Source organism: Uloborus diversus, chromosome 2, assembly GCF_026930045.1.
Source record: "Uloborus diversus isolate 005 chromosome 2, Udiv.v.3.1, whole genome shotgun sequence".
NCBI lineage: Eukaryota > Metazoa > Arthropoda > Arachnida > Araneae > Uloboridae > Uloborus > Uloborus diversus.
The window spans coordinates 57,639,472-57,891,415 of record NC_072732.1 but is presented as its reverse complement, the minus strand read 5'-3'; the positions used below and the strand labels follow the sequence as shown (position 1 = coordinate 57,891,415).

At 33.2% G+C, this 251,944-nt stretch overlaps 4 protein-coding genes across 4 annotated transcripts; 2 read left to right on the top strand and 2 right to left on the bottom strand.

The window, feature by feature from the left end:
- Nucleotides 1–103,952: 103,952 nt before the first annotated feature.
- On the top strand, nucleotides 103,953–117,552 carry LOC129217064 (ubiquitin-conjugating enzyme E2 S-like). Its single transcript, XM_054851308.1, is given in 7 exon segments — nucleotides 103,953–104,038; nucleotides 104,137–104,176; nucleotides 105,075–105,222; nucleotides 112,874–112,899; nucleotides 112,901–112,948; nucleotides 112,950–113,066; nucleotides 117,059–117,552. Coding segments are annotated over 6 exon segments (654 nt in total). The 5' UTR covers nucleotides 103,953–104,038; nucleotides 104,137–104,167; the 3' UTR covers nucleotides 117,365–117,552.
- Nucleotides 117,553–129,138: 11,586 nt separating this feature from the next.
- On the bottom strand, nucleotides 129,139–183,237 carry LOC129217062 (THO complex subunit 4-like). The gene is made up of 6 exons (XM_054851307.1): nucleotides 183,040–183,237; nucleotides 172,985–173,125; nucleotides 172,637–172,784; nucleotides 165,935–166,025; nucleotides 135,047–135,133; nucleotides 129,139–129,374 (listed from the first exon to the last, which is right to left on the bottom strand). The coding sequence occupies exons 1-5, from the start codon at nucleotides 183,235–183,237 to the stop codon at nucleotides 135,076–135,078; spliced, it is 636 nt and encodes a 211-aa protein (XP_054707282.1). The 3' UTR covers nucleotides 129,139–129,374; nucleotides 135,047–135,075.
- Nucleotides 183,238–183,535: 298 nt separating this feature from the next.
- LOC129217061 (SUMO-conjugating enzyme UBC9-B) lies at nucleotides 183,536–232,241 on the top strand. Its single transcript, XM_054851306.1, has 7 exons — nucleotides 183,536–183,649; nucleotides 186,086–186,161; nucleotides 201,919–202,002; nucleotides 213,778–213,850; nucleotides 214,042–214,151; nucleotides 223,700–223,779; nucleotides 231,618–232,241. The coding sequence occupies exons 2-7, from the start codon at nucleotides 186,096–186,098 to the stop codon at nucleotides 231,682–231,684; spliced, it is 480 nt and encodes a 159-aa protein (XP_054707281.1). The 5' UTR covers nucleotides 183,536–183,649; nucleotides 186,086–186,095; the 3' UTR covers nucleotides 231,685–232,241.
- Nucleotides 232,242–245,510: 13,269 nt separating this feature from the next.
- LOC129216330 (uncharacterized) lies at nucleotides 245,511–246,245 on the bottom strand. Its single transcript, XM_054850540.1, has one exon. The coding sequence runs from the start codon at nucleotides 246,243–246,245 to the stop codon at nucleotides 245,511–245,513; it is 735 nt and encodes a 244-aa protein (XP_054706515.1).
- Between the last annotated feature and the right edge of the window lie 5,699 nt (nucleotides 246,246–251,944).

Here is a 251,944-nt window from a genome sequence, read left to right as displayed (position 1 = left end):
TCAAGGAAAAAAATACGGATAGTAAATGTAAAACTATTTTTAAAAAAATAACTCAACGTGAATCTCATATTCACAATAAGCAAATCCTTACATTTTCTCTCTATTAGTGGCGTGTTAAACTGAGCGATTTTTCTTTTCCATGTAAAAATGCTTCTTCTTTCTAACAGTTCACACAAGGAGCTATCATTATCAGGAGCGAAAATTGCTTTATTATTGATGATCACGTTGCTTTAAATTCCGGAGAAAAGAAAATTTTTAAATTATCGCCATTTATCGCACGTGCACTCAGGGTCCGTGACCTGGGCATGAAATTTCTAAGGGACAAGAAAAATTTCCATAAAGCACCTACATTGCTTTGTTAAATTTGTCCCAGTTCTTGCAGCGCAAACAATGTGTGTGCACATCAACACATATGTGTATGTGATGTGTGCACACATATATGCATCAGCTTTAATGAATCCTCACATGGGTGAATTTAAATTTTCTATGTATATGCGTGTGTAGGTGTGTATGTGTGTATATAAGTGAGAAACAGAAGGCGGGGGAAACTTATTATTTCTCATTGGCATTTGGTTATCGAACACTTACAAATTCACCTTTGATGCATGCATAACATACATTTATGTTTTCACAGACACACATGTGTGTGTGCACATATGTATATTACGTCTGTGTGCACACATATATGTATGCATACATCAGGGGTGAATTTAAACTTTCGACAGAAACATATTATGTGTACGTATGCGAGAAATTGAAAAGGGGGAATCCTAACCAAATAAATCAGACTCTCTGCAATTGGAAATGATTTACAAAACCGAGGTATGCGTTCGGCCCAAATGCAACAAGAACCAATTTAGATTTATCTGATTTATGCCAAGTTAGCGAGAAAAAACGAAAAAAATCGACGTCATGTGGGCCTTCATCTGTCACTCACGCTGCTTACGTCTACAGCGCCTTACGTCTTCATAACCCTTCAAACAGACGGCCACCACTTACCACTGCATCAGAGATGTGAATTCAAAACAAGGCCATTCACAAAGTGGAACTTCTGAAGGATCACTTACGAAAAACGGAGATGGAAAATATGCGTTTTAGCCCTGAAGGCAGTTGCAAAGCGTGCTACAGCCAAGTGAAAACATATTGACCGTGGGAAGTGTTCCTTGGTTTGCGCAAAGTATCTAAGGGTTGGTACTGACACTCCTTCCATCTTGCTCGCTCGATTGTTGAAGACACTCCTTGTGCAACGGCACCCAAGTGGTGGAGAGTTGCAATAGGAAGTGAGGTGAAAAGGTGTCGAGGTCTTAGATTTTTGTTGTCGATAAAAATAGCTTGTGACTTTGGATCGCTCAGACTTTAATAAATGTCCGTTTATACGAGTGTAATTATATTTCTTTGCGAGGGTGATTTCAGGAGAGTAATATATATGAGGGTCAAAGTCTGGGTAATATTTGTGGCAGGTCAGCGATTCCACTTGTAAATATTGTTGGGTAAATTGCGAAGCAGGTTTAAAATTGTGCCTTTTAAAAGAGTATTTCTCTTGGACTAGTGCGAATTTGGTCGTGGGTTCTGAACTCACTGACCAAGTGGTCAGCCGGTGGATTTCTGAAGTGCAGATAATCGTCAGTGCTCATAGTAGCATAATTATGCACAGAGACGGACAAAAATTGTGAAATTTTAGGAGATAGGAAAAGTTTTTAGACGCGAAACAAATTATTATAGACTTCATAGAAAAATTCAGTTAAGCATGGCTTGTGAAAGTTTCTTGTTATGAAATAAGTAGTTGTTAAGTTTGCTTTTTTCAGTCGCCCGGATGACTTAGTACCTGTGATTAGACGGGGCGTCAAAATTCTCTGTCATGAAAAACTTATGCAATTTTGGGGGATCCCATTAGATCTGCAAAAACCTCTTCTACAGCCCCATATGAAAGAGAAAATATGCGTAACCTCAACCGCGATGTATTACACGATAACTCGGAGATAAAGCCATATTTAGTCAAATCAGCGCTGTTATATCGTAATATAGATGAATAAGGCAACAGGGGAGGGTCACAGTGTGGTACACACTCCAATGACAAACCATGAACTTTTTTTTATGGACAAGATGGTGGCGCTGTCAGAGTTCAATACAACAACAGTATGAACACAAGGCTGTAAATACTTTTTCTTTGTCGTTTATTTATTATAAAATTTATTCAGAAATGCAAACCTATTATATATTATACCACGTAGTCTGACAAAATTTTGGTATACATTCATTTACATTACAAATATTAAGCGATCAGGAAAATCAAATTAAAAAAAAATGTGTTAACTTCAATTAATTAAAAAATTACTTCTAGTAAATTTATCAAATTCAATTTAAAAAAAAATAGGGGAAAAACTCTAGTTCATTGAGAACTGAAACAATGTCCAAAAATTATACACTTTCTTAAGGTTGTTAAAAAGAGTACATGCCTTCAACTTAGGTTCACCCAGGGTTCCTTGAATTTTGTCAGGGGTTCCTTAAGTGTTAAACACTATTTTTTAAACAAAAAAACTATTTACATAAACAAAGGGCCCAAAATTTCAGTAAATTTTTAATTTTTATAAAATATTGAACTCCCTTAAAGGCGGTTTGCTTGTAAAAATACGCTTAATAAATGTTTTATTAATAAAATAAAATATTAACTTTCATAAGAATAACCTGAAATTGCCAAAAGAGTTATCAAATGTCATCTGTTTTAACCTATGTCGGAGAAAAAAAAAATCTTTCTCCGTGTATTACGACAAAAGCAAAAAACAAAAAGAATGGATGATGAAGATGGCATTATTTGCAGATTTTAAAAATTACTCCAACAAGACAATACAGTCACAGCGATGTCACTAAACATTTTTCAAAAAATCTTTTTTTTAAATTAATCTTTACTAATAATAAAGCTGAAAGTCTGTCTGGATCTCAGTCTGTCTGTCTGTCTAGATGTCTGTGACGCGCATAGCGCCTAGACCGTTCGGCCGATTTTTATGAAATTTGACATAAAGTTAGTTTGTAGCATGGGGGGTGCACCTCGAAGCGATTTTTCGAAAATTCGATTTGCTCCTTTTCTATTCCAATTTTAAGAACATTTTCCGGAGCAGAATTATCATAAGATGGACTAGTAAATTAGCAAGTTATCATAACGTGGAGCCGTAACATGGGCAAGACAATTGGTGAGAAATTCACCATACATTATTTGTAAATATACAGGCGAACCAAAAGGCCTTTTAATTTTCTACTACCCGCAAAGCCGTGCGGGTACCACTAGTGTATTGTAATTTAAAAATATTTTTGCTTTTGCTTGTTATTATTATTCATAAAATATATTTCAAAAAACCATTTTCTTTTAAAGAAAAGGGGAAAAAACATATTGACTGCCTTGTTGTTCTATATATTATGAAAATACTTATATTGTGGTAAAATCCAAATGCGCTAAATTTGAGTCAGATAAAGCTTTAATACCCTTTTTCCTGCTTCTTGATCACAAGGTTACATAAAAAAAAACGGTAGCTCAAAGGGATCCCTAAAAGCAGGCTCGTCATTTTGAACTTTTCCGGGGGGGGGGGGCATACTCAATATAAATTTTCCCTGAAAACAACAAAATTCACATCTACTTATATGTAAAAACATTGATTTTTAATATTCAGGGTGTGAGGGCAATTTACCCCTCTAAATAACGGATCCGTGTTTGAAATAGAGGACCGTTTATAGAATTCGTCGTGTATTTTGCGATGCATACTTTTTTTACTTTTGTATTTTGCACAAAATATCAATACTTTGATTGACCAGAAATAGATAAATTTATAACTGAACTAAAGCTTTAACTAATTGTGAAATAGGTACCTTTTTTCTGCCATCGACGATGTAACTATTATTCCAACAAACCAATCAACCGCGCTTATTTACGTGGTACGCATCCAGTCAACCGAGAGCCCATAATCAATGAGCATTTCCGGGCTGTGATATTGAAATTATGTAAACACCTGCGGCGGCAAAAAGTGATTCATCCTTCTCATCGGTGGAAGCCCTTTCTCACTCCCACCTGTTGAAGACGATACAGGGCTACGGATACAGACGAGTGGGATGGATGGATTCGATGACTCAGGAGAAGAGGATCAGCAACCGTTGAATCGGTTGGCGCAATCACCTGCTTTTCCATGATTCCGAGTTAAACATTGGTTTTCCAAAGAACTTCCTGATTACGCAGTTTGTTTAGAAACAACGGCGTAATTTTAATCCGTTGTTTATCTTGGATATACATGCATTGCAGTGCGTCTGGAAATGGATTCAGTGATTTCGTCGCTCTGGTGTAGTGGAGTAAATGACCTTTTATCAGCGGCACCCCGAGTTTAAATTTTGGGGAGAGCGCAAATTCTCAATTGGCCGAATGGAGCTTCCAATTTCGTAAAATGAGCAGGGGCGGACTGGCCCGCCGGCCCCGCCCGTGCGCCCTTACGCTTGAACACCCTTTTTTTGGTACAACTTCCTTATTTATTATTAGTAGTATTAGTATTAGTTTTTTTTTTTTTTTTTTCGCTAACAAACCTGTGAGACTTCACTTCTTTTTTGTTTTTTCTTTTCTTTAAACTTGTAAAGCTGTGTAACATCCTTTTTTTTTTTTTTGGAGGGGTGAGGGGGAGGGAGGTTTTTTTTTTTTTTTGCACCTCTTTTTTGCGCTCTTTGGAGGCCAATGGCGCCCTCTTACAGGATCCAGTTCGCCTCTTAGAATAAGGACAATTATTTCGAATGGTACTCCAATTTTGCTGAATCATGAGACAAAATTTTCTGAACAAGGAAATTTTTGGTGACCTCTCGTAACCTTTTATATTAAAAACGATCAAAAATTCTTCGTGCTAAAGCAATGGTTCCCAATTTTTTGTATTGGTCGTGACCTACCCTTAAAATACGGATACCCTTTAAAGGTGATGTAGAAGCGTTTGGAACATACATTTTTGGGAGGGGGAAAGTCTCAACTTACCGAAGGAAAATCAAAAATTTGCCACTTTTTTAACCTCTGATGGTTTATAATTCGTATTAGGAGCTGCTTATAAATAATGTCGCACTTTTTAAAAACATTTTTCATACCTTATTATACGATGCGTGTATTGATTATATATATAAAGAGAGAGAGAGAGCAGAGAGGAACTAAATGTAAGATTATATCTATTTGGTCTGTGACTATCTCATATGACATCATTCATCGGTGAAGCAATGACCAATGCCAAGTTTCTCCCGCGCAAAGTAAAAGGGTTATTGTAGGTTTTATAAAAAAATATCTGAACAGACCCCAATATAAAATTATTTTTCTGTGCTAGTGTTACAGTTAATCAAAAAACAAAAGCTACTTGGATAAATAAGACAGTGAGCAGTTATTTATTTTTTATTCCGCCCCACCCCCCTTCAGAAAAAAAAAAGAAAAAAACTGAAGTAAGAATGTAATTTGGATCAAAGGTCTCGAAAATTTTGGCCACAGGGCTATTTCTAAAAAAATCTCGAGATTTCGCCTACCCCAGATAGAGGTTACTCATCGTACAAACTGCAGTTCAAACTCGCAGGCAAATCATTGTATTAGAATTAGAACTAATTGACCTAGTTACACTTTTATCAAGCGTTGTTATGGCATTCCTAGAATTTAAAAATAAGGTTCTTATTTTACATCAAATCTTCAGTTTCTATCCGTCAGATGCCTAATTAATCAACAAGGAAATTAAAGTAATTTCTTTTCTTAACATCATACCTGACATTCGTTAATCACTGGGTTAAAATATTAAATGCTCAAAATTACTTAAAAATTGATTTCAAATTGGTTCATTTCAGTAGCAAACTCCATGCTATTGGAATTTACTCCATTAATCAGTTTTAGTAATAATTCGTTAAAAAAATCCGATCGTTACCTGCTAGACACATTATACATAAACTTATTGAACCCCTTATTGAAAAATATAGTCGAATATGTTTTTCCAGTACATATCTAATAAATGTCTTACTATCCTTAATTTCTACTGAAACCTAAGCAATAATAATAATAATAATAATAATAATAATAATAATAATGAAATGTTTTAATGTTAAATTAAGTCAGAATTCAGGGGCTTAATTATAAGACGGTATTGAATAGATAACGATTGATATTGAATTTATCCCAATGGTGCGAAATTAGAAACTCACAATAAATTTCACAGTGGAACAAAACATACCAAGTAATTTCGCGGGTCAGATTTTTGATGCTCAAGAGTCACTTTGGGCAGCGGGCCAGAGTTTTGAAACTCCCGATTCAGAATATAAAAAAGAATGGAACCAAGGAATAGAGTATTGAAAAGAAATGTTACTAATACTGAAAATTGAAACTTCAATTCCGTACCATAGTGGTTTTGAGCGAACCATGTATCCCACACCCAAAGAATCATAGTAGTACTATGAATAAAACGTTGTCTTCACGGAATATTAAAATGGTGATTTTTGGCCTTTTAAGACTTTATGCAAAAGAGCCACCCACACTCCGCAGTTGCATTATGCGCATTCAATGGTATGTCAAGTAAGTTAATGGGGAGGTAGAAACGCCCCAAATACTATCACGATATCAGCCTACGTATCAAGAATATATAAATATATTAAATTCCGAATAAGAATGATCTTAATTTGAAAATAAATTGAATGAATAAGAGTTGCTTATATGTCTATTGATTGTAACTGTAGTCTGGAACGTTTCAAAATTTTCTATTACGTCCACATAACTCTTTCAACCGCGCAACTCTTTAAATTTGTGTAAATAAATTGTTCAAATTCTTGAAAGGCGAAAAGCACGAAACTATTCCAAATTCCATTTCCGTTCCCTTTTCAAAATCATTTTATTTGGCATAGTCTGACAACGACGTATAACTGATACTTCGCGACGTATAAAAGATACATTTTTGGTTTAAAATGAACAGGAATGAATCGAGACTTCATGATGAAAACGACGCATAAATGTAAAAGACGTATAATTGAGAGACGTGTGAACGATGTTTTACTGTATTGGAGAAAAAATCAGTTAAAAGTATGAAAACGTAAAACTTTGGTTCTCTTGAATATTACATATTCTTTAAACAAATTCGAAAGTAAATGAAGCGAAAATTAATATAAATACGAGTTGTTTTGAAAAACCGGATGTTATTTTGGAAAAACGTTCTACAGTCGAACTCACTTATAACAAACTCAAGGGGACCGCGATATTTGTTCGTTATAACCGAGTGCTCGCAAAAAACGGATTCGTGCAAAAAATCATAAAAATTTGTACATGTTTGCATTGTGATTTTCATATTTCCGTACAGTGCCAAAGAAATCCGGAAAACATCGTTATTTGCATCAGTGACTTCAAAATAGTTTGAAGTTTTTCTGCACTTTAGGGGGCCAAGTATGTCAAGAGTTATTTAACTTCAAATTCTTCACATTTGTCGCTATTATGGTCGCTGCCATCCCCCCCCCCTCTCTTTTGACTTTCAGCTACACCATCTTCGGAAGTATAGCTCGGGAATGATAACATTCTCTTTAACAAATATATACTTTTTAAATGCTACTCTACTCTACGAATTAAAAAAAAAGGGCCGTGTCATCACTTGTTCTCATGATTTATGTCTTTTCTCTAACTTTCAGTCGAATTTAAAATGTTAATGCCTGAGGAGGAATCCAACAGACGTTTTATGAATTACAAAAATATTGCTCGCTTTAAGCAGGGTTTGTTCGTTAAAAGCGAGTTTGTTCCCATAGACTTAACATTGTAACAACCAAATCTCTTTAGTTTCCTCGCTAAATCCAAGCTCTCGCTAAGACAGGACTCGTTCGTTATAAGCGAGTTCGACTGTAATATTCTTTTTGTAGCTCTTAACAGACTGTACTTCTATTTCAAACAGGCATTTTTTGTACTCTCCTGTTAATCACCCCTCCCCCCTGAAAAAACCTTACCCCTCCCCCCTCGAAAAAAGTTTTTAGTAGATAGAAGTTATCAATTCTCTGACTGCAAAAAGAAACCTCCCCCTTCTAAGTAAATAACGACACACCACACTGATAGAAGGAAGAAGCTAATTCGTGTTCTTTCAGCGTATCTTGCCTCAAAAAAGAAAAAAACAAAAACAACTGAACGCTTCGGAGGACCTGTCCAGACTCTCAATGAGGAGATTCGAACGCCCGAAGTAAATTTTAGCTCTCACGCAATCTAAGAAAAGTCTCTATCACGGGTCACGAAGACCCTACATAAAACCTTATAAATGTATCAATGTAAAAGTTAGGGGCTAAGTGGGGGAATGCTCAGCAAGTATGTTAATTCCATGTGTGCGGCGAGACCATTTTTAATTCGAGCTTGGGGGTAATTACTAGCCCAATTCGGGGGAACGAATGGATAAGAGCAATGGCGATAACGAAGATGGAATTTGCATGCTCGCTTCGGTAGTGGCGGGTGCCCCGGGCGAATAAGAGATAAAGGTGGAATTTGTGTATAGATTGTTTGATTGGTATCCTCGTTTATTTTAATATTGCCGAAGAATGCCTGAGCCCTCTGAACGAGTAAAAGTGTCCTTCGGAGGGTAATTATTTGTGCATTTACTTTCGAAGTAGAAGTTTTATCCTTTTATTAACAGATTGGCCTTGAATGACGCTTTGTACCAAATTTGGGGTGTCGTTCACTGAAGTAATTTTGATTCTTGAGGAGGAAAATGCAAAATTAAGATTTGGAGGAAAAAACTCATGCAATGACGTTTTGTTAAAGGTGATGCTGATGTAGACAATAGAAAATTATCTCGTGTCTACTTCTGCTTATAAATAATCAGCATAATGTCATTGTTGCACTTTGACAATTAGCAGTAGTGTACAGCGAACAAGATACATGGCTGCAGTCAAAGCCAGATTACTGAATTTACCAATTAGACCGTGCCTCCACTTTTTAGGCGCCCCCAAATTGATAAAATTGTCTTAGACAATGACTAAAACTGTAAGTTTTGACCACAGGTGGGGGTGGGGGGAGGCACACGAAAAAGCGCTTGGCCTTTGATCAAGAACGGATTTCAAAAGCATTTAACACCTCCTAGTCGTGCAGTCGTGTAGGATCGTCATCCTTGTTCTGACAAAAATTCGGAATGTTTGTTGAAGCATATATTTCATGGAGATAAGAATTTGCAGCTTTGCCAATCACCAATGTATTTCTGCTATCTGCTTTTCTGGTTTTCGCTAAAAACTACATGATGCGGCAAATAACTATGACACAACTATGACACAACTACTGTATAACTATATAACCATACAGATTTATTAATTTCGTTTTCTCGCCATGGCTTTCTGAAATAAAATTGGTTCCTCCCGAAATAAACGAGAATACTTCAATTACTGTGAATATATTTCTTAGTCTGCTTCGGCTTAAAATCCAAATTATTTTAACTATACCTTTTAATGATTAACATAACTATATTGAAACGAAATACATTTGTTTGATGTAAAAACATAACTTTTTTATGTCTGTAATATACCTACGTGTTTATTATGCACACAATTTCATTCTCTCAAGCTGTTAGGCGCTATATTTCAATTTTAACCGGTAATAATTATTTAATAGGAAATTTTTAAAATCAAGTACTTATATTGTTATTACTATGTCAGTGTACAAACGTAGAAAAAAGCAAACATAGATCTGAATTTCTGTGAAACTTCCTCCAATATAAATTTTCATAAACCAAAAAGTAAAAATGCATCTAAAGGGAGAAACATTTTTGCGAAATTCTTTACAAAAGCACTTTAGCAGAATAGGATAGGATAGTCTAGGCTAAACAGAAATTATGGATCTCCCATCAAAAGTTGGTTATACCTTCAAATCGATCTTATTAGTATTCTTTAACACGAAGAACATGCAAAACTTAAAGTTAATTTAAGCGAAATCGAGTAAATAACTTTGAACAGGCTTGTCATTTAATGCAGTGGTTCTAAACCTTTTCACTACTTAGGACCACTTGGTAGCTTTATGAATCCTAAGCAGACCGCATACAATAGAAATAATATTTTTATAAGGTGAAAAAAGATGAATCAAAAGTTTTCTGTAATAAATTAATTGCAACTGTTGTAGATTAATTTTCACCAGCTGTTTGCGGACCATAGGATGAGAATCTCTGATAAAATGCATCGAGATTCTGTTTGTACTTAATAATAGACTTTACAGATTCATTAGTAATTTATTTAAGTAAGATGATCTTTAGTAAAAAGCATAACGCAAAATCTACCAGAATCTGAAGTCATCTTGACAAAAATTTTAAAAGATAAAAGTCAAATTCATATTTACAATTGCGTAAAAATAATACTTAGGAATATAATTAAAAACTTAAAGCTGAACTCTATTTAAGGAGGCAACTTCGATTAAAATGAAGGGAAGAGAGGAGAAAATATTGCTAAACACAAATCCGAAGTATGCCAAGCACAAGGTGCATGTACGAAACGAGTTCGTAACAAAAAGGAAAAAAATACATGACGAACGGAATGATCTAAGCAGATTACTAAGTAATAACTATAAGCAAATGAAAATAGAAATTCGCAAAGATGAAATCAAGATTCCCAGCCACCATCAGTACTCAATCTCCCAATAATGACCCAGTCCAGAAAAAAGCAAAAGCAAGATCATGCGACTGATTCCGTCGAAACAAATCAGATGTTATCTGAGACTTTATCTGAGATCATAGACGTAGCCACAAAAACTCACAACTGAATTAACTTTTACCTATTTCGTTAGCACATCTGAAGTATACTCGTATGATTTTTTCACTACAATTCTGCTGGCATTTAAGTACAGTTGAACCCGTTTACAACGAGCACGAAGGTACCATGATTTCTGCTCGTTATAACCAAATGCTCGTAAAGAACGGGCTTTCTAAAATATCAGAAACTTTCTTACATATTCTTTTTTTTTCTTTCAAATTGTATGCATACCTAAAAAAGTTTTGCTGACTAGAACTGTAACTCACACCTTTCACTATTTTATTTAGCTGTTTCAGCTTGAATTTCATCAGCTGCAATATGCTGCAGATGAGCTCTGGAGTAGTATACTCCATAAAGTGCAAAAAAAGAAGAAAAAAAAAGTCAATCACTTTTTCACAGGATTTGTGATTTATCACTAACTTTTGGTTGACTTTGGAATGTTAAAAATATTTTTGTAAAAAAGGATCAGCTGGAAATCTGTAAAATCACAAAAATATTTCTCGCTATAACCGAAGTTTGCTCGTTAAAAACGAGCTACGGCCCCATAGACTTAACATTTTACCAACCAAGTACATGTCTAGTTTTCTCACCAACTACGGGTTCTCCTTAAATTAAGGCTCGTTGTAAACGAGTTCTGCTGTAATTTCTATTACAAAAGCATTTTCACACAATCGAATTTACGAGGGCAAGTCAAAAAGGCTTTGCCTATTTTTTATTTGCCAAAAACAGTTACATACAGGTATTTACAAATTTACGTAGCGTACTAAGTACTTTTCATTATTTATCCACATAGTCACTACACTGGTTCAAACTTTGGTCCTTTCGCAATACTAAATTAGAAATCCCAATGTCGTAGGCTTCCGGCTGCCTGTGGAATCACCGCCGGACCGCGTTCTTCGCTTCTGTCCTGCCAAAAACTTCTTCAGTGGACCGAAATCGTAAAAATCATCAGGGAAAAGGTCTGGACTGTAGGTGCATTTCCCTGTGAATTGATATGAGCTTTTGTCCCTTGCTTCATACGAAACGAATAACACTTCGCTGCTCATAAGCTGTAGACGTCTAAAGAACAACAGTTATCTTAAATGACTGATAGCAGCTCCGCTCATTGGAGCAAAAGGCATATACTGCTGGTACGGTTCAAGGTATGGTCACTCCTGGAAATATATATGTTCGCTTTGTATTCAAAGCCATATTTTGGCTACAAAAAAAAAAAAAAAAAGGCTCAAAGACTTTTTGATTCGCCATCGTACATAATTTTCATTTGTCCTACAACCCTATGTTTTTTCCTATTTCATTTTAATAGCACATGAAACATGAAAAATCCATAAAGTAGTAGAAAGAATTATCTTTTACTGAACCTACTTTTTCTTTTTTTTAAAAAAGAAACTATTTTGCGTCATTATTAGCTTATTTCAAGTCAATATCTTCAAATTACATTTAAAATAAGGAGTAAAGTTGAAATCTTGTTTTGGCTCATTGAGGGAAGAAAAAAGAGAGGAAGAAAGGAAAAGTAAGAGAGAGAAAAAAGAGCGTATTAGTCTCCCGCCTATTTGTTGCTTTCTCCTGTTAATGCGTTCTAGTACAGCAAAACCTAATCTACAAGCGCGACCTGTAAGCTGTGCAGCGAAGCTGCTGCTACTGGAAACTTCTCTGCCAAGTACATGCAGCTGTTGCAGCTTGTCCTAATAAATTTTCGCAGCGAAGGCGATTTTTCAGAAATTATCGAGATTTTATAAAAGCATGGTTCGGTTAGCAATATTTCTCTCGTGAGGGTCAAATCAATGAATACTCATATCTGTCTCTCAGACCACATTCTAATGAAAACGTATTGATGGCCGAATCGTTATTAATAGGTCATTACAGAATTTACTGATGTTGAGTTTTCATTTGAAACGTATAATTTAACTTAACAAAAATGTTTTTTTCCAAGGTTGTGGAGTGACTCGGAGGGAAAATATCCGACTCCGACTCCCTTACTCAAACATCAGTCTGATTTCGTCACTACAACCCTAGTTTTTAAAATATTACTAACCAATCACGGAAACTCTACCCATTAACCATTTTGATAATTGCTATCGATGATAGTTTTCTACTTAAATTTAACAATGGTTTGACTTTCAGAATGCTGTGATTTTCCAATTTTCCTTGTCGTTTACAATTATTCTAATTAACTTTATTTATGCTATTGATGAGAAGCAAAAAATTTTTAAATGCCTTATAATATTTACACATTTGCTTAAAATTGGCTACGCCACTGAAAATAATGAGCGAAAACGCCACGCTTCTGTGAACATCTTGCTACCGTTGTGTTTTTAATGAAGAATCTTGCCTGCGGAGATGCTGATCAAGCATGTAATAACAAATAAAGAACGAAATGGAAATATTGGTGAATTAGATCAAGATTTTCATGCATCATTTAATATCTATTAATTGCTTATAGCTATTCGAGATATTATTATATGAAACATGAGATATTATTACAATGAACTTTTTTTTTTCCCTTTTTAAGGATGATGAATTTAGTAGTACGTTAAAGACGATATTTGGTGTGTTTCGATCATAAAGGGCAGCGAATTAGGGCATAAGATAATTATTTATAAATGTAGCTAAATCTTCTTTTTATGATTTAAGTTACCAAATCAATTACTCTTTCTGAAGGAAAAAAAAAAAGGTGTGATACGATTTGAAATAAACGCAGAAATATTTTTGCATGTAGCATATTATTATGCTCCTAATTATAACGCAAAGTAATCAATATTTATTCAACCAGAATTTCTAACCAATCTTATTAAATTGGAGAAGATTAATTAGAGTTTGAAAAGTAGGACACGAATATAACATCAAATGTTTAGTGAAAATCGAATGCGAAAAAGTAAGCTTTTTTAAAAACATGAGTAATTGATTTTCCGATCCCACAATGTAAGATAGATACAAGGAATTTTTTTGCAAAGACTACATAAGAGAGTCTAAATGGCTTAAAAGCGAAAATAAAGAAATGTTTTGTGATACTTCTTGTAAACCAAAACACGAAAAGTATTTTATATCAGGATCTATAACACCAAATCCGCTATAATTAAAGACCAACTCACACCTAACACAACTGCTGTAAAAATCCTAATAAATTGGTAAAGCTCTGGTTATTTATTGTGACGTCATTTCAGTTTTTATTGCTATACACTGGTCTGGTCATTTTTCAATTTCTTTGTAAAATTCTACATGTCTACGATTTTTAAGCTTCACAATATGTTTATAGGTTTAATAGTTTTGATCGGCTATTTTTATAGTAAAAAGCTAAGTGACTTTTATAATAAAAGCTAAGTGAGTAATGACATTTAAACACTAAATAATGAGCCTAAGAAAGTAGATTTTAAAAGATTAAGGAAGTGCAGATGTAGCTGATGTTCTTTTAAGCAAATCAAGATTCAAACAGAAGCTAAGTTTTGCCTAATTTGGGTCTTGATGAAACTGTTGGAATGGATGGAATTCATGTTTGTTGCAATGTTTATCTTTTTTTTCGAGGGAAAATTTCAATCAAGTGTGTATTATAAATAACTATGTACAAATAATATCAACTTTGGCTATCATATTGTAGTCAATGATCGAGTAACGCTCCTGACGTCATCAACAATAAAACTCGCGCCACGGCATGATAATTTGATAATATTTTATGGCAATGTTTGACATGCAAGGAAAGGCTTTATTTTGACGAAAATGGAGGCAGAACTGGATTCGGCTTAACTGGTAAGACTCATTTTAGGCGAATGAAGAAACGAAAAAGGGGTCAACAATGAACGCTAGCTACTGGAGTTTAGGGCTCATCCACTGGAGTTAGGGTTAAAATTTCAACTATCAAAATATCACCAAGCAGGCAATTGCTTCGTTCAAATGTAGAAACAATTTTCACCCGTTATACCTTGACGGACGATCTTCTAGTTAGAAATAACTATATGAATAAATAATATCAACTTTGGCTATCATATTGCTAAACACACAACTTTCATAACTTGGAATAAAGCTCAAAGCTAAAATGGGTGCAACGTTTATAGTGCTTGTTTCTTGGAAAACGAGTGATCCTAAACATCCATCAGCACAAAAAAAAAAAAAAAAAGAAATATTTCCTGAAAATATTCTAGATTAGCTTCATAATTCCTATTAAAAGTGAAATTAGCTTTCAGTGAGTACGATGGTATACTATTTCGCGCCAAAGCGACATTTACTGAGAATATGAGATGACGTCACTTTTAGTAAGCACGCACTGCGTGACAGAGAATTGATTGCTTTTTATTTCTGCGTGTGTTTTTAGCCGTGATCTAGAAATTATCGCGTGTAGACAGATAAAATTAACAAGTAAGCGTTTCTTGCATCCAGTATCCATTTGACTTCTCTCTCTCTCTCTCTCTGTGAAAGAAAAAGAAAAAAAAAACCTCATTATTTTCTTTCCCACGTACGCGATCGTGCAAAATTATACAAGACTAAGAGATTTATATATATTCTACACACTACTAGAAGTAATGGTCTGAACATCACATTGTATCATATTATATTTTTAGACCTGTTGTTATATCTTCGATGAATTCTCAAAAATAGATTTCTCTTGATTTACATTAATATTTTTAGACAGATACTACTATTCACCGTAACGTAAAATTTGTATATCTATTAATTTCCAGGAAACATTCTTGGATTGTTTTATAAATTGTTCATATTCATTTGTACCAGTTATAAACTCTCTTAAGTGATGCTTACTTATTTATTTCCTATTAAACTGAGCACACGGGCTGTAATAATTTGTTACGCTACGGGGAAACTTAATTTAATATGTATGAAAAAATTGACGAAATACTATTTTGAACCTTTCTGGTAAAAAAATAACTCTAATTTAATTGAGTTAGTAAGCTCAATTACTTCACCTTAATCGGAAAATACTTTATCAGATAACAAGATATGGCTAGTAGACTCAAGTTCAGGAAAGAACACAATTTTGTAAAATTAAATAGCACTTTCAACTTTCATATTATCCCCTGTTGAAGTAGGTTTTTTTTCCTCGTTCTTTTCTTGAATCTTTCGATAAGCTTCAAAAAGTGAAATTGAAACTCTTTTGAGCTTACAATGCCGATTACATCTTTTACTAAGAAAAAAGGGCCACCAAGAGTCAAAGCAGGCCCCCTTGTCTGTCTGGTCCCCGAGCCCCCCCACCCAAGAAGAAAAATTGTAAAATTTATACCACTCCGATCCTGAACCAGACTACTAGTTTCCGCCTAGGCTTACAGACTGACATGGCCTCTTGTCAGTCCTGGGGCTTCTGCAAAAGTTCTACCCGCGTTTTCTTTTTTCTATTTTTCTTTCTTTTTTTTTGAATTTTTTCCTTTTTTTATCTACTGAAATTTTTTTAATTGGATTGATGTAACACGCGATGTTGAGATGTCTGGAATTGAGACTGATGTGATATGGCAAAACTAGGGTAGTGGCTTGAACTGGCCTGGTAGAGAAATTTTCAATCCATAAGCGCAAAGAAACATTTGAGTGATGTTTTTAGGTGTAAAAAAAGTGTTTATAGATGTTTCCCTCCTGACAAAGTAAAGAGGAAAAAACACGTTGCTTTAAATTCGAGACCACTTAAGCAAAATAATTGTATTTCTCAGGAAAAGCTCTGTTATTTTTTAATCAAAGTAGGGGAGGGGGGGGAGACACGTCTACCATTCATCTGAATTTGCTGCAGTTTAAACTGCAACTTATGATTCTTAATTTATCAAAAGTAGAAGGATATAGATTAAACTAATTTTGTATCCGAAAAAAGCATACCAGAGCCTGGAAGCAAAGGCTTTCAAAGTTAAAAGTTTAGAAATAGCTGCTTAACTTACACTAGTACAAAAGGTAGAAGAAACTCTCACCTATTTTGGGACAGCGATGGATTTTCCAATGAAAGTCTACCTATGGTTTGAATTTTTCATGTGTTTTTCTCAAAACTTAAAGATGCCCAATTACATCCTGTTATCTCGATTTATAGGTTAATTTGTCTAAGATAAATTGTTTAATTGTAATAAAAAGTCGTCCTATTATGATAATAATATAAATTTTTCGCAGGTGGCTTGATCGGTAAGACGTCGAACTCATAGCCGAAGGGCAGGGGCGTGCACAGGGCCGCCTGTAGGCCCGGGCCCGAGCCTGAAACGGGCCCAATATTCTTAAAGCTAGGCGTGAAACATTGGAGTAAACATTATGAAGGGGGACCCGGAAAAGTCATTTGTGACGGGACCCAAAATTTCTGTGCACGTTATTGCCGAAGGGTCCCAGGCCCAGGTTCGATGCCAGCCGGTCGAAGAGCCTACGTGTTCATTAATGGTGATTGGGGCACGTTAAAGATGACAAGGTCACAAAGTTCTCTGAGTGAAGCAATGCCTCTGGAGGTGCTGGGACAGGGATTGCCAGGTTTCTGGTGAGATTTAAAAAAAAAAAAAAAACAGAGCTGTCTTTAGATCCCTTTCCAACCGGTTAAACCAAATAGTGGTAGGTACGATGGACTATAAAGTTTGATATGATGTAAAATATATCATTTATTTGTACGTCAAATAAATCGTTATTCCTTATGACGTCGATTTTTTTTCACGTTTTTTTTTTTTTTTAAATTGTTTCCGACAATCGCGATATAACAAAAGGTTACTCTGATAAACACATGCTGCTCCGGCATCCACCAGGCTGTTTTATCAAAATTAGATAATGCACCAGGCTCCATCACGTTGCTAAAAATAAATGCTTTCCTTGACCAAGTTAATTGTTCCATTGGACAAGCTCAAGGACCTTTGCGGCAACGCCTATCAGCAGTGCCACTTCCCGGCAAATGAAGATGTCCCTCTCTGGACCGAGGGGCAAAACGGATAATTACACATTAAACGAAATTCCCGGCATCTTGATCATCTGCAAACGAGGCTTGCTGATCCCGAGCTGCGTAAGGAAGGATGCAAAAGCAAAAAAACTGGGTTTGCCTGAAGATGAGCAACTAAGGAGAGGAAGAATGCGATAACCTCTAGCGAGTACAACTCTTCCCGTCGTAAAAAAAAAAAAAAAAAAAAAAAAAAAAGAAAAAAGAAATAAAGGTACCGGTGTCGAGTATGTTGTCTCGGCTACTTGTCTAGTCGACTTTATTAAAACAGTGTTGCCACAGGAGCAACAGAAATAGCTGGATTTTCAGCGGGATATTGATCGCGACCGCAGTCGGATGTCATTTTTTTCCTCTCGTACACAACTATTTGTTTCATAATTTTCCCAAGTTTCACCATTCTCTTCTTCTTGAAAATATCAAGGTCTTTAAAAATACATCTATAGCCAAATATCTGCTTTAAATTAAAAGTAATTTAGAAATTTCGGTGCGAAAAGAGAGAGAGAAAGAAAGAGAAGTTACAGTATACTCCCGATTATCCGAGTCAACCACTCGGAAGTTAAATGAATTAAATGAATGAGTTATCCAACGTTTTGATGCACAAAAATTGCAAATTATTGCAGACACGTGTTTTGGTGTTACAAGGAACACCTTTTTCAATGCAAAGAAGTGTGAGCTTCTGGAGGAAAAGTCAGCCGAAGGAAGCAACACGGTGGAACAGGAGACAGTATAAATACCAAAAAATGGAAATTAACAAAACAAATAAGACGAAATGACACCTGGAGCCGAAATGTATTGCATAATTCCATCAGGAAGAATCCGTTAAGTAATAAATTTCGAAGAAATCCCATAAACAATGCAAATTGTCCAAAAATGAAACCACTTCGACAAAATTAGCAATAAATTTACCGACCGAAAAATTTATATACGAAGCAATGTAATAGACAGAGAAATGCAGAAAATAACCGAGTGAAGGATAAACAAATTGGAATTGAAACTTGGAAAATGGGGTCGTTTCCAAAATTTTAAAAATATATTTTTCTGAAAGAGCATGCTTAAAAACATAGGATCTGACCATTTTTTAAATAATTTAAGTTTAATATTTTTTAAAAATTACTTAAATCGGCGCGCTTTCATTGTTTACACTTCTGTCGTGTGACATCACAAATGATGGAATGCCATTCAGCGTTGTCATTCACAGAAAAAAATATTTGATTTGCATCTTTACTCACGTGTATTGGCAACGATATGGTTGGTAGCAAGCGTAGAGCGCAATTTTATTTCGCTGCTTGATTATCATAACGTGGAAACGTAGTAGAAGATGCGGCAAAGTGCATCATTTGTGACGTCATAAAGACCACGCCTTGTTTGAAAAATCGGATATTTAAAAAAATTAATTAAAAAAAAACTGTTGGGAAAATGAAAGTATTTTCTGGGTCCATGTTATTTTTTTTGCTCATTCTATCCATTTCAATGACTAAAAGTGGTACTTTTGACTGAAGGAAACCACCCCATTAGAAACCGCTTATTTTACAATAGAATAAGACACATGAATGAAATTATTTTCTTGTAATAATATGAAACGTATTTAAACATGATAAGTGATCGTAGTTGTAGCAAAACAAAACATATTTATTGATCTATCTTTGCATTGCAATTGCTGAGCGTACTCTTTTTGTTCTATTTTTTTTTCTCAAATCCAATAAATATTTTCTGTCGTTGTAATTGTTCATATTTTTCATGAAACAATCTTTTACTAAAAAAATTTTGTTTACACAAACCAAAGGAACGTACGAATAACTCGCATACCAAATGATCCGTGTACCGTATCCATCCGAAGGATACTGCTAAAACATAAATGAAAGCTTCGTGTTCAATTTTGGGGATGCTTGAAGCCCTAAAACTCCCCTTTATTTACGACCTTGATATTGATTACAATATAACCTTCTCGAATTAAGCATAACCAGGGTAATTTTTCATGTTCAAACTAAATGGCTATCACTTTTTGGAATATAGTACAAGACTTTTCGGATGATAGGAAAAGTACAGGGTTAGCGTAAAAGAATATCCATTTAGAATAAAAATTTAGAAAAAACACACCCCAGAGGTTTGGTTTGTTTCCAATCCTAATACAGGAGTTAATACACGTGTAAGGACTGTTATGACCAGAAAAACCCCTTCTGGCAGGAATTTCTGGCTGTGCTAGTGCGGAACGTGCACGTTTAAGTAGTTACTTACGTTTAAAAAAGCTTGGACAGTATCTTTATTTTTTATGCATCATTTGCAGTGGTATAAGTGTAATAGTTTATAACATACATTTTTTTAAAATCGGGATATTCTCTAATGCTAACCCTGTATAATGAAAATTTGCTTTTCTTTAAAAACTTTATAAGAGAAGATAACAATAACACATCTCATATGTGAGCAAAAAGGGTGGTAAGAATGGGTAGATAAATGTAATAATTATTCTTGAATAAATTAGCTGAAAAATAATTTTAGTGTATATAATAAGCGCCATCCAATAAACATGAAAATAAAATTTTTGTGGTTTGCTAATTTAATTTAATTTCTAACCGATGAAGGTGTTTGATGTACCGTCTGCCCCTAAAAAATGAATTGTATTTTTTAGAAGCACTGCTTTAAAAATTGGAGTGAAAATGGAGTTGTTTCCTTCAGTCAAAAGTAGTACTTTTAGTCACTGAAATTGATACAGTAAGCAAAAAAAAAAAAAAAAAAAACCATGGATCCAGAAAATTCTTTCATTTTTCCAAAAGTTATATTTTAATTAATTTTTTTAAATGTCCGATTTTTCAAACAAGGCGTAGTCTAGATGACGTCACAAATGATGCTTTTTGGCGCATCTTTGTACCGCGTTTCTACGTTATGATAATCAAGAAGAAAAATTAAAATTGAGCTCTACGCTTGCTATCAACCATATCGTTGCCAATACACGTGAGTAAAGAGTAAAGATGCGAATTAAATATTTTGCTCTGTGAATGGCAGCACAGAATGGCATTTCATAATTTGTAATGTCATCGACCAGAAATGTAAACAATGAAAGATCACCGATTTAAGTAATTTTTTAAGAATATTAAACTTAAACAAATTACTTAAAAAATGGTTAGCTCTTATGTTTTTAAGCATGTTCGTTCAGAAAAAATACTTTTAAAATATTGGAAACGACCCCATTGGTTGTGTACAACGCCAATTTTAATTCTATTTTCTTCTATTTTTAATAATTTACGGTATTTGAGTTTTTTTTTTTCTTTTTTTTAAAACTGATTATTAGGATATTTGAGTGCGTTCTAGGAATATAATGACAGTTTTTGTCTTTGACCTCACAATGCTTGAAGGTTTGAAAAAACGAGCTAGTTTTAATGTGTGGTAAGGTACCTGGAGAGTTTTTATCCTTTTCCTTTTTTTTTTTTTTTTTTGATCAAATTAATACAAATGCAGGGAAGTTGAAGTCGTGGAATGTCAATTTTTGAATATCACCTTTTCCATTTGTGTTATTGATAAAATTCAGCTCCATTAACTAAATTAAACTTCTTGAAAAAATTAATTTCAATATTCGAAAATATGACCTGATTTTAGTAAGTATAAGAATATACGAAGTAGAAAAAATCGTGAAAAATAAATGCACAACTCTTCGGTTGACAGAGAAAAAAATGTCACACTGAAATCGAGCTAACATCAGCCAGATTTTTGTAATTTCAGTTCATATAAACACGCTCTAATTCTGAAGAAAATTTACCAGGATTGAAATTTAATCCCTTCTGTTTTCTTTGTTTTTTCACCAAAGATGAAGGGACAAAAATCCCATTGAAAAGTTCCAGGAAGTCCACACACTCACTGATGTATCAGTTGCAGTTGCAGTCAAGATTAAAATCTACGTTGTGACAGCTACATATCTGACATCCAAATTGCTTCTCTAGTAACTGGCATGTTACGTAGTGCATGAAATTGAAAGCAATGAAAAAGAAAAACGAAAAAAAAAAAAGCCAACATTGAAATTATTATCTAATGTTTTGTAAGTTTTCACAAAAAAAATACTTTAAATTGCCGTTCGGAAGCTATAAAAAAAACCATGCGTCCCCGGTTTCTCTAAATTGGAGACGGATGCATTAACGGAAGAAAAAAATAAATAAAACTGGCAGGAAGAAAATAACCTTATCTTTTTCTTTTAGAATGTTACTGGAAAAGAAAAGGAAGGGAGATGAACTGAAACGTGAAATGATTCCACCGCGGTAGGTTTTACCTGCCTAATGGATTTCACAAATTATGTCAAACAAATGATTATTCCTTTAGCTGAATCATTGCATAATTTGTGGAGGCGTTGACGGTAAATTGTTTTGTGTATTCAAATTAATTTCCGCATTTCAGTCACTAGTTCCTTTGTTTTTGTTTTTTCTTCTTTCAAATATTTTTTCTTCTTCCATATTGCTATTCGCTGTGAGAGTTTTGTTTCTGTTGAACTTTAACTGATATATCGCATCTCCAGTGCTATAACTCAAAATAAATAAATAAATAAATAAAAATAAATAAATAAATGAGAGTAAATTCATAATTATGTGCGTCGACTGAGTTTTTCTTGTGCTAGAGTCATGCCTTTAATTGCATTAAGTTATAAATTATTCTAGATCAGCGGTTCCCAACCAAATTCCCAACTCCAGCGCTCGAATACGCTACCTAGCGGTGATTTACAAAAGTAAAGAAAAAGGTAAAACAATGCATTCCACGTGTGTCTTGGTAAACATAGGCAGTTTGTTATGAGTATTTATTAACGCATTCGATGTGTCTTAGATTGCTTTCAGCTACAGAAATTGTTTCGCCCCTTAATATTATTCTCGAGCTTCTCAAAATAATGTTTGTTTTCCTTATTTCCTTATAAACAGTGAGTTAGTTAAATGGTGAAAGCGTAAACACAAGAAAACTCTGGATTAACAAATTTGGATAACGTTATACCATATTTTACAGCAGCATTTAGTTGGAATGGACAATATGAAAAATATTTTCTTGAACATATTATCGTAGAACGAAATGAAAAATGTTTAACCGAGAAAGAATTTACTTTATTTTGCTTACATTCTCAGCTGAAAGGTATCGCCAAATTTGTTTAGGGTTATAGTTTTAGTATTGTGCGAGCAAAGAACCCATGGCGAGATTTCGCATGTCAGTTAAACACTTTTTATTTTTTATCATGAGAGGAATAAAATGGTAGAAAGATTACAGAATTCGACAAGTAAAAAGAAATAATGTAGATCCATTGAAAAGAAATCTACCACCATATATCCGTGAGAATTTTGTTGATGATTTGCATATCATGACATAATTAAATCATAACTCAGAAATTAGAAACATGAGAAATAGAAAATTTTTTAACTAACCGATTCGGCAATTTGAGGAAAATAACTCAGCTACAAATGCAAAACAATTAGCGCTAGCCTTGCAAGGCAAAGAAATACCATCTTCTTTTGATAATAATTCTTAATGTCATATAATTAAATTATCTGGCCTTAATTGTTATTCTTGTCAGGCCACAATTATTATTTAGTTTTATCAAGAATTGATAAATATCGAATTCAACATAGTGGAAAATATCTGCTTAGAACTACGAACTACGTAATTTGCATTAATTTTTGACGTATAGTAATGCTTCTTGAACTCTCATTTATTTCTACGTGAGCCAGAATATCCACAAGACTTTGAAAATTAATTTAAAAAGAATAAAGCGAAAAAATCATGCATACGAACAAAATTTACTAGGCTTATGAGCATTTTCTACGGTACGGCATGCGTTTGTTTTACCTTTTTCATCCGCCATTAGACAGTGGCTGCAGTGCCCCCTATAGTTTGTTGGAGTTGCGAATTTGTTTTGCATTGATTTTTTAGCAATCATTTTAGTTCGTAGCAATATTTGCAATTCTATATTTTGCAATTATGTTTTCGTTTTTGATATAAAGTATGCAGCAGCATCAAACTAAAAAAAATCTCAAATTTTTATTGTCTATGTGTAGTTGTGTGCGCGCGAGTTTTTTTTTTTTTTTGCTTGTTACTTAGTGCTTAATACCCAGAAAGTACGCCAACTTCTTTCAGAGTTTGGAAGGGGTTCGCAAGGGGGAAAAGGTTGGGATCATATGCACTCTCAGAACTGCACTGCTCACTTTCGAATATTCATCAATTGCTGGACACGTCAGTTACGACCATTCCTTTTTCGTTGGGTCAGAACCTCTTGCTCAAATCTCTCGAAAATTTCGTGAATCCGACGAAAGATTTAATCAATTCGACGAAACGTTAAGTTATCAATTATGTAGGCTCTACTATATATTTGCAGCCTACAATTTTTTATTATTAAGACCTGAACACTTTCAAACCTGTCTGGGAAAAAAATTCTAATTTAGATATAATGCAATCATAGTAAGATCAGTTCTATAGTCTTAATGTGACACTAATAGAACATGTCGCGCACACATGTGAGAACCTTGATTGACATACTTTAATTTGCATTTATTTTTCAGAAGAATCTTGTATATCACTTTCCATTTTCCAGTTGCTATTTCTTGTAGAATTCTAAACAATGTTTCATGAAATCCTTCGTAAAAAATATCTCCAACTGTGAAACGAAACCAAACTTTTTATAAAAGATTAATCTTGTAAACTTTTATTTTTTGATAGCTGAGCAAATAAAACCAAATGCGAAAAAAGTATACTCATCAGTTGTAATTATTTTCTCACAAGAAAGAGATAACCGGATGCAGTGACATTACACATTTTAATTACCTACTCATTGTAACTAACTTCTTAAAAAAAGCAGACCCTATTTTGCAAAACATACATGCTGTCACGAATGTCGATGATACGTTGAGAACGAAGGTAAATGAAAAAAGAACCAATCGAAGCATGGCTGGAAACAATGACCAGGAAGCGAAAAAGACGGCCGCGATACGTTAGCACGCAAGCCCTTTTGACGCCGAACCATTGGCTGAATAAACGAACGATTTTGAAGGCAGTGACAGTTGTGTGTGTGATTATAGCGACATTAGGTGTGGCTTTGAAAATAAAAGAAAGAAGAGAAATAAAAAAGAAGTTTATGAATTTATTGCCCGGGGAAAATTACCTATTGTTTAAAATAAATGCTTAAATTTAACTTTGAATATATTAGCTAAATTTTTCTCAAATGCTAAAAGAGTCGAATTAAAATGAATTTCTAAAAAAAAAAAAAAAAAAACATGTATTCATAGACTGTTTGTTGATATATTTTTTTTAAGCTGAAAAAAATATCAAAACCATTTCGCATTAACCCTCATAGAACTACATTGTTATTATATTAGTTAAGTATTTTTTTGGTGTCACATCTTAAAATTTCAAAATTAAAACTTCATAATATCTAAAAAATAATGTTGAATTTCATGAATCTCTCCTGATATTTGGAAGCAATTTTTAAAAATGCTTTTTCGGGTTGTTCGTTTTCTCCCACTATTTCTTTGTTTCCTGTGTTCTAATTGGTTGTCTTGCTGCGTGCCCCGGGGTTACCATATAGTTTGCTGATTTGCTCCCACTCTTTTTTGTTTCCTGACTTCTGATTGGTTGTCTCCCCCTTTGCTGCGCGCCCTATGGTTAACTAGTAGTTTGATGATTTGCTCCCACTCTTTTTATGTTTCGTGGCTTCTGATTGGTTCTCTCCTCCCCCCTTGCTGCGCGCCCCGGGGCTAACATGTAGTTTGCTGATTGGTTGGTTGTCTTTTCGTGTCGCGAATTCCTATTGGTTTACCCATTTGGTATGAATACCGATGTCCACGTGGTTCACGTTCAATTCTTTCACGACTTTTCGTTTTTGTGGTGAGTTTTTTGCTCTGATGAAGAGGCTCCATTGTAGCCTTGAAATAGCTATATGTGGTGTTTTCTTTAGAATTTGTGCTTTATTTACTTTGGTTCTTCATTTTAATCATTCTTTCCAATAACTTCTAACGAGATGCTATAACTTTTAGCGAAATAATTTACCATCTTCTAAAAATATTCTTTTTAATCAAATTAACTAATTAATTATGAAGGTTAGTGTTTATAACTTCAAAATAAAAACAGTTGGATATGCATATAGCTCATGTGTACGCATATCTATCGAATTTCCCCGCATCAAATTTTTGAAACTTCCAAAAAGTCCGAATAGTTTTCGTTTTCTCGTGGATTGAGGTTCCGTATATTGAATTTGACTTTTCACCGTCGAGGTTTGAACTTTCTTAATGGACTAACAATACTCTAGTCGATCGTTGTTGAAATGCACATAAAAGCAAATGATTGCAATTTCTTTGCCATAACTTTTAAAGGGATATTCTTGACGTGAGAAAAAAAATTACGTTTCCCTCTAGATCTGCCTCAAAAGCGAATTTCAAGTTCAGCAATATCCACAAGAAACGTGTTCCTAAGAAAGAGACTGAAGAACTTTCACACCCGTAAGCACTCCATCGTATTGTTTTATCACCAAATTGCAATTTTTCAATCCGTTATTAAAAGTTACTTTTATTCAAAGGACTGATTTTCATAGCGCACCATGTCGCCATTTGGAACAGATTAATTACTTGTTTTCCGTTTGAAATTCAACAGCAATTGTTTGTCGACAACATATTTGCATTTATATTTTGTTCCTGTTCTAATAGGTGTAAAATCACCATTTTTCTTTTTCACTGAAGATGCACGCAATTAGGAAACATTTGTAAAAATATGTGCCTAATTATGTTTATTTCAAGTTGAAACACTTTTATTTATTGTCCAAGTATTACATTTTGGTACTCTAGACCGCTAAAATAGTATATGAATGCTTTATAGGGCTAATTAAGCAGTATTTTAAGTCAAAATTATAGTAGATAATACCATTTTTTCTCAAATAGTCACCGAGAATATAGCTCGAACAATGCAACGTTTTGAAAGCTCTCTTGGGCTATTTATCAACATATTTAACACTATCTTTATCTTAAAATAACTTTTCAACCTGGACAATTTTAAAAAAGAAATGAAAGAAAACTCGTTTGATATTACACGTCATGTATTTGATATCGTAACGTATTTTCCTGAGTTTTAAAAGATACGATCATTATTTGAAGATTGTTTAATTAATTGACATTATTTTATAAATATTCTATCCAATAAAACATTAGAAAAAATTAAGATCAAAATTTTATTAAACAAAAATTATTTTGCTTTCAAAGTGTGTCTAATATTGATTAAAATTTCATTTTTCTGCTCTTACGAGTAATCCCTATCAAATGAATTGAATTCAGGAGATTTAAGAGTTGTATACATGGTGCGATCCAAAAGCAATGAGCTTTCGTTTAAAAAGACAGATTTATTGAACTGATCGGTACAACTGCCTAATAGTTTTAAAAAATAGGCACCTTCTCCAACAATGTACTTCTGTAGGCGGCTTTTCCAGGACTCAAAGGAATCCCTTAAGTCCTGTTTCGAGGTATTTGCAAGGGCTGCCTTGATATGTGCTTGGATGTCCTCGATGGAGTCGAAACGCTTCCTTTTCAGCGCTGATTTTAGGAGTGGAAACAAGAAGAAGTCAGGAGGCCACAAGCCCGGACTGTAGGAAGGCTAGGGCAACACGGGAGCGTTGACTCGGACCTTCTTCAGTCAGAACTCTCGGCACAAGTTTCGCACAGACTTTCCGCATGTGCAACTTCTCCGTAGCACTGCGTTGCACCGTTCTTTCCTATAAGCCCAGGGGTTTCGCTACTTGGTAGAGACTCAAACACCAGTCCGTGTTCAAAAATTCACACACTCGTTGCAAATGTATTCAGTACGGACATCCAGACTGAGGTTCGTCAGTCACCACTTCCTGGCCTTACGAAAGGTCCTGCGCGATTTTTCTACTTGCGAATAGGACAGACACTCAGTCGCAAGCGCCTGTTGAAGCATTGCGAACGTTTGGGAAGGAAACCGAAAGCATGATTTAATCTCTTTGCGTTGCTCTGACGAATTTTTCATATCGCCGTGTCACGAAGAACGAGCTGTAGGGTGTGCATGAGTCAGTATAAAGTGAGGCTCATTACTTTTGGATCATACCATTTTTGCACATTTTTTTTACCAATAATCATTTTAAAGTGAAATTTCCACTATTTAATCATAAATTTGAAATTGTGGCGGGCATTTAAATTTTGAAATAGATGCTTAAGCTTCAAAGTTGAAAAGTTAAATTACACTAGATAACAAAAATCAAATCAATATCTATTGATATGTGAGCAGATATATAAACGTCCTAAATAGCCACATCAATTATGTCAGAAAAATGTAAGAATTACGAAGAAAAAATTTTAAGTGAAAATTATAAGCTTGCATTTCGTTTTATTTGTGATTAGCTTATTTAGAACTGAGTTTTAATACTTTTAATGCATTGAATTAATTGAAAGAATGGACTACAAAATTATCTATATCTAAGAGAAATTTATTGAAGAAAACCTAAACGTTTAGAGTGATTTGAAGAGAAGTACTCCAAAAAATGTTAAATTACAGATAAATTAACGATAACAAAACTTAGGTAACAAGATATTTTTAAAAATTAATAAATAGAAGATAAAAATAACATTTTAAAGTGACGTTTAAGTGAACTACCTGCATCCTAATAAATTTACCTTACTGGTCGTCATGATTTTAATTTCAATTTTACAGTTTCTCTTTTAAATACTTTTATTGGATAATGTATTTGCGTCTGGACGTTTGAAAAGTTTTTTTCCTGTAAGAACTGACAGTTTCTAGATGAACAGAGGCCTTTCTTTTCAAAAATTCAATTTATTGAATAGTTGAGAGTGAAGCAATATATTGTGCAACGGTCTAATTATAGGCTTAGTAGTTGAACAATTTCGAAATTCGAAACCTTTAAAAATTGGTATACAAAGTGCACAACAGCTTTACTGTTGCGCAACAAGGGTGGAGGGAAAACGCCATTTAAGACAATCACTCGTCTCTTGGAATCAATTCATTGATTTTCTAAAAACTTCGAACCCATAACTACTGCAGTGGAAATAACATTCACAGCAAAACTGAATCGAACATATGCTAAATGGTAGAAAATTAATGTGTGTAAGAAAATTAAAGTTTGTTTCATTCTGAACTTTGCTTGGGGGGAAAATATGACTTTATAAATATTATTATATGTCCACAGCCCAGGCCCACAGCTATTATGAAGTGAGTACGTACATTTTGTGCAGACTATGTGTAGAATAACACGCATTTTCACTTTACAATGGCTTAAAAACTGTCTTAAATTTTCTGTAAACGCTGCCAGAACTATTGCTACATTAAATAAAAAATCAAAATTTTTTTGAGTTAAAATATGAGCAAAATAAACAAATATATGGTGAGAAATCAAAATACGCTTTTAAATTGATGCCTTAATCAAGGAAAGCCTCAAAAACTTGTATGAGACAATTTCACAATTCTATGCTTGATTAAATTCAGCTTTGAAATTAATTTTTTTAGACTATTAGCAATTAACTATAATTGGTTATTCATTTTTGTTTTTGGCACCGATCAAAAACTATGTCTCAACAACTAACTACCAACCCACTCAAGATAGAGTAAATATACAATGAAAGCATGATAAAAATAAATAAATAAAGTGAATCTTAAATAAAGCATAATTTGTCAAAAAATTACTGCAAATAACTAATTGTAGGATACAGGAATCTCCTACACAGTGCAAAAAAAATTTTTACTTGACGTTTTCGTTGAACATTTTTTGCATCAATTAATCATTGCACCTTGTATCCGTGGAATAGGAATTTGCAGCATTTATTTATTTATTTTCTATATATTTTTTGGCAATTTATGCTATATGTACTGTATTCTTTTACTTTCATTCTACCCAATCGCTATATGGTTGACTTTCAGGGTTGATATTAATGTTCACAATATTTTCCGCAAATAAAAATTTGACCGTCATTCTAACTTCTAGCTAATAGTATACGAAATGAGCAAATAGTAGTAATAATAATAATAACAATAAAAAATACATAGAGAATAAATGTACAGATTAATTTAATAATGAAAAATTACATATAATGAACATTTTAACTTCTTATTTAACTGTAGTTGTTTCTATTGTGTTCCTCTATTCCTGTAGAAATGATGATGATTGAAATTTTCTATATAATTAAAGTTCAATTATATCTAACACACTAACAGTAGCGTCAACAAAGGGCCAATGGGTAAGACCTCCCTGCTAACATCCAAAATGGTCTTAAGAGTTTATAAAAAATATAAGTTCTTAAAATTTGAAAATGTTTCACAAATATATGTTACATTTATATTACATTGAAGCAGTGGTTGGAAAAACTACATTTTTTTTGTAGCGAACTACAACTACAACTACTTTATGAAAAATGTAGTTAACTACAACTACAACTACTTTTTTCAAAATGTAGCAACTACAAACTACTTTTGAAATGTAGTCGCTACTTCGCTACTTTTTAAAAAATAAATAAATAAAAACATACACATACACACCGTTTGAGGATTGAACGAAAAGAATTCAAAACGTGGTTTAGACTAATAAATTGGCTTATTTGAACATGGAATTTTACTAAGAATTATTTATTCTTTCCTTCCTTCAATTAGCCAATTTGTCATTCGAAGCATTTTTACGATTTTTACGAATACAGTGAACCCTGTGTAAGTTGGCCACTCGCGGTGCACCAATTTAGTGGTCAACTTAAACAGGTGGCCAACTTACAAAGGTGGTCAACTTCAGGTTTTACTGTATTCGCTTCAGGAAAGGATTAAAAGTTGAAAGAATTCAACCTTCAAATTTTTAATCCATTCCTAACAGTGAATATGTAATTCAAGAAGTGCAACTTGGCTACTTGAAAATGTAAATAGATGCAGTCATAATTTAATTTAAATTTTACTCATACATACACATTCATAAAATTGATTTTAGACGATGAAAAACATTTTTTAAACAAAATTTAACTATTATTACAGGAGTTAATCTTATAGAGAACTTATATTTTTTGAACTAATTAATTGGTATTGATCATCAAGTTAGTGGTCCGGACCTGGACTCTATCTCCCACCTTATGCCACTGATAAAATGAAATAAAAGCATTTTTCAATTTTACCGAAAGTCTCAAAAACTAAAATTTTTAATAATTGACTTTTATTAGGTTAATGTATCAACACACTCAATCAGTTTAAAAAAAAGAAAAGAAAAAAAAAGAAATAGAAAAATATGAAAAACGGTTCTAGTATTTATAATCGAACATTAATAAATATCCGAAATATGAAATAAAAGCTTACTTCTCTTCAATGTACAATTTTAAACTACAGTGAACTCGCGCGGCAACGCGATTCGGTTTATGCGGAGTTTTCCTCGAGTAACGAATTTCGGAACTAACGCGAATTCCTCACCCGCAACACACTTAATATTAGTTTCGTGAATAAACTTTCCCTTTAGCAATCACTGAAAGCGGAAGTTCCCCACACCGTACTAGTCGAAACATCGCTTTGTCAGTGTACAAGTCGCTCCGCTTCTTTTTCATTCTAAATATGAAGTTGATGATACATCACTTCCCATAAGTTTATCTGAAGTTCAAAAATTGAGGGAAAAATAGAAAGTTTCTGGCAACTAAACAAATGTAAAGATTTTCGATATGCTAGAACAACTAAAGAGTGTGTAGAATATAATTACTGTATCCACTGTACAGTACTATTGTAATGTTGCATTTTATTATAGCTACATACTATATGTACCATACTGTTTCATGTTTCAATTTATGTCATTCTCCTCCATTGAGTTTGTGCACCCTAATAGTGCTTTTATTCAATAACACAGCTTATTATTATTATTTATTTATTTTTAATACAGTAAGATTTCAGTTCTCTATATTTAAATTCGGTAATATGAAGTTAAGAAATGGGTTGAAACAGTTTGAGGGATGTTTTTAAATGTCAAAAATTACAGGTATGTTCATGGAAAATCGTATAGACACTTTTTTGAGCCCCCTCCCCCACCCCTCTCTCAGAAAACGCAAACGCGGTACTAAATTGGCAGTTATCGCTTTTTCTTTTCTTTCTCATGCTCTATTCAAGGCGAATATTTGGGAAATGTGAAAATTTCGATGCCAAACAAACTAACGGCGTCATAGATGGAACGAATGGCACGAAAATAATATGTCTGAGGTCAGCTCAAATTTTTCAGAGTCTTACAAATTTGATTGGTGCAAGTTACACTTGCGTAAAACTTGCACCCGTCAGATTCGCTTGAAACCTCTTTTTTTTTTTTTTTTTTTTCTTTTCTTTCTTTTTTTTTTTTTTGAAAATTTATTTAAAAGTAGTTTCCAGAAATCGCTACAAACTACTTTTTTTTTGTATCGAACTACTCGCTACTCTACTTTTTTAAGAAAGTAGTGCGCTACGCTACAAACTACTAAAAAATGTAGCTACTACAGTAGCGTCGCTACTTGTAGCGCGCTACTTCCAACCACTGCATTGAAGTCATCAAATTTCAACAAAAATGGAGCACAATACTTCGAGGAGAAGGTGGTTACGTATGCGCCAAAAGCAATTTTTAGACAAAATGCATGCATATTTTTATACTGGCGTTTGAATGTAAACTTTTGTTGCACCACATAAATAAAATTTGTTCCTGAAAATTGTATGATCTTCTTCTTTACATAAAGCAATAAAACATTTTTTCGGCGTGGCGGGCGGGGGGACACCAAAAGTCACCCCCCCCCCGCTCCGCCTGGGTGACGAAATGCTTAGTGTAGAGTTGGAATGGGACAGCTATATTTATACCGAATTAAAACGTGAAAAAAAAAATTTACAGCTTGCCCAATAGATGTTGCAACTTCAGACTCATGCTTGATTCCAATCTGCTACATTTATGGATAAGACAAATAATTTTTCACATTTTATTTTGACATACATGCAGCTGTCCCATTCGTCCCAACTCTCCGCCAGTAGCAGAAACAGCGCGACGGTGCGACACACGTCGCAAACTCTTGATAAAGTCTACATACTATTTCATAGTTGGAGAACAAAAATCTAAAATTTCTAAAGAAAAAAAAAGTCTTTCATATCTGCTAATGAACACTTGAATCGTATTTTCTGGGATGTAATACACAAGTAGCATGCACTATTGTTAGCATCTTTTTATTTAGCACTTCTCAGAGCGGTTCCGATTTTATATTTAATCTAATGTCGATTTTGTTTCAAGGTTCAACATTAAAACTCCCAGTAACGGAAACAATAATGATAACACTTAAAACAAAATTAAAAATTAAGAGTTAAGTATGAAAAGTGGTTTCCTATTGCGATGGATTCCTTAAAATACAAGTTCCATCTTGGTAATTGCAGGGTAGCGAAAGAATTGAAAAAAAGAAAAAAAAAAAGAACATTTGTATTATTATTTTTTCTCTCTTATTTTAATTAACTAGCATTGTATAAAATAAGTTATCTTACCTTTGATCATACCAGGTGTTTGCTGAGGAAACTCATTCTGCAGATGTAGGTGTTCCACAACAAGGTTTATTTTGAGAGTAATCCAAGTAATGATATCAAAGACGAAATAATCCAAAATGTTCTTTTCCCCCCTTTTCAGTTCTCACAGATTACTATAAAAAGCGCTAAGGAACATTCGAAAAGCACACATAACCATGCGGATGGAGTTTTCGTGAGATTCTCTGTTTGCTCTACCTTTGGCAGGGGGTTGCCATAATTTCAAACAAATGTCAACGCCAAATGCGAAAACTCATAATCAGAATTCGAATTAATCTTAATCAAAAATGATGAAAAAATATATATATAATATGCGCTTGTGGAATTTATTGAGGCGGCAATTTAATTCAAATTGAGCTGTCAGAAATCATTTTAGCGTTTTTACTCAAGAAATTTGACTTCAGAAAACCGGGCGAGATGTTTTTCGGTTGCCAAAAGTGAGGATAACAAAGCGAAACTTGCAACCTGTTGGCAACAACTTCGACGTGTCACTGCACTCGAATAGATCAACTCACCTGGGCGCATGTGCAGTGCAAAGAGCGGGTCAATCGACTTGATTTTTTTACGAGCCTTAATAGATATTTAACGATGGAAAAATTCGCTTTTTTATCACATTTCCATCAGCGGATCTCGTAAAATTTTTTCAATTGTGTGGGTGTCCGTGATCGTCCGCTGCGATTCCAAGTACAAAATAAGATTGAAAATATTCGGCTAGAAATTAAAGGACCTACTTTTTCATATACCAACATCTTATTTCTAGCATCTGGTCAATATTCTCTTAATTAGCTAAAACTTCAAATTATGTCTATCATACCTTTTTAACATTGTAAGCTGATTTTTAAAAAAATGCCTCCCCCGATTTGATGAAATAGATACAAAAATAAATGAATAAATAAATAAATAAAATAAAATAAAAAATAAATAAATAAATAAATAAATAAAATAAATAAATAAATAAGCGAGCAAATAAAGTAGTAGCACCTCTTAAACAATACCCTACTTATTTTTAATAAAAAAATCTTTTATCGCTTTCAAAAATAAAAAAAAAGATTTAGCGATAAAAAGGTAATAATAAAAAAAAAGAATTTATATTTGAAAAATAAAAATGTTTGGCTCTTTCTTCTGGTTTAAAATAAAGCACCTCGGATTTTTATTTTTTACCTCGTAGCCAAAAATTAAATGGAAACTGATAAATAAATACGCTTCAAAAAATAAATTCACAATAAAAAGATTTCTCTTAGAAATATAATTTTCATCCCAAAAAAATAGAAAAAATAAATCTTTATGTTAAAAAATAAGGCGCTTCAAATTTCCTTTTATGTCCCGTTGCAAAAAATAAAACAAATAAATTAAGACCATAAAATGAGAATAGAAACAACTTACCTCAACAATAACTATGTCACAGTAAAAAGCAGGGCTGGCTGGGAAGTCGGAGTCATGTATTCGGAGTTGAACTGATTTTGGGGTAAAGGAGCCGGAGTCGGGAATGGAAGGCTTTAAAATTCCGTCGTTTAAAAAAAGAGTCGGAGTCGGCAATTTTCCCTCCGAGTCTGCATTTCTGCCATGGTTACGGAGTCAGCGTCGGAGTCGGACTGGTTTCCGGAAACAGTAGTCGGAGTCGAAGATCGTCAAATTCGGGGGGGGGGGAGGCGGAGTCAGGAACGGGAGTTGATCGTTTCTTCTCCGACTCCGCAGAAGGCATGTGTGTTGGCATGTGTGTTTGTGTCTGTGTGCTGGCATAAGTGTGTGGGTAGTTGTGTATATGAATGTGTGTGGGGGGGGGGTATATGTGTATGTGTGTGTAGGCATATGTGTTTGTGTCTGTGTACAGGCATGAATGTGTGGGCAGTTGTGTGTATGTGTTTGTGTATGTGTCTGTATGTGTTTGTGTGTGTGTGTGTGTGTGTGTGTGTGTGTGTGTGTGTGTGTGTGTGTGCGTGCGTGTGTGTGTAGTTGTGTATGTATGCGCGCGTGTGTAGGACATGGATGCAACCTAGAGACGGCTTTCGCTATAGGAGCAGCATCGTGAGGACTCGATTGACGGTGATGGTGCGGAGGGTGGCGGTGGGAAAATAAAATGATATGACATCAAAACAGTCAAGTGAGAACAATAAGCAATCGTGATTGCTAAAAAAAAAAAAAAAAAAACTTTCTTGTGCATTCTTTTCGTCAATTGCTTTTTCCAACGAAGTTGGTTTGAAGTAAATTCGTCTTTAAGTTGGGGATCTATATTTACCTTAAATTTCCCCGTAGATACTTCGTTTATTTACTTATTTTTTTAACTGTTCAAAATTTATTGAAAAATTGTTCTAATTAAAAAGTGAGAAATGAGAATGAGGTATCCTTGCTGAGATCTTTCGAACAGAAAAAGAAAAAAACAACTTTGTTCGAATCGGACTGTTCGTTCAAAATGTATTAGGGGAGGATGGACAGATGACAGATATATACCGACAGACACTGTTTTTCCCTTTCGCAAAGCCTTATTCTCCAATTTTTAATTTTTCAATATTTGGTTTAATATTTAGTTAATTATTTTATTCATTTTTGTTTTTTATTTCTGTTTTTAGCGATATTTTTAAGATGCATTAAATCTTCTTTCCTGCTTTTCCCTTCTTTATTATATTTTCCCGGGAAAGTAGGTTAAAAATAGGAAAAAATAGAATAGAATCACTATGAGCATGATTCGAAATAAACGCCATTTCTTTTTTCCTTTTTTTAAAATTGCATGCAAGAACTAATGTTGAAACTAAATATTTGAAACAATCGAATGCAATTTGAATTTTTAGAAAAAAAATCAAAATTATGTCTTTATGTCGGCTTTAATGTACATTTCGGAGGGTCAAAATCGCTCGACCTATTTTCTTCAAAAACATTTCGAAACATCGCGCTGTGCACCTATCACTAAAATTGTATCTCTTCCATTTTCCCGTCACTTTAAAGATTAAAAAGCCAAACAAAGTGTAATTTATACGAAATTTCAAAACGTCAATCCGAACGCGAGTACTGAATAGATATTTAACTATTCTAAAAAGCAAGACACACACAAACCTTCCGCTTTGATTATTTTACATCATTTGTTTTTGTGTAATTGATAAAAATTTTATAATGAATTAAAACTGTTGAGAATCCGATATTGTTCCTCCACGAACCTTCAACATATCTTCGGATTTTTATGTGGATTAAAAACGATTCGTCAGGCTTATAATATTCCATTTCAGAAGTTAGCGTTTCGATTTATTCATGTATCTATTGATACACGAGTGTAAATGGCATTCGAAATAAAATTACTATGTAAAAAGTAAAATGGTGTAGAGCATCCCTCAGAACACGCTTCTGTTATAAAAATGATAAAAATTTTCAATTTAAATCGATGGAAAAAAGTTTTAGAAAAAAGAATAAATTAAATATAATTATTTCACACTTAGATTTAAAAATATGTGTGTACAAAGTAAAAACAAAAAACTGATATTCAAAGCATAAAATGCTGAATGTTTTCGCTATGACTCAACTTGCTGTTGCTTAAAAACCAAGCTTAATGTTGTTTTGTTTAAAAACCAAGGTTACGAAAAACAATAATTTGAAAGAAAAGAGAAAAGTAAAAAACTCTCATTAAGCGTAAAAATATTTCTTGTTATAACAAATTTTTTTTCCAGTCGTTAATTGGGTTTGATAATAAAAACTCAATTTCTCTTGTATTATCAAACCGTTAAAAAGAGAAGTTCTCTGATCTTTAAAAAAAACTTTATGCACTAATATTTAAGCAATGGTTGCTTTGTTATGAAATAACAATTTATTTATTTTCAACACTAATAATAAAAAGTGTTTTTAACTGAAAGACGAAAAAAAAATTTGAATTTTGACATCTTGAATTCAAATTATGTTTTTCGCAATCACGAGTGTGTGTACGTAGGCGTGTGTGTTTCTGTGTGGGGGGGGGATATGTGTGTTTGTGTGTAGGGGTAATGTGTGTGTAGGAATTTGTGTTTGTGTGTGGGGGAATCAGGGTTTCCGCTACGGTCGCATTTTCCGCATAATGCGAAAACACTATCTGAATTGCAAAAATAAAGCAATGCATTTTCGCTTTTTTGCTCAAATAAAAAAATAAATTCGTTTTTTAAATAAAGAAGAAATCTATGATCCTAGAGAGGAAGCATGTATGGCGATAATCAACTTAATCTTTTTTTAAATCATAGTTAAGATGTTTAAACTACAATTAAGTTCAATAACTATTAGTCTTATCTAGCATTATGTCCCCCCCCAAAACTCCTTTATTAGGAGGATGGGACTGCAACATTCTAAACACCAATCGTGTTTTCTTTTTTTTTATTTTATGTTTAAAAAAAATAGCTGTTGTACTTATTTCTTCAAAGATGTCACAGATGAAATATGAATTTTATTTTGAACTGGAGATGAAACACACTGAGGCATATATAAATATATGAGAATTGTAACATTTTAGCATTTTACTAACATTTTCCCCTCAATTTTAGCTTTTATGCTAAAGAACTTTTGAACCCAGCTTAAACACTGGGGGGAATGTGTGTGTTTGTGTGTAGGGTGTATGTGTATGTGTGTGTGAGGGGTATGTGTATGTGTGTGTAGGGATATGTGTTTGTGTCTGTGTGCAGGCATGAATGTGCGGGTGGTTGTGTGTATGTGTGTATGTTTTTGTGTGTGTATATGTGTAGGTGTCTGTATGTATGCGTGTGTATAGGTGTATGTGTGTGTAGTTGTGTGTGTATGTGTGCGTGTGTGTGTAGTTGTGTGTGTATGTGTGCGTGTGTGTGTAGTTGTGTGTGCGTGTGTGTGTGTAGTTGTGTATGTATGCGCGTGCATGAAGAACATGGATGCAACCTGGAGACGGCTTTCGCTATGGGAGCAGCATCGTGAGGAGCCGGACGACGGTGAGTGCGGAGGGTGCTGGTGGGAAAATAAAATCATAGGACGCCAAAACAGTCAAATGAAAGCAATAAGCAATCGTGATTGCTCAAAAACACTATCTTAAAAACTTGTTTACAAGTACTGTTTCCTCCACACATACACGACTTTAATTTTCAGTTAGTGTCTATTAATTTGTGAAACCTGAAAACTTTTCCCTCTGTAGGGGAGGGTGGGGCCAGTGACACGCGGGATACAGTGAAACAAAGCTATTTTTTTTTTTATGTTTTTAAATTATAATCGGGAAATGATGCTAGGTACCTTGAATCGGCAGCAATTGGCCAATTACATTCTGGGATATGAAATTAATGTTTGTGTTCGCAATCAAATGATCGTTATTTTTCTGATTTCAGACAAGCAAAGTTTTTTTTTTATTTGACTCTCATATGCATCAATTTATAACATTTTCTTTTATGAATAAAAATTAGCCATTTGACCACAATCATTGTTCTACCTATGAAGCGAATTATCATTAAAGAAGCAAAAGACGGACTGGGATACAGTGAGACATCATAGTTGGGGAGCGTGAGACTGTCCCACTGTGATCCCATCCTAGATTCTGATTCAAAAAAGATGTTTTTTTTAAAGAAATTACTTTATGATCTAAGAGTTTTCAACTTGCTGTTTATTTACTGTACAGGTATTTTTACCTCAATAAAAGTGCGAATTAAGCCACGTCAGGCGAAAATAGGGACATTTTCTGACGATTTCTTGAAAAATTCATTTGTAACTAACCTTTTGATTCCAAGTGACATTTCAGATAAAGAAGATCATAATAATCTGTAAATTATAGATAAAACTGATACAAAAGAGTCCTTTCACTCTAGTGTAGCAATGAGTGTTTTCTTAAGTTCTTAGAGTTTCAGAGGATATCCAAAAATCGAAAAGGAAATAGGTTGAGTCATAAAGAAATAGCATAAAAAGAGTAAAAGTATCATTGCAAGTGATACTTCTCGAAATTAAGTTTTGGAAGAAAAAAATACAAAACCTAGAGAAATGAGAAAAAAAAAGTCACAAATATTGAATATTACGTTTTAGAACTCCGAAAAGAAGTGCATCCTGAAGACTTCGCAATGCACCATTTTGCAATGCGGGGTATCGGAAATGCTTTCCTAAAGTGGTGACGTACAGAGAAGCACCACAAAGAAAAGAGACCGTAAGGGAAAAATCTTTTCAATAATTCATGTAAAAAAACGAGCTGATGACATCACATGACTTCTTTTTACTCCAATTTAATGACATTTCCCTATTATTGGCAATTATTCAATAGTGTACTTCCTAAATATCACCAACAGTGGCCAAATTGAAACCAAATTAAAAAAAAAAATCGCCAAGTTGGCGACAAAACTTGGCGACCAAAAGACTGGCGATACATCGCCAAGTGTCCGACAAATTATAACACCACTTGAGTTTACATCGATATTAACACTGATTTCCCCCCAAAAAGGGACAAAAGACCCCTTTAGAAACACCCGAATGCAACCAAAAGGGGAGGTGCACAACTAGACCCCACTAGGAGTCGTACGACCCCACGTACCAAATTTCAACTTTCTAGGACATACCGCTCTTGATTTATGCGACATACATACGCACATATGCACGCACGCACATACTCACATACATACATACGTACATACAGACGTCACGAGAAAACTCGTAGATAATAAAGTTGAAAGTCTCTTTGTCTGTCTGGATGTGTGTGACGGGCATAGCACCTGGACCGTTCGGCCGATTTTCGTGAAATTTGGCACAAAGTTAGTTTGTAGCATGGAGGGTGTGCACCTCGAAGCGATTTTTCGAAAATTCGATTTTGTTCTTTTTATATTCCAATTTTAAGAAAATTTTACCGAGCAAATTATCACAACGTAGACGAATAAATTACGGAATTATCATAACGTGGAACCGCAACATGGCAAGCAAATGAATATAGCCAATTGGCGAGATATTCATCATCCATTATTTGTAAATATACAAGCGAACCAAACGACCTTTTAATTTTCTACTACAGGATCAGCCGTGCGGATACCATTAGTACATAATAAATGCATTTCCTCAATTTTTGTACAAAGATTGTTCTATAATATTCATTCGCATTAGTTTTTACATTTTTTACGAATGAATGTTCAGTGAGACGGGATGAACAAATTGTGAAGAACATCCAATATCTTCACTAAAGTGCTCACTAAAGTGCCCCTACAGTGCCGGTAAAAAAAAAGAAAATCTTTACATTTGGTTGGCAATTAAAAACTTCACTTGCAAACTTCTTTTCATGATTTTACTTGGCATGCTCCCGGCTTGGCCGAATACCAAATGTTCGGCCACTACTTGGTATAAATTCTAATATTCGGTATTCGGTCAAATCATTAGGGAGTATGCCAAGCAAAATCATAACAAGAAGTTTGCATGCAAAGTTTTTAATTGCCAACCAAATGTAAAGATTTCTTTTTCCCCGGCACTGTACAGCTTGTTTCATGATGTTTTTATTCTGCAAAAGATTTTTAAAATCAGATGCAAAATAATCCTCTAACTATAAAACTAAATATTTTATCAGAGTGTGCTGATCCACCAAAAATAGGCTCGTGATTCGCCACTAGATAGCGATATAGACATAGAGCAAAGAGTTTGGGAAATGCTGTGTTCTACTTTTAGTAAAAATAAAGAAAGAGAGATTTCATACGGAATAAATATAAAACGAATTAATCGTTTTCTTAAGACTCTGAAAACATTTTAACTTCAAAACTGCCCTATATTTCCTATATTCCCTTCACAGAATCGGATGCCAAAACGTTCATAAAAATTGCATTCCATGTAAAAGCATTGCTACCCTACATTTTCTCCCCCCCCCCCCTGCATCCTCAAAAAAAAAAAAACTATTTCGAGATCCTCTTGTTTCAGACACTTTCTGAAAATAAATTCGACATGAAATAAAAAAAGGCCGAGGGGCCCCAGCATTCGATGTGGGCCGACGTGTACCCTCAGGTGGCCCAGCTGAACGTGCGGTCAACATTCCATCCTCACCTGGATCCATTCTAACGCGTCTGACCCGTATCTCGGTGGAAGAACTGAGTGTGAAAACTCCTGTTGACTCTTATTAAAAGCAGAAAGGAAAACATTATAATGTGAGTACACAACCAGCACTCTTTTGTGGAGATCACGTAAATATATAGATACATAAAAAAAAAAAAGCTGCAATGGTTCCGTTTGGATTCCGAGAAATATGCAGGCACATTTTTCATTCGAAATAGACTTACTCATTCCCGTAGTGAATTTTTATTCGATTTTCTGAATAAAAATTCTTGAACCACGTCAGGTTCAAGAAAGATTAGGAAATTGGATCATGTATGGACTTTGATACTGTGTCTTTTTGCACAGATGTGATTTCATTAAAAAATATTGCTTTTTAAAGAATGTCAGCAATGGAGATTAATTTGTTCACATTCCTAGGAAGGAGTATATAAAACGGTGGGAAGGTGTGATGGAGCTTGCAAATTATCTACTCTACATACCTTTTAAAATGTGTTTTTAATGAAAGAATAAGTAGGAAATTTTACGATGTTGTAATTTTTTTTTTTTTTTTTTTTTGCAGTTTAGTGACTTTTTTTTAATATAGAGTTTTATTTTAAGAAAAAGAAAGAAAGAAAGCAACAAGAAATTTTAAAGACATTTTAAAAAGATTATATTTTCTGATTACTTATTATACTGACTTTTCAAAAAATGCTATATTTTGATATAAGAAAAAAGAAAAAAGGGAAACATCAAGGCCAGTTTAAATGGTTGTCTTGATTACTTAATGTACTGATTTCTCAAAAAACTCAGGATTAATTTTAAAAAAACTAGGAAATTTCAAACTCATTTTAAATGTTTATCTCTGCTGACAACTAACTATATTAACTTTTCAAAGAATGAAGAATTTTGGTTTACGAAAAAAAGAACATTATTCCAAGTTTCAAGCATATTTGGAGACAACTTTCATTCTATTTCCCAATTTTATTTCCAGGGGAAAAGAAATTTGTTATTTCAAATATGTTACAATAACAAATGTTGATGTTGAATGGAGTTTTTCAATGCTAAAGAAATTGATTTTGGAGAATAGGTTTTCCTTCCATTTTAAACTAGTATGTTGTGGCCATCACGAAACTTTCTTCTATATATATTTTTTTTTCTGATCCCTCCCCATGCTTGACGAGGAAGCAATATTCCCAACAAAAACAAAATGACACATGCAAAAACTTGACGACTATCCCAATGTCTGAATTATTGCAAAAGCAAAGCAAAGAGCGAAAATTGAAAGTTATTTTAAAAGCCTTGCTTGAATGAATTACAAATATTTTATTTGTTAACAAACTTAAGATGGCAACAGTTCAAAATTTTAAATCATTGAGATAATATTTCCTATCATTTCCATACAATTAAAATCACGAGAAATACGCAGACGACAATCTATTACGATTTATCTTTCTTATTGTTGCATTAATAAAAATATTTTTATTCGCAAAAAAAAAAAAAAAATCAACACCTCTTGGAGCGATCGGCGTCAAAATAGAACCAAAGCCTGTTTACATATGGATTCACATTTATTCCAAATTTCAACCAGAACGTAGCATTACTTCTTGAGATAGGGCACTCAAAATGGAAAAAAAGAACGGGTGATTGCGCTACCCCCCTTTTAGCTGTTGACACAAAAATAAAATCAGTTCTTATACCCACTAAGGGCTACTTGCCGATAAATTTTTCTTTCATTCCGTTCATTATTTCTTGAGATACAGCAGTCACAATTGACGACAAAAAACGTTCTACAGCTCAACCCCCGTTTGAGTTATTGACACCAAAATTGAATCAGCACCTGTTCCTGTTAATACCAACATATGGACCAAATTTTGTTTGATTCCGCCAGTAACTTCCTGAGGAATAGCAAGCACGCGTAACTCGAAAAACGTCCCATTGCTCCACCCCCCTTGGAGGAATTCGCGCCAAAAACTAATGGGCACAAGTTCACATAGGGGCACATATGTGTACTAAATTTCGTTCGATTTCATGCGGTAGTTTTTGTTGTAGAGCGGCCACAAAAAACTGGTCACGCACAGACGTGACACACATACATACACACACACATACATACATACACACACACATACATACATACACACACACACACAGACAGACAGACATTTTCCAAAAATGTTCGAAATGGACTCAGCACACCTCAAAACGTTCGAATCCGTCAAAATTCGAAATTCGAAAATTTGCACGAATCCAATACTTTCTTCTATATATTAGATATAGAAGAAAGTAAAAATGTCAAAAAATCATAATAAATTCTAATTTACTTTAGCAGGTCTTTATTTACATTTCTTTTATTTATAAATTAGCGGTACCCACATGGCTTTGCTCGTAGTAGAAAATTAAAAGGTAATTTGCATATTTACAAAAAATGGATGATGAATTTCTCGTCAATATGCTATGTTAATTTGCTCGTCCATGTTATGGTAATTTACTCGTTCATGTTCTGGTCGCTCGGTAAAATAGGCTTGAATATGGAATAGAAAAAGAACAAAATTGAATTTTCAAAAAATCGCTTCGAGGTGCTCACCCCTATGCTATGAACTAATTCATGAAAATCGCTAAATTTCATGAAAATCGTCAGAACGGTCTAGGTGAAATGCGCGAAACAGAAATCCAGACATCCAGAGACAGACTTTCAGCTTACTGTCTTAATTATTACGTTTTGAATTAAAATTATAATACTTGGGGACATACTTTTACATTATGTTTATAAATAGGAATTACGCGGTTCGTAATAAAAATAATAATAAACTATTGAAAAAAGCTATGTAAAACATTTTTTACCCAAATTTATGGGGCATTGCTTATTATTTTGAGGTCATTTCTGCTGATTTTTATAGATTTTTTTTTTTTTTTTTTGCATTTTAAAAGAATTTTTAGGATATTGACATCCTAGTCCTGATAATAATAACAATTATTATTATTATTATTATTATTATTATTATTATTATTATTATTATTATTATTATTACTATAAAATTTAAAATAGAATAGTAACAAAAATTACAAGAAAAAAATAAATAAATGAAAATAAATACATACTGTGTTATAAATTCAATTTAATTTTGTCTCTTTCTTGAATTTCATTTTGTGCTATAAGTTTGAGAGCTAAGCGAATAAAATGGCATGGCGGGAGAAGAATGGGGAGGGGGAGCGCTGGAAGAGCAATGAAGAATGCAAGCTTGGAAGTAAATCGGTTGTTGTCCAAGGAAATTCCTATTATTGAACGAAATATCTTATGATTCAGTGCTTCGTCCAGTCGGCGAGTTCTTACGGCACTTAAAAGGTTATTTGCTTAACTTCCAAGTTGCAATCATGTTGTTCCCTGTTAGTTTCTCATGTTCTTTTTCTCAAATAGTGAAAGCTTCAACTTTCGAGCATAAGACGCTTATAAGAGCAACTACGATTTTATGTAATTTTATTTAACAGCCTTTAAATTGTTCGAGTGTTATTTGATTTAAATTTCAATCGCTTGCTAAGAAATTAGTCAAAAAAAAGCTAGGTGTAATTTCTATAAATAATAATTGCTTTATTTCATTGATGATGTTTAAATACATTCAGCATGAATTTTCGCAATCGATTGGGAAGTTTTGCACTGTGAAAATGCATCAAAACTTTTATTTTTCAATTACATACTATTATCTGCTGTTTCAGTTTGCGATACATTTTACAGCATAACACGATGAAATAATCAAACATCGTAAAGCTTTCGGTTCAAATGCAATTCTTCCAACATCTAGTTCGCCGGTATACATGATCTAAAAAAATATTTCTTTACTCATTTTAAACTGATTAAAATTGAACGAAAAATTGCACCAATCAAAATGTGAAATATAGGAATGAGGTGTATTCTCCGAGATCTTTCGAACTAAAAAAAAATGTTTGTTCAAATCGGACTGTTCATTCAAAAGGTGTTAAGGGAGGAGGGACAGATAGACATCAGATAGAGCGACGGACACATATTTTCCCCAGCTCGAAATTATACGTTCCAATTTTTTAATTTTTCAGTACATAGTTTATTATTTTATTTATTTTTGACTTTTTCTAGCAATGTTTTAAAGATGCATCAAGCATTCTTTCCTGCTTTTTTCTTTTCTCTTTTATTTTTTCGGTTAAGTAAGCTAAAAATGAAAATAAAAAAAAGAAAAGAGAAGAGAAGTGCTGTGAGCACATGATTTAAAAAACACCCCCGCCCTTGAAGAATTAGATAATACTACGCCTATTTATTATACAATTTATTTGTGGAAGTTTGTAATGTGTTTGCGAATGATGCTTTATCGTGAGTTTTATGCGCTCTGCGCGATTCTGTGAAAAAGAAAAATTTCGTTTCGTCTCAAATTATTAATATAGGGGTCACTCGGTAAAACAGTTTCAGTATGAAGCGAAATTCACCTTTAAGATTATCTCACATTTTATTTTCGAATTGTAACTCAGTTTCTAAAAAAATGGCAGTGACAAATTTTAGAAAAAAGCGCTAGAACAGAAGTATTAAGTAACAACCAAGAATGAACAAAACAGAAATGCATAAATTGGGAGGAGAAAAAAGTTAGGATAAATAAATAAATTAAAACAAACAACACTTAGTACATGTTATTTGCTAACTGCGTTTTAAAATGTTTGAATCTTAGTTGGATTAAAATTTGTACATTGCGGGGATAGCAATATTTTATTCTATTTAACATCTTAGTTTAAATCATATTTAATCTTGCATACATAACTGCAGGAGAAACAAAAAGAAAAAACATCCGCTTCACTTGCAAAAGGGCTGGGTTCCGGAAGCGTGGTCGCTTGACGCGTTAGGCGCAGAGCAGTTCAGTCTAGGATTATTGCTTTAAAGCAACCGTAAATGTAATTCATTGTTTTGGAAGAAAAGAACATTTTGATTTGTTTTTATCCTAGTGAAATGTACGACATTTTCTTCTTTTTTTCTGACGATGATTTTTATGTTCCACTGGATGTTTTTTTTTTCGTTAGACGGATGGATTATGAGAGCGTGGTTGCTGGGCGAGTTTGGCGATATAAACAATATAGTTGCGGAACTATTTTTACATTTGAAAGATATTATATGATGCCTTTTTTTATTTATTTGACGAAATATTTTAAATTACAGTAAAAACCGCTTCACTCGCTAAATAGCGTTTAAAAAAACTGTAAATCTAATTTAATGATTTGACGAAAAGTTTTAAATTCCAAAGAAACTTTAATAGGTTTTTTTTTCTTTGAAAAGGTGTGTACGCATTTTATACAAAGAAAAAATGATCATTTTACATCAGAGGGGGAGGGGGCGTCATTTTTTTTTTTAATTCAACGGACTTCTATTAAATTGTTAGCACGGGCATCGCTGTGCGGGTACTGCTAGCTGTATCATAAATGTAGCAATGCATATGTAATGATAATTATGTGGTTGAAGTTGAATTGTAAAATATTTAAAAGTTGGGAACAATAGCAAATTGACGGAAGATATATCGAACCGAAATAAAGTTTTTTTTTTCCGTTCAGTTCAGTTCTGGTTTTTGTTCCGACAAAAATAACGGTTTTTTTTCTTCCGGTTTTCGAATCAGTTTCGGTTGAAGCTCTGAAAAAACACTCTTGCAATATCGCTGATAACTGCCATATTTTGTATTTAGAATTTCATCTCCGAATAAAAATATTCATGACATGAGAGCGAGAGCTTGAAGAATCGAACAACAAACAGCCATATTTTCCGCAATTGTCAATCACAACCGAAACATTAGTAGGTCAAAGGTTGCTTTCACACCTGCATCACATACGCAAAAAGATTTTTCATGACTTTTCAAAATGCTTGTATCTGTAAAGGTCCATTGTTCTCCAAATTATTCAAATCATAACTCTTCAAAGGTCAAAGGTGATTTATGCACAGAATTAACGTCAAGATCAAATCAAAACAATTGTTTTGAATCTATATTTAAAAGAACTTCGCTATTTATCGAATTCACACGAGTTTCGTCAACATCATACCATAACAATATAGTTATAAAAGGATGCTTGAATGAAATTTATTACCTTATGTTTTTATCAGTTTATATTATAAAGTCAAACAACACCGAAAGAATTAAATTAAAGTAAAATTTAGTAACTCAAATATGGATTTTCTACATCTTTATAAATCACACAATGATGATCTTCGTGCCCGAACACAACTTCCAGGAAGAATAGTTATTTGAGACCGAAATGTACGGAAGAATTAATGAATAAATGCAGATGAAATTTGTGATTACTGGAATTCAAGGTTCACGTTTTGTCGAAAAAATAATTGGTAAAAGTTGATCGTCACATTAACAAGCAAAGTACATATGTATACTCGAAAACTCATGCTGAGACTTACTACATTCAAGCATTTCCCTCTAAGGAGCAATTTATTCAAATGTGTTCAGCGCCGCCCATGACAAATTTTGAATAGTAAATGTGAACACACCGTAATTTACATGTTATATTTCATTATTACATGACATCAAACAAACCCTTTTAACAAGTTATATTTCAAAATAATGTCTAAGTTATTACGAAACTTTGATTATACTAAATTTTTCCTTAATTTTAATATCTAAAGCAAATTTTTCAATTTGAATAATGTGAACTTTATGTAGAACTAGCTGCATTGTCCGTCTTCGCTCGGTCTACCTCGAAAATAAAAATTGTGTCAAGTGACGTATATTCAGCAATCAGGCTAAACTAAAAAAAAAAAAAGCATTATGCAAAACTTCCCTTAAAAGCAATGACGACAGATATTAAAATACTTTTAAGAAATTCAATCGAGAAAGATGGATTCAAAAAGCGTAACCATGGTAACCATGGAAACACAAAATAAAATAAGTTTAAGGAATTAAAATGCGAAAGAAAATGGTTAACAATTTGAACGGATATGAGATTTTTTGAACTTGATTTAAAAAGGCTTGTATCTTTTTTCCCTTTGGAGATAGAAGCTCAGTTTTTCGACCAAAGGTCAAGATAGATCTGGAGTAAAAAATGTCGCTTTTTCCAATGGTGTCAAAATGAAATCTAAGGGACAATCCCTTCACTTTTTATTGATAGATTTGATGAAGAAAGTAGTGCCTAAATTTCAGCTAAGTCTAAAATAATTTGAAGTAAAAGCGCTAATAACTCCCGCCGTAATTAAGTTAGAGCGTTGAAACAAATTGCGTAGAACGTAGAAAATTCTACCGTTTCCAACGATATGTAATGTTACTATGTGCAAGTAATTTTTCATCCCCATGTTCGAGAATTTATATGAAAATTGGGCCTAAATTGGAATTAAAAAAGAACTACTCGTCGAATTTTTTTCGAACAGGTCTGCAAACCTTCTCAGGACGTAAAGGAACAAACTGAAAATTTCAGCGAAATCGGCCGGGTAGTTCTAGAGTTTTGCGAGTTCAAATACACAGACGCTTTTTGGAGACTTCATTTTATACTATGTAGAGATACTAGAAAATAGCCCGTCAAGGTATGACGGGTGAAAATGCCTCTACAGTTCAACGAAGTAATTATCATAACGTAGATCGTAAAATATGCAGAATTGGCGAAAACATTTCCTTATGGCTTATTATTCCATAACTATAACAGGAAAATTTATGAACTTAGGACTATTGGTCTTCTAGGTAGCGCTATATGCAAAATTTCAAGCATGTGGATCTAATAATTTTTGAGAAAGAGCTAATAGTTTTTGAGAATTAAGGGGTCGAAAGCAGCTTCAAATGGTTCGTGTACACGCTGCTGACAGATGCGACGCCAAATTTGTGGACCTTTAGAAAATGAAAATGAGAAAGAAAAAGGTTAAAAGACGTATAACCATGGCAATGCGAAACAAAACATCAATAATGAGGTCGTTTCCAAAATTTTAAAAGTTTTTTTTTTCTGAAAGAGCATGTTTAAAAACATAGGACATGACTATTTTTTGATAAATTTATTTACGTTTAATATTTAAAAAAAAATTTAAATCGGAGCGCTTTTATTGTTTACGGCTCCTGCCGATGACATCACAAATGATGAAATGCCATTCCGTGTTGCCATTCACAGTGCAAAATATTTAATTCACATCTTTACTAACGTGTATTGGCAACGATATGGTTGATAGCAAGCGTAGAGTACAATTTTAATTCGCTGCTTGATTATCATAATGTGGAAATGTAGTAGAAAGATGAGGCAAAGTGCATCATTTGTGACGTCGTCAAGACCATGCCTTGTTTGAAAAATCGGACATTTAAAAAAATTAATTAAAAAAAAAAACTGCTGGGAAAATGAAAGTATTTTCTGGGTCCATGTTATTATTATTATTTTTTTTTTTTGCTCATTCTATCCATTTCAATGACTAAAGTAGTACCTTTGACTGAAGGAAACCACCCCATTTGAATGCAGAACATATTTTTGAGCTTCAATTAAAACGATCTGTAACTTTTTAGAGCATTGAAATTAATTGCGTAGAGCGCGGGTAATTCTACTCTTTCCAACGATCTGTAATATTAATATATGCAATTAATTTTTTACCCCCATATTCGGGAATTTACGTGAAAATTGGACCTAAATTGGAATAAAAAGAACTATTCATCGATTTTTTTTTTTTTTTCGAACCGGTCTTCAAACCTTTTCAGGACTTAAAGGAACAAAATGTGAAAATTTCAGCGAAATCGGCCGGGTATTTCTCGAGTTTTGCGAGTTCAAACACACAGACGCTTTTTGGAGCGTCTGTGTGTTTGAACTCGCAAAATTTACACTTCACTTTATACTATGTGGAGATAAAGTCGTCTTGTGCTGTTACATTTACAAGCAAGTATTTTTTTTTATTTCCTTAGAAACTAAAGTTCCTCCTTGCATTGCAGCTAAAGACGCGACACATCTTAGGATACTGGGGATGGTGTCCTTTCGAAACTGCACTGCTCCTTGGATGAGAAAGATCAAGTTCCAAAGTAATAAGCGAGACGGCCGACTGGCGACACGCCGGAAGACCGATATCCCTCCCCCCGGATATCGGAAGCTTTTAGGTCCTCTCGGCTATATCACGTTTCCAGGATTCACTAACAAGGATATTTTTGACAGGAACCATAGCTCCCACCATCTGTTTGTCGGTCCATTAACGCTGGAAAGGAACTTGCAATAACTAATTGCAGAAGTTGTTTGTTGAAACTTACATCTCAATGAATACTTTCAAGAATAATAATTATTATCTTTCACTGAAGCTTATCTTGAAATTTCACCAACATTTCGTCACATCTTTTACACGGGCGCCCCCCCCCCCCTAAGGCCAAGGGCGTGCCCCCTCAAAATCGTGGAGACTCCCCCCAATAATGAGAAAAATACTCCTCAACCCCCCCCCCCCCTAAAAATTTCAATGGCGCAGTCTGCGTCACGACTCCTCCTAGATGGGCACCCCTGTCTTTTATATTTTAATCAAGCAGTGATAAGCACATTTTTTAAATTTTTACATTTGATACAAAGACAGTCCTGACACAGTTATATTTTTATTAAATAATTTTGATTTTTCAAATTTCATTTATTTGCATGCGTCACGTGCGGAACATCCAAAGTCAACCTCTTGTAACTTGCTGTATGAGTTAGTTAATACTTTTTCTCTGTTAATATAGCAATGACAAAATAAATTGTAGATTTTGGAAGCAAAGGTTCCAATGTAATTCGAACATATCTCACTTGTTGAGAAACAAGTTTAAACCGTTGAAAAAAAAAAAAATGTGGTGAATTTCAGGAAAAAGAGGAAATGACGCTTGAATTTTAAAAATTAAAATTCTGTCACTTACCATAAACCATTCTCTTCAAAAATAAATGATTTTTTTAAAATCTTTATTTGTTTTTCCCAAATAGTTTGATGACTTTCAGAAAATCAAGTGAAAAATCAGGTTTTCTCTTGTTTTTTTTTTTTTTATTTTTTTTTTTTTATAGAGCAAAAAATCTCTCTTTTTTGTTATATACTGTAATTTCAATAAACTTGCTATCAGCATATAATATTTAGGTTAACATTTATCTTTTGAATTTCTAGTTAAACTTTTTGGTAAGTAATTTAAAATGTCTTTCTTTTAACCATGAAATAGGTCCCTTACTAAGGTGACAATTTGATGTCCTTCCGTTACCAGAATACTGCATCTCAGTTAGTTCACCGAGAACATATTGGGTATAGAAACTAATGTTGTTCATGCAAAGCAGAATTATGTTCCTTGTCAAGGAGGCATAGTTACAATTTTAATATGTATTTAATTTATATGGTTTTTAATATTAATGGTAACGGAAGGGCAAAAAAATACGGTAACAAAAGGACATTTAAATATAAGCTGGTACCAGATAAAATTTTAGAATGCTAGTATAAAACAAACTATTTTTGAAGTTAGTAGTCACATTTAAAACATATGTAAGTAATATTTGTATAAAAATTATGTGTTTTATTAAAAAAAAAAACTCAAATTAATTTTTTCAAAATGTTTCATGATTTTATTTCTTCTATTGTATACGATGAAAATCTCATGAAAACTACACTTAAAAACTCCTAATTATGTGAAAATCGTTTTGGTATAGCATGTTTGTAATATGACAAGTCAATTCAAGCAGAAACATTTGCCTAAAATCTTGAAATTTGTATTGGAACAATACAATATTGAAACTGCTTTCAGATTTGTTGCCACAAGTCACAGGAAAGGATTGTAAAGAGCATTGGATTAACCGGTAAACGTACTACGAAGAAATCAATAAATTCAAAGATCAACTTTCAAAAAGATGGAGTAATATACACTCTCATTCTGACACACAAAATATGCACTATTTGAACCCTGTAACAAGTTATATTATTGAATATAGTAAGTACTTCAACAAATCGAAGAAGATTTCTTTTGAAAGTCAACAGACTGAGGACAGTTATAAATAATGTTAAAAATAAAGATACATTTGAATCAAAAACACACCAAATCACAAGAATATGCCAAAGGATTCATTAACGTTTTGACAAGTTTTGTTAATTGGATAGAAAAGAAAGAAATTAATAAAGAGCAATGTTGGACAGTTACTACTTATAAAAGTTGAAGGAATAGAAACAGCTTGCTTATATCATTGTTTCAGATTGCTGTATTAGCTGAATAAATGTTTCTAAGTTGAAATTAAAAAATTTAATTGTTTTGGACTTCTTGTCCTTCCGTTACACTTAACAAATACATAATTGAAATGCTTAAAATAATTATTTTTTAAAACTACGTGTAAAATTGTAATGACTGAACACTCCCGTATGTGCTCTAATTTTTATAGAATTTTCCATTTTATAGTTTAGCTGAGCTTTTGGGGAGAACATAATAGCTTGAAAATCATGTTGCAAAAATGTCCTTCCGTTACAGTTTTTTAAATTTGATTAAAAAAAAGTTATTAACGAAAAGTTCTCGGCTTTGGCGTTTTTATCAACTTACTATGATGTGCATAAAAGTCTATATATCAGTTTTTGAAAAATACGCATTTTGATATGCTTACAGGCAGAAATGCATCGATTTTTTTTTTGTGAAACTGGTCCTTTTGTTACCGCTTCCATTAGTGATCTTTAATTTATATTAAATTTTGGATTTTTCCTTAGCAGAACTGCGACATCAAAGTCATCAAAACGCAGGAAAGAATTTTTAAAGATACTAATAACGACAATGGCCAAATTGCTTCTTTATTAGCAATGGATTCATTATTAATAAATGCAGTCCTGAACATTATGAGTAAATTACTTTTCAAAGTACTTAACACAAAAGAAAGACATGTTATCAGTTATCACACAGTTCCTGTCGTGATTCTTATCATGCCTAATTTTGTAAAATGCGTACCGCGAAAAAGAAAATCACTTCCACAACTTTTTTGTATAATTGACAAGTCAATTTAAAAAGAGAAGTTGTTGTAATAAAGTAGTATATTTTTTTCCAGCATGCTGCTATAGTTCACCGCTACTCTCCAAATCTAAATCTGTGTTCAATTAGCTTTTGTTGAGGCTTCGTTAACCAACCACCAAGGATATTCAGACATGTGGTAGCTGCCGCACTGCCGCGTATTTTTTCCCTTTGTGCTCAAAAAAGTGCTACTTCCTTCACAATGTGCTTTATCTCTTCTTCCTGTTTCCCACGTCCATTCTGCGCACTCTTCGGAATAATTTAAAGTCCTAATGATGGGATGAACATTCGCCGAAGCCAGATGTACTATTGCCACAGTTTCAATTTATTTTGATGACACTATTGAGAGTTTCAGAAACCACTTAATTGTTTACAGTTGGGCCTGTTGGGCCATCCGCAAGAAAGATAAGGACATAAGCTTCACCTTTTCAAAAAAGGGAGTACAAAGGCGTCATTAACCCTTATCGTTTTTAATTCCTTAGGACAAATATTGTTTCCTCCGATTTTCTTAATGCTTTTAAAATTTTTCATGCAAACAAATAGCTCAAAGCTACGTTTAATACCAAAATATTATGTGCCCACGGCGATGCCGAACCTCTACAATGCCCTCAGATCGAGACCTCCCGAAAATTAGATCTAACCCTCGCCCTCAAATTCCCCCTAAAATTTTCAATTTTACAGTCTGCGCCATGAGGGGACCAGATTAAAACATGGGCATAAGAGGCACGTGACTAGGGCACCAACATTTGGGGAAGCACCAAATCTGTGGGTAAAGTTTTTATTGGACTCATTTCACATCGTTCTATAACAAGACGTAAATATTAACTCCAGAAAAAAACCCCCAAAACTACTCCAAGTTTAGGTTGCGCCTTCCTTCAAGGAGGCAAAGTTGGACGACATCTTATGTTGTAATCTTTAATTATCGAATACTATAACACTTCTTTTTCATGGGAAATTCCACGGGTAACTGATTGACATTCACAGAGCAAAACAATAAATATTTTGAAACATAAACCACAAAATATTAACTTTTAAAATGATATTTTCTCCTCGCTTACTGTACTTTTTAAACTGAATTTTGTGGTACAATAGAATTTCCAAAATACATATTGAGTGATTGTAGAAAAATTGTTAGAAGCTTGGTAACTGACTGACATGAATGCAACTTGTGTGAAAAATATAATGCTGATTCAACAAGAGATTTTTCTGAAAGCAAAAGGAATTTTTATTAAATTCAAATCAGGATCAAAGAACAATGTAATTAGAATTAGTAATTAGAACTGCTTGATAACTGACTGACATTTCGGTAACTGACTGACATTTCTGAAGTTTTCTATGTATGCTAATGCGAATGTTTAAAACTAAGTCGTAAAACAAATAAATAAGTTTACATAAAAGTCAAGCAGTAATAATACATTTGTCAGATTTGATACAATGGACTCCGGTTAATTGAATCAGTGAAAAATTTAATCAACCGCTTTAATGAATCAAATTGCCAAAAATTGAACAAAAATTTCCACCAATAATTTTCATGCTGAGGGGGAATTGATTTTTTATTGTAACTGACTGACATTTTTATAAACTGATTTTAAGATTGCTTCTAAACGAAACACTTTACAGATATTTATTGATGTAAGCTTCCGGTATAAAACTGTATTATGAGTACAACAAAATACACTAACCTTCTTTCCTTTTAGTTAGAATTTGTTTTAGAAAAAATTTTTATTACTACATGTCAAAATTTCCCCCAAAAAATCCGGAAAATATATAGGCATCTGTTGCGGCTTATTTTCAATACGAAACATTATAAATTAGAATTTAGTTTGGTACACTTTAAAAATATATATTTCAGGTTTTTAAATGATATACAATACTTATAGTTTTGTTAATGTTGAAATTCTGATGCTCAGGTTGACATTTTCGTGGAATTGAAACCTCACACAATGTATAAAAATATTGTATTCTAATATAAAGTATCGCCAAATTTAGCATGGCTGTGTTAATACATGGGTATCAAAATATTTTATTGCCCCATACCCCTCGCTGGCACCCCAATTTTCGTATCCTCTCTTGTATTTTACCAACTTCTCTGATTTTCATAATCTTGGGTCACTGTCTTCTTGACCTTTCTTTATCGCCCACCCCCATCAGCCCAGAACTGCTAATTGAAGTTTACAGATCCGACACGGATTGCTTGGTTTAAAAAAAGGAGTTTCAATGGGGTTGTTTCTTTCAGTCAAAAGTAGTACCAAAGAATATAGTAGTACTTTGTGTCACTGATATTAATAGAACAAGTAAAAAAAAAAAAAAAAAAAAAACATGGACCCAGAAAATACTTTTATTTTCCCAACAGTTATTTTTTAATTAATTTTTTAAAATGTCCGATTTTTGAAACAAGGCGTGGCCTTGATGACGTCACAAATAATACCCTTTGCCGCATCTTTCTACCGCGGTTCTACGTTATGATAATCAAGAAGCGAATTAAAATTGCACTCTACGCTTGTTATCAACCATGTCGTTGCCAATACACATGAGTAAAGATGCGAATTCAATATTTTGTTTAGTGAATGGCAACACAGAATGGCATTTCATCATTTGTGATGTCATCGGACAAAAGCATAAACATTAAAAGCGCGCCGATTTAAGTAATGTTTTAAAAATATTAAACTTAAACAAATTATTTAAAAAATAGTCTGATCCTATGTTTTTAAACATGCTCTTTTTAAAAAAAATACTTTTAAAATTTTGGAAAGGCCCCATTGTTCAACATTTTTTTACTGCCAAATATATTTTTAAAATATGTATGTCCGATGTATTCAACAGCGAATAAACCAAGTTCAACAAAGTTCGCAAAAATGAACGTTCAATTTCGCAACGCATTTCAATTAAATAAAACGTCAATATTTTATCTCGACAATTAAATCTTAATTACGATACTAGGAAGTGCTCGAAATAAAACCCCATGTTTCTCATCCTACTATTATGGTTAAAATATCAGCGACAAAGCTGTCGATGCCACTCAAGTTTCGTATTGAATAATAATAATTCATGCTTCAGTGACTGCATAAACATTTCGCACTGGGATCGCTTTCTTTATGTTACGCAGCCTGGACAACGATCTTCTTAATATACAGACAACTAACGAATTTTATCCCCTTCATTAACACAATTAATGAGCCATTTAAAGCGAATGGACGAAACAACAAAACACGGCAGCAAGTGCAAAACGAAATCTAAAAGCAGTTAAAAGTTCTATTTTATTTTATGAGCGGGTTTATATTCAACTCACAGAACAAGGACATAAAATGAAGAATTAAGGTTAGGAGAATGGCCGGGAAAACAATGGAGTAATATTCGTTAATCAAAGAGATTTTTTAGTTGTTTATTTGTTTATTTTTTTGCTTCATGTTCCATGAATAAAAGCTTGTTGTTTATTTATGTACATTTTACTTTTATTATTATTATTTCAACAACATGTTCCGTTATTGAATACACACATCACCTATTGAGTTTTGCGCCTTAACAAGACTTAAAATATATGTAGTATTTCATTTGTTTCAAGATTTGCTTTTTTTAACTGACCTCAAAATTAAACAATGGAGTCATAACTTTTTTTTATTCTTTTCAGCATATTTTCATAAAATCGAATCTGAAGCGTGGCGAAATAAAATATCAAAGTAAAGGCATTTAATTTAGAGATGCGAAAATGTGTGCTAGTTGCTCAGAAAATGTGTTTTCTATTTCATAAATTCTCACAATGTGCCTGTATTTTCTTAATACTTTAGCGATTTTTGAAGCTGAAAAAAAATCTGATGAGAAAAAGCTTCGACTAATAAATACTCTGGAAAGAACAATAAATATAGGGGAAGTGTGGGTACAGAGAGACACGAAAATTCAATTACATTTTTTTGTTACTAAAAAACGCAGAAATTAAATCCTTTCAAATGTTACAATATTTGTCGCAGCAATACGTATTATAAAAGTGTATGTGGAAAGAACTACGAATGGGGTGGTTTCTTTCAGTCAAAAGTACTACTTTTAGTCACTGAAATTGATAGAACGAGTAAAAAAAATAACATGGACTCAGAAAGTACTTTCATTTTCCCAACAGTTATTTTTTAATAAATTTTTTAAACTGTCCGATTTTGAAAACAAGGCGTGGTCTTTATGACGTCACAAATGATGCATTTTCGCGCATCTTTCTACCATGGTTCCACGTTATGATAATCAACAAGCGAATTAAAATTGCGCTCTACGCTTGCTATCAACCATATCGTTGCCAATACACGTGAGTAAAGATGCGAATTAAATATTTTGCTCTGTGATTGGCAACACAGAATGGCATTGCATCATTTGTGATGTCACACGACAGAAGCGTAAACAATGAAAGCGCACAGATTTCAGTAATTTTTTAAAAATATTTAACTTAAACAAATTATTTTAAAAATGGTCAGATCCTATGTTTTTAAGCATTATCTTTCAGAAAAAAAATACTTTTAAAATTTTGGAAACGACCTCATTCACATAAACAAGGGAAAAAAAATAATAACGGAATGCAATTTTGTCTTATTGTTCTTCTGATAAGTGAGAACAGTGTGAAACACATAAACTTTAAAATACTGTAAACTTACTTGGAAAAATATGAATGAGTGTTGTCGTTTGGTTTTGACATGAGCTATTGCCTTTGGCAAAATAAATTTCATGTCTTCCTGACACACAGTAGATCCATAAGGATGGAATGTTGTCATTTCTCTGTTATTAATAGAACAGCTTCTTTCCTGTCTTTTACAGAAAATCTCCAAAATAGCTAGTCTGACTTCCTTTCCTCCAGGTACGTTGAAATTTTGAAATATGGAAAAATATTTCTTACATTTAGCATATTGCAATGAAACAATAAAAAAATCACGTAAATAGAATGAGTACGAGATAGAAATACTTATGTGTTATTATATAGATATAAAAAACATAATTCCACTCACACACACACGCAAGCATACTTATTTTGTTGATGGAAGGCTTTCAAACTTTTTTTATTATTAATTGCATCAACAGGCTAGTTATAATTGAATTCATTTCAATGTATGATTCCTCCTCGTTGAATATAAAAGTGTCGGTTCTGATCCTTACGCATGCGCTCTATATTCTACTGAAACCATAGGGTACTTTTCCTCCAACAATTTCAGTTTTTAAAACTGATGATACACACTTCAGAATTCGTGTAACGTTATTCCCATTCATACTGGCTACCTTACACATTTTGTTTTACAGTGCTAGAAAATCCTGACAACTCCGAAACACGTAACCTGATTACTGAATAGGCCACCTAGGCCATGGCCTAGGGTACCCACTGTTTAGGGGCCTTAAACTGCTAAAATTGCTTTAATCGATGGCTGAAATCGTAAGGTTCGACTACATGGGGCCACGAAAAAACTGTTTAGCCTACGGTCTCCTAATGTCTCAATCGGGCACTGTCAAAACACATGCAATAATGTTACAACTCTGTTTTAATATTGCTGATTCTATCATTTATTTCTTTCTTTTTTTTCTGTACAATGATAAATTCCTAATTTACTATTTTTCTAACATTTCAGTACTTTTTTACTTGCATTTTGTAACAACATTTTTGAAATAGTATTTTGTAAATGCTATTTCATTCCAGTAATGAGAGTGCCTACATTTTATCAAGAGCGATCGTACTCGCTCGATAAATAAACTTATTGGATATGCTTCACGACTCCCTTTCCTGTAATACTATCTTTAACAGGTTTTCTCGATTCTTGTAATTTAACGGGAAACCATAAACATTGGGAGAAACACTGCTTTCCTGAAGGCACGCGGAAATAAAAGGAAAAAACTCCTTCTCACCGCATCGCTTTTACCGTGGTCAACATGAGCGCCATCTTCACGGTCGTGATCTTCCGCATCACTGTGGTGGTTTTACGGGGAGGGAAAGGGAGATATTTACCCCTGGAATGTGAATTTTCTACATTTTATTTAATTATTTATTTCTTTAATTACATTTTTCAATTTTTGGTAAAAAGAGAACTTGTTTTCAGTTTACTTTTTTTTTTCAGAGTTTTTTAAAGTGTGAAATAAGGTCTCTAAAATGTTGCCAAGGACAAATGAGGCAGTGAGAAGCAAAGGGATGCAAGTGGCGAAGTTAAAACTTTGGAGATGACCAGTACACATGGTAGGTGAACCTCTCCTCTATCTTGGGGCAATAGATAGTATTAATAGTTCTGGTAGGTGCTGCTGTATGATTTAGAAAAAAAAATTTAGAAAAAAAATTTTTCAATGAAAGCCTACCTGGGACCGGAACTTTAAACGCGTCTTACTCAAAACTTGAAAATATCCACTTACATCCCTTTGCTTCTCCCTGCCCCAAATGATGGTTGACCAGTAATAAAAAGTATAGGAAAGAAAGGCGAAATATCAATCTTTCCAATGTTCGAAAAAAATCACATTCGCGAGTTCAAAGCCCAGCCTTTCTTCAGCTCAGTGTGGGAAATAAGTATTTATTTTAAGGAGTAATAGTACTGCTCCTCAACTTTTTATATTGTGGAGCAGTTCAGTAAAATTAAAAAGCAGTTTTGTGACATTTGTTAAATTACACTTTCAACAAGAAAACAAACAAGTTTTTAGAAACGTAATACTTAATGTGTCAATTTAAAAAGTTTTAAACAATGACAACTAGGATACGAAAATTTCAAAAAATTATATATATACCATTAAAAAAGTTGATACCATTTGTATCCTGTTTATTAATAAAAATAGTCATCTAAAACCATAAAAAATACAGTTATTTTTTTGCATCGCAAAATTTTCGATGCAATTTATGATATTGTATCGTGTTTCATTCGTTTTGAATAGCAAACTGCGATCCGATACCGCTTATTTCCTACGCTACTTCAGCGTAGAGTAAAATTTTGAGTAATTGTTGGCCTTGATCTTCCTCTTTTCAGACCTGTTAGATAGAGCAACAAATTCTACTCACCAATTCAAACATCAATTAAATTTTACTTGAACAAAAAAAAAAAAAAAGAAAGAAAGAAAGAAAAGAAATTTTGTCTACCAGTGTCGGAAGTAAGAATTTAAATCCACCCAGACATCAGTTCCAGAATTGTTGTTAAATCATCCTAGTCTTCATCATTATAACTTACTAGCAAAAATACCCGGCGTTGCCTGGGTCAGTAATAATTATGAGAAACAATCGTTACTTGCCCTTTCTGCTGGTTGATTGGATAGTGAGTATGGTTACAATGGATTTTACTTTTTGTTTTTGCGCCAACTTTAAAAATTATGTTTAAAAGTATTGTCGATGGTGTTTAAAGAATAAAATTATTTTTCACTTTTTAGAGCAATTTTGAAGTCGGTTCTATTTTTTTTTTTTCAAAATTTTTTTATACACTAATATGTTTGTACTTAGTTTCACATAATTCTTGTTTTCACTTGTGATATTCAGGAGTAGAACTGGACGTAGCTCTCTTATCTGCAGTGTAGTTTTTTGTTTTTCAAGCATTCCAGGGATAATAACTCATTTTTGTCAATTTTGGACTTAATGGCTATGGGAAACAGATACAAAAAGCACTTTTCATTTTTGAGATAACGTTCTTAAATTAATTCAATACAAAACATCAGCACATTTCCATTACACTATTCAGCCGCTTTGAATCACCTTGATCGTAGTAATTTTCAATTCCTATTACAGTATATGAGGCAATTTCTAATCTATATCAAGGAATTGACCTTAGCAATTTTTGGGGTTTCATTTTGCGTAAAAGCCGAGAGAGTGGCTTAGTGGGCATTTGCCTATTACGCCCAAAGGAGCAGATTCGAACCTGACTCCAGTCGGTGGATGTTAAGGTTGCAGAAAATTGACAGCGTCCATGACGTTGTGTGGCATATAAAATATTCCTCAAGCATTCGCTTGGCTCTAAATACTCTCGGTAAAACTAAATTTTCAGCGCAGTTTCGCTTCGAAGAGAACCCATAAGTGTCCAATCCGCATAAATAATAATAAAAAAAACCCGTTAATTATTTAAGTTTCGTTTAAATGGAAGATGATCATCAAAATCCATTTATTTTTAGCCAATCTTGTGGAAAAACGTTACTTTAAGATTTGACTTGAGAAAAGCCTCAAAAAGTAAGACGAAGAGCAAAAATATTCAACAATACAACAATTCTAGCTATCGATTGAGAATTGAGATGATGCACTAAATAATGAATTGGGTTGATGAAAGCCTTCGAACAGGGAACAAAAAAGCTCATAACTCGTTTTTTATACAACTTAGAAATTTCGAACAGATGCTATCTTCAGCAGAAAAATTGGCGCTTTCGATGGACATATAATGTTAATATGTGCACGAAATTTTTAACCCCCATATTGGAGCATTTATGCGAAAATTGGAACTTAAGTTGGAATAAAAAAGGAACTATCAATCAAATTTTTTTCGAACTGGTCTATAAGCCTTCCCAGTACCAAAAAAAAAAAAAAAAAAAACGGTGAAAGTTTCATCCAAATCTGCCAGGTAGTTTCTGAGATCTTAGGGAGCAAACAAACCCACAAATTTACCAATATCCATTTATATATACATAGATTGCAATTTTTTAAGTTCCAATGCTGTTTTTTGTTTTAGACTATTCTCTTTCCTTTTACTGCTATCCCTGCTTTATGCCTTGTTCTTCAAATACAAGGGGCAAGAAACATGGTACACATTTTCTCAAATGTAGTTTTTGCTACACTTGGGATAATATTTTAAAGAAGTTCTAGATGTCTCTTAGAAATTCTAGCATCTCCGACAAAGTACTTCTAAAAAAGAAAACAATACCCCTAAAAACACCTCCTAAATTTATCAATTTCGCACTCTGAGCTGTGACCCTTAACCACTATACCTCATAGTACCCCCCCCCCCCCCCACCACCGATCTTCTATAACTATAGTCAATGCAAAGAAATAAGGTACGAAAACAGATCCTATAACGAACATTTCTAGAGGATATAGTTATTTGAATTTGAAAGTGCATACTGGGTAAATGTTACAGAAAATATCAGGGCTCTGCCGAGTCGGAGGGGAAAATGACTATGGCTCCGACTCCGAACCCTGGAGTTTTTGAGCCTCCCACTACGACTTCTTTACCCATTTATCAATACGACACCGACTCTTACTCTGTAGTCCAGGCAGAATTGTGAACAAAATGACCGAATCCGACTTTGACTCCGACTCTTAAATTTTAAACCTTTCGACTCCAGATTCCGAATCCTTAACTTCAGAACCGCCCCGACTCTGATTCCGTAACCCTGGAAAAAAAATTTTTATTACGATTACATACAAACTTTCCTTTAAACATAAAAAGAAAATCTTATCTTTCATTTAAACGGAAAAATAAATAAATTACTCATGTGACAATAAATTACACTGAATAAAGTACAATTTTTTCCAACGGAAAGTCAACGTTCGTTATTTCAACGAATCATCAGCTTCTCTTTGAACAGTAATTCTAATAATAAATATCTTTCAAAAGAGAACAATGGTTGGAGCACTAACTGCTGGTAATCATACCTGGGTCATTTTCGTTCAAATTTGGAGATAATAATTTCCACTGTAATATTATGTTTATTTTATTCCGACGAGTCATCGGTTTAAGATCTTAAAATAACGTAGGTAAAACTTAAAATAAGTTTATTTCAGTTATCATGACATGAAAACTAATGTTTAAATTTATTAAATATTGTTTTTTTGTTTTTTACGGAAATATATGGAATTTTTTCAATAACCACTTAAAATTATTGTTATTATTCATGTTTTAATAAATTGTAGCTATCTAGAAAAATATGAAAATGATTGCTAGGGGACGCTTTAAGCACAAGCATGCATGTAGAGAAAACATTATTTACTTTTGTGTAAAGTGATAAATATTTTTTTGTAAAAAGTGAATTAAATTTATAAAAATTGGTGCGATGATGATGTAGTCTTTTTTTTGCAACACTAATATTGTTTAGTTTTTTTCACTCAAACTTACATCTAGGGGTAGTGTAATCAGAGGTGTCACTACGGGGGAAGGGGGCAGTCCGCCCCTGGTGTCACCCGTCTGGGGAGTCACACCCTAAGTGGAATTGCAAGTTTTTGAAAAATATGAAGTTAAAATGCATTTTTAAGCCGACCAATCTGAAAATTTTCCGGGGGGGGGGGGTCAACACCCGGATCCTCCATTTTTATTTGTTTTTTGAACATTAGCCCACTTAAGATTTCGTTTTACACAAATATAGTTGTTTCTGAAAATTGCATAAATTTCATGTTTTCATGTTTGCATTTAAAAATATATATATATATATTTTGCGTCTGTGGAGCGGGGGGGGGGGGGAGAGGTGACACCACAAAATACCGTCCTGGGTGTCATCCACGCTAGGTACGCCACCGGTGTAATGACATATTTTTCTTTCTTCTTCTAATGCATTGCAAAATTACTCAAAGCAAAAGTTGGTACATTGGCGGACGGTTATAAATCAATGGTGCGATTTCTCGAATGTCAAAGTGGATGGTAACTTTTTATGAAAAGTTCAGAGTGTTTACAGTAAAGTTTCCTAACGGCTGCTCATATTGTTTTAACAAAGTATCTTGCAGTTTAGGGTTAATCGAATTCCAGTTACGTTACTGTAGATTAGAGCTGTCAATCAATATTCACAGAAGATTGGAATACTAATTTTTCAGAACAATGACCATTTATTCTTAATCATTCAGAGCTCTTGCTTTGTGTCAGAAGATGAATAAAGGGCGTTAACCGTGTACCCCTTGTGACAATCTTTCCTCCATGAATGCTCGGGGCAAAAGATATCGAATGTTGCACTCAACATGTTAGATTTCAATCTCTACTAGAAGATCATTATTTGTAAAATTATAAATTGAAGTTGACTGACACTAAACTGGTTTCGCTTCCTTAACGACAAATGCGATAAACTGCCAAGATGTTTTTGTGATTCTTGCTTTAAGCTATTTGAGGTAGCATCTTCATGTCCGTAATCTTCCGAAAATCTCTGCTTCTAAATAAACACTTTTCTCTGCAATTTGTTTTATCTGTTTTAATTCCGTGAAACTTTCAGCATTCTTTCTTTCAACATTCAGCAGTTGAGTAGGTTTAGTTTTAAAGAATAATTTCGCGTATAGTTAAATTAGTGTTTAATTCAGGATTCGGTGGGATGTCAGTTACGTTATGTAGTTGTTTATAGGAGGCCTCAACTTCAAAAGGTTATTAAAAATTAAGAGATCGAATATAATTAGTTTGTTATTAAAATAACTCATGGTATAATAATTAAAATCAGTGTTTATTTTATAAGTGGGTGTTTAGTTTAGTTGATTTTTGTACTGGAATTGTAAAATAAATTTTATTTTTACGTTTGGGTAGGAAAACGTGTGTAAGTATGACCAATTATTTTTTACTTTTTAGTTCCTCTTTGTTTTTTGAATTCGGTTCTTTTTTTATTTGAAAATAATTTTAACCAAAGCAATTAATGAATGACTGTTGTGTTGTTAAAAACTTCTTCACTTAAAAATTTTAATACAATCTTATTCTGCTCTGAATTCACTTTCAAAATTGTGGCAATGAGTTTTAGATAACATATGTACTCTAGTGAAAAACAAAATAAGAATCTCCTTTACTTTGGGGTTGTATGCATTATGTTCCTATGTGCAGTAGCGTAACTAGGAGTTGGTAGGAGTGGCTCTCGCCAGGGACGCAGCAGCCAGGGGAACTGCATTTCGACTGATTAAAAAAAAAAATTAAGATTTATTTTTTAATATATATATATATATATATATATATATATATATATATGTTATAGTTAAAGTTACCCTGTTTAGACCCTTCTAGTGACCGTTCTACATATCGGATTTCGATGAAACTTAGAGTATAGATTATATAGACCATGGGGAGCAGGATTATGCAATAAAAAAATAGTTCAAAAATTGACGATAGGGGGCGCTCTACACACGTAAAACATCAGGCAACAACTATAACTGCATTATGCAAATTAAATGAGCTATAAAATGCAGAAGTCCACTCATCTTCATCACGATGACTTTGGAAAAGAAAGAGCGAGCCTTACTGATCAAGGTCTTCTATCAGAAGTATAGTAATCTTACTGCCGCACTACGTGAATATCGAAGGTTGAAAGGCACAGAAAAAGGGCCCATGTTAAGGCAATCCTTGAAAAAGAAGATAAATAAATTCAAACGGACTGGTGAGTTATGCGTGCGGCCAGGAAGAGGACGGAAAAGGATTCCAGAAGAGAGCGTGGAAGCAGTCGCCCTTGCCGTGGTGGATAAAGCGTCCAGCACTCAATATTCAACGATTTTGCGATTCATTGTTAAATGGTATCCATACAAGATCCACCGCAACAACTGCTTCCTGCCGAACGGGACAAAAGCACTGCTTTTGCCAGGCTCTTTTTGGCCAGACTAGAAGTTGATGATGCATGGCCTTGAAACATTTTATGGTCTGACGAGGCGCATTTCACCTTGGACGGTGTCGTGAATCCGCAGAATAGTCGCATATGGGGTACAGCGAGACCAAATGTTGTGTATGAACAGTCACTGTATCCCGATTACATTACCGTATGGTGTGGTTTCACCGGTGATTTCATCCTCGATCCCTATTTCTTCGAGGAGACCACGCCCAGGGTCCTAAAAGGTGTTCCGTCGCAGGTCTCCGATATTGCGCACTTCTTGAGCAGCGAGTCATTCCTGCTTTGCAACAACGAGCGTGTTTGAACTCAACTGTCTTTATATAAGATGGTGCACCCCCCTCACATTGCTCGTCCAGTAAAGGCACTGCTTCGTATGCATTTCGGTGATGACAGGACAATTTCTAGGCATTTTCCTACAGTTTGGCCCCCGCGATCACCAGACCTAAATCCGTGTGACTTCTGGCTGTGGGGCTTCCTGTAAGATCGGGTCTATGGTGGAAGCATAACGACGGTGCCTGAATTAAAGGACAGCATAAGGCGCCATGTTCATGCTATTGATACGGAAACCCTTCGTGCAACTGTTGCTCAAGCTATAATACGTTTTGAACAAGTGATTGACGCAGATGGAATGCACACTGAACAAATTCTGTAAATAAAATCGATTTTGTGACACAGTCTCCGTCTTATTTGATTCATCCGCCCCTTTTCAACATTGGTAGTAGATTTTTGAACTAATTTTTTTCATTGCGTAATCCTGCTCCCCATGGTCTATATAATCTATATTCCAAGTTTCATCGAAATCCTATGTGTAGAACGGTCACTAGAGTGGTCTAAACAGAGTAACTTTAATTATAACCACCCTGTACACACACACACACACACACACACACACACACACACACACACATATATATATATATATATATATATATATATATATATATATATATATATATATATATATATATATATATATATATATATATATATATATATACATAACATCTACTGAGAACGAGCATTGGGTATCGTTAAAAACAATTCTAAAAAAGAAAATAAGAAAAAATACAATGCTGCCTCCTGTTTGTCAAATCAATTAATCAAAATGTTACAAAAAAAAATTTTTTTTGGAGGTCGCAATGACCTCCGGTGACTTCCCATGTGGGGGGGGGGCAATTTCTTTCGTTCGCCTGGGGCGCTAGATCCCATAGTTAAGCTACTGCCTAAGTGCCACTTATTATTATAAAACATGGGCAAGATTATATTAAGGACAACAGTGGTTAGAAATCCCCATTGGAATAAGAACCCTATTTCCTAAAAATACTCATTACAATTAAAATAACAGCTGATAACATCGGAATGAGGTAAGATGGAAGTTAGTAGATAGGAAGTTAAAAGAAAATTAAAAAAAAAAACTTGAAACCTACAAAATTTCTTAGCTTCCCCTCTAAAATTACAGATATGGGCACCCACATCAGTCGCTCCAATATTGCATTTCCTTTGTGTTTTCATTTTTATGTAACCGAATTATCATTATTATCAAAAGTGGTAACGCAAATCTCATACTAAACCTCTGCCATTTTCCTTTCTATTTCTCAATTGCTTCGCGAACTTTGCACTTGAAGAACCAAGTACCGAGAAAAACCAGATATAACAATAGTTAACGTTGGTAAAAAATGGCTCTAAATTGCGCTTCGAACTGTAGTGATTAAAACTATTGTCTTCGCTGATTGAAATATTGCGAACGATTCATGCGAATTGGAATGTGATAAAAAGTCCTTTTGTTTTGGAGATGCGTCGATTCAAGAAAGAGTCCAACGATTCCATAACTCTTTCGATTGTCACAATTTCATGTGCCATTTAACCATTCCCTCCATGACAGCAATCACTTTTTTCCCTCCGTAAATCAGAGGCAAAATTCGATCAATGTCAAAAAGAATGAAATTGTCAATAACATCTTTCTCGAATGGGAAATCGAATCAACGAAATAAAAGTTGAAAAATTCTGTAGAAAAACAATGAAACAATTGATTTTAGTTTTATATCTATTGTGAATTGCATTTTGAAGATTGACGCTGATTTTAGCCATTTTACCTTCTTGATTTAAAACAGCAGTTCTTTTATTTTATACCATAGACTAATAATAAGAGTAGACCGAGCTTTCTCATTCTTGCTGATGAAGAAAATTGGTTCATAGATGTATCATGTGACTAGTGGAAGGGCTTGGCGAAGACTTTGGCAGCATGGTTGCTAGATGGCAGCATTATCTATAGTTTGACACTCGACATGTATTTTAAGACAATGTGTTTTCATTAAAAAATTTTTTCCAAGTGCAGAGATTGAACTGTTTTTTTTTAGTTATGCATTATTTTGACACTAGTAATAGTTTTTGGTCTCAGTTTTCAGTAACTTTTATTTCATTCGGAACTACTACGTCAGCGTTGGCGTAAACGTAATGACGTAAACGTTTTGCGTTAACGCAAAAATGTACTAATCGGTATATTAAATTGAAATTGTAGGTAAAAATCTTACCGTTTGCCGATTCGTTTTAGGCGCTTGAATATTTAATTGCTTAGAGAGTTATTGAAATTGACTAAAGGAAATGCACAATACTATCTAAACGAAAAACTCACTATATTAACAAAATATTTACAACTTAGAATAACAAATTTACAAATCGGACTCCATAAAAGATCATTCTTCTGTGTTCCATCAATTTTATTTATTTTATTTCGATCGTCTGCTACGATCAACGCCCGCTGTTGCTAGGATATCCACCAGTCACATGGTTTGGTTTATGAGCAGCAAAAGGGTTGCCATAGCTCGGTCTATTCTTATTATTAGTCTATGTTTTATACCTAAGGGAAACATCTCATACTAACAAGGAGAGGTTACGGTCTCGGAAATTCAGATCGGGATGAGATTTGGTAGATTAGTAGTATCCTTTAAGGGTACTCTCAGGGTAAAGTAATAAAGCGCACTAGCCATAAAATTCCGAGAAAACAGCCTTTAAAGATTTACGCGCAACTTATAAACTAGTAGAGATTGTTCGTAAACAAGCGCCCGGTGGTCATGTGGGCAGCGCTCTGGGGTTCCATGCGGCCGATCCGAGTTCAAATCCACTGCATGTTTCTTTTTTGTTCATTTATAATGTGACTTTGTAGGTAATACTTAATTAAAAAAATATGATGTATTTTTAATGTGTGATAGTACATTAAATTTCTATTTACTATTCTCACAAACAAGTGATTACACATTTTTAGATATTATAAACTTTGACGAAGTAAATGATTTTTGCAATAAATGCATAATCAGTTTCTTTGTGGATGAGAAAGAAGAATTATATTAGTTATTGCACATAAGCAAGTAGTCAAATTTTAAAAACCCTAACCGCACTTATCGAGCAATGGTTTTGCTCCTTGATTCTGTTATTTGTAAATTTTTCGTCTGCTGTATTTTACATTGAATATTCAACTCTTTATTTTCCATCTATTATCGTCTGCAATGTTCATGTTTGTTTTCATCATTAAATTTATTTATCGTCTGTGCTGTATATTAGACTGGAAAATTCTATACCGTGAAAAAGGATTTGAGTTTTTTAAATATTGTGAATCGAAATGGTCGGTTATTGAAGTAACCCTGAAACGAATAAAATCTGTTAACAAAATGGATAAAAATTCATAACACAGTGAAATGTTGAAGCAGAGATTAAAAGATGCTGTCGTTTATTACGAGAGCTTGCTTACTGAAAATCAATTGATTGCATCAGAATCATATCAAGTTCAATTTCTCGCGTCCATTTTTATAGACAGGTAAAGAATTTAATAAAACGTATACAAAATTGCGCGTATCTCGTTGAAAATAATAGAGAAATGAATACCCGTGAAGACTGCATAAAATACAATCAATTGTCCATCATCAACTGTCATCGCCAATTTTTGATAAAATGATTCGATATGCCTGGTATACTTCTAAACTTTCTGACAAAAGAGAAATTTTCCTGAATATAAATGAAGTATGTTCCAACGACTCTTTTACAAAGAAGTTGCTCCTGTAAGCAATCTTCCTTTATAAATTGTGCGAGATGTCAAAACAGTTTTTGTTTTCCATGTTTTTATGATAAATATCATTCTGGTGTATGTATATAAATAACAACTATATTGTTAAAAATCATCTATAAATTAAGCTCTACAGTGATTTTGTAGCCGTTGTAATTCAAATTTTAACTTGTATCGATTTAACTTATCTCCATTTTCTCTATTAAAGTGCTTTACGTGTTCAAAAATTTCGCATTATCTTCAATTCAAATTCCACAAAGCTGTAACAGTCACTTTATAAATGAATAAAAAAGAAACTTGCAGTGGATTTGAACTCGGATCGGCCGCATGGAACCCCAGAGCGCTGCCCACATGACCACCGGGCGCTTGTTTACGAACAATCTCTACTAGTTTATAAGTTGCGCGTAAATCTTTAAAGGTTGTTTTCTCGGAATGTTATGGCTAGTGCGCTTTATTACTTTACCCTGAGAGTACCCTTAAAGGATATTACTAATCTACCAAATCTCATCCCGATCTGAATTTCCGAGACCGTAACCTCTCCTTGTAAGACAAACTCGCGGAGAGTCAGAAAACTGTGATATAGTCTGACCACCAATTAGATGGAAAGGTCGACTTCGGGTTTACTGGCGGAAATGGGCGCATCTAATAATTTTCATGGATGCCAGCTTTTGCAGGTGTTAGCCTCTAAGTTAAGTCACATTTAAATAAGAGCGGAACACAGGCATCAAATTTTTACTTTCCCCCCTCATTCAGATAGACTCATAGACTCGTCCTAACTGGACGTTAACCAATTCCATATAATCCGTAGTCAGACTGTATATAATTTTCTTTTTAACTCCTCATTTTTATTTCATAGCACTCACACATACAAGAATTGTATAATTTATTACATAGCCTAGAATATTGCAATGTAGGACGGGGTATTTCAATGTTTTAAAATCAGTATTCAAAAACAGCTTCCAAATAGTCATTTCAGAATTATTGGCTTTTACAGTGAGGAGTGTGCGGTGTTGCCAACTTATTTTATGAAATAAAAAGTTCAAAACTGTTTTTATAACCATACTAGCAAAAATACCCGGTGTTGCCTGGGTCAGTAATAGTTATGAGAAACAATCGTTACTTGCCCTTGCTTTCTGTTTTAAGCGAAGGAATTCAAAACAAACCTTTTTGACGTGATTAAAAATCTAGCTTCTTCCTTGCTCATAAAACTAAAATAGCAATAAGTATAAAGAACAAAGTAGTATTCATTTAGAAACGAAAGCACGACATTTAAGCATACACAAATTTGAAGAATTTCCGGAATTTGAAATTAAACTTGACATGTTTAAAAAGATTTATCAGTTAGTACTTTTTTTTTTCCTTTGAGCTATCATCACGATTGCTTATTGTTCTCACTTGACTGTTTTTTGGCGTGCTATCATTTTATTTTCCCGTCAGCACCCAGCACCGTCGACCGGCTCGTCACGATGCTGCTCCTATAGCGAAAACCGTCTCCAGGTTGCATCCATATCCTATACACACAACGCATACATACACGCACGTACGCACACACAAACACACACACAAACGCACACACACACACACACTCAAACACATACACACACATGCATACATACAGACACCTACACATACACACACATGCATACATACAGACACCTACACATACACACACAACTACCCACACACTTATGCCTGCACACAAACACAAACGCCTACACACAACTACCCACACACTTATGCCTGCACACAAACACAAACGCCTACACACAACTACCCACACACTCACACCTGCACACAGACACAAACACACATACCTACACACACATACACATACCCCCTACACACAAACACTCATACACACAACTACCCAAACACTCATACCTGCACACAGACACAAACACACATACCCCCTACACACAAACACACATGCCTACACACATACACATACCCCCCTACACACAAACACACATACCCCCCCCCCCCCACACACACACACTCGTGATTGCGAAAAACATATTTAGAATTCAAGATGTCAAAATTCAAATTAATTTTTCTTTTTTTTTAACATCTAACACCTTCTCTGTATGGCTATTGATGTCCGAACTGTTTTAAAAAATGTAGCCGCCCCCTTACACTTGCTTTAGTTATTTTGGAAAATTTCAATTATTGTGGGCATTTGGTGCGGTTTAAAATGTTACCAAATTTGCGAGAGTCATTTTCGGACACCTTCGATAATACTCCCCGTTCTGACTAATTTTTATTATAGAAATATTGTCGCCAGAACAATCCGAATGTTTCCAAAATAAGTAGTAAAATGTGGCGATTATTTGAAATTGTGCAAAACTAAAAATTTATGGATGTTTTTTTTGCTCTTTATGGATTTGCCTAATTTAGTTGCTGGGTTATTTTACTCAGTAAAAAAGTTTTTTTGAGCAATCACGATTGCTTATTGTTCTCATTTGACCGTCTTTGATGTTCCGTGCCTTTTTCAACCACCACCGCCACCTGCAGGCGCGGCTCCGTCCTCCGGTAGCCGCTCCTGGTCGGTGGCGTCCGTGTCCTAGACACACGCACGCTCATACACATACGCACTCACACACATACACACACACCATCGTGCATACACACAGGTCTACGCACACACAAAAGCCTATGCATACACAATTAATACAAACGTCTCCGTTCAACAGGAGGGTAGACTTGGAGGGACAAGAGCCGTGTCTAGAAACAAGTGAGTAGAGTAGTAACCAATGAGTAGGGTCCTGTCGCAATTCGTGATTGCGAAAACATAATTTGAATTCAAAATTTAAGAATTCAAATTAATTTTTTAAAGATTCTTTGATTGGCGATATTTTGTTTACATGGTGTAAGCTGAGATACATTATTACGTAGCCTTTGGCTTCAAAAACAGCGACAGTTGAAAAAACTACCAAATGCATCAGCTACTGAAATCATAGACTAATAATAAGAGTAGACCGAGCTTTCCCAGACTTGCGATGAAAAAAAATGGTTCATGGATACATCATGTGACTGGTGGAAGGCTTGGCGAAAACTTTGGCGGCATGGTTGCTAGATGGCAACATTATCTATAGTTTGGCACTCGACATGTATTTTAAGACGTAATGCATTTTCATTATAATTTTTTTTCCCAGGTGCAGAGATTGAACTGTTTTTCTTCTAGTTATGCATTATTTTGGCATTAGTTTTTGATCACAGTTTTCAGTACCTTTTATTTCATTTGGAACTGCTACGTCAGCGTTGGCGTGAACGTAATGGCGTAAACGTTTTGCGTTAACGCAAAAATGTATTAATCGGTATCTTAAATTGAAATTTTAGGTAAAAATCTTACCGTTTGCTGATTCATTTGGGTGCTTGCATCTTTAATTGCTTATAGAGTTAGTGAAATTGACTAAAGAAAATGCACAATACGATCTAAACCAAAAACTCACTATATTAACAAAATATTTACAACTTAGAATAACAAATTTACAAATCGGACTCCATAAAAGATCATTCTTTCGTGTTCCATCAATTCTATTTATTTTAATTCTCGTTGGCGTTGATCGTCTGCTACGATCAACGCCCGCTGTTGCTAGGATATCCACCAGTCACATGGTTTGGTTTATGAGCAGCAAAACGGGTTGCCATAGCTCGGTCTACTCTTATTATTAGTCTATGACTGAAATCTTTCTGCAAAAAATTTGGCGATATTTCTGCTGGTTGATTGGATAGTGAGTAAGTGTCCAATCAGCATAAATAATAATAAAAAAAACGTTAATTACATTTAAGTTCCGTTTAAATGGAAAATGATCAGTCAAATCCATTTATTTTTAGCCAATCTTGTGGAAAAACGTTACTTTACGATTTGACTTGAGAAAAGCCTCAAAAAGTCAGACGAAACGCAAAAATATTCAACAATACAACAATTCTAGCTATCGACTGGGAGTTGAGATGATACACTAAATAATGAATTGGATTGATGAAAGTCTTCAAACAGGGAACAAAAAAAGCTCATAACCCGTTTTTTTATACAACTTAGAAACTTCGAACAGATGCTATCTTCAGCAGAAAAAATAGCGCTTTCGATGGACACATAATGTTAATATGTGCACGTTTTTTTCCGCCCCCATATTGGGGCATTTATGCGAAATTAGGATTAATTGGAATAAATTTTGGAATAAAAAAGGAACTATCAATCGGATTTTTTTCGAACTGGTCTATAAACCTTCCCAGTGCCAAAATGAACAAACGGTGAAAGTTTCAGCCAAACCTGCAAGGTAGTTTCTGAGATCTTAGGGAAAAAATTTACCAACGTCCATTTTTATATATATAGATCAGCAGAGTGCAGCATTTGGACTCATAGATGGGGCAAACCTAACCTGGAAGCGTTGTAATGCTGTAATTAGGGTCTGCGTAGACTTCACAATGCTGGAGAGTTTCTTTTGAAGTCAAATCTACTGAAAAATATATGAAGAGGTGCAAGGTAAACCTACGCGGCTCAACGTCACCTTATAACTATACCAAAAGTGAAGAAAAAGACTGCCACCCACACTGAAAATATTTTATGCTAAACTCCTTTACTTACAACATATTCATGAAAAAATGAAATGTGTTTAATATTTGTCGTCAGATGTGCAGCTAGCTAATTTTTCGGGCAACTAGACGATAACAAGATGGGGCATTCAGAATGCTAATCAGCGCCCTATCCTCGGCCTAAATTCTAATGCGCATCTTCTGGAAGACATTCTTGAATACGTAATTACGACACCCGAAGCGCTTGCATTTAAATTGCGGCGTTAGAGCTGCTCTGGATAGCGTCAATGCCCCTGTATCTTCTTGCCTGAGCAATTAATTTCTTCTGCATCGCATGCACTTGGATTTTTATGGCGCAGTGAAAAAACTTCTTCATTTATTATCAGTGTTTTATTACATCTGCTTTCTGCGCAGCTTAAATTATATCGAAGAGTCAAATCAGAAAATGGTGCTATGCAAATTGCAAGTGTTTGATGATACTTCAAAAAATACGTGAGCAAAAGAAAATTTTTGTACATATTTTATATTTAAGAGCAAACACTTTAGTTCGTCGCCTTTAGTTTAGGGCATGGGCGTAGCCAGAGGGGGGGGGGAGGCACTGAGAGGCAACTGCCCCACCCTAGAGATGAGAACCTCTGACTCCCATGCTCAATCCAAATGTCACCAAAGATAATTTAAAATAGCAATTTTAAGACTTCAATTTCGAAAAATCTTCAGGGGAGAGTCACTTAACCGTTTTTTCTTCCCTCATGTGACGGAAAATAACCAAACTTTCCCAATAAGAAAAATATGCATGTTTCAACACTCAAAGTTAGGATTGAAAGCTTGATAATGATAAGAAATTCTCTTCATGACTTGAGCCGCACTTTTCTTTGTTTGTGATGTCATTTTCTTGGAATTTTCGAAAACTACAGGAATACTTAAATTGTCCTTTCTGATCCAGAAAAGTTATTTTGTCCTTTTGAGTGCATTATGAAAAGTGCTTCGTATTTTTTAAAACATCTGTTATTTAAAGTTTCAATTTCTTAAAATGGCAAGAAAAGCGCCCCTGACCCCCCCCCCCTCCCTCCAATTTATGCAAAGACCACCTAGAAGGCATTAACCTTTCTACGGTGTTCGGGTCTTTTTTGACCCATTTCAAACTTATTTCTTCTATTTCTAATGTATTTCTCGGAATTTTTCAAATATTTTGTGATTTTGTTTCTAAAGTCATTGTAAATATTCAGTTATGTGCAGTTTTTTGAAAAACATATTTTTTTTTCCATTAAAAATTGTAGCACATAAGTTCGGGTCATTTTTGACCCATGTCAAATTTAACGAGTAGAAAGAGTAGCATAATTTTCAATATATTTCTCAATTATTATTCCTCTAGCAACACGTTCATGTTTGTGCTTAAATTTTTTGTGCATATTTTGTGTGCATACTAAACGGCGTTACAGGTACTTAACTGTTCTTAGTCTCGTTCGTTTCTTTAACTGAATTGAATTGACTTCTTAGTATTTTTACGTGTTCAGTATGAAACTCTTCAAAGTTTTTGAAATGACATATCGTAGTCGTGAACTTACTAAAGATGAAATCGAAGAATTGTTGCTCTTACATTAAACTAAATGTATACAAACATAGATAAAATGTGATTATAAGTTGATACTACTGGAAATTACAACATGGGTCATTTTTGACCAGAACACCTTAGGTGTATGCAACATTTTAACACCGTAAGGAGGTTAAGACTATACAAATCAGAAAAAATTCCGGACGTCGGCCCCGAATCTTTCCTTAACATCACATAAAACCATGTAAAGCTGCGTTTTTAGAGCTTCAATTTCGCAAAAATTCTCCGGGAGAGCTCACGAACCTCTTATCCCCTTAACATTACCAAAGATCGCCTCAAGTGCATTTTTAAGACTACGAAATCGAAACCATTTCGGAGAGAAACCCCCGAAATGAATATTATACTTACAATTAGGTTCAGATTTTGTCAATACTCAGATTTACTAATCACTTGCTAACCAGAATCTAAATCCATTTTCAACCTCTATATTTAAGATATATCTGAAATAATTAAACGAACTCCCATTTCATACACGAGAAGTGTAAAAAACATAGAAGGTACTGTTGAGAATCTACTCCGCGGAAGATTCCTTACATGTATGCCATTAGAACATTAATTTCAACAATTTTCTGGGGGATCGCTTCCTAATATTCCTTTTCAAGGATGGTCTGAATTTTTGATTTAGACGTTAAGAGACTGACTTGGGGGGGGGGGGTCAATTTATAGGTAAAAAACTTGTTTAAGAGAGATCTTCAATTTCCAAAACATCCTTCCCAAAAGAACGTCAATTATCGTCTAAATTCACGCTTTGGGAACTTCAATTGGGAAATTTTGACTAGAAAGAATTTTTGAACACCACTATTTCTCCGATGTTTCCAAAGATAGCTTACACATGCGTTTTTAAGACTCTAATTTCAAAAAAAATTTTGGGGGATTCTCCAAATCCCTTCTCCCTCAAACATCACCCAAGATCATCTAAAAGGTCTAATAATGCGTTTTTGGAGCCGTAATTCAGAAAATTTTCCGGGGAAGAGCCCCCGGACCCCCTATCATATGCATGAATATTACGCTTTTTGCTATGCAGGTATTCGTATTTCTAATTATTTTTCTTCACATTCGAAAACGCATTTATCCTAATTTGAATCCTCAAATTCTAGTGGTGACTCCCTCCTACAACTAGATGCTGGATCCGCTTTCTCTTTTACATTCGAAAAACTGGAGGACGGGGGAGGGGACGTCTCCTCTTCAAGGAGTAACTCTTAAGGGGCCGGCTGACTTGTAAATGCCAGCATCCCAAGAGAGGACGGCGCCCGGGGCGAATATTTTCTTACGCCCCCTTCCCACACACAGAATGGTGTACTTTTTTTGGAAAATTATTATTTTTATATCAATTATTACAGTTAAGTTCCCATACTTGAGACAGGTTTGAACTTTAATCTTTAGTAGCATATAAATCATATGTTTTCCATTCGAGCGAAGTATTCTATTCTTAGGATGTGCTTTAGTACTCACCTCAGGACAAGATATAGATGTTTAGATATGTGTCCTTAAATAATAATAATAATGTTACGAATTCTGTAAATAGTAATTATTGTAGTAACGTAACCTGTAAATAGTTCCCCGTAATGAATATACAACCCTTATACATTCGGCTAAAGTATACGACCCCTATTTCTTTTTTGTTCATTGATAAAATTTGATAACGGTCTACTATTTTCGGGAAGCGTTTGGAATCTTGTGGAATGTTTGAGAGATTTCTTTCGATGTTTATAAAAGCGTCCCGCGTGATAAAAAGTTTAGTTTCGATTGAGAATTCGAACTGAAAGCGTATTTGCTCTGTTTATTGCGAGGCATTTCGCAGTGTTGTTTTTCGTATTTGGAAGTAAATACGTGTGTAACCGTTGAGTTTACGGCTTGGTGTAATATTTGTTTAATTGCTGATGATTAATTTAGCAGTTGTTAACGATTTCTTCTGTACATAGTGTAAATAAAGCTCCTGTGTTTTTATCAAGAACTGTGTCGTCCTTTCAAGAAAGTTTGAAGTCTCGCCGGATCCGTTACAATAATAATAAAAATAAAAATAAAAAATTCACTGTTCCAAGTTAGGGATCTCCCTCTCTAACTTGGGACACTTATTAACATTTTGATCTTTCTTTCATGCATGCGGCAATAGATAATAGTTTGCGACACCAAATATCATTTTAACGAAGTTTATTTTAAAAATCAATAAAGAAAATATATCATTACATAAAAATAATATAATCTTGTAAACGTTCAAAGATTTCAGAATATATACTTGCACCTGAAAATACTGAATGTCTCCCTAGTCTTCTTATTTCTTTTAAATGTAATATTTCCGCGTTAATTTTCCTTCTATATTTGAAAGCAAAAAACAATTGGTGAAACCAAATAATTCTTAATGCAGCTGATTTTTAGCTCTCACACAATGTTTCTCGTTTCACATATTTTTATTCTTTTTCATTCCTTCAATATGCAAAATTCACAACAAATAAAGTTATCTCATCTATACTATGAGACTCAATTTCATTAGTAAGAACTAACATAAGTACTGTCTTGACGAATTCATTCAACTAACCCATAAAGCTGATACTTAAATTTTAACTCAGATAGCCTCAAAAGATAACGATTCGTTTATTCTGTAGAAAAACCATTTATTTTATATTGGTGTATCAGCCCTCAAAACTAAATTCGGCAATGTCCCAAGTTAGGGTAGTGTCCCAAGTGTGGGCACTAGGCTGTACATAATTAAACATGTAATCTGAAACCTGTGTTAGATTTAAAAAAAATTTCTTTAAAAAAGAATAAATCTAAAAAGGAATTTGAAATGCAGTAAAAGCTTAGTTTATGGCGCCCCTTTATGTCATGGAGCGCGGGGCGGTTGCCCCACTCGTCCCCCCCCCCCTCTTCGAACGGCACTGAATGCCAGGGCCGGTTCATGCTGTCCCATCCGCCACTGTTTAAAGCAATTAATTTTTCACTACGCATGCGCGAAAATATAGCAATTTATAACTTTCATAATTTAAAACTCGAACTAGGTTCCCCAACTCCGTAACAAAATTCCAGTTCAATACGTATCTTAAAAATTCAGAAAGCTATCAGCTTTCTGAATTTTTAATAATCCGATCTTTAATAAGCTGGGTTTCAATAATTCTTGGATAAGCAACGAACCGTTTCGGGATCGTTGCCTATCCAAGTCTGCAACATTTACCTGCAATCGCTGAGCGTGATTCATGATATAAACAGATTATTTGTGAACGATCCCTCACAATTCGTTGTATGTCCAAGAGTTATTAAAATTCGGCTCAATAGATCGATGATAACTTTCTGAATGTTAGAGATATTGAACTGGAATTTTGTTATGAGTTGGGGAACCTAGTTGGGTTTTAAGTTATGAAAGTTATAAATTGCTACCTTTCGCGCATACGCAATAAGAAATTAATTGCTTTAAATGTTTAGGTTTCATCAAATTTTCAACATTTTAATTTCAAATTTTAGTATTATGCTGTCAAGTTTTCTGAAAGTTTGGTAAGTTTTGGTGGAAAGCTTTGCGTGTTATGGGCCAAAAACCTTCGAATAAAACTCATACAGTAAAACCTGTAAAGTTGACCACCCTTGTAAGTTGACCACCTGTCTAAGTTGACCGCTATTTTCAGGCACAGAATTCGATCTTATCATACAATTCAACCTCTATAAGTTGGCCACCTGATAAAGTTGACCACTAAAGTAGTGCACCGCAAGTGGTCAACTTACACAGGTTTCACTAGTTTTAAAAGAAATGCTTATATCTTCATCATTATCAGCAGTGGCGGATTGGTTGAAAAAATCGGCCCTGGCATTAGGAGATGTAGCGGCCGCATAGCTGTTATAGGTATTAAATTTTATATTCCCATTCTAACGATTGGGATATCACTCAAATATGAGGAAATTATTCTTAACAACTAATATGTTATATTTAAACAACATTTAACAGATAGGAACACTTCTGCGCTTTAATGGTGAACAATTTGATACAGTATTAGCTAAACCTTATTTTGGGGGAAAATTGCAATTGTAATTGTCAATTTTTAAGTATTTTTACATTGCCCGGAACTTGATTTAATATTTCCGTAATCATAACACTGCTTGGCTAGTATGCAATTTCCTGTAGTCATAACGAGTAACTGAAATTGCCCTGTTATTTGAAATTGATCTAGCGATGTTCACGGGTGAAAGACTAGGGCCGTCTTAGAACGTGATGGGTCCCTCGACACAAACATACATTACTTGGCCATGTCATAAAAATTCCCTTTTTTTATACTGTCATACCCTGATGACCCCCAGACTCGATGCGAGGTCAGAAACCTGGTGGGGGGGGGGTCGGGTACGAGTTTGGCAGCCCCTTATTTTTTTCCAAACGCATGTATCAATACAAAGAGCGATAGAGTGGACTTAGCCTTTTGGCTTCTGGGAGTCATTAAAGCAGGGTTCGAAAATATCGTGATATTTTCGAAAATACCGAAAATATCCGATATTTTGAGATATTTCCGATATTTTCAATAAGACAAACTAAAGTCTTCAAAACAGTAAATGCAACCTCAAATCACTCTTTATTTTCTTATATCATTATTACAATACTAGCATTCCCGTACCCGGCATTGCTCGGGTAATGGAATTAGCAGGGGTTAATAGTGCTTGGTGCACCTAGTTTCGAAAATCCCTTATAATAATTACTTATTACCTATAACTTTTTCTAATTTGGGGAGGATCCCGGGGCCCCTGGACTCCTTACATATATGCCTTTGTCCTTAACCGATCTTTAACTGTTATTAACGATCCTTTTAAAGTATTGATTATCTTTGCAAACACAGGCCATCCACATTTTATTGATATACCTATATGTTTAAGCAAGAACTTCTTTGTATACAACATTTTTAGTTTTTTTTTCTGGTGCTAAAATTATTAAGCTGCTTGATGAATTGACTTTGGAGCAAGCTACATAACATTGGCCGTGTGAAAAAAAGTCTTCTCTTAAATCGGTCCCTGCTACTTTTAATGCCTGTCCTTGTGACTTATTAATGGTTATTGCAAAGCAAACTTTAACAGGAAACTGCACTCTTCTAAATTCAAAAGGATAGTCCGCCTGTGATAATGTTCTTAAAAACTTCGTTTCTAGTTTTGAAAAAATGAAAGCAATAGACAGAAACATTATGATTTGACTTGAGAAAAGCCTCGAAGAATCACGTGAGAAACAAAAACAATATCAAATTTATAGCTCGCTATCGACCAAAAGTTGAGATGAAGTACTGAATAATGATTTGAATGGAGGAAAGCCTTCGAAAATAAGGGATTTGAATTCAATGACAGGTTTTAATTTCGCAGAAATTAAGAGGTTTTAATTAATTTCTCCCGAACTAATTGAGATTTCGAAAAATCCTTTCTTAGTGGTTACTTTCGTAATCATGCGGACATGTCTGAAAAATTTCAAGTCTGAAGCTTCAGCGGTTTCGGCTGTGCGTTGATATATATATATATATATATATATATATATATATATATATATATATATATATATATATATATATATATATATATATATATATATATATATATATATATATATATATATATATATATATATATATATATATATATATATATATATATATATATATATATATATATATATATATATATATATATATATATATATATATATATATATATATATATATTAGGGTGTCCCAAGATATAATGGCGAAAAAAAAATTTGTGAAACCGAATACGCATACCCTCCAAATTTTTTCCTTTTCACCTCAGAAACATGAGAAAAAAGTTTTATTGCAGTAAAATAACGGGAACCCGTGCCGACTTGAGGTCAAAGTTGAACCTGAAATCCTGTACAGCGACTACAGTGAAAATACTGCTAACTGTATAATTCTTTACTACACGTGACATCAATTTATTTAAAGCAGATATTTACAACAATATTAGACTACAAGAAACATTACTGTACATATTTTTATTTCAATGTTTGCTTTTTGCAGTCAGGATAAAGCTTCTGGTGCTCTTAAACGCAACGTAACACACATTGTTTTTGTTCCTCATCAGCTGTAAGCAAACCATGAAAGTCCTGCATCATTTTTACCTCTTTTTCTGCTGCATCGCTTACTGCTCTTAACATTGAGACAGTCTTTATCACATCAAAGAATGAAATATTATTGACCATACCATAAAAGCTGGATGAATTTTTGTAGAGCAGATTTTGAAATAATTGGGTCCACATTTTCGTACACTTTTTCAAAAAGCACAAATCTTTGTTGGGTGCTTTGAGTGCCAAAATGCATTGAAGCCATGGTTTCACGTATATTGTTACTACAAAAAAAGGAGACATAACAATGTTTTATTTTCCTTCGTATCTAATTTTAGTTGTGAACTAAATAGTAATAGTTGAAGGGAGTAAATCGCTCGAGCCGTCCATCGAGTTTGGAGCATGGCTCCCGGTGGTCTTATTTTAAATTCATTTTCTGTATCTCCACCTAAAAATATGATAGGCAGTTCTATCAACTCTTTATAGCCATCCCTGACCGTAATATTAGCGAGTTCAGCACGGTAAAAGTCAAATAAATTTTCCAAGTTAAAGTACAATTCGGAACAACTCCGCAGCTCCTCCATAGCACTGTATTTTAGTGGGATAGATCAGTCCATATATATGATGGCGGCAAGCAAAGGAAAGCATTTCTCTATCAAATATTTGCTCAAGAATAGCGCAAGAACTACTGAAAGGACCTGTTTTGGAAGCTGCAGTATCACAACAAAAGAGTTCTGAACTTTGTCTTCAAGATTCCAATATAAAACTGCCTTTCAAACAGCCTGTTTTTGTTCTTTTCTTGTAAAATTATCCAGTTTAGACTCAGCAATGAGTTGTTTGTCACATTCTTATGAAATAACCATAGATAACCGATAGTCATTTGATTTTTGAGCGCTCAAAGCAGGCAACATTTTCATATCCCAAGGTAAATTCACTACATGTGGTACCTCGTACTGAAAACCAATTTTATTCTTTCCTCGTGCTCCTTCCGCTTTTCGATTCGAATTCTTTGAATTGAAGATACCTATGGGGAATTCATCAATGTTACACTCAAGTGCGTCAATAGTAGCTTCAAGAATAAACACATAATCTCGTATACTTCGACACCTGTCCAATGCATCAACTGACTTCGGAGTAATAAAATCGTTCCTCATTACATATTTACTTGTTCCAGGTTCTGATAATTCTTGTTCCAGGTTCTGGAATACTTGTTCCAGGTTCTGATATACTTGTTCCAGGTTCTGATAAACTTGTTCCAGGTTCTAATATACTAGTTCCAGGTTCTGATAAACTTGTTCCAGGTACTGCTTTATATGTTTCAGGGAAATCTTCTGAATTAATATTTTTTCTAGAGCTCGAAGAGGAATTTTCTTGTACAGGTTCATACAATTCCGAGAATGTTGAAGCGGAATCGTATTTCATGCGCCTGTTTTCTTCTTTGACAGCTCTGCCTGAATACTTCTTGCAGTTTTTTGTTTTGTATTTTTTTGTAAGTCTCTCTAAATTTGATACAGATTTCTAAGGTTATTCACACAATTTGGCAACGATTTGGTGGGAATGCGTGCCTTTTCCCAAAAGATGATGCATTTTGGAATAGCGAGATTTGCACTTTCACTGATGGTTAAATTTACTTCTCGAATGTTATAAAACAAAACAGACAGAACTTGTCCGTTAGAGGGAAGTTTCAAGCCTGTAATTTGGTGTTTTACGACTCCTATTAAAAATAGCTCTTTTTTCGAACTTCGCAACGCCAGTGCCATGTTTCGTTCCCTATGGAACGACTATATTGCGCTCGCTGAATGGAATGTATTCGTACTGACACGTTTGACGGTTTGAAAATTGAAACGGATAAGCCCCCCCCCTCCTCCCCAACATATGTTTTTCCTGTTTTCATTTGTTTTCTGTGTACTATTTACAGCTGTTTTGAGCTTCGCAAAGTATCGCGTCGCCAGCGTCCGCTTGCTTATGAATACACGTGCTATTTGCACGTTTAGGCCTTTAGGCGCAAGTCGGCACGGGTTACCGTGCTTCAAATTGCATGAAACTTTTTTTACAACGGTTTTGATGTAAAAGGAAAAAAATAAGAGGGTATGCGTTAAAAAAAAAACGACTTTCATTTTTTTGGGACACCCTAATATATATATATATATATATATATATATATATATATATATATATATATATATATATATATATATATATATATATATGTTATCTCAGGACATTGATTTTTATATATTAAGATGTAGACTTAAAATTAAGGTTTCTTTAATTACCATATGTATAACAATTCATTTCCCATTTTTATTAATTTTACTGTTTTACTCGTTTTTCTCCTGTTAGCTACTTGAACACAGTTGTACAGGGTGTATCAAAAAGGATCATCTGATTTGGCATGTCTATATTTCGAACAGTAATAAACATATGCAATTACAATTTTTTTTGGATGAAAGGGAAACTGAAAAAGTTTCCATATGTCCTTCCATTTTCAAAGGTGTTCCATATGTCCACCTTTAGATATACGGCATATGTCTAAACGGTATTGAAACTCGTCCCACACTGCAGCGAGCATGTCCTGAGTTACGGATTCCACTGCTGTTGTTACGCGTTTCCTTAGATCATCCATTGTTGTTGGTAGAGGAGGCACATATACAGAGTCCTTGATAAATCCCCACAAGAAAAAACTTGACGACCATCCCAATGTCTGAATTATTGTAAAAACAAAACAAAGAGCGAAAATTGAAAGTTACTTTAAAAACCTTACTTGAATTAATTACAAATATTTTATTTATTAACAAACATAAGATGGCAACAGTTAAAAATTTTAAATCATTGAGATAATATTTCCGATCATTTCCATACAATTAAAATCACGAGAAATACGCAGACGACAATCTATTACGATTTATCTTTCTTATTGTTGCATTAATAAAACTATTTTTATTCGCAAAAAAAAAAAAAAAAAAAAAAAAAAAAACAACACCTCTTGGAGCGATTGGAGTCAAAATTGAACCAAAGCCTGTTTACGTATGGATTCACATATATTCCAAATTTCAACCAGAACGTAGCATTACTTCTTGAGATAGGGCACTCACAATGGAAAAAAAGAACGGGCGATTGCGCTACCCCCTTTTTAGCTGTTGACACCAAAATAAAATCAGCTCTTATACCCACTAAGGGCTACTTGTCAAAAAATTTTTGTTTGATTCCGTTCGTTATTTCTTGAGATACAGCAGTCACAATTGACGACAAAAAACGTTCTATAGCTCAACCCCCCTTTGAGTTATTGACACCAAAATTGAATCAGCACCTGCTCCTGTTAATGGCAACATATGGACCAAATTTTGTTTGATTCCGCCAGTTACTTCCTGAGGAATAGCAAGCACGCGTAACTCAAAAAACGTCCCATTGCTCCACCCCCCTTGGAGGAATTCGCGCCAAAAATCAATGGGCACAAGTTCACATACAGGCACATATGTGTACCAAATTTCGTTCGATTTCATGCGGTAGTTTTTGCTGTAGAGCGGCCACAAAAAACTGGTCACACACAGACGTGACACACATACATACATACACACACACACACAGACAGACAGACATTTTCCAAAAATAGTCGAAATGAACTCAGCACACCTCAAAACGTTCGAATCCGTCAAAATTCGAAATTCGAAAATTTGCACGAATCCAATACTTTCTTCTATATATTAGATATAGAAGAAAGTAAAAATCACGTAAAACTTGAGAGTTTCCTCTTTCCAACAGTACGTTGTTGGCGACTTTAGCTCGAAAAACAGAATAGTTATGATTTTTACTTTCTTCTATATCTAATATATAGAAGAAAGTATTGGATTCGTGCAAATTTTCGAATTTCGAATTTTGACGGATTTGAACGTTTTGAGGTGTGCTGAGTCCATTTCGACCATTTTTGGAAAATGTCTGTCTGTCTGTGTGTGTGTGTGTATGTATGTATGTGTGTGTGTGTGTGTGTGTGTGTGTATGTATGTGTGTCACGTCTGTGTGTGACCAGTTTTTTGTGGCCGCTCTACAACAAAAACTACCGCATGAAATCAAACGAAATTTAGTACACATATGTGCCCCTATGTGAACTTGTGCCCATTAGTTTTTGGCGCGAATTCCTCCAAGGGGGGTGGAGCAATGGGACGTTTTTCGAGTTACGCGTGCTTGCTATTCCTCAGGAAGTTACTGGCGGAATCAAACAAAATTTGGTCCATATGTTGGTATTAACAGGAACAGGTGCTGATTCAATTTTGGTGTCAATAACTCAAACGGGGGTTGAGCTGTAGAACGTTTTTTGTCGTCAATTGTGACTGCTGTATCTCAAGAAATAATGAACGGAATGAAAGAAAAATTTATCGGCAAGTAGCCCTTAGTGGGTATAAGAACTGATTTTATTTTTGTGTCAACAGCTAAAAGGGGGGTAGCGCAATCACCCGTTCTTTTTTTCCATTTTGAGTGCCCTATCTCAAGAAGTAATGCTACGTTCTGGTTGAAATTTGGAATATATGTGAATCCATATGTAAACAGGCTTTGGTTCTATTTTGACGCCGATCGCTCCAAGAGGTGTTGATTTTTTTTTTTTTTTTTTTTTTGCGAATAAAAATATTTTTATTAATGCAACAATAAGAAAGATAAATCGTAATAGATTGTCGTCTGCGTATTTCTCGTGATTTTAATTGTATGGAAATGATAGGAAATATTATCTCAATGATTTAAAATTTTGAACTGTTGCCATCTTATGTTTGTTAACAAATAAAATATTTGTAATTCATTCAAGCAAGGCTTTTAAAATAACTTTCAATTTTCGCTCTTTTCTTTGCTTTTGCAATAATTCAGACATTGGGATGGTCGTCAACTTTTTGCATGTGTCATTTTGTTTTTGTTGGGAATATTGCTTCCTCGTCAAGCATGGGGAGGGATCAGAAAAAAAAAAAAGAAAAATATAGAAGAAAGTTTCGTAATGGCCACAACATACTAGTTTGAAATCGGATGATTCTTTTTGGTACACCCTGTTTAATTCAGAAATAAAAAGTATGCATGAGTTGGTGCGCAGTCATAAGACATTTTCTTTTTTCCTGACCAATGTCAGGAAAATTTAATATTTAATTAGGCACTTTTAATAAGAACTCAAGTTATTACACCGTTAACAATTATATGAACATAAAATAAAACGGAATATTATATTACTTAGTTACATTAATGATGCATTAATACATCATAAAAATATAGTACATAACTCTGGTTACTTTTAATAATAAATTAACAAAATTACTATGAGTAATTTTTACTTTCTTCTATATCTAATATATAGAAGAAAGTATTGGATTCGTGCAAATTTTCGAATTTCGAATTTTGACGGATTCGAACGTTTTGAGGTGTGCTGAGTCCATTTCGACTATTTTTGGAAAATGTCTGTCTGTCTGTGTGTGTGTGTGTGTCCGTGTGTGTGTCACGTCTGTGTGTGACCAGTTTTTTGTGGCCGCTCTGCAGCAAAAACTACCGCATGAAATCGAACGAAATTTGGTACACATATGTGCCCCTATGTGAACTTGTGCCCATTGGTTTTTGGCGCGAATTCCTCCAAGGGGGTGGAGCAATGGGACGTTTTTTGATTTAAGCGTGCTTGCTATTCCTCAGGAAGTAACTGGCGGAATCAAACAAAATTTGGTTCATGTGTTGCCATTAACAGGAACAGGTGCTGATTCAGTTTTGGTGCCAATAACACAAACGGGGGTTGAGCTATAGAACGTTTTTTGTCGTCAATTGTGACTGCTGTATCTCAAAAAATAATGAACGGAATCAAAAAAAAATTTATCGACAAGTAGCCCCTAGATGCTATAAGTACTGACTCTATTTTGGTGTCAATAGCTGAAAAGGGGGTGGCGCAATCAAACGTTCTTTTTTTTCTTTTTTTTTTTTGATTGTGAGTTCCGTATCTCAAGAAGTAATGCTATCTTCTGGATGAAATTTGGAATAAATGTCAATCCATATGTAAACAGGCGTGGTTCAATTTTGGCCCCAATTGCTCCATGGGGGGCTTTTTTTTGTGTGAATAAAAATAGCTTTATAAATGCAACAATAAGAAAGATAAATTGTAATCGACTGTCGTCTGCGTATTTCGCGTGATTTTAGCTGTTGGAAAATAACCAAAAAATCGCGATGATTTAAAATTTTTAACTGTTGCCATCTTGCGTTTGTTAACAAATAAAATATTTAATTAATTCAAGCAACGCTTTTAAAATTACTTTCAATTTTCGCTCTTTGCTTTGCTTTTGTAATAATTCAGACATTGGGATGGTCGTCAAGTTTTTGAATGTGTAATTTTGATTTTGTTGGGAATATTGCTTTCTCGTCAAGCATGGGGAGGGATCAGAAAAAAAAAAAGAAAAATATAGAAGAAAGTTTCGTGATGGCCACAACATACTAGTTAGTTTTATATTGATAATATCTTAGTTGAAAAGATAAATATCGAAAATATCGAAGTATCGTGATATTTTCAAAATAAATATCGGATATATATCGTGATATATATCATGATATGTATCGGCTGATACATATCGGCAAACCCTGCATTAAAATATTAGCAATATAAACTTCATGGAAAGATTAACATTGAGTCTGAAATAGGTGATCCGGGGGGGGGGGGCTCTCCCCCGGAAAATTTTCGAAATTGAAGTCTTAAAAACTCAATTTTAGACAATATTTGGTGATGTTAGGGGAGTGTATAGGTTCAGGGTTTCTCCTGCTACACTCTTTCAAAAGTGGAAAACCAAAAACAGAATTTTAAATTTTCTTTGAGTATATGCTATGAAGAGCTGTTCCGGGGGCTCTCCTCTGAAATGTAAAAAAAAAAAAAAAAAAAATGTGAAAACGCAGTTTTAGACGATCTTTGGTGATTTTAAGTCGAGATAGATTCCGAGGCCATCCACCAGAAAATTTTCAAATTGAAGTCTTAAAAACCTTTTGTGGTAAAGACTAGGGCACCGGCAATTATTCGAAAGTTAAGTTCCAAAACCGAATTTTTTGCCGACCTTCAGTGATGTTAGGAAAAGGAGCTTTCAAGAGGCTCACCCTGTAAAATTTTCGAAATTGAAGAACTAAAAACAAGATTTAAAACGTTCTTCATTGATGATGCCGAGAGAGAGGAGGGGACGGGGCACTTCCAAAGACAATTTTTGATACTGTTAATTTAAAAACACAGTTTTAGACCATTTTTTGGAATGTTAAAAAAATGGGAGAGGTTCGCAGGTCAGGCAAATTTTCGAAACTGGAATTCCATGTTATGGCGGGAGTGAATTCGGCTGTTCTCTTATGAAGTTATTCAAAATTGAAGACCAAAAATTTAAATTTTACACGATCTTCGATGATATTAGAAGACGGGAGGTTCTGGGGACCACCGGAAGCCTTTCGACATTGGTTTTATCAACTTATTCTCTTTTTAAACTAAGGGTCCTGAAACCGTAAGTTGTGCAGCGTACAGAATACTTTGTTTCGTCAAAAAATGTTTGAAACTCACATTTCGACGGCCTTTGGCCTTTGATTTGATAATCTTAACAATGTAGTCTTTCATGCTCCTCAATGGTATTTTAGGACTGCATATTTTAAAATAATTTTCCGGAAAAAAATATTTTGTCACTTTTATTCCAATTGAAAAAGCAGGGTCGCCGAGAGCAAAAGCGGATTCGGGAAAAAAATAACTAAGGTCATTTTTTTCACAAGCCTCCTTGTACACCTTTCACCATTAGGATATTTTACCAACTGCACGAGTTCAATTCCGAGCCGAGCCCCTATTCTCCAACTAAGCTGACATGACCTCACGTCGGCCCTTGTTGTAAGTTGCATTTTATAGCAATTGTGAATTGTCATTTATAAATAAAAGCGTCAAGGGGACCAAAAGTATTTTAACTTTCCGTTAAGGTTTCGCCTGTTTTTTTTTTTTTTTTTTTTTTTTTAATTTGTTCATTTAATTCTTATTGCACCACAAAAAATATAATGGCAGCCCCAAGGCCCGACTAACTAAAAGTGAGGCCCTAGGCCAACATTAATTTGGAAGCCCCTTGAAGATTATGCAGTGTTTGAATTACATTTTTAAAGCACGAATGCACTTTTGGAGGCCTCTTTGTCTAATTACACAACTATGTATAAATCACTTACGTGCTTTTATGAATTCCCTCTGGGCCCCCTCATAATCGTGACCAAGTAAATTCGTTACTCAGAATGATTAAAAATTATCCTTTAAAGAAGTTTTTTTCCAATTAATAAGTCTTAATTTTTAATTAAGAAAAATACATGTATTTTTGATATCGTTGCAATTCTATGCATAATTATTTAAAAAATGTGGAGCCCCAGGCCTAGGCCTAGTCAGCCTGTGTGGTAATAAGACCCAGGGCACCTCATTTTAGAAATTCCTCCTCCCCCACCCAACTTGGTGACGGCCCTGCCTCGATCCCTCCACCCGTAAGCTTTATTTCATGCGTAAAGAGGAGCAGAGGCTGTGTATTGCGAATTTGCGTTATTCTAAACACATGCGCGCAAAATTTACATTTTGCTGTTAGTAGGCAAGTTCGAAAGACTTTGCTGTTAGTTGATCGGCCCGAAGCATGACCGGCCCACCGGGCAAATGCCCGGTTGCCCGCCGGCTGTATCCGCCACTGATTATCAGGGATACTTTCTCGAAAGTATGTAAAATAATTGTACATAGTAATATAACTAGTTTCTGAAATTTACAGCTTATTCTCACCAGTTATTTACGATGAATGATGATCAAAAATCATTTTTGTTTTTATCAATTTGTTGCTGATCTCCTAAACGCATGGGTGATACAACTTTTATACGAAAATGACAGCTGGAGCATACCTTTTAGGTGACAAAAGTTACAAAGCAATAATTGGTCCCTTATTTCTTGAGAAATCCTTTAAAATGTGAATTTTTGAAAGTGTCCCAACAGACTTTTGATGATATAGTGTAAACACACATTGTAAAAATAGAGGTAATATAGTATTACGATAGTTATAAACATTATAATATAAGGCGTCGTCAAACTTTGGCCGTTGCTGTAAGCCATAAATATCAAAATTATCTATAGCGTAACTTTTACTTGTGTAAATAGACTAAACTTGGAGTGATAATGGAATTTGCGACAAAGATGAAATTTTTAAGGGGGATTTACCCCCCCCCCCCCCTTGATTTAATATTCACATCTTGTTATAGTGCGATATGAAATGAATCCAACTAAGACTTCAGATTTGGTGCTCTGGGCAGCGTCCCATGTGTCCGTGCATCTGACCCTGATTACAGCTGCACGAAAGTGAACATTTTGTTTATTTATTTCGAAAACTATACCTGATAAATTCAATATCTTAATTTTTAAACTCAAAATTGGCAGATAAAGATTTAAAAAAAAAAATGAATCACAAGCTAAGTGTAAAACTTAAGTTTAACGGTACAATCTTCTGCTGATGAGTTTTATTGAAAATTAAAGACAAAAGGAAGCCACGATCATGGAACATTTCCCAATCGTAGTTTCTAAAACCGGTTCCTTCATTCGCGCCTCTAGTTGAAAGAGGCGCACGCAACCTAAGGCACAGAAACAGGCTATGCTTGTTTTCTTGCTTCTTTTTTAATCGATGGCTGAAAAAAAAAAAAAAAATAGATATTAAGGTTAGAAAAATGAAAAATAGCTTGAGACGGCAACCGGTCCTACGAGTTCCTAGACCTCCTAAGTAAATCCGAGGAGCTTGACTGACGTCATGGTGACGTTTGCGCAAGTTGAGAGGAAAAAAGTTCTGATGAGCGACAGACGATTATCTCGGGACGGTTGAGGGGAAGAAATATTGTAGTCTCTTTACCTTGAATTTCACAATGAAAGATGTAATTTTTGTGATGGTCGCCGACCTACTAACCGCATTTTATCAAATTCAATGCCATCGGTTTACTCTAAATCAGAATTCAAGATCAAGGTTATAACATTTCATTTCATTTATAAAAGGATTTATTTTTATACGCATTGTATAAATCTGGAAGATATGTTTCAAAACATTCTTTCTCCGTTTGGATCCATTTTATAGTAATTTGTGCTGATATCATGGGCGGATTTATGGGGGGGGCAGAGGGGGGCAATGCCCCCCAATTTTGGGAGGACTTTATGTAGTAACAACACATCTTCCAAAAATTAAAAAAAAAATCATTATTTTTTTGTTTTTGAATAGTTCAGAAGAGCATGGGTGGATTTATAGGGGGGGGGGAAGTGCAATGCCCCCCATTTTGAGAGAAGTCCATATAGTAACAACTTATCTTCCAAAATCTTATAACAAAAAAAAATCATGATTTTTTTTCTTTTTTGAATAGTTCAATGAAAAGGAAGAGAATAGCAAATGTTCTTTTCTGAAGGGAGAAAAGAAAAAGAAAAAAACCGAACATTAAGTACAAATAGTACAGCTGTCACTGGGGTACTGAAAATTGGTCTAAATTCACTATTTTGGGCTGAAAACCATTTGGGCAAGTATATGAATGAAAATATAGGCTAAACAAGCTATGCATTCAGCTGCAACACTTATAATAATTGACGTTTGGGACCCTCTCTCCCCCCTCCCCTATTTGCGCTAACAGAACGATCTACTCGCTACCATTTGTTTTCTCTCTTTTCAGAATGCTTATTTTCAATTTGCGTGATTTCAAAAATTAGATGTTTTGGGTTGTTACAGACGAAAGATTTTGAAGAACCTTCTGGTATCACACGTTCAAATGAAATTGACTGATTTGAAATGTATGCTATTGCAAAAGAAGTGCATAGCTAAAAGATTTTTGTACAGCAAAATACTATCAAATGTAACAGTTTACACCATACTCAACGAATGTATATAACAATGAAACAAAAAACTAGAAAAATTGTTCAACCATTGAACAAACAGAACGTAAAATCACTGTAAACAATGCGTTAATTTTTTAGGGGAAAAAATTAGGAATCCCTAGCAGTTCAAAACTAAATTTCTGATTTTCCAGAATCATACAGTGTAAGGAAAACGTCTGAATGAAAGAAAAAGTGAGGGAGATATTTTTCCGGTGCGAAAGCTTTGCACAATTCTTGTAAGATCGCATTATTACCTGATGAAATGTTTTTCTAACTGTGTTTTCTTTATTTTTTAAAGGAAAAAAATTGTATATATGAAACTAATAGTTAGAACTGTACTTCATGCGCTTGGAAAATTTTCAGCTTGTCCTTTTTTTTTTTTTTTTTGAGAAAGAAAAGTAAATACTATCGCAAACTGAATTAATTTCAGTTATCTGAACGTTCTGATTAATTTAATCTTTTTACTTAGAGGGAAAATACCATTTTCCTTACTTTCTAAATACTGTTTAAAAATTGAGGTAAGTCATAATCATCTAAAGTCTAAATGGGACAGTTATTGTCATTATTGAAATCTGAGTAAATCAGTCATCAAAAGTTTTGGAAAAATTTGCTGAAATTTGATAAAAACCGATAAAAACCTTACACAGATTGGTAAAATCGTAAAAATCCTTAAACTGTAAAAACGGACGAATTTTCGTTAAAATTACAAAAAATCAAACAAAAATCTGCAGGTAAGAGTGAATTACATGTAGCGCCGGATTTGTCTATAAGATAAACAAGCTATAGCTTTGTGCCCCTGCTTTGAAATGGACCCCTAACTCCCAAAAAATTGTGATTCCTTCCTTAAAAAAATGGAAACTGCTTGAAAAACTAATTTCATTTTCAAGTACTTGAATACCTTGAATATTTGGAAACGTGTGGCTACAAACCTTAAATTTTAAAATTTTCTAACAAATCGTAGGGGGAGGAATGCCAAAATGTGTCAAATTCAGCTCCTTGCTACATCATGCATCAAAAATCATGGTTCTCGCGTTTGTAACATATTACTTGAAATAAATTTTTTTGTGACTCACATGCTTCATATCTTGCTATTTATTTAATCTCGAATGCAGAATTTTGAAAATTCTTTTGTATTGATTGCTTTTATCTTACTTTTACTGGATATTGTTAATCTGTTTAGCCCGGGGAAAAAATGATACACTACCTCTATTCCTTTTCGTTTTCTGCTCTACTTATAATTTAAAAAAAAAAGTTGTAATGAGAAATTAAAGTTTATTTTTTCTTTTAAACTTAAAATAGCCGTTTCTTACAAAGTTTGAACAATATTGTGCAACTGTATAATCTACAACTCAATTTCAGAGACTGGAAAGTGCAAATTATTTGTTCTAAAATCCCTGAAAATAATTCGCGCAGTATAGCCTACCAGAGCTCTTGAGCCAAAAACCCAATCTAACTAACCAAAGCTTGAAAATAATTAGACAAGTCTTTGAAACTCCTAAACAAAGTGTGCTTCAATTTGTATAAATTAAGAATTGATACCTCTTGATACCTATTCTCTAAATCTGTGCACCATTTCTTTTAAAGTATTAACTTGCATCACAAAGCACTTTTAAAGCGTAAAACTTAAAAAAAAAAAAAAAAATTATTTGCCTATTATTTCCAATTAACCCTTATAAGACTTCAAAATGCAGAATTTTATATCCATTTTATATAATTTCCTCCCGAGATCCCCCGACCCCCTAAAATTGGAGATATTCTATATCCCACTTAAAAAGGAGCTCCGTGTCACTCTCTTAATACCAGCCCCTTCTCTTTTAAGGTCAATTTCAAAAAGGACAGCATGATTACACACAGTAATGAAAACGGCACATAAAAAAGTAAAGAATGGCCTTATGCATCACAGAAAACAGATAAAAACATGGGGAGGGGGGGGAGGGCAATTAAAAATTTTGCTCCAAAAAAAATTTTTGCCCCCCCCCCCCCCCCCCCCAAGAACTCAGTCCTAAATCCGCCTATGGGGTTCCACGAAATATTTAAAACAAAGGACCTGTGAATCTAAAATTTGATTCGTTTGCTCAAGAGTAGAATATTTTTGCTCTTTGGCAATAAGCAGTAGTGCTGCCATCTATTACCCAATAACTAAAACAATGAGCATATTTTCTTATTATTTTTTGTACTCGTATTTCATTTTCAATTGCTATTCCAAAAAAATAATTTAGCAGTATGATTTAAAGTTCCAAACGTAAAAAATATGAAACATCAGTACTTGACGAACTCTCTCTTGTATGCTTAATTTTTATAAATAAATATAATTCAAAATTCCTTAATTGCTAGATTTATTCAAAATATCTTTATTATTATGTATCATTTATAGTGCTAAGTGCAATAATTTATGAAATATAAATTTTTGAAACCGGAATATTTTTTTATGCTAACTCTGTAGTTCAAAAAGGAAATTGGATCTTGTTTTAAATATGAACCTGCATTGAAACTTTCTATGAAATAACTAAAAATGTTTTTGAATCAGGTGTTGGGGGAGGGGGGGGGGGGGCGTGAGGAAGAAATAATCAAATACTAAATTGCGGCAAGGCGTATCCGAAGGTACTCAAAAAATGTGGGGATTCGGCTAGGAAGTGCCAAATGTCTAGTCCCAGTTGCAGGGCCGGCGTTAGGGGGGCCCTTTGAAGAATTAGGGTGGGGCCCCTTTACGGGATGAACATTTAATCTGAGGCTTACAAAAAGAAACTTCTTTTTGAAAATTGGAAACACTTTTATTGATGTAACTTTTTTTCCTCCTCAAATCTAAATGTAAAAACAAAAGTGCAACTTACAAAAACAACTCGAATCATTACAGACGATTTACTTTCCTGACTTTTTACGTGCAGAATTGTCAACAATTTTGCCAAAAAAAAAAAAAAATTATAATAAACAAAATGTATTCTTATTTTTCTATGACAATATTTCGAGATTATATAAACTATCTTGCAAAGTTGTAGATCGAATGTAAGTATTTATTAGCTAAGAATTGTTAAAATTATTCCTAGTGTAATGAAAAGGTTTGGAAATAAGCTTGCTCTTGAATTGGAAGTTATGAAACGTTCTTGCTAAACGCCACTGGCTGATTTCTAGCTGTAATTACTCGTTTTCCATACGTTTGGGAAAGTAGTACAATGAACTTCTATTGGCCATTGCAACGAATACCAATACAACAAAATATTTCAATGAAATACATTTTCAGACCCAATTTAATTTTCATTATATTGCCTGAATTCCATTACAACGAATTTCCCGTTGAAACGAACAAAATGAGCGCTCCCTTGAAATTCGTTGTAGCAGAATTTCACTATACACTGGTGTGCAAAAATTAAGGACGAAGTCGAAAACTTAGCATATCAGTTGAACGAAGAGGCAGAGCGGACAGAAAGACCAATCAGGAGATTAAGTAAGGTGATGTACGGTAGCACATGCACAGATATGCAAGCAGACGTAATGGGGGAGTGTCTGAGTAGTATAAAGCATGTTGTCGGTGTAAAATCAGTATTTCTGGCAAAGAGATTGCACGCCGTATAGCAGTTAAAATCACACCGAGTTGCTGCCTCAGCGAGAAATGGCGAATAATCAATCTGTTAGACGACATCTGGATGCTTTTACCCGAGGTCGAATCATTGGGAAGTTGGAGGAAGGCCGCAGTGTGACAAGTGTGGCTGCAGAGTTCGGAATTGCTCACAGCATTGTTTCACGATTTTGGAGACAATTTCAAACTACAGGAACAGCTATCCGGGGGTTCAGTAGTGGTCGTCCACGAGGAACCACACCCGCAGATGACCGGTATATTGTCTTACAGGCCAGAAGAAACAGGCGGCAGACAGCGGGAGAAATCGCTAGACACACGACACAGGCGACTGGACGACCGATATCGCGTTTTACCGTGACCAGAAGACTGCACGGTGGTGGTCTGTTTGCACGACGCCGTATACGGTGTGTACCTCTAACGCCTGCCCATCGGAGAAGGCGTTCTCTGTGGTGCCGGGAACACCGGAATTGGAGAGACAATGAATGGGGACGAGTACTCTTTACAGATGAGAGCAGATCCAGTCTGAGTAGCGATTCTCATCGCATACTCATCTGGAGAGAGCGGGGAAGTCGCAATCATCCCTCGAACATCATTGAAAGGGACAGGTATGGAGGTCGCGGTGTTCTCGTTTGGGGAGGCATCATGCTTGGTAGTCGTACAGACCTTCACATCTTCGACGCAGGTTCAGTAAACGGGACCCGTTATTGTAGCGAGATTCTTCTTCCATATGTGCGTCTTTTTAGAGGCGCTATGGGTCCGCAGTTCCTTTTCACGGACGACAATGCACCATGTCATCGCACAGTAGCTGCCGAACAGCTCTTAGAGAGTGAGGATATTGAACGTATGGATTGGCCGGCACGATCTCCGGATCTCAATCCCATCGAGCATGTATGGGATTTTCTAAGCAGACGCTTGGCAGCTCGTACCAAGTACAGAAAATGTCTTTATTACAGGGTTGGCAAGGTTTTGGACACTACGGTAAAAACCCTGGATTTACCATCCTGTCCAAAACCCTTGTGTCCAAAACTGTCCGAAAGTGTCCAAAACTCTATTTTTAGAAAAAAACGTATTCTGTGAAAAAACATCAAAAATAAATAATAAAATGTTTTATATTGAACATTAATTCAATGAGAACATTCAACTTATTTATGCAGATGATTTTAATCTAGTTACATAGAAATTGAATTATTTATTAAAATTTCAATTTGCATGCATGAGTTTATTTATTTTGATAATAGTAACCAAATTTCCCTATGTTTACGCATGTGTGCAAATGAAAGCAGGTTTGGCAAGGTTTTTACCATCCTGTTCAAACCCCTTGAGCCCAAAAGTGTCCAAAATTATTTTTGAGAAACTATATTTTGTGGGAAAATATCAAAAACAGAACAAAATGTGTCGAAATTATTTTTTTGACTGTAAAATATATTCATTTAATGTGAACATTCAAGTATAAATATACTATATGTAACTTATTCATGCAGCTGATTTTAGTATAGTTAAGTAAAAATTAAATTTTTCATTGAAAATTTCAGTTTGTATGCAGGAGTTTTTTTTCCTCCATAAACCAAATTTTTCGACATTTATGCAAGTGTGCAAAGGAAAGATTTCAAAATGTAGAGCAATAATTGACTTAAATGCAATAAATTACAATTTTTTGTAGTTACAGAATGTATTATATTAAAAATATGAACTTGTGAATTTCCTTTGATAACTCTGCCAACTGTTACATAAGGATGTTTTTACGCAATAGCTATTAGCAATTTTTTTAAGTAAAATATTTTTTAAATGAACATTTTTGAGAAATTTTTTTTATTAAATACCATTAATTAAACCTGATTAATATCTATATTTATACATTGCGAATATTGCAGTAAATACGAGTTGATTAGATTACACCCCTTTAGCTTTAGCATAGTTTTGGGCAGTTTAAGACAGTTTCAGACACTTTTGGACAGTTTTAGACAGTTTTGGACGGTAAAAACCACCTGTCCTGTCCTAAATCGGTTTTGGACAGTCTAAAACCGTACCCTGCTTTATTATACACAACAAATATTGACACATTGAAAGTAAAACACAAGTGTATGACAACAATTTAAATTTCTTAAAAAATACCCTTAAAATAGCCAAAAATTTAAATAATTTTTCTATTACATTTTCTTTTGTCAAGACCTCTCTTTAATAAGTTTAGTTAAAAAAAAAAAATCTGCCTTGTAGTTCAAAATTTATGTATTGCTTAAGCCATTTGCACAAATGAGACATTTTTACTAACTATATTTCTGGAATATTAAACATGTTTTTAATTGTGACAATTAAAATATGGTGAATCATTATATATCATAATATGATGTAGCAAATTTATAGTTTTCTTGCATTGAGAAAAATATGTGCCCTATCCTCTTTTTTCTATGGTTCTAGTAGAGATATTTCGGACAAGAAATGAGTTATTCAAGCTGTGTTGCCAGGGTTGGCAAGTATTTCGTCACGGGCGGAAAAAAAACACGGTTTTCCCCTTCCAGCAAAAATAGATTTTTTGCCAGTATTTAAAAGGGGGGAAAAAACTGGAATTTTTACAGACAACTTATGTAGTTTTTTAAATTTTGCCCTCAGTAAATTAATAAAAGATATTAAACATGCTTTAATTAAATTCTAGTTTTGGTTTTCATTGACATCTAGCTTAAAATAAATGTAATATTAAACTTGCTTAAACGAATGCTTCCAAAGATTTTTTTAAATAAAAATTGAATTTACAATTTGTATTTAAGACAGGAAAATAAATGCAAAGATGATTGTCTAAAAGGACTAGACATTTACAGTTCTCAACTACTTTTCCTCAGGTATCAATTTTCCTAGTCAGGAGAAAAAAACTTATTTATTTCTTTAGAGAAAAAATATAATTTTCTATATGATTTGACTATTTTCTGTCAAAATTAAATAGCTTGAAAATCTAAATGAAATCTGGAAAAAGAATAACAATTTAAATATTTGATAAGGTTGGTCGTCCTGCCAGCAAAGAGTTATTTTTGCCAGAATAGTGGCAAAAACTAGGAAAAACCAGTACAACAATTGTACAATTTGAATAATCCAATTGAAACTTAAATTAAAGCAGACTAAGACTAGGTTCTTCAGAAATATAAATGTATAATAAAAACAATTTAAAGTAAACTAGGGGAAATACATAATGATTTAAAACTTGCATATTGCGATGCAATGTTTAAAAAATGTCCTGATATACCGGATTCAACTGAATTTGAATAAGCTTTGACAATTTTTATGAGTAATTGTCAATAATAAAATTTCATTTAGTATGAATTAGACATTTTTATCACATTAATATTTCACACTATATAATCATAGTTGACCTCTTATAATTTTTATTACTCTGTTGGTATTGCAAAATTTTCACTACTTTCCTGCTAAAAATTAAAAGATGAGAATTTCTTATTTAATAGTTAGGACAGTGTAATATTTTATACCAAAGTCAGTGAGTTGATTTTTATTGCTTTTTACTCTCCACTTACTTTCTGCATTCATAAAATAAAAAAGAATAGCATTTCACTAAAACAATGGATTACTGTTCCACTGATGCAATTTAATATTTTAGGCATAAAAACATGAATATTATTAGAATGCAGTTAAAATTACTATGATATTAAACACGTTATATCCAATCCCCATAAATGAAGTAAATATAGTTTTGCCACTTTGACAAATAAGGGCAAAAAATAGTTTTCCTAGGACACTTATAGACTTTTTTTTTCTACCTTTGACAGAAATGTGCCAAACCTAATTTAAAAAAAAATTTACTTATCTGAAATTTTATGTTTAAAAGAATTAGGCTCATAGAAAAATTTTACTGCATTACATTGCAACATGTTGTGGTGGAGGTTTAAAAGGATTACGTTGTTACTAAAAGCAAATTTTGCAAATTATAAATAAATGTAATAAATAATAAAATTGATAGCTGAAAAATTTCATTCCTATATCTTTTGTTAACAGAACTCAATTCAACTTTCTCTAATTCTGTTCTTGCCATTTTTTCCACTGTCCTGGCATAAATGACTTCTTGCCTGCAAAATGTCTAACCCTTTGTGTTTCCCACTATTGCCCTTTAAAGTGCAATAATTTTGAATATTATTGTCTAAGTGAATTGCTTTTTTTTTTTCAATATTTTTTCCCCAATACCTAAACCTTACATTTAAATATCTTTTATAATGGCACGAAAGATATCCCTGGAATCTTGTTTCCCGGTCTGTTTGTACGCCCGTACGCAACACAAGAAGGCATTTTAGTTAAATCAACAGAAAATATTCACTATTAAACACAGCATTGTAGGTAAAATAGCACTGATAAAGCCATTCAAAGCCGAATGTTTTGGGTAGACTGTTCCCCTCGCCAGTTAAAACCGGTTACGGTTTTAGCATCAGGTTTTGTCGCGTTGAGCGTCTCCCCTTTCTTCTATCTTCCTTGGTAGGACATCGACCAGGAGAAACGGATTCCAGGAGGCAGTGCTCGGAGCCGCGCCTGCAGAGGCCGGCGGGTGGTGGTGCTGGTGTCCCTAGTCCAAGCTGAAAAAGAAACCAAACGCCAAGGGTGGTGAAATGAAAGCAATAAGCAATCGTAATTGCTCAAAAAAAAAGGAAATTAAAATTAATTTGAATTCTGAAATTTTGAATTTAAATTATGTTTTTCGCAATCACGAACTGAGACAGGACCCTACTCATTGGAGTTATTGTTTCTAGAAACAGCTCCTGTCTCCCCCCCCTCAAGCCTGCCTCTCCTCCTGGGCGGTTACGTGTGCATTGTTGTGTAGGCTTGTGTGTGTGCGTAGACCTGTGTGTATGCACGTAGGCATGTTTGTGTGTGTGTGAGTGTGCTAGCGTGCGTGTGTGTAGGACATGGACGCCTCCGACTAGGAGAAGCGGATAGCTCAGGACCGGAGCAGCCGCGCCGCGTCGCCTGCAGAGGACGGTGGGCGGTGGTGCTGCACAGGCTTCTGGTTTAAGCTGAAAAAGGCACGGAACATCAAAAACAGTCAAATGAGAACAATAAGCAATCGTGATTGCTCAAAAAAAATTAATTTGAATTTTGACATCTTGAATTCAAATTATGTTTTTCGCAATCACGAGTGTAGGCGTGTGTGTTCGTGTGTTCGGGTATGTGTAAGGGGTATGTGTATGTGTATGTAGGCATGTGTGTTTGTGTCTGTGGGCAGGCATGAGTGTGTGGGTAGTTGTGTGTATGTGAGTGTGTAGGTGTGTGTGTGCCCTACTAGCAAAATTTTTTGCATCAACCTTGACAGATCTTGATATTATACTGACGGCGTCAATATTGACGTGTTTCATACTGCATAAAGCTTGCATAAAGATTAAAAAGCAATATTACAATAACAACACGTATGCAACATTGTATTCATCTTAAAATATCAATATTAATATTACCTTACAATAAGAACATTGCATACATGTTGACGCCGTCAAGATGATATTGATTTCATGCTGTCGCCGTCAAGGTAATTAGTACACAATAGAACAGGTGGACCTTCGTTGATACTTGCGCATGCGCACAGTTCTTTCTACCCAGCGTCCCTCGCATTGCTGGCACATCTTCCTGCTTCGACCTTCGATTCAGTCGGTTCAGAGGAGTTGCACGTGGCGTTGCATTCTTTTAGGCTTCGTTAAGTTGGTTGCTTAGTTATTAGTGTGGAATAGTATTGTTTTTGGAAAAACTTATGAGTGACTGATAACTGCATTTGTTTATTAATATAGTACTAACAAGTCATATCGCAGACGATGTGCGATGAACGTTAGAAATGGCCGAAAATAACTTTTTTCGTCCCTAGACTTTGAAACAAAGGACATGAAGCCCAGAATTTCGTATTATCACTTCAATCTCATGAGTAAGATTAATTTTATTCAATGGTTATTTATGTTATTCTTTAAGATAAATTCTTGTGTTCTGTCCATGGGATATTTTCAATGCTGACATCCATTTAGAAATGTACTTTATTGTATTTATTTATTTATTTATTATTTTGCTATCTTTACTCTTAAATATGCTATAAAAACTTCCGCAATTATTCCTAACTAGGCATTTTATGTCTTTATAATACAATTAGAAGCATGAATTTAAAAAATAAGTCAGGTATTACGTAAAACGAAGAAACTTTCATTTTTTAAATTAAATTGCGAGTACTATTAATACTTTTATATGAATTTCCGATCAGATGTCAGCTTTAAGAAAATATTCTCAGGCTAGAAAACTATCTTGAAGAATAACAAAAATAATTAAAGAATGAAATTTAATTCTTGAGTTTAAAGTGAAAATAATACAAATAAATAAATGGATAAAACACCTCGCAAACATGCTGATTTCATACTGTCATGTCAATGTATCCTGACATTTTCCTGTCATATCAATACGTATGCAATATTACAAAAGCAAGATCATCTTGCCTAGACCTTGATTTCATGCTGTCATGACAACATCTTGATATTATCCTGTCATATCAATACGTATTCAATATTACAAACGCAGCCTACCTAGATATTTTCCTGATATTATGCTGCATACACCTATTCCTATTCCTATTCAGAGTCACAACTGACTTCAACTGTATTTATGTCGAGGACTGCATACTAAGTGCCTTGCCTCCATTATTTTATATACCGATAGATGGCAGCACCATCACCGGATCGAACAGTTAATGAGAATTTAGAACTAGTCCAAGAGCTAATAGCTACCTGGTGCTAGCACCCCCAGAGGTATCGTTTCACTAGGAGGACATTGAGACCACGAGCATATTTAACGTCGCCCAGTCCCCTTTAATGACGACGGTGGGTCTTCGACCAGCGAGGATCGAACCCGAGACCCTCCGGCCCCGAGTCCAATGCCTTACCGATCAGGGTACCACGGCCCCTGCATACACCTTGTCAGTCAATATTGTGGTAGCGTGCTGACAGCATAAAGGGAGTAACATAACAATATTGAGGCAGCATTAATGCAAGATGATTTTTCTTGCATGTCCACCTTTATGCAATACTGAGACAAGATATTTTGCTTACTGGGTGTGTGTGTGTGTGTGTGTATGTGTTTGTGTATGTGTGCGTGGGCTGGGAAGTTGTGTGCATTTGAGTATGTAGGTGTGTGTGTTTGTGTGTGTGTATGTGTGTGTGTATGTGTGTGTGTATGTGTGTGTGTGTGTGTATGCGCGTGTGTGTAGGACATGGATGCAACCTGGAGATGACTTTCGCTAGAGGAGGACCGGTCGTGAGGACCCGGTCGACGGTGATGGTGCGGAGGGTGGCGGTGGAAAAATAAAATCAAAGGACGTCAAAAACAGTCAAATGAAAGCAATAAGCAATCGTGATTGCTCAAAAAAAAAAAAAAAAAAAAAGCTCAAGCCTTAATATTTTAAAACGGGGGGATAAATTTCTAAAAATGGGGACTGCCCACATAAAATGGGTACGCTAAGTTTCTACCTCGAGGAGGACACATTGCGCAGGCTTCGGAATTTAATGATTATTTGCTTCTTATTTATATTTATATTTTAAGGGTTTCGTTCTTTTTTCTTATAGCGTTTTAAAGAGTGTGCCCCCTGGTCATGGGAGCATAAACACCACTCTGTTATCTCCCCAAATGCGTCCCTGATTTGATTTTTGAATGAAAATATGGCTTACTAATTAAGAAAAAAAAAAGAGAAACGCAAAACGGTAAAACGAAGTTTTTCTAATTATTAGTGTATGTTAATGTTTACCACGGAATTAGCATATAAAAGTAGAAGGAATAATCAACCTTATCCCTAGTTTTATGATATTGATTATATATATATATTTTTTTTCAGTTATTTTCATTGCTGACTGTAACCGAGAAGCTCTAGTCGATTGATACGTTACGTTAGTGTAATTTTGAACTGAAATTTTTCTAACGTATATTCGTAGAATCGTAAAGTAAGATGAATTTTTCAATCAATAAATTTTCATAATTTTCCCCTCTAGTTGATTGCTGAAGTTGATTTTTTAACAAAACGATTTTTTTATTTGAGTAGCTTCAACATATATTGCGCTGGAGGGTGGAGAATGTCTAGAGTAAGCATCTTATTTTATTTACATTTTTCTACTTAACTCATATTCCATTATTTAAATTCATAACACCTAATTCTGTCATCTTACTTTGTTCCTGTTGTCTTTTGCTTGGAAAACCAAACGAAATTAGTTGAAGCATAAGCCTTATACTGTCGTTTAAACGCTTAAATGTTTGTTACAATGAATGTTTTAAGATGCAATGTCATATTTTCAAATGGATTTTTAGGCCTTTTATTGGATTTTTTCTCCTGTTCCTGTGCTGTATTTGTTATTATTTTTCATGTACTCCAATCTATGCATTCATATGACCCTTTTAGTTTCATATTATATTTCACACAAGCGCTAATTTTATTAACTTGTTCAAAAAACTAAATTATTAGAATCATTTTCTGCTTCTGTACCTATTAAGATTTATTTAATTAGATGATCGTTAAAAAATATAAATGATGAATACTAAGACATGGATTATTTGTGTAGCTGTCAAACATAAACTTGGTAGGTTTTCTGTTTAATTTTGTCTATCATTGTGTTTGAATTTATAATATTTTAGTATGTTAAATAATAAAATAACTCTTCATATTAGTTTAAAATTTTGAAATGTTCTCAAGATTTTTCAATTTCTTAGGTTGTTTTGTCTGAAAATAATTAATAGAACAGGCAATGAAGTTTTTGTAAGTTAAGGAAACACTAAATTGTACTTACTACCTACAATCTGGAAGCAGAAAAGTGTTCAAATAAAATTGAATGTTGGTTTAGCACAAATATTGTAGTTTAAATATCAAAAATTAATTTATTTTAAAATTAAGTAACTGAAGCTGTCAATGTTTAATTTTTGAACATTACTTTTCAGTCCAAAGTACAAATTAACTTCCAGACTAAAGTTTGTTCATTTTTTTGTCAGAGCTCGAACGTCGAGAATCTCTCTCCACAAGTGATTCGACAAGTGTCAAAGGAGTTATGGGAACTAGTCTCAAGTCCTCCTGAAGGGATAAAAGTATTCATAAATGAAGAAGATATTACAGATATTCAAGCTGCGATTGAAGGCCCAGGTTAGTTAAATAAGTAAACAAAACTTATTTTTCAATCACTAGGGGAATTCCGCCCCCTTCTGCCTAAAGCTGAAAATTAGTGGTTGCCATTTGCCATGTGACGATTAAAGTTGCAAAAGTGGAGATTAAAATATATGTCATTGATTGTCACTCCCGGTCGCCACTCTCGCTGAATCACTCTACTTGCATTCCCAATCAAACCACATTCCCTCCCCCTGTTCCGAGCTACCCCGATGTATTGATGTATTTCTTTTCAATGTATTTATTTTCCCCACTGCTAGAGGGAGAAAATCAGCTGCAGCAGTGTACGGTCATTTGCACTTCGAACCCTGCACTTGCCACCTGCGTTGGGATGGCTACTCAGCGATAACGTGGTATTTTAATTTTATTATTTGAAATACACTAATAATTTTGCGGTAATGGGTAGGGAGAGAAAAAGAATACGCTAATGAAAATTTTAAATCGTCAAGCTTATTCAAAAAATATCGTTAATGATACTCTAGTGGTCTAGTGCTGCAAGTATGAACAATTTAATTTCATATAAGTAAACATTTAGCACAAATTCATTTTTCTTAAGATTTGAAATGAACAAATAGATTTTTAATGTCATATTTAAAAACTAAAAGCATTTTGCATACATCTTCTAGGACATGGTCATGAGTAGTTGGCAGATTAACAGAAAACAATGTTTAATATATCTCTCATGGACAAAAAAAGTAACACAACTCATGACACCTATTTTGCTGTTATTTAAAAATATATAACAATTTGAGATATTGCTTACAACAGGAAAAACATCATAAAGGTCCCTGTGGTTTGCAAAATGATTTACTAATGCTATAAAATCAGAACTTTTTTTTTTGTCTCTTCTGTAAAATTTTATGCTTTTTGGTTGTGTCACCTTTCCTGCGTGTGAGCGATATTCTGATGACTTTTTTTCATTATTAATAAAAATTTGAAACATAGTTGCAGTTTTAAAAAGTGGCTACTAACCTTAAAAAGTGGCCACTAATAAAACTAAGTCTACCTGCCACTGGCTACTAACCAAATTTCCCAGTTTTCAGCTTTACTGCTGCCAGGGATGAGATTTTTCCGGCTTTTTCTGTTGGCTCTTTAAACTTTTCCTTCTTTTCTTTGCCTCTTTCCTTATTGAAAAAAAAGGGAAAAAATACGATTTTTTAAAATTTTCGGTCCTTGATTTCTTATTCTTTCTATTTTTTCGTCTTGAATCTTCTTTACCGCGATATCTGCCAAAAATGTCGGTTTAGGAATCATGCCAGTGACGTTATGCACGTGCTACGCCGAAAGTTGCATGCCTCATTTGAGATTTCAATCTTTTTGCATCCTGCAAGTATTTCAATTATTTTTAATGTTGTGGGTGGTTTTTTACTGTATTCTACCTTATATCTGCTTATTTTATTCATCATTGGGTCAATCCAGTAGAAATCACCCAGCGCGTGTCGCTCGACATTTTTGATTTTCCTAATTTTTTTACTAGTTATTTCTCACTACTAAGTGAGTTCAAACATGTTGAAAGAAAATTTTTTAGGCTCATACTTTTTTTAATTCGCCATTTTAAGTTTGCCTAGTAGCCGTTTTTGGACCCAAAACAAGTTTTTACTAAATGCATCTAACTCGGTTAATTTTACAGCTATCAAGGCAAAACAAAATCCTACATCCTCAGAATGATGCCTTAGATATGGTTTGCTTGCAAAATATTATTTAAATGGTGAGAAAAGTGAAGAAAAAAATTAACAATTACAAACTGAAAATTAGCATAAAATACAAGTTTTAGTGCGGCAAAATTAGTACAAGGAGCAGGAGTCTCAGCTCTATTTTTTTTTCTTGTGTAGATATAACATAGGACTACTTGTTGTAAAAATTTTAAGCTTGAGAAATTTGTCCTTTTTTTTTTTTTTGCAGATTTTTTCAAAAATGACAAAAATCGAATTTTGGTGAAGTTTGAAGTCGAATATCCTAAAAGGAACTGAGTGAAAAATTATGAAATTGATACAGGTAACACCTTTTCATGACATGAAAATGTGATAATTTGATGACTGAGACTAAACTGGTACTAGATTTATAGTGCATTAAAGTTACCAAATATCGCATTTTAGCTAAGTTTAAAGTGAAATATTTCAAAAGGGACTGAGTGAAAAATAATGAAATTAGCACAAGAAGCACTTTTTTATGATATGAACCTGCGATTACAATTTGGTGACTGAGATTCAACTGGTATCAGAGTTACAGTGCATCAAAGTTGGCCAAATATTGCATTACACATACACAAAGTTATTAATTAATTCATAGAAAAGCTCCACTTTCCAAACATTTAACAGCAACAAGAGTTCCTCTTCTTTAATAAATTAAATTCATGCAATAGAAATTTGCACAAAAAATAAATAAATGAAATTAAATGGACAAGCATTTTTAAGAATTTCAGAATCACGGAACTCCACCGCCAACCCGCTGAGGAAGCATTCCAGCCTTTTTTGACTTTGTCTTTGCTCCAGAAACATTGGCAATCAAAGTGTTCCTTAAATTTAAAAATAGGAAACAAGTGGTAATCACGACTCGAGCTTCGGACTACAAGGATAGTGGGACATGACAGTCAACAATCCACTCTGTTATTGATTGCAGTGACGCTTCCTCAATGGGTTGGTGGTGGAATTCTGTGACACTCGATACAGAAGTTAGGGCACCGTCGACAATAATGCACAGAAAAAGATGGCAGTTATGTATAAAAATAGAGAAACGTTTTTTCTTTCCATCAATGTAAACTTCAATGAGAATAGACAGTACTGTATATTTAAAACTGATGGAAACCTTACGTTCAGATAAATTCTAGTTTCTAGAGATACATTCTTTACAATGCTTGTCCATCTTATTTCATTTATTCATTTGCTTATTTTTTGTGCAAATTTCTATTGCATGAATTTAATTTATTAAAAAAGAGGAACTCTTGTTGCTTTTAAATGTTTGGAAAGTGGAACTTTTCTATGAATTAATTAATAACTTTGTGTATGTGTAATGCAATATTTGGCCAACTTTGATGCACTGTAACTCGGATACCAGTTGAATCTCAGTCACCAAATTGTAATCACAAGTTCATATCATAAAAAAGTGCTACTTGTGCTGATTCCATTATTTTTCACTCAGTCCCTTTTGAAATATTTCACTTTAAAATTTGCGAAAATGTGATATTTGGCCAGCATTAATGCACTATAACTCTAGTACCAGTTGAGTTTCAGTCATCAAATTATCACATTTTCATGTCATGAAAAGGTGTTTGTTACCTATATCCAATTTCATAATTTTTTTACTCAGTCCCTTTTGAGATATTTGACTTCAAACTTCACCAAAATTCGATTTTTTGCCATTTTTGAAAAAAATTTGCAAAAAGAAAAAAAAAATTATTTGAATTTTGACATCTTGAATTCAAATTATGTTTTTCACAATCACGAGTGTGTGTATGTAGGCATGTGTGTTGTGTGTAGGGGTATGTGTGTAGCGGTATGTGTGTGTAGGCATGTGTCTGTGGGCAGGCATAAGTGTTGTGAGCAGTTGTGTGTATGAATGTGTGTGTATGTGGTGGGGGGGGGGGGTATGTGTGTGTAGGCATATATGTTTGTGTCTGTGTGCAGGCATGAATGTGTTGGGTAGTTTGTACAGGGGTCTGTCCAGGATTTTTCGCAGGGTCCGTTTTTTTTGTGAAAAATCAATTAATTTTGTGAAAAATCAAATTTTTTTTTTGTAAAAAATGAAAGTTAAGACTCTTGAGATGGTGGGAAACTGCATCATTGACACTTAAAGTTGAGTGTTTTCTCTGTTTTCTGTTGAGAATATCATTCTTGAATGTTTTTCTAGTATTTGGAGAGGGGGGGAGGCATCGCTCACTGGGAGATGGGCACCCCTCAAATATCCATATTTATCAACCATTCTACATCATGTTAAATTATACTTGAAATGTTATTTGTATAGTATTTAAAATAACTGTAAGAAAAAAAAAATCAGTCAGGGGTTCAGCATTTAACTTTTTAACCCAAGACACTGTTTAAGAGCACAGAGTTTCGTTTAAAAACTTATAAACTCCGTGATTTTTACAAAAAATAAATATGTTATTTGTTTACCTCTTAGCTAAGCGTACTAAACGTCGAAAATTCGAAAAATCAGATTCCCATAGCGGATGCAAAGAGATTACAATCCTCAAAGTGAAGGCATCAAAAGTATAAAAAACGCCTTGTAAAATAAATATTTTTGATAAAATTAGAATTTACATTTTTAGAGTCCTATGATAAACACGAGGGGTGATTGTGTTCCGGTATTTTACCGAATTTCCGGTATTTTCGGACATATTTCCGGTATTTTTATGTCCGAAAATACCGGAATTATGTTTTTTTTTTGTTATGCTTTTATCTCCCTACCTTCGCAATTTTTAAAAAAATTGTATAATACTCATCAAATATACCTGCAAGAGCCTTAAGATGGACACCTATCCCTTAAGATGGACAAATGTCAAGATAATTTTGTATAACACCAGCTCAAAAGTAACTTTGTAATCCATTAAAATTTTAATCAAATGTACACACACTATTTTGACTCTGACTATTGAACTATTTAATACTATGGTATTGGTACACTTAAGTAATAGGGGCCAAAGATCCCCCCCCTGTTCTCGCTTTGAAACTTTCAGGTATTTTTTGATGAACTCACAATCACCCCTGGATAAACATATCATTAATATCTGGACACAGTTGAAGCAAAAAAAAAAATAAATAAATAAAATAAAAAATAAACCATCGAAAATGGAATTCCTCTTTAAAAACTTGAAATAAGCTTTGTTACAAAAATAAAGAGACTTTTCATTTATTTGCATCCCAATAAAGCAAAGTTAGCTTGAAAAAAGAATAAAATATGATTCTCATATCAGATGTAAAAAAATTGCGTTTTTCAAAATGTAGATATCTATAGAAAAAAGGAACGGTAAACAAAAGAGTTTATTTAAAGTTAATTCTCCTTTTAGCATCGAAAAACCAAACCCATATAACTTTCTCCCAATATAACAGTTTAAAATTGCACCCGCCAAACGCTAAGTGGCCATAAACAGTTAAACATCGCACCATAAACAGTTAAACATCGCACCGCCCGCAAAATGCTAAGTGGCGATTAGTTAGAATTTGATAACTCTATCTGAAGCGATCACCCCCCCCCCCACCCCCCCCTACTATCCTTTGCAGTTCTAAGTTCATTTCGCTGTATATTATTGATTATTAAATCATGAGGTGAGGAGAAAAGTGATTACTACACCTATTCAGAGAATGTTGAACGCTTTTTCAAAGAAGTTTATAACAACACCGCTGCATAAAACAAACTAGCAAAATTATAAACCAAACTGACTTTCAGCTGTTAATTTCTTTCAAAGAAACCAATAACAGGCATTATATTTATTTGGCCGTAGTAATTATTTATGGCTTGAAGGAGCATCACAAGAGTGCCGATTTTTTTTTTTCTTTTGCAAAATTAGCTGATTTTGTATAAGTTGATTCCTCTAATTTAACTTTAAGAAAGGTTCCAAACATTATCATTTTTATACAGGAAATATGCTGTATTATTTTAATTTGAGATTTGCTCGTTCAATAAACAATTTGTGAAAGATCCGTTTTTGTTTATCAGACTTTTGTGAAGGGTCCGTTTTGGTTCATTGGATTTTTGTGAAAGGTCCGTTTTGGTTGATCGGGTTTTTGTGAAGGGTCCGTTAACGGACCCAAATTTGCTCTGACCAGACCCCTGTTGTATGAGTGTATGTGTTTGTGTGTGTGTGCATGTGTAGGTGTCTGTATGTATTTGTGTGTGTATGTGTTTGTGTATGTGTGTGTATGTGTATATGTATTTGTTTGTGTATGTATTTGTGTGTATATGTGTGTGCATGTAGTTGTGTATGTATGCGCGTGTATGTAGGACATGGATGCAACCTGGAGACGGCTTTCGCTATACTCTGCCGTGCCTAAGCACAGATGTGGTATCTGCACATTTTATCAAAATTGAGGTTATTGTCACCAGGTTGATCGTTAGTAATTTAATTTACCTAAATGTCAAGTTTTTTGGCGATTTGTGAACGCGAAATATTAAAAAAAGCTTTAAGAAAAAAGTCGTAACTGCACAGTTAGCGGAGTTTGCTAAGGCAATTTGAACGTAAGTGACAAATACTAAGCCTTTAAAGTGGTATCTGCGCAGTTACCACTTTTTTCCTTAGTATTTTTTGTAGATACGACTTTTATACCTTAGTAAAGCAGCATATTTAATAATGTAGCAGTTTATTGTAACACAGAATATTAAAATTAGTTTACCGTTGAATAGTTGATACAGGTTCATATTAAAAAACTAATACAACTTTGCATAATTGTTAAAGTAAATATTCAGCCTTTTTCTATTTAAATGTTTATTTAAAATGCAAATTCTAAAAAGGAAATGCATGTAAAATATTCATATCTAATTCTTTCATGCAAAAAAAACGCATTTCATTCTACGGCCAGTAATATTTTTATTTAAGTATCGTCTGCTGTCAAAATTATCTTCATGCTCGGTAAAAATGAATCTAGAAAATAAAACATTATAAAACATTCTTTGAATGCAAAAAAACGGAAAACTGTTATGGATTACAGTTTTAACTGTCCGGAGTTTTGAAAATGGTATCTTTCAGAAGGTAGATTCTGTTAGATTTATATTAATAAAACAAAGCGAAACAGCTAAGTCTAAAGAAAGCAGATGCTTTCAGTATTATTTAATGATACTTTGAGCACGTTTTACTAAGCTATTTATATCGTATCTGTGCAGATACCCCAAAAAATGCCTAGTAATTGTCACTTACGGTTGAAAATAGTTTAGTATATGAAAAGGTTTTGAAAAGAAAATTTGTCGTAACTACATTTATTAATTTTAAATTAAGATTTTTACAAAAATATTCTCTTACGGTTTTTAGATAAGTTATTTACGAAACAACTACCGCAAGTTGAGCATTTAATTAAGTCATAAATCAAAAGAAATGAGTTGTAAAACTTTAATCGTCAAATTTCTCATTTTGAGCTCTACTGCAGATTACCACATCTGTGCTTAGCACGGCAGTATAGGAGCAGCATCGTGAGGAGCCGGTCGACGGTGATGGTGCGGAGGGTGGCGTTGGGAAAATAAAAATGATAGGACATCAAAACAGTCAAGTGAGAACAATAAGCAATCGTGATTGCTCAAAAAAAGACAATTTTCTCAAGCTTAAAATTTCTATAACAAGTAGTCCTATATTATATCTACACAAGAAAAAAAAATAGAACGGAGGCTCTCCTGATTTTACTAATTTTGCAGCACTAAAATTCGTATTTTATGCTAATTTTCAGTTTGTAATTGTTAATTTTTTTCTTCACCTTTCTCACCATTTAAATAATATTTTGCAAGCAAACCATATCTAGGGCATCATTCTGATGATGTAGGATTGTGTTTTGTTTTGATAGCTGTGAAATTAACAGAGTTAAATGCATTTAGTAAAAACTTGTTTTTGGTTCAGAAACGGCTACTAAGCAAAACACATGTCTGCCCAATGCTTAATATGTATTAAAATATGCAATATTTAGTTATTTATGCTTATTTTGTATAACACTAGCTGGAACACCTTATGCTGATGGCCTTTTTTCGTCTGAGGCTCATTTTGGGCAAAGATTTCCCTTCATCACCACCGAAAGGTTTTTTTCGTCACAAAGATTTTTCATCCGAATGTTGCTAGAAATGGGGAAATTTGTGTCAACACCTTGAAAAAGGATTGGAAGGCAGATCTTGGACTGAAGCATATACTTCTGGTATGTTATTGTATTTGCGTTATAATTTTTTCTTACTGAAAAATTATTTTAAAATCTTATAAAGTAGAATTTCTTTCATTGAGCAAAATGAAAGAAATAACGTTTTTCCCAATAAAACACAATAAAAGAAAAAACAAAATTGAGAAAAATAGCATTGTATTTTTGTATTGTCTGCTTTGTATTGTCGACTGTTCTGGAAATAAGTTGTATGAGAAACCAATAACAAATAATGAAAGATCAGGGTTCGTACGCCCCTTGAAAAAACCTTGAAAAGTGCTTGAAAAAGAAAAGTTCATTTTCAAGTGCTTGAAAACCTTGAAAAAGTTTTTAAAACCTTGAAAAAGTTTCTTAGTGCTTAAATTCTCCCAAAAATCAACGAATTGTGCTTAGAAGTTTTAAAAAAGTATTTCACCAATGCAATTTTCTGAACATGTGTTCAGTATGCAACATCGCGAAAAAATTGCTTCCGTGTTTGGGATTTCAATCCTTTTGCATCTTGTAAATATTTTGATGTTTTTTACAACCGAAAGATATTTTGACATATGGTACCTTAGATTAGTTTATTTTTTGTTTAATTTCATTAATTAACAAAGAAATTAATTTGGAAACCATGACAACATTGACCTTACTCGGGTTTCGGCGGAAAATTGCTCTTGTGTTTGAAATTTCAATCTTTTTGCATCCTGCAAATATTTAAATATTTTGGCTAATCAAATGTTAGTTTCGCATATGCTACCTTAGATTACTATATTTTATGTTTAATTTCAGTAAAATATAAGTTTATTTTATGGGAAACATGACAACATTAAACTTAATTCTCGAAAATTTGCTTCCCTTGTTTGAGATTTCAATCCTTTTGCATTTTGTAAATATTTTTATATTTTTGGCAATTAGTAGTTATTTTTGACTCTGCTAAATCAGATTAGCTTATTTTATTTTTTATTTTAATAACTAAAGAGTTAAAGAATTTATTACCTTGGTCTTGTTTAATTATTTGCTAATTTATTTTTGCAATTTTGAATGATTATCTTTACCTAATTTTTGGTCATAGCAGATTTTTTTAAAAAAAAAATTTAAATTTCAGCAGTTGAGCACCTAACAAATTAACTTAAAGTTTGTATTTTAAATATAAAGTTTGATTTATATAATTTTATTTATAAGTACATCAATATTTTTATGTCTGCTAAAATAAATAAGGTGTATAACAGGGGTGGTTGTGTTATGATTATTCACTTGAAATCCAGGTAGTGTTCGTTTTTATGCTTTTAACCTCCCTATATCTCCAATTTTCCCCTTTTCCTCAAATGTTCAAAATTACTACTTTATTAAGGTTGTGGGTACTTGGAGCTTACCGAAAGAGGCTTTAATCAGCAAAGGGGTAGATAGCTTAAGGAGGGTCATTCATCTTCATTTGGATCTAATAAATTGACCAGTACCAGCCTAGCTAGGCCCAGTGCCTGTTGCTGGTTATCAACAGGCACTGGGCATGGTATTTCTATGCAAAATATTTTGACTTAATAAACTATTTTATGAATTGTATGCATAGCAAAAGTTGTTGTTGTACATATGTATTTTGAAGTAATAGGGGTCTTAGTTTTAAAAATTATTTCCCCCCCCCTCGCCCCATTTTGCTCTTTGAAACTTTCAGGTAATTTTTTATGAACTCACAAATCACCTGAATATTATTGCCTTTCTAAATTTAAATTCTAATTTCAACAATAACCCATTTTTTCCCAAAATAAAACTACTTTTGTCATAATATATGTCAACTTCTTGTGAATCTTTTCAATTTCGAAATATGGCTCTATAAATCTGAACTTGCACATTTATTGTCTATTGCAAGTTAATCAATGAAAGCGGAATAGGCTCAAGTTTGCATTCAGAGTATTTATCACTGCTTAAGCTGCTTTTGTATATTTTGAGGTGTAGAGACTGGACTGTGGACTTTCATAAACTTTTCTTACTTCCTAATTTTTAAATTTACTCGAGGACAGTTGAAATGCCTTATTGTCTGAACAGCTAATAAATACATACGAATAATTGATTTGCATACTTATAAATGATTTGCAAACCTAATATTTTTAGAACTTAATAGTGAAAACTGAAATAACTTTCTGGGTAGTGTTTTTGTCCTAACCCCCCTTATATTGTAATAAACCACTGTATAGATATCGGAAATAAATGTTGAAACCCGGGGGGGGGGGGGGGGAGTGACTTCAAAAACTCCTCTCTGGCAATGCCATTGAACTTGGGTATTTTAGTTTCTTCCCATAAAAGTTAAAAGCACTTATGAAAGGTTTTTTTTTTTTTAAGTATTAATTTGCTGATTCTAGAAAATATACAAACCTCTGACTGCTGCAACCTTTGAAAAACCTCAAAATTAAACCTCTTGGTATCTGCTTCTCTTTATGACCAAACTTTTCAAACATTTTCAGAAAAACTTTCAACGCAGTAGATCTTTCATCAAAGCGTCTCTCGTTGAAGAAAAAGCAATTTTGCTTTCCTATACTTTTTTTGTATTATTGCCTTATTTCTATGTGTTTGTAGTAAATGAAATCTGCATACAATATTTTTAGTACAAATTTATGATATTGCCTTGAAAACAAAATTTTTTACCTTGAAAAGTACTTGAAAAGTGCTTGAATTTTTTTCTGCCTAAAGGGTATGAACCCTGAAGATGGCCTCTAAATTAGAGGATATAAAAGCATTTAGGGAAAATGACCTATTCCAACTCGTGGAATTTTAATGCCTTTGACCTCAACTTTGACTCTTTTGCTTTTAATATTAAAGTTAATTAGTTACATTATGCAAATTTTACAAAAATTAAGCAGCATTATCAAAAATATTTCAGTTTGTGTAAATAAAATTTCATATCAAACTTCATGTAGAGTAGTTACAATTTCTAGAGTCGGCATTTCTTCATACTTCTGGTAATGCTAATACACTTCTGGTATAGTCTGTCTAGCAATTGTTCTTTTATTTTATCCTGGAAAGTGCTGGTTTAAAATAGAAATAAAATTACAAAACTAAAAAGTACTATGTTGTTTTGTACTAACTTCTTTTAGCATTTGCTTCATTTTTAATGTTACAGTAAAACTTTTATGACTGACCTCTTCCATTAATGACCAATTTTCTAAGGCACTGATTTTGTCCCTTATCTACTCAATGTTCAAAATCCTCTACGAAAAGCCATCAAAACCTATCACAACGACCAGCAAACCATTAAATTTAGCACTATCAAATGAAGGCAGTTTTAGTTAGAACAATCCAAAATACAGATGAGTGTAGAAAGTCGACTCTTGCTTATGAAAGTGGAGGGGGGGGGGGGACAGAATAAGAGAGTAAAATTTATTCTTCTGGAGGATTCAAAAGAATTCCTTTCTAACCTAGTACCCCCTGTGTTTAGAGTCCCAAAACGTAATTTACTAAAATATGGACTTAGTTTTTTGCACTCTTGGGAATTTAAGGTGACACACATAAACCTCGCTCCAGGTCAGGGGTGCACCCGTTTCACGTTGAGACAATTAGGGGATCGGCAATAATTTAATGTTTCATGCAACGGATGTTTGACAATAAATTGAAAAATAATGATATAGCAACGTTTGGCAGACGATAAATTTGAAATGTATAACAATTTTAAATTTATATTTGGTCTTTTTTAAGTATCGTCTGCAGATTGACTTACAGATGCTATTTTCTCTGCCTGCAACGGGGTGGTCCCAGGTTCGAATCCCGGCTCGGGCATGGATGTACTTTCTTTCTCCTATGCTTATCCTTCCTTTGTGTGAATGTGTTGTTATGCTGTGAAGGGTTGCCTACCCTATTAACGGGTCCCTATGGCATGTGTCCGGCCCACCTCTGAAAAAAATTCACTGCTTTCTTTTATGTGCAGAATTTTTTGTTTTATCCCATAGAAAAGCACACATATGATGTCATTATAGCAGAAAATTTATGTTGATCAGTAACAATACTCATTTTCTGTCATATTCTAGACTATAAAATGTCTTCTGATTGTTCCTAATCCCGAGTCTGCTTTAAATGAAGAAGCCGGAAAATTACTGTTGGAAAGATATGATGATTACTGTGAAAGAGCTCGGATGATGACAGATATTCATGCTCGGCCACCAAAAACCACCAAAGAAGGATTGGAAGATCCTCAATCTTCTACTGGGCCAAGTGCATCAAAAGGAGAAGGTCCGACGGCAAAAAAGCATGCTGGAGACAAGAACAAGCTTATTGTGGAGAAGAAAAATCTTAAGATGTTGAAAGAGAAAAAGAGAACATTGAAAAGGTTATGATGACAGAAACCAATGATTTTATTTATGAGCGGAACATGCCAGGTTCCAAGAATCACTGAATGCTTTTGCCATCATGAATGAACAGCTATTATAGATGGACAAAATTGCAATTTATATCCATTTGTGATGTCTTATCTGTGTTCTGTACAGTTTCATTAAAGTTGTGTTTATTTACTCATTAAATTTAAAAGAAAAAAACATCGCTGTAGAATTTCTGTCCGTTCATATTAACTTGAAATGAGAATTTAACCTTTAACTACTTTGACCGAAGTTGTTGCGTAACTGCTGTGAGTGGTCTGTGAGACCGATCATTCAAAATAGGATAGATTTTTAAATTAAACGCATTTAGTTTTCATTGTATATACATTTAATTCACTTTTAAATATTTTTTAATACATAGTTAAGTTCAAAAAAAAAAAAAAATACGTGATAAAAATTACACTGTTAATAGTTACATTATTTAAATAGGTATGGCCTTTGTAAAAGCACATAAAGTGTTTTCGCATTGACTTTTTTAACAAATTTTATGTCATTATAAATACAAAAAGCGCATACCTTCTAAAATTGTGAGCTGCAATCGTTGCACAGAGTTTTCGAGCATTTAAGGCAGATTGGGTCATTGCAATCAATGCATTTATATGCATTTTCTTTTTTTACTTAGACAGCATCTTTTGCATGTTTTTCTGGTTTCTAATTTATCCTCTTCATTGCTATAGCAGTTGCTTTCATTGTTATATTCTTCCCCAAGGATTCTTAGCATTGTAGGCTTCATATCTCTAGGCAGATGGAAAGAACCCATTCTGCGCTTGAAATGGGTTTGCGTCAGCTGATTTGCCAATGCAAGTATAAATTTTTTTCTCTTCATTTTTGTTGCTTTTTATAGGATTGAAATATAAATGCATTTGCTGAACATATATCCAATATTCTGTAAAATATTGCCATTGGCCAACGTTGGGTACGACGACTCGTTGAGTAAATTTTAACATTTTTTGTCGAATTTGTCAACTCCTTTCGTTAAGTACATGGATATAATTTCTGGTTTTCCTGAAGAATTTTCCGTTTCCACAGAGTGGTGCATTGAGGAAATTAGAATGGCTGATTTTCTTTTTTTAAGAACAAAAGAAACAAGTGTCATTTCTTTTATGAATTCATACACAGAACTTCCTATTTCTCTTGATTTGTTTGCTTGAAATTCCTTGGGTATTTCCGCTTTATTTTTTCTTAGGGTTCCTACATGTCAGGCCTTTCTCTTTCAGACATTCCACTAATTCAATGGAAGAAAACAAAGTATCTGCAGCAGGGTTGGCAAGGTTTTGGACACAACGGTAAAAACCACGGTAAAAACCCTGGTTTTTACCGTCCTGTCCAAAACCCTAGTGTCCAAAACTGTCCAAAACTATATTTTTAGAAAAATTATATTGTGTGAGAAAACATCAAAAACAGAATAAAATGTATCAAAGTAATGTTTTACATTGAACATTTATTCAATGAGAACATTCAACTTATTGATTCAGCTGATTTTAATCCAGTTACATAGAAATTGAATTCTTGATTAACATTTCAATTTGTATGAATGAGTTCATTTATTTGTTTATTTTTTGATAATAGTAACCAAATTTCCCTATGTTTATGCATGTGTGCACATGAAAGCAATGTTGGCAAGGTTTTTATCATCCTGTTCAAAACCTCTGTGTCCAAAAGTGTCCAAATTTTGAGAAACTATATTTTATAAGAAAATATCAAAAACAACAAAATGTGTCAAAATTATTTTTTTCACTATTTAATATGTTTATTCAAGGTGAACGAACATTCAAGTATGGTAACTTATTTATGCAACTGATTTTAATAATCTAGTTGAGTAGAAATTAAATTCTTCATTAAACATTTCAATTTGTATGCAGGAGTTTTTTTTTCCATTTACCAAATTTTTCGACATTTATGTGCGTGTGCAAAAGAAAATGTTCAAAATATACTGCAATAATCGACTTAAATGCAATAAATAACTTTTTTTTCTTGACCTTAATATTGCACATTTAATAACATTCCTTTGAGTTACAAATGAAACTGAAATTAGTTGTCTTGGTAGTGTTGTGAATTCCCTTTCAGAAGTCTACCAACTGTTACATAAGGAAGTTTTTATGTAATAGTAATTGGCAATTTTTTTTAAGTAAAATATTTTTTAAATGAACATTTTTAAGAAAAGTACTCATTATTTTGACCTCATTAATATTTATATTTATGCATTACAAAAATTGCAGTAAATACGAATTAATTAGATTACACCCCTTTAGCATCAGCTTCGTTTTGGACAGTTTAAGACAGTTTCGGACGGTAAAAACCCAACCCTGATCTGCAGTGATATTTCTATTGGATTTTTTAATCGGTTCTATTAGCTGAAGAACTGCTTGTGTTGGCTTGTGCAAATGTTTTTCATTTTCAGTAAGCCCGTGCCCATTAGAATCTTTTCCATCATATGTATATATGCGTTGTAAAGATAACTGTCCTTTGCATCACGAAGGCACATAATTTTTAGTCCATATTTAGCAGGCTTCTTTGGCATGTACATCTTAAACTTGCATCAACCTCTAAATTTCACGAGTATTTCATCCATGCATATACAATGGCTCCCGAAAGTGTTCGTACACCTACGACTTTCAATGAAATAGGCCCTTATCCATTGGTTAGAATTAATATTTCGGAATACGTATTTTATTATAAGATCTATGATCTATTTTTCACAAAACTACATGAAAATTTTTAATAAAACATTAAAGCTTTATTTTTTTAAAATGAAAAACCAAAAAGTGCCGGAAATTTTATATCACAAAAGTCTTCGTACACTTTGAAAAAATGTTGAAAAATTAGTAAATAATTTAACTTTTTACTAAGTTATTATTTAGTAGAATATCATGCAGTAACAACAACAGCTTTTAAACGTCTGGGAATAGATTTCATTGTTTTTTTCTTTCTTTTTTGTGCAATTCCTGAGTAAGTGTTTAGCCGCACTACGAGTCTTAATGTTTCTAGTTCGCTTTTTCGTTTCAGTGGTGTATTTTCGTAATCTAGCCACCAGATATCTCTAAATATGTTCCATTAAGTGTAAATCTGACGATTGAGGAGATATTTCTAAGCTAAAGGACAAATTTTGAGGCAACCAAACGCGAACGTGTACTTCTTATCGTTATGTTGATAAAAAACAAATTTGTTTCCGATTACCAAATTTTGGGCAAATAGTTTAACATTGTTTTTAAAATATTTAAATAAACAGCATAATTCATTATTTCATCAAAAAATTCCAAATTTCAAAGTCCTGATGCTGAGATGCATCCTCACACAAGAACACTTTCAACGTCCTGATTAACTGATCCTACTAGGTTCTTAAGATTAAATTCCTCATTTTTTTCTTCCATTTTCGATCATACAACAATTTAACCCAAAATGTCGAATTTATTTTCGTCTATAAGTAAGACGTGGTTCCAAAATGTTTTGAGCTTATTTATCATTGATTTTACGACGGAAAGCGTAAGCTTACTGTTTTTCGCACAAACAAGAAAATTTCTGCGGGACGAGGTCCCCTTTAATCCAGCTAATCAGAGAACTTGGCGAACAATTTTAGGTAAAAATTATACGTAAAATCTTTTATTCAATTCTGCAGAAACTTTTTCAGTTCTGAAATGTGTATTTTTCATATTTTTTTAAACTGTAAACCTCCGATCACGCTTTGTTAACTTTGACAGTTGACCTTTTCTTACCTTGTTTTCGATCCTATTCTTGTCTTTAAAGCATTTTATCAAGCACTTCACTACAGAATGTTATAAATTAACCAATTTAGAGACATTTCAAACCAATTTACGGCTACTGTGAGGGGAAAAAAATCAAATTTCGAATCGTGTTTGTTGTTTTCTACGCATACCTGCCATTCAAAAATAATAAGCAGAATATTAGAGACTAAAGACTAAACACACAAAAAAATAAAGGCAAATGACTTTATAGTATCATTACAATGCAAAAATAATAAAAAAACCACATATGATAATTTTAATTATGAATTTATTCGAAAATATTTCAGTGTACGATGACTTTTGTGGCGTATTTTTTCTGTCTCTTCGTTTTTTGACAAATTTCAAAAATAAAATCTGGCAATATTTTGAAAAAAACTACTGGGTTTTATTCAGAATGGCATAGGAATGATGTGAAAAAAAATTGAACTTCATATTCGAATTCAATTTTGCGTTATTTTGGTTTTACTACAAAATTTCAAGGTGTACGAACACTTTTGGGAGCCACTGTATATGCACCAAGGAAATAGTTGCTCTGACAATTTTTAATTACAATTCTAAAAATTTCAGAAAATGGTGCGATTTTGTCAGTTGCCATACGTTCTTTTCTTGTCTCTGGGTTATCGAATCGCAAACAACTGAGCAGAAATAAAAATCTTACTTTTGAAGTAACACAACAGTGTTGCCAGATTGGGGGAAATCTGGTGTTCTCTGGGGAAATGGGTTTTGAGGGGAAAACCTTGGGGAAAAAAGTTTTTTTCGTATTTAAATCTGCGTCAAGAAGTAGTGGGAACATTTTTTTGTATCAAACAGCGTTGGTTTAGCTTTGCTCAACTTTATGGAATTCGCTTGAAGGTGCATACCCCCATGCTACAAACTAATTCTTTGGTAAATTTCATGGAAATCGGCCCAATGGTCTAGACGCTATGCGCGTCATAGAGATTCTGACAGACAGAGAGAGATCCGGACAGAGAGACTTTCAGCTTTACTATTAGAAAGAAAGATAAAGATAAAGAAGACAAAAAAAAGAAAAAGCGAAAATGGGAAGAAAAAAAAGTTGGGGAATTTTATAAGAAAATTTGGCTATTTGGGGAGAAAAAAAAATTCAAAAGACAAAAATATTAGAGGAAGTCGATTCATTTTATGAAAATATTAGTGGAAAAATAATTTTTGAATTTGGGGAATTTTAATAGAAAACATGGCTTTTTGGGGAAAAGATGGAAGGGAATTGGGGAAATCTGGATTTGACCATCTGGCAACACTGTAACACAACGAAATATCTCCCTCCCAGTTCCATCAGTAGCAAACAAGCAATCGACATCCTTATGGTTGGACTTGAAAACTGCTGAAAGCAACAGCAGTTCGAGAAGAGCTTTCAGCGGTGGCGGCTCGTACTTTGAAAAAGTGAGGGGTCCAGATCATGGGTGTACCGCACCCCCTCCCATTCCCCCGGTTTCTGGAAAAAAAAAATGAATTAAAAAAAATATTTAAATTTTCTTTAAAAATTTTTTGCGTTAAATAAATAAAATTAAATTCTTTTTAAACACAGACAATCTACAAAATACTTAAACTGCTAAGTAAATCACGAAAGATATTAATCTCATGTTTATGTCCATGATTGCCGGAAGTGTGGTGCACTTTCAAAAACAAAATTTAATTTATAATATTGGGAAAAGCTGCTAAATACATCACAAAAATTATTTACATCCCGAAAATGATTAATCTCCCGTTTATGTTCAGTAAGCTTTCCGGCGCTGCTGTACGCCTCACTTGCAGTATTGGTAAGGGGGGGGGGGGGGAAAGGAGGAAAATAAATAAAAAGATATAAATTAGTGTCTGAAAAAAGTGAGGGGGCCCGGGCCCCCTCTGGCTCCTCCCACGAGCCGCCATTGACTTTCAGTTCAACTTCACCTGTGTCATTTAGCTCATGCCTGATTGGGTCTTTATATCGCATTTTACATTCAAATTTTCACATTAGTCCATTTTCGTACAACTGCTAAAATATTTTCATCAAACAGTAGGTTCCACGAGTTAATAAGATCTCTCTGCTTTCAATATTGTTTTCGCTGGGCCTCTTTCAAACCCGGTAGCTGGACTATAATGTGTTTTGGTGTTCTAATTGCTTTATTTGACTCGTTAGAAGACCACCGCAATGATTTTTTTCCATAAAAAAAATCTGAATCACTTGAATTATTTACTTCATCTTCGGAATTAGGCGTAAATAATACTTCTGCACTCGAATCATTATCACTTTCTATAAAATTGTCAGAATTCTCTTCCAAGTCCGAACATTCAATATCAAACCAATTTTTAACTAATTCTTCAATTTCAGCTTTAGTGAGATATTCTGGACGTTTCCTTGATTTGGTGCAATTTATTTTCTCCATAACTTCATAATTTTAAAAATGTGGGTAAAAAAAGCGTTCAAAATGACGGACGCATCTGCTGTGTGCGGTCTCACAGACCGCTTTCGAAAGAAAAGTCCCAAATCTAACCAAGAAACACAGCAATCAGAATGACCGTTGGAATGTAACCTTGAGGCATGGGTGCAAGACCTTCCGTCTCAGGACGGATTTCCGTCTTGGACAAAATTTCCGAGACGGAGGTCGGGACGGAAAGAAATTCGATGAATTTTCTTTCAGTTTTTACTAAAAAAGAAAAATTGAGTGTTTGAAAAATATGCTTTAACCACTAGATCGTTCCGTAACCACGAATTTACATCGACATTCTCTCGATTTTCCGCCATGAGCTTGTTTTGTTTGCAACGTGCTTTTGGAGGAGTGGCTTTTTAGACTCACGCCGTTTGACTTTTTTTTTTAATGTGTAAACTCTGTTATTTCTAATTCACTGCATTGCAGACAGCGGAGTTGCTCGCTATTCTCCCTGATTTTTCGAAATAATCGTCTCTAATTGAAATTTTAGCCTTTTCTCTCGCTATTTTCGATTATCCTTTCGTTTTTTTTGTTCATTAGTAGTTTTTTTTTGCAAACTTTACACGCATAAGTGATAATTATCTGCGCTCTTAAAATGTCTTCAAGTTGAATCTGAATCATCGATTTAGAGTGATAGCTGATGATACGAAATGTTTACACCACAACAAAGGGCATCCAAAGGGAATTTTAGAAAGAATCGGAGTGAAATTTCAAGCTGGTTTGAAACATCGATGGGCAACCGTTCCTGCAGTTTTAACAATAGACTTGAGGAATTACAAAATTCCAATGTCATTCAATACAACATTCGCTAGAATGGAAATAGGGTTGGGGAGGGGGGGGGGGGAGAGAAAGAGAAAGGAAAGAAGAAAAATAACGGCAGCACGAGTTTGCGAAAAACCGTGCTATTGCAAAGAGGGTAAGTTCGCAAATTAACGCACAATATTGAGGTCTTAAAACGTTTATATCTTGGACAATCCAAGAGGGGGGGGGGGGCTACTCAAGGGCTGCAGTATAAAATATTGAAAAACTGAATTGAAAGCCATTTTTGAAGCTAGGAGTGCTTTAGGATTTCTCCTCCGCAAACTCTTAAAAATTTAAAAGTCAAAATGGTTTGGGCTGTCTTTAATGATGTAAAGGTGGTGAGGGGGAGGTTTAAAAAAATATAAAACTGGAGTATTAAAAACACTAATTTAGGCAATTTTTGGTGAATTTATGAGAGATGGTTTTGGTGTTCTAACATGAAAATGTTGTAGCTGATGTATTAAAAACTCTTTGAGACTATACTTAAATGGACCTAAGAGAAAGGGAATTTGGGACCCTCTCCCGAAAAGTGTTTGTAATTGAAGTCATAAAACTTTTAGGTTGTCTTTAGTAATGTCAAGAAGGGGGGGGGGGGATCTCTTTAGGCGAAATTCCGAAAGTGGAGTCTTAAAAGTGCAACTTTAGACCGTCTTGGGGTTCGGGGTCCCCCTTCCCCGAAAATTATTCAAAGCTGAAGTATTCAGAACCATGGGCGCCCATATGCAAAATTTAAAGGGGGGCTCAGATATTTTATCCATGGTTTAGCAGGATATTTTCCCCGTAGAGACCGATTTCAGTACAGATAAGAGTTATTTAAATTTGATATTTTTAACAACCTATTCAATATAGGCTAGAGAAGAAATGTTTTTCAGTTTTGCAAAGAAAAAAGTACTAAAAGCAAGGAAGTTCTAATTTTAAAGGGGGGGGGGGACTTGAGCTCCCACTTGCCCCTGTTTGGGTGCCCTTGTTCAGAACTCAGCTTTAGATCATCTTTGGAAGCCTTAATAAGGGGGAATTCGAAGACTTTCTCTCAATAAATTTTGGACCTTAAATTCTTAAAACTTCTGTGATGAAAAGGGGAACCGCAAATTTAAGTCAAATTTAGTGAACTTAGGGGAAGGAGTTCGGGTGCTCTCTCCCTCGAAAATTTCTCCATGCCGAAGTATTGAAAGGCTATTTTGGCTATTTTTGAGTGGAATTCAGGGGAGGGGGGGGGGGGGGGTCTTTCTCGAAACATTTTTGAAATTTTAGTCTTAAAATTTTGGGGAGTTGCTCTTTTAATAGAAAAATAAATCTCAAACACAAACTTACATTGCCTTTATTAAACACAATGAGAGGAGGAGGGGGGGGGGGGGTATTCCGTCGTCTAGCCCGAAATATTTCCGTTTCTAAAATTTTAAGAACTTTGTTTTGGGTTATCTTTGTATGATTTAAGGGGTAGGGTATAGGAAGCTTCTTTCAAAAAGTTTCCGAAATTTAAGTATTAAAACTTTCTCGTAAGTCATGTTTTAGGTAAGGAAGGGTACTATTCCTAGAAAAAAATTTAGAAACTGCATCCTTAAAAATTCAAATTTAGGACACTAGTGGTGAACTCAGAGGAAGGGGTTCGGGAGTTCTCTTTCAAAAATTTTTTGATGCTGAAATATTTAGAATGCCACTTTAGGCTATATTTGAGTGCCTTAAGAGGGATGTGATTCGGGTGCCCTGCCTGGGGTAAGGATTCAGTTACCCTATTTCTTTTTTTAATTAATAAATATTGGAAAGTGTACCTCGTTTAAAAAATATATCTACTTTACTGAAGCGGTTTTTTTATTGCTAATTTCACCACCTGCTATCTAAAAAAGAATTCTTTTTCAAATGAATACTGTATGGGGGAATGGTGCCAGTCCATTATCATTAGTCGCCCATACCCTTCCCCCACATTTCCTTCTTTTCTGGCGCTACCTTGGGAAACTTTCCGATCAGAACTGATTTATGTTGCAAAAGTGAAAATCTTTGTCCCAAGCGATCTTATTGCTTGCAATAAAAATATTTACGATCGGCAAAAAACTAATGGCGGGCAGCTGCAAACGATTTTACCCCTTCCTTTTAAAACATCGCCTAAAATTGCGTTTTTAGAACTTCAATTTCGAAATATTGCTGAAGTAGGGTTCCTGAACTCCAGCCCTTCGATAACGCATTCAAAAAGCATATAAACGTATTAAAAAAGGAGTGCAATTTCGTTTTTAAAGCTTCAATTTCGGGAAGAGCCCAGAGCGCCCCCCCCCCCCCCCCCCCATCTTTCTCTATTATTTTTGAGGGTCGCCCAATATTGATTTTGGGACTATCAGTTTGAAATAATTGATGTAAGAGTCCCTAAGCCTCCTTTCCCTGAACGTTACCAAAATGGTCTACCATTGCGTTTTTTGGACTTCAATTTAAAAAAAATTCTGGGGGAGAGTTCCCAGACCCCCCGTTATTGGCGGTTTTTGAAATTACGATATCAAAACGCTTAAATATTACAATTTAAAGACTTAAAACAGCATACAACTGTCGAGTTCAAAAAACAATGGAACTCTTTTTTTTTAAATATTTCTGTTGTGTTAAGAAACTATCGTTTTATTTAGTCTGTCAACATAATTGCCTTTTGCTGTTCACTTAGTCTTTTGGATGGTAGATCAGCATACCGCTTTCCTTCCATCAGTAAATACATTTTTACAAATGGTAAAAGTTTCATGTTTCTAGATTAGGCAAATACTGCGAATGGATGATGGTGGAAATGGAAATGTGATTTCTAGTAAAAATATCATAAGTGTCAATTTATCTGGAACAAAGTATAAACAGACTTTGAGACTCAAATTTTAAGCCAGAATGCATGACTTGTTTTGGATTTATTCAATTCCATTCATTTTAATGACGATTTTCGCTGATCTTTGATGAATTCGCTCAGTTTTGATAGTGTCTTTGCTGAATAAGAGCAGATCAAGTGGGGAGGTGTTGGGGTCATGCTGCTGTAAGTGCAGCAGTGATTTAATTTACCAATTTGATTTGGTTTTCTAATTTTTTGCTCTTTTTCTTTAACTTTAGCTAATTTTCTTGATTTCCCTTTGGTATAAAGGTAAAGCTGATATCAGTACTTTGTGTGTGTGTGTGGGGGGGGGGCTGATATGATTTGCGAATTGGGTAATTACAATAGAATATTATTGTGAAGAATCACTCAAACCATGTTTTTCTCATTTTTAGAAATTTAAGAGACTTTTTCCAGCACCCACACAATCATATTACTCTGGTTAGACATCAGAACTCATCCCTCACATAACTCCCCCTTTGAGGGAGGAGTTATGTCAGAGGGCTACAAAAATTCTCATTTTAATAAAAGCTTCACTTTTTTAAAAGGAATCAGAAGTGTTATGCATGTATTACAAAACTTGACAAAATAGAAACAAAACCAGCAATTCAGAACTTAACGTAATAAATGATTGCGCTCAGATTGGTCCTGAAATTTTCTTTTACAAGTTTTTAAATTGAGGTTTAGGGCAAAAAGAAAAAAAAAGTATTTAATTGCATTTAATCAAAGTATTGAAAAGGAAAAAAAAAAATATTTCCCTTGTTTTCCCACTATGTAGAAGTATGAAAACTGCAAACAAATGGAACTTATTAAAATAACTAATAGCCAAACTCACAGACTGAGTATGACAAACTCGCTCCATAGCATGCGTTATGGCATTATTTCATTGTTAAAGCACCAAAAATTCAGTGAGTTATTTATAATTGGGAAATATTTTTGGCAATGTTTGAACAGGCAGGGAAAGGTTTTATTCTGACAACACTAAACTGGATCTGTTAACTGTTTTACTGGTTAAAATTAAAACTATCAAAAATATCACCGAAAATGCAATTGCTTTGTTCAAATGTAGAAGCAGTTTTCACCCATCATACCATTAAGGGCGATTTTCTAGTTTTTTAATAAGCTATGACAAATATTAATAACTAACATGATTGTTGGAATTTTGACTCTTTCTCGAAAAAAAAAATCCTTTTGGGTGGAAATACTTGAAAACTTCCCACACTAATATTTGCAAAATATAGATGCTAAAAATATGCAATTCATTAATTCAAGAATTTTTCTCAACTATTCCATGGTTTTTTCATAAGTCACCAACCTATTTTTTTTAAATTTTTTTTAATTGTATCTCCAGAATAAAATTGCCATACCTGCCAAGTTCTTAGATACTTTTTTGCATACAGAATGCAAAAAAGATCATGGTTTAATTCACTACCATGAAAAAAAATATTTTTTGTTTTCTGGTGCAAAATTGGTTTACGTATATGGCTATTTCCTAAATCATGAAGACTTTCACATAGTACAACAGAATGTGTTCCAAGGTACAGTAGGATGTTGTACTTTGGGACAGCTTGAAACTTTAAAAATTAAAATATTGCCAGCCATTTAAAGTAAACTGTCTGAATTTTTAAAAATATATTGCATAGAAGTATGTTGGTATGTGACTTAGTTTTTAAATTTGATTAAAATAATTGATGTTGAAAATGAGGATATAAAAAGTATCCCAAGGTACAACACTCTCCCCTAATTATAATTAAGCTTTGATTAATGAGTATTTGATAATGATTTCCTCAAATGTTCATTCAAAAAATATTTTACTTAAAAAAATTGCCAATAACTTTATTACATGAAAACTTCCTCACGTAACAATTGGTACAGTTATGTAAGGAAATTCACAACACTGCCCTCAAACCTGTTAATCCTCCACTGTCTGTTGAATGATTAATAAATTAAACACCATTTTTTAATGTAACAATTTATTTTGAAATGGACAATATGAAATGATTAATACATAATTATGATATAAAATGAGTGTAATGACACATGACTCAAAATCCATTACATAACTGCTTAACAATAGCATACATATCTGCACTAGTCCTTTATAAATGCAGCTGTTTAAACAATGCAACAGTTATCACTTGATGTACATAAAATCTTGCAATATCCTCTGCCTGAAAAAGTTAAAAGAATTGAATTAAAATATTAATTATGACAACAAAGTATCACTTAATAAAACTAGTTAACAAAATTTAAACATCAATATTATATGCTTGTAAAAATTAAACGAACAAAAATAAAATTTAAATTTTGACATCTTGAATTCAAATTATGTTTTTCGCAAACATAAGTGTGTGTGTATGTAGGCGTGTGTGTTTGTGTCTGTGTGCAGGCATGAGTGTGTGGGTATGTTTGTATGTGTGTGTATATGCGGGTGCCTGCAGTGTTGCCAGATGGTCAAATCCAGATTTCCCCAATTCCCTTCCAATTTTTCCCCCAAAAAGCGATGTTTTCTTTCAAAATTTCCCAAATTCAAAAATTATTTTTCCACTGATATTTTCATAAAATGAATCTACTTCCTCTGATAATTTTTTGTCTCTTGAAATTTTTTTTTCCCCCAAATAGCCAAATTTTCTTATAAAATTCCCCAACTTTTTTTTTCTTCCCATTTTCGCTTTTTTTTTTGTCTTCTTTATCTTTTTATTATCTTTACTAATAATAAAGCTGAAAGTCTCTCTGTTCGGATCTCTCTCTCTGTCAGGATCTCTGACGCACATAGCACCTAGACCGTTCGACCGATTTACATGAAATTTGGCAAAGAATTAGTTTGTAGCATGGGGGGTGTGCACCTTAAGGCGATTTTTTGAAAATTCAAATTTATACTTTTTCTATTCTAATTTTAAGAAGGCGTGTGGGTGCCACTAGTCATAAATACAAAGCGCTCTGATCGAGAGATAAGAAATAACCAAATTTTTTTTTCTACTCCCATTTACTAATCTGCTTCTGTATGTACATTTAAACTATGATTTTTATATATATTTACCCAAGAACATTCTTCATCACGCTTATTTATGCCTGTTTCACATAACAACTAGTTACTCACGCAGAACTATTAATGCAAATTCTGTACCATAATATTGCACATATTGCGAAATGCAAAATTCCATAAAGTTGAGCAAAGCTAAACCAACACAGTTTGATACAAACAATGTAACTACCAGATGTCAAGACGCGAATTTAAATATGAAAAAAATCACGAGGTGTTTCCCCCCCCCCCCCAGGTATTCCCCAAGAAAAAATTTTCCCCAAAGAATTCCACTCAAAACCCATTTCCCCAGAAAGCACCAGATTTCCCCAAAATGGGGAAATTTCCCCCAATCTGGCAACACTGTTGTGTAGGAAATTGACGCAACCTGGAGACTGTTTTCGCTATAAGAGCAGCATTGGCAGGGGCCCGGTCGACAGTGCTGCAGCGGGAGGCGGGGGGAAAATAAAATCATATGCATTTTTAGAATGTATTGCTCTAAATTTAACTATACTGTGTTATACAATCTAAACTTCAACTGATAAAACTACATCAATCCCTCTTTCTGTGTGTGCAACAGATTTTCAGACTCATGCAATATTACTTGTACTCCAAAAGCAGTTCAGAACAAAATAAAAATTTGCAGTTTTTCTTTACACCATGACTACTATTAAGAAAAGTAATGGTTTAACATATTTTACACAAAAAACATAAATGATGATGGAAATCTTCGAGTGCTTTGCTTAAAGCAAAGTATAAAACAAAATCACATCTTATAACATATTTATAAATCTTAAATATTTACTGAATATTTAGAGAACTTATCCTAATTTAAAAAGTAAGCTGAATGGATTCATTAGTTCCGATTGCTTTATTATGAAGATTTTTTGCCTTCTTCATCTCAATTGAACGATTGAATCTGTTTTTGAACTTTTGTTGACTCTTTGTTGATTAACATAGAAAAACTGTCAAATTTCAAGAATTAAAAATGTATGAAAATTATAATTCTAGGAAATTGAGGTACTACTGTTTCCCAGAATTATAGTTAAAGGATTGGTGGTTGTAGCTGAGGGAGGAGGAGAGGGGGAGGTTAAGCGTTAAATCTAATTTAAATTATGCATTTGTATTAAAACTGTTTTACTTATACCTATATTTAAAAAATAGTTCTGCTATGAAATGAAAGTAGCTAAAAAGTTGCTTTTTCATCTATTGAATGAAATATATGTCTATTTCATAGAATTAAGTAATTAATATTATAAATCATATTAAAGAAATTAATACTGAGAAATTTTGAAAGGTTTAAAAAAAAATCTACTCTATATATATAAAAATGGACTTTGGTAAATTTGTTCCCTAAGATCTCAGAAACTACGCGGCAGATTTGGCTGAAACTTTCACCGTTTGTTCGTTTTGGTACTGGGGAGGTTTGTAGACTAGTTCGATAAAAATCCGATTGATAGTTCCTTTTTTATTCTAATTTGTCCAAATTTTCGCATAAATGCCCCAATATAACGGTTAAAAAATACGTGCACATATTAAAATTATGTGTCCATCGAAAGCGCTTATTTTTCTGCTGAAGATGGCATCTGTTAGAAAGTTCTAAGTTGTATGAAAAACGAGTTATGGGCTTTTTTTGTTCCATGTTCGAAGGCTTTCCTCAACTCAATTCATTATTTAGTGTATCATCTCAACTCCCAGTTCATAGTTAGAATTGTTGAATGTTTTTGTGTTTCGTCTGACTGTTTGAGGCTTTTCTCAAGTCAAATCTTAAAGTAACGTTTTTTCCCCAAGATTGGCTAATAATAGCTATAGATTTGGTTGATTATTTTCCACTTAAACGGAACTTTAGTGTAATTAATGGGGTTTTTTTTATTATTTGTGCTGATTGGATTTTTTAATCATTATCCAATCTGACAGCAGAAACCTCGCCAAAATTTATGCAGAAAGATTTCAGTAGCGGATGCATTTGGCAATTTCTTCAACTGTCGCGGTTTTTGAAGTCAAAGACTACGTAATAATGTTTGTCAGCTTTCACCATGTAAACAAAATATCGTCAATCAAAGAATCTTCAAAAACTTTTTTTACTGTAAAATAATCCAGCAACTAAATTAGGCAAATCCATAAACAGCACAAAAACTTCCATTAATGTGACTTTGTGCACAAATTCAAACCATCGCCAAATTTTACTACTTATTTTGGAAACATTACGGATGAAATTGTTCAGCGCCATTTTATGGTGATGAAAAGTATTTTAGCATATGGCGACAATATCTCCTTGACAAAAATTAGTAACATACCGTTTTACAAAGTAAGGAGGGGGAGCATTATCCAAGGTATCCCAAAACGATTCCCGCAAATTCGGTAATATTTTAAATCGCACCTAGAACCCACAATAATTGAGATTTTCCAAAATAACTAAAGCAAGTTTAAGGGGATCACGGGCGTGCGGCTACATTTTTTTAAACAGTTCGTTCTTCAACAGACATACAGAGAAGGTAAGACTCAATGTAAAAAAAAACGTATTAACTGATAAATCTTTTTAAACATGTGAAGTTTAATTTCACATATTTCGGAAATTCTTCAAATTTGTATACGCTTAAATTTTGTGTTTTCGTTTCTAAATGAATACTATTTTGCTCTTTTTACTTACTGCTACTTTAGTTTTATGAGTAAGGAAGAAACTAGATTTTAAGTCACGTCAAAAAGGTGTGTTTTAAGTTCTTTCACTTAAAACAGAAAACAAATGCAAGTAACGATTGTTTCTGATAATTATTGCTAACCCAGGCAACGCCGGGTATTTTTGCTAGTTTAATATAAAAATCAAATTTAAATTAAAAAAAATCCCACTTTTTTTGGAAAAAATAATTAAAAAAAATCACAAGCCCTGTTAAAACACACCTGGCAAGTTAAAAAATAAATGCTGTTTAATGAATTCCAAAAACTAATTACACATCACTTAAGAATGATAGATTTAATTTTTAGGGCCTTTGACTACAAAATATGGCTTTTAGAGGGGGCCCCTACAATCAATACTTGAAAATAGGGACTTATGAGGGCTTGTGGGAACTAGAGATGAGTTCAGGTTCGTTTTTGAGAGCCCGGGCTCGCCCGAGCCTGAGTAACATTGTCTCGAACCAAAATCAGAGTTCGCCCGAGCCCGAAGGAAACTTTTTTGTATCAAAAACTGAGCCTTCTACAGTCTGACATGATCTTTCTATTAATGGAAAATGGAACATTAAATGTTCTTCATTAACAGAGAGAAGTTTCTAAATTTTCTTAAAATGCTCCACTTCAAATGCATTACTATATGATATATTGCAATAGTAATCGCAAAAAAAACCTATAAGCTTTAATTATTTCTTTTTTTTTTTTGGGGGGGGGGGGGGTAAATTTGACAATGATTGAACTGATTTAAATGTTCCTTTCATTTTATCACAATTTGCATGGAGATTGAATATCTGTGCTTGAGCCCGTTTCATTTCTAGAGGGAACCCTGTTCAAAATTCAGATTAGTTTTTTGCATTGTTTAATTTTCCAGTTTTGTAACTTTTAGGGTGCAATACTGTTAAATCACTCAAGATTTCAAATGCTCTTTTAGCTACTGTTACCAGGGGGTGATTGTGAATTCATCAAAAAATACCTGAAAGTTTCAAAGCGAGAACGGGGGGGGGGGGGGTAATCTTTGGCCCCTATTACTTAAGTGCACCTTTGCCATAGTTTTAAATAGTTCTGAGTCAAAATATTGCGTGCACATTTCATTAAATTTTTAATGGATTACAAAGTTACTTTTGAGCTGGTGTTATACAAATTATCTTGACATTTGTCCATCTTAAGGGATAGTTGTCCATCTTAAGGCTCTTGCAGGTATATTTGATGAGTATTATATAATTTAAAATAAATTGCGGAGGTAGGCAGATAAAAGCATAACGAAAAAAGAACATAATTCCGGTATTTTCAGACATGAAAATACCTGAAATACGTCCGAAAATACCGGAAATTCGGTAAAATACCGGACCACAATCACCCCTGTGTTACTTTCTCTTGGCCCAAGAACTTTTTTCCATGACTTGGAATAAATTTCCTTGATTTTGAATAAAAATTTCAATTTTCCAGGTCTGAAATTTTGTCTATGACTTTCCACGATTTCCTTGACCCATATGAACCCTGTGTATAAAATGAAGCAAAAATAAAAGAAAAACAGAAATATATACTAATAAAATCAGTAAAACACACGAAAATATTACCAGGAAAGCTTTTTTAAGAATAATATATCTCCTCCTCTCTCCCTGTATGACTTCAAAGCATCAGTGATATAAAATATTGAATTTAGTATTTTAATTTAAGATAGATTTTTAAGCTCAATTGCTAAGACCTCGATTTTGTAATTAAGGAGGACAAAAATGAAATGCTGATGATTATTTGAATCAAAGTCCTGAACAAGTGTTATTTAGAGTTTACTTTGTAGTTGCATGTAGTATTCTCACTAAATGTTGGATAAAAGAATAAAATAAACTCTCGTGAGAATTGTAAAGCAGAAAGGAGTGAAGCGAACTGTTGTAATTTTTAAAATGTGATACTGGAAATGTATTAGAATTTTGGATCATCAAATCAGTGGACACTGTCATTATTCATATCTTAATACTTCCGAAATCAGTTGTAACTCGCAACGTATCAAGTTGTCACACGAATCATTTCAATACCCATGAATATATAAGTATTAAGAATACATGATTTCAATAAAACCCATTTCGGCTAATAAAAACAAAACTGTTATAAAGGACATTTGCTCATGTATATATATATATATATACAAACAAATACCTTTTCTTGCATCTTTTATCCTCTTCTGTTTACACTCTGTTAAACCCTCCACGACCACGACCTCTTCCCCTTGTCATTCCACGTCCTCTAGAAAGATGAAAAATAGAATTTAAAAAAAAAAAAAACAATCACACTTTCATGAATGTAAAATTTTTAATGGCTTAACAGTGAGGAAGAATTCTTTTTTAAGACAAGAGAAAAAACATTCTCTATGAAGATTTTCCATTGAAGAAGACAAGAATATCGCTAAAAACAATTAGAAAAGTAATGATTCATTGCTAGCCAGGGGCGGACTGGCCAGGTTGGCGAGTCGGGGATTCCCGACTGGGCCCACTGCTGAGTGGGCTTCAAACAACTTTTTTATTGAACTTAGAACATTTAATTTCATACCTAACATTTTTTGAAGTGTCATAAAATATAAAATAAAAAAACATGTAATTTGTTTACTCTATGTGAAAAAAAACATTTGGAAACAGTTTTTTTTTTTGTTGTCACTTTAAGCAGGGACCAAAGTAAATAGCCGAAGTTCACATGTGCGAATGCTCTCCTCTCTTATCAACTTTCTCTAGTTTTTAAAGTTCTGGTGACCATGGCTTCCACATTGAGGAGGGAACCAGAGAAATTGGTGTCCAACGCGGCCTGAAAAAGGGCCCGGGACGAAAAAAGAGTGTTGAAAACTCATATTTATACGTCTATTTACAAAAATTGAAGGGGCCTGCACCATTAGACAAAGTGGCCCTGACCCTGCTATAGATGCGTGAGCCATGCTTTGGGGTGTTGATGGGGACACCTGTTGACCCAGTTCCAAGCCTGAAGGAGATCCGAGAGTTTTTAAATGAGGGGTAAACAAGATAGAGGGAGGCCCGTCTATTGTAAATTATCGCTATACGAGTATTTTCAACTCAGAATCGCATACAGGTCAATCCATGTGAAATCATACAGGAAAAGAAAAAAAATGTTGCTCACTATTTTTGATTTTTTAAATTTTTTGCCTGTTATTTAACCGTTATATTGGGAGTCTGAAACAGCGGTTTAAAAAATTTTAAACCTTCAGAACTTTTTTTGGCAACCATTTTTTAGTAGCTGCAGAGTCGACTTTTCATGAAAATAGCACTTTACGAAAACTCTTAGAACTTTTTTGTTTATGAATGTATCAAAATTATTTAAAAACCTTTAGATAGAGCAGAAAATGGCCTAAATTTCTATATTAGTTATTTTTCTGATAAGTGTTAACAAATTTGGGTAACATTGGCTTAAAAATAAGATTTTCCATGTGAAATTTCACATTTTTAGCCTAAAAGTATTAGTAGAAGGAAATAAGACCCATTCTTACTTTTTTCCCCCTTGAATAGATGTCTTATAGAACTATTCTCAGAAGCAGTATGAAACGTTTGAAGCTAGTCAGTCTTTTTTATATAGTTCGTCAAACTTGCCATCTTAGAGAAAAAATGCTAAATTTAAGATTCAATATCCGAAAAGAGACTGAACAAAAATCTATGAAAATTTATCTGTACTACATATAGTACTAAATATGTAGTGAAAATTTTATATTTGATCCGTCAATAGTTTTAGAAATATGAAGAATCGAAGTTGTCTTAAAAATCGCATTTGTTTTCACGCCAAGAAATCATCATATAATGCAAAATTCATTCTAATCATTATATCAGATGCTGTTTTGTGGTATAAACTAACCTTTCTACACATAATGTATGATATTTAAATTTACTTTCCCTTCACAAAAACAAATAATTTAAATATTTCATTATTCTATAGTTTATAAGTATCAACTGCTACGTACATGAGAACAAATTTTCAAACGAATTCCTGTGTTCTGATAGTAAGGAAGTGCATAAAACATGTCTAAACTTGTAAACCTAAAATTTTTAGAAGAATGAAACAAATTTTTATGCTCTATATTGTTTACGTTTAAAGAGCAGTGTACAAATGCATACTTCTCATTTCCATAAACACTCTTTGATAATCTTGCCAATCGCACTAGAGTTTATATTGAAGATCACAGTGTAACACAACGCTAAAATAATTCTAATTAATGTACAAAACCTTAATTTTTAGTAAAGAAGGTAGACTACACGAAGTGAGCTCTCTTAATAGGAAGCAAAATAAAATACGGAATGAGCAAGTTATAACATGATAGATTTCTAACTCATTGCTATCAAAACAGGGCAGAATGAAAAACGTGTTCTTAAATTCATGAAATGGAATATGCAACAATGACAGTTACAATTTATGAAGGAATAACAAATAAACATTTTGAGAACATAAAAAATAAACAGGAGAGTGCTACGAAAATTACGTCTCCAGGCTCGGATTCTGCATTTACCACAATCCGTTTTTTTAAATTTTTAATTAGCCAGTGAATGGTTATATCATGTTATAAACTGTAGGTTTAAATGATGCACATTTTGCTAGTAATGATTAAGTGCATTATCATGTTTTTACTTGCTCCTTATGCACTTATTTTGCTTTTTACTAAGAACACTCATTAGATAGTTCTGTAAAAGATTTATTTATGTGTTAATTTCAGTTCAACTATGTTTTACATTGTGATTGTCCTACATGAACTGTTATGTGGGTGTTCCCAATGGTGAGCAATGTCATATAAAAGATTGTCATAGAGTGACTAAGGAAGTTTACTGAATTATCAGAAGACGATCAGAAGTTGCTTAAATTTAGAATATCCAATGAAATAGATAGCTGCGTTTTGCAACACTTGTCTAAGCCTACAAGTCTGCCTGTTGATTAACTCCAGGAAAATCACTGTCCCAAAAATGCCACAAAATTTTTTGTTCAAAAAACTGAAGAAGAAAACATAAAAAATGATAGTGATGATGACAATGACTTTAATACTATTTAAACACAGACACAGTATGGTGACAGTGTGGGAAATGCCGGATTGCCTAATGTTTCGTATAATTAATCATGCGGAAATTAGAGCTTGTTAAAAAGGAATGGCCACAAAAATGTTATGAAAAATTTCAAAGCAAAATAATATTGATATTAACGCAGAGTAGAATCTGTAAGTAAATGAATTTAAATATCATACATTAAGTGTAAAAAGATAGTTTATACTACAAAACAGCATCTGATATAATGATTAGAATAAATTTTGCATTATATGATGATTTTTTGGTGTGAAAACAAATGTGATTTTTAAGACAACTTCGAGGCTCCATATTCCTAAAACTATTAAGGGATCAAATATAAAATTTTTGCCACATATTTACTTCTATATGAAGGTAATACAGTTAAATTTTCATAGATTTTCGTTCAGTCCCTTTTTGGATATTGAATCTTAAATTTAGCATTTTTTTCTCTAAGATGGTAAGTTTGACTAACTGTATAAAAAGATTGACTTGCTTCAGACGTTTCATACTGCTTCTGAGAATAGTTCTATAAGATATCTATTCAAGGGGAAAAAAAGTAAGAGTGAGTATTACTTCCTTCTACAAATATTTTCATGCTAAAAATGTGAAAGTTTACATGGAAAATCTCATTTTTAAGTGAATGTTACCCAATTTTTTTTTAAACGTATCAGAAAAATAGCTGATATAGAAATTTAGGTCACTTTCTGCTGAATCTAACTGTTTTTACATTATTTTAATACATTTATAAATAAAAAAGTTCCAAGACTTTTTGCAAAGTACTATTTTCATGAAAAGTCGTCTCCGCAACTACTAAAAAGTGGTTGCCAAAAAAAAATTCTAAAGGTTTAAAAAATTTATACCACCCTTTCAGACTCAATATAACAATTAAACAGGCAAAAAATTTTAAAAATAAAAAATAGTGAGCAACATGGCCTGTATTTCACATGCCTGTATTCATTTCATTTTAACCCATACGGGAAAACAAGTCTGGACTACGATAAACTTAATCGGAAACAAGACAAAATTTCGACTTAGAAGAGAGAACTCCTGAACATAGGTGGAATTAGGACTGAGTTCCAAGGGGGGGGGGGGCAAGGTTTCTTTTTTCTTTTATTTTTTTTTTGAGCAAAATTAGTTGTAATCAGTCCCAGATTTATACTTAACGGGATACCTAAGGTATTTCAGGCATGAGGCACCAACGATAGTCTTAAGTCTACAATTGAAGACTTAGATGCAAGAACCAGTTTAGTCCAAACTTTTTTTAAAATTCATTTTTGCGTGTGGCCGATAGTATAGAAGTTCGGATTGCTGTAACAACGTACCTGGTTCTTGCATCAAGGCCCTCAATTGTGTTTTTCAGATTTAAATATCGAAAAATTGCCCGACAAAGTCTTCGAACCTTCGCCGTTCCCTTAAAGTCACTAAAGAGAGCTTAAAATTTCCCTTTTTGAAATTTTCGAGGGAGAGCTCCGTAACCCTTTTATCGGCAATATAGCCTAAAATTGATTTCAGTTGCAGAAAAAAATGCTCAGAGGGTACTAGTGTTTCCCCCAGACCAAAAAAGGGGCAGTGCACTTTCAGATAAAAGGGTATTTTTTTAAGAAAAGTTTTGTAAAACACAAAAGATGATTCTTTTACTTTTTGGTTTCTAGGTACATACAAACTTCAAGTGTTTTCGAAAGTAATTATTTTTAAAATATCGAAAAGCTTTTTGATGTTTAGTTTTGAAGGTATGCAAAATACATTCAAATATGTTCTAATCTGATTCTTCTGGATAAGTTATTGAAATGAGAGAGGGATGTTTCAAGGACAGGCTTATGTGAATCTTTACCTTTCAAAAAAAAATTTTGCTTTTGTTAAACTTTTTAAGGCGCAAGGAGGGTTAATCAAGTCAAAGTTTAACTTAAAAGTGGAAGGGCACGGCACACTCCCAAAAAATCTTGGGTGAAACACTCAGTAAACCTGTTCTCTTTCCTTTCAATGTTTTCAAACATATTATAAGATTATGTTTTTAAAATTTCAATGTCGAAAAATTCCGAAAGAAAGTCGCCGGTTTCCCTATAGTAACTACACCTAGTTTAAAATTGGATAGAGTATACTTCAGTTTTTAAATGCTTCCAAATGAGATCACTGAGCTTCCTCTTCTTTCAAAGTCAAATGTGACCAATGATAGTTTTGCGTTTTTGTAATAGTTCAAAGTCGAAATGTTTTTGTAAAGAGCTCCTGATGCTTCCCCGCTCCATTAATTTTACAAAGGGTAACCTAAAATTGCATTCCTAAATCTTCTCATTTTGAAGAATTTCAAGGAAGAGTCCTTGCCATTCTGTCGTAAACAAACTTATACTTCAATTTTGAAAAAAAAAAAAGTTTTTCTGGGGGAATTTACCTAATTCCTTCACTTTTTCGTGTTCTTCCTATGTTGACAGTAAAGAAGCCTAAAGATGTGCTTTTTCGAGTACAACCATTGGTTTCCTTCTTTGAAGGCCCAAAAAAAAATGTGTCTGGGTTTGCTTAATTTTACGTTTCACAATTTTCTTCTTTTAGAACTTTTAAGCTTGATTTAGAAACTTAAAGGAAAATAGGAACTAGCGGTAGTTCAATGTCTTTGCTCAATTTGGAAGAGTTGAGATCCGGTACTGGTTAATTTACCTTTTTTAATTTACAGAGGTGGGCCAAAGTATTCTTTTGCCGACTCGGCCAAAGTCAGCCAGTCTGCCACTGTTGCTAGCTTAATACCGTAGCAAACGAGCTAGTTTCATTCTAATCCGATTTATAGCGTCACCTATAGTTACTTTCCATTCCCAATTGAAATTAAGAAGTTAAATTTTAAAATTAAGTTTGTTTGTAAAGTAAAAATTTACAACAGAGTGAAAAAATAAATAATTGATCATCCTTTTTCCTTGCATTGGAACTCAAAATTTGGTTTTAAAAACTTCATAATACTATTTCAGGATCAAAAGAACTTGAAGTTGGTTCATTTAATGATGTAAAATTTCAAAACATTTTACGGGCTTTCACTCCGGAGTCCCCTGTAACTACCACTGTTTGTGGCTTGACTAGTTGGATGGGACCCTGAAGATGGATCTGACTTGTTGAACCCAACCAGAAATCGAGCAATCCCCAGTATCCGCAGAGGTATCGTTTCACTTGGAGGACTTTGTGACCACGAGCACATTTAACGTTCCTTAGTCACATTAATGAAGACGGTGGATCTTCAACCAGCAAGGATCGAACACGGGACCCTCCGGTCCCAAGTTTGATGCCTTACCAATCAGGGCAATTTACAGGCTGTAAAGCCTAAACCATTAGAGATTCACCATAAATATTTTGACCACTTTTGTAAATATATAAAAAAAGGAACCATGCTAAGTTTCAATACAATCCGAAACTGCGGGAATTGGAGCAAATTTGACCGACTTTTGCATATTTTCTAAAATAAATTTAAGAAATAAAAATATTATTGAAAAAAATGATTAAAATAAGCAGATATAAAGTAGCATATGGTGAAAAAACTTTCTAACATTAAAAAAAATGATTGAAATTTTTGCAGGATGCAAAAAGATTGAAATCTCAGACAAGGTATGCAATTTTTGGCGAAACACGTGTTTGACATCGTTAGCAAAGATATTTCACGCAAAGATGTCCCACTCCGGTAGAAACGTATGTAACCTTCCTTTCGACCCCTGACGAAAAAGTGGTTCGACCAAAAAGCCGACATTCAGGAACAGGTTGGCGAGACAAGTTTGGGAAAAAGCGTGCTTGAATGATCGAAAAGGCACTAAATCGCCAATGCTGATGTCGCTGCATTTGCAATGCGAATCCGGAGGTGAAGATATTTTCTCTATTCTCTCCCCTCGGCAAAAGCAATGAAAGGGAGGTAATTAAGCCTCATTTGTACGGTGGTTCATTGCTAAAGGGTAGTAAAAAAGTCATTGTAGAATCGTCAAGCGTAAGTTAGCTACACGTGATTTAAAAGAAATGGGGCGAAATAAGAATGGCGCAAAAGTATGAAACGAGTAAAAATTTTGAATCCTTAAAAATAAATTAATTTTGCAGGACAAAAGAAAACATGCGTTGTTTTTCACTTCCAAATTTTTTTTTCTTTTGTTCTTTTTTTAAATCACAATTTGCTGAACACCAGGGCCTGTCATCAGTCGGTGGACCCTGGTATCAGATATTATAAAGAAACCGCTTGTGAACCCCCCCCCCCTTTCACTTGATTTTTACGCGACACTTTTACCTCTTACATATCCCCCCCTCTCTTAATTCTAAAAAGAGAGTACTAGTGGGTTGGTAAGATAACTTTATATAAAAAGTACTAAATAAACGATCAGCAAACTTCAACATATTAATTAATTAGCATACTAATTAACATCAGAACTAAACATCCGAAATTTAAATATTTTATTTTAGTTACTGGAAAAACCAAAGCATACTTTTTCATTGTGTTCGTGTGTTTTTAACTGTGGATTTTTGCAGTCACAATGTTCTAGACTTTTGATAAATGCTAAACACGTCTGTTATTTGTTCCCAAACGTGCTAAATACCCCTTACGTTGTTGTAAAACAATTGTTAGAAGATCTTCGAAAAAAAAAATTCATTTATTGAATTATCTTCTCAAATCAATTTGGCCAGCCTGAAAAATTGAGACGGATGGACATTCTCCCTATCCAATTCTAAGTTCCACAGTAATTCTTAAAGCACGTGAATCAATTATATCACTGATATAGTAGAGATAGGCAATTTGCAATTATTCAAGTACATATGCATTTTCTTAAAATCTGAGCTCCCGTTATGTGTATGTGTGTGCATCTGTCTGTCGCTCTCTAGCACTAAAATGGATGGACAGCTTTATTTAAAAAAAAATTTCGAAAGGAGAGTTGATCGAGAGTGTTTTTAGCTAGGTTGCGTCTTTGGATGACATTAATTAACGAAGATATTAATTAAAAACCTCTAAAATGTTTTTTGCGATTTTTGCAGTGAGAAAGTTAAAAATTTCAAAATTTAATACCAAAATTTAGAGAATTTTTTTCCGCATCTGATAAAATGTGTTTGGAGCTTCTATCTTTCATAAAATTGGAATTATGACGTTTTTTAAAGCAGATTTTAATAACGGCTAAGCCTTTATTCACGCGATTGAAAACCGAATGGGGTTGCTTCCTTCAGTCAAAAGTAGTACTTTTAGTCACTAAAATTGATAGAATAAGCAAAATAAAATAAAATAAATAAATAACATAACCCAGAAAATTCTTTCATTTTCCCAACAGTTATTTTTTAATTAATTTTTTAATATGTCCGATTTTTCAAACAAGGCGTGGTCTTGGTGACGTCACAAATGATGCTCTTTGACGCATCTTTGTACCGCGTTTCCACGTCATGATAATCAAGAAACGAATTAAAATTGCGCTCTGCGCTTGCTATTAACCATATCGTTGCCGATACACCTGAGTAAAGATGCGAATTAAATATTTTGCTCCGTGAATGGCATTTCATCATTTGTGATGTCATAGGCAAGAAATGTAAACAATGAAAGCGCGCAGATTTTAGCATTTTTTAAAAATATTAAACTTAAACAAATTATTTAAAAAATGGTCAGATCCTGTGTTTTTAAGCATGCTCTTTCAGAAAAAAATACTTTTAAAATTTTGGAAACGACACCATTCATTGTTGGCCAACAAGGAAATTAAAAGCAGTGATTCAAAGTTTTTATCTGTTGCCAGTTTCTATTTAATAGTAAAAAAAAAAATACTTGACTTTGATTTTAATTAATATAAGACTTTTAAAAGGATTTTCAATTTTCCCTCTTGATTCTGCAGTTGCGACTCAATCGGGGTTTTTTAAAATTTTTAATTTTATCGTTCCTTACGCATTTGCGTTTTATTCCGCAATTTTAACTTTAGGACAATAAAAGTCTTCAGATTTCAAGCGATAAATGTTCACATTTTATCCTTATCAACTAGAAATCAGTCCGCAGACCTTTTCACGACACATATATAGTGACCTTTATAACTTTTTCCTGAAAATCACCTTTTTGGACAGCGTTTTTATATGAAGAAGGTTTTTCAAAAAAGTACAGAGATAAAAGTGTTACATGATGTTCTGTATTTAAGAGTTTTTTTTTTTTTTGAACTATTAAAGCTTAACAAAGAGTAAATATTAGGTTTATTTTGCATTCAGTATTATAATGCTTCTTGAAAACACAAAAAGCATTTCCCCAATAAGAAAAATATGCATGTTTGAACACTCAAAGTTATGATTGAAAGCTAGATAATGATAAGAAATTCTCTTCATGATTTGAGCCGCACTTTTCTTCGTTTGTGGTGTCATTTTCTTGGAATTTTTGAAAACTATAGGAATGCTTAAATTGTCCTTTCTGAAACAGAAAGGTTATTTTGTCCTTTTGAGTGCGTTATGAAAAGTGCTTAGTATTTAAAAAAAAAAAAAATTATGTTATTTAAGCGCTTTTATTATACTTGGCCTGATTGTCTAGGAGAAATCTGAGCCCTGGTTTTGCTTATATCTCTTCTATTAGATCACTTAGAGACTTCAGGATTTCACTAAATGATTTGCTTAATCTTAAGGTACAACTTAGCACTGAAAAAATAAAATTCTAAAATAAAATAATTATTTCAGTTAAGATGAAAAAGTATCATGTAATTTCCCCATTAAATGTTTAAATATAAAACCCATTGTTACAAATTTCGTTGCCTTTCAACACTAATGTTAAAAGCAATCATAATGAAAATTTTGAATCAAGGCTCCTCTGAAGCAAGCATGAAATTAGCAAATGTAAATCCTACAGAGGAACAAGGATTAAATTTTAGTGCCTACTGCTTAAAGTTTTATACACGTACATAGGTTTTCTTCCCTTTTAGTGGGGAGCATTTATATTAAAAACGTCAGGGTAAAATTATTCTATTTCTGAAATACATTTACACTAAAAAGAATAAAAGAACAGAATATTTTTAAAAATACCAAGCACTTTTCATAATGCACTCAAAAGGACAAAATAATTTTTCTAGATCAGAAAGGGCAATTTAAGAATTCTTGTATTTTTTCGAAAATTCTAAGAAAATGACACCACAAACGAAGAAAAGTGCGGTTCTAGTCATTTCAAACCAAACTTTCCCAATAAGAAAAATATGCATGTTTCAACACTCAAAGTTATGATTTAAAGCTAGATAATAATAAATCCTCTTCATGACGTGAGTCGCACTTTTCTCCGTTTGTGGTATCATTTTCGAAAACTACAGGAATTCTTAAATTGTTCTTTGTGACTCAGAAAAATTATTTTGTACTTTTGAGTTCATAATGAAAAGTTCTTGGTATTTTTAAAAAAATTCTGTTATTTGTTTGTTTACAAAATAAGTCAATTTTTGTTCTGCGCACTTGGTTTGCAATGGAAACACAATGTTGTCAGCCCCGCTTAATCTTGTAACGAAAACCCCGCTTATACGAATAAAATCTCCAGGAACCGAATATTTCCCAATGTTAGATATTTCGGAATGTTAGGGATTCCGCTTAATCGAACAATTTCCCCGGTTAATCGAATAACAGTGATCAGCTTTCGCATATGTTTTAGCTGAGAAAATTTTTGAATACATTAAAAATTAATTAAGAGCAATTACTGACGCAAAAATTAAAAATTGTATTTTTCAGCAAACAACCGGCAGGGGAAAAAACATTCATAATCTATCAAAGCATATCCACTATTCTATTTATTTTCTTTTATCGTTGCCATTACCAACAGACAGTTGATAATTAAATTAAAAAACACAACGAAATATAAACATTGCAGAAGATAAGAAATTGATAGATATTAATTGCGTAAAACACGGTAATTGAAGTTAGAAAGGTGTTCTCAAAATACCTTGAGCAAGGAATTCACTATTATGGAGTGTCTCCAAAAAATATTAACTGAAAAAAGGTGTCGAAACAAAGATTCACTACCCACAGTTGTAAGTGACATATAATTTTCATACGTACTTTTATTTACTTAGCTTATTTAAAACGCTTTTTAATAAAAAAAACATGTTACTTCTATTACTTAGAAATTGATTTATTACAACGTTTTAAGACAAACGTTGTCAATCAGGAAAAATAAATAAAATTTCCCCGCTTAATCGAATAATATTTCTTGGAACTCACGGTGTTCGTTTAAGCGGGGCAGAGTACCAGTTTTCCATTCAGTAGGGGAAATTCATCACAGACCGCCAACAATCAAGAAAAACCATCGTTCAGCTTGCCTTAAACCTTATTATAGTATTGCACCATTGATATCCTTAGACCTCATTAACAATTGCACTGATGATCTCCGGGGGGGGGGGGGGGGGGGGGGGGACTAACCTTACGGACATAGCTTTTTCTTCCGTGCCTCTGGGGGTGATGGGGTAGTGATTGGTGTTTTCGGAGGAAAGGAAGAGAAGAGAGAACTAATAAGAAGAGAGATGGGGAAGGCGGGAAGCCAGCGGTAAATGTATCTTTACAGAGTTTCCTAAAAAGTATCAGCGGCTAGGATAATTCAGCATTTTTCCAAAAATCATTAGTGGGTTCCCTTATTAAGCGTGCAAGTTACTCCGATATTCGATAAAGTTCGATAATTTTCCATGATTAAGTAGGAAGAGAATAAGCTTGATCCATTTCGCCGTATGAAACTATTCAAAATAGTTATACCTGGATGGAAACAATTAAGAACTCATGTTTAAAACTATTTTCGTCCAGAAATGTACTCGAGAGAACTCTTACTGAAACTTCACTTTGACAAATTCAACAGGTTCTAATAAAAGTGAAAATGTTTTAGATTGTGCAAAAAAAAAAAAAAAAAAAAAAAAAAAAAAAAATTTAACAAAGGTTGGTATCATGATAATGAGTGATAGTCTTTCAATGATGAAAAGTAATGAAATATGTCTAATTTAAAAAATAACTTTGATCCCACAAATTCAATTCATTTCTGTTGAAATCATTGAATGTTTTTCATAATACAATGTTTTTTATGCTACGTACTACAGCCTATATAGAGCTAATATTCTAATGATCAATAGGCAATTTCATTAGTTATTTCCTTTTATATTAAATTTATCTTGACTTCAATCAGTTTGGTATGTATGCTCATTTTCCCAATTGTATTGTTTGCATCAAAAATAAAGATTGCATTAAAAATTTGAGTCAATAAAATTCATAATACACTGAAACACTTGATTACATAAAATAAGAATATTTACATGATTAGTTCATTAGTTTGCTTCCATATCATTACATTTCTTATTGTTGTTAGGTCAACAAATTAATTACACACTATATTTCACTAGAAATCTGCTCAGATGCAATAACAAATAAATTGGTTAGAGCAATTTTTTTTTTTTTGTCATTTTGAACTGAAAAACATTTGAATTGCAACAAGCAACATTTTGAATTCGATTTTGTGAACAATTGCAGGAGAAGATTGAAAACTCAAGTCCCAAATTGTATCCTTTCTTCGAAAAAATGTAAGCAATAATTAAATAATATACTATTTCCATTTTAGAACAGTCTCAAATTTCATTCTATGTATTAGACTAACTTATATTGCGTAATATAGAATAACATTGCAACTGTAACAAAAACCCTTTAAAGCGGCCACCCATTTTGAACGGCCGAAATTTTGCGGAACGAAGGGGTGGCTGCTCTTAGAGGTTGCACGGTTAAGGTATATTTGCAGATACTAAGGACCTAGACGCCAAAATAAAATTTGATTCATATTGTTTGTTCAATTTATGGTTTAGGCTACTTTTACGATATCTAACACTTTCTGCGCAATTCCTAAAACAGATAGTCCGTGGGGCAGTCAACCATATTGTTTCATTCTACGACAATGGAATTGCAAAATGAAAAAAACAGCAGAAATGAACAAGAAAATATTCCATGGTTAAAATACTAAAATATCTTGATTCGAAGTTTTATTCATAGTGTATTATACAAAAGAATCAGAGCTCAATTACCAACCAGACCAATTAGGCTGTTGGCCATGTGTCCCCAATTTTTAAGAGCCCCAAAAATACTAAAATTGCTGTAGTTTCTATTTAAGAAAATTAAGGTACTCTCCTGAATTTATCTACAGTTTTTCACGTGTACAAGTGTGGGTTGCTTTGAATAAGTGATTTAACACCTGAACACCCCTGAAACTACCACCCCTGATTCTTTATTAATGCTTTTGTTTATAAGGTTTGACTGTAGAAGACCCCCAAAAAAGTTTGTTTATGGTCTACATTAGTCGGACCCTGAAAATATTACATACAAAGATCCAATTCGTTACACATCACGCAAAGCGAATATATGCATTGCAAGAACTTACAAGTTGACCGTAATTCGTTGAAGCCTTGTTACTAAACTTGCTAGATATTTACTGCATGTAATGAGTTTTTCTGAATGTAACTAGACTGCAAACTGATTATAGCAGAGCAAATATGCTGGAGGCAGTCCTTGTTTCAGAAGCCTACACTTTGATTTAGAAATGCATAAAATGGAGTTAAAACTGCATAATTTGGGTAAAGCAGCTGAAATTATCTGAAAACTAGAGCTGCTAGAGAAAAATTAATTTCATATTTTGATTCAGAGCCCCAAATTTATCTAAAATCAGTCCTCAAACTCTGGGCACCGAAAATACAACATTTTTTTTGTGCTGTAAAGTAGATGCTGGGACACTTGGTGTTCCTGTCAAAGGGGTAAAATTAAGCAAAAAAATATTAACTACTTTTAAATTTATTTCTTCGTTTAAACCATTTCTTTAAATTAAAAAAAAGAAGAATACTCCCCTAAAACAACTCCCGTAGCAGACCAAAAAGGTTATTTTGTTTTTACAACCTCAATGATATAAATCAGCAAAAGTGGAAATAAATAATGTTTCTTCGGGGAAATTTAGGGCGAATTTATTTTAATTAGTAGATGCATCAGTTCGCACAACGCTCAGGGGGTCGAACGGCGCGATGACACTTTTTCCAGGCCCACTCAAAGAGAAAAATCACGGTATCAGTCGCGGTTTTTCAACAGTAGCAAATGAGTACATTAGTTAAAAGAGAAGAACGATTGAACATCTGGAACTCTTCAAATCTTCAGATACAAAAGGCTTTAGAATCTCCATGGGGGGTGTGTCTCCCCGACCATGCGAGGAAATGGCAACCCTCCGCCAAGTCAGTTCACCGTTGGCGACGAATTTGTTCCTAAATGTCGGCTTTTGTCCCAAAACATGTTTTCGTTAGTATTTTATTTTTCTCTGCGGAGCTTACAAACTGGTCTCGAAGTGGAAGTTCTTCTCCTTTATCTATATTCTTTGTCGTTAGTATGTTGCCCAAATATACGTTTCCCAATGGCAAAAAGTTTTGTAGCTGTCTGCGACAAGCTTTTAGAGCTTCATAATCTGTCTGCAAAAGCCTTTTTTTAAAATAATTTTATTTGAAATAAGGCAGGAGGAATAAGGATTTGAGATAAGCTCCCCCCTTCAAAGACCATGGGGCACCTCTCTAAGTTCTATGAAGCACTCCCCTCTCAAGAACGAGACCCCCTCCCCAAACTGAGACCAAAATCTTTCTCAAATTACCTCCCCCCTCCACCAAAATTTTTTTTACGATGCAATCTGATGACCCTATGCCCTTGGTGGGCACCTGACATTTGCAAACATGTATTGGCTATTGAACAGGTGTCTGTCCAGGATTTTTCAGAGTTCATTTTTTTTTTTTTTTTGTGAAAAATCAATTTATATTAGGAAAACCAAATAACTTTGTGCGTGTGTGTGTGTGTGTGTGGGGGGGGGGGATTGTAAAATGAAATTTCAAATTGAATGTTTTTGTAATTTTTTTCTTTTTTCCCTAGATAACACTTTTTAAGGTTTTCAGGGGGCAAGGAGGAGCCTCAGTGTTGTGTCTCTGGGAGATAGGAACCCTCTAAGTATATTAAAGCTATACACCATTCCACATTATATTAAATTATGATATAAATGTTAATTGGTAATTTTTTATGTACATATTTTAAATGATTATAACGAAAAAATAAAATTCAAGCTGTGGTTGAGCATTTAACTATTTGAAACTCTTAAAAATATCAGAATTTTGTTTAAAACTTCTAAATTTCCTGATTTCAATTTATTTGTTTACCTCTTAACAAAGTGTACCAATCAGAAATTCGAAAAATCCGATTCTCAAAGTGGATGCAAAGAGATCACAATTCTGAAAGTAAAGGCTCCAAGAGTATGAAAACGGATCATAAAAGAAATTTTTTTAAATTATTTTCGAACCGCATTTTAGAAGCCTATGATAAACATCTCACTAATATCTATCAATAAAGTTGCAGCAAAAGTAAACCATCTATTCAGCATTTAAATTTTTGACTCTTAAACAAAAACGAAATTCAGTTTTAAAAATCTTGAAATGATGATTTTAATAGACCTTAATTTATTTGCTTCCATATAGAGCGCAGTTAGCTTGAAAAAAAAAAGAGTAAAAATTCAACTCTTATATCGGATGCAAACAGATTAAATTTTTTTTTTTTAAATTAAAGCATTAAAAGTATAAAAACGATAAATAAAAAGTGTATTAAAGCAAAATAATTTGAGAATTACTATTTAACAGGTCTGCATGATGAATGTTATTAATATCACTGACATAGTCACTGAAAAAAGTCCTTACACTGCATTGTCAGAGAACTTTACAACAACACCACTGCTAATGATGTGATAAAACAAACAAGCAAAATTCTTCACTATGTTAGTTATCACTTGTCCATTGGCGTTATGCTCTTGTTTCCCTTCAAACATCGTGCTAATCTTTCGCCTTTTACTAAAGATTACCATTGGCGTCGTCAGCTGAAATTTATTGGAGGGGGGGGGGGGGCATTCTGACTCATTTTCAAGTTGCATTAAGAAAATTTCGCATAAATATATACATATATATATATATATATATATATATATATGAGGAAAACTTGACATCAAATAGAAATGGATTTACATTCAATACAACACTTTTCAACGGGTACATCATTGCACAATAAGAAAAAAAATTAAATACCAACAAATACAGTTTTTCTAGACTGCACATGGGATACGAATATCCATGCTATTTTTTTTTTGTGATCAATTTCGTCCAAGATGTTTTTGTGAACATAACATAAAGCAACATGATTCAACCGCTTTTGTGTCATAGTCCACCTTTGATACAATTTCAGCTTCAAGCTGTCCTCAAACATGTGGGGGGGGGGGGGGGATTTCTTGGACGCCCCCCCCCCCCAGCCGCGAAGCCCATGCTTGTATCACAGAAGTATGCTGACTTTTCTTTTTATCCACAGAAATATGCATTATTTTGATTTCAGATTTGATTTTTCAATAAACAATTTGAAAAAGATCGTTTCATCTTGGTTTATGTGTGCGGTGGCAGTAAGCGAACGATCACGTGTGCATTCTCTCCCTGCTTCAACAGTTCATGCAAATAAATGTCCGACAGTCGCGGACAACTTTTTTTTCTCTGCTGACAACCTTTTTTTTTTCTGGACATCTTTTATTTTTTTATTGCGGACAGAACTGTCCGCGATAGGGTTTCCTTGTCCGAGAAGAGGTTGCTGTGTTGCACGCGGCGTTTCTGCCACCACTGGAGTTTTCGGCAGACATTGCAGAGGATATTAGCTTGAAGAGGCGAAACAGAAAAAAATGAGAAAACTGGAATCAAACTTAAGATAGTTTTTAAAAAAATTAATTTTCAGAAAATTAAGGACTTTTTTAGGGACCTTAATTTTGCTTGATAAAATTGTTTAAGGAAGTACGAACCCAGAATAAGCCACAGAAAAAGAGGCGAGACAATTGGCTTAGAGAGAGAAGTTCTAACAGGAAAAATTGGCAGGCTGCCATCTAGGCTTTATTACTATTACGGCTTTTCAAAATCCTAGGGAAATGAAATGTTCCTTAACAAAATGCATGAATGTAGTGGTACCAGGTTCGATTGTCAATTACCTGATATTCCAGAGGTGTTATTCTGACATACAGAGACAGATACATAGATACTCTCATATTTTTATTGTGTAGAAATAACATGGTTTGTAACTATAGCTAAATGCAGAAGACCCCCTCCCTCCCCTTTCAAGAGCAAAGTAGGAGAGGGAACTGAGAAATTCAATCAGATGAAGAAAGATTTGTAAACATTTCAGTCCAGTCAAATTAAGGGAAAAATACCCTTAACTTAGGCAAAACTTCAACAGAAGGTTTTTCAATTGTTTTTATGTTAGTAACTCAAACAGAATAACGTATCCAAAATCGGACAAAATTGGTTCACAGAAACGTCCCCAAAATCTGATTTGAAAATGGGGGGCTAGTGGCCATTATCTTCAATAAATGTAAGCTAGTATTCTTCTTTGAAACATATTAAAAAAAACACATTTAGCCTTCTCAACTGGAATAATCACAAAGTGTCTTGGTTAATGCTTCATGTCACAAAAATTAGATAGAACTGATCATCACTTGGATAATTTGACCATCCCGATAACTTGACACATTTGTTTCCCTGTCTAATACAATGATATGTTCATATAGGTTGAAAAAATATGGTTACACTATGTAAGTTTAGAGGTAATTCTCTTTAGTCGACTACTACATAAACTATAAAAAAAAAAGAAATTTGCTTACTCTGGAAACATTTAACAAGAGGTGACCTTATGCCAATTTTCATTTGTTAAAATGAAATACATATGGCTTGAGACTTTTCATTTGTGAACTATGTGAAAATTATAATCGCTTTATTAAATAATTTAATCTTTTGTGAAACCCTATCTCTCTCTCTCCCCCCCCCTTTTTTTTATAAGAATCCCATTCTCTGATCTCCCATTCTACACAATATTGTTTCAGGTCTAACAGCTGAAGATGGTGTTAATACTGATGAATTCCACTTACTCGGTACAAACAATTTCTAAAATGATAGGACAGGAAGTGTTTAGGTACTCTGCTGAAAGATCAGACAAAGTAAAAACAATAGGATCACATGCTGCTATTTGTAATAAAAATGATCCAGATATACTGATAGATGTAGCAATCCCTTTTCAAAGAACGATGATTATTGCCTTTTGTGGTGAAATGAATCTTGCAGATATTTGGCTTTGTGCATACATTGTAGCGTTATTTGAAGCTATGATGAGAAAGGCAACAAAATCCCATTGAATCAAGCAGTAGTCAAAAGCATTAAAAATTTGTGTAGTGAAGAATCTGAAAACATGGTACAGGCAGACATATGTTTTAGATGGAGGATCTTTCTAACATCACCTTTTTTTGTGCAGTAACGATACTTATGGGCACATTGCTTTTTCTTATGTTAATTTTGTTCTTAAAACGTACGGAAAATCTACTGCTGTTTTTGATGGCTACAGAGAATCCCAACTATCAAAAATGCCTCTCACTGACAACGCTATATAAAATCCAGTCGAGACATTAATTTCAGTCTGTGCATGCATTTCTTCGGGAAAGAGGAAAATTTTGACTAGTGGAAAAAACAAGCAAGCAGTGATTTATATAGGGGATTTATTTATTCTTATGAGGGATTTATTGCAGAAACAAAGGGTTCTAAACATTGACGGTAATGCTGATGGGAAAATTGTGCATGCTGCTTGTACCCGCGTCTGCACATGTGCTTATTGTGAGGCTCCGACTGTGACAATGTTTACCTATGTTTCGGAAAATAGGAAGGGGTAATTGGTGCTTAATTGAGTTCAGAAACTTTCTTAGTTCTTCAAAAATATTCCAACTAAAATCCGAGTCAATAACACATCTATTTTTTAATAAACTCCCGTAAAAAAGGCAAACATTGTCAAGGTCAGAGCTCAACTAACCAGAGCTGCGCTATACCACAGTAATGAACAAAGACACTGTTTTGATGATTTTGCTTCTGTATCAAGTGAAGAATAGGGTCAGTGGGGTGGAATGGGTAGTTTATTAAACTTTCGAGTTACAGAAAAAAAAACTTAAAAAAAACAATAATAAAAACACTCATATTATTTACAATAGTTTGACTTAATTTTGGTTCCAGAAAAAACTGAATGGAAACAGTCTGTTTAGTGGCAGATTTCTTGCAAGTTATATTGCAAAAATCAAAACTGATATCATTGAAACTTTGTTTTCAGGAGTTTGTATTTAGATAGCATTTTATTGCTGTTATTTTCATTAAAGGAAGTCTCCTTTGTCCACTGAAAAAAAATCAGAAAATAAAAATTCCATAGATTTTAAGAAATATGTTAAGATTTTTAAAGTGGGGTGGAATGGGTATAATATTAGGCTTAGTGACTTTGTGGAATTAACATTTTTTCTCATTAAAAGTTATTCTCTGAAGTAAGTTGTTCATTTTATCAAAAGTTTAATATTCTGGAATCCTTATGTTATGGAGTTGCTTATGGTTGCACTAAATCTGGTTGGATGGAAGGCAATCTTTAAAGAATAGTTCAAACTTTTCGCAAGGTATCTGAAAAGACATGCAAGACAGCTGACCTATGAAACTGTAAAACATGCTATTGATAACGAAATTATCACTTGCCTACTGCCCGATACAAGTCATACCATGCAACCACTAGACAATGCCAGAGCTGACTAAATAAATTGAAAACCAGTCTGATCAAACAACCATTCCACTAAGCTTATGTTGAAGTACAATATCTATAGAAGATTAGGTGCTAGTTAAATACATTAAGAAATTTAAAAAGTATTTCATTCCGCAAGTTCTAGAACCTTTATATACTCGTACTTATGTTGTAAAAATTCTTTAGAAGTCTTTGATGGGGTTGTAAATGCAACATATTTTATATTTAGAACAACACATTCTAAAATTGCAAAAACCAGATTACTTTTCTTTCAAATGACTTTAATCAATGATTTAAAAAGAAAATTTGTTTGAAATCCATTAAACCTAACTTAAAAAAAAAATTCAAATCTTTGACAAATGGGATAAAATTATATTAGAATGTGCCAGAAAAAGTATGTAAGAAATTGAGAAAATTTCCAAACATTTTCAGTGCCTTTTATATATTTGCTATTTATGTGCTATTTATTTAAACAATCTTGAAATATAAAGGCAAACCCTCCACTTATACACAAGTAATTACAGTACATATTTTTAGTTATTTATGATTTAGTTAGACATTTAGATATTTGGGGAAGATGGATGGGCATGGACATGTGAAGTTTAGTAAGTAAATGTAAAAACTCAGTAAAGGTTTTTAACTGTTGAATATCAAATTTGAATAATTTAATAATCATTTCAAAAATGCCCGTTTTTATATCCATTCCACCCCACCTGACCCTAATGGGTTCAAACTGTATTACATCAGCGATATAAGTGGATTAACTCCTAACCCTGTCTACGATATTCTGAACATGTCATCTTCACTATAGGTCGCCAAAACTGCAACTTATTTTCTTATTATACAGGCTGTAATAGTATGTATCTAGATTTTTTTTCAATCAAAAAAAGTTCAGCGCTTGTCAAGCTGATGAAAGATGCTGAGCTCCGCTCTGTTGCAAACGTTTTTCCACTGACTCATGCTCACACTAAGAAATTACAGTCACCATGGGTGCCCACCTGGGGGGGGGGGGGATGTTATGGCACAAATAGCGACATTTAAATTTTGGGGGAAATGGGGTATTTTGACAGGTATTTTTTTCATTTGGGTGGAGGGTGCTCTTGCTTCTTGGGGAAGGGCTCTTCATATTTAGGGGGTGTGCCCGCAATCTTAGGGGGAGGGGCACCTTGCAGTCACTAGGAGAAAAGCAATGCTTCAACTATATGAATCTCAAGTCATGGAATCTGCAGACATACTATGGCATCGAATGTTGGAAGCGAAGGTAGCTACAGCAAAATCCGTTATTACACCTGAACGTTTACCTTCAACTAATTCGCCCACAAAATATCATAGCTACAGAACATACTTACAGATAAAGCTTATACAGGGCTCCCAACACATTTTAGCTTCAGAAAGGGTAAAAGAAGACAATCAAAAAGGGGACTAAAGAGGACCTGTTACGATCAAAAGGAGGACCGTGAGAGGACCACTCATAGTTAAACACAGGGAAGCACAAAAAGGCAAATTAGTTGCCAGCTAGGTTAAATTCGTTAAGATAATTCGTTAATTAACTATAATAATGACACAATTCCTTTATCGCCTGTAAAACTGATCTTTTTATCTATTGAATAATATAATTTACACAAATATTTGGATGAGGGGGGGGGGGGCTACTTAGTTTAGCACTTAAGGCAGCCTCTTTAGAACTAAATAGGCATAATGATACATTTTGACTTGAACCAGGGATACTGGTAGTCTCACTGAAGGATAGATGCAGCTGCGCTTCCTCTTTATTTAGTTTAAAATTATTTTTATGTTTTTCTGTCATGTAATGCTTCTTAATAGCATTATCATACACCAAACAAAAAAACGTTATTCTCTTGCTGTTTTCCCCAGTCTCTAATTTTGTTCCCATTTTCATTAGTTTCATCTAACTATTTTCTAAGAAATTTGCACTTCCCCATGACTCACGCTGAAATCTAAAAAATATTGTTTTGATTTTCAACAAAGCTACAACTGAGTTTATAATAAAATTATTTTGTATTTGGACTTTAAATTTAATCTCTTATCACAGGGTTCATACAATTTAGGGAGAAAAAATTTAAGCACTTTTCAAGAGTAAAAAAATATTTTAAGGTACTACCCTAAATTCGCACTATAAATATTGCATGCAGATTTCATTTAATGCTAACATATAAATAACAGGAAGTAATATAAAAAGTAGAGGAAAACAAACTGCTTTTTCTACAAGAGACTCTTTGATAAAAGATCTGCTGTATTGAAAGTTTTCCTAAAAATGTCTGAAATGCTTAATGACAAAGAGAAGCAGATCACATAAGGCTTAGTTTTGCAACTTTCATATTCAAAGTATATTTTCAAGAATCATAAAGCTTAGATTAAAAAAAAAAATCTATGACTGCAAAGCCATGAGTGCTTTGAACTTTTATGGGGGGGGGGGGAGGGCTAATTCCCCTCTTTAGCAGGCATCATGACAATGAAATGATGTACATAAATTCAACTTAAAAATTTTATAATTCAAATTTATTTAAAAAAAAAACAGTTAAAATATTATGCACTCAATTGTTTACATTTAATATCCCCCTATAAAAAAACAGTAATAATCGAAAATAAGCTAATAGTAATTAAAATTAAGTTTACAAAACTAGAAATTTGCATTAAAAACAAAAAAAAAATTGTAATTTTTTAATTATTTAAATAAAAATTAAAACTAGTTAATCTAATGTAGCATGTCAAAACAACTTCAAATTGCCAAATATATTAAAATATTTATTATATGCAAAACGTTTGAAAGCTCAGATAAGCAAATTTTCACGAACCAAGCTCAAATTTTGGCATATTTTCCATAAAATAAATTTATTTTCTACTAAATTAAACATAAAACATGCTAATCTAAGGTAGCATTTGGGAAAATGACATTCGATTGGGTAAATAATTTTAATATTTTCATGATGCAAAAAGATTGAAATTTCAAACACTAAAACTCATTTTCCACGATGTCAGAGTAAGTTCAATGTTTTCATAGTTTCCAAACTAATTCCCTCGTTAATTACTGAAATTAAACAAAAAATAAGCTAATCTAAAGTAGTATATGTCAAAATAACTTCCTACTGTCAAAAATATCAAATTATTTACAAGATGCAAAAGGATTTTAATTTCGAACGCGAGAAGCAGTTTTCCGCGAAGTCTGAGTAAGTTCAATGTTGTCATGGTTTCCAAACTAATTCCTTTGTTAAATATTGAAAGTACCTAGACGACCGAGCCTCGCTCGGCTTTAAAAAAATTATTTTTTGTCAACCCGTGTTTTTCTAAAGTTCGATACTTTTTCAAATATACAAGAAAAGCATCACGTTAACGAAATATTAAGGTTCTCGATGCTTTTGAGAAACGAGAGATATACATGTAAACACTTCATCAGCATTATAATCATTTCAGCTATAAGAAACCTACTGCTCAATATTGGCCTCCTCTCCCCCACAGTCATCCACCTAGGGAAGCTCTGAGCTGGTTGCGAATAAATATTTAACGCACAGTATTGCCAAAAAAGTAGTTTCTAAGACCAAACATGGCGACAATAAATATGAAAAAGTGATTGAAAATTTGCCGCTACCTTCTTATAACACTAAAGTACCAAACAAAGAAGATCCTGAATGCAGCTAAATCAACATTTTGCTTTGAACTAACTGTTAGGGGAGGCTGGGGTAATAAGAGACAAAAATAAAATTATACTAATATTCCAAAAAACTTGAAACAACTATATCATATTAACTGCATTAAATGGACTCCTCTTGATTTTTTAGGCGATTATTTAACTTAAATATTTTGGTTTAAAAAATGTTCAAAAATTTCAATAAATTCTGGTCTCTAATAACCCCATGTGGGGTAATAAGGAACTAAGGCTGCCACTCTTCAAATATAGCAAGGTAAACTCCGGTGGAGTAATGAGAGACATCTGAAAACAATTCTGAATACGCCAATATATTTAAATTTTTGATATTTTCATCCGTTTAAAAATATTTTTTTTCTCAAAAATTAATGTTTACAAATGTGTTTGGGAAATTCATTTCTTATAGTTCTAGGTCCTAAATAACATAATATTAGACTTAATGATAGTTCTAATTAATGAACATAAACTTAGGAATCGATCAAAACCATCAATCTCATTTAAAGTGGCCAGAAAATATTTAAAAACTTCTCTAAAGGATAGTCGAAAATATGTAAAAAACGTGTCTTTAAAGTTTGTGTTATTAGAGGTTTTTTCTAAAGTATAAATGAACTTTGGCTATTTATTATCTAATAAAGTAGTAGTGATTTATCAGTAACTTACAGACATTCTACAGATAAAATAATACATTTATAACATCTAAATATGGTCTACTCTGATGAGTATAGCTGATTTTAGATTTAGGCTATGTTAAAAAAAAAAAAAAAAATTCTATGAACTTGCGAAACTTAGACTAACCATCAAACTCATCGTATTTTACCTAAAACAAACAAATTTGTTAGTATGGGGTAATAAGAGACACCTGTCTCTTATTACCCCTACAAAAAATAAAAATGGGTTAGTAAGAGACTGGCCTATAACCTGTAAGTAAAGGAGACTTTCAAGATTTCAAAAAATAGTACTGGTCAAAAGTTTACATATCAATAACTCCCAAACACTTCACCTACAAAATGTCGAGAACTTTTAAGGTAAGATCAACGTGAAGGTTCTTTTCATTGCATGAAAAAAAAAATCAAAACATGTTATAAACTTTTAAATAAGTGTATTGTAATAAAGTATACATATGGTTCTACATATTACATATTTTTAAAGTTGTCTAAGAATATTTTTTTTTGTGATTTTTTCACTGCGTCTTTATTATCCCTGTCTCTTATTACCCCGGCCTCCTCTACATTTTGTTTCCACTGTACAATTTTCCTGTCATTAATTAAAAGACTTTGAACTTGGAGCCAATTTTACTCTGTAAATCGGTTTTTAACCCAAAACTTCCTTCTATACTATGTCCGTGATTCTAGATTTTATCTCAATCAAGATTTTCATTTGGAATAAGTACTTTTAGTGGAGTTGGTCACTTTACACCAGAAAATGCTACATGCAGCGTGCTATCCATAAAAACTGATGATCCACAAGTCACTCCAACAAATTATAACAACAAAATATAAACAGTCTCTAGATATATATTTTTTTCAAAATAAAATTTAGATGCGTGATTAACACTTTCAGATCTGAGCTATTTCGACCGCATATCTCCCTCCAGACTGGGGTTTTTTAGCATTTTGCATGATTTTTAAAAAAACACTTGGAAGATGTGTATTTTGGTAATTTTTTTTATTACATTATTTTGAGATGTTTTCTTTCGTAACGAAGGATCTAGTTGAATGAAATAAAAATCAATTTTTTGTAAGAAATTAGCAAAAAAAGCATGTTTGAAACTAAAAAAAAAGTTCCGCATAGGAAAACATTTTTAACCAACAAAAAACCATTTTAAGTTAACATAGACAATTAAAAACGTACCTAAATCTTGAACAAATATCTGAAAATAGGTTTAATTTGCAAATAAACAGTTTTGATAAAATGTGCTGTAGTATTGTACTTTCCAAAGCACAAATTCGAATTTTAACCCCAATTTAATCACGTTTCATGTAGTTATTTCTACCTGTTAGTGCCATCTATAATTTTTTTCTGAAAGTAAAAAGTTCGTAGATAATATATAAAAAGGCTAGAAACGTACATAACTCATACTTTTATAGCTAAGAGAGTAAATATTGGGCCCCGAGAGAATCTCGGGCTTAGTTAACTTCACCAAAAACGGAAACCCGAGTGACCCTCGGGCATAGACCTCAAAGTGTTAAAAAAAAAATAAATAAATAAATAAAAAAAAAAAACTATTTGAAGTGTAAAAAAGAATATAAGTAAATAAAATAAAATAAGACGGTCCAGCAATATTTTTGCTTAAAAAAAAAGCCTTACATCGACTTACATAGTGCTTTTGAATTTGTTTTTAGCCAAGTATGATTGAAATGAGCCAAAGTGGCTAATGTCAGCCAAGCCTGGCAACCCTAAACAAGTTTAAAATTTCAAAGCAAGAAGAGACAAATTTTCATTGTTATGCTTGCAAATCGTCTGCCTTATGTGTCAATTCAAATTTTTTTCAAGGATTAACTCAATTAGATTTTGTATTAAAAAACTTTTTTGTAAAAAATCGCGTTTTTACAGAAAAAACACTGATGTAGATGAACTTAGCATGCTAAACTACAATTAATTCCAAAATTTCATCCAAATCGTTAGAGCCGTTTTCGAGATACGAAATATATACATACCCACAAGAATTGCTCGTTTAAACATATAAGATTAAATGAAAAATAAGCTAATCTACGGTAGCACATGTCAAAATAACTTCAGATTGTAAAAAACATCAAAATATTTACAAGATGCAAAAAGATTGAAACCTCAAACACGAAAGCAATTTTTCCCGATACTGCATATGGAACATATGTTCAGAAAATTGCACTGATGAAATATTTTTAAAAGTATTACAAGCAATCTAAAGTATGCTTTAGATTGCTTGTAATGATTTTAAAAAGAATTCAAGAATAGAGAAACTTTTCATACTTTTTCAAGGCTTTCAAGAACTTGGAAAATTAACTCTTTTTTTTTCATAAACTTTTCAAGGTTTTTAAAGGGTGTAAAATTTACAAACATATGCGCCTGTAAAAAAATGGCGCATGTGCCACGAGATTACTTCCGATTTCATTTGCAACAGGATTACAGTCAACGCACGACAACTCTAAGTCCAAGGGACCGCCTAAAACGTTCCGAGTTATGGGAAGCTTCCACCACACAACAGTCTCAAGAGCTTGGGATCCAATGAAAACTTTGAGATCAAGGAATATTCGAGTTATTGAGATCTGAGATCAGAAAGTTTATTCTTTATTGTAGACGTGAGGCTGAAATTCAGAGAAATATTGGTAGCACCCTGCTCCGCGATTCGACGTCATAACTCCTCCCCCAAACCTCTTTTTAATGGATTTCCATGCTGCAGCAGTTGAAGGAGGAGTAATGACGTCAATCTGAAGTGAAATAAAATGGGAAAGTCAGGTTAAGGCGCCGCGGCCGCGTGTTTGGATGTACAGTATCTTTTAACGTAATGGAAAACTTTTAAAATCTGATTTTTAAGTAAAAACAATATAAAAGCGGACTAATCGGACCAAAATGCTAAAAAGCGGTCTGAAGCGGACTTGACCCTAAAAAACGGACTTAGCGGGAAAAGCGGACTATTTGGGGGGGCTAGTACGTTAAAAATAACTCGTACTATCCGATACTTTGCCACTTACAACCGGCCCCAGTCTATATATTAAACATGATTCGCTGTTCCTGCAAAACAATGTGCTACATTACGATGCGGGTAATGGCACTGCTCGACAATTTATGGGGCATGCCAAATCAATGACTGAAAAATCAAAGCGTTAAATTTTACGAGTATGACGAGGATGACGGTGCTAAAAATTACTAATTTGTAATTTTTTTTTTAAATAATAGAAGCTTTCATACTATTTAAAGGTATCTAAATTTTCATATTTGGAAAATAAAGTATTATTATGCCATGAAAAGCATAAAATAATTTGTATTAGTCGGATTTCAAGCTAAGCATTTACACCAATTTGAAATAAATCCCTTTTAAAGACCAGATGGATTCACAATGTAGGCCAAATACAGATTGAGGTTTCTTAAGTTGTAGACTCTGGTTTAAATAGTATTCGACTAATTGAATTTCTGTTAACATGTGCAGAGCAACCTTTTTCTCTTCAACTCATATAAACATAGCACAATACTAGAGAGGGAAACAAATGCTTCGGGTTACCGGGATGTTTGAGCTATCAGGGATGAGAGTGGTCAGAGAGCAAAAAGGAGGAAATCCAAAAACATTACGTAAAAGGGATGATATCCAAAAAAATTTCGTAAAAGGGATGATATCCAAAACTGCATCAAAATAGAACCTGGAAGTCATGATATTCAAAAACTCAACAAAAAATGGCTATTTTACCAGTTTTAACGGTAATATGTTTAATAAAGTATGAGTAATAATTTTGTACAATTTGCTGCATTGTACCATTTCTTGCAAAGGCCAATTTGCCATTCCTAAATAAATCTAAGCTTTGAAAAAGAGGCAACAATTTCTAACCAGAGTCCTTGAACAAAGGGTTGGGGGAGACAGAGGTCAATCTTGGCTGCATCACACAATAGTGTCAACTTTTCATATGTTTTAGGGAAAAATACATTTTTTTTCATTGAAAACATTTGAGTTTATAGTGTTAAAGGAGTGAGAACATAAATTTTAAAATTAGGTCTGGTTTGTAAAGTAAAAATTTACAACAGAGAAAAATCTAAAATTTCTGTGTGGTAGAACACTTTTCACTATAAAAACAGAAAAAAAAAAAAATATATATATGCAATATGTATGCTTATAAACGATAGGTTATCTTTTTCCTTGCATCAGAACCCAAAAATTGTTTTTAAAAACTTCCTAATACGATTTCGGAATCAAAAGAACAACTTGCAGCTGCCTCATTTAACACTAGAAAGACTGCGTTTTGTGTATACCTAGAAAGACTAGCAGTGGTCACTTTGACCACCATACTGAAAAGATTGGAAATTTCCTCCTTTCGGGATTTTTAACCATAGAAAAGATTTGTTTTAACGGAATTTGATTTAATAATTTAATCGTAATATAGTCTGCAAATAAGTCTCAGATAGCTTTTTTTTTTAAATTTTATTTTCGATCAAGTCAAATACATGCTTTACACAATTGGCATTGAGAAAGAGCAAATTTGTACAAAAAAGAGGAAATTTTCTTAGCATGTAATAACTAACAAGTACTATAATCAACCATGCATGTGTTTGGTGTAAAAAATATCTAAATAACGCAAGATACTGTACATTACTATCTTTTACAGTATTTCGAAATACTTAGGTTAACAGGTCACCTGTATATTAGCCATTAACTTTTTTTTGGCAATCAGAACAAATGCTCGTAGATTTATTTACGCATAGTTTAATTTCACACAATTTTAATCTTTTTTCTGAGGTAGATACTTATTTATATGCAGCAAAATTGATCAGTGGAGGTGACTTGGAGGAAATTAGAGAAATATTTAATTTTTATGTTTTTGAAATTTTTCCCTTTTTTTCGGCATTGGGCCCTTTGATTATATTGATAATCAGTTTTTATTAGTGAGGTTTCTTCTGATTCTAACTCAGAAGAACAATCCTTTTCTGCAAATCTAGGCTCTGAAAAATATTTCGCAATAATCTCATGAAAGCCCATTCATTTGAACCATAATCTATTTTAGATAAATCTGCAACAGTTTCAGGAATTAACGTTCTTATAAGTTTTGCTTGTCAACGGTTCTTCTCGACATAATAAAGATAATTATGTGACTGAGCACTGCATTATCATCTAAGAAAACAAACGTCAATGCTTCAAGCAAAGCACATGTTTTGGTGCACAAAAGTATTCCAGCAAACATTTTTGGAATTTACCTGTTTATATTTACTTTCTAGACCCTAAGTAATTTCACGTGTCCAGGCACATGCTTTTCAAATTTAACTTTCTCAACTTTCCCCCCTGTGCAGATAACAGAAAACTGAAACCATGCAATCAGCAGGTGTTTTGCATTTTCCTAGCAGTTCCAAGAATTAAACTTGACCAGCAGATACTACTCAAACTCAAAAGAACGTTACTTACCCCTGATAACTAACAATAGTCCATAGTACACACAACAAAAAAAGTACAAAAAAGAAGAAAACGGATGCATAAAGAAAGGTTCACTTAGCGGTCAAAATGACCGTAGTCAGTCTTTCTAGGTATAAACATTTATAGCGACTATAATAATAACCCCAAAGAAAAAAATACTGTTGTAAGATCTTAATAAATTGTTAGGAATAGTCAATGAAGGAAAAAGAGTTTGAAAATTAAACGCAGCAAATATAAGCATTTGAAAATCTTTTGCGGTCAAAATGACCGCTTCCGTCTTTCTAGTGTTAATACTGAAATCTCAAAATTTTTAACAGGCTGTAAAGCCTAAAACATTTGAGATTCACCATAAATATTTTTTACACTTTCTTAAATACACAAAAAAAAACCATGCCAAGTTTCAATAAAATGTGAGACTGTGGGTGCTAAGACACATTTTTTGATTAATATTTGCACTTTTTCTAAAATAAATTAAAGAAATAAAAATATTATTGAAATGATGATTAAAATAAGCAGATATAAGGTAGCATATAGTAAAAAAAAACCCAACATTAAAAATGATTGAAATGCTTACAGGATGCAAAAAGATTGAAACCTCAAACGAGTCATGCAACTTTCGGCGGAGCAGGCGTTTGACCTCATTGGCATGATTCCAAAACATACGTTTTTGGCAGGTATTGCGGAGGGTGAAGATTCGAGGAGAAAAAATAGAAAGAATAAGAAATCTAGGACCAAAAATTTTAAAAAATCGTATTTTTTTTCCTGATTTTTGAGAAAAATAAGGCTTGAAAGAGGCAAATGAAGGAGGAAAGTTTTTAAGTCAACAGAAAAAGCCGGAATTCCGGCAAAATCTCATCCCTGGCTATCCAAGTGCCGAGTTAGAGGTTCAATCTAACTCAGGTTCTCTTTGGAACGTAAGCCTAAAATGAGGCACTTAACCTATAAATATTACAGTTAAGAATGCTAAATATGTTTTACAATGCTTTGAAAGAAGAATACTAACTTACCTATTTTGAAAATAATTGCCTCAACCCCCCCCCCCCCCCCATTTTCAAACCTGATTTTGGGGGTGTTCTCGTGATCCAATTTTGTCCGAGTTTGGATAGGTTATTCAGTATTGACCAAATAACTGAAAACTTTTGAAAAAGCTTCTGTTGCAATTTTGTCCAGGTTCAACCGTATATTGCTTGGACTATTTGAAGTGTGATCTGATTATGTTAAACTTTCAGTAATGAAATTTCAAATTTTGAAAATAATGTGCAACTGCCAATTTGATGCAAAAGAAGCGAGTTTCCGGATGAAGAGACATTCAAGAACATCTATAGTTTTTGGAATGCCTTTTCATTCATTAACTCCCTTGTATTGCATCGAAAAAAGGGTTCATTGTAACTCTGAAACAGGTGTGAGATTTTTGCATTTTAATGTTGCATTATCTTTTATGATTACTTTTCTAAAATTAAGGGGAAAAGAGGAGGGATGTAGGAAACAGATGGCTCCATGCATCTGAAGAGCCTTAAGCGTCAAATGTACCATGGATTGGGGAAAGCTAGTTTGACTTCAATTTTCTTACAAAAAGGTAACCTGTAATCAATTAAATCCATAAAAAAAACAGTTTTTTATTTATCAAATTACATTTTTTACTTATAGGACTAATATAAAGAGAAGCAACTTACCTTCCAGCACTCCCTCTTCTTCCAATGTTTGATGAAAAGGAATTGAATCTTGGTGTAAATGAGCTGGTAATTTGTATCTTCATAGCTCTACCTATTGAATTTAAACAGAAATGAGAAGCTTCTTTCATTTAGTCCTGTTCCCCAATGGTTTAATCAAATGAATAAAAATTAACCACACAAAGGAAGGAAAAATTCATTAAATGTTCAAATAGAGTGCAAAGTTAAAACAATAATTGCATGAAAAAAAAAAAACACTAGAAAATAATTGCCAATCTTCGCAAATCAAATAAACCTATACAAAATATTTTTTTCCTGGCATATTAGGAAGATTGGTACTGGTTTTTATCTTATGAAAATAGTTCTAATACAGCAACCCTTTGTTATATAGTGCCTCTTTATGCAGCTCATTTGGATATATGACAGTTTTCATTTGTTCCCTGAAAAATTATATTAAAAAAAAGGGGCTTTGCATTTGACTTCATTCGGATATGTGCCCGCCGTAGCAGGCGTCGATGGTAGAGCGTAATGGCTCTTTTGATCAGTCTCAATAGGATTAGGCTTAAGTGTTAAACATAGCCAGATAGGAAGTACGCCCAAAGGTTTTTCTACTGGCTGACTTCAGATCGCGAGTTAGGCCCACGTCATCTAAATAAAGAATTTTTAATGATTAATTTCATTATTAAGAGACAAATTAAGTTAATGTGACAATAATTAACCAAGATAGGGAAAACTTAATGAATTGAGATGCAACTTCAGCTGTAGCAATAAAATTTCCAATTACGGTGTCGATGAGAGACTAGAGGCGTGCTCATTGGACGGACATTCAATCCGCCGCTGAGCCACGCCTACATAGCAAAAACAACCCGAAAAAAAAAATGGTAGTAGAAGTTGAAAATGAAATGTGAACAGAAATCAGTTGAAAATAAAATTTCAACTAATTTCTAAGTTCATTCAGCAGTTTCTGCAAGGTTTCAGTTAATGTATTAAGTACAATATTATTCATTTTTGTTGTTATAGGTGATTCCTGTAGTATAACAGAAATTTTCTTTATATTTCTCAGAATTTTTTTTTTTTTAAATCAATGAACTTAACTGGCATATTTTTAATACACTAGATTTGTAGCAATTTTAGCTGAAGTTCAATCTGTATTCCCCCATTAGAAAAAGAAAATACTTTAAAATCAATACTTTTAAAAAGAAAAATTAGGACTAATTTTATTTTTTGTTTTCATTGAGAAAATCGTTTTAACACGAAAAAAAACGTTTTTTTTGTAGGAGCACATGGCATTAATTTGTATGTGAATTAAAATGCTAATTTTTACGATATCTGTTATATCGCGTTATTGGATACAAATGTGATATAACGAGGAGTTACTGTACCGAAAGATTTTAAATGATAAAACAAACATAAATCATACATGCAGCAATGAGAGATACTACAGTCAACTCGCGATAACTCAAACTTTGATAACTCGACAAAAAAGTATTTCCGTGCACCTTTATTGCATTTTTAGTGAAATTTTATCTCTTTAACTCAAATTATTTTTGCCTTCTTTTCGGTAACTCAAATTTTTTCCCATTCAATTAAAAAATTTCCAATCCCTCAAAACTTGAATTTTCAAATGGCTATGCTTTTTCTCCCTTGTTTATGCGCTCTAGAGTAGAAAAACGTGTTCTCAGGCTCTCTCTTTTGTTAGTAATTTTCACAGTTGTGTTCATCACAGGTATGTGGAAGGGGAGGCATGTTTCAGCTGCTGTTTACTGTGGACAATGGTCAAGTTTCTAGAATAAGTGCTCTCTCAACCTGAATAACCAGTTCCCCGAACACAAACCCTTTCTCATTCTAGTCATCGTCTTCATACTTCACTTATTAGTGCTGCAAAGAAGCTCAGGTTTATTTTTCATCGAATTATGGCTACAAAACGAAAATGCACTACTTTCTACTGCAGAGAAAAAAAAAAGGTGATTGATGGGGTTGAAAAAGGGAGAAAGAAAAAGATAGATATTGCAAAGGAATTTGGCATTCCGAACAACACTCTCAACCGTTCTCGAAAATAAAGAGACTACTCTTAAAAAACTTTGATGATAATCAAGGGGACGTGAAAAAAAATGAAGATTGCGGAATATACAGAAGTAGAAAAGTGCTTGATAAAATGGATTACCCACTGCCGGACCCAGAACATTCCACTCGGTGGAAATACATTGAGAGAAAAAGCGGGGGATTTTGGGAAGCAACTCGGTTTTACAGATTTCAAAGCAAGCAGTGGTTAATTTGAAAATTTCGAGAAAAGAAACATCACTTTTCATAAAATTTGTGGAGAGAGTGGCAGTGTAAGTCAAGAAGTCTGCGAAGAATGGAAGGGATCACCGTCTTCAATTCTAAAAGAATATATCGACAAAGATGTTTTCAATGCCGATGAAACAGGTTTTTTTTAAAAATGTCTTCCTGACAAAACAATGGCTGTGAAAGGGGAAGCTTGCCATGGCGGAAAGAGAAGCAAGGCACGAGTAACTTTGTTACTGTGCACCAATATGGATGGATCAGAAAAAATGAATCCAGTAATGATAGGAAAATCAAAAAAGCCAAGATGTTTTGCTGGAGTTAAATTATTTCCTGTCTATTATGAAGCTAACACAAAATCATGGATGACAGCCGAATTGTTTGAAAAATGGCTGGAAAATTTAGACTGTAAAATGTCTAGTCAAAACCGCAAGATTGTCCTATTTGTTGACAACTGTACAGCCAATCCAAGCTCAATTACGACGAAATTAAAATCTGTAAAACTGGAGTTCCTTCCACCCAATACCACTTCAAAACTAAAGCTGTTAGATCAGGAAATCATCCAAAATTTCAAACTAAAATATCATCATCAAGTCTTTAAAAAAATGCATTGCTGAGATTGATGAAGGAAACAACCCTTCTGTAAATGTGTTGCAGGCAATGAGAATGGTTGATAAAGCCTGGAATTATAGTTGAACAAAGAACAATAGCAAACTGCTTTAGAAATGCAAGTTTCCATAAAGCATCTGCTGAGGCAATCCACCTAGAAGAGGAAGAAAAAGAAAAGGAAATCGAGGAAACAGTTGATGAAGAATGGAGTTTAGTGACAAACGCTCTGCAGCTAGATCCTGTAACAACATTTTGAGACTTTGTCAACATAGATGATGTTCCAAGTGTGGGGAAATTTATCGGACAAAGACAATTGCAGAAGAGGAAGATAAGGTTGAGGAACTTATCCATTCAAAAAAGATCCCCTTAATGAAGCAAAAAGTGCCATGCATGTGATGAAGGCGTTTATTGAACCAAGACCTAAAATGGACTCAAAGACATTCAATGCCATTTCCCATCTAGAAAATATAATTGACCTGGAGAGAAAAAAGAGTTACCTGTCAAACTCCTCTTGACATATTTTAAATAAAGTATGGTATGTTCTTATTTTGTGCTCGCTTTTGTTAATGAGGCATAGTGATGTAAAATACCAGAGTATTTATTTCAAAAATTCACCTAAAATGCTTTTCTGTATGTATTCTATTATGTATATATACAGGGTATATTCCAAAAGTAATGTTTTTTTAAAAAGTGATTCATTGAACAGATTTGCACAAACACTCAAAATTCTTCAAAGTAATGTCCTTGGGCTTCGGCACATTTCTTTCATCGTCTCTGCTGACTGGTAAGTGCACTAAAAGGCGTTTTTGGGGACCTTCCCTAAGGTCTTCATTGCGGCTGATTGGATCTCTTCTAGGGATGAAAAATGGGTTCATTTCAGGCCTGCCTTAATCCGAGGGAACAAAAAGAAGTCTGCCGCCTGACGTCAGGACTATAGGGGGCTGGGACAGCCTTTTCACCTGGTGTTTAGCCAGGAACTCGCGAATTCACAGCGCGTTATGGCAAGGTGCTTCGGCAGGAACTTTTCTCATCACTAAATCTTGAGTAATGCGAAACACAGCAGTAGACAACATGTTCAGTTCATTTGCAACCATCTTGATAGTCAATCGAGGGTCAAAGTCTAACAATTGAGGAACACGAGTCACATTGTTATAGGTTTTGCTGGTTGATGGCCTCCCAGAGCGTTGTTCATCTTGAAAATCTTCCCGGCCTTCTTTAGAGGTCTTTAACCACCTCAAAACTTGTGAATAGGACAGAGAAGAGTCATTGTAAGCCTTATGAAAAATTATGTTAGTCTCCTCAAGAGATTTTGTTGGTTAAGCAACAAACTTAATCTCGTACCATTTTCCCCATGACATGGTCGATGCGCAGAGGTTAACATTAACTTACGTCCGGCCACTTCCACAGCTCGGACCCAGTAGTAGACACTTTCTAGCCAGTCTGTGACACTATTTCAGGCAGTTGAAAATAATCTGCAGCATTATCAGTTTTATTTTAAATTTTCATAAAATACACAAGTTAATGTCCAGACTCAGTAATTTTGCATCTAGCCAGTGGCCACAAGACCAGAAAAACTTATTAGCCACCACTGTTGCCGAGTTTTAAACTACAAAAAAAAAAAAAAAAAAAAAAGAGCGGGGGGGGGGGGGGGGGCAGTTTTTACTACTTTCACAAAAATAAATAGAACTTTGCGCATTATAAAAATTAATTATTCAATACATATTTAAATGTGGAAAATTTAGGTAAAAATAGGTTTTTGATTTTCTTTTTTTAAATGAATAAATAAATAAATTTGTAAATTAGAAGTTGACAGAAGACTACATTTTAGAAGAATGTTTTAGTAGGAAAGCTTCTAAAGCAAACACAATTGTGCAGGTTCAAATTTTTTACAAAAATCATTTAAAAAGAAACGTGATTTATTGTACATTTTATGTCATCTTCAATAGTTTGTATTGAGGTAAATATCAAATTCTGTTTTTGGAAACTTAGGCAAGTAATAGTCTTGTATATTTCCATCTTGCGAATGACCAAACATGGCGTCTACGCAAAAAATGCATGATTCTAAATAGATTTTTGAATTTGTCACATAAAAGTAGAAATAATTTCAAAATCCTTAAAAAAACTACAATTTAGATGAAATAGTTTTTAGCACATTAGCCTCTAAAGCAATGAAGATAAGATAATATTCTAAATATAAAATTTTGCAATTTTCAAGACGATAATTAAGAATTATCCGAAAATAATGGCACATTTTGTATAATTTTCAACAGTTTGCATTGCAATAAACATCTCATTCCTTTCATGAAAACGTAAGCACTTGAAGTGTCTTATCAACATCTTGGGAATGACCAAACATAGCGACTACAGCGAAAATTAAGATATAAATTTTTGAATTTGTTGCAAAAAAATAATTTAAAAAAAAGATCATGAGATTACATTTTAGTTAAAGTGTTTAGCGCTTTTGCGTCCAAAGCAATGAAGATAAGGTGAAATTTTAAATATAAAACTTTTCATTTCTCAAGAAAATTACTTAGAAAAATTAAAAAAAGATTCGCTGCACATTTTAAGTTATTTTCATTAATTTGCAGTTAAATAAAACATCCAATGCTGCTTTGTTTTTGAAAACTTAGGCACTTAAGAATCTTACTTACTTCGATCTTGTGAATGACCAAATATGGCAACTATGTTTCTAGCTCAAAGCATCCATCGCCTTTCTAGTCAAAAAACGATCTCTAAACTATGTTTGCAAGTTGTATTTCATTTTTTTTCCTTTTATTTATTTATTCTTTCCTTCTTTTTGTTCTTTTGTAAAATTGTCTGAAGGCCGCTGAAAAATCTGAGATGCACGTCTCGCAGTTTCTGCTACCGGAAGCTAGGAGAACCCCAAGACTGGTTTTCCAGAAAACCTTAGGGTCCCCCTAACCTAAACCAAGTAGTTCGATTATACTCTAACCAATAAAAGCGGCCTGGAAAAAACCATTGCATTACTTTCAGAATACACCTTGTATAACCAACCATATACAAAGCAATAAATTTTTGCCCAAAATTGTAATTTGATCACATATTTAAAGAACTATTGTGTGAAACTTAGAAATATAATATGATATTCACATTAAATTTGTTGGATATGCCGAATCAATGTTGATAGCCAAATTTCATTTATAAAAACCCATTCCACAAAAAGTAAAAAGCTTAACTGGTTACAAAAAAAGCAAATATCTTCTCCATTTATGAAATTGAAAAGAAAGATTCTTTGGTTCACGATGTGTTTCTTTCATAATTTCATCAAGTCTTTCAATAAAAAAATTATAAACTGTGTAATATTATATGTATGTATAAGTTTTACCAATTATTTCATATTTAGATTTAAAAAAAAAAATCCCATTCAGTTTATGCATTTTTTTTGTAAAATTTTTGGGTATTTACCCAGGCCTTGGGTAAATTCCCAAAAAAATATTTATCTGCCCACTGGGTATTTACCCGATCCACATCACTAATGAGGCATATAGTATACTTATATTAAATGGAATAATTTTTGTAAGATTTTCGATAACTCAAATTTTTTATGTCTTTCCTTCAATTTCGAGTTAGCGTGAGTCGACTGTATTTTAGAAAACAACTAATAACTAGTGTTATTAGCTGATTTTTTTTCAGAAGACCGGTTGCCTTACCTTATTTTTGTAGATCATTAACATTCTCAGCATTCTTCAAATACTTATTTTTATGTTTAAATACTTTCCTCCATTTTCTGAGAAATTTTTTTTTAATATAAAAATGTCAAATATACAACCTTTGTTTCTGACAAAATCTCACCATCAAGAGGTACTCCATTATATTGTGCCATTGCACGAACTGCCTCATTACGTTTTTCAAAAACTACATCAGCAGTACCAAGAGAACGACCAGACTGATCATAATGTACGACTGCTTTGCGTAGATTGCCAAAATCTCCAAATAACTCCTAAAAATTTAATGAACTAGTAAGAAAATAAGAAAGAAATAAACAAAAATTATGTATACTAGCAAAAATTATGTCACTATGCTGGAAAAGAAGACCATTATTTAAGCCACATGGTCCATCTATTACAAGTTTTAAATTATAATCAGAAACATTTGCAGTTAAGACTAATAAAATCATTTTAAATCAAGTCATATACGTACTTTAATGTCTGAATCAGAAACGCCATAATCAAGATTTGAAATTAAGAGTTTTGCAGGTCCTCTTTCAACATTATTAATCGATCCACGTCTAATTGTATTGGTCGACAAAAATGCAGGTCTGGCTCGTGGTTTAAAAACGCCCTGAAATAAACAAAGCAAAAATTTTAACTTGATGATTTTTAATTAAAACAGTGGTGCCCAACCTACGCTCCGTGGGCTTTATGTGGCCCTTAAAGGTGATCGACATGGTTTGTCGTTATGATCAATGTTATGAAACGAAAAATATATTCTAAAACCTTGCAAAACTTCATCTTCATTCAGTGTCAAATATGATTGTTGCAAATTTGAAGTCAAGTAGTCAAACATTAGGTTCCTAAAAACAAATGCAAAGTTTGTATTAATAAAATTAGCATGTAGTAATGATGTCAGCAATTTTTGGTAAGTAATTTTGCCTCTAATTTTTTCTTGTTTTCCCATGCAAACTAAAAAAATTTTAAGAAAAATAATTAAACTTTGTATTTGTTCTGGTCTTTGAAATTAATCAAGTATGACCTCCGCCCCCATGTAGAAAAAGGTTGAGCACCATTGAGTAAAAAAGCAAATTTCAATTCTCGAACAGTAAGATAAATATTTTAGAATAAAAATTACCCCGAAGTTGAACATATGATTTATGAAAATCATATGTGAGCAAATTCATCTTAAGTTTTTCATTACAGGGATACTACCAACCCCCCTACCTACTACCCCACTCTACGGAGTGGAGCGCTCCCTGCCTTTCTTTCCCCCCACCCCCGCTTTTCGCATTTGGATAATGGTGAATTCGCCTCGTTGCCAAGTTTTCTCTCAAAAATTTAAATTGGTTTGTTTTTTCTTTAAACTAAGAGGATCTTATTGAAAACCCTGCAAGCTGTGAGCATAACTTTTTACTTTTTTTAAATTTAAATTTGTAATAATTTTTATAAAACGGCATGGGATGTAGTGATTTCATTGTTGGATAACTACCCTTCTTTTGTAGTGCTTAATTTTACAAAAATAATTAATTTCTTGGAGTCTAATATTTATTTTAATCCTATATTTATCCTTTCCAATCGTTTTTGTATTTTTTTTCAGCCCAGATGTAATTAGATTTTGCTCTAATCAGGCTAAATATTTGCAGCCATGCCGTTTTATTTGTGATTTTATGTGTTTTCCTTCAATTGTTGCTAAATTTTTTGGCCCCCAAATTCAGACGCTATTTTTTTTGCTCTGCGGATGAAAAAGGAAGGGGGAAAACTAATGTTTTTTTTTCTATCCTGTCGTGGAAAATGAATTTCTCTTGTTTTGTGGAATTTATTTTTTTATTGAATTTTTGAGGGTTTATCCAGATTAGTTAATAGGGTTTTTGAGGATATTGCCCAAATTAATTTTTGATTTGATGTGTTCGTTTTAATGTTTTTACTATTAGTACAGTGCAATTAGACATAAACCTCAACATCCAAAGTAAAAGTTTCCCGCCAACTACAAATTGTTGTATACTGTCCACATATTGTTTGGTAAAAAGTTACACTGTTTTCAGCGTCAGGTTTTGGGGGAGGGGGGGAGAAGTTGGTAAATTAGTAGTTTTTACAGTTGTTTGGAAATATTTAGAAAACTATGGCGTTTAGTGCAAAAAGTGCAATATACAAAATAATTTGCGCTAAATTACGCACAAAATGGTCCTAAGCATTATTTTGTTAAATGCACGGTTCCAGAGTTACAGAAGGTGTAAAAATAGAAAAATTTCGTATTTTTTTAGATTTTTTGGAAAAATGAAATTCCAACTACTACGTAAACATAAGTAACTAAACAATTTTATTAAAAAGTAATACTGTACAATCGTATAGTCTAAAAGAAGCTAAGAGGCATCACATGGGATCCCACTAGGCTTGACCTACCCTCATCGAGTTTCCTAAAATTGTTACCATATATGAAGAGTAAATAAAACGTGAAAGTAAGAATTTCTACCTGTTTCACGTGAACTAAGCAGGGTTGCCAAGGGCTAAAAGGTGCCTCAAAAATGGGTAATTTACCCGCATTGAGTTTCCACATAATTTATATAAAAAAAAGTATGTAAAAATATTACAAAACTGATGGTATAGTGTTGCTTAAGCAAAAGTGCTCCAATCATGGAGTTGCCGCTATTCAAAATTTCCATATTTAAATTTCGATTCAATCAACCAATTCACTCAATCGATGTAACTATCAACCAAAGTGAATTTCTAGCAAATGCTAAGGACAAAATTGATCTTTTTTCTCTCCTTACAATGCACTTGCAAAGAGGCGGTTTCACAGTTCATCAAGCATCGGGTGACGCCGACATATTAATAGTTTTACCAGCGATTGGTAAAACTAAGAATGGAGTTGAAGCTTGTGTGATTGGTGATGATACGGACTTACTAGACTTGTTGATTGTTCACACACCATCAGAAAACAAATGGAAAATTGTGACACCAAAGAAAGGCAATAAGCAGGAGAAGGTGTACACTGTTTCGGACATTCAGCGAGACATTGGAGATGTAAAAGGTGTACTCTTAGCAATATATGCTTTCACAGGATGTGACACTTTATCATCTATCTACAAGAAGGGGAAAATTTCACCGTATAGAAAAGTACAAGTCAACAGCGCACTTCGTACAAAGCTTCTAGTCTTTAATGATCCCAATGCTGACCCCAGTGCAGTGGCTGACGGATTGAGAAGAGATAAAATGGAGGGAGTGAAGACTTTCATTCATGAAACCAAGATCTCAAGTCACTTGATAGATTCTAAAGCAAAGCATTGGAAGAAATCAGGTTTCTTTCTCTTGTTTCACGCAAATCGTGCCAACCATTTGCCGTTGTTGACTCACGTGACTTGGGGGTCTTTGAGTCAGCTTTTGCTAAGTCGATGATTGAATTTGCTCCCTCCATTTTAATTCCTGCTGCACAAAAGCATTTCCTTCTTGTGATGCTTGAAGCTAAGAATACTAAAGATCTAGATAGCTTTCGCTACCAGTGTTACTTGCAGGCTATTGCAAAGTAGCCCATATATTCATTGTTCAAGTTGATTGCACTACCCCCCCTTTTTCAGCAGCTTCCAGGCAGCATTCATATAGAGCCTACCTCCAGGTCCAACAGTGGCTGGATGAGGAGAAGAATCCGCTCCAGTGGTGGTGGAAGAAGATTGGTGAACACCTGAGACCAATTACAACAATGTGTTCTGCAGCTAGCTTCCCAGGAATTACTTTCCCTCATAGTGTACATTTGCAAAGACGAATGCGTTCGTAACTGCGAGTGCAGAAACAGTGATTTAACACTGCTCAAGCATGTGCATCAATTGCTCAGGTCTAAGAAGTAATAACAGGAGCACTAATAGAAGTAATAACAGGGGCACCTCTTCTAGAAGAAGATCTAGAAGAGGAGAGTGCGGTGGCGCACACAAGGGAGTGATCCAGGGGGTCCGGATTCCTCCCATAGGTCTTGCTTTTTTCCCCCGATTGATTATGATTCTATGTATTTTGGTGATTATAAATGAATACACTATAATAACCATGTTTCCAGTTTTGTAATAACAGATCACATCAAGTGACATTTTATGAACTTCTTATTAATCATATGGTGCTTCTGCAACGATGAATTTGCTTTTCTGAAGCAATTTTTTTAATTATGAGAAAAGTTAATGCATATATTATTTTGCTTTCAGGTATTTAAGTACTAGTGGTACACGCACGGCTTTGCCCGTAATAGAAAAATTAAAAGGTCTTTTGGCTCGCCTGTATATTTACAAATAACGTATGGTGAATTTTCTCGCCAATTTGCTTGTACTCATGTTATGGTTCCACGTTATGATATTTTCGTATCTCACCAAATGGCTTGTGCCCATGTACCGGTTCCACGTTATGATAATTTCGTAATATACTCGTCCATCTTATGGTAATTTTGTTTTTAAAAATGGAATGGAAAAAGAACCATACAGAATTTTCGAAAAATCGCTTCGAGGTGCACACTCCCATGCTACAAACTAACTTTGTGCCAAACTTCATGAAAATCGGCCGAACGGTCTGGGCACTGTGCGCGTCACAGAGACCCAGACATCCTTCGGACATCCAGACAGAGAGACTTTCAGCTTGATTATTAGTACTAGTGGTACCCTCACGGCTTTGCCCGTAGTAAAATTTAAAAAGTTTTTTGGCTCGCCTGTATATTTACAAATAATGCATGGTGAATTTCTCGCCAATTGGCTTGCCCATGTTACGGGTCCACGTTTCGATAACTTGGTAATTTACTCGTCTGTTTTATGATAGTTTTGCTCGGGAAAATAATCTTAAAATTGGAATAGAAAAAGAACAAAAACGAATTTTTGAAAAATCACTTCGAGGTGTACACTTTCATGCTACAAACTAACTTTGTGCCAAATTTCATGAAAATCGGCCAAACGGTCTAGGCACTAAGCGCGTTAGAGATCCAGGCATCCTCCAGACAGAGAGATTTTCAGCTTTATTATTAGTAAAGATAATATAATAAAGAAGATAGATTCATTAGTTAATACTAATTATTTATTCAATAGTTTATTTTAAACTCTTTTTCGTTCTCGAGAAACAATAAAATCAAGTCAATATGTTTGACGGCGTATTGGGGTATCTAATGAGAATGAGGCTTTCAATTTTGGACCCTCCCCTTGCAAAATTCCTGTGTGCGCCACTGGGAGGGTGGTATGTTTGAGGAGGACTGAATGCTGGTGAATATCTTTATCAGTATGTTGCATGTAACGTTCTACATTTTTATTAAATATTAGTATTGCACTTAGTTTCCGAACTTCAAAAAGTTTGATAAAATATGGTTGCAATATTCAGACAAATATGCCTATTTTCTAAATAAAAAACTTCAAAAGCTGCACTTATAAAAAGCTATCATTAAAATAATATAATTATAAATCATAACTGTTATGCATTTTTACATTTTAAAATCATCTATGTTGAAAATATATTCATTCTTATTGCGACATTGTCTAGAGAAAGTTCGGGTTTCTCTGTGCAGCAGATTTATACAGGGTGTTCCATTTTAACCTGCAAGACCTTTATTTTTGCAACCGTTAATCCTAGATGTATACTTCCAATTGCAAAATGCTTAAAATCAGATGCAGAGTTAAGATATTGAAAGTTTGAAGTGAAAATAATTTTAAGTCAAAAAATACAAAATTTAACGTATTATATGGGCTCCAGGTCCCCTAACTTATGTTTAGGGAAGTAATCTCCATTGAAAAGTAACTCCAACACAAAAAGTTTGAAATTAGTACGACCAATATTCAACGAGTTATGAAACAGTTTTGTGACTTACACCACTTTTCATTCACCGTCAATAACATCTTTTGGTGAAAAATAGGTTAACAGGTGTTTAAAATTACACGTGTGCATAGAGCGTGATTTTTCAAATTGTTCGAGGTTTTGTAGTGTGATTTTGCGCATCACGATATAACATTTGCATGAATTTTTGAACAGCAATGAAAAATGTAAATACCTTGCTTTTCATTGACGACCAGTCCTTCTTCTGAAAGGGTGATAAGTTCCAATCTCATGTTCTATACCGTACTTAAAACTTTGAAATGGAATATCTCCTTGAGATTTGGTCGCATAAATTTCAAGTTTTTTGTGTCAGTAAAAGTTTTCAATGGAGATTATTTCACTAAATAGTAGTTAGGGGACCCAGGGCCCGTATAAAAAGTTAACTTTTCTATTTTTTGACTCATTTTCATTTTTGCTTCAAACTTTTAATATCTCAACTCTGCATCTGATTTTGAACATTTTTGCAATTGGAATTACTCATCTAGGACTAACAGTTGCGAAAATAAAGGTTTTGCAGGTTAAAACGAAACACTTGTATAGCCACGGCACATTAAAGCCTCTATCCCTTAAAAATAGAGCCCCTTGAGTAGGTGGTGAGGTTGTCGTTCCTTCTAGGGCTTATCACAAACATACCACCAGCCCCTAAAATTGTAATTTGTTTTTACAAAACACAATTCATACAAAAATTTAGTTTCCTTAGTGATAATGAATATTTTTTCCGAAAAATCTAAAAAAATACGAAAATTTTCTATTTTTACACCCTTTGTAACTCTGGAACCGTTCACTTAACAAAATAATGCTTAAGTCATTTATGCGTAATTTAGTGTAGATTATTTTGTATATTGCACTTTTTGCGCTAAATGCCATAGTTTTCTAAATATTTCCGAACAATTGTAAAAACTACTAATTTACCAACTTCTTTCCCCCCTCACCCCAAAGCCCGACACTGAAAACAGTGTAACTTTTTACCAAACAATATGTGGACTGTATACAACAATTTGGAGTTGGAGAGAAACTTTTACTTTGGATGTTGAGGTTAGGCCCTTTTTTGGTCTATTTGTACCGTACTATATCATTTTATTAAAACTCACTTGTCTACTTATAATAAAATTTTACTGTATTTTTTGTGATTTATTTATTTTGATTACTTAAATGTTTTTGAGGAGTATATTATTCAAATTCATTTTTGTTTTCCTTTGTAAAGTTTGTTTTCATTCACTTCTACCGTTTTACTAAAAATATATCTAGTTTTCGTAGCATTTTATTGTATTGTTTTGGGTTTATTTATTTAGATTAGTTTATCGTGTTTTTGTGCATTAAATTATTCAAATTAATTTCTTTTTTGATAGGTTAATTATTTGTTTTAATGCTTTTTATCGTTTTTTTAAAGTATTTATTTGCTTAGTTTTTGTTGCATTTCAAAGTAATTTTGAGTATTTATATGTTTAGATTAGTTCATATTTAGTGTTTTTGAGCAGTTAAGTTTTTTAGTATTTATTTCTCGAGATTTAGTTGTTTTTGAACCTATTGTTTAGATTTTGATTTTCCAATTAAGTAAATAATAAATCCAATAAATTTAATTCATTTTCCAGTAGGTTAGTAAAAAAAACATCAGTCTCCCCACCCTTTTTTTTATTGGCAGAGCAGGAAAAATAGCGCCTAGACTTAGGCACCAAAAAATTTGGCGAACTTTGAAAAAGTCGTCAAAACGTACCTTAACCTAAAACTTCCCTTTTTTAACAAAAAACATTTAAATTTAAGGTATTTAAAATGAGAAAGTAAATTTTAAAATTAGGTTTGTTTTTAAGGTAAAAATTTACAGCATAAAAAGTGTTAAGTTTCCCTTAGTGGTAGAACATACTTTTCACAGCAAGAATGGAAAATATATATATATATATATATATATATATATATATATATATAATTCATTATCCTTTCTCCTTGCATTGAAACTAATAATTTGGTTTAAAAAAATTCATAATACTATTTCAGGATAATAAAAAAAAATAACTGAAGTTGCTTCATTTAATCATTAATTCCAAAAAATTTTACAGGCCGTAAAGCTAAACCATTAGATATACACCATAAATATTTTAAAAGCTTAATTAAATACATAAAAACAGTGACCAAACAAGTTCAAATGCAACAGAGACTGGGAGTTGGACCACATTTTTTCGATAGTCTTTTGCATTTTTTCTAAAATAAATTTAAGAAATAAAAATATTATTGAAATAATGAAAAAAATAAACAGATATAAAGTAGCACATGGTAAAAAAAAAAATAAAAAAAAACCTTCCAACATTTAAAAAGATTGAAATATTTGCAGGATGCAAAAAGATTGAAATCTCAAACAAGGCAAGCAACTTTCGGCAAAGCACGTCGTTTTTTGACATCACTCACATGTCTCCAAAACATATGTTTTAGGCAGATATAGGAGGATAAAGATTTGAAGGGGTAAAAAAGAAAAAAGGGACATAACTTGATAGTTTTTAAAAAAATAAGGAAATTTTTAGAAAATTAAGGACCTTTTAAGATTTTAGAGACCTTAATTTTGCTTGATGAAATTTAAAGTTTCTTAAGGTTTTTTTAAGGAAGTACGAGCGCTGTTTTATTTACCCCTCTCCCCTCAGTATGGACTTCTGAAGTTATTTGAAATTCTAGTCTCCCTCTCCCTTAAAATAAATATTTTATGCTACTTTTGGTTTGATGAGAGCAAAAAAAGCGGTTTTGTGGCTCTCCCCCAGTATAATTTTAGACATTTGGAATGAGTGTAGGAGGAAGTTTTGTTGTAGGGGCAGTTGCTCCTTACTGTTGCCCTCTGGCTGAGCCCATGCCTTTGATAATGTTGCGGGAAGGACTTTTCTGCAATAATTTTTTGAAAATGAAACGGGATTTAGGATTTTTTAAGTATGCTTCATTCAGAATTTCTTAAGTTTGCTTCAAATTCAAGATTATTTTAGTATGTTAGGGGGCTCTCTCAGGCCCACCATTTGAAATTTTTCATGGATGAAAGGGGGGGAGGGCAGTGAGGGAGGTCAAAGGGTTATACCCAATAGCCGCATTCACAACACACTTTTGGACTCTGTAAATCCCCGCTCTGCTCCCGCAAAAAAACTGATTGAAAGATTCCCAGTTTTCAGGTAAAGAGGTTTCCCATTGTACGAGAGAAAGCAGTTTTTACCCAGCATCCTCAGCGGCTTGTGGACGAACTTGTTTCGAGTAATGCATTCTGGGTAAAAACTCCGCTTTCACTCCAGAAGAAAAATTCCACACATACCCTGCAAATAACTGGTATGCAGTGAAAAGCAGGTTTCTCCTTGGGTCCAAAGTGCCAATGGAAACGGCCCTAATGTGGATTAAAGAGCAGAAACCATGTCCATATTTCTGGAAATATTGATTTCTCATAGCCAAGAGGGTCAATTGCCGCTTCTCCCCAAAACACATGCCAGAACTCTCCCCTGCATTTTTGTGAAATTTAAATCCTAAACACACAATTGTAAGTCAGCTTATATTGTGTAAGAGGAAGGTGATGGAGTTTGGAATTTGTTATCTGTAGCTTTTCAAAATCAAAGTTCCAGAAACTAAAATTTTTAACCCAGGGGATTCGATGCATCCAACCCCTCCGCAATTTTTTGAAATAGGGAAGTTTTCGATTTTTCAATTTTATTTTTATATGATAGAGTAACATGTATGAACATCATAGGTGAAACAAATTTTGCGATAGGATAAGTAGTTTTTTTTAAATTAATTTTTAAAGTTCAAGCGTTTGTGACGTCAAATGGCATAGGAAGTGACGTCATGCGCTCTTCCGATAGGGGAGAAGCCGAAGGTCACACATTTGACTTCGAAGACGAAACGTAAAAGGCTTATCTCCTCGCATTTCTGGAACATTAAACCTCTCATCCTTTCGGAAATATTCGAATATCATCATTGATGTTACATGAGGAAGATTATTTAGATTGTGCTTTAATGCATCCGGTCTCCATAGTGTGTTCAAAAGGATTATTGAATTTCTAAAAAATATAAATATCAGCGCGCTCAAAATGTCTCTGGCGAAAACAAGGGATCTTCGGCGGAAGGCTGCCCATTCGCGCCGTGACGTTTCAGAAGAGCGCACTTTTGCACGTGGATTTTTAAAAATTCATTAAAAATCAACCACGTGTTTTAAAATTCGGCGATGGTGAATGTTTTAGTTCTGAAGGTCAATTAACAATATCCAATAGCCAAAATATGAACATTTAATAGGTTGCAAGTTCCCTATTGAAATCCTAAACAGCCTCTGATTATATTAAAGAAAGGAGGAAATCTGAAATTGAAGTTTGAAACATTCGTGATCAACACGCGCAAAACAAGGTACTTAGAAATAAGTGCACTAAAATCAAACGCCTAGCTCTTGAAAAATTTTTGGATTCACCCATGATATACACAGAGCAAAATTGGTATATGAGTAATGAGCGGAAAGAGTGAAAATAATCAATAAGAGACTGCATTGTCCCTTCACTGAAATAATTTTTTATACTGAAGATCGAATATTCAATGAGCAAAACTTTTGAGACGTCGTTAATATCTGCCATATCGAAATAATGCCAGAATGTGGTTTAGCTTGTCATTAAAACACGATTAAACGAAGCGCAATAAGTTCGTAAGGCTCAAGTTTCACGGACAAAAAGGAGAATATTAAAATAAGTTTTAATAAAAGCTATTACAAGATAAACATACTCTCAGTGACGTAAAGTTTCCTCTGTTGAAATACTGTTTCGTACGAGCACCTCTTCCAGGATTGTTTGCTCTATTACCACGAGTACCACGGCTACGCATAACTCGACCGCCTCTGTTTCTATAATTACTACTGAACTTTCCTCTATTTCTCTTAATTATATCGTCTAACGACAAATCTACTTCCATACGTTCCGCCATTGTGCAATTAATAAGTTACAGCAATGACAAAAGAAATTTCAATTCCAGTTACAACAACTCAAAAATTTCATGCATGCGCTAAAAAATTTTTATGATTGCCACCGCAACAACAATAACGAGAACTTAATGGGCTTTTAGAAATGATCAAGGAAAGAATTGAATAACTTCATTTAAAACTTATTATTACCTAATCAGTATTTTAATTCATTTTACGTTAATTTAAAAACATTGTTTTAAATATTTTATAGTACTTTTAGAAAGAGGCATTTGGAAGCCAGAAATTAAGGGTTAAAATTTTTCACAAAAGTGGCAATACCATTGTTGTATCGCTAATTTTCCATTGCATTCCTTTTTTTTATGGTGTAGGTGTATTGTTGGCGGGAATAATACTTAAATATTAAATTGTATTAAGGTAAGAAAAGTTCTAGCATGATTTTTTTTTTTTTTTTTCAATTTTACTTTGAGTCTTCAGTCCTAAGGAAAAATCTGGTTCTTGAAATTATACAAGGAACTCATGTTATTACTTATTGTGCTCAGGGCTAATAGTAGGTATGATAAAATGCTATTAAAAGAAAAACCATAAATGTGTCCTTGTTTTATGACGCAAATAATCGATTTCCGGGATTAAATTCTCGACTGGAATGAAGTTCATCTCATATTTCACTTCAAAATATCTTTCAAAGCATAGACTTAATTTCTTGTGTGGTGTAGTTGGCGAGAAAAATATTTTAATATTAAATTGTGTAATGACAAATATTTCTCGAACAAAGATTTTTTTTCAATTTTGCTATAGTTATTCTCTTCTGAGGTAATTATTTGGTTTGTTTCGGGTTTTATGAGGAGCACAACTCATGTAATTATTTACCTAATATGTTCACGATAGTTGTGAAGCTCTGAAAACACAATGTGCTTGTTTTGTGTTGTAAATAAGAAATTCGCTGTATAATCTTCTTTGAAATTCCATAGTACCTACTTGCGGAACCGCGGGAGGAGCGATCCCCCCCCCCCCCCCCCCGCCAAAAAAGCTTGTAAATTCGAAAAAATTCCGGGAAAAGGTCAACAAACTCTCTTTTTCCCCTCTATCCCTCCCCCCCCCCCCCCAACACATCACAAAAAACAGGCTACAACTGTATTTTACAGCCTTAATTAAAAACATTTTTCAGGGGAAAGATACTCAACTCCCTCTCTCTGTCATCGAAGATCATCAAAAATTTTGAATATTTGGAGCTTCAATTTTGAAAAGATTGCTGGAGTTGAAAACTTTTTCAGAAATGTCATTTGAGGGCCTTGAATTACATTTCTTAAACTTCAAATCCGAAAAGATTCCGGGGGAGATCCCCGAATTCCAAGCCCTTTCCTTTACATCAATAACAGAGTTTGTACGCTCCTTCAATACTCCTTCATTCAGGAAATTTTTTTGAAAAAAAAAAGTGCTGCTCTATATTCAACTCCGTTCTTATTTTGGAAAGACTTGGAAAAGATATCGACTATCGCTAAAACAAAGAACCAAATCAAAAATATACAAAAATTGGTGTAACATGACTTAAATTACAGCTTATTTACTGGCATACATGTTGCATTCAGCATTGAAGTTTAAAAAATATTAAATGCAAACTCTTTAGAACAAATAAATGTATAACAAATTCTATTTCAAGAAATTTTTTTGCCAAAAAACGTTATATCTTCTGCAACAGTGATTGAGTGGTGGAAAAGCCAGGAAAAAGAATTTGAAAAATGCAATGCAACCGTCTTTAAAAGTCTTCAACATTACTAAAACCAGCTTCAGAAAAGTGCAGTGCATATATTTTCGTCATTTAGATATCATTCATAACTCAAAAATTGATTAGGCTCAGGAAAAGCTTCAAAATTTGCTTTTTGTTTAAAGTACTAAATAACATAAAAATAATATTAATTTATAACATAAAAGTTGCTATGTAGTTATGCATATGTTATTGTGGTGTAAAGTTGATTTTATGTAATTGTAAAAAGATTTATACACATATTTCTGAAATGAGTTGAATAAATTACATATGTACAGGGTGTCCGAAAAGTCCTCGACACATAACAATGGTATTTTAGGTTAAATGTGTCAAGGACTTTTCGGACACCCTGTATATTTATTTATAAATGTAATTTTAGTTTTGTTTGTAACAGATTAAAAATATTTTGCTTTAAACCAAAAGAACCGTTGTTTTCTCCAACAGTCTTTAGAAAAAATTCATTTAGTTGAAAGCCTTGAACAAAAAGACTAGCTTTGAAGCTTTTTCCAATCCTAATTTGTTTCTTATTCAATATGTGTGGGGAAATCAATGTAAACCTGTAAAATGATTTTTTTTTTTGGGCTTTTTTTTAAAAAAAAAACCAATTGGTTTAAACAACATGGTTTAAACCAAACAACCCTGCTCTTTTCTATATCATTTGTTCGTGTATTTATTTTTTATGTCTATTTCATTCAGATAAGAAAGGCATATTTTATTTTTATAAATCAGCTTAAAATATTAAAACGGTATGTTTGAGAGATTTTGCAGTCTTAACTAATAACGAAGAGATTTTAGTGATCAGGTGATAAAAAGTCGAATTTTGTATACAGGAAAGTAGGCTTGTTCAGTTCTGGACGGAACTTCCCGTTAAATTATTTTATAACATCTCACGCATGTTTCTGTGAGAGATATGTAGTTATTCTAAATTGATGCAAAACAGTTAACAGAATAGAAGCATAAGGGTACAAGGTTTTGTTTTTGGTTTATACAATCTAACCTTTCATTTTGTTTTCTCAGATTGAATTCCTTGATATTTTGACATGCTGAGTCTGAGTACTAAATCATGATTATTTGAATTTTTTAAACAGAAATTCGAATATGTCTGGGATTGCTATTGCAAGGCTTGCCGAAGAAAGAAAAGCTTGGAGAAAAGATCACCCATTTGTAAGTTTTTTCATGAAAATTAATTGAATTATTTAAAGATGTTTAATTTTTGGTATACTCTGTAATAGATGGTACATCACAGTTAATTTTTTAATCTTGGCAATAATTTCTCATTTTATTTATTCTTGTTTGGTTAAAGTTACATTAAATATTTACTTTGCCATTCATTATTTTGTCTTTTTAAAAGGTTTAATTATAGTGCAAGACTAAATGTTCTATATAAATAAAAAACATTGCGCTGAATACTTAATTATGCCATGAAGTTAAAAAATCTACTAAATGAAAAAGAAAATCAAAAACCATGAAAAATCTCATTAAAATACTTTTCTAAATCAACTTTTAACTTCCATTAACAAAAGAATTTTCCATCAAACATGCATATCAAGTCATAAATAAACTATCAAAATGTAAAAGGAAGAGCAAATATAGCTTTGATGTAAGCATAATAATTCAACGTTCACTGAGGTAGAAGGTAAATAAGTTGCCTTGCCGCTAGAGATGAGTTCGGGCTCATTTTTGACTTCCGGGTCCAGGGCTGGCAAGTTTCTGCCGGGGCGGTTTAAACCACTGGTAGAAACCGGTTAAAACCGGCATGGCAAAAACCACTTTCTACCACATTTGGAACTGATGTGATATACCCCACCCTTGGCGACTTTTTCCTGTTGGCGCCAAGAAAGCGTCGCCAGGAAAACGATGTATGACAACATATGTCATACATCGTTTTTTAGCGATGCTTTTTTTATGCCAACAGGAAAAAATCAGATAAAAAAACATGATCAAAGCACTTCAGAACACAATATATATAAAAACAACATAAAACTACAACAAAAAACATCACGAATATACGCTTTAAAAATACTAGAAACTAGAAAGGTTTTGTACACAAAGAACAATTACTAGAAAGTATTTAAAATGTTTAAATTAACAAATTACTATAACAGTTCACCAATTAAATATGTACCAATAGAAATAAAAGCTATTTTCCAACATGCATTTCATCGAACAAAAACTTTTCTCATACTCTGCTAAAAAAGAGCAAAGCGATTCAAATCGCGATGTTTAAAGCGGAAAACATCCCCAAAATCCATAACTATTTCAGCCAAAAAAGCGCTTAGTTACTCGAATTTCGATGTATGAAAAGTAGAAATGTCTCAACAAAACATCCTAAACATAAACAATACAAAAATACCATACATTTATTTGCTATACAGACATACTCTCAAAATACCAATTATATTTTACATAAAATAACACCTTTATATTTTTATAAAGTGCTGGAGTCAACTTTTTTCAGAAATTCAGTGCCTAAAGGTGGCACGTTAATAGAATATGTCTAAATAATTTGTGGCATCGATAAGAATTAACTTTTAGAACAAAATAACCGTACTATTTTTGTAAAATTAATTTACATACAGTAAAAATAAAGTTAAAAACTACAAGAACCCCTCAAGGATTTGTAAAAAACAAAGAATTTCGGAAGTGAGTGGTTTTTTTTTTGAATTCTAAAATAAAGAACTTACCTTTTTATGGTATAAATCCTCACACTCAGTCCAAAACAAAACATCATATGACAATGGCACGTTACAGATACACACCACGTTGGAGTGAACTTTTAATTAACGTTCAAGTTTAAAGAAACTGGCATTTTCTAATGTTTTTACTTCAAAACACAACTACTGAATCTAAACTAACACAAAATAAGCTTTCCTGTAAGGTATATTGCACGAAACAACACGTATCTCTCCTATGTGAAACAGAGTAAACAACCCAAGTAAACAAGTTCGAACAAGATTGCCTTCGCGTTGCCAAACACAGGTTAGTTTCACCAGGGATGCCATGCTTAAAAAATTATCGCCTCATTGGCGAGAAAAATATTTCAATTTTGTGCAAAAAATCGGATGTCGCAAAATGGGGGGGGGGTATATCACATCTGTACCCCAAATTTTCGGCAGAAACTGGCAAAAACTCTCAAAATGACAAAAAGAAAAAAAAACTTTTGACAGACAGTAGAAAATACATGGAAAAAATAATTGTTAACCAAAGCACAGTTTAATTTACAATATTATCACAATTCAGAATGAAATGTTACATTGTTTGGACCCTTCAGTTGCTTCATGAAAAAGGTGGTTCCAAAAATCTAAATACAGGGGTCTGTCCAGGATTTTTCACAGGGTCCGTTTTTTGTGAAAAATAAAATAATTTTGTGAAAAATCAAAAAATTTCGCAAAAATTTTTTTTTTTTTTTGTTAAAACGAAATTTTCGAATTTAGAGATGGCACAAACTGCATCAATTAAACTTAAAGTTGAGCGTTTTCCTCTTCTACGTCAAGAAAATCATTCTGAATTTTTTTTCTGATATTTGGCAGGGGGGGGGGGGCATCGCTCTTTCAAGTATCAATATTTATCTACCATTCTACATTATGTTGAATTATACTAGATATATTTCTGTACAGTACTTGAAATAATTGTAACAAAAATATAAATAAATAAAATAAAATTCAGAATAGGGTTCAGCATTCAACTTTTTGACCCAAGACACTCTTAAAAGGCAGAGAATTTCGTTTAAAACTTATAAATTCCGTGATTTTAACAAAAATAAAAAGATATTTCTATTGTTTACCTCTTAACAAAGCGTAATAATCATCAAAAATTCTAAAAATCGGATTCCCATAGCGGATGCAAAGAGATCGCAATTCTCAAAAGTGAAGGCATCAAAAGTATAAAAACGGCTCGTGAAATAAATATTTTTGATAAAATTATTTTAAAATTGCATTTTAGAGTCCTATGATAAACATTTCATTAATATCTGTGGACACAGTTGAAGCAAAAAAAAAAAAATAAATAAATAAAATAAAATAAACCATCTATTCAGCATTTTAATTTTTGACTTAATAACAGAAAATGGAATTTTGCTTTAAAAACTTGAGAGTTCTAACAGAAATAAAGACTTTTCATTTATTTGCATCCTAATAAAGCGAAATTAGCTTGAAAAAAGAACAAAATATGATTATCATATCGGATGTTAAAAGATTGCATTTTTCAAAATGTAGACATCTAAAGAAAAAAAACGGTAATTAAAATAGTTAGCATCGAAAAATCAAAACCCATATAATTTTCTCCCAAAATAACAATTAAACATCGCACCGCACCCACCGTAAAAACGCAAATATTGACAAGCTGGTAAAATGATGAGAATATTTTCTAATCAAGTCATTATAAAGGTTCAACGCCAAACGCTAAGTGGTGATAATTTTGAAGTTGGTAACCCTATCTGAAGCGATCATATTTTTTTCCTCACCCTTACTATCCCTTTGCAGTTCTAAGTTCATTTCGCAGATATATATTATTATTGTTCATTAAATCATGAGCGGAGGAAAAAGTGCTTACCAATGCCTTTTCAGAAAAGTTTACAACAACACCGTTGCTAATTAGCTGTGATAAAAACAAACAACCATTATATTTATTTGGCAGTACCAATTATTTATCGCTTGCAGGAGTATTCCAAGAGTGCCGATTTTTTTTTTCTTCAAAATTAGCCGATTTTGTTTAAGCTGATCCCTCTAATTTGACTTAAAAAAAGGTTCCAAAAATTATCGGTTTATACACAGAAATATGCGTTATTTTGCTTTCAGATCTGCTCTTGCAATAAACAATTTGTGACAGATCCGATCTTGTTTATCAGAATTTTGTGAAGGGTCCGTTTTGTTTGATCGGGATTTTGTGAAATGTCCGTTTTGGTTGATCGGATTTTTGTGAAGGGCCCGTTAACGGACCCAAATATCCTCTGGCCAGACCACTGAAATAGTTTCTCAATTTAATGTGCACGAATGAGAAACTTTAGAATATTCTTCAAAAAAAAGCTAGCAGGCAATGCATCAAGGAAAAAGCAATATTCATAAAACTTTCAAATTGTATATATTTTTTTAAACTGGTCCCATCATGTAGTAACTAGGGTAGTGGTAAAACTACCCTAGACTGGGAAAAATGAGTTTCGAGAAGTGGGGCCAATTTGTTTTGCAAAGCTGTAATATTAGGTACAAAATCTAGATTAATATTGGCAAGTAAAATTTGACTTCCTTCTGGAAGCACATGATAATTTCAATCACAAGCAATTTAGATGAAGCTTATTTGTGAGCAAATTACAAACAGTAAAGCCAGTTTAATTTTGTATGTCACTCCTCTATCTTAAGAATCCATAGGATTTTCGTCCTTTGTTAGATTAATCCAAATATTATTCGAGCATCAGCAATTGAAAAGTTCCCTTTCTGAACTAACTCATCAATTTGTTTGGAGATTGACGATTGATTGTCTTAGCTTGAGTCTGAGCCCGAAACCTATTTTCGGTTCTAGAGCCCGAACTTGGGCTGTCCGGCCAGGGCTGAGCCCGCCTCATCTCTACTAGCCGCCTATATCCAGGGTATCCGCGAGCATTGAAAGTTATGGATTTTGAGATATTGATCGTAATCAAGAATAGTCGGAGAAAGTCATGAAGCAAAATTCACTCAAAAGTCATGTAAATTCACAATTGATCATTGATTTTGTAGTTTAGAACATTCATACTTACTAAACTTTATTTGGTGTAAAATTTACCCACTTTAGTTGTTTCTTACATTTTACCCAAAGGTCTCAATTTTCTATGCATTTCAAAACCCTCTCTTGTGAAACCCACTCATCTAAAATTAATAAATGTTGTTGTTTGTGACTATCTATGTCACCCAGGGTTGGCAAGAACCCGGGTTTTTTTAAAAAAGCCCATAGACCCAGGGTTTTTTGGGTTTTTTAAATAAAATCCAAATAAAACTGGGTTTTTAAAAAGAAATTCGGTTTTTTTTTTGTCTTTTTTCAAGGAAAATATGGGTACCTGTTGCATATTGTAGCGTAAGAATATGGACAAAGCACAAAAATTGTCTTGGGGTAAAAAAACCTGGAAAATTCAGCATTTTCTGAAGAAAAGTATAAAAGACGATGAAACACAAGAATGGTGAAGTTTCACACTTTTTAGTTTCCGGTGATTAACAACAGTTAAGGCGAAAAAGTTACTTCTTGAGTGATAAAATCTATTGTTCATTTTTAATTACTACTTTTTTTTTTTGAATTTTACTTTATTGTATTTCATTTTGTTACACAAAACTACTGTAGAACCTCAAATAGTTTGAATCCTTTTTTACTGAATTCCAGCTTAATCAAGATATTTCTTTGAATTTTATGTTGCCTGTTATTCTATTTCTGTTTACAGAGTAAGAAATATTAAACTTTTTCGTAAGATAATGGAAATACTGTACATCCTATTCTGTTTTCTGTCCGACCGTTTGTAATGCCTGTTAATTTCTAAAAAATATACCTTGTTTATTCGAGATTTGTGATGTGTTGGTTCGCAGAAAATAATTCAAATGAAAGCCTTTTAGCTAGAGTAGTTTCCTCTGTACAATCTACAAATATTGAGCAAATCAGACAGGACAGGACTTAGTCAAGGTAATTCGATTTATTTATTGATCAGTTAAAGTAAAAAGGTAAATATACAGGGTGTTTCAAAATGAATAGCGGGGTTTTAACATGTCATAATATTTATTACACGAAACTTACAGCCACAAGTGATATATCAAATGAAAGAGAAACTCAAACAGTTTTACATAATAGCCTACAAGTGTTCAATGTGAGCATCACTCGGCACACGTCAAGACGATATGAGAGTTCTTCCCAAACTTTGATGAGTGTCTCATTAGTAATTGCTGCAACAGCTGTTTCAATCCTGTTCCTTAATTCGGGAAGGTCGGCTGGCAGTGGAGGCACATACACACAGTCCTTAATAAACCCCCAAAGATAGAAATCACACGGCGTTAGGTCGGGTGACGGTGGAGGCCCTGAGAAACAAGCCCTGTCATTAGGTCCCTTACGGCCAATCCAGCGGTCGGGTAAAGTTAGGTTAAGCCAATCGCGTACCTCATTATGCCAATGAGGCGGCGCACCATCTTGCTGAAAGATAAAACACAAAACGCTTTCTGTTCTTTAATCGCCATCTTTACTACAAGCGCTTTCTAGCGGATTGCAGCAGAAACATTCCACGCGCATTGCGCACTGATGCCAACAAACAAAACTGTTCGAGTTTCTCTTTCATTTGATATATCACTTGTGGCTGTAAGTTTGGTGTAATAAATATTATAACATGTTAAAACCCCGCTATTCATTTTGAAACACCCTGTATTTATTTACAATCTTTGAAGTATTTTTTTTAATGCCATTAAGAATTAAGAAATACTATTAAAGTTCAAAATTCATTTTTTATGTCCATTGTCTATGGTGAAGAACAAATAAAAAAGTTAAAACTGTAAAAATATTTGAATTAATAAATTTTTTATAAAATTTCTCAGAAAATTAAAAAAAACCCATTGTGTCCAATCCGGACAACCCTGATGTGTTACTCCTGGTGAACAACAGAAAACTGAGTTGAACCAGGTATTGATAGATTCGTAATTTTCCCGGCTAAATCTTTAGCTAGGTGTTAAATTATGCGACATTAATTTTCAGAGAAACTAATTAAAAACATAATTTTTCAACTCTGGAACTTCTTTCAGAATCCCTGTTAGCTGACTTACCCATCTAGCCAGGGTTCGAGAATATCATGATATTTTCGAAAATATCCGATATTTTGATATATCCTTTTCAACCAGCTTAAAGTCTTCAAAATAATTAATAAATCCTCAAATCACTCTTTATTTTCTTATATTTATGTTTAATATTTAACATTTTTATCAGTTTTAATGGTGTTAATTTAGCATTAGCTGTTATATTCATTTTTCTTCTGTCGGCTACTTTTACAGTTATATGATTCAGAAATAGAAAATATGCATTAATTGGTGCACAATCATAAGACATTTTATTTTTTTTCTGACCAATGTTTAATTTTTAATTAGGCACTTTTAATATGAATTAAAACTGTTACATTACTTACAGTTTTATGAAAGAAAAAGAAAGGAATATTATATTAGTTTGTTATATTAATGATGTATTAATACATCATAAAAATATAGTACATAACTTTTTGGTTATTTTTAATAAAAAATGAACAGTGATGCTATGATTAATTTTATTTTTGCATTGAAAATACCGTAGTTGAAAAAATATCAAAATATCATGATATTTTCAAAATAAATATCTGGTATTTAACAGCGAACCCTGCGTCTAGCCATTCACATTTTCCCCATAGGGAAGGCGAAAGTAACTCGCAGAAAGAGACGAATGAAGTGCGTTTTTGGATGCTCAAAGAAAAATAATTCAATGGATGCTTAAGTTAAGCGCATTTTAAAATTGGGGTGCTGCACAAACCTGCTGCAGGGAGCAGGGTTGGCAAAAATCCGGGTTTTTTTTAAAAAAGCCCATGGACCCAGGGTTTTTTGGGTTTTTTTAAATAAAACCCAAAAAAAACCCAACTAAAGCTGGGTTTTTTAAAAGAAATGTGGGTTTTTTTGTCTTTTTTTAGGGGAAAGGTGGGGTACTCGTAGCATATTGTAGCATAAGTATATGGACAAAGCACAAAAATTGTCTTGATAAAAAAAGCTGGAAAATTCAGCGTTTTCTGAAGAAAGGTATAAAAGACGACGAAACCCAAGAATGGTGAAGTTTCAGATTTTTTTAGTTTCCATGATTACCAACAGTTAAGGCAAAGTTACTTCTTGAGTGATAAAATCTATTGTTTATTTGTTTTTAATTTCGAATTTTTTTTTTTTTTTTTTTGTATTTTACTTTATTGTATTTCATTTTGTTCAGCAAAACTACTGTAAAACCTCAAGTAGTTTAAATCCCTTTTTATTGAATTCCAGCTTAATCAAGACATTTCTTTGAATTTTATGTTGCCTGTTTTTCTATTTCTGTGTACAGAGTAAGAAATATTAAACTTTTTCGTAAGATAATGAAAATACTGTACATCCTATTCCGTTTTCTGTCCGACCATTTGTAAAACCTGTTAATTTCTAAAAAATATACCTCGTTTATTCGAGTTTTGTGACGTGTTGGTTTGCAGAAAATAATTCACATGGGAGCCTTTTAGCTAAAGTAGTATCCTTTGTACAATCTGCAAATATTGAGAAAATCTGACGTGACAGGACTTAGTCAAGATAATTTGAAATCCTTATTGACCAGTTGAAGGAAAAAAGTTAAATATATTTATTTAAAATCTTTGAAGCATTTTTTAATGCCCTTAAGTTAAGAAATACTATTAAAGTTCAAAATTCATTTTTTATGTCCATTGCCTATTGTGAAGAAGAAATAAAAAAGTTTAAATTGTAAAAGTATTTAAATTAATTATTTTATAAAAAAAAGTTCTCAGAAAATTTTAAAAAACCCAAAAGTGGGCTAAATAATGGGTTTTTTTTAATGGGTTTTTTCAATAAAACCCATTGGGTCCAACTCAATTGGGTCCAATCCGGCCAACCCTGGCAGGGAGGTCAATGCTGCGCAGCAAGCTGCGGCTAAGAGGTGGAGAAGCCCCTAAAGTAGACATCTCCAAAGGTGGTGTACAACAGCCCACCGAAGGCTGCTTATTTAGCCGCCTTGGCGTCTAGTTTTTCTTTATTATCTGATTCTTATTTTTGGCCATTAATATTTTTGTGTTGGACATTATTTTGAACCCATTCTTTAATGTCTTATTATGTAGCTGTACTTCTAATTTTGTCACGCTTATTCGAAGATTTTAATTTATATCCTGTTCTAAAATTGTGGCGGAACATACACTATATCACCAAAATAATTGGGATATTCACAAAAATTCATTTTTATTCATATCTCTAGAAATAAGGAACTAATTGTTCTGTAACATTTCAGTTCAATTCATTTTATTTCAGTCAGGGAAATATTATATTTTTTTACGAATATGCATTTTACATGTAAAATAAAAGAAAAAAGAAATTACAAACAAAAATATATTTCACCCTGTCTAATTGAAAATCCCTGATTGAGTAGATGGGAGTAAAAGCTATAACAGTAGCCTGACTAGCTCCCACCATTCAGAAAAGAACTTAATTTTGGGCAAGTTTATAACATAAGATAGAATTAACAAAAAATAAATGCATAATCATACAAAGGACACATAAACACAAGTAATGCAATAAAGTACGTCTAATTTTATAATGGAACCAAGGTATACTATTACAAATATGCTACTTTATCCAAAAGTATAAAAGTTTTTAGCCTTTTCTTAAACAAATTTCGATTATTAATGGTTTTTAAACAATTGGGTAAGGTGTTCCACAATCTTGGTCCATAAGAGTTAATACCATTAAACAATAGATTTGTTTTTGCGTTAATAGGTATAATGTTTTCACTGTTTCTAGTGGGGTAATTATGAAACGATTCACGGATTGTTACTATTTCTAAATTCAAACCATTTATTACTAAATCATGCATAAAAATACCAACATATTTATAAATTTGTTCCACGGTCTTTAAAAAGCTTCTATTACTGCTACCCACAATATTATCTCTATTAATTATTCTGTGAAATCTTTTTAATAAAATATTTATTCTCTTTGGATTATTTTTAGTTGTTTGACCCCAAGTAAGAACACCATAATTGAGAACTGAATATATCAAAGAAAAATATAAAATGAACAGAGAACATCAGAAAGAAGGAAATTAGGCACAAAATTAATTAAACCTAAATTAAAAGAAATCTTTTTTGAGACAAACTCAATGTGATTGGCCCACCGCAAGTTATTTTGAAGATTTACCCCCAAAAAATTTATATTCTCAACATGTTGATAACTTTTTCCAATCAATTTTAGTTCAAAATTACCAATTTTTTTATTTTTCCAATAAAAAACAGTGAAATTAGTTTTCGTAATTAACAAATAATTTATTAGTTAAAAACCATGTCATGACTTACTTTAAAATTACCAGTCATTTATTATACAGTAGAAGACCGTTATAATGCACACCTTGGGACCAGAGCTTTTGCGTTATGCAGGTTTTTGCGTTATATAGATCATTTCACAAATTTTGAAACTAATATTCAGAATATATCTATATATTAGCACTTCAGAATGAGTTTTATCTGCAATGAGTATTTAAGCACCAATATTACCATTATTAGTTGTTCACAAATAAATATGTTTCACAATCAAAAGTAAGTGCATTATCCTGTACTTCTGGCTAGCTTCATGGTTTGCATAACAACTGCATTTCCAAGAGCCATTTGGTATTTTCTATTTACTGTAAGTACTAATTTTCCCTTAAAAGCTTTGAATTAAGATGGAAAGATGAGAAACTATTTCAAAATTTGATTTTCCTTACAACTTTAGTGCTTCCAAAGCAAAACAGAAAATTTTTTTAAACTTCAAAACATATTGTTTACTTCTGAAAAGTTGTGCATTTTATAGAGAATTGCGTTATATAGGTCGGCGTTATAACGGTCTTCTACTTATAAGGAAACTACATCTTTTTCTCTAGTAAAAACAGATGTATCTTCAGCATAAGACAGTATTAATGAGTTATTTGCAATAGAGAAAATATCGTTTAGAAAAATGATAAATAACAGTGGGCCCAAAATTGATCCTTGAGGAACACCATGAGTAACAGTAAGTAATTTCAATTTTGTATTTTTTAAATAAAGATTGTTTTCTATACCTTAAATAACTCTGGAACAATCACACAAAAAGTGCTCCAGTTGACATTTTTCCGTAAAAATTATTCATGCATTAGGTTTAATTAAATCACCCATCCTTCATCATAAATAGCTGGGACTAAGCTATAAATTTCAAAAATAGGTTTACTTACTATGTGGAGTTTATTTTTATATTTTTGTGGGAGTATTACTTACATTCTCAAATACAAGCATTTGTTTCAAAAATACAAATTTTACTTGAAGGTTTTTGGCTCATGATACGCAAGCTTCTCCGTCACCGCTTATCAAAATTTGGGGAATATTTGACGTCTTGCAAAAGAAACATAGTACTTAAATTTGAAGTTAAAATAATGGAAAATTAAAGTATGAAGGTTCAAAGCAATTAAATTTTCACTGCATATGAGCAAAAGATGCACATGGGCAATTTGTGACTTTCATAAAGTGAAACTCAAATAGATCCCTCCAACTCATAACAAAATACCAGTTCAATGTTTAAAAAATTTAGAAAGATGTCAGCTATCTAATGAGCCGAATTTCAATAATTCTTGATCTAAAAATTTGCTATTGCAAATTTGCAACATTTCTCTGCAATTGTTCTGTGTGATTCATGATAAAAACAGATTATTTCAGGGATGTAAATCTTCTGTGGATCCGCGAGTTTTCGCTTTTTTTTGAATTTTTTCCTTTTTCAGCTGCCGAGCATTTTCAAATGATCGATCGCGATCGCATTCTTCCCGTCAGGATTTTTTCTGTTTCAAATGTTCTTTCTAAGGTAGAAAGAAGAAAAGAACTTTGTTTCGTAGGTGGGGAGTTAAAAAGGCTTGAGAATGAAATAGAAAGCGTCAGCGTTTATGCATTTCGAAATCCGCTTCCATAACTCGCTCATTTTTGTCTACTATGCCATCCTATCACTTACGCCTTTATAACTTTTTGTAGACTATTATTTTCAACCCTTCTTGTATGTATTTTATTTTTTTGCAGAAGACTTGTACACTTATTGTTTTGCTACGCAAATACCCCCTCACCTCCCTTCTGCCCAAACCTTCCGATCAGGATTCTTGCTGAGGCACACGTTCTTTCTTGAGTGAAAAAAAGTAATGAACTTTTTGCTGTTGGTGAAAAGGGTGAAATAGGTGTGGAAATGCTGGAAAGTGGCGGTGGGTGCAATCATTAGATGTAGCTTTTAAAATCTGATTGCATCCACCTCTGTAACACTCCCTCATTTTTATCTGCTATGCCATTCTACTGCTTAGACATTTACACCTTTTTATAGACTATTATTTTCAACCCTCTCATACTTTATTAATTTTTTTTTTTTATGAAGACTGCCATGCCCGTTCAAAAATACTTATCCTATTCCATCCAAGTTAATTTAAGCCAACATCATTCTTAAAATCTAGTTTTAATGCTTATCAGGCTTACCAAAGACATAACTCTTGAAGATCTTAAAAAATTCTAATTTATTTTAATTATACTGTGCTATTTTATTATGTCAGACATGCAAATTTAGGAAATTGAAGATGTTTATATTCTCAAATCATGACATAGTGTTTAAAAGTTTATCAATTTAAAAACAATCATTTTTATGCTAGTGCTTAAAATGACCATCAAAGCTCAAAAAATTTGAGATTGGGTTTAGTTTTTTAATGATTTTTAACGAATGTACCAGCTGTTCCATAAAATTTCAAAATGCTCCTCAAATTGTTTCTTCAAGGTTAGCCACACTGATAATGTCATTTTGTAATTATGGTGTCCAATGATTCAGCTTGTATTAAGTGTTTAATTATATGGAAGTTTTATAGCACTAGATGTCACACTATAAAGTTTTAATTTCACCTAATTTGTGGACTATGGGAAATTGGAAGTAGTAAATGGAATTGATATTTGTTAAAATCTGAAATAAATACAAGCTTTTTTTATTTATTCATCTATTAGCATTTCTACTGCTAAAAAAATATAAAAAATATTTATCCATTAATATTTAAAAGACAGTATAGCATCGATATAATTTAACTAAATGTAAAAAAAAAATATATATATATATATATACAAATTTTAAGTCTCGCAATTTTTCCTCTTTTTTGACTTCGAGCTGTTTTTATCCCTGTTATTTACAAACGATCCCTCACAATTGGTCGCCTCTCCCAAGAATTATTAAAATTCGGCTCATTATATCCATGGTAACTTTCTCTGAATTTTTAAGATATTAAACTGGAATTTTACTATGAGTTAGGGAACCTAGTTGGGTTTTAAGCAGGGTTGGCAAGGTTTTGGACACTACGGTAAAAACCCTGGTTTTTACCGTCCTGTCCAAAACCCTTGTGTCCAAAACTGTCCGAAAGTGTCCAAAACTATATTTTTAGAAAAATTGAATTCTGTGATAAAACATTAAAAAAACAGAATAAAATGTAACAAAGTAATGTTTTATATTGAACATTTATTCAATGAGAACATTCAACCTATTTATGCAGCTGATTTTAATCTAGTTACATAGAAGTTGAATTCTTGATTAAAATTTGGATTAGTATGCATGAGTTAATTTTTTTTTTCAACATTAGTAACCAAATTTCTTTATGTTTATGCATGCCTGCAAATGAAAGCAGGGTAAACAAGTTCTGTTCAAAACCCTTGTGTCCAAAAGTGTCCAAAACCACTTTTTGAGAAACTATATTCTGTAAGAAAATATCAGAAACAGAACAAAATGTCTCTTTTTTTTTTCTTTCTATTTGACTATTTAATATATTTATTCATTGTGAACATTCAAGTATGAATATATATGTACTTATTTATGTGGCTGATTTTAATCTAGTTACATAGAAATTAAATAATTCCTTAAAAATTTCAATATGTATGCAGGAGTTTTTTTTTTCTTCTATAAACCAAATTTTTTGACATTTATGCACGTGTGCAAAAGAAAGTGTTCAAAATATAGTGCAATAATTGTCTTAAATGCAATAAATTACAATTTTTTATAATTACAGAATGTATTATATTAAAAATGTGCTATTCTTTTTTTAATTCATAAGTTTTAAAACAGAAGTGTTTAATCATCAATTTCTTGTTCTTTAATCTATGATTTAAAAAAATAATTTTTGTTAAAGCATCATGTAAAACGTATTTCCAAAAACCATTAAAAAAATTGTGTGTTTTTTTTTTGCACCTAAATACTGCACATTCCTTTGAGTTATAAATAGAACTGAAATTAGTTGTCTTGGTAGTGTTGTGAATTCCCTTTCATAACGCTACCGTTACACAAGGAAGTTTTTATGTAATTGTTACTGGCAATTTTTTTCAGTAAAATCATTTTGGAGAAAAATATTATCAAATACTCATTAATTAAACCTCATTAATATCTATATTTATGCATTACGAATAGTGCAGTGAATAATAATTGATTAGATTACACTGCTTTAGCTTTAGCATAGTTTTGGACAGTTAGACAGTTTCGGACACTTTTGGACAGTTGTAGACAGTTTTGGACGGTAAAAACCACCTGTCCTGTCCTAAACCAGTTTTGGACAGTCCAAAACCCAACCCTGGTTTTAAGTTATGAAAGTTATAAATTGCTATCTTTCTCGCATACACAGTGAAAAATTAATGTTTATATTTTATCAAATTTTCAACATTTTAATTTTAAATTTTGGCATTATATTTTTCTTATAAACAGTCAAGTTTTCTGGAAGTTTGGTAAGATTTGATGGAAAACTCTGCATTTTATAAGCTAAAAACTTGCGTGCGTAATTTTTATCTAAATAAAAATGCTTTTATCTTCTTGGGGGGGGGGGATATATGACTTATTATAAAAGTAAGTGGAAATATAAAAATGTTGACATAGTCCATAAAGTTATTTCTAAAATTTATAACTTATTCCCAGTTATTTAAAATGGAGATTAATCAAACTTCAGTTTTCTTAATTTGTTGCTGGTCCCCTCAATCCATGGATGATTTACTTTTTATTGGAAACTATATGCTGAACATAACTTTTATGTGACACAAGATACTGAACAGTTACTCTTATTTCATGAAAAATCTGTAAAAATATCAATTTTTGAAAATGTCCCTATATTTATGGTGATATAGTGATATACTTTTTATTCTTATTTAATTTATTTATTGGAAACTTAATTTTAGAACTTAATAAATCTTAGTTGAGATTTTTTAGAAAACTTTTCTTTCAAAAAAATCAATTGTTAGATTCTTTATTTGTCTTTAAAGTAAAATATTTATTAAAGAAATTTCAAAAGTTAAAAAAAAGAAAATTCAAACCAGCTTAACGGGAGTGGTGTTTGTAATCCAAAAGTTTTGGGTCGCTGGTTTTGAAAATTTTGGACTGACGACGATAAACTAACGCTAAAAAATTATTTCCAGAAAAAAAAACCTTAAAAATGTTTTTTTGTTAATGATTTTGTATACATATTTGTAGAGTTTTTGGGAAAAGAGGGGGGGGGGGAGGGAATCAAAAAAGAGTTTACTCATAGTTCCTGAAAATTTCAGTCTTCGGAAAGTTTTAATTGACTTCTATCACCCCTGTTAACGGGTAGCTAGTCACCACTTAGTTTTACAATATTATTGTTGCAAGTTATAAAAAATTTTTATTTTGGGAAATCATTTTATAGTTAAAGCTGCTTCTCAAAAGTTCTAGTTAATTGAAAGATTGATTATAATATCACCTTTTGGTAGAAAAAAAAATAATTTGTTTATATGTAAATTGTTAAATACTAAAAAATTTTATGATGTGTCGGAAGCAGAAAAAAATTACTAAAAATTTTACATTTGTAAATGTGTCCTTGGTAGCAAAAAGTTAAATTTAACTTGAACTACAACAGGCATATTGCTTGTCATTGTTGTAATAATAATAGCTCAACTCATTATATTTCACTGCAATTTGAATTTTCGTAAGATTTCTGTTTTTCAAAACATAAAACAGTAATTATATTTTCACAAAACACTAATTTAGATATTCTTTTTAAAAAATGTATTTATTTCTCGAGAAATTGCATCCTGTGAGTCACGGAAAGTTACAAGCAAAAGTCGTGGAAAGTAATGGATTTCAAAAATTTTAAATACAACAAATACCCTGTATATTGGAAAAGTTCCCATTTTTCTGTAAATACCATACAAATTTTTCACATCTTATTGTAGGGATTTGTTGCAAGGCCAACAAAAAATACCGATGGAACTTTGAATTTGATGAATTGGGAGTGTGCGATTCCTGGCAAAAAATCGGTGAGTATTTGAATGTAATGTTAATCATCTTACATTTCCACTATTAAAAAAAAAAAAAATATTCACTTTTTAAAAAAAATTACAGTAATACCTGATTTAACGATTACCTCAATTTAATGATGCATTTCACAGATCTGGATTTGACTGCATTGAATGTGTGCTCCCCAATTTAACAATATCCTTGTTTTAAGGATTTAAGGTCCAGGATTTTTCAGATTCCGTTTTTTGTCAAAAATCAAAAAATTTGAAAAACCAAAACATTTTGTGAAAATTTTTTAAAAAATTTGCAAAAAATCAAATCATTTTTTAAAAAATCAGAAAAAAATGCAAAATATCAAACAATTTTGCAAAAAATCAAAAACTTCGGAAAATCAAAAACTTTTGTGAAAAAATCAAAAAATTTTGTTTAAAATCTGAAAACATCAAAAAATTTGGTGAAAAATCAAAAAAATTTGAGAAAAAATCAGAAAAATTTTTGCGAAAAATAAAAAATGTTTTTTTTTCCTAAATGTAAAAATGAAATTTTAGAATTTGGAGATGGTGCAAACTGCGTCATTGACACTTAAAGTTCAGTGTTTTCCCTCTTTTCTGTTGAGAATATCATTCTTCAGTGTTTTTCTAGTATGTGGTAGGGGGAGGCATCGTTCTCTCTCCCCCTCTACAGTGAAGGTGTCAAGAGTATAAACACTGCTTGTAAAAAAAAATATTTTCGATAAAATTATTTTAGAATTGCATTTTAGAGTCCTATGATAAACATGTTGTTAATATCCGGACACAGTTGAAGCAAAAATAATAATAATAATAAAATAAACAACATTTTAATTTTTGGCTCATAAAAGAAAATGGATTTTCGCTTTAAAAACTTGAAAGAAACGTTAGAATCCTAATATAGTGAAGTTAGCTCGAAAAAAGTTAATTATCCTTTTTAGCATTGAAAAATTGAACCCATGTAACTTTTTCCCAAAAGACCAGCTAAACATCGCACCCGTCAGACGCTAAGTGGCATTAAGTTTAAAATTGGTAACCCTATCTGAAGTGATCACGCTCCCTCCCTCCCCCCACCCCTACTATCCTTGCAGTTCTAAGCTCATTTCTCTGTATATTATTGTTTATTAAATCATGAGTGGGGAGAAAAGTGCCTACGATGCCTTTTCAGAGAAGGTTGATGCTTTTTCAGAGAAGTTTACAGCATCACCGCTGCATAAAACAAACAAGCAAAATTATAAACCAAACTGACTTTCAGCCGCGGCTAACCCATTAAACGCTGGTGTTGCATTGACGCAACGGTTATAATAAATATCCATAGAAACTATATTAGAAATCTAATTTTTTTATCGATTGCTAATTTGAATTTAAGAATATTAGTAGAAATATGTTAAATAAAAAAATTGCTTTAAGTTTCTTTTTTTATGTATGATAAAAATTGTTTCTCTCACATGTTTTTTTTTTTTTTTTTTTTGACTAAATTTGTGATCCAGTTTTCTGTCAGAAAAAAATAAAAATAAAAAAAAGTTTTGGTTTAGATATGAAATACTTTTAGTCAAGGTCACTTTTTATCAGAATATTCCTCAAAGAAACTGCTTCTGCTGGGGAGGAGGGAGAAGTAAAAACTGGCATTGTGTTGAGTTGACACAACGTCAGCGAAAAAGGGGTAAACTGACTCTGTCTCAATTGCTTTAGGGAAAAACTATATTTCGTTTTTATTCTGCGCGTTTTGACTGTGGAAGCTTTTTTTTCGTCTCTGCCTTTCGAAATGCCCAGAACAAGATATCTAACTTTGGAAGAAGCATTGGAACAGATTTTCGAACAAAACTCAGATGATGATAATAAAATGAAGAAACAGATATTGTTGTTGCACCACCAGAAATAACAGAAGCTAGTGATGAAGAAGAAGGCAATGACAACATTTTAAATAATGATAATGAAGTTTTACCCTGCGATACTGCACATGAAGTTGAAGTCCACGTAAAAAAAAAGTTCAATTGTTCCAAATCCCGTAGTAAAAAACGAAAAACAGAAGATTGGCGATGGACAAAACAGGAACCAATTGATAGGTATCAACCAAAAAATGAAGAACAGGTCCCCTTTCAAGCTGTAAGACACACTCTAGAAGGTAAAGCTAGTGTTGATATGTTTTTATCTTTTTTTCTGATTCCGATGTTTTATCGCATCTTGTCGAACAAACAAATTTGTTTGCCCAGCAAAAACGATGGAATGACAACGCTGTTGTGACTATGGGTTCAACCTATGGTAAAATTGAGCCTTTCAAAAACGTTTCTCGCTATTCCAGAAGCCAGAAGATTTCTGTTCCTCAACCTTGTATAATTGAGCAATACAACATGAAAATGGGGGATGTTGATTTGTGTCACAATTTAGTTTCAAATTACAGAATTAGAGTCCAAGGGAAAAAATGGTGGTGGCCAATATTCTCCAATTATATTGATGTTGCATTAACCAATGCTTGGAAATTTTCAAGACTATCGAAAGAAGAAAATAGAAAGCCACTATTGGATTTTAGGCCAGAGGTTGCACTTCATTTTTTACAGACCCCTTATGATAGTGACATGAAAAAGAAAAGTCCAGCTACAGGACGGCCAAGCAAATTCAGCTTACCAATGCCTGTATCTGGAGGACATTTTATCGTAAGGTCGACAGACAATAAAAGACTACGCTGCAAAAATTGCTACAGCCAAACTATTTATCGCTGCAATGTTTGTAAGGTTGCACTACATCACGATTGCAGCGAAACTTTTCATGTGTAACTATAAAAAATCGATGTTTCCTCAAAATTTAAAATTTCTAAAATGCATTTATGTGCTTATTTTATATAAATTTCAGTTTCTTCTAAAGTGCTCGGCATGGTTAAGAACCATAACTAAAATTATAAAAATTTCCTGTGTATAAAAAGCATTGAAACTGCTGAAGAATTTTTGATAAAACTACTTAGCATTAATACTACTTTTCCGCTGGCATTGCGTCAACGCAACACCCTGTATTTGTAAAAATAAGTGCATTTTTGTTTTTTTTTAAAGCATATTACTATTATATAGGTTCAAAATGATAACTTTTATGATTTTTATCCAAAAAAAATAACGATTTCGAGTTTCGGCGGTTAATGGGTTAATTTTTTTTTCTCAAAGGAACAAACAGCGAGCATTATATTTATTTGACCGTAGTAATAATTTATCACTTGCGGGATTGGAACATGACAAGCCCAACTAGCATCAACTCATTGGATTTTGCTCGACTGATCATAGACTCCTCCTAAACTCATCGCGTAACGCACGCTGATATCGTTGCGATCAGAATCCGAGAACCGGTTTTTGATGAGCTGTTTTTTATCGGAAAATTAGATCCTTACAATCAAATTTGCCGAGCTACGTTTCACCAGAAAAAGAGATCGTAACGATCAAATTTTCTGTTGAAAATTTGCCAAGTTACATTTCATTGGAAAAAAAGTAGGTCGTTTAAATTTTCCCAATCTTTAAAATTTTTTGGAAATCTCTCAACTGTTAAAATAGGATAAGTTTTATTATTCGAATATCTGACAATTAATCAAACGTAAAGCTATACGGATCAACATTCAGGGTTGAGAATCGGAGGAAAAATGACTGAGACTTTGACTCTGAATCAGACTCCTGGATTTTGGAAAGGTTTACTCCGACTGACTGCAAAATCAATTCAACTTGAACTCCACGATTCCGACCCCAATTACCTCACTGGGATTGCGAACAAAATGAGACTCTGACTCTTAAATCAGGGTTCGTACGCCCTTGAAAAACCTTGAAAAGTGCTTGAAAAAAAAAGTTCATTTTCAAGTGCTTGAAAACCTTGAAAAAGTTTTAAAACCTTGAAAAAGTTTCTTGGTGCTTAAATTCTTTCTAAAATCATCGGATTGTGCTTTAAACTTTTAATAAAGTATTTTACTAATGCTATTTTCTGAACATGCGTTCGATTTGCAACATCGCGAAAAATCGCTTCCCTGTTTGGGATTTCAATCTTTTTCCATCTTGTAAATATTTTGAAGTTTTTACAATCGAAAGCTATTTTGACGTATAGTACCTCAGATAAGTTTACTTTTTGTTTAATTTCCATGCCTAAAAAAGGAATTATTTTGTAAACCATAACAACATTGAACTTTCCAGAATTTTTCGAAAAATTTCTCTGTTTTTTGAAATTTCAATCTTTTTACATCCTGCAAATGTTTAAATATTTTGGCTAATCGATTGTTATTTTCGCATATACTACCTCAGATTAACATATTTTATGTTTAATTTTAGTAAAATATTAATACATTTATTTTATGGAAGACATGCCAACGTTGAACTTACTCAGACTTCGCGGAAAATTGCTTCTCGTGTTTGAAATACGAATCTTTTTGCATCTTCCAAATATTTAAATATTTAGGCTAATCAGATGTTATTTTCATACATGCTACCTTAGATTATGTTTAATTTTAGTAAAAAATTAATGAATTTATTTTATGGGAAACCTGCCAGCATTGAACTTAATTCGTGACAATTTCCTTCTCTTGTTTGAGGTTTCAACCCTTCTGCATCTTGTAAATATTTTTATATTTTTTGGCAATTAGAAATTATTTTGGCACATGCTACATAAGATTAGCTTGTTTATATTATTTTTAATAACTAAAAAGTTAATTATTTTTGTTTTGTTTAGCTACATATATACTTAATTTTGCAATTTTAATTTTAATTTTTATCATTAGCTGATTCTTGGTTATTACAGATTTTTTGAAAAAAATTTTAATTTAAGCAATTGAGCACTTAACATTTTGACTTAAAGTTTGTATTTTAATGATAAAGTTGAGCTATACAATTTTGTAAAGTTGAATTTATAAGTACATCATTTTTTTATGCCTGCTAAAATAATTAAGGTATATAACACGTGTGATTGTGTTTTGGTTATTTACTGGAAATTTTGTAGAGTTTGTTATGCTTTCATCTCCCTACTTCCAATTTCCTTCCTTTACCTCAAATATTCAAAATTACTACTTTTGTTGGGTTGTGGGGCATTTGGAACAGCTTACCAGAAGAGGCTGTAATCAGCAAAGGGGTAGATAGCTTAAGGAAGGTCATTGATATTCATTGGGGTCAAATAAATTGACTAGGACCAACCTAGTTAGGCCCTTTGCTTGTTGCTGGTTATCAACAGGCACTTATCTGTGCAATATTTTAACTTCATAAATTATTTTAAAATAAGAAATGAATTTTATATGTATCAAAAGTAGTTGCTGTACAAATGTATATTTAAGTCATAGGGGTCTTAGTTTTAAAAATTATCCCCCCCCCCCCCGATTAGCTCAGTGAAACTTACAGGTGACTTTGTATGAAATCGATTGATTGATTTATACTTTGATACCCATAAATAATTATCAAAAGTCTAATACTATTAAACTTAGTGCAACCGAAATTACCATCTGGGTTGTGTTTTTGATCCTAACCGCCCTTATATATGTATGAACCACTATCAATCAAAACCTCCTCTAGCAATTCCAGTGAATTTAGGCATTGTGGTTTCTTCAGATAAAAATTAAAATCACTCAGGAAAGGTTCTTTTTTTTTATATATATAAATATTAACTTGCATATTCTATAAAATATACTTCTTTGAATGTGAAGATTTCAAAATTAAACCTCGTAGGACCTGCTCCTCTTTATGACCAGGCCCGGACTGGCCCGCCGGGCAACCGGCCACATGGCCGATGCGCCCCTACGCCAGAAAAATATTTTTTTTTGTTTTGTTCAAAAATATTCTTTACAAAAGAATTGTCCCCCCCCCCTTTCTTTTTGTTCCTAAAAAAAAATATTTTTTTCCCCTTTAACTGACGATTTTTCTTCTCTCTTTTCCTGACACCTCAAAATTAGTAAGTACAAAAGTTTTACGGTAATAAGTCGTTTAGATAATCACTGAAGAACCTGGAATTATTTTGCCTTTCTTTTCAAAACTTGTTCCTTTCTTTTCAATCATTGTCACTGCTCACTGGTGCGACTTTGAAGGTTATTTGGGGGTCAAAATCCTTGGTCCCCCACTGCCTTGAACAGAGGTCTTGACGAGTAAATCATAAATTCTAGGAACCGCTGATAGCTTACTCAATACCCAGAATCACCTGCGAAATTCTGGCGGAAATTTAATAGAGGCGATTTGGAGTGAGGAGAGTGGGTAGACATGAAAGAAGATTATTCAGCTTTTTTCTTGGGTGCTTCCTGAAAAGTAATTATCAGTTGTATATTACGCTACCATTTTTAATAGTAATTTATATTTTGCCTCCCTTTTTTTCTGAAATAAAAATTGTATAGCGTGTTTTGTTTCTGTAACAGTGTATCAGGACCGCAATATTTTCTACTGCAATTTTAATCATCAATTTTCTTGCTATCGTACCTCCGATGGCACAGTTAACGAGCATCTCGAGGTGACTCCTCTTTATTTGGCAGAAAGCAACATCCTGTAGCGCCCTTTTGCCTTCTAAAGAGCCCTGCAGATTTTTTTTCTTACACAGACAAACACCCCATACCTGTAATAGTTGTTGTTTTAACGCCCGGGTGCGCCCTTCTGTCTTCAAACTAAAGCGCCCAGCAGCCATACTGTGACCCCCCCCCCTTTTTTTTTCAGGTCTTTAAAAGAATAGTTTTTGAAGGGCCCGTTTTTGCGATCGTGAATTTTAAAATCACTTAAAAAGACACTTTGAGACATTGAAAAAAAAAAAAAAAAAAACTTTAGAGAAGAGAGCTCTTTAAATCTAGAATCAAGACAAACATCCCATATCTGCAATTGTTAGTTAGTCTCTAAGTGCCCTGTTGCGTTTTTAGATGCGCCCTCAGTCTTTTCAATTCACGTTATCGCGACAACTCGACAAAAATGTCTTTTTTCCAGGTTGCGGAGTCAGAGTCGAAGAGCCGGAGTCGGACTGATTTTGGGGTGAAGGAGTCGGATTCAGGAGTCGAAGGTTTAAAATTTCAAGAGTTGGAGTTGGAGAAATAGTCGCTCATTTTCCCCCTGAAGTCCGCAACTCTGCCAGAGCTTGCGGAGTCAAAGTCGGAGTCGAACTCTTTTTGGGGGAAAACCAGTAGAAGTCGAAGGTTCTAAAGTTTCCGGAGTCGGAATCAGAGCCGTAGTCAATTTTTTTTATTCGGCGCCGCAGCCCCGCTTTTTTCCTTGAAAAACTCCCCCCCCCCCCACTTCCGTTTTTCAGGTCTTTAATCCCATTTTTTATATACTGTCGTACGGTACAAGTTTCTTGAAGGGTCCGTTTTTGCTATCTTGCATTTTAATAAGACTTAAAATGACATTTTAAGACAATAAAAAAAATGTTTTCAGAGAAGAGAGTTTTTTTTTTTTTTTTTTTTCCAATCTTTCACTTAACGACCAACATTCCGCCCCACCGTACCTGTACTCGTTAATTTTTAAGCAAAGCACCCTGTTGGGTTTTTAGTTGCGCCCTTCAGTCTTTTTAAACTGTCCTACAGCCTTATTGTAACTCTTGTAACAATAAATATTTTCGCGCTTTACACGACATTCACATTATTGCGACAAAAAAGTCTTTTTTTCTTAAAAAAAACACTCCTCGCCTCTAAAAATTCTGCCCCCCCCCTGAAAAAAATCTTCAGGGCCCCCAACAAGCCACTGTATAGCCCCCCCCCCTCCCAAATGACTATTCTGTTAAACGAGGTGATTGTTTGTTTTTAATTGCTTCAATATTTCTACCTCAATTATGAGTTCATTCGTTTAAATTGTTTAAATTTATTTGTAATTATTATTAGTTTAAGGTTTTGAGCAGTTATGAGGAACATTTAATCCTGATTTTTATAATAATGTTGAAAATATTTTCAACTTTTTAAATTAACAACACATTTTTTATTTATTTTTTTTAAAATATTCTTCTGTCACTCGGACCGTGGGTTTTTTCTGTTATCTCCCCCCCCCCTCTACTGCAGCGTCTGCGGGTACGTAGATTTGGGTCTGCCCCAGAAGAAGAGGACCTTTCTAGAAAGATCTGTTTTTGCCATCTTGAATTTTGAGACAACAGGAACTTCTTGCAATTTACAATGAAACATATATTGACGAACTATGTGAAGTCAAGAAATGAGACAACTTTTATCATTGTGTGATAATTTATTAAATTATTCCTCTAAACTTTATATTTATAACCTTTTACATTTTTGAGGGAAATGTCCGTTTTTCCATTTTAATCATTACGTACATATATTATTAATTCATATCTTCTCTTACCTGATTCCACAATCTTCATTATTGATTTCAGCTCATTTACTTATTTTGTAACATTTATTCACAATTATTTAGAAATTTTCCGTTACTTACAGATAGCATTATATTACGTTCTTATGTTTAGCCATGTTACTTTAGCTTCGGATGTGGTCATAATTTTGACCAAAAAAACAATGTCTTGTAGACTATGGTACGGTAATCACAATTTTTAAATATAATTATACAGCCAAAAAAATCATATTTTCCTTTTATTATAATAAAATATTTAATATTGTCAGTGGTGTATCGGGAATCAATACTATTTTAATTCTCTCAAAAGAAGCAGGAAAGTCAATGAAATGTAATCAGTTGAAGTAAAAATGTCAGAAAAGCTTTACAGGCTCCTTTTGCAAAATTTATTTGAAATTATTAAAAGATTTTTTGGTTGGAGGACAGTAACGCAACCAGAAGAGGGACCCCCCCCCAGCCCTCCCCCCCAGAATGCTGAGCTAAATGGTTTTTTTTTTCTTCAAAACTATTCTTTATTATTGAAGAGGAAAAAAGAACACGTATATTGGGAAAACAAAGTGTAAATTTTAATTAAAAAAATAATACTGTCCGGGGGAAAATCTTAATTTCTTTCAAAGAAATCTTTGAACTAAAAATATTTAATAGTTGCAGCTTATTGGTCAAGTTCAAAAATCGCTAAAAGTTGCGTTTTTTGAGCTTTAATTTCGAAAAATTTCTGGGCCCTAGTATACCAAGATATGGTTCTTCAATCGTGTTTTTAAGACTTGAATTTAAGAAAATATACGAGCAAGGGTTTCCGAACCGCCTTCCTCTAATATAAAAAAATAGGTTCTTTAAAATCACACTCACCTTCTTACACACACACCGAAAGTTGATGTAAGCAAGAAACATAAGCAATTTTTTTTCTCCTCCCTCGCTCTGCCGACTGCAATCATTGATTTGTAGACCCCAAAGCAATATTTACTGTGTATTATCTTAATTTTCTGACGATTATATATATCTTTATAATATTTATCTTTTTTGTCTATTTGTCTAAGCTTTGTTTGTCTATTTTTTTCTGATATTTTTGTAGTTCCAATTTACCCTAAAAAGGCTTCAAAATGCAGAATTTTACATCATTTTTTCGAAATTTTTCCGGGGGAGAACCCCTCGGACCGTAATTTTAGATTATTACGTATCTCACTTAAAGGGAAACCCTGCACTACTCTCCTAAAAAAGACCATTCCCCCTCTTAAGGTCAATAAAACACACACACACACACAAAAAAAAAAAAAAAAAACGAGGAACCCTTCCCAAGAACGAGGACTCACCTCCCCCCGAAAATATCCCCAAAACACCCAAATAAAAATTTTAATGCCCCTCTAGTGGGATCACCTATACAAGAAGTTTTGTAATTAGTAATGAACAATAACACATGAAAATATTTTCACCCACCCCTTACCCTCCTCGTTGTATACATCTACAATGAGTAAACAAGTACAGAAATATCTTGCGCCCCTCTGAAGTTCCAAGGTTTGCGTCCCTCTGAGGGGTCCAGTCCGGCCCTGTTTATGACCAAGTTTTTCAGACATTTGCAGGAAAACTTTCTACACAGTGGATCTTTTTTTATCAAAGTCTTGTTGTAGAAAAGGCAATTTTGTTTTTCTTTACTTTTTTATATTATTACCTATTATTTATATGTTTGCATTGCATGAAATCTTCATACAATATTTTTAGTACAAATTTATGATATTGCCTTGAAAAAAAATTTTTTTGCCTTGAAAAGTACTTGAAAAGTGCTTGAATTTTTTTCTCCCTTAAGGGTATGAACCCTGTAAATGATTTCTCTCTATCTCCAAAAACAATTCTTCTCCGGTCAATTTGACTCCCAAAATTGCCGACTTTGACTCTGTTTGCAGGCAAAATGATGGATTCCAACTCTTCACTAGATGGGGCCACAGCATATTCACTGAATAAAATTCTCACTTTCCGTTCATAAATCTGTCCTGACCTTGTCCCCCAATAGATGGCGCCACAAATGATTTTCTATTTAAACACATTAGTTTCCTCCTTCGATAAGAACATTACTTGTCTAGTGGTTAGCATACGAAGCTCGAGCCTCCAGAGGCCGAGGGTTCAATTCCCGGTCAAAGCATCTCAAGTTAAACTCATGAATCACGTTCCTCAAAAGTAATAAATTAGAAATTAAGTAAACAAGATATTTAAAAAAAAATTAAGTTATCAAATAATTGTCTCAAATGACGGATTTCAAAATGACGTCGTCCAAAAATACCCCTCCTGAAGTTTTACAAGATGGCGGACAGGTCACATGATCATCCAAGATGGCGGACCCCTTCCCATTGTTGAGTTGTTGTCCTCCTGCTTGTCCCTATATCGCAGCTATTACTACCTCTCATCACACTTTAATTCTTAATTCATCGCCTTGGAACAGCACTGCTTGTATATTGATCCAAATCTCATCGTATTTTCATCCAGAATTCATTCCCTCGGAACAGCACTGCTCGTATATTGCTAAAAATCTCATCGGTATAGGGAGCAAAATTCGTCGGATTCTATTATTGGCGATGAGACATATTGGAGCAATTTCCGATGACAATTCATTGGAATCCGATCATCGGCTGATCAAAGTTTTATCGGATTTCGATGAATGGCCGATGAGTTGATGCTACTCGGGAGAGTGCCTTTTATTTATTTTTTTTTTTTGCAAAATTAGATTTTGTATAACCTAATCCCTCTAATTTAACTTAAAGAGGTTCCAAAAAATATTGTTTTTATACATGAAAATATGCATTATTTTGATTTCAGATTTGCTCTTCAAATAAACAATCCGTGAAAGATCCATTTTTGTTTATCAGAATTTTGTGAAGGGTCCATTTAAGTTGATCTGGATTTTATAAAAAGTCCGTTTTGGTTGATCGGATTTTTGTGAAGGGTCCGATAACGGACCTAAATTTCCTCTGGCCAGACCCCTGCTCTATCTGCCACTTAACAGATTTTTCCAAGCAATAAATTTTATTTGATTTCAGCAAAACAAGCAATAAATCTTCAGAATTTTTTGCATTCCAAAACCTGCTTCTTTCATATCCAGATCTTTTATCACTAAAGTATCAGTTGTAAATTACATTATGACTTGACAGTAAGAGTCTATCTAGTTCTTAAGCAAGAAAACTGATAAAATGTTTGTGTTTATCAATTAATCGATTTCAAACTAATCTAAGAAGGTTCTGTTACTTTTTTGCACAAAGGTATTCATTTCTTTAAAAATTTTATTTTGAAGCCTTTTTTTTGCTGTAACTTAATCTGGAAATTTTGACTTGCAGTCAAACTTTTTATAACTGTTGATGCGGTTGTTGGCTAATGAATTTCGAGTGACTGACATAAGATACAAAATCAATAAATCTTTATTTTAAACTGGCATACCGATGTTAATTTAAAATTTTAACTGAACATTTACTACTCCGCAAAATGTGGTATTTAGCCCGTTCCTAATTTGAATATTCAATATATGTTATGTTTATTGTAGACTCCCTGGGAAGGTGGCCTATATAAACTGAGGATGATTTTTAAAGATGACTATCCCTCAACTCCACCAAAATGTAAGTATCTCAGAAATGTTTTACTTTTTATGCGTATAAATAAAATTCACAGAATATGATTTTGAAAAAATAATAAATTTTTCATAGTAAGTCATCAATTATTATTTGCAAAAGCTTGTTAATGTTCTCATGTTACTCTCATTTTATTTCAAATAATGTTTATAAAAGCCTTAAAGTGAGCTTTTTTGCAGGTAAATTTGAGCCGCCCCTTTTCCATCCAAATGTCTACCCATCGGGTACTGTTTGTCTGTCCCTTCTGGATGAAGAGAAAGATTGGCGTCCTGCCATTACCATTAAGCAGGTAAAATGATTTATACACAGTGAAATTTTGGTAAGTCAAGCTTCGATTAGCCGAAATTAATCTTAATTCCCATCAAACGGAATGGAAAATTAATGATATAAATTTCCGATAAGAAGAATTTTGTTGAGTCTAAATATTCGATAAATTGAATTTTATTTCATGACTGTTGTCACAGTTTCTTTGCTAACGTAAGTATCAGCAGGTGCAATGTGGGTTTGATTGAATTTCTTGGATGTGTATGCTTATTTCTTAAGTTGATTTTTATTTGATTACCATAAGAATTTGTTTTTTCTTTGTATTCAATGCGATTTTGTTGTAATATATGTTGATTAGAATTTTTTAGTATTCAAAAGTTAGATATTTTTGCAATTTTGATACGTTAGTATGTCAAAAAAAAAAAAAAAAAGTTGCAGGATTTCCTCATACAAATTGCAGGATTTTTCATTTTTCTAGGTTGCCATGTCTGTATGGCATAAAACTTAGAAAGCCTTTAAAATATCTTATTTCAATAAACATATAATGAGTGAAAATCTTTTGATTTCGCAGAAACTTGCCAACTGTGGTGCTAAATCGTTGGAGCAAATGTAACCTTGCAATGTCATAATCTGTCATTAAGATCTGTGAAGCTCTCACAGTGCTGCAGGTTAGGTTTGACCCAACTATTAATGTTCTATGCAGGGGCACAGAAAATGTTTTAACTCTTAACATTTTCTCCATCCCATATATGAAAACTCCCCAAATTTTTATAATATATATAGACTTGGACAAAAGTTAATTCCATACTATAATAGGTGTAGAAAATTCTGCAGTATGCAAGTCATTAATTTTTACTGAGTTCTCGGCAAAAATTTGGTACTCGGACGATACCGAGTAGTGAGAAGAGATTTTATTAAACTGTATAAAGAAAACATTTGAGTATAAATTTATTCCTTTACTACTGTTCAACACATTAAATACCACTATTACTATATTGTATAAGAGTTAAGAAAAACTGAACATAAGGTTTTACATACATAAAGTGAAACTTTGCTATGCATTTGTTGTTTTTCTTCCATTGCCGTATCAGAGATTTTTAAAGACTATTTTTTGGAGAGACAAAAAAAGGTGATAAAATTATTAAACATGGCACTTTTACATGATTCAAAATATTCTCACTAAAATCATTCTTGACTAATTTTATTAATTTTGTAAAAAACAATAAGAATTTACACCATTAGTTTAAACTTGATCTCTATTTATTACCCCTTTTCACGCATAAACTTTATGCATAATATTAATGTGTATTATTTTCACACTGCCCCGAGATTGTTTCAGAAGTGAAACTTTGATTATGTGATGGAGCAGACTCACAATAATATTTTATCAACTTTTCTTCCGTTTCGTAAATTGTTTTTCCACGCAAAAAGTAATGCTTTATTAACACGCAAAATTCTTTTTTCTCCACAACGAAAACAAAATTGCCTGCCGTTTCTTCCAATGCCAATGAAACACAACATAATTTAAATATTGTCTGCAAATTTTAATGGGTACTGCCAAATATAACTATAAAATATAATTAAATTTAAATAATTTGGCAATATATTTTAATCTTTCCGTGAAAGCTTTGTTTCTCAGCATTCTGGCATTTGAACTCATGATGAACAAGTGTAAAAATATTTCCTTACAGATACCAATATTTTTATGCTTGAATAAAGCAAAGAAACAAATATTTTTTTCTTGTTATCAAAGACCCACCTTCTTACACAAGCATCCTTTACAAAAAAAATTTTATAATCCTCAAATTCTATAATTTAGGAATATTATTTTTTTTAATTATCTGTTTACTACACTTTTTATTTATTTATATACTACTAGTGGTACCGGCATTTCTTTGTCCGTAGTTGAAAATTAAAGGTCATTCGGTTCGCCTGTATATTTATAAGTAATGGATGACAAGTTTCTCGCCAATTGGCTATGTTCAATCGCTCTCCCATTCTACGTCATGATAATTTCGGAATTTACTCATCCATCTTATGATAATTTTGCTGAGGAAAATGTTCTTAAAATTGAAATAAAAAAAGAATAAAATCGAATTTTCAAAAAATCGCTTCAAGGTGCACACCCCCATTCTACAAACTAACTTAGGGCCAAATTTCATGAAAATCGGCCAAACGGTCTAGGCGCTATGCGCGTCGCAGACATCCTACAGACATCCAGAGAGACTTTCCTTTTCATTATTAGAAAAGATTTTTTTTTTTAATTTTTAAATGATGATATTTTCAAACTTAAATTATAACTTTTCTTATTTGCTGCACCCTTTGATAGATTTTTAGTGATACGATTTTGAATATTTTTAATTTCACAAACAAAAATTATGACGACTGCTTTGACTATATGTAAATGTTGACCATGCAAAACATAAAATATATACAACAGTACAAATGAAATGATAATATCTTGAATTTTTTTGTTGTACACTTTACTCATACGAAACAAAGTATTCCTTTTTTCCCTTTCTTTTCAGATTTTATTTATTGTCTTAAAATAGCTCCAATGTTAAAGTTGCACCTTCTTTTATGAGATTTTAAAAATATAAATAAAATATTTGGTTTCTTTTCCATAATCAAATTGCCTTAATTAGTAAATAATCCTATGAAACTAAAATTTATCCAAGTACGTTTAAAAAAAAGAAAGAAAAATCTGACTCTATTTCAAGCAAGATTTCCTTTTTTCCTTCTGATGACATGTTCTAAAATATAGCAGGAGTAATGCTTGCTTTAAAATTCTTTTCTGATTTAAACTGTTTTGTTGTAAGAAAATGATGTGGAAGGGTTGACTTCAAGACACTATGACTTTCTGACCACTCTTTGAATGGAACTACGTAGGTCAGTCAGAAAGTTAGTTGCACTATTTCGTAAAAATGTTCGGTATTAAAATAAAATTGAAAAATCGAAAACTTCCCTATTGTTTGAAGAATGTTTTGTTGAGGCCTTTTATAAGCATGGTTGCCACACTTCCGTCCAACGGACGGAATTCCGTCTTTTCAAAAATTTCGGCCATCGGATTTTTTTTCCCATGTTCAAAATGATTTTTATAGATGAAACCAATCCTTACTTTTGAATCTCTCACTCTCAAAAAAGGTCTTATTCTGAGGACAAAAAACTGGCCCATCTGCTAAAGTTAAAAAGATAAGCTGTTTTTTTTCCCCCAAAAAATAATTAAATAAGTCACTCAATCTGTTGATTTCAATCATTCTTATCTTAATCTGAAAAATTTTTCTTAAAGTTTTGATCACAATGCATCTTATAGCCAAGAATCTCATACCTGATTTTTTTTTTTAATTACTTTTTTTTTGTATGAAATGTGAACTATTTATGTAACATGAACTATAAAATCTGAAGCTTTTTTTCTGCAGCAGCAAATAGTAAGTTTTTTTTATTGTATTTTATTATTTTCTTTTTCTACTTTTATCTCCTAAAACTCTTCGACAATGATATGTCATTTTTTTATTTAGGTTTTAATTTTTAATTTATCTTACACAATTTGGTTTTACTGTATAGTTACAACATCAAAAATTAGCATTATATATATACATATATATATATATATATATATATATATATATATATATATATGTCTAAAACATCAAACAAACTAAGCGCTAACATTTTGGTGTCGCGAAATGGAGCCACGCGCTTTTCAGTCCTGGCAAATTTTTAGAGTGGCACCCATGTTTGTAAGATAGACCACCTTACATTTAAGTTTTGATTTCTTATGTTTACAAAAAGAAAAAAAAAATTACTGAAATACAAGCAAAAAGAAAAATAAATCAATAAAACAATTACTGTTATAAAAATAATTGCTTTACGTCCTCTCCTCTATTGTTTATTAATTTCCCTTTTTGTACTGTGTAAATTCAATGAATATTTCAGCACATATTAGCAACCTTGTATTTTATTGCGCTCTTTAATTCAGTGCCTAAAAGCTGATGAAGCAAAGCGATTTTCGAATGCAAGCTGAACAGCGAAAACAACAATAAAATCCCAATAGCAAAATGGGGAGAAAAGTACTTTTACAACGTAGCAAAAATCAACTCTGTTTGTTATCTGCATTAGTCAGAAAAAAAGGAATCCTAATGCATATTTTTTATTTCTGTATCATATAATTGAGTAAAATTAACTAACAGAAGAAAAATGAGTAAAACGGCTAGTTCTAAATTAACGCCAATAAAATTGATAAAAATGCAAAATGAAATATTATATAAATGAACAGGGTTCCCGCGGCCTTGAAAAAATCCTTGAAAAGCCCTTGAATTTATTTCGACTTTCAAGGGCCCCCAAAAGTACTTGAAAATAATATGAAATCCTTGAAAATTTTGAAAAGTCCTTGAAAACTATGATTTCTACAAAAGAATTCCCCTCTTGTGCGGTAAAGCACAATCTTCACATTCCAGCAGAGTAAACCAGTAGAGGTCAGACCTAGTTTGTAAAGGGGTGACCTAAAAACATGTCTGTTGCCATTTCCTCCCCCTGTTGTTCCTAAGAAAAAATATCTTGGGATGAACAGGAATTTTGCACTAACTCAAGAGGGTTGAGGAAAATATATCGCTTAGGAAGCATACGCTTGAGGATAAGCACATCAAGGAAGATCGTTTTCTTGATCACAACGGCAGTACTTATCAGTTACGCGTGAAACATAGACGCCATATTTGATCACTCACAAGATGGAAGTAGGCAAGATACTTAAATGCTTAAGTTTCCAAAAACAGAATAGAATTTGATGTGTATTAAAACGCAAACTAATGAAAATAAGAGTAAAATGTGCTGTAAAGCATTTTATGTATTTATATATGAATTTATTTTTTTGATTACTTAAAATAGTTTTCTTGAGAAATGAAAAATTTTATGTTTAAAAGTTCATCTTATTTTTATTGCATTGGACGCTAATGTGCTAAAAGCTATTACAGTTCAATTAAATTGGTGTTTAAATGTTTTTTATTTTATAAATATTTTTGTGCTACAAATTCAAAAACCAAAATTTTAGTTTTTAATCGTAGTTGCCATATTTGGTCGCTTCCAAGATGAGAGTAAACAAGATTCTTTAACTGCCTAAGTTTCCAAAAACAGAATTGGATGTCTATTGCAATACAATGCAAACTATGGAACATTCCGCAAAATATGCCTCTGAATAATAAATTATTTTCTTGAAAAATGCAAAAAGTTTTCCTTCAAATTATCAAGTTTTATCTTCGGAATGTTTTATCCTTATTGCTTTGGTTGCTAATGTGCTAAAAACTGACACTTTCATCTAAATTATAGTTTTTTTTTTGAGGGTTTTTAATTAAGTATAATTACTTTTATGCAAAAAAAAAATCTATCTTAAATTTTTTGCGTAGTCACCATGTTTGGTCATACACAAGCTAGAAGCAGACAAGACTATAAATTGTCTAAGTTTCCAAAAACAGAATTTTTTCACTTATCTCAGTGAAAACTACTGAGAATTTCATAAAAACAGCTGGAAAGTATATATATTTTTTAATTAGTTATTTTCTGTAAAAGTGAAATTTTATCAGCAAAATTGTATTTGATCCTCACTACTTCAGAGGTTTTGCGATAAACTAAAACTATTTCATCTGAAATGCAATTTGCTGCTGACTTCTTATCTATTTGCTCATCGTATTATCTACTATATATTAAAATCTGTTCGCGTCCGTCTGTCTGTCTGTCTGTCTGTCTGTCTGAAGATCGATCTTCTCGAGAACCGCTGCGAATCGAGAGTCAAATGAGGTACCGATCAATTCGAAATTTTCCAAAGAAAACAATGGGACCAATTTCGTAATTGTGCGACTTTAATTAGCGGAGATATTAATTAAAACGTTAATTAACATAACGTTATTCAGGAATTTTTATTTCTTTCCTGTTGCCATTTTGCATATGCGTGAGCAAGTAAAATCCTAATAATTGTTTTAAAAGAGATTTTTTTGGCTGCTGTCCAAATCTTAAAACAACGTTTCCATCTAGAATTTCATTTTAAATTAGTTTAAAATTGGTTGCCCTATTCGGAGATAGCCTTTATTTTATCGTCTGTCCTTTTTTTATTTTTTACATTCAACGTTCTTAACTCTTTTCAGCATATGAAAGTTGTTTCTTTAGCTATGTTTATTGATTGTAGTGTAAGTTGATCATTCACCGGCCTCATATTTTGGTACACTTAGGATGTGCGACTAATTCTGTTTATTTTGTTGGACTTTTTTCCGTCACATGAATGAGTTTTCGAATTGTAACAAGTCTTATTTTCTTTCCTGTTTCTATTTTTAAAATACAGTTTATATCGTTAAAAGAACATTTTAAATTAAGATTGTTTGGATTTCTATCTGAAACAGAGTTGAACAAAAAAGATTGTTTTTAAGGATTTTAACTAAAGCTAAATTGGAATCTGATGACTTGGTATTAAATTAATGCTCATTGGTAGTTATTTAGTCTTGGTGCTTTAGTTTCACGTAATCAACCAAAAAGTATGCGTTATTTTATGTAAAAAGCTGATTGTAATTGTACATAAATAGTTCAGATATAGTCTATCAGATGTAATCCATTTTAACCACAAATTATAGTTGATAATGCGTATATTTTCATCTTTTGTGCTAATTGAAATTACTCATAACTTGTATCATTGATAACTATGATTAACGTTAAAAAGATTTTTGCCAAAAATATGCTCTACTGGTGTTTTGCAAACCTTGCATTACGCGTATTTATTTACTCCTTAGCACTTTAGAAACTGATGTCAGAGTAATACAAAAACATCAATTGGACATCTCTTTCATTTTTTGAGTAGCCCGTGCAACGCCGGGCACGCAGCTAGTCCACTATAATATTAAAATCTGTTCGCGTCCGTCTCTCTGTCTGTCTGTCTGAAGATCGATCTTCTCGGGAACCACTGCGAATCGGGAGTCAAACGAGATACCGATCAATTCGAAATTTTCCAAAGAAAACAATAGGACCAATCTCATAATTGTACGACTTTAATTAGCGGAGATATTAATTAAAACGTTAATTAACATAACGCTATTCAGGAATTTTTATTTCTTTCCTGTTGCCATTTTGCATATGGGTGAGCAAATAAAATTCTAATAATTGTGTCAAAAGAGATTTTTTTGGCTGCTGTCCAAATCTTAAAACAACGTTTCCATCTAGAATTTCATTTTTAATTAATTTAAAATTGGTTGCTCTATTCGGACATTTATCGTCTGTCCTTTCTTATTTTTTCACATTCAACGTTCTTAACTCTTTTCAGCATATGAAAAATGTTTCTTTAGTAATGTTTATTGATTGAAGTGTAAGTTTATCATTCACCGGCCTCATATTTGGGTACATTTAGGATGTGCGACTAATTATGTTTATTTTGTTGGACTTTTTTCCGTCACATGGGTGAGTTTTCGAATTGTAATAAATCTCTTTTTCCTTCCTGTTTCGATTTTTGCAATACAGTTTGTATCGTTAAAAGAACACGTTAAATTAAGATTGTTTGGATTTCTTTAAGTGAAACAGAGTTGAACAAAAAAGATTGTTTTTAAGGATTTTAACTAAAGCTTAATTGGAATCTGATGGTTTGATATTAAATTAATGCTTATTGGTATTTAATAAGTCTTGGTGCTTTAGTTTCACGTAATCAACAAAAAAGTGTGTGTCATTTTATGTAAAAAGCTGATTGTAATTGTACATAAATATTTCAGATATATTCTATCAGATTTAATTCAGTTTAAAGTGAGCACATATTATAGTTGAGAATGCATATATGTTCATCTTTTGTGCTAATTGAAAATACTCATAACTTGTATTATTGATAAATATGATTAACGTTAAAGAGGTTTTTGCCAAAAATATTCTCTACTGGTGTTTTGCAAACCTTGCATTACGCGTAATTATTTACTCCTTAGCGCTTTAGAAACTGATGTCAGAATAATACAAAAACATCAATTGAACAGCTCTTTCATTTTTTAAGTAGCCCGTGCAACGCCGGGCACGCAGGCTAGTTTCAAATAAATAAATAAATAAAAACCTAACTTTACTAAAGTTTTCAATAATGCATTTTTATAGCTTTTAAAATGCAATCTGTAAATTTCAATTTCTTTTTTTCTTTCTTTTTTTTTCATGAATGTAGTAAATATTAATGCTAAAAGCCCTACAATTATTTCATAAAATCTTGTTGTTCATAATTTACTCTTAAAAAATGATTCTGTACTAATTACAACTTACAAAAAAAAAAAAAACGGGGGCGGGGGGATACTTTGAAAAATGATTAATGAATTGAAAATGCTACTGAATTGTTTACAATATACTGTTGTGAATGATTTATACACCCCTGATCGTGTATCAATGATGAGTACAAATTATTTAATTACTTCATTGATAAAACTTTGAAATTGATAAGTGCTTCCATAGACAGCAAGTTTTCTTTTTTAGCTATTTTGATTTGCTTTTGTTACAATGATACAATATTTTCTACTGAAAATCTAGTCCAACCATCCAGTTTCTTATACAGTACTATTTTGAATTCAAGTTTAAATAAGCCAAAATATTGAACATTTCACTGGAATGTACATTTTCTTCCAGAATTTTCTTTTTAATACTAATGCGAAACTTTGATCTTTATTTCAAAAAATTTCAATTTTTAAGCTTACCTTCATCAAATCTGAACGGTTCATTGATAATAACTTCATTCTTGAAGCAAATCTTGATTATTTTGCATTCCTTTCATTAGAGTTGAAGTACTTGAATTTTATTTGCAAGATGGATGGGGAACCCTGAATGAAAGAATTCTTAATTTGAAGTCTACATATTGTGATAACAAAAAAAAAAAAAAAAGTGATTTGAAGATGCAGTTACTATTTTGAAGACTTTAATTTGTGCTGCTTGAAAATATCGGATATATATCAAAATATCCGATACATATCAAAATATCGGATATTTTCAAAATTTTCGAACCCTGTTTCCAACAGAGCCAGTGATACTGCCATGGATAAAATACATTCGGAGCGCATGTAACCAAAGAAGTAATTGCTTTTCATGAGCACACTACTATGATGCATGTTTACTAAGTTATAAACTATAGAAAGGATAAATGAATTGCTGATTGGTGTAAAAGGAAAAGGTTGATAATATAGAAAGAAGAAATTCATTTTTGCATTTTATTTTTTGGGGAATATTTTCAATTTCACACAATACATTGTATTGAATCGGCAAAAGTCCTCCAAATGACTAAAATTTCCCCCAATCCTAGATCTTGGGCGTGGACATTTTGCACCCATAGTTCTATGAATAAAGTAATTTATTTTGTCCCTTTTTCATTAATGCAGGAGCCCAGACTTACAAGCCTGGGTGAACCAGTTAAATAAACCCTATCACATTCAATATACATTCTTGCTGATTATATAAGTTTATTTAAATGTGTATTTTCTATCTGATTTTTTTTTTTTTTTTTTTTTTTTTTTTTTTTTGTAGTTCATTGAATAAACATGCATTAAACTGTATAAGTGGTGTACTGACCTATTTTGTAAATTTTATTTTCAGATTCTTCTAGGAATTCAAGACCTTTTGAATGAACCAAATATCAAAGATCCAGCTCAAGCGGAAGCTTATACTATTTATTGGTAAATATGATTTTCTGTATGAAATTTGAGAATAATACAAGCAGTCCTGTATCACATTTCGATTCACTAAAATATCAGAATTAAGTTGTGCAATTTTATTAGAAACAAACCATCCATGTAATCTCAAAATGACACTGGGATTTTTTATTTATTTATTTATTTATTTATTTATTTTTTATTTATTTATTTTGACAACTGTACAATTTTTAACTGCGCAATTTATTCAGAAAATCATTTATTTAATCATACAAATGCTACTTTGTTGCAACTGTTTCAGAACTTTTTTGAAAGTTTTAGGCTATTTTTGCTACTTTCTATTGCATTTTTCCTGTGGCAACCTTGTATCTTAATCTTTAGTTAATTAGTTATATGTAAAGGCAGGGGTTCCCAAACTTTTTTTGAGGAGGCCTGAGGATGATCAAAACCGTTTTTTGATCGGAAAATCTCTTCAGCAACGTGTGAAACGTAGTGCCATTTTTGGTCATTCAAAAGATAGAAGTAGACGCAATGCTTAAGTGCCTAAGTTTCCCAAAACAAAGCAAAATTGGATGTTTTCTTTAACTACAAACTAATGAAAAGGTCGCAAAATGTGTTGCAATTTTTTTTTTTTTAAATTTTTTGAGAATGAAAAATTTTGTTCTTAAAACTTAATCTTACCCTCATTGCCTAGGACGCAAACGTGCTAAAAACATTTCAACTGAACTGTAGTTTCATGAAGATTACTATTTTTAAATTGTTTTCATGCTAGAAATTCAAACAATTCCTTAGTTTTTGGCATAACTGCCGTATTTGGTCATTCCCAAGATGGAAGTCCACAAGACTTTTTAAGTGCCTAAGTTTCCGAAAGTGGCATTGGACGTTTATTGCAATGCAAACTATTGAAAACAATGCAAAATGTTTCTCTTTTTTTGAATAATTTGTAATTATTTTATGGAATAATGCAAAATTTTATCTTCAGAGCATTTTTTTACTCTAATTGATTTAGACACTTATGTGCTAAAAACTGACTATTTTGTCTTAATTGTAGTTTTTAAGGATTTAATTATTCATAATTACATTTATGTTACACATTCATAAATATACTTATTATCTTATTCTTCACTTAGTTGCCATATTTAGTCGTTTTCAAAGTGGAAACAGATGTAAAATTTCAAAAAACAGAATTGGATGTTTGTCTCAGTGAAAGGAAGAGAAAATGAGGCCTATTGAAAAGATTATAAAATGTGCAATAAATTATGAATTTTTAAAAATTAATTATCTTCTCCCCTCTCCCCGCCTTTTAACCCGCCTCCTTCTGCAGCACCACCGTCGACCGGCCTCACGATGCTGCTCCTCTAGCGAAAACAGTCTCCAGGTTGCGTCACTTGGCCTACAAACACACGCTTACATACACACACCTACGCACGTACATACATGCACACACACATACACGCACACTAACAAACACATACATGCACACCGACACATACACACTACTACCCACACCCACAAACACGCACGCCTACATACAGGGGTACAAGTAGTCCTATATATCCTATATTTCCTATAATTTCAAAAAGAGCATCAAAAGTGTCCTATATTTTTGAAATTGTCCTATATTTCCTATATTCTTATAGTTCGTTATAAAACTTTTTAGAAAATTACCATTGAAAAGCCTTTTGGTCACTTGATTCGCACTTTCTTTCACAACTTGACAATTCAAGACTGCTTAAAAACAAGATGCTTGTTTATAAAAAAATTTTTTTTTTTTTTGGGAATCTCTGCCAGGACCCGGCAGACCCTCTTTAAATTTTGCAAAGTATTTTGACAAAATTTTCAATTTAAGAGAAAGCTTCAATGATCTATATTTTATGACAAGCTCTCCAAACTATTCAGAAGAACTTTGCCAATGAATTTTCACTAACTACAAAATGTGGGAAGATTCAGCCGATATTAATGTTAAAAAAAAGCTCTATTTGAAATAGTTTAATGTAGGTAATTATGCATAAGAAAATGAAAAAGATGAATTAACCCTGTCTGGATTCAAAATTTGAACTTCTTAGTAAAATCAGAACTTTACATTATTTGAACACTATATTTTTAGCAGAATTTGTTATTGAAAAAAAAGGCTTTTCAGAAATTTAAAAAAAGAAATAAAATTTTGACAGGATCCTTCCATTGATACGTTAAAATCTTGTTAAAAATTTTGAGGAATTGGGATTGGATGTTACTTGGATGTAAATTAATTCATTATGGAAAAATACTTCGTAATGATAAAAATTGATCAGCTTTCTCGATGTAAATACTTAGGTTTTTTTAGTAGTGGAAAGTCTTTAGCACTTTTCATAAGATGTAGCATCAGTTGAAAGAGGTTTTTCTCGCAAACAAAAACATACTGACATAAGAAAGATCATCTTAAAGCATTGACTGTATAATAAGAGTCTTAAGGTTATTTAAGGTACTGCAATTGGGAAAGCAATAAATTATGCATGCATTACCAAGAAAAGAGTTCTGTTTTATCATGGTTTATTATAGTACTAAATATAAAATTCATAAAGAAATGGGAAATTCTTGTTGAGATGCATAACAATCAAAGGCAAAAGAAAAGGTTCATGTACCTTCCAAAAAAATTTAGTGAAACTTAGAGAAAAAATTGATTTTGCACCGTCTGATTAATGTAGGCAGTCAAGGCATAGAAAATGGCCTTAAACGTAATTACATTGTATATATGAAAACTTTTTTTCTGAAGCTATTCATTCAAGAACTGCAGACTCATTCTAAGTAAAAGTTATAACTTTTATTTGAGTTTTTGAATTGTATGCAGTATAACAAATAAATACCTTTGTGCTGAAACTTCAAATAATCAGATTCCGTACATCCGATTCTTAGATATTAGACTCCGACTCCTTTATCCCAAAATGAGATTGACTCCGCAGCTATGGTTTTGACTGTGAAATAATTATTGTTGGTTTGACTTGTTTTTATTTTTACGCTAAAGTTTTAATTAGGTATTCAGTTTTCGGCAAATAAACTCGAAGTCATTTGTGTTTCTACATAAAGATATGCGCAGACGATTTTTTTTTTTTTTTGACGATGAAAATTATTTCTTTAAGTTTACATTTTATTGTTTTTATTTATTTTGGTAAGTGCATTAACTCATTTAAAAAATTGTTTTTGGCAACAGGGGAAAAAGAAAATATATTTTTATTATTTTGATATGATGTATTTATTTTAATGAGCTTATGAATTTTAATTATAATTTTTTCGATTTGAAAGCTGTTAAAGATTTTTTTATTGGAAAAAAGTGTATTAGCTGCTTTGTTTAAAAATTGCTTTTTTTTTTTTTAACGCATCGATTTTTTTTGGATGAGTGAGGAATATTTTATTCCTAGAAATCAGCTTAAAGTATTTTAAAAATATGTTTGAAAAAATTCGCGATTTTAGCTATTTTTGAGTATATTGATCAGGTACTAGAAAGTAGTATGGGTATACGGGAAAGTAGGCTCGTCTAGTTCTAGACAGAACTTCTTGTTTTCGGATAATTCTTATTTGTTTTCTGAAAAAATGCCAAATGTTATGTCCAGAACATTTTTTTATTCTAATTGATCTCGACGCTTATGTGCTAAAAACTGACTATTTAGTCTTAAGTGTAGTTTTTTTATGGATTATTAATTATTTATTACTACTTTTATGCTATAAATTCAAAAATCTACTTATTATCTTAAATTCTTTACTTAATCGCCATATTTGGTCGTTTTCAAAATGAAAGTAGACATACATTTACAAAAACATAATTGGATGTTTATCTCAACGTAAACTATCGACAGTAAATGCAGTTAATTATGAATTTTTAAAAATTAATTATTTTTTAGAAAAGAAAATTTTTAATTTTAATGTAAACATCCTTTATATGCAAAAGGAAAAAAAAACTGATGATTATTGGCATTGGCCTATGATTGACGGATGTTGATTTTTGTTGTGCATTATATGGTATGCCCATCGATGCAACAAGTTTATCATATTTATACTGAAAAATACTTTGATTGTACAATATGTTTTGTGTTACATACTAATGGGAAAAAAAGAAGAATTGTAAACCAAAAGCGGAGAAACATTGCTGCACAATTACAACAAAATGCTAATATGCATGACATGTGGCATCAAAGAAACGCTAAAATAAGTTGAAAGTAGTAAACAAATGAAAAACATTTTGGACAAAATGTTAAAAAAAAGAAAATGTGAGAAAAAAAATTAGTCCAAGATTTTTTTTACTCTTCAAGTGGAAAAGTTTCATTTCTTACGCTTTGCTACTTTAAACAATTTTGGTTATTTTCAAAATATTGTTACTTAAACTTAATTTTGAATGAAGCGAGTAACCTGGAATTTTCTTTAAAAAAAACCAGGAAAAGTCGGGGAATATTTTTTTTTACTCGCAAGTGTATGAACCCTGGTATAACATATATATGCATAGGTACATAAATATCTTTTCAATCAGGTACATAACTTACACATACCAAGAAAAAATAATAGCTCTTTAAAATTTCATAGCTGCCGACTTTTACGATTTAACCATACATTGAAATATTTTCAAACTTGTGTACCATTGTACGGTCTTATGGCAGATTTGTACGCTTTTTAGGTTTTTGATTTTAATTTTGCGAACGGTTGAAGCTTCCTTTTACTTCCAGCACTTTTGAAAGCAACCTCTAATGGCGTGATATAAATGACGTTGAAAAGCGCAAAGATTCTCCTCATTTATTCTCTGTGCTACTCGTTTCCTAAAGACTTTCGTTTGCAGCCAACATTTGGCACGCTATCTCTGTTGGCAAAGCCGTTCAGCGCAGAATGATAAGTTTTGCCGCCAAACATCAAGGAAGAACCAACGTGATTGGTGGGGTTTTCCAGCGACATTCAACTGAAAAGCATGGCCTAAGCATAAATCTCTTGACGCGTTGCGCATCACGCATGAGGCATTCTAAAGCTAAGAAATATGACCAGATATTTCTGGAATATTATTCGGAAGATTACCCTAGAATCATCAAATCACGAAAAGGACCTCATTTTGCTCAGTTTGCATACGGATATCAAGGTTGCACATGGAGGAGCTAACTACATCAGACATCATATTTTCACAAAAAAGCACCAAGACCTGTCAAAAACTACTGTTAAAAGTACCATTTTGGAGACATTTTTTGTTAGACAATATTGAAAGCTGTGAAGTCAGCAACTTTTCAAAGTTTAAGTTCAAAGAAATAAAAGTTTATTTATTTACTTATTTTTAAATTTTATTTATTTATTTATTTATTTATTTGCTTATAAAAGCAAAAATCAAGTAAAGGTAAAGATTTGAAAATATTATATACTTTAAATTTTGACACTTTGCTTTATAATGGTCAAAAAATAGTAGAAACATAGTCACCGCATACATTGTAAGATTTTTTTTAAGTTGGCAGGTTAGCAGCAATGTGTAATTTCTTGAGCTTAAGTTTAATTTTACTATTTTTTTTTTTAGCCTTTTTGAGTATTTTTGAGTTTTATATCTTTGTATTATCTTATGTGGTTTATTTGTATATATTAACTACATAAGAGCAAACAAATTTTTGAAATAGGTGAAAAATCACTATAACTAAATTGTACACTAAAGCAGCCATTTATTATGCAAAGTAAAGGTGTGAACTAAATTTAAATCAGAAGAAGCGTTAAGAAAAAAGTAGAGCAAGACAGGACTTGTCAGTTATGAAAAATATTAGACAATAATGTAATGAAAAATGTGATTAAGAAAGCTTCAATTACTACTTGGAGTTACGATGCTTTTGCATCCCCAGTTTCCTTTTTTATTATTTTATCATGTCACACATGTTCCTGTGTGTGAGGTATACATAGTTGCTCCAAATTGATGCAAAATGTAAAATTTTGCTGCTGCAAGCTGCTCCCAATTTGCAATTTTACTGCTCCAGGCTGCTCCAAATTCACCATTTTATTGCTCCAAACTCGCCATCTTCCTGCTCCCAAGATTGCTCCAAAAGCAAGTTTTGGTCGGCACATCCCTGTATGTACAAGGAAGGTTGCTCTTCTGAGCCTCAATAGATGGCGCTTCCATAGACCCTTACAAGACCCATCGGCACTTCTAACCTATTGTATATGCGGAAAATACTTACACAAATTCAGAGGATGAATCCATGTCGATTCATCAAGAAGCGGAATTTGATGGTCGGATTTTTTTGAATTTAACCTATGTTAAAATTTATAAAAAATTTAAAAATATGATTTTTTTTTTTGAGCAATCACGATTGCTTATTGCTTTTATTTCACTGTTTTGATGTGCTATAATTTTATTTTCCCACCAGCACCACCGTTGACTGGGTGTCTCACCTCACGATGATGATCCTCTAACGAAAACTGCCTCCAGGTTGCGTCAATATCCTACACTTACACGCATACATGCATGCACGTACAAACACGCACAAACACACACTCAAACACATACACACACATACATAGACACATATACATACACACAACTACCCACACACTCATGCCTGCACGCAGACACAAACACACATGCCTACACACATACCCCACACACACACATAAACACACGCCTGCATACACACACACTCGTGATTGCGAAAAACATAATTTGAATTCAAGATTCCAAAATTCAAATAATTTTTTTTTTCTTTTGTTTTGCCCCAAAAAATTCTTGGACCGCGATACAGACCTCCAAAGATGGCGGTCGTGTCATGATTTCTCACTTGAGATTTACGTTAAAATCTTTAAAGGCATTATCTCAGAAACAGTAAAACATATTTTGTTGCAGTTTGTTTTATTTAAAAGGATATTTTTTCTTGTTTAAAAACATATGCAACATTTTGAAATACGTGCTTTAAGGGTTTTTTTTTTCAGTCTTTTGAAAAAAAAGTAAAACAATTCTTTTTATTTTTCTCAAAAATGTCAATTTCAAAAATTTGCATTTTTTTACAGTTTATTCGTACCACTGAGCACTACGTTTTCTAAAAAGGATAGCTTCCACTTTTTTGATTTTAGACGCTGTTGAAAAAATGATGGTTTTTAATAAACTTTTAGGTAAAGGCAGAACTGAAAATTCAATTTTTTTTTTCCGTAGGAAGTGGCCAAAAAACACTTTTAATTCAGTCATAGCAAAACTTTCATTTTGAGTCGCCATTTTATTCAGGATATTGAAATTAGTGAACAAAATAGCATTGCGCTTAAAGATTCTTTTGGCGCTACGCTGAAAGTTTGCGTGAGGAGAGGCAGCGAATTGGCTGGCCACCGCATTCTTGTTTTCATAAAAAAAAAACTTTTTAAAATTTAACTTTAAGCTTAAAGTACACTATGAAAACAGTGGTTTTTTTTTTACGAATTAAGTTGTTTAAAATCTTACTTTTTTCTCCTTTGAATATTTGACTCAATCTCCAGTTTTTCTTTTGCTAATGTTGGCAGGTCTGATATGGGTTGCCCCAACATCCTGTAACTTGGTAAGCTTTCACCAAATAACAACTGATCAAAGAAGTTCTCCCATTGAAGTGATTAAAGATGTTCTTTAGCCGTTCTGATAGAACGCCAGAAAGTCACATGATATGTTTGGTGCTTTGTTCTAAATTTTTTATGTGTTGCAGTTCTTTAGTACCTTGTTTCTTTAAAATGTTTGAGGAAGGCCAGGAGTTGAAGTATCTGAAAAGAATACAGGCTAAAGGATGGGACCCTTGTATTACCTAATAATATTAGGCTTTTTTTTATGAAGATTTTTCATGTGTTTTAACTGGATTTGAAAATACTATTTTGAACTCTAATGAAATTTTGTTGATAGATAATACTATTTTTGTTTCCTTCCCCAGTCAAAACAGATTGGAATATGAAAAGAGAGTTCGAGTGCAAGCCAAATCCATGGCTCCTCAGGAATAAAAATCTGTAAAACATTTGGGACAATAAATATGATGTACATCACTCATACTTGGATGTTTCCTTAGTGCTTGAAAAACCATTTTCCAAAATTTCCTCTTGAAATCATATTAGTGGTGGTGAAAGTTCTGGTGCGAAGAAATAATTTTTATATATCTCATCATTCATTTTTGACAAATATTTGCTATTTCATGGAGATGTCTCAATAAACATGTTATTGTAATCAGTTTAGAGTTCTTTGAACTGTAAACAATTCTTTATGATACCCATTCAAAACAGTTAAACATATGGGTTGCTCTTATAAAATTGTATATAGCTTTCATTCCAAAATTTGTTTGGTGTTTTCACTATTGTGTAAATGTGTTTTTTTTTTTTTTTATCATGGTGCATTTAATTTTATGATTAAAAAATTGTCAAAGTGTAGTAATTATCATTTAATACTTTTTTAAAAAAAGTTTTGACTATTTGCATTGTAATGTTAAAGTTTTTCTCCCCAATAACTTGTCATTATAAAATTGGTTTTATATATATGGGGGGGGGGGGTATAAAAATACATATATATAACTTGTGTGTCTGCATTCACTTGTAATATTTTGAATAGTGATTGAATTTTAATAAAAAGAAATGTAAAAAAATGTGACTTTTCTGTATTTTTACTTGAGAAAATTGGAGTATTGTAGCAAAATATTTATAAAAAATCTGACGTGGAAAATCTAGTGAACATAGTGCACATGACTTCCTTGCACTAAATGCTTGAATCTACATGTTCTAAGGGGAGTTTTTTATTGTTTTTAGTCGTTGTGAATTTTTTAGGATACCTTCCAACACCTAAACAGCATAGGGAATGTATAAAATGCATGTTAGCCACTTGACCTGGAAATCCGGAATAGTGCAAGAATTCTCTTTGAGCGTGGAAAAAGTCATAGTTTTATTTTTAAAAAAACTCTATCATTTTTATTATTATTATTATTTTATTTTATTTTATTTTATTTTATTTTTTTTTTTTTTTTTTTTTTTTTTTTTTTTGTAGGTGTAGAGATCAGAATAGGCGATATCAACCCACAAGGAAGTGGATTATTCTAAAAATTTATTCTTGTTATTTTACCACCTGCTATTGTTTTACCATATGTCGTCAAAAATAAGACCCCTGTAAAAAATGACAGATTTTTCTTTTTAGTAGAGTGGGATTCATATATTATCGCTGTCCCATTTAATTTTTATCACTTTGTTGTTCAGTTGGTACATGCTAGTGAAAATGGTGCATACAGAATCTTGAGAAAGGGTACCAAGGTACAGTCGAGTCTCCATATAACGAAATCGCAAGCAACCTTTGAGTAGGTTTGTTATATAGAAACTTCGCAAAAGAGAAAATGGTAAATTTCTATGCTTAATTTTTAACAAAGGTAATATCCGATCACGCATGGAATAAATCCATTTTAAAACAGCTTTGTTTCATCTTTTTTTTCCTTTATAGTCAAATACTTTCTCTTCGACATTTTGAGTATAATGCACCACATTGCAGGTTAAGGTGAAAATGTGCACATGGTAACTTCAAAAGATTCTAGTGCAGCATCAACACATTGCCAGGAAACTCACCCCCTACTCCTCCTTTCAAATCCACCCCCTTCCATCATGAAGAGACAGAGAGAAAGGAATGTTGAACGACAAGGAAGTTGTCGAATGACTAAGCCTCCACAAAAGCAACAAAAGAACAGGATGGCGACAGATCAGGGAAAAGTCAGGGAACTTTATCACTCGGGGAATTTTGAAAAAATAACAAAAATTCAGGGAAAATTGATCAAATGAAGAAAAAAATTTTTTTTTTCTTCATTTGATCAATTTTGTTTTAAAAAGTAAAATTATTGAGATGTGATTATACAGTGCCGCATATTTGTGTATCTTTTTTCCTCAAGGTCAAAGAATTCAATCTTAGGATGAGCTTCCTAAGATTGCTTCTGTGTCTGTAAAGTTGTTTATATTTTACCTAGCTTGAATTTTCCTACCACGCATTCCATGCTACATAAAATAAATAACCCTACAGGCAAAGAGGAAGCAATCATTAATGACTTTGCTCCCTTGCCTTTACTCATTGTGTTGAAATAATTAGCCTACTGTTGTCACGATTTCAAGAAAAAAATCTTTGTTTTTTAAATTATTGAAATTAACAATTGAGGTAGTGAGAAGCAAAGAGATGCAAGTGGCAAAATTAAAAATTTGGAGATAACCAGTACAAATGTTAGGTGAACCTCTCTTCTTTCTTGGGACAAGAGATTGTACTAGTAGCCCTGGTAGGTGTTGCTGTATAGCAAGATATAGAAAAAAATTTCAATGAAAGCTTACTTAGGATCTGATCTTTAAACGTGTTTTACTTGAAACTTAAAATAGTCCACTTGCATCCCTTGATTTCTCACTGCCTCAGTTGATTTTGCATTTCAATGTTGTTTATTACTAAAGTAATCTAAGATTTTTTTTTTGAAAACTAATGAAATCATTTGAAATTGAACTGTTTACATATGCAAATATTTTCATTATTTTTTAATAGTTAAAATGCAGTATTCATTCATTAAAACTTAAGTTCTTGATTAGAGCATTGCTCAATATGACTGGTTATTGAAAGATTTCAATTTGTTTTACATAAATATGTCTATTCTGCCTTGTATAGGTAAAGGGCAGAAACTGAACATTTTTCATTTTCTTTTACATTTTTGTCATCTATGGTACGTTTACCTTTATTGTACATACTTGCTTATTTGGTTTCCGCTGGAAAAGAGGGGCGAAAAAAACGAATTCCAACATTTTCCTATTGTTAGTACTGAATTTACCACACATTTCTTCAAATATCTCAAACTAATTTCTGAAGATATTGCCATTTACCTGCACACTGCAGTATTATTTGCGTAGGCAAAACTACATTACTTCTATACTTTAACTATCACTTGTTATTCTTCCAGCAGCAATTACACTGTTTGAAAAATTCAGTTCAAGATTATTTCCATTGAAATTTTTCAGTTTTATCACGATTAGATGTAAGAGAGGATACAAGAGAGCCAAACCAACTGGTAGCTACCAGTTTGTTTGACTCTCTTGGCTCCTTTAAGTGATTTTTCGCCTCCAGCTCATGTGATTCCTATTCCAGGCTGATGAGTGCTAAAAAGTAGGAAACTGCAGTCCTCGGATGGAATAACTGAGCTGGCGGTGTATTTTAAGTATTTCTGCCTTAGCCCTGGCTTTAGGACGGTAACTTACTACAAAATACATTAAACATCAAATTATAATTCTTTTGCTTGTATTGTAATATTGGAGACTCAATCGCTTAAAACTACACTAATGTTCTGCGACGTATACGTCACAAATTTAGTAGTATTCTGCTTTGGGGCGCTACATCAAGGGATTCTTGATCCTTCATGGGGGATAGTTGATCCTTCTGAGAAAAACGTAGATTTTCATTAGATCAGCAATTTACCTATGGATTTTAGTATTCTATATATCGCTCATTTGGAAGAAGAGTGCCTCAGTACAAAGAAATGAAATTTTACAGGAGATGCGTTTCAAGTTAAATAATTTAGGTAATTTGCACTTTGCAGTAAGAAAAATTAATCCGCTGTGCTCGCCGTTGGTTAATATTAGAACAAAAAATCTCATTATTTTCCAAAGAAGATAATGTCATTTCAAGCACTTTAAGCAAAAAGAAAATTAAAAATTTCATATTGTAGCACTCTTGTTCCAAACAAGGTGTATAATATTTTAAAAAAATAACAATATTTCTGATTTTCTTTCTTAATGTGAATGCAAAAATAACATTTTTTTGAATTCAACTAGGGAATTTGTAGAAAAATGTACACAACTTTAATGAACTTAGTTGCTTTTGATCCGTTGCTTTTCTCCAATACAATTGTGAACACAGTGCCGGATCTAGGAAGTTTCTGAGGTGGAGCAAAACTTCAAAATGCCCCCCCCCCCCCCCACATGCACTCATCCATCTTTCTTTAAATTTTTCTATCAAGTTGTATTTTAGTATTTTTAATAAACTGTAAAGTACGAAAGGATTTGATTAAAAATTTACTTTATACTAAGCATATCAGTATATATATATATATATATATATATATATATATATATATTTGCTAAAACGGAGATACACCGTAACACAAATTGCAATTAAAAACCTCTCCCCTTCTTTTCTGAAAATGAGTTCAATATTCATATACGGGTGCTTCATTTTTAATCTTCTAATTTTCGCCTCTTAGTCCAGGATGTGACATTCGGACAGCACGCGTGTAGGAAAATTTGAGTAGTGAGATTTTTTTTCAAAAATGTTTAATTGGTGTCCAAGAAAGTATTTTGGACTTGGTTGGACTTCTCTCACTTGGTACTTTTTCTTGCTGATGCCATCAAAGATGGCGGCCGGTAGCTCTCATAAATGCTCAACACTTCTGTAGAAAGTTTAAGCAGAGAGAATGTTTCAACACAAAATTTTAATAGGTGTCCTGGAAAGTATTTTGAGCTCTGGGTGGACATCTGCCATCTGGTACATTTTCTAGACTGACGTCATCAAAGATGGCGGCAGTCCGCTCTCATAAATGCTCGTATTTAAATACTTAACCGATTTGATCGAAAATTTGGTCAGTATGCTGCAATTAGTGTTTTTAAGATGGATTGCAATGCGTTTTAACTATTGCTATAATAATAAATATTCAATTATCTTTTGTATAACACTTATTACTTTACAAATAGTAAAAAAAAATGCAGATTATATAAAAGTCTTCTGTGCGGACGTTTGTCACCATAAGGCTTTTAAACGACTGGAGCGATTTTGACCAAATTTTTTGTGTGTAATTAAGTTGTGGCAAGCATGGTTTCGAAGCGCGATGGATCGAATCGGAAACGTTTTTGTTAATTTAAACATTGGATGGTTATGTCTCCCAAATGATTAATATTTATTGTAAACTATTGTTGAGCGAGAACTGAAATAAATTCCCGTTGCCAAAGGACAATTAAGAAAGCCAGCTCTGCTTTTTGTAATGAAATTTCCCACTGTGATACGCAAATTCGGAACTCCAGCGCTCGAATACGCTACCTTGCGGTGATTTACAAAACTGCCGATGGAACTAAAACATTGCCACGTTGCGTTCCACGTGTGTCTGTTGACGTAAACACAGGCAGTTTGTTCTGAGTATTTATTAACGCAATCGATGTGTCTTAGTTTGCTTTCAGCTACAGAAATTAATTCATCCCTTAGTAGTATTCTCGAGCTTCTCAAAATAATGTTAGTTTTCCTTATTTCTTTCAAAAAAGTATTAAATGGTGGAAGCGTAAACAAGAAAACTCTGGATTAACAAAATTGGATGACGTTATACCAGGTAAAATTTTTTATTATTTTGTATGAATTTGTAAGTGAGTTTTTTTAATCTTAAATTAATTTAACTAATCATATTTTACAGCAGCATTTAGTTGGAATGGACAGTATGCAAAATATTTTCTTGAATTTATTATCGTAGAACAAAATGAAAAATGTTTAACCGAGAAAGAATTTACTTTATTCCTTTTATTCTCAGCTGAAAGGTTTCGCCAAATTTGTTTAGGGTTATAGTTTTAGTATTGTACGAGCAAAGTAGCCTTGGCGAGATTTCGCGTTTTTAGTTAAACCATTTTTAATTTTTATCATGAGTGGAATAAAATGATAGTAAGATTACAGAATTCGATAAGTAAAAAGAAATAATGGTCAATCAACTGAAAAGAAAACTACCACCATATATAAACTGAGTACACATTTTATTTATTTTGTTCTGAGTGAATTTGAATAAATATCAGTTTTTCAATTCGATGAAAAAAAAACGAACTTAACAACATTGACTGGACACTTTTCCTTAACCTAATTCCACATAAATGATTTAAATAACCTTTGTTACTACAGTATCCTACTGAAATAGACAGTATGCAAATAAATTTTCTTGAAAATATTTATCGCAGAACAGATTGAAAAATCCAGAAAGAACGTTAAGAATTTGAACAATAAAAAATAAAAGTTCGCCAAAAATCTGTTTATAGGGTTATGGTTTTAAAATTGACAAGATCGCATATCAAGTAAATCATTTCCATGACGAATGAATTAAATGCATGATTTCTTTGGATATCCAATCATATAGTCATAGAAATAAATTATCTAGTGTTAAACGTTACTCTTGACAGTCTGCCACGTATGTGCACTATGTGACAAAAATGTGAACAAATGCCGGAAATGTCACGAAACTGAACTTAATATGTACTAATGTATAGAAAAAACGGTACAAAATGAAAATGCCGTTCGAAGCGAACCAAAAATTTATGAATTCCGAATTCAACATCGTGAAAATGGCTGCTTCAGAACAACTTACTGTGTGTTCTGCATTAATTGTTTACTTTCGTGGTTTCTTTGGTTTCTAATCTCTTTCTATATGGGTCAGAATAACCAAAAGACTTTGAAAAATCTTTTCAAATGAATAAAGCGAAAAAATCATACAAATCATACATAACAACAAAAATCACAACACTTTTAGCATTTTCTTCGTTACCACATGCGTTTGTTTTAGTTTTTAAGTCGGCCATTAGACAGTGACTGCAGTGCCCCCTATAGTTCGTTGGAGTTGCGAATTGATAATAGATAAAACGTAGAGAGGGAGAGAGTGAAGCCTTCATTTCTTAAAAGCAACGATGGCACTGCGTGCATAAACTCTGCTATTTATCGGAATACGGGTTCTACTAATCAACAATGCTCCAAATGAGGGGGAAAATTTTCAACCAAAAAAATAAATAAATGAATAAAATTGAACTTTTCATTATATCTATGAAAGTAGCGGTAAAATTATACTACTCATTAAAACAAGCAATCCTCCATGCTGCCTATCTATAAGGAAAAATTACAACCTTCTTGTGTCTGAATATGCTATTCAAAAGCGCTATCTTTTACACTGAAAAAAGATGATGGTAATTAATTAGCATTTTCCTTCATATGTGGAGCCATGGATGTTATTTCGGTATGTTTATAATTTCACAAGGTTGAGCGCACGAAGCAACGCAAAAAAATTGCTATTCCCCATTTTGGTTCTTGCGGTGAATACGTTACATACATATAACATATGTTACAAAAGACATATTACATTCGTGCAATATGTCTTTATTATTTTTAACTATTGTTCGCGGTAATTTCACTGCATCATGTTATCATACTATAAAAAATACGGTAACCACATTTGCATATTATTTATTTGTGCGTAACATGCATATATTGTAGACACTAGTTTAGATTAACCTTTTAGTTATGAAAAGTAACGACTCTTGACCGTAATTACTCAATTCCTCCACCACCTTTTTCTTCAACTATTTATGTATTAAATTTAAGAAAGGGCTTTGGACAATGTGTTTGTTTTAGATATTAAATTCAATGCCTTTTTAACGATTTGTACGTTAGAATTATTCGTTTTCCCGGCAATTTTCAGTTTCAGATTTTAAGGTGGAAGATATCCTCTACAATATTTTTCAATTTCGAAATATAATCAATACCCTCCTGTTCCGTGGCGCAACCAGAGGGGGGTAGGGGTCCACAGGCACCCCTTTGGTTGCACCGCCCCGTGCCCCCTCCTCTCCAGAATGCTTAGTTGAATGTTTTTCAAAAATTTCTTAATAGTTTCAGCTAACTGATCAGCTACTCCCCTTCCGTCCTATTTCTTTTATTTTTTCCTCGTTATTTTTCTTTTTTTTAGTTCGCCTGAAAATAAGTTGGTTTTCAAAATGCTACTCCGCCGAATCCCCCCCTCCCCGCCAAAAGCATTGCGGAGCATCTCAAATTTCGTTTCCCAGATCTCCAATTTCGCGAATATGAAACAACATCGCATAAAACTTTGTTCGAAAATCGTTGTGCTGTAGAATTGCTCTAAACTTTGGAAAAACGATAAAAAGGCTCTAAAAACGCTAATTGCGTTTTCAGAGCTTCAATTTCGAAAGATAGCCGGCTCTAATATTACCAGATGTGGTCTTATAATCACGTTTTAGGACTTCAATTTCAGATAATATTCGGCCAAGGGCCTACGAATCTCAATTCTTAAATATCATCAAAAGTTAAGTTTTTCAAACATGATTTACGAAAAATTTAAGTAAGAATAGCCTCTAAACCACTTCTCCTAATATCATAGAATACTGCTTAGGTTTTTATTTTGAAAAATTTTCCACGGGGAAACTCCAGAATTCCCTTCTTGTAAAAATCTTCAAAGTTGTCTACTAATGCGTTTTTGGAAGTTCAAATTGGAAGAATTTAAGGGAAGAAAAGGAATTGATTTCTATCTATAATAATTCTCAAAAAAACGAGCTGATGTATGCATCACATGACTTCCTTTAACTCCAATTTAATGTCATTTCCCCATTATTGGCAATTTTAATGTGATTCAATTGTTTACTCTCTAAATATCACCAACAGTGGCCAAATTCAAACCAAATTAAAAAAAAAACCCTCCAAATTTGTCGCCAAGTTGGCGAAAAAACTTGGCGATCAAAAGACTGGCGATATATCGCCAAGTGTCCGAAAAATTGTAACACAACTTGAGTTTACATCGAAATTAACAATGATTTCCCCCCAAAAAGGGGCAAAAGACCCCCTTAGGAACATCCGACTGCAACCAAAAGGGAAGGTGCACAACTAGACCCCACTAGTAGTCTATGTACCAAATTTCAGCTTTCTAGGACATACCGTTTTTGAGTTATGCGAGATACATACACACATACGCATACATACGTACATACGGATGTCACGAGAAAATTCGTTGTAATTAACTCTGGGGTCGTCAAAATGGATATTTCGGGTGTCTGTACGTTCCTAGGCACTTATCCACGTGTGGTCGGGTCGAAAAAAAAACTCAACATTCATTCGGGGGTGAGAAAAATGGAAATTAAGGCCAATTTTTGAGTAAAAATATTTTCGCGAATGCAATACTTCCTTTTTTTGTAAAAGGAAGTAAAAAACCGATCATGTAGAATCCCAGAAAATTCCTTTCTAACGTCAATAAATGTGGTCTAAAATCACGTTTTAAGGCTTAAACTTCTATAAATTTCCGCCGAACCCCTTGTACCTTTCTTCCCTATAAACACCACAAAGACCGTCCAAAATTGCGTTTTTCAAACTACCATTTTCAAAAATTTTCCGGGGAAAACAAAGTTTTATTAATTGTTCATTACTTAGAGATTAGAGGTTTGAAAATTTTTAGAATAATTGATTTTTTCAGTTTTTCTTGAATAATTTTGCATATACTCGCAATAATTCATAAAGGATAATTTGTTGTGTTATTCTGATCATATTTTCACTCCATTAGAGTAGTTTTGGAGACATTATTTTGTTAAATGTTGGCATTTATAAAATAGAGAAAATTTTGATCTAAAGTAATGAAATTGTTCGCATTGCATAAAGCATGTGTTTGATTAATAATCAAATTTAAAATAAATTTAAAGACTGTCAGCTTGCTGTGCTAGTATTTTATATTCTTCGCATGGGTTTGCATCGGTATTATTTTATTCTTAATGCAATTTTTTTCGCAGCTTTAATTAGTTCATAATTGGCTGAGTTTTTTCTCTTTTGTTAAAGAACTATTGCGTTATCATGAGCGAAGAAAGTCGTATTTTTTCTAGAAAACTAGCAGCAATAAAATGTCTCATTCAAGAAAATCACTATACACAACAAGAAATCGCTAAAAACTAAAAATTGTGTAAGCATCTGGTTGAAAAATAAAAAAAGACCTTTGAATTTCAAAAAAATTTCAGAGTAGGGAAACGCAATAGATGTGTAAATTTATTGCAAAAACAGAAATGAAATTAATTCATATTGCCAAAACTAACAGAAAAACAACTTATCATGAACAAAAAATATCTCTATAAGTGAAAGAGGTAAATGTATGTGATTCTTCTATTCGTAGAAAACTCATCTCGGTTAAACTCGGTGTTCGTTATCCTCGTAAAAGGGCTAAAATCAAATTTGCTATGACAAAGAGACTTGCTTGGGCAAAAATTGTGCATAAACTATTTACTGGTACATGAAATACACCGCCAGCTACCAGTTTGTTTGGCACTCTTGGCTTCCTTAAGAGGTTTTCCACCTCCAGCTCAGTCACTCCTATGCCGGGCTGATGAGTGCTAATAAGCACAAAACTGCAGTCCTCGGCTGGAATTGACTGAGCTGGCGTTGTATTTCATGTATTTCTGCCTTGACCCTGGCTATAGGGCGGTAACTTACTGAATATACCTGCCTTGCCTTCAATATTTGAGTTGTACCGAACCATTGCTTCCGTCACTCGTCTGGTCAGTGCTAATTCTGTATTAGCTACCAGTTTGTTTGGCACTCTTGGCTTCCTTAAGAGGTTTTCTACCTCCTGCTCAGTCACTCCTATGCCGGTCTGATAGTGCTAATAAGCAAGAAACTGCAGTCCTCGGCTGGAATTGACTGAGCTGGCCATGTATTTCTGCCTTAGCCCTGGCTATAGGGCGGTAACTTACTGAATATTTACTAGTAATTGAACCAAGGTGAGAAATATTAATTTGCCTTCAACTGTTCAGTTAAATTCAAGTTGTTCAGTCTTTTTCCTAAAATTAAATTTATTACATACTGACTAAAGATTCAGAAATGTTTATAAACGTGGCTAAACTTTCTTTATGAGAATATTTCCCTACAAATTACATGCACTAAGGTACTTTTTACCTTTTAGGTATAGTTTTCTGATAAATCGATGCTTAAAATACCAAAAGATAGCAGTCAGTATGTCAGGAGAAGTACTAGTGAAGTATTTTCCCGAGTCGCATTATGCAAACGGTTAAACACACCAACCAAGTTATGGATTGGAGCATAATGTCCGCTCAGGATGCATTATGTTCAAACATTGTAGAAGGTATGAGGACTGAATATCAGTATGAAAAAGGGCTTGAACAAAGGTTTTAGTTAAAAGTTTGGTTTCCAAATGAAGACTTCATATTTATGCATAATGGAGTTCTGTGTCTTGAAGCTTTATCTGTGACCAAAATTTTAAATGCAAAAATGTATGTAAAAACACTTCCATGGCATGGAAGCAGTCCAAATATGAGCCCAATAGAGAATATATGAACTATTGTAAAGAAAAAATTAAAGGAAGTTTACTTCACAAACAAGAATTGAATCACAGAAGGACTCATTCAAATTTGGTGTAATGACGAGGAAATACAAACTAATTGCCAAAAACTTATTTTAAAAAAATGCCAAGACGGATGAATCTTTATTAAAAAATAAGAGGATACCCTTCAATATTAAATGTATCAACATTTTTAAAAATAAAGTAATATTTCTTTGATATAACAAGGGTTTACTATAAATTTCATAATTATTTTACTAATTTCTCACCTCTGTATATTCAAAGTGGCTTTAACTTGGATATCAAAATATTTTGTACTTCCAAAACGCATTATTACCACATCAGAGGAGCTGCTGAAATCGAAATAATTTCGAGATGTAAGGTAAAAACATACACCATATTGCGAAATTAAATATTCACACATCATTTTTTGTATAAATTAAATGCCAAATGTATTTTTTCCCATTTTATATTTGTCTACAAAGCCTCCCTTGAGATGTTAACTATATTTTACTCGAACGCCAGAGCATAAAGGCGCTCAAACGACATTCGCACGACGGCGCCGATCATTCTTGGCGCGGCCCTGCTCGCGGGTTACTCGATCATTGGCTATTACATATATGAGGATATTCCAAAGATGATACTATTTATGGTGACTAAAACAGGAAAAACACAGTTTTGATTCGGATCTATTTACATGTCTTATAAAGAGTGCATCAGTTGTAGTCTTTATGTCTCGTTGTGCAAAAATTGCGATTAATGTTTTTTTTTTCCTACCTCAAAAATGCTCAACGCTCCTAGAGAAGTTTTCACTTCAAAAATTGTAGTTTTTCCGACCACTAGTTCCTAGAAATGTAAAGGTTGTTCATTTCCCACCTTGTAATGAATTCCGTTTCCTTACAAAGACAGGAGCGCTGTTGAACTACCAGAGATAAGTTGATGAATTAACCTGTGTCATTTTTAATAGAAGTTTGAAAAATAAATATTCTGACTAAGAAAATGTGATTCAATATTTATATGTTTCGAAATGTTTAAAAATACTTTTTTTTTAAATCTTATTTTTTTAATCACTTTCTTTAACTTCTATAACTATTTCACTTGTTTTTTTACAGAAATAATGACGAGAATGCCTCTAAGAATTGAGTACCGTAAAGTGGGGCTACTTGAGCCTCCAGGGGCTTCTTGAACCCATGAGAAAAAAGTGTTTAAAAACTGTCGTGGTCCTATAAGCTTCAATGTATAGACTTCAAAAACCTTCTCTATGACATGTAGGAGTCCTAGGCAGAGGCTGGTGCATGAAACCAAGTTTCTGCTATTCCCGCTTTTTTCTGATTGAGGTTATGATTGCAAGTTGTGTAACAGTTGTTTTTAGTATCTGCAAACTTTCATATGTTAGTTCATGGAAACATCTGATACCATCATGGTAACGGTAGTTTTATATTTGCATTCTATTTCTTAATAAAATAACAGTGTTTCAAGGTTATAGCTATATAACTAACACAATAACTAATATAAGTTAGTAAAAGTGCATTGGTTGCCTTAAAATGGGGCTACTCGAACCCAGCGTTCAAGCAGCCTCAAACCATATTTCATCACTAAATTATGTTAAGGTTTGTAATCTTTTAAAATAAAGAGGTTAGTTCCTATTTATACCCGTTTATTTGCAAATCTGGGGATAAAAAGGGTCCGAAAGTAAAAGAGAACCCCTTGAAGTAGGAAATAATGTGGATTATTAAGAGAAAAATGTTGTAACTGTGTCCAGGTTCAACAAATTGCGGAGAAATGCCTTAGAGAGTGGCATCAGCCCATTTTGACTTAAGTATATCAACTCTAAAAAGGAAATTAAAAGATCGTTCACAAAACAAGCTTGGGCATCCTGTAGTATTTAGCAGCAAGGAAGAGTATGTATTAAATAATATCAGAGAAAATAAATCCACCCAAGCCATTAAATTGAGGAGTTTTCATTCTTTCTAATGTTTAAATAATGAGCATTTCAATTGGTTTTAGCTGTAGTTAGATTATATTTCTATTTGAGAAATTATGTTTGCATAAAAATATGTTTTTATGTATACGTTGATTTTATATCAATTTATATAAATAATTTGCAATTTATATAAATAGTTTGCTCACTAGAATGTACGTATTGAGTTTTCTTTCAAAATCATTGGTCCTCCTTGATACCAACACCTGATGTTTTATAGCTCTTTCTAATGGATTTGCTGAGTGGGACCAAGTAGCCCCAGCGCTGGGCTACTTAGATCCAATTTTTAAAAATAGAAAAAAATATATATATATAAAGAGTTAAAATTGTTGGTCAAAAAAGGCTTAAGGTAGCAGAACGTCTGAAAAGTGGTACAAACAAGGTTATCAGTTCACATTATGGGTTTAACCAAATATTCCGTATAAAACTCGCAAAATAATGAAATTTCAGGTCCAAGTAGCTTCACTTTACGGTAGTCTTATGCTCAAAAAATGCTAGTACTCTTAAAACAAAGCTATTAAAAGTATTTTTATGACACAGAAGCATATCTTAGTTTCCACTCTGAATTGTATCCTTGAAAAGTTTAAAGAAAAGAAAGTGAGGAGAAAAAAAGTATTATGCATATTTCATCTCCCACAGCTGAGCTTGTAGAAGGAATTATACCAAGAATCAAAACGTCACTTTCATATGAAAAGATTTTCCGCCTTTTGCAAATGTTGGACATGAGATAATCATTTTACAGTCTGCGAGTTCAACGAAGTATGATTATTGATTTGTTGTTGCGATCCCAAGTTTTCAGGTACTTTACCACTGGCCATCATGAAATCCATTAAAGCTTGCTGACCTAGCCAAGTCACTAATCTGTCGTGGCGAACTTTGGAATCAGGATCTACGGCATCGTCGTCGTCAGACCACACATAGCACTGGCATGCTTGTTGTGCTGCAACAATGCAACACGTAACTGCCAATGCGCAGTCCGCTATTGCAGAGGTTAGAGTGACTGCTGCAACAGCTAGTAGAGGTGCTCTTGTAGCTATGTCCCCTGCAAACAGAACCCTTCTTCCGTCACTGTCAATGTAATATCCAGCTGGCCACTGTGCATCGTGGGCCAGACCAATGGCCACAAAAACTGTAGCAAGGCTGCCGGTTATTACGCTGGTTACAGACAAACACAGAAAGATGAAGGCATATATGGATTTTCTTGAACATTTTGTCAAACATACAGCTGACAGACCAGTTGCTATGGCTACTCCACCTGCCCAAACACCTCCTGCTAAAGATGCCATAGCTGCTTCCATGTTCATTAAAAGCAATCCAAATACGCCCAGCATGAGGCCGCAAAATATCTCCGACACTCCCAGCCCAAATGTGAGCCTTTTACGGAATTTATCTGCTTCTTCATTTTCCGCTGAAGCTAAAGTTGGAGGAAATAGATCTTCTTGCAGAGAGTTTCTTGTTTCAGGCATTTTCATATAAGTACAGGTTTTTTTGAAGTGGTTCAAGTGTGTCCCATTGTTCCTAGAAAGAAACGAAAAACTGAATCAATTTTTAGAACGAACGTGATAGTTAAAAGTAAAATTTTGACTTTGTGAAGTAAATTAAGCACACCCTGCACAAAAAACGATGTTAACCACTATGTTGTGGACATAACGAAATGTTTTTCTTATATGTTTCATATGTTTAAAAATTTGACGTCTTAACGGCATTTGAAAGTCACGCATTACACCAACCAGGTAAGCAGATTTAATAAGAAATAACAAACTTCCGTCTTAGCAGAATTTTTAATTTAAGAGTTGTCTCAACAAAGTTGGCGCAATTTTGTGTCTTGGCAGCTTGTTCGATTAAACAGCCGAATAGCTGTCGCGTTGAACCTTTAGAAAAACACTCGATTGCACCAACCAAACATTGTATTGTAGAGTTCCTTTTTTAAAAACCGAATTCGCCTTGAATTCAGAAACTCGGCCTGGCATTGACGTTAACATTGAGCTGGATTTTCAGCCAATCCGCACATGCGCTTAAGGACAATCAAAACATCTGTTTTGACCATCCAAATATGAGGTCGAATCCGGTGTCAATTTGGCAATAGTTAGAGATCTCCGTAAAATCAATATTAATATCGTCGATATTTGCAAAATCAAGTTCTGTAAAATGTCTTGATGGTACTGGTTCGAACAAACTGGTTTTATAATTATCAAATGTGTTTTTTCTCAGTATCAGACGCTATCAAATCGTATTTTTGTTTTTTACACACGTTTCATGAAGTTTTTGTTAATTCAAAACTTTAGATACTCACAAAAACGTCTCCTTTCTTTAGGCTGAACAGTGTCATTCTCTATGTTTGTCATTCTTTTATTAATGTAGAAAAGTGTCTAAACAGTTATGCATTTATGAACAATCTCCAAGTATAGCCAAAAAAGCTTCAATTTTGAAAAAAATCTGGAGGCGAGATATCTAATTTGACTTTTGCTGACGTTAAGGGTTTCCCTATAGCCTTTGTGCCGAAATGGTGGAGGCCTTCACGTGGTGCGACCAGGGTAACGCTAAATCCCCACCTTCTACCTCTTACGGCTGTTTGAACCCCGTGTGGTGAGCGGGGTGCCCCAACGGTGACCATGTGCTAACCAAGGGGTAAGAATAGTCCCACTGTAGCTCATGCATGTCGTAAGAAGCGACTAAAATGGGCATTTCGGGGCTAAGTCAGACTTCTTACTTTGGTGCCCCGGACCTTCGGGTCACTTGAAGCTGCTACTTTCTCCTTGCTATGAATTATTCTTCTCCTCAAATGGATACTACATTGCACGTCGCGCAGGTAAATCAGGGGCGCTTCCGAGATTTAGGCAGAGGGCCTCGGTCGACAAATGACACAGTCTCCAAATCGACAACTCAGGATTCTTCAGTGCATCATAAATGGATTTTCTTCCCCGGCAATGAGAAATAAATTAGACCAATTGATTGAATTAGCAGACAAGTATGGCGTCCAGATTATTGCCCTTCAGGAAACTAAATTGAAAGAGCACACTAATATTAAATTTAAAAAAAAATAGTATTTTTCGTGTTAACAGACCCCATGGAAGCGGAGGTGGTTTGGCCTTTCTGGTCAGAGAAGTTAACTTTAAGAAAATCCCCTTGCCTGCTGGGGACTCGGACTTAGAGATGCAGGGAATATCTGTCACTTGGAAGAAAAAAGTGATTAACATCTTCAATCTTTATCATACGCCTAACCAATGACATTTTCCTGCAAAAGTTTTTGACTCTGCACCATAGGCGGATTTAGAACTGAGTTCCTGGGGGGGGGGGCAGCATTTTTTTTTTTTTTTTAGCATTATTAGTTGTCTTGATTACAACTGGCTGGATTCAGATTTAGCGTGCCTCTAAGCTATTTCAGGGTTTGGGTCTCTTTAGTAGTCTGGTCATGTTTTCTATCGGTGGCAAATGCATTAACATAAGCATTATACGATTCCCCATGCATTATACATAAGGTCTAAAGTGGAAAATGGAGTCCCTTTTAAGTAGGGAATAGAATATCTCGAATTTTAGGGGGTTCGGGGGTTTCTCCCCCGGAGGAATTTTTGTAAAATAGATATAAAATTCTGCATTTTGAAGCCTTAGAAGGGGTAATTGGAACTACTAAAATCTCGGAGACAGATAGCAAAATACTCTTTTGCAAATTACGATAATGCACAGGAAAAATTGTTTTCGGGTTGACAAATCAATTGCATCAGTTCTCAGAGAGAAAAAGCGAGAAAGTATAGAAGATTGTGCATTGTTATTTGCTTACTTTGGCTGTCGGTTCAATTCAATCAGTTTTTGATCACGCCTCCAACCCACCGACAAATACAACAAGGAATTAAATACAAAATGATCAATAGTAAAAAAAAGAAATGGTGTATGGATTTAGAAAATAGGCCCATTTGGACAATTCATAATTTATACACTTGATAAGAAATAAAGTTGAAGCACACTTTGCTTAGGAATTTCAAAGACTCATCTAATCCGTTTCAAGGACTCGAGAACAGTTAAAATTATTTAAGGCATTTAAATTGGCCTTTCCAGTCTCTGAAATTTAGTACTTGATTGTACTGTTTTACAGTATTGTTCTAACTTCGTAAGAAACAACTATTTTAAGTTTGGGGCCTCGGTGGCCGAGCGGTGTTGCTCAGCAACTGCTTGCATGCAGAGAGGCATGGGTTCGATTCCCGCCTACTGCCCTGGGTGTTCTTCTGATTCCCTTGTATTGTAATAAAGCTGAATTGTGCTATCTGTCTTCAGGACCTGATTACCGCGCAGGCCTACTAGGCCTGGGTCTGGGACCCCCTCTTCCTAAGGGTCCCCAAATTACTTAAAGAATTATGCATAGCATTACAACTAAACAAAAAATACACACATTTTTAAATTAATAGCCTTCAGGAGGCCTCCAAATTATTGTGGGCCTTCGGCCTCACTTTTAGTTAGTCGGGCCCTGTCTGTCTTATATGTCTGAGCAAAAGTCGAACTTCCACCTAAAATGGAGCTCAGTCAAACGAAAGCCGCTCATGTTAGCCTCAAAAGCGGATTAGCGCCTTCGTTATTCATTACCTTGGGTGCTCCAAGGGGCATCAGGAACAACAACAACATTATAAGTTTAAAAAAAAAAAAACTTTTGATTTCTCATTACAACAACTTCTTATTTTCAATTACAAGAAGTGCAAAAAACGAAAAAAAATAGAGTAAGTGGTTTTTTCCCCCCTTCTGGGCTAAACAGATTAACAATAGGCAGAAGAAGTAAGATAAACGCAAGTAATGCAAAATAATTTCCAAAAATTACTGCATTCGAGATTAAATAAACAGCAATATATGAAACATGTGAGCCACAAAAATTTATCTTAAGTAATATGCTACAGAAACATGAGAATCATGATTTTTATATTTTTGTTGCAGGATGTGGCAAGGAGCTACATTTGACACATTTCGGCATTCCCCCCCCCCTACCTCCCATCATTTGTTATAAATTTTTATGGTTTGTATCCATACTTTTCCAAATTTTCAAGGTTTTCAGGCACTTTAAAATGGAAGTACTTTTCTTCTTTTCTTTAAAGAACAAATTATGAAATTTTCCAGAGTTGGGGGCCTTTAACAAAGCGGGTGCCCTCAACTATAGCTTGTTTAGCTTATAGGTAAATCCGTTATTTTTTAAATCTTTGTTTTAGTATCCAATTTGTTGAAACAGTCGTTGATTATTTTAAGTATAACGGCTGATTACTCATATTTTCACTCATATACTTGCTCTAATGGTTTTCAATTCAAAGTAGTCGTTTTCAACACATTTTAACAATCCGGTGACAGCTTAGCTTTACTCTTTGTAACACAGTGTATGGTGCCCCCCCCCCTCCCCCTCAGAAAAGGAAAGTGGCTATTCTCTTCATTTTCACTTGTGAACTTTTCAAAAAAAGAAAAAAAAAATCATGATTTTTTCTTTTTACATTTTTGAAGGTGTGTTGTTACCATGTATAAAGTCCTCCCAAGACTGGGGGGGGGGGCATTGACCCCCCTCGCCCCCCCATAAATCCGCCCATGCTCTGCACTGACAAAAGCTCTCTATTCCTTGGTGATCTGAACGCTAAACATACGAATTGGGGCTGCACCACAAACAATTACAGGGATTATGATCTATTAAATGCTGCTGATGATAGAGTTCTTATTTTTCTTAACACATGGATTACCAACTCATACATCTTTTAGCTACGGCACTACAGAGGCCTTGGGAATTTCTCTTGTTAGCCCTGAACTCCAACCACACTGCGATTGGACTGTCCTCGACAGCATTAGTAGTGATTACCTTCCTATTCTTATTAATGTGCACATCAATAAGAAGACCGTGATTGCCCATAGGAAATTTCGGAATTTTAAGAAAGCAAATTGAGATTGCTTCTGACTGATTATAGAGAATTCTTTCAACAAAGAGACTCTTACTGAAAATTTGGAACAACAGGTGAACAATTTTAAACAAGCTGTTATTCACGCTTCACATCTATCCATCCCCCGAGGCAACTTTAAACACCTGAAATTTTTTTTCCTACATAGTGACCCTAAATTGAGGACTTTTGTTCTTGAGAGAAATGCTTTGCACAGGAAACTCTCCCGGACTTGGCTTCCAGAAGATAAAGTTGAACTTAAAAGACTCAATGCGGTCATTAAACAGCTATACATTAAACTTAAGAGGGAAGCTTGGACTAACTTCTGTAATAACATTGATGCCAGAACTCCAAACACTAAATTATGGAGACTTGCACAGTCATTAAGCTATAGCCAGCCACAAAACGTGACATGCAACTCTGTCCTTACTCAGGATGGCATGGCCTCTCCAGATGATAAAACTGCAGCCAATGTTCTGGGAGAATTCTACAAAAATATGAGTAATTTGGCATTTAACCAAAATGATGTTGTTGTTAAAAACAAATCTAAAAGAATGATTCACAATTGTCGCACTTCTAGCTCCGGGAGCACTATTTTCACTAAGGAATTTTCGTTGAGAGAACTTAATTCTGCTCTGCGAGCTATGGATCTTCGTAAATCCCCGGTCCCTGATGGCATTCATGGGTTTATGATTGGCCACTTTGGGCCTCATGGTTTGCAGAGACTTCTGGATATATTTAACCTTTCTTGGAATACTAGTCGTCTCCCCCGGGAATGGAAAAGAGATATCATCATTCCCATCTTAAAACCTGGAAAAGACTCTAGCAACACTGAAAGCTTTAGACCCATTGCGCTGACCTCTTTTGGATGCAAACTTATGGAGAGACTTATTCTTGTAAGATTAAAACTTCATTTAAATGCAAATGACCTGCTTCCTAGAGAGCAGTACGGATACAGAAGGAGTCATAGCACGGTTGATCAGATCTTGTTTATCTGCCAGAATATTCGAGACGCACTGAATAAGAGGCCTACTAATCATACTGTTGCCGCCCTTTTGGATATGTCCAGAACTTTCGACAAAGTTTGGCGTCAACTTTTGATTACCAAACTTCACGACTCTTTTTGTATAAAAGGCAGGGCGCTTCCCTGGATTTCAGACTTTCTCTGGGATAGATTTCTAGGCACTGTGACGTTGGCATCTTTGCTAATAATATTATCATCTGGACTTCTGGATCAGATATTAGTGAAATTGATCTTAATCTCAATCGTGCTA

What these genes read in the sequence shown, in the direction of transcription:
- LOC129216330 (XM_054850540.1), bottom strand. Translation starts at nt 246,245, where the DNA reads ATGCCTGAAACAAGAAACTCTCTGCAAGAAGATCTATTTCCTCCAACT.
- LOC129217061 (XM_054851306.1), top strand. Translation starts at nt 186,096, where the DNA reads ATGTCTGGGATTGCTATTGCAAGGCTTGCCGAAGAAAGAAAAGCTTGG. An exon ending in CGATTCCTGGCAAAAAATCG is followed by an intron (nt 202,003 to 213,777) that starts GTGAGTATTTGA and finishes TGTTTATTGTAG; the next exon opens with ACTCCCTGGGAAGGTGGCCT. An exon ending in TCCCTCAACTCCACCAAAAT is followed by an intron (nt 213,851 to 214,041) that starts GTAAGTATCTCA and finishes GCTTTTTTGCAG; the next exon opens with GTAAATTTGAGCCGCCCCTT.
- LOC129217062 (XM_054851307.1), bottom strand. Translation starts at nt 183,237, where the DNA reads ATGGCGGAACGTATGGAAGTAGATTTGTCGTTAGACGATATAATTAAG. An exon ending in GAAACTTTACGTCACTGAGA is followed by an intron (nt 173,126 to 183,039) that starts GTATGTTTATCT and finishes TGTTTATTTCAG; the next exon opens with GGCGTTTTTAAACCACGAGC. An exon ending in TAATGGAGTACCTCTTGATG is followed by an intron (nt 166,026 to 172,636) that starts GTGAGATTTTGT and finishes TAAATTCAATAG; the next exon opens with GTAGAGCTATGAAGATACAA.